This window comes from Lacerta agilis, chromosome 6 (assembly GCF_009819535.1).
Source record: "Lacerta agilis isolate rLacAgi1 chromosome 6, rLacAgi1.pri, whole genome shotgun sequence".
NCBI classification, from domain to species: Eukaryota; Metazoa; Chordata; class Lepidosauria; order Squamata; family Lacertidae; genus Lacerta; species Lacerta agilis.
Genome location: NC_046317.1, coordinates 77402203 through 77680749, shown reverse-complemented (window position 1 = coordinate 77680749; position 278547 = coordinate 77402203). Strand labels below are relative to the sequence as shown.

General features: G+C 43.8%; 3 protein-coding genes across 5 annotated transcripts; 1 reads left to right on the top strand and 2 right to left on the bottom strand.

Annotated features, from left to right (window-relative positions):
* Positions 1-15646: 15646 nt before the first annotated feature.
* Positions 15647-35485, bottom strand: PARD6B (par-6 family cell polarity regulator beta). The gene is made up of 3 exons (XM_033153539.1): positions 35337-35485; positions 26286-26506; positions 15647-16502 (listed from the first exon to the last, which is right to left on the bottom strand). The coding sequence occupies exons 1-3, from the start codon at positions 35409-35411 to the stop codon at positions 16352-16354; spliced, it is 447 nt and encodes a 148-aa protein (XP_033009430.1). The 5' UTR covers positions 35412-35485; the 3' UTR covers positions 15647-16351.
* A 22770-nt stretch (positions 35486-58255) lies between these two features.
* On the top strand, positions 58256-168089 carry RIPOR3 (RIPOR family member 3). 2 transcript variants are annotated; one of them, XM_033153535.1, is made up of 22 exons: positions 58256-58651; positions 110972-111099; positions 118818-118964; positions 121946-122024; positions 123269-123292; positions 126831-126884; positions 129209-129358; positions 130360-130423; positions 132143-132186; positions 133198-133323; positions 137172-137317; positions 149986-150115; positions 151290-151904; positions 152264-152403; positions 153654-153792; positions 157226-157361; positions 158847-159008; positions 161087-161245; positions 163709-163911; positions 166109-166192; positions 166467-166557; positions 167914-168089. In XM_033153535.1, exons 2-22 carry the CDS (start codon positions 110999-111001, stop codon positions 168012-168014), a joined length of 2895 nt encoding a protein of 964 aa, XP_033009426.1. In that variant the 5' UTR covers positions 58256-58651; positions 110972-110998; the 3' UTR covers positions 168015-168089. The 2 variants fall into 2 exon arrangements, with proteins under 2 accessions (XP_033009426.1, XP_033009427.1); XM_033153536.1 differs by lacking the exons at positions 58256-58651; positions 110972-111099 and adding an exon at positions 116185-116488.
* Positions 168090-172992: 4903 nt separating this feature from the next.
* Positions 172993-254240, bottom strand: PTPN1 (protein tyrosine phosphatase non-receptor type 1). 2 transcript variants are annotated; one of them, XM_033153538.1, is made up of 9 exons: positions 253952-254240; positions 193660-193750; positions 191367-191467; positions 186704-186802; positions 182263-182400; positions 180354-180563; positions 179070-179231; positions 177202-177434; positions 172993-173878 (listed from the first exon to the last, which is right to left on the bottom strand). In XM_033153538.1, the coding sequence occupies exons 1-9, from the start codon at positions 254153-254155 to the stop codon at positions 173689-173691; spliced, it is 1428 nt and encodes a 475-aa protein (XP_033009429.1). In that variant the 5' UTR covers positions 254156-254240; the 3' UTR covers positions 172993-173688. The 2 variants fall into 2 exon arrangements, with proteins under 2 accessions (XP_033009429.1, XP_033009428.1); XM_033153537.1 differs by having other exon boundaries at positions 177202-177437; positions 253952-254237.
* Positions 254241-278547: the final 24307 nt, after the last annotated feature.

The following is a 278547-nucleotide window of genomic DNA, read 5'->3' as shown; positions in this document are numbered from 1 at the left end:
ATTAGACCATTGCAATTGAGCAGAGTCAGAATGCACCACCTTCCTTCTTCTCTATATCACTGCACAAATGTCTGGCTGTTGAACAATTACAATGCAATCTTTAAATGCATGGCTATTCAGGCATAAGCTCCGCCAAGTTTGAAGGGACTTCTGGGGAAGTGTACTTAGGTTGTTTGGTGTTATGTTGTAGAGACTGCCTATTTTGGTGAGAGCAAAAATGATTTTTTTAAAAAATACTTCAAATATTTTCTGTGGGTAAAGTAACTGCACACTTGATTATTTGTTCCTTTTCTCATTAAATTGTTGCATTTGTATACTACCTTTCTGCCAAGACACCTTGGGGTGGTTAAGAATTTAAAATATTGAAATAATGAAAAACAAATTCAGGTGATTGAGGATTCTTTCAGGAATTTATTGTGGCATGGGTTTCCTAGCCCAGGTTACATTTCCTGCCTCCCGCCCCATTCTGTTTGTTCTAGAGTTCTTGGGTTTGTTTGTTTGTTTTGTTTGTTTGTTTGTTTGTTTAACCCAACAGCTTCTTGTTGTGTTGCTTTGGTAGCTGCAAGACAGACAAGAACACAGCAGATGGAGCTTTCCCTTCTCCATTATACAGTGATGGGAAGCTGTAACTGCTGTATGCTATGTAAGTGAGAAGAATAAGAATGCAGCCTTTACATGCAACATGATGCTTTGCATGCTTGCTCAGAGATTGCCCACAGAGTTCAATGAAACTTACTTCCAAATATTTGGGAAGAGGATTGCAACCTAAATGATATGTGTCAGTATTTAAAGGCAGAAGCCTATGTGCATTGAAACAAACAAACAAAAAATTCTTTCCAGTAGCACCTTAGAGACCAACTAAGTTTGTTCTACCAAGAACAAACTTAGTTGGTCTCTAAGGTGCTACTGGAAAGAATTTTTTATTTTGTTTTGACTATGGCAGACCAACACGGCTACCCACCTGTAACTGCATTGAAACAGTAGACACAACCTGAACAACAGGCAAACACAACTAGCCAAATGCAAAAATGTCCCTTTATGCAGATAGCAGACACTGAAAGTCTTAAGAAGCATGAAGGCATTCCCAGAATTTTTTTTTACACACTGCAACATCATCCATGCTTGCCCTAGTTTAGGACCAGCAGCAGGATTCTTTACATAATGGATGTGGATGGAGACTTGTTCATAGAACAGGCATAATTTACACTGACCCATCACCAAAAGAAATTGCACACAATTGAAGCAATAGACATTAAGACTTAGCCCCACTCATTTTATAAATTTATTGCTGACCTGTTCAGATAGTGAATATGTATATGTCTCTGTCTGGACATACAGTGATATGTATATTATTTTAGCAAAATAAAAAAATACTTTAAAAAATATTGAGATGTGCCTCTAGATTTGTGTCCGCTGGCTTTATATATATATACTAGGTGGCCCGGCCACGCATTGCGGTGGCTTTTTTTGTGAAATGGAAAAGGAAGATCTATATATATATAAATGTAAACTGTCCATGCCCACAGCTTCTCTCGTTGAATTTCTGCCTGCCTCCTCTCCGTCTTTCCTGTTTATTCCTCCCTCCACGCAGCTTCTCCCGTTGAATTTCCGCCTGCCTCCTCTCCGTCTTTCCCCCCGTTTCTGCCTGCTACCTTCCCCTCCCCCGCACTTTCCCTGGTCACCCCCAAACTCTGTTGCTTACTGCTGTATAATTGCAGAAGGTCAGCGGTTCGAATCCCCGCAACGGGGTGAGCTCCCATTGCTCGGTCCCAGCTCCTGCCAACCTAGCAGTTCAAGAGCATGCCCCAAAAGTGCAAGTAGATAAATAGGTACCGCTCCGGCGGTAAGGTAAATGGCATTTCTGTGCGTTGCTCTGGTTTCGCCAGAAGCTTAGTCATGCTGGCCACATGACCCGGAAAAACTGTCTGTGAACAAACGTCTGCTCCCTTGGCCAGTAAAGCGAGATGAGCGCCGCAACCCCAGTGTCGTTCTGACTGGACTTACCGGTAATGGTCAGTGGTCCTTTACCTTTATGCCCTAACCTAATTAAATCCGCTTAACACTGTTTCATCTTCAATTATTACAAGCTGAAGATTTTCACAGTGCACAGCAACATCATTTTCTCTGACTGTTCTTGTGTTCTACTTTTAATCCTACCTGATGAAAAATGTTGATCAACTGTAATTTTTGCCCATTTCTTTGTAACATTTTTGTTGGACCTATTAAATGTATAAAAGTAACCTACTGTTACTTTTTGGATTCCACCTTCCACTCCAAATGGACCAACATGGCAGCCTGCCATGATGTACCTTTAGGTTGTTGCACCTTTCCTGGAATGTGAATTCATTTTCTGAAAGGGCAATTTCTTTCTCTCTCAGTTCTTTGACTGATGTTTGAAAGCAAAGATTACTGACAATGTTCACTCATGTCAGTAACATGCTCACCATCTGCAAGAGGAGGAAGATCTGGCTGTTTCCTTATAGCTTGGTCTAACAAATTACTTACTGGGTATTAAGAAATAATTGGGCATCACAAGGGGAGACATCTTATGATAAGATTTAAACTGCTTTACTTCAAAGTGATTACATTCTTAGGACTCAACCAAGTTGGCACATTACCTCGCAGAACCTCTTCAAAATGAGGGGATACACAGAGTAACTTTCTCATAATCTATTATAGAATTTCCTAAAGTTTGACATTGCCAACATATTTTCACTGTGAGTGTGCCACATGCAAGCCCCAAATAAAGGGCCCCATTGGGGGCGAATAACGGCCTCCTAAAACAGGATTGCCTGGGCGAAACAGGTGAAAAACGCCGGCACCCTGTCTACATCCTAATTAACATTTGTCTGGAAAATCATCTACTCTTCACTTACAGGTAGGTAGCCGTGTTGGTCTGCCATAGTCAAAACAAAATAAAAATAATTTTAAAAAATCCTTCTAGTAGCACCTTAGAGACCAACTACATTTGTTCTTGGTATGAGCTTTCGTACACACGAAAGCTCATACCAAGAACAAACTTAGTTGGTCTCTAAGGTGCTACTGGAATGATTTTTTTATTTATATTTATATTTTGTTTTGATCTACTCTTCACATTATTGGAAATCTCAGTGAACATACCTTCATTGATATCTTCAAGTATCAAAAGGAAATCTAAAGACTGTGTTTAACATCTGTAAGACTGTTTTAGACTTGTCGGGTTAAAAGTCTTTGTGGCTTTTGTATAAGACTTTATATATACTTTTCAGAATTTTGATGATCAATATATGATAAAGAATATATTATTGACTTGGGGATTATTGTGCGCTGCTAACGTGTTGCATATATTATACTAGAACATATTTTCACTGGCAGACAAGATTTGTTTTTAAAAAGAGCCATCTAATCTTAAATACATGGGTTAAAAAAGAAAGAAAGAATCAAGGCTTAAATTTCTAATCAGCCCCTTACTCAAGTCACAGTGTTCTCGAAGCGACTAGCATGTTGTTGTTGTTGTTCAGTCGTTCAGTCGTGTCCGACTCTTCGTGACCCCATGGACCAGAGCACGCCAGGCACGCCTATCCTTCACTGCCTCCCGCAGTTTGGCCAAACTCATGTTAGTAGCTTCGAGAATACTGTCCAACCATCTCATCCTTTTTCGTCCCCTTCTCCTTGTGCCCTCCATCTTTCCCAACATCAGGGTCTTTTCCAGGGAGTCTTCTCTTCTCATGAGGTGGCCAAAGTACTGGAGCCTCAACTTCAGGATCTGTCCTTCTAGTGAGCACTCAGGGCTGATTTCTTTAAGAAGGGATAGGTTTGATCTTCTTGCAGTCCATGGGACTCTCAAGAGTCTCCTCCAGCACCATAATTCAAAAGCATCAATTCTTCGGCGATCAGCCTTCTTGATGGTCCAGCTCTCACTTCCGTACATTACTACTGGGAAAACCATAGCTTTAACTATACGGACCTTTGTCGGCAAGGTGATGTCTTTGCTTTTTAAGATGCTGTCTAGGTTTGTCATTGCTTTTCTCCCAAGAAGCAGGCGTCTTCTAATTTCGTGACTGCTGTCACCATCTGCAGTGATCATGGAACCCAAGAAAGTGAAATCTCTCACTGCCTCCATTTCTTCCCCTTCTATTTGCCAGGAGGTGATGGGACCAGTGGCCATGATCTTAGTTTTTTTGATGTTGAGCTTCAGACCATATTTTGCGCTTTCCTCTTTCACCCTTATTAAAAGGTTCTTCAATTCCTCCTCACTTTCTGCCATCAAGGTTGTATCATCAGCATATCTGAGGTTGTTGATATTTTTTCCGGCAATCTTAGTTCCGGCGACTAGCATGAGTTTGGCCAAACTGCGGGAGGCAGTGAAAGATAGGCTTGCCTCGCGTGCTCTGGTCCATGGGGTCACGAAGAGTTGGACACGACTGAACGACTGAACAACAACAAGTCACTGGAGGCTAAAATTTCTTAATTATCAGAACAGTTGAACAATGGAACCAATTACCTGGGGAGGATGTCTCCCATGCTGGGGGTCTTCAATCTTTGTATCCGATTTCCTACGATTTTCCAACTCCAAAGACTACCCATAGTGGGTACATGTAAGCCTCAGCCTCTCCTTATTTCTCCTGGGGAGTTAGGGGAGGGAAAACAGTAACCCAGAAGGAAGAAAAGAGAATCTTGTTTCTCTCCCACATTAAATGAAATATTCATTTCATATTCCCACTAATATATGTTGATATTTCTCTCGTTTCTCAGCGATGCCATTCTGGCTGCAATGGAATCGCCCACCAACCGAGTTTGCTATTAAGAGGAGTAATATTGTGGTAAATATCAAAAATCTAGTGAATACTTCACTGGCATATTTAGTAATCCTTAAGATGTTAGGTGGCCAATGGAAAATGTATTAAAAAGTTCACACATACACACAATTTACTGGTACTGGTAATTTTGAAACTAAGTTGGAGTTCCTCAGTAAGTGAGGAAATTCCCCCTCATTTTCCACCATTTATTGGTGAAGGCAGTGCGGGTGTTGGCACCTCAAATTTCAGGGGCACCCTGTGTGACACCAAAATCTGCTCCAACAACTTGATACCAAGGCTGAAGAGTACCAGCCTAAAGCACTTGAAATAAATCTGCTCCTGGGCAGATGAGCATCGGCATACCTATTGAAATAACATATTGGGCATTTTCTTGTGGATATGCAATGCCAGCCATCTTTTGTGTGTCACTGCCGAAACAGATCTACCCTCACTGTATTATTGAACTATCCCTCCATTTCCTGATTCTCTGGAGCTACACATGTAACTTGATTCCCCTCCCATCTACTCATCAAGCTAGACTTTGCACCCATGTCTTCAGGCAATCTCTCTCTTTACCACCAGATGGCAACATTTTGGTGGTTACTATTGATGACAACACCAACAACAATCACATTCAGCAGCCATACAAATTGAACCAGGCGGTGACAGCAGTCACGAAATTAGAAGATGCCTGCATCTTGGAAGAAAAGCAATGACAAACCTAGACAGCATCTTAAAAAGCAGAGACATCACCTTGCCGACAAAGGTCCGTATAGTTAAAGCTATGGTTTTCCCAGTAGTAATGTATGGAAGTGAGAGCTGGACCATAAAGAAGGCTGATCACTGAAGAATTGATGCTTTTGAATTGTTGGAGGTGGAGGAGACTCTTGAGAGTCCTATGGACTGCAAGAAGATCAAACCTATCCATTCTGAAGGAAATCAGCCCTGAGTGCTCACTGGAAGGACAGATCCTGAAGCTGAGGCTCCAATACTTTGGCCACCTCATGAGAAGAGAAGACTCCCCGGAAAAGACCCTTTCAGCTGATCACCCATTCCCACCACCCTTCTGAGCAATACCCCTCCCCACTCCCTCACTATATTTAAGGATCTGGTGACTTCTGTTTCAGTGTATCTGAAGAAGTGTGCATGCACACGAAAGCTCATACCAGGAACAAACTCAGTTGGTCTCTAAGGTGCTACTAGAAAGAATTTTCGATTTGTTTTGACTATGGCAGACCAACACGGCTACCCACCTGTAACTGGAAAAGACCCTGACGTTGGGAAAGATGGAGGGCACAAGGAGAAGGGGATGACAGAGGACAAGATGGTTGGACAGTGTTCTTGAAGCTACCAACATGAGTCTGACCAAACTGGGAGGCAGTGAAAGACAGGAGTGCCTGGCGTGCTCTGGTTCATGGGTTCACGAAGAGTCGGTCACGACTACTAAACAACAACAACAACAATTTGGCTTTATATTACACACAATTCTGTTTTAATTCTGTGCTGGGTGGGGACATTACTGGCCTCAGTTATGGTTGGACGGCTAGTATTCTGAATGAGAGTTCACAGTTTGATGACTTCAAGCAGCTTTCAAGGTTTGTTTGAGTGCAAACATGAAATACGGCAAATGCAAAATACCGTGGGGGCACATTCTGTCTAACTAGCTCCAATCACAACTCTTCCTTGCAGTTTTATTCGCATCTTTCATAAATAATGTGTTCCCAGACATTAATGCTTCCTGCAGGCCATGGCAAGTTTGCCAACCTAATTGGTATTACAATTTAAATGACAACTGAATGTGGGAGTTACTCCACCCTGGCTAATTTATTTTTCTCTAGGGAACAGAATGAGCTGCTTGTAAAGCAGAAGATGGGACGCCTGGTTGCCTTGTAACCTTGTTTGGCTTGCCAATTGGCCCAAAATAGATGACTTAGGGTGTTTTCACACTGTTAAGAGCCCAGTGCCATAATGTCAATGTAAGGTGTTCATGTTTGCAGTCCTGCCCAGAGTTAAGTGAGGTTTAAATATAAGTCATATTGGGCTGAATTGCAACCCATCAGAGGCAAGAGAGAGAACAATATACACTGCCTTGAGCTTCTTGGTGGAAAGGGGAATAGAAATGTAAGAAATAAATGCTTCTACTTTTTCCTCTTCCTGTTTTACACAATGCTATATTGACTAGATTATAACAGGAAACAACCATATAAGAGTCTCTACTTAGACTTGGTTGAGATCTCTCTTCACCTAGGTCAAAAACCAATACTATTTGCTTATTTTATAGAAATACATTTTACATGTTTCAAAAAGAAATGTCGCATGATAAATCAGTAATAAAATAATAAAAATAATCAGCCTAAACCATGATTTAAAAGGCAGCAACAGCATCTATCTCAGTAGAAAGGTAGCTTCCTACCGAAAAAACAATTGCTTATCAGTGGGAAGAGACTGGGTAATCCCTGCTATGTAAAAACTTCCATGGTTTCAAGTTTGACAGCTTCCCCAACCCTCATTGACATATTCATGTTCCCACATTTCATTGTATTCCTGCATACTTTCCTCTTCCAAGGCTCCAGGAATTTGAGCTGTGAGTAAAACCACGTATGTAAACACAGCCAAGATTGCAGAACACCAGCTATCTGATTAGCTCAAAGAGAAAAACCTGAGGATCAAGTCATTGTGCAGTGCAGGTGAAAGGCCACCCAGCTCTCATGTGAAAAATAAGCAATGGGTGCAAGGTACACACCATTTGTTACACAAGTTGTGTATACAACTATCAGTCATGCAGAACTGGCTTCACCAAAGGCGGAAACAGTTTCTATATCATTTTAGGGATCCAAGGCAACACTAGCAATATTTCAGGTAGTGCCTGAGGATATTTTTGAAAACCCAATTAAGCTGTTGCAGGCACTAACTGCAATACATTTCACAGAAAACTCTGATGGGTCAGACCTGCTCCCTAAAATATGCAAAACGCCTACATGCACCCCAAAGGCAACAGGTGAGGAAGAATGCAATCCTACCCATCCATACAAAATCCAAGCACCCTTAATTTTTAAGGGGGGGAGTGCAGGGGCCTTGGCACGCTTGGGGGGGGGTACCATAGTGCCACAGGTGCCACCTTGGGAACCCCAGATATAGTACCAAAGGATCTGGAAGGATCTGGATAGCATGAGAGCTATGGAAGGCTGCTTTGTTATAGCATGCATTGCTATCCTTATCTGCAAGAATTTGTCTTATCTTTTAAATCCATCTAAATTTATGTAGCCATCATAATATTTTGTAGCAGTAAAGTCCATAGGCTTAATTATATGTACTTTTTCTTGTCTGTCTCTCCCCACCATTCTGCTACACTGAACTATGTAGTGTACTGGATACAGTATGAGAAAAAAAGAAAAACACTCCACACTATCTATCTTTACCAATCCAACACTTTTCTTTTCTTTCCCCTTTTCAAAACTAAAAGTCCTGGGTAAATAAATACCTTTCTCATAGTGGAGTTATTCTCATCCAGGTGATGGGGTGGACTTTGGCCCACCAGCTGTTGTTGAAACACAGTTGCCATCATCCCTGGTCATTGGCTGTGCCTGCTGGGGCTGATGGGAGATAGCTGTAGTTCATCAACATCTGGAGGATTAAATGTTTTCCATACTGCTCCAGCCCCTTAATCATTTTGATGGCCTTTTCTGCATACTTTTAGCTCTGTAATATGCTTTTTGAGACGCAGAGCCAGAACTTTGCTCAATATTCCAAACACAACTGCACCAGACGTTTATATAAAAGCATTACCATATTGGCATTTTTCAAAAGAGCAAAGGAACTCCTCTTATCCCATGACTGCTGCCTTTGCACTGACTGAGATTCTGACCACACAACTCAGGGTGTACTTAGATTAAATCAAATTTATTTACTATCCACACCTACAAGCTTAAATTGGTTTTGTTGTTACCCTTTGCCAGTTAACCCTGGACCTTGTAGCTCCAACAGGCACTAGGAACTGCTAGCAGAGAATTCAACATCCTCACAAAACTATAATCCTCAATACACTTTTAGGAAACCATAGACTATTAAACTTAGGTTTGCACTATAGAGATGCATCTAGTGGGAGCTGGTGTTTAATATACCACTGTTTCCATCACACTTAGTATATTTCAGCAAGGTTTTCTGCACTACTCTGCACTGTTCTTTCTGCTATTTGTATGACATTCTCTGGGCTTTCAGCCTCAAGTTGTAAGGCCAGTGTAATGTGCACCTGCCATGCCAGTGATAAAGGGAAAAGGGGGACAGGCTTATCTCCTCTGGCAGAAGACTGTCAAAACCCTATAAGTCACCAGTTTAAAATGCTGAGTCATTTACAGCATCAAGCAGCAGATACAACTGAAGTCACAGAAAGTGGCACACAGTTTAATTTTGCACATAAATGCTAAAAAGGATTGTGTTTTGAAATCCCATGGAACAGGCAAGTACTTGTGTCAAATTTCTTCCCTAAAAGCATGAGAAATTAAATTATACAACTGGAGTAGTAATTGTCTTTCATGTTTTATAGCAGAAACCTTAGTGCCTGTTCATTTATTATTTCATCAAACTTCACCCACATTTAATATTAAATTGGATTTAAATGCAAAATACTCTAGTCTAACTGGCTTTGTGGATCCACAGCCATGATCTTACAATTGAAACACTTCTTATGTAGGAGGTGAACACACCCATTGCCAATTAATTGGTTTTGCAATGCATTGAATTTCGCAAACACCCATTGCCAATTAATTGGTTTTCGCAAGTGCCACTGAATTTTCATTTTAGATTGAAACTTTTATTCACTCCTGCAGACCTGGTCTGTGCCTTACCATTTGAACTTCTGATCATATGCTAAGGGAACTTATGAATACCTATGAAGCATAATTATGTTTTTACAAATTAAGGACATAAACTTGCATCTATAAAATCCAGCTTGATTGAACTGACCTTTTCAAACCTGCCTTTCATGCTTTCCCCTCTTTATGAACTGAGGTGTCCAAAATGAATAATGAAACTAACTGTCCCGTATTCATTTCTTTCAGAATGCTGAAAATTTATGCTAGAAAACTTATAAAGTTAGGGTATGAAATCAAGTTACTTGCCTTAATAAAGCACTGTGAGAATGGAGCCTTTTACAGATTAAATCAGGGATACGGGTGGCACTGTGGGTTAAACCACAGAGCCTAGGGCTTGCTGATCAGAAGGTCGGCGGTTCAAATCCCTGCAACAGGGTGAGCTCCCGTTGCTCGGTCCCAGCTCCTGCTCACCTAGCAGTTCGAAAGCACGTCAAAGTGCAAGTAGATTAAAAGGTACCACTCCGGCGGGAAGGTAAATGGCGTTTCTGTGCCCTGCTCTGGTTCGCCAGAAGCGGCTTAGTCATGCTGGCCACATGACCCGGAAGTTGTATGTCGGCTCCCTCAGCCAGTAAAGCAAGATAAGAGCCGCAACCCCAGTCGTCCACGACTGGACCCAATGGTCAGGGGTCCCTTTACCTTTTACAGATTAAAACACATTGATTTGGGTGGTGATGCAGTAAATGTTAATCTTGGGTAGGGGAAATCCAAGTTCTACATCTGTAGGAAGCTAGGGATGGGTAGAAAAAGCAAAACAAAAAACTACACTGTCTGAAAGCAAGACTGGGCACTTGAGTAAAAAAATGAAACAAAGTGGTTAAACTGGATACATTATCTATATAAAATACTGTGCAACGAATTGTAGAAAACAGAGACTGGTTCCCTTTTCGTTCGCATTACTACTTTAAATTTTATCTTCCTTGACCACATAAGTACAGAAGTTGAAAGGGTTTCTAAAACTGAAAGGTCTTTGGATGAATTGTTGCAAAACTGGCAAACTCCTTTAGATAAGATGGGACTATAAATAAAAATAAAAATTTGGAATCTTCTGGAGGACAGAGAATGAGCAGAAGCAGTTATCTAATCCAGTGTTTTCAACCACTGTTCCGCGGCACACTAGTGTGCCGCGAGATGTTGCCTGGTGTGCCGTGGGGAAAATTGAAAAATTCCCTCGCGGGGGCTTGGGAACCGCCACCTTTTTGGGGTCTTCTGTCCCAGTTGAGGCGGGCGGCAGCGGAGGCGGCAGAGTCAGCTTCTTGAAATCCCCATTCCTTCACAGCTCTCCTTCGCGGGATCCGCCATTTTAGCGGGCCCTGGTTCTCAAAGCGTCCCCCCGCGGAAACCACCGACAGCCGTCACACTTTGGTTCCGGGAAGGGAGTCACCGTCTTCGAGGGCTCGGCCTTTGCACGCGCCCTCCCGCGGGGGTAAAGTGGGTCCGAGTTATATGTTCGCGTGTGTGCCTGTGCGCGCGCTCTGCTACCTAAAGGCTGGAAATCCACATGCATTTTTATCTATTACAAGCGAGGGGGAGAGAAGAATGGAGGGTCGGGAGCGATATGCCTCTGGATGCCAGCTGCTAGGAGAGAGCGCCGCCGCCTCACTCAGGTCGCCCTTGTGGGCTACCCTCGGGGGCACCCGGCTCACCGGTGGCTTTTGACTTGAATCAACAGGGCTCCTTGCTGTTCTGCGGAGGGCTCCTGGTGGTGGGCATCCCGGTCAAACCCGTTTCCCTTGCATGGCAGGGGTCAGACTAGATGGCCCCTCCGTCAGGACCCCTTCCAACTCTGCTGTTCTATGATATGGAGGGTGGTCACCTGAGAGACTGAGAAGGGCGCGGAAGGCTTTCCTGGCTGCCTTTGAAAGACCGTGTGTCTCTCTCTCTGTGTGTCTGTACAGGAAACCTGTGCACCCTTTGCCTGAGTGGAAATTTATTGGGCACGCTCAAACGACCTCTCCTTTTCACCTGGAGTAGCTCCCACAATGGGGCAGGTTTGCTTCACTTTGCAGGTGTTGTTGATTTTGTTTGAACCCTCAACGTTCTTGCAGCCTGCCTCTGTACTAGAAAGTCAGCCCACTTTCCCTCTGAGCCTCCTTTAGTATGTGTTGTTCAACTGTCACTAAAATGAGGACACAACTTTTGCAATACAGGGGCACGGTGAATACTTGCAGTGTGCAGATACCTACTTACCTGCTCTCATATGTGAAGCAGTTCTTAAAACGACTTGCCTTTAGCACATATGTATCTGAATAAAGAAGCACCCTGCTGCAGCACAGCAACATTTTCACATGTAAATGTGCCAGTGAGGAGAATCTGTGCCCCCACCTACTCCTTTTGTCTGGTGTTCCCCAGGCAAACAATCTAAACCAGGGGTCCCCACCATTTTGGGGCCTGGGACACATTTGGAATCTAAGAAGTGGTAATGAGCATGTTATAAGAACTTAATGTCTCAAATATATAAATAAAATGTACAAGGTAAACACGTACACAAATATATAAACCACATGTCTGGAAAAGTACAGGAAGACAGTCCTGAAACCATTTTGACTCTCCCAAACTGACCAAAATGTTTCTCTGCGAGGAGGGAGAAAATGGAAAAACCTCCCCAAGTAATTATAAATACTTTCTTTGTGTTATTTGATTCCTATTCAAGAGAATTACTTTATATATAGGTTAATATAGACACAGAGTTAATTTTTTAAACATTTTCTAATGGCGGTGTGCCTCGTGTTTTTTTCATGAAACAAGTGTGCCTTGCCCAAAAAAGGTTGAAAAACACTGATCTAATCAGTAACTTCATGAGCACATACAACACAAGAGAGGAAATAACTAATATGGTTACAGGGCATGACCTAAAGAGACACAATATAGCAGACCTACTGAATCTAAGCAGCTCAGAGGTTTGATCACTCCTTGGATGAGAGACCACACGTGTGGTACTATTAGCTTCTTTCTATCATGGAACAAAAGTGGGATACATATGTAATATAAATAGACTAGTTCTGAAGTGACTTCTACAGCAGAAACTATGGTGGTCATTTTGATTGAGGTGATGAGCGATTGTTTTTAGCCCTTTCAGAATACTATAGGAAAAGGTAATGTGATCCTGGTCCTTCCTTTTTCTAGTGATTGGCCTGACTGTGGAAGGATATGCTCTGTGCTTTAGCAATGTCTGGGATAGCTCCAATGAAATTCTATATTGACCTGGGAAAGATCACGAAGTAACTTTTGAGATCTCTTAAGCAAGTAATAAAGCATTCTTGAAGGCATCTAAGTTTAAAATTAGCAATAGTTACAGTTTTTTATTATTGGGTCTGTAAAAATATGACTAACATACAACTTATGCCAATTTGATTTTTGTAAAATCAAAGTCCATTTAGTGGTACTGATGTACATCATACATTAAAGTGAAGAAAAATACTGACATTTGACATATTATACATGTTCATGTAAAAATCATGTTGCATAAAGGTTTTAATTAGAAAACACACAAGTACAGAAAGTACACAACTCCTAAACAACATAGCTGTGAAGGACAGAGTTTCACAGTTTAGCTTGACTTCATCAGAAACTATAAAATAGTTCCAGAAAAACTGTACTACTAGCCACATTCTGCTCTCTTTCAGATAAGGTGCACTTAAAAGGCAAATCAGTCTTTAAATTGCTGAGGGTTTTGTTTTTTAAAAAATTCTTTTCATTTTTGTAAATCATACAAACTCAAAAGAATTTTGATTCTGTGAAGTTGTCCATACACATTCATTGTAAGATTCAATTAAAAAATTGAGAATGCATTTATGTATGTTCATGTATATGTTACACACACATACAGAGCAAACAGCATATTAGAACTTGTAGTAAAGTTTTAAGTATCTCTGGTTTTAAAGTAAAAATTGTACATACACCAAGCCTTAATGTCTTCATCTAGCAGACCAACCCTTGTCCCCCACAAGATGCTAGCTGTCAAAGTTTAAGAGGTAGTATATGAAAGTCTAACAGTTTCACTTATACTGAAGCCCAGTACCGGTTATATATATATAATTAAAATGTACTCTCATTCTGTTTCATATTGATTTTAAAGGCTTAGTAAAAATAAGGTAGTGATAAACCATCATGGCAACTGCATTACTTTGCAATTAAATGCAGTGCAGCCTGTCATGTTAATAACAAAACACATTGAGCCTCTTGCTTATCCTCTCTAGTGTTCATTGATTTCCCCCACCCCCCAATGTTTAATTTTATTAGGTATAAATTACATTACTTCAAGCCAAGATTATTTATGCATTACAAGGATATGTATAGATATATATGTTTTTCTAAAGAACATACTCCATCCCGTAAAACAAGCTACCTGATTGAGGCTAGTATCATAAGGAGTAAAATTTAAACACAGTTTAATAAAATATTTTCTTAAGTTTGTAATTGCACTAATATATCCAAAGTGTTCATGCACATGATTGCAGTACAGTATCAAAAATCAAACTGAATGAGTTAAGCAGCACAACAACCCTATGTTGTGTTCCACAATAAATTAACATTCAACTCTTTCACTAATGTTTTGGTTTCCATGCTTCTGTGTAGTGAAAAGTTCATTTTACACCCTATCTACCATATAATGAACCATGGTAAGATCCATCGTTGTACCAAACATATATATCCATGAAAATGGCTACTTGATTGCACACATTATCTATTGTGGAACCCTCTTCAAGTGGACTGTACTTCAGCCATAATTATGGGAAGAAAAGGAATAAGCACATATATATTAGGATGCCCTTTGCTTAGAATTATATAATAGAAAGCATTTTGTCAAGGGCAAAGTAACTTAAAACCAACATTCTAAACTGGTTTAGTTTGTGGTTATATAATTTGCCTCCTTTTGGGAACTGTTCCACTACAAAAGAACCTTCATAAGCAATAAGATTTATGTTAGCCAAATCTGTCATTAGCACTTGCATTTTTATATTCATTCCATAACAGTTGCAGCAGTAAGCGGATGCCATGAACCAAGAGAACTAATTAAGGAACAAAAAGGAATAATATTTTAAGACTTTCACATTATGGGTAGAGTACAACTCCCACTGTTGTAAATGGAAAATCCAATTGGTTTTCGTGGAGCCTCATTGCATCATAACATTTCAAGATCAGTTTTTCTTATAAAAAGGGTAACTGTACACATCTGTATATGGTATGATCAGATAAATAACTTCATTTTTGTGAGCTATCCAGTCCATACAAAATAGCAGTGATTATCCTCCAACACCAGTAGTAGACACAATACAGTTTAAAAGTTTTTTTAAAAAAAGTATACACTTCACAACTATCAAATCAATAAATCCAATGGACAGTTCTCTCCCTTCTGATTTTGTAAATTGCTTAAGACATTTTAGAACTGAAGTCAATCAACTCATTGAAGTGCAATCCAATACTGGACTTGCCTGTAGTAAGCAGAGTTCAACTCAAGGGAGCTTACTTCTGAGTAAATATGAATAGGATTGCACTGATAATTAACATTCAACATTATTTTAATTTACACATGTCTGGAATATGGAGTAAGGAGGCCAAAAATCATTGAAGTTTATGTTTTGGTGTATTTGTTCATTAACATTCTCGTGTTGAAAAATGGTTCAGGCTGGTTCTCATATGACAATACTCAATCCACCATTAAATGAAAACATGTTCCATGAACAATACATGGAACCAGATCAAAGGACAATAAACTATAAACTGTGGGGCTCCTTCTAGACACTGAAATTCTGAAAAATAGACCTGCACAATTTTAGGTCATGGAAATGCTGTCCTGCCTTGAACCACAAAACCAGTTGGTGTGTGTTCCAAAAACACTTGTTTCTCAGCTGGGTATCAAAATGGAACCGTTCCTGTGAATCATAGCAGAGAGTCTAATCCATTATGCAGATATAAAAAGTCATTGGAGTATGGTAGTTGAGAGGTATCTCCTGCATGAATACAGCCAAGTAAAAAAAAAATTATGGCCTCTTAAAAAGCAAATAAGCCGTTGTAGTTTCACAATGTTATGATTGTCCCATCTTCTTCTAAAGTCTTTGGGTCTGAGTCCTGGATTTCATACTCCATGTTAATGCTGCCAGTTGAACAATACAAGTTTACTTCTCTGGAAGAAATTAAACCATTCTGCACAGATTCATGATTGGTTTCAGTTTGTGTCAGTGACTCAATGCTGTCACTGGAAGGAGCAGCTTTTGGAATTTGTTGTGGCTCACCATTATCTTCAATAATAATATCATCTTCATCACTGTCTTCCTCTTCTTCAGGGTGGTATATGGGCACAGTATGTGGAGTGTAACTTGGAAGGCTGGTATCTGTAGACTGTCCTGAGCTACCAGAAGTCCGGCTGTTCCTAACAACATTGTTTCTCTGATTCGCTGGTCTCACAGTAATTATTAAGTTTCGACTGTTAGCAACCATCATATCTGTAACCTGATCAAGGCTTTTACCTGAAACTTCTATACCGTTTACTTCCAGAACTTCATCATTTACAGCTAATAAGCCCGTACTTTGAGCCAGTCCACCAGGGACAAGCCTAGATATGAAAATTCCTGGTACTTTCTCTAACCCATGAGGCGTTACTCTGACACTAGAGCCATCCCGTATATAAAATCCTAGAGGCTTGTCCGTTCCATATTTATAAAGCTGCACTCTGCGATGGGGTTTCTGGAAGTAGGTCTACATCTATATAGAAGATACTGGTCTGAAGTCTTGCGGCATGCTAATGACAATGTGAGGCTTTTTTCTATGGTTATCTGGACGCAACACGTTTGTCAAGACATTTTTCTTCCTTGTTATGGTATCCATCCCAAAGGCACTGTAGTCTGCATCTTCTGCACAAATGGGAAGAGGAAAAAAAAGGGGGGGGAGAAGTACATGTTAATTTTGGAGTGCAAAATAAGCCATCAGCATATATGCACTAGCCATTAAAGAGCTTCTAAATAAATAGTTCTCAGCATTGTGTAATGTTTTGCTCCTGATCTGCTAAATGGAACTTACACAGGCTGGCCTAGTCCAAGAAAAAAAGGGATTCAAGGAACAAGGTAGCTGCACATGTCTGTATTGCGCTTTATTTTATACAACCCACTAAATGTGACCCATGGCTCTCAACTGGAACGTCCTTACTCTAGGACTTTTAGCAACGAAGTTAGCACTGGAAGAGCAAAACTCAGAGCTTTCCAAAGAACTGTCAATGGCTTATAAGAGTTTACTTGCAATTCTTCAGTCAATGTGTAATTCTAGGTTACATTTTTCTTCTTCTTGAGTTTCAGTATATTAGAATAAAAAGAATGAGGAAAGGCAAACAGCCAGTGGACCTAGTGCTGCCAAATATTGGGATGGTGGCCAAATGACCTGGTTTAATCTCCTGAAAACAAATACCATTCCACAAGCTCCCTTCCTTGCCCCTCATCAGAGTAGGTAAAATGGCTGGCAACAGACTAAATAAGTAACGTATTTAAACATTGGAAAACACTTCTAACAAGTGGTTAACAGCAAACTAGTACTACCAACGCCTTGCAACTCAAGCTGAATAATGTTCTTCTATGGATTTCATTCAGTTATTATAGCAAAAGGTGCTTTAAGGAGAGACAGATAAGCCTTAATCCACTGCTTAATTGAATTTAGATACTGATTTTTAATTAAGCAAATTAATTATAATAAAATAAAGTATTACAATAGATTATAACTGAGAAGATTATAAGTTGTTTCCTCATATTTCAGGTAGTAGTACCAAATCTGCTTAGCATACAGTCCCTAAGGACCAAGGGTAGTATTAAATCAAGTTTTACTCAGAGTAGATCTATTGAAATTAATGAACACGACCAAGTTAGCTTCATTAATTTCAAAATGTCTACTCAAAGTAAATCTTAGCTGAATACCACCCCAAATGAATACTTCATCCAATGATTTGATTATATATCCCACAGGACATCATATGAATCCATCAGTTTCAACTCTTAGAAAGTTGTATTTTGGATCATGCTTTAAAGTCGCACACTCCGTTCATGAGGGGCATTTATATGACTCAATGGGTCTCACCTGCTTTTCTGCATATACTCAGAACACACCCTATTTTGTGGCTACAGATTGCAGGGGAAGACCATCAGTGGCAGAAAAACAGTTCTTCATGGAACGTTGTCTGCTATTACCAGACCTTTGAATTTAAAGAACCCCAGATATTTTTTTTGAAAACTACTGTTATGAAAAAAATGTTTCTTATGGCTTTTGCACAAGATACCAATGCTAATCATATTTGACACACTAACAGTGCAATTCTACACAAGTGAATTCAGAAGTGCTTCTCTTCGAGTTTGATAGGACTTACTCCCAGGTAAGTGTACAGTACTGCAACTTGAAGCTTATTTTAATCTGCAATTAGGCACAGGTCTTAAGGCAATTCTAAGTGAAGACCATTATATCTAGATGTTACATTAAGGGACAAAGACAATGGAATAGTGGATTAGTACTACTGTTGGATAACTTTCCAGCTTGTGTGCACTAGGGATTTTATATTTAAAAGGTATATGTTATGCATTCAATTGTATAATTAGTGGCAGTACCTAGTCCTGGTCTAGCCCAGGGGTAGGCAACCTAAGGCCCATGGGCCAGATGTGGCCCAATCGCCTTCTCAATCCGGCCTGTGGACATCCGGGAATCAGCGTGTTTTTACATGAGTAGAATGTGTCCTTTTATTTAAAATGCATCTCTGGGTTATTTGTGGAGGCTGCCTGGTGTTTTTACTTGAGCAGAATGTGTCCTTTATTTAAAATGCATCTCTGGGTTATTTGTGGGGCATAGGAATTCATTCATCCCCCCCCAAAAAAAATATAGTCCAGCCCACCACATGGTCTGAGGGACGGTGGATCAACCCACGGCTGAAAAAGGTTGCTGACCCCTGTTCTAGCCCATGTGAGAAATCAAATACGCTATCAAGTACTAACACATTCAAAGACTCCAAATGCTAGACTGGTAGGGTATTCTAGGATTGCCATATTTTGAAGAGCAAAAAGGAGGACACATTTGCTGATTTTTAATTTTAACTGTGGGTGGCTATTATGACTCTCCCCATGGAAAAGAGGAAGTGTCCTGGAAAAAGAGTTGGTAGACCCTCTGGAGGAGATTGGGGGGCATGTGGGGCAGGGGCGGGGAGGAGAGAACTGAGAAATATCATGTTCCCTGGCATGTCACCCAATATGGGAACTGGGCAGATTCCTGGGTAACTGATACTACAAATGGACTAGTATAACTCTCACAGCCGCCACCATCACAAACAAGCATTGCCAACAGCACAACACATCTGTGGCTGGAAAGTATCTCTTCTTAGAGGTATGTTTATCCTATTTCCTGTTTGTTGTTAGCAGTGCTTGGGAGAAACAGACAACTAACGTTTCCGAGCTCAATTCAAACTGTTGGTGCTGACGTTTAAAGCCCTAAACTTGCCTCGGCCCAGTATACCTGAAGGAGCGTCTCTACCCCCATCGTCCAGCCCAGGCACCGAGGTCCAGCTCCAAGGGCCTTATAGTGGTTCCCTCACTGTGAGAAGTGACATTATAGGGAACCAGGCAGAGGGAAGTCAAGGAAATAACTATCTGACTTTTAGTAGACATCTGAAGGCAGCCCTGTTTAGGGAGGTTTTTAGTGTTTGATGTTTTATCGCATTTTTAATATTCTGTTGGGAGCCGGCCAGAGTGGCTGGGGGAACCCAGCTGGATGGTCTGGGTATAAATAAATACAGTAATTACTACTACTACTACTACTACTAATTTTACTAGTTTTGTGATTATAATTAGCTGCTTGGTTCACATATAAAAGTGCTGTACTCATCATTATTTTTAAAGATCAGGTTAATACAACCAGATATGTTTCTATGATTAAACTTTAAACTTGCAGGGTCGGCAGAGAGATAGGGCTTGAATCCTGAGTTGTTTTACAATCCATCAGAGGATACTGCTAGTACAATGATGTGATTTTCACTTAGTCCTCTTTCCCCTTGTAGCTCCCCCCCCCAAATATGCCATCTTCCACAGTTTTGGAAGGTTCCTAGTTAGGGGAGCTATAAAAGAAAATGGGAATAGTAAAAAAAGAAGCAGCTTCTGCAGTAACTTAAGTTCTAAGCTTCAGCTTTTGTTGTTATCTAATCAAGTTATCTGCAGCAAAGAAAATTACAGTGTACAATCTAATTGTAAATGTGAGCAATATGTACATTTTTCTGATTAAGGATTGAACTCATGCCTACACCTCTGAAAAAAACTGTCTGCCTTTTGCTTCTGAGTTGCTTTGTCACACCGGGTACAACTACGAACTGAAAGGGGGTTGGGGAGCAAGGGTTGGAGAATCTTGAACATTTCACCTAGAACTGACCACCTAAGAATTAGGCAGTATGTACGGAAATGGCACTGCTTTCCTTGAGAACCAGCAATGCAAAATGATGTTATTAGACAGCATCTCAGATGTATTAGATCCCTAGCAACCATCTTCTTGCAATGAACAAAGGTGTGAGGGAGGGCAATAGTTTATGAGGGCTTGAACAGAAGTAAAAAGTCAAGAATGAATTTGGGTGGACAGAAGTCAGCAAATTATACTAACAAAACGTAATGGGTTGTATTCAACATAAGGAAGTCCATGCCTTCCTCCCACAGCCCTGTAGCCCCCAAACCACTCCTGAGGATCAGGGTACACCCATGAAAGGCCTAAGATGTAAACAAGTATGGGAATAAAAGTAATAAATAAAATTAATCTGGAAATGTGAAGTTATGCAAATAATATCAACTCCGTTATTAGAAAGAATCTCCAAGTACATCCCTTAATAGTTGAGCTGAAAGAATATTAACTGGAGGAAAGAGTAGTGCATGTACCTGAAAACAAGGACTGAATGAAATGCACTTATTCCAAGATAGCACCAGTAGAGAATTTTAACTCAGGTTAAAGTAAATATGCTGTTATGAACACAATTCCCCAGTGTTCAACTTCAGTCCAAGTTGAAAGTTCATTTACTGTTTGTCTTTATGAATAGCATTTCCCCTTCAATAGCATGGTAACTAAAAGTTAAATTCATAAAGTCAAGATTCTTCTGCTTTAAAAACTTTTATTCAGGTTTAGTTTAAGAATTAAGGAACAGCAACTCATGTATACACTGAGATTTTAATATTCCCAAAAAGATGCAGATGTGGTGCTTCATTTGAAAGGACAATGCCCTTGTCAGGAAACAATTTTTAAAAACGCTGTGCAGCACTGGAAACAGAGACCAAGATACCTATGTCATGCAGCATATCTGGGTGTATATTCCATGTTTCTAAACAGAATTGGAGCAATGTAATACCTACACAGCTGAAGGAAGGCTGTTGATAAACAATTTGATAGTCTTGAACATAAAAAGCTTTTTATGAAGAAAATATACTAGCTGAGCACAGCTACTCTTACAGAAAATAAACAGTTGAAGAATGTACAAAATAAAGTTCTCACAACCTCTTGTGGAAGCTATTCTAGCAGGTTGTGTTTTAACCTTTTATCAGCAACTTCTTTCTGCATTACCAGTACTTCCTTTCAAATAAACGTTTCCTGTTTTTCCAGGTCTACCTTTTGAAATTCATTAGCATAGTTCGCGTGTCATTTGGGAGTCATACATAGCCTGAAAGAAAATTATGGTTTACCATGAAAAGTGTCATTGGTATGTGCACATAGCTCAAATCAGGTTCATCCCACTCCTCCCCTTACTGAACCAGGAAGAAGCAAATCAGAATGTTGCTTTAATGCTGCATGTGAGCCAGTACAGTGGTACCCCCGTGTACGCATGCTATCCGTTCCGGATCACGCTACGTAACACGGTTGTGCTTAACATGACCTCCCCCCCAAAAGAAAAAACCCGGAAGTAGCGCTCTGGAAACGCTTCTGGGTTGTGGGCGTTCTTAACCTCGAATGTCCGCAACCCAGGGTGTGCGCAACCTGGGGTATGACTGTACTCCTGGTCTGTTTCTAAACATTGAGTGGAAGCTAAGATTTGTTCTTGGCTTAGTGCTATATAATATTGACAACAACAACAAATTTTTATTCCCCACCCATCTGGCTGGGTTTTCCCAGCCACTCTGGGCGGCTCCCAACAGAATATTAAAAAACTGATAAAACATCAAACATTAAAAACTTCCCTAAACAGGTTCAGTTACAGGTGGGTAGCCGTGTTGGTCTGCCATAGTCTGAAGAAGTGTGCATGCACACAAAAGCTCATACCAAGAACAAACTCAGTTGGTCTCTAAGGTGCTACTGGAAAGAATTCCCTAACAGGGTTGCCTTCATATGTCTACTAAAAGTCAGATAGTTGTTATTTCCTTGACATCTGATGGTAGGGCGCTCCACAGGGCGGGTGCCACTACCGAGAAGGCCTCTGCCTGGTTCCCTGTAACCTCATTCTCGCAGTGAGGGAACCACCAGAAGGCCTTAGAGCTGACCTCAGTGTCCGGGTTGAAACGATGGGGGTGAAGACGCTCCTTCAGGTACCGGTATAACTGATTGTTTTTTTCCTTTCTTGGCAAAGGTAGGAGTGGGGCAAGGACAACTTCAGCAGCATGTACCAGTATGCTGCTCATTCAGGGGAAGGCATGGTTTGTTTTGGACTAACTATGACCCAATGGGACATGTGAATAGATCCACTGATGTATGACGACACATTCTAAATAAAGGCAATATAACTGCTATGTAAGGCAAAGAACTATAACTTGTTTTGATAGGTGAATACAATAAGGAGTTTTATGGCATGGCAATTCTAACACTAGTTTTGAGATAAATAAATGCAAAAAATGGGAAATAATGAAGTCTGATCTTTATAAACTTAGTCAGGCAGCATGACTGTTTAGCCTCTCAACAGCCCTTGAATAAATTCTTTTAAAGCAATATCCTTCAGTACAAAGGCACTATTGTTCTGACATCAACCAATCAGTTTAGAACAGTGAAAACCTTTTGGCAAGAGACCAGAAGTAAAAAGTGTTGCCATAAATAAGGTGAATGCCTATAAGGTACAAAGGTGAACTGCTTTTAATAAGCATGCTCACTGGTGTGAAACCAAATCAGCATGTTGCCAACTCAACACAAAGAATGAGACATTAGTTAAAGCTTATGCTGACCTAACCCACACAAGAGCCTTTATCAAGCACTGTGCAGTTGGTCTATGCTTGGTTGCCAGTTACTCAGCTCTTCTGAAAGCATGTACAGTAGTACACAAATTAGAAAACTGTCACACCTATTTTTTAAAAAATGACTGCCCTTGAAACTCCAGAGATGAAAATGGTTATGTATACAGTCATTTACACTATAATTGTTTAACATGTGCTTGTTATTAGCTTATGTTTAAACACAAATATTATTTGCATTTGTTTAAAGTGTACTGTTAATTTTAGAATTCAGCATAACTGATTACAAGGCACAAAAGCTAAGCAACTAGTACTACGGTAGTATATGCAGAGTTTGAGAACCTCAGAGCTGGTTTGTAATGAACACATTTCTGGGTCTTTTCTTAATAAATTATCAAATTACAGCATTTGTTTATTAAAAAAATAAGACATAGAAAGATTATATTGTATTTAAGACAGAAAGTTGACCCTTCTGAATATTCTTTCTCCCTCCTCACCCGATCTACCTGCTAAAATACTCTACGATATGTTGCTCCAGACATCCTGCCAAATACATCCTGAATCAGCCAGGACATCTATTTGCAACTAGATGAGAAAAGGCTATAAGTTTGCAGAATTTATTCTTAATGCAGAATGTTAGATGCCGTTTATAAAATCATAAATGTAGAATGCTTCTTAACCAGGGAATTGTACTAGTTAGCTCTTTCTTACATTGCAGTCAATGGCATGACAACTCTGTGCAGCATTGTTTCAGAAAGACCTTCAGAAATTCCATACATTTGTATTAGATTTAACTGCAGAAGTCTGGCCATTAGATTCTTTTTTAAAAAAAAACTCTTCCAAAAATTATAACCTCAGATATTCCAGTGTAGAAAAATAACTGAATTAAATGAGAGAACAATTTTAAATGCTTCAGTATAAACCTCATCTATGTTGTTTTGCCCCATATATGCTGTATACTGGAAATACTGTAGTACCATAATAGCATTCCAAATTAGGTATATTCTTATGGCAAGTCTCTCCCCCCCCCAATCTTTATTCTAATGTCTTGTACAGAAGAACATGTATACAATTGTTAATTACTGCACAGTGAGTGAACACAGCATAATCATGAACAAAAAGAGCCTAAGACTGAAACTTCAGAATTGCTTTCTGATCTACAAGTTTAAAAAACTGGATTCAGATTCACTTTAAACTTCATTAAAGTAGGCTATGAATTACATGCAAGATTGTGTCACTTGTAAACTAAAGATAGATATCCATATTTTTGTCATTACAGGCAAACCCAGATTTGCACAGGGTCATTGTGCGTGACAGTGGAGTGCACATAAGCCCATTCCACCCACTTTTCCGGCCACTTCTGTGTTGTCGTGATATAAGTGTCAATTGGGAGCACATAAATCGGGACGTTGCCTGTATGAACCAGTATGCCAGTTATCAAATTCTGGAATATATGCATTGTATATATCCTAAGTCAGAGCTTTCCAAACTGTGTGTCACCACATGTTAGTGTGTCGGTTGCAATGTGTAGGTGTGTTGCGCAAATGCTCCCCATGCTCCTCCCAGGGCTGGAAAGGAGTTAGTTTAATTTTGCTAGCAAACCGGAGGTTAAACTACTGTGTCGCGAAATGATGCATGTCTAAAAAGCGTGTTATCAACATGAACATTTTGGAAAGCCCTGCCCAGGTCAAGTGAGGACTTCACTCTCTCTGGAACCATAGAAAGAAAAGAAATGGCAGTTCCTACAGATTTAAACACTAGCATGAACACCATGAATTGGATGTTAAATGAAATGGCAACTAATGCAACTGTTTAAAAAACAGGGGTTATGAGAGATCTAAATGGAACTCCAACCAGTAATCTAGCCACTGCATTTTGGACCAAACAAAGTTTCTGAGTAATCTTCAAGGGTAACCCCACAGAGTGTGTTGCAATAATCACATGAGAGCATGGAGTATCATGAGCTAAGTAGTTTCTGTCCCAACAGGGCCGTAGCTAGCAAACAAGCCAGAGCTGGAAATATTAAATTACAAATGTAGAAGGTAAGGCTGGAGCACTGGTAACAGCATTCATACAGTTGCTAATGAACTGTTGACAGAAGGTAGCATTGTATGCTGAATAAACGAGAATTGTAATTCTGAATAGATCTTTTGAAGGATTCTAGAGCTTTAAAAACCACTGAAGTATGGAACAGGGTGATATGAGCTTGGTGGCACTCCTAGCCACCAAGACCACCCAAGCCTCCAGACCTGCTTCCTCAAGGGGAATACCACCCCTCCAGAGCAAGTCATCTTCCCACTTCACGAAGATGACAACTTGGGACACAGAACAGCTGTCTAAGTAGTATTCAGCTTTCATTTTACTATTTTAATGATACATTGCTTTTCAAACTGTACACCACTTGGAGATGTTTGAAATATTAAGCAGTTTAAAATACTTTAAAATAAATAAATAACTTAAGTGAATAACTCATACAAACACACACATATGGTGCTAAAATGTTAAGTAATAATCCCAGCCCAACAAAGTAGCTTATCTGCTCTAGTCATATGGCTACTCAAAGAGATTAAGCAGAACTGCTGAATCTGACCTTACCAGTCCATCTACTTCTATCCCAGATTCAGCTTCTATCTTTTTGATGAATATTACAAAATACAAGGGATTAGAAAAATGTAGCGGGAATATGCTACTTTACATATTTTAAAGCATTCTATTTAAACAGTTACATATAACTATTTGCTCTTCTATTTACAGCAAATATAACTTGCAGCAGTATGAGGGAGGCTGTGACCATTTCCCATCTTCTCTCCAAACCAGAATAGAGCCTTTGTTTTTTACTGGAAACCCCAGGAATCACACTGCCTGGGTGTTCCCAAGCTATTCTGATTCCAGGGTACAATACAGTGACTTAAGAGCCCTTATTATACACAACAACTGCTGAATATTTTGTTCGTTGTTTTTCATCAACCTGAGAAAAACCTAATACATAATTTGTGAGGAGTTCAGAGTAAAGCTACATTTTTCTTTGCTTATCTATCAATGGTGTGCTTTTGGGGGTAAGTGGTGCTTGTGATTTTATTAAAGAATCTCTCAGTACCAACAGATTCTATATCTCTTCATGATAAGCTAGGCAACAAGGTTTTCAGTGGGGAAGGGAAGATTCATAGCAAGGTTAAAAGGCATGATCTTTGGTATTAATAAGGTTGAATTTCAAAAAGCTTTAACTGTTAGATGAATATGGCTGCCTCTCTAAATGGTTCTACGCTCCCCTTCCCCAATTTCTCTCTATGCATAGCAAAGGAAATGCAGCAGGATGAAATCCCACAATACACTGCACAACTGTGCAATATTCTTTCTCAATAATCAACATGTATCAAACAATGCATCAGTGTGATGCATTTTCTTCCAAGCCAGTAAACTGCAGTTTGAGCAATGATCAGGAAAATCACAAAGAAATTTAGCTCATTGAAGCATGTATGATGAAACATATGCTTACCTTCCTTTGAATAAAAATTCTAAGCAAAGGATTGGCTGTAGAAACTGCTTTGTGATAATTGTCATCGTTGTTGATAGGCAAGAGATCTCCATGAATGTCTATATATCCAACTAAGACATCAATGTTGGGTATTTTGTGAACATGCTGCAGTAATCCATAGAATTCCTCAAATTTTCCAGGCTTGGACCTTTCCAAAGAAAAGCGCCGGTATTCTGCACCAAACTACAAAAATAAACAGACAACAATGGAGTTGATAATAGGAAATGTTCACATATACACAAAGTCTACTTAAATTTAACACCAAGTTGTAATGTGGTGTCACTAGAATTGAGGAGAATAAGGTTAAAGTTCCCATTCATCTAAGAAGCTATTTGGATGAATTTTCACAAGTTACCAGCTCTTAGCCAAAGCTAAAGGGTTCACGTGAAAGGGAGATCCAATGGATGAATGCTGCAATATAAATGTAACCAATCAATGGAGTTCCACTTCAAATACAAATTCTAACATGAATCAAAACAGTTTTCTGCCTCACTGTATTATGGAGGAAATACAAGAGAATGTGCTGTTGCCTCTTCTCCAGACAGCCATCAAAACGGGGTGTGTGGGGAACATGCACAGAAGCACATAGTTAAGGCACTGCCAATGACAGCCAAGTGCTGCAAAGTGCATGGATTCCTATTTCCATGGAAAGCTAATAATCATCCCATGGGAAATACAAGTGTTAACACAAGAAACCCATAAGCCACCCAACACAAGTTTCATATCATTTCATGAAAACAATCCCCCCTTCACCAAGTGCAAACATTCATTCCAAAATGACAGCTATTAAAAATAGATCTAAGTAACTGCTCCATACACAACCTACATAACTGAAGACAGATAATTACTGTATTTTCCGTGTATAAGACATCCCCATGTATATGACACCCCCTATTATTGGGGACTCCAAATTATGGAAACACCCCTCAGCACTACCCATGTATAAGATGAGACCCAATTTTAAACCTAATTTTTAGGTTAAAAAAACCCTAGTCTTATACATGGAAAAATATGGTATGTTACTTATGAGAATTGCTTGTTGTTTTATTTGTAAAATTGTTTTCATTATGAAAACAATAAAAATAAATCCAAGTATTGCCCACAACTGCAACCATGGCTTAGTACTTGCAGACATAATGCATCTCTGACGATGTTCGGAGCGCATGACACCCATCAAATTAACAGAGTCTATTCCTCCTAGTCAACTGCTGTCAGACACCCACCTCCCTGCCCGCAAGGTTACCCAAACTTCAGTTAGCATTGGTGAAGAGCTTTGTTCAGAAACTTGTTTTCAGTGCTAGAGCTCAACTCTTAATCAAGTGACATAACTAACAGTATCTGAGTAGGTGCAGAATATTGCCTTGCATCACTAAGTAACCACTGCATGTCCCAATATGTATAGGATTAGTGGGCAGAACTTCCAGGTTACAAGGTGTGGCTTTCATTCAGGCAATTTTACACTACCTACCGGTATCTCTTTATATATTATTTCACATTACTTGCTTGCCCTTCATCATGCATTCCCAGGGCAGGCTACATACAGCTCAATTGTGTAATGTCTTCCACCCACAAAGGCCTGTGCAGAAAGGTGCACTTTTAACCCAACATCAAGTGTATACAGCAACCCAATATCAAGTGTATAGCGCAACAAGGCCAGACACACCTCAAGAATTCTGTGATCTGAGGGCCACCACAAAAAGGCTCTCATGCACTGCTGCCCGACCAACTTTATATGATGGTAGAACTACCAGCATGGCCTCCCTTACAGATCCTAATACTTTGATAGGCTTATATATCGGAGGAGACTCTCCTTCAGATATTTGGAGCCTAATTGTCTAGGGGTTTCTATGTCAATGAAACTTGGATTGCTCTGAAGCATACTAGCAACCAGTGCATTTCTGTCCACAGCCAGTAGTGCCATCCAGCACCTTGGCCTCTGCATCCTTCACCAGCTACAATTTCTGAATCCCAACTCTGAGGTGACCTCTACCTTCTCAATTAGGGTGGATGATGAGCAGAAGTGTAGGGAGTACATCACCAACATCCTAATCTTGTCTCTCTGGACCAACACAAGATACAAACCCTAAAACCAAGCCACAGAGTGGATGAGCCTATTGGAAAGAAGGTCTAAATCTCTATGGACAATATGATGCCCCCACCTCACCCCACTTGTCTGGACTGGTGCTCCACTGAGGACCCAAGTATCCACTTGCTCTATATTAAAATTCTCCATACCATTTAATTGCTCTTTCCACTAGCCACGGTTCACTGCCTGCCGAATCCCTTTCACTGGTATCACCACCTGCCTACTCTTCTGCAGGTCCCAACAATCCACTACTGAAGCTCCCTCACCCCATGCAATAATTGCCTGCTTGTCCAAACTCTATTAAATGTCAAACTACCTGCCATTCTCACCATTACAAACATTCCTGCAATTAAAACACACAGACACACACATTCACAAGGCACAATCACCCCTGGGCCGTTCCTAGTCCCAAACGTGCGACACAGCTTCCGCTGAGGGCAAAAAGCTCTTGCAACCAATGGGAAGCTGCGCCTCGGTTTTTGAACATTTCAAAAGCTGAATGGGCTTCCGGAACAAATTTTATTTGAGAACCAAGGTACCATTGCAAGGTCATTTGGCAAACAAACAAGCATTCAGTCTATTCCATTAATTTAACTGTGAACCTAACCACTTATAGGGGAAGAGACAATTACTGTACAAATATAAGACAGCTACAGTACTTAGTAATAACACCGTTGGCTACCTATTTCTGTTGTGAGCACAGTAAGATGTATCAACTTTTCTACACACCTCACTCTACCTGTGCAAAAGCAGTAGCTGAAAGTATTCTGAGAAACTGGGTTCAATTCTATAAACCATGTCCACCCAAGTTTAAAAGTAAGTCAAGGCAGTAGTATCAGTTAGCCTTTAAAATCAAAATAACCAAAGAAAGCAAAACTTAGGCACAAAATATAAACGGATGATAGAAATTAGCAATGATCAAACCAACAAGAACGGCATAAACCTATAAATCATGCTAGGGAATTTTAAAAAGTTGACATTCAAGCAGACATAGGATTAAAACTATCCTAATAAAGATAAAACAGCTGACCTGTGCTCAACAGAATTTTTCAATCATTGCTGCTCTTTAAAGTAAGCTGACAGATCTTAAAATTCTTACATCAGCATGCTTAAGTTCAGATATCTCTCAACTCTTTTAAGCTTAAACACTGATTGGCATCGACATAGAACCTAATGCAACTCATATTACCATCATCTTTTCTCATGCTATGAAGCTACCTGGACCCTTCAGCTGTCACCTGAGGCCCTCCCACAGATGCTCCCACGTGAGGTTCAGAGGGAGGCTATTGCAATTATTGTGAGCCACTTTAAGCTCAACATTTGTTGTTGGAAAAGTGGAATACAAATATTAAATCAAATCAAACTCTGTTGAACACTCTGGATGCTGTCATTAGCATATTCTAGGTGCCAGGTTAAAACTTCTCTTCTTCCAGGCATTTTATGACAAGCCAGCCAATTGCTTACTTGATGGATTTTTATTTTTTTATTTTTTTGCTATTTAATTTTGTTTGTATGTTTTCGGCTGGGTTCCCCCCAGTTCCCCTGCTGGGTCTGTTTAAGTTTTTGTTATTGCTGCTGGCTTTATGGATTATTGAACTGATTTTATTCAAATGTATAATTTATTTGGTTTTGTGTTACACTTTCCAACTCAACCTTTTCAAAAGTCACCTATAGCCTACTTTGTAGCAAGCGCATGGTAGTTGAATAACCACCACCACACAAAAAAGTAGCAACCTGGGAGCTCAGGAATCAAGTATGAATATTTGCTTAAGGGGGCAATTTAAAATGAGACACTTTTTAAAGAACACAAATACTTGGTAGAAATTAGGAGTGATTCAAATTAAAACTTAGTTGGTATACAAACCCTAGGATACGTGCAGATTTCAAATTGCTAAAAGAGTACAGCAGTATGAATTTAAGACTGAACTTGTACAATCCATTATGGAAAATAACTGTAGCTTATTGGTGAAATGGACAAAAAGAAACATAAAATAACTCATGCAGCTATTGGCATTGAACATGTACCTTACCAACTACAGTACTTGTTCATATTCCATTTTGCCTTCATTTAGATCTTCTAAAAGCAATATATTGCTGCTTAATTGGGACTATTTTGGCCACTACAAGCTAAAACACATTGCCCCTTGCTCTCTAGCACTATAGTCATCCAAATGTTGTCCACACACCAGACGGAGATAATTTTAAAATAAGCCACAAACACTGCACCTTGGCCTAGAGATATTTAAATTTAATGAATTAATCACAAAAAGTTTTGTTCTCTGTATATTCTATAAAGCCTATAATAGCTGGCAGTGAGGCAGAACAGATGAGTCATTTTGTTTCGTTACACCTGTGCCACATAAATTAATTAAAAAAACAACAACACTGTAAGAGTAACTTTCCTTACAAAGGTAATAGATTTATGGTGCCAGGTAATGTTGTCTTTCTGTTTGCATTCTACTTCCTCACAATTTTAAAATTTAAGGAAACCTAAACTCTGTTACAATACAATATTACTGTAATTCTTCAGAAGATTGACATGTAGTACCACAAAATAAACCACATACAACCCAGATCCAACAAAAGAACTAACTGAAGCCAGTAAAATATTGAGGGAGAAAGTACAATTCTAATTGCCCAGAGAAAGAAATAACATTTTTACTTTAACATGAGAAACGGAACAACTTGAGAAGATGGGTTAGGGCCTTTCCAGATACAGGTACAGTAAAATTAGTTTTACCTTCAGCACTATGTTTATGTTTGCCAAAGGTAATGCAATATCCTGACCTATGTAATTGATAAGTGTCTGTATATATGTAATGTGTAAGTGCATGTAAAGCAAATGTGAGGGATTAATTCCATGGTGCTTAAGCGATTTTAAAAAGCTATTTTTAAAATCATTTTAAATATTCAAAGTTATTTAAGGGAACAAGTCTTACAATCTAGCAGAAGCCAGCTGAGGAGTGTCTGTAAGGACAATTACCGGTATGCCTCTGGAAGTCCCATAGCACAATACATCCGCCCCAACAGATCTTCTGCTGGTGGAGTGAAGGGAACTGGGGCATGTTGGAGGAAGGCGGTGAGATGCAAAGTCCAAAGGTCCTTCATTTCTCTTACAAAGGTGGGTCTTCACACATAGCTAATTCCCTCCACTGACTAAAAGGGGAGGAACGATGATAAAGAGATGTGATAGCTGCTCTGCCAGTGGATTTCCCCGAACCACCACCATATGCTGCCAGTGAACTGTAGTATTACACTTCCCAAAATTTTACTCCCTATTTTGGTAAGGAATTTTCCCTAATTGCACCATGCTTCACTACAGATTGTATGAGAATATAGATTTTACGGCCCTCAACAGATTAGATACCCCTTAGGTTACCTCCTGGCAAATAGAAGGGGAAGAAATGGAGGCAGTGAGAGATTTTACTTTCTTGGGCTCCATGATCACTGCAGATGGTGACAGCAGTCACGAAATTAAAAGACGCCTGCTTCTTGGGAGGAAAGCAATGACAAACCTAGACAGCATCTTAAAAAGCAGAGACATCACCTTGCCGAAAAAGGTCCGTATAGTTAAAGCTATGGTTTTCCCAGTAGTAATGTATGGAAGTGAGAGCTGGACCATAAAGAAGACTGATCGCCGAAGAATTGATGCTTTTGAATTATGGTGCTGCAGGAGACTCTTGAGAGTTCCATGGACTGCAAGAAGATCAAACTTATCCATCCTTAAAGAAATCAGCCCCGAGTGCTCACTGGAAGGACAGATCCTGAAGTTGAGGCTCCAATACTTTGGCCACCTCATGAGAAGAGAAGACTCCCTAGAAAAGACCCTGATGTTGGGAAAGATGGAGGGCACAAGGAGAAGGGGACAACAGAGGATGAGATGGTTGGACAGCGACTAGCATGAGTTTGGCCAAACTGCGGGAGGCAGTGAAAGATAGGCGTGCCTGGCGTGCTCTGGTCCATGGGGTCACGAAGAGTCAGACACGACTGAACGACTGAACAACAACAACAACAGGTAAAGGTAAAGGGACCCCTGACCATTAGGTCTAGTAGCGAATGACTCTGGGGTTGCGGAGCTCATCTCGCTTTACTGGCCGCGGGAGCCGCTTCTGGCAAACCAGAGCAGTGCACGGAAATGCCGTTACCTTCCCGACAGAGCGGTACCTATTTATCTACTTGCACTTTGACATGCTTTCGGACTGCTAGGTTGGCAGGAGCTGGGACCAAGCAACAGGAGCTCACCCCGTCGCGGGGATTCAAACAGCTGACCTTCCGATTAGCAAGCCCTAGGCTCTGTGGTTTAGACCACAGCGCCACCCACGTCCCTAGTTACCCCTTAACACTGCTTAATTATCCAGTTGTGTTCACAATTAAAGTGACTGAAGAGAGTGGGGCTTCCTATTATATATAGGTGAAAGACAGCTCTCATTTACACAAGTGACTGAGTACAGAATGTGGAATGGTAGGTATTTTATGTCCACGTCGACTTCAAGGGTGTGATCTTAGCTACCTAGTATAGAATTTTTCTAGGTGGCTTGTGATGATGAGTACTACATTACCCCATATGTCAACTTAAGAACAAGCTGGGGTGGGGATGGACTTAGTGCTTTAGTAAATAGACAGGAATGCCAAGTAGGGATCTTGTTAAACAAAAACAAACAAACAAACAAGGGGAAAGAGCAAGAATACAGTGTTTATTTCACATTAAATCTAAAAAAATTCCATTATGAGTAATATGTTTTTAAGTCTCACTTTGCCTAAGAAGGAAAGAAGCTCTCCTCTTCAAACATATAATTTTTTCTCATTAAAAAGTAATTTTAAATATAAAGCATAGCAATTTGCACCCCCAAAGACATACTCCTCCATTGTCTCCTGAGACAGATGGATGCCACCAGGAGCAAACTAGCCACCAGAAGTAGTTTTCCACAAAAGTATATGTAGAAATAGCCACGAGACCAAAGTAGTACATGGATGTTCACTGATAATTAGGAATAAACACAAAATGAGTGATAAAACGCTTCATTACAGCCACAGTCTATACATGTAATAAGATGTATCCTGTTACTCAGAGGCTGTGGTGTTGGGATGGCTCACCAGTTTAATTTGTGGCATGACCATACAAATAATGAAAGAGCACTTTAATCTTCAACAAAGTATACCAGGGTGTGTTCACTAACATAAGGAGGTTCTGAAAACACTCCAGGGTAAGTATTTTGTATGAACACAACCAGCTAAATTGCAGGCACTCTGAACATTCCAAAGGCCTAAAACAGCCTATGATGCCCCAAAATTATCCCCAGTAAAATTTGTGGGTCTCTTTAGCTTCCTTTTAAATCCAAATAGCTACTCTATTCGTACCATGAAGGTGTGCACAATTTGTGAAGTCCTCATGCTACCCTGGTGATCAGTGCCAAAGTTACAGCTGAACTAACATGGCTGAACAATTCAGGGGCTGCAGGAAACAAAAGGCTGTTTCATTTGCTCAAAATGGCATTCTCTGTACCCCCTTCTCCACAAGAGATTGGCAGCAAGTGCTTTAAAAATGCCATTCTGACTTGCAATCAGGTTAGAAATGCACAACACAAAAAAACAACTGTTTACACAGTAATTAAGAGATTTTGGATATTGGAGAAAAACATTTTTTCTATGCAAACAGAATAGTGTATCACTAACAATTGTGTTGCACACCGTAGGACTTTTATGGTCATGACACTCAAACTACGTCCGAGAATTGATACTTAGCAGTCCCCATAATACTTCATAGAAACCAATCCCAAGACCACTTTTTCAGACCACATTAAAACTAAGGGCAATACTCTCTCAATGGTTTTACAAGCTCATTCATCAAGCACTGGCAGAAGCACAAATGCCCAGGCCATATGGGATCCTTGTGTTTGGGTAAAAGGAAGTGTCATCAACACAAGGAGAAAAAGGAAGAAAAGTGCTGAGACTTGAGAGGTGGTGACAACTGGCAAAGCCAAGACAAACCAGTAATGCCTACACAAAATCACACCCTATTATTCATTCATGCTAATCATGGATAACCTTCACCCCCTGATTCTGTAATCACTCTCAGATTAGAACTACCTACCCACTATACACATGCTCACACCTTGAAAAGATCAATGAATTGTAGGAACCCCAAGGGTCATCTAGTCCAACCCCCTGCCATGCAGGAGTCTTTTGCCCAACGTGGGGCTCAATCCCACGACCCTAAGAGTAAGTCTCATACTGAGCTAACCCTGATGGGGTGGGGGAAGGGGTGGGAAGCTAGTGTTTTGAAAGGGCTCTTCAAAGGTAAGCACAGCCGCATTCTTAATACGTTACTCTTGGAAAATAAGTCATCTGCAAGTGGCTCCTCCAAGCGCATTTTTGGTTAACAACTCGCCCTAATTACACATTACTCCAGGAGCGAAATTACTACCTTGACTTTAATCACCCCAAATAAATGTCAACCTGGCACACTATTGGGGCCAGAGATGAAAGATGAAGCACTTAGCTGTACCCCCGCCAAAATAATAATAATAAAATAATAAATCGTGCTGACAATCTCTCCCATCACTGCAAGCGAGGCAGGAGAATATGTACATCGTTTCCTTCTCAGCATGACCACCGTGCCTTTCCCCCACATACAATCTTCGAAGAAAAAAAGAAACTGCTGGGGCTTAAGACTGCCTGCTGGTCGCCGGGGATTGGTCAGTCCTGAAGAGAATGCCCTTTGTACGTGCTCAGAAACACTGCTGCGCGCTGAGGTTCTGGGCTACGGAATTGAACGCGGCCATCCGCTTCCTTGGTAACCATTCCCCTCCCCCCCCCAAAAAAAACCACAGAGACCCCGAAAGAGCACAACCTCAGCGAAACGTAACAAACCCGGGTATCCCTCCCCAAAGCCGAGGAGGAGAGGGCCGGTGTGGGGACGCCACCCACCTTGCTCTTCACTTCCATGGTGCCGAGGCCGCCGCGGCTCCCAGCTCCGCCGCCTCCGCGTTGGCCCCGGTTCATGCCGCGGGCGAGTCTGTCAGCCAGCCGCTGGTCCACACGGCGGCGCGAAGGGAGCGGGTCTGAGGGAAGCCTGGAGCACCACGACGAAGACCGCCGCCGCCGCCCCGCTCAGCTTCAACCTGCCGCCTCCCGTCTGAGGAGGAAAACCCGCCGCGAGACCGACCTCGCGAAGCCGAGAGGAGGGGGAGGGAGGGGGGGAGGGGGAGGGGCCGCCGCCGCCGCCGCCCAGCAGCCTCCTCCTGGCACCTGCAGCTCCGCGGAAGGGGGGAGGAGGAGGAGGGGGAGGCGGGGGGAGCGGAGCGAGAGAAAAAGAGCGAGGCACCAAAGACGGCGCATGCGCACGCGCGTGTGGGAGGGAGGAGGAAGACAGGAGGAGGGAAAGCCCCGGCGCACCTGCGAAGGGGGCCCCCCCTCCAGCGCGCGTGCGCAACCTGCTGCTCCGGCAGGAGGAGGAGGAAGAGGAAAAAGCACCTGCTCGTGGCAGGAGCGGCTGTGGGCCGTGAACGCGCGTGCGCATAGTTCGCGCGCGGGAGGGGAATACCTGCCGGGCTGGATTCCAGAGATGAGAGAGAGAGAGGAGAGCGGCGCATGCGCGTTTAGCGTCCGTCTCTTTCCTTGCTTTTTTTTCGCCTCAGGGTGGAAGGGCACCTAACCGCCCTCTGAGGGATAAATATATACTGTACAGTGCTTTTTTTTTCCTTAAAAAAATGTTTAGGGTACCTTAATTTTCCTACTCATATTGAAATACTGCCCCTCAACGAGGCCAAACTTACGCTCGCAAAATGATTAGGGGTGTGCGTACCCCTGCGTACCCCCCAGAAAAAAGCACTGTCTTCTTATTTCACTCAGGTGGCATATTATAGGATCTGATAACATAAGCTGCAATATCAGCAACTCATTCACTGGCCTGATCTGTGTCATCACCAACCCAGCAAAGCTCATCTGCTTTTTTCATAGGATAAAAAAAAAACAATTCCTACAAAAATAATAATAAAGGGACACAAATCTGACAAAATAAATTATTTTGAAACATTCAGAAACCAGTAGGAGAACATGACAGTCTGTTGGAGCATTCTACAATTGACCTAAAAACTGCTGTTCTTCAGTAAAAAAAAAAAAAATTAAAGGAAGACTTCAGGGTACAATAGTTGAATTAGAACTTATTCAGAAGCTTGATTCAGTTAAACTTTAACAGAGACTTTTGTTTCCCTTTGCACTACAGATGTCAGTTAACATAACAAATCTAGGGTGATAGTGTTTTTAGTAATTCGTGATAAATTAACATAATTAACATAGAAAATTAACATAATTAACACCTGTAGTGGGTCAGGCAGCCATTGTCTCTTTTGGAGTCCAACTGATAGAATCAAACTTCTGAATAAGTTCTAAACTTCTTTTATAGAAGGAATTGATTACTGCAGTGAATGGTCCGTGTGCTTATCTTCCATACAGTTTAAATTCAGCACTCTACCGGTAGTTCTTAGCCTTTAAGGTGTTGCAATACTTTTTGTTCTTTTTGCTGCAACAGACTAATCTATAGCTACCCCTCTTGAAAAGGTGTTGTGGCCCCTTGACTAAAAGATGTCTTGTGGCAGGTATTGTAGACCAGAGCACATTTCATCACATGCCTGAAGAAGTTAAGATTTGAAATTACGGTAATATATGCAAACATGTCTGCTGGACTGTACAAAGCAGCTTTTCCATCTTGCTTTTTCAAGGACGTTTAAATTTTCAAGGACTTTTAAACACTTTAAAATTTTGTGTTATGTGAACGGGTCTCTGGGGTGGCAGCCCAGAGACTTTCGAACAACAATTCTGGGAAGTACAATTTGAACTGGAGAGTGGAGAAAAGATACTTTGTGACAATGTTTTGGTTTGTATGTACCAAGGAAAATGTGACATTCTGGAAGAAGAAGGAAATTGTATCATCCTGGGAGAAGAAGAACCTGGACTGGGAAAATGTTGGGGGGATGCCTGGTGGGAGGTGGAAATGAGAGGGGGGAGGATGGTGAGGAAGGGGGTGGGGTAAAGGGATTTAAGAGATCTATTAGAAATGCTGATCATGGTACTCCGACATCAGAGGGGGGAAAGGATTTTGAGAATAGAAGAAATATCTGAGTTTTTGTTTAAATGTGTTGGTCTATGTATTTTTGAAGTTGGAATCAGTAGTAATAAGAGCAACAGCTTTACTAAGTTAAGAGAAGAAAGGATATAAGAAGCTAAGATTTGGAATTTGATGTTTTATTTGATAAGAATAAATTGTATGATTTAAGATATGTTGATTAAAACTTTGAGACCAAGATTACATGTAAGAAATTAGATTTTATTATGTTACAAAGTTACTGAAGAAGATTAGAAATGAACACATAAGAGAGGGCGTGAGGAAGTCCCAAGTTTAGGATTTTAAAGAAGTGGAGGATTTTTAATTAATTGTATTGTTTTGTGTGTAATGGGTGTATTGTGTTGTTTTATGTGTATTGTGGGTATTTGTAATTGGTTTAATTTGGAAAATCCAATAAATTTCTAATAATTTTTTTTGTGTTATGTGAAGTAAAACAAGTGAAATTATTAGTAACTAACTTGAACAGTGGGGTAAAAATACATATAGTGGGGGGAGATAAAACATTTTAACTGGGCTGCAGTTCAAGAGAAACATTGGAAACTGCTTTATACTGAATCAGACCATTGGTCCATCTAACTTAGTACTGTCCGCACTGACTTTCATTCCATGGTTTCAGAGAGGGGACTCCCTGAGCCCTACATTGAGATGATGGGGACTTTTTGTATACAGAGCAGATGCTCAGCTACAGAGCTGGAACACTTCCCCAGTGTGGTGTAGTGGTCAAGAGCAGTAGACTTGTAATCTGGGGAACCGGGTTCGTGTCTCCGCTCCTCCACATGCAGCTGCTGGGTGACCTTGGGCTAGTCACACTTCTCTGAAGTCTCTCAGCCCCACTCACCTCACAGAGTGTTTGTTGTGGGGGAGGAAGGGAAAGGAGAATGTTAGCCGCTTTGAGACTCCTTCGGTTAGTGAAAAAGCGGGATATCAAACCCAAACTCTTCTTCTCTTCTTCTTCTTCTTCCCGAACTCCATAGGGCTACAGTCCTAGTCACACTTACCGGTACATACTTGGGAGTAAGCCCTGAGGAACTCAGTTGAATTTACTTCCGTGCAAAACATGCACATGATTTCGTTGCAAATGTATTTAAAATCCAAATATTTTTTGGCTTAACTGGTTTGTGGGTTGACCATTCTCGGCATGCACTTAAAGTATATCACATGTTGCTATTTAAATGATCAAATGTTAGAGAGTTCAGGAAGCAGGGAATCGGAGCTCGGTTTCCATTCATTTTTAGATTACCAGAATCTATTAGAAAAGAGCCAGGCCGATTCTGCTTTTCTTCTTTCATTTCTCTCTCTAACTTTCTGCTGGGCAGTGCAATGGAAAATGGAGGAGATCACAGGTCACACTGAGGATTTGCGTGTCAGTTGAACCGGCCCGCTTCTGAGATGCAAAAGCTGAGCTCTGGGTGCTTAAACCCATCATGTGGCTGGTTTTATCGCTAAAGGTTTATTAGGTTTCTATGAAGGAAGTTTATTTCTCCCCCTGCATTCCTGGAATTGTTGGAGTGCCATAGAAGGAGGGTGTGGCGAAAGGTTTCTTTAAGTCAGCAAGGTACAGTCATGAAACCTTTAGAGCCAGTCACAAAATATTAATCGCTGCTTACGTCACATGAATGACTTGGTAGCCAATCAAGGAAGCAAACCAAATAACAGTTCAGTTTCTGATAATAGTAAAGAAATGGGCAAGTCTTCTGCTCCTCGAGAGAAAGTACAAGATTAGAGAGCTATTTTAGTCACCCCTCTGCAAAACCTGTGAGTCAGACTTACTCGAAGGTGGTGATTTGATTTTTTTTTTTACTTCCCCAAAAGAAAGGAATGTTCTTTTTCTACCACCAGTTCAGAGCAAGATGGAGAGCTTTGATTTCTTCCCCTAATGCTAACATTTATCATGCTAAACCTTAAAATCCAATTTGCGACTACCAAAGTTGATAAGAATTTATTGGAGAGAAGTTGTACTGACTGCATATTAAATCCTATACCCACTTAACTGGGACCATGGCTGCATACACAAACAGATACGTTTAAGACATCCCTCCCCAAAAATAATGGGAACTGTAATATGTTAAATGTGCTGGAAATTATAGTCCATTGAGGGGTAAACTAGAGTTTCCAGGAATCTAGTGGGGGTGTGTGAACTTTAAATGTGTATTATGTGTACACAGCCCAAGTTAAATTTAACTCAGTGTGACTTACTTCTGCATAGGATTGTGCTGTAAGTGTCAAATACAGTGGTACTTCAGGTTACATACGCTTCAGGTTACATACTTGGCTAACCCAGAAATAACGCTTCAGGTTAAGAACTTTGCTTCAGGATAAGAACAGAAATTGTGCTCGGGCGGCGCAGCGGCAGCGGCAGGTCCTATTAGCTAAAGTGGTGCTTCAGGTTAAGAACAGTTTCAGGTTAAGAACAGACCTACAGAACAAATTAAGTTCTTAACCCGACGTACTACTGTACATTGGGGGGCGGGTTACAATGCAGGTCAAGTCAGAAGTAATTGCAATTGGATTAAATAGTTCTCAATCCCATGTTAGGGAGTTTTAGGCTTGCCCCTCAATTTTCAGAACTAGAAATTTTGGGTACTGAGAAAATCCTACACATGACCAGCCTTTTCCACCTGCCAGATTAAGATCACTTGTAGCATCTTAAAGACTAACACGTTTATTAACTTTATTTAAATTCCTCAGATTCATGAAGTGTGATCCTCACTTGTCATATTCTATACACATGGGCATAGTGGGTGGAAGGAATGTAAAGGCTTCAATTAAATGGCAATAGAAAGCAAAAGTACAGGGTTTGGGTTTTTTTTACAATTAAATTAGAGCTTAAATGTATGCAAAATGACTGCTCACAAAAGCAATAATCAGTGATACTGATAACGCAATCATCCTGCCATTGTGAGTTGCTGAGTTGCTTTTTTATTCATTTGGCCTGAATAGGGACAAGTGTTTCTTTACCAACACAGGTGGTAATTTCCTCAGTAATGCTAAGCTACAGTTAGAAATGCATATGGAACAACTGATTGGTTTAAAATTGGGAAAGGAGTACGACAAGGCTGTATATTGTCTCCCTGCTTATTTAACTTATATGCAGAATTCATCATGCGAAAGGCTGGACTGGATGAATCCCAAGCCGGAATTAAGATAGCTGGAAGAAATATCAACAACCTCAGATATGCTGATGACACAACCTTGATGGCAGAAAGTGAGGAGGAATTGAAGAACCTTTTAATGAGGGTGAAAGAGGAGAGCGCAAAATATGGTCTGAAGCTCAACATCAAAAAAACTAAGGTCATGGCCACTGGTCCCATCACCTCCTGGCAAATAGAAGGGGAAGAAATGGAGGCAGTGAGAGATTTCACTTTCTTGGGCTCCATGATCACTGCAGACGCTGACAGCAGTCATGAAATTAGAAGACGCCTGCTTCTTGGGAGAAAAGCAATGACAAACCTAGACAGCATCTTAAAAAGCAAAGACATCACCTTGCCGACAAAGGTCCGTATAGTTAAAGCTATGGTTTTCCCAGTAGTAATGTACGGAAGTGAGAGCTGGACCATAAAGAAGGCTGATCGCCGAAGAATTGATGCTTTTGAATTATGGTGCTGGGGGAGACTCTTGAGAATCCCATGGACTGCAAGAAGATCAAACCTATCCCTTTTTAAAGAAATCAGCCCTGAGTGCTCACTAGAAGGACAGATCCTGAAGTTGAGGCTCCAGTACTTTGGCCACCTCATGAGAAGAGAAGACTCCCTGGAAAAGACCCTGATGTTGGGAAAGATGGAGGGCACAAGAAGGGGATGACAGAGGATGAGATGGTTGGACAGTGTTCTTGAAGCGACTAGCATGAGTTTGGCCAAACTGCGGGAGGCAGTGAAAGATAGGTGTGCCTGTCGTGCTCTGGTTCATGGGGTCACGAAGAGTCGGACACGACTGAATGACTGAACAACAACAACAACAACAATGCTAAGATAATTCTGTTATTGCTGGTAACAACGAAGGATGGGAGCTAAGTCACACCCATTGATTTGAATATCACCCAGAGAGTCTTACGGAACTTGGAGGAGTTAACATATTTATTATGGGTTATGCTTTTGTGGTCTAAAGTCCACTTGCATCAGTTGCAGGAAGGGTAAAAAGGTGGGTCTATACAGTAATGAAATCAAAAAAGCACTGTCTGTGACAATGCAGTTTGAGGTTAACGGTGTAGTCCCGTGGGTGTGTTCTCATAAGTAAGCCCTACTGGATTGAATGGGACTTACTCCTAGGTACATGTGTATAGGATGGCAGCATTGATATATACAAAATAGCTATATATATATATTGGCTGAATAAAATAACACTTGTAGTTGGGCAGGAGGCCACTGCTTCTTTTGGGAAAGGATTTTATGGAGTAGCAAAGCACATGAAAAAATGCTAAATTCAATGCCAGTAATGCCAGGTAGGTGCAGGAAAGACCCTCCGTCAGAACCCCTGGAGAGTTGCTGTCAATCATAAACAATACTGAGCTGGATGGACCAGTGCTTTGTTACCAAACTTCCTGTTTAGACTCGAAACAAAGAGAATCGAACTTTGTTATTCATTCCAATTCAGCTATTTTGGAGTGGTGTCTCACTTTGAAATTATGAACTCTTATGTCACAATAAATGTTTTTAAGGTGAGTCTACAAGGCTCTTGGTTGTTGGTTTTTTGCTGCAGCAGGACAACACAGCTATCCTTCTGGAAGCAGATTGCTCACGGTTGCAAACACGCAGAAATGACATTTGCGGCAGTGGCATGCAAACAACTTAATCCCACCCATGGATCACTTCGCACAACCAGCACCACCTCCTCACTCGTGATGCTGCACGTGCCAAGATTTCAAGGTGCTACAACATGCCCAGTGGTCATGTGAAGCAACTCTAAAAAAGATTAATAAAGCTGGTATTGTCGCTGGTTGTGTGACAAGCACACAGAGTGCAATGAGATTGAGTGTTGGGGGGGGGAGGCTCGGTTAATTTCATTGTACACAGGTTGTACATTGACAATAAAGGTATTATTATTATTATTATTATTATTATTTACACCAACTAAAATCCATGAAAATAACTAAGTCCAGACCATTAATTTCAGTGGGTCTGCTCTGACTATTATTGGATATAGTTCACATATACACGCAGAAGGAGAGAGAACGACATAGAATCATAGAAACAATAAAAAGTTTATGACATTTGCACATTTCTTTACAACATATATAACACCCATTTATGTCTTTGACGTATGTAGATCTTTTCCTCTGTAATATCATCTTCCTGTCTTTTCCTCTTGTAAGTTAAATTATGCACTGCTCTTTAAGGGCAGAACAAACTGGCAATCAAAACTTTAACTAATTACAGATGTTTAGGAACCTCCTATGAATCACTTGTTCTCAGAGATGAGACAGATAAGATTATTAAAGACGTTCATAAATGTGAAAAATGTAGTCTCCCGCATAACCATTTGAATGTTCTTCATTCCTTTGTAGTGATGCTCCTGATATTTCAACATAAAACTGAGAATGTCCTGGATCTTAGGTTGCAATCTAGAAATAATCGGTGCTCAGATAGGCACCAATGCTGGACTGCAGCCTTAAGCAATTTGTTCCACATGTGTTCTTTGAGGATTGGGCCTGCTTCACTGTGTGTGTCCCCCTCCCTGCCCTACACTTCCTCTGTTGTCTGTTGAATCTAGGGCCACGTACACACAACATTTTATTCTAGAACCAATGGAGACCGCTGCATTGAGTGGCAAGATATGGAGACTTGTAAGCTTTTACAAACCTCCCCACGACTGCACATCCCAGGGGAAGGGAGATTGCAAGCACATTCAGGTGAATACATTTACAAGCCTCCTTCAGACCTTGTGACTGTGGCAGAACTGGGGCTAAAGGGGGCAGGGATGGCACACACACGGCCCCCCATGACTCCAGGATGCTTGCGGTTTAGTAACACCCGAGGATTGCTTGTGGCTGTGTAAACACACGTAACCATTTGTAGTGCGAATAAGTCATTTTTCTCAATAAGGAATCATGCCGGTCATCCTCAGCATGTTGCCTTCATTCTAGAAATTGATATGAGATCAATTTTGCCATGCACAAGGCTGGGTGTGGTTACCTGATTTGGAAAACTTCCCCTTGATTTGGTTCTCCATGCCTTTCCTCCTCACCCATGCCCCAGGTGAATGAAGGAAGAAGCTGTAATTGTGATCTTGGTATAAGCCTACCCAAAGTAGGTCTAGATTGTGTGTAGATTAGGCAGAAAAAAACAAGATCTCGGTCGTTTGTTAAGTGTGCTGGGCATGGGCATAGCCAAAAGGGGGCAGTTGCCCCCCCAATCAATTAAAAGAAAATAAAAACAACAAACTGACAAATTGTATCACAGAAAGCTCAGTTCTGCCCCCCCCCCCAAATATAGAGAGCCCGCTCCCCCCCCAAAAAAACCTGACTGCGCCCATGGGCTGGGTATTGTATCTCTGTGAGGGGTAAACTACAGTTCACAGGATTCTGGGGCTTCAGATATATTACACAGCCTCAGTTTGGGTCCTCAGCAGAGAGGATGGTGGTGACAAACTAGGATCTGCCTTTCAATGGCCCTTGTCCTGCCTACTGTTTGGGCTCCCTGCCTTCTGGTTCACCAGTACCAATGGGCACAAGCCGCTACTACCGCCCAGTGTCCTTGGGCAGCTGTGGACCACCTACACCTGTTTTCATATTGACGCAATGCAATGTAGTGCAGAATCGCTCTGCAATGAGCTCTCGTTTTCTAAGCAAAATCAGTTTCTTGAGAACCATTTTTTGGGGCAAAAAACATATGTAACGGATCCATAGTGTGCATGGAACTCTGTGAAAAAAGCAAGTATTTGGTCTCCATCGATCCTTCGATTCTGTGCACACACAGGCTTCTTTTTCTGTCTCTGTACTCTTTCCCACTGGAGACCTCTGTTCTGCAAATGTCCCTGACCCAACTGCTCTCCAGATCAATGCATTCTAGAAAATAGGCTTCTGCTTTGGAGACTGAAGGCCGCTTTATCTCATTCTGATCCTGCAAAAATCAGCTCCTTCCATCTAGTACAGTTAGCTCCCATTGCCAGCACCATGTGTGGTCTATTGAAGTGATCTTTGGCTACAGAATTCAGGTTCTATACAGGTTGATTACGTAACGTATTTATTAACACTGCAATCCTGTGTATATTTACTCAGAAGTTAAGTCCTCAGTTGTTTTTCAGTGCGGCTTACTCCCAGTTGAGCATGCACACGACTGCAGTCTAACAAGGTTTTACACAGCTCTCTGGCAGAAACCTTCAAAAGGCTTTCTCTCAGGTCCAAGGAAGTAAGAGCTGTAATGGGGAATGTGGAGGCTGGAAGTGTTTCAAAGGACAGGGCATAGCTAATTCTCTGATGTCGATGAAAGCAAAGGATGTTGATGAAAGCTATGCTAAGTGCCTGCTTCCAATATTCAGAGTTCTGCTGTCAAAAACTGGGATTCCCAAGTATCCCATCGGGAAGCATACAGCAAGTGAATTTCAGCAGGTGAAATTCTGCCCAGCTACAAGAGATGCCTTGTTCACTTTTTCATCTAGCCACCCTAGGCTCCATCCAGCCACTAAACTCACTGATTGATTTGACTAAGACTCTCAAGCCAACCTACCTCGCAGGGTTGTTGTCTGACTGGGACAAAATGCTGCTTTGAGCTCCTGAGAGCAAAGATGGAGAACCTATGGTCCTTATGATGTTGTTGGACCTCCCATCTTCCACCAGCCCCAGTCAGCATGGCCAATGATCAGGGATGAAAGGAGTCATCGTCATCTTAACAACAGTTGAAGGATCACAGTTTAGCCACTTCTGCCTTAGTGAACAGATGATGTTCCAACCTCAATATTGTGGGGTGTTAGCATCCAAAATGCACATGCAAAGTATTAATTGAAATTGGTTCAGTTAAAACCAGAAAAAAAACTAAAAACACAACAGCATTCTAAGTATTTGGGTAAAAAGGTAAAGGTAAAGGTAAAGGACCCCCGACAGTTAAGTCCAGTCACAGATGACTCTGGGGTTGCTGTGCTCATCTCACTTTACTGGCCAAGGGAGCCGGTGTTTGTCCACAGACAGCTTTCCGGGTCATGTGGCCAGCATGACTAAGCAGCTTCTATTTATCTACTTGCACTTTTTGGCATGCTTTCGAACTGCTAGGTTGGCAGGAGCTGGGACAGAGCAACGGGAGCTCGCCCTGCTGACCTTCTGATTGGCAAGCCCAAGAGGCTCAGTGGTTTAGACCACAGTGCCACCCACGTCCCTTTGGGTAGGCTTCTCTAAACACAAATGTATTTAGCAGGCAACAACCTCAGATATGCAGATGACACAACCATGATGGCAGAAAGTGAGGAGGAATTAAAGAACCTTTTAATGAGGGTGAAAGAGGAGAGACCAAAATATGGTCTGAAGCTCAACATCAAAAAAAACTAAGATCATGGCCACTGGTCCCATCACCACCTGGCAAACAGAAGGGGAAGAAATGGAGGCAGTGAGAGATTTTACTTTCTTGGGCTCCATGATCACTGCAGATGGTGACAGCAGTCACGAAATTAAAAGACGCCTGCTTCTTGGGAGGAAAGCAATGACAAACCTAGACAGCATCTTAAAAAGCAGAGACATCACCTTGCCGACAAAGGTCCGTATAGTTAAAGCTATGGTTTTCCCAGTAGTAATGTATGGAAGTGAGAGCTGGACCATAAAGAAGACTGATCACCGAAGAATTGATGCTTTTGAATTATGGTGCTGGAGGAGACTCTTGAGAGTCCCATGGACTGCAAAAAGATCAAACTTATCCATCCTTAAAGAAATCAGCCCTGAGTTCTCACTGGAAGGGCAGATCTTGAAGTTGAGGCTCCAATACTTTGGCCACCTCATGAGAAGAGAAGACTCCCTGGAAAAGACCCTGATGTTGGGAAAGATGGAGGGCACAAGGAGAAGGGGACGACAGAGGATGAGATGGTTGGACAGTGTTCTCGAAGCGACTAACATGAGTTTGGCCAAACTGCGGGAGGCAGTGGAGGATAGGTGTGCCTGGCGTGCTCTGGTCCACGGGGTCACAAAGAGTCGGACACAACTGAACGACTGAACAACAACAACAACAACAAAGGACACAGTGAAGGCACCTGCCTCTTGTCAATAGGCAGGGAGTGGATAATAATCCATTTTCTTTCTCAGCTGTCTGAAAATTTACTCTCTGAAAATTTTCTAACTTTCCATTTTGCACAATGAATAGTTCCACAGAACTTAAAAACTTGCATGTTCCTATCCCAGCAGCAGTTGGCTTCATTTAAAAAAAAAAAAACCCAGTCTATTAGCTTCATGTCCTCTATATTTATATTTCCTTTTGTCACGGAAGAATAAATAGAGAAGTTACCTATTAGAATCCACCCTATGCGAGCCCCAAACTCCCATTTACTTGGCTTAGGGTGGAGGGGATTTTTCCATTGTATTTATTTAAAAGCGACACGGTGTTGCAGCGAAATATTCCAGGCTGGGCCTTTTAAAACATTCCTCTCCCCCAACATGGGTTTTGGGGCCCACCCCAATTGACACTGGAAAACTCTAGATTTGCTTGAAAATGGAAATAATCAAGCCCTCGAAGCTTTGCTTATCACGCCCTGCCTTTCACCCTGCTTTATGTCTTAAGCAGCCTTATCTTTATTCAGGCATGGGATTTTATTGCAGAATTAGTTTGACGTTTGCAGCAGGCAACAGAGAGAGCATTTAACACTTTCCATTCTCAAAAGTGCTTTTCGGCCACAGTTAACTTAAGCCTCGCAGAATTGTTGCCCTGGACGCTGAGAGAAAAGCAGTGTTTAAGGCTCTTCACGGATAACCTCTTTTCCTCCTGGTACAGACAGCTCCATCTGTAGGCGTGTGGCTCATAGTTTTTGCTGAGTTTCATTCCCATCTGGATCACGTGTGTCTTACGGTGAATCTGGCATTTTCGTTGAAGGAAAAGTGTATAAAATGGGGCACAGTTTACTTAGCAGTAAATTCTGAAACACACCCACAGAAAACCCCCAAATGCAGAAATCTGTTATTGCACACATTCCTTCCGAAAAAGCAGCAGTACACAGCAGAATACTGTACCAGCTTACTGAGATAAATATGACTGCAATCCTAGTCTTTAAAACAAAAATAATAATAAAAAATCCTTCCAGTAGCACCTTAGAGACCAACTAAGTTTGTTCTTGGTATGAGCTTTCGTGTGCATGCACACTTCTTCAGATGCACACGAAAGCTCATACCAAGAACAAACTTAGTTGGTCTCTAAGGTGCTACTGGAAGGAATTTTTTTATTTTATTTTGTTTTGACTATGGCAGACCAACACGGCTACCTACCTGTAACTGATCCTATTCCTTGTTACCTTGGAGTAAGCTTCACTGGTCAATGGTGCTTAATTCTGACTGCACAGTTTCAGACTTGAGCTTAGACAAAATATAATCGGCCTGGTAGAACACAAAATGTAGCTTTTAATGAGAAATACAAACCGTCTTGCATTGCCCAGTTAAATTGCTAGAATGAAGTAGTTCCCCGTCAAAGAAAAATAAGTATCCAGCCTCTGCTGAATTATTTTGCTAATTCTCTGACTTGCTGTGTGCGAATCTGCCACAAACAAACTTGAAAACTTTGTTATCCCCTCATTAACTTGCCAGAGGAAGGGAAATCTGTCAATTACCCTAGCAATCCAGCAGATGTCCGCTTCTACTCTGGAAAAAGTCCTGGAACTGTCCTCCCCTATATTCTCCCTCTACTAAAACTACGGGTAAAGAGATTGCTGGGTTGACTTAGCATGCAGCCCAGTCTATAACTCAGCCCATATTTATCCCAAAACCTCATCCACCCACTTTGCATAGAATTTGTCCTAGCATTCTTGGGACTCCAATCAACCACGTCAGTTCCTGATCGCAGATTCACACAACAATGGGGAATTCACTGTGAAAGTTGGAAGAAAGTGCTTGACAGTCCTGCACATGCTGGCCTTCTAAGCCTTTGGTCAATCGGTCATGTTCATCTCTTGCCACAAGCAGCATTTAGAAACTGATATGCAGCTGTGAATTACTGTTTTGTCAACATGTCCTGGAAGCTGAAACTTGCCTGCAGCAGTGTGTCTGCATATGCGATTGGCTGGCCACAGGCAGGCAGCTGCAATACAGGTGGAATTTACCGGTACACACATATAAAAAAATGCTGTGAAAATGCTTTATAAAAAAAATGTTTTGAAAAATACATTGAATTTGGCATAGCTCAATGTCACCACCTAGTGTCTCATTTGTACATTGCACTTTACAACACAAATAAGGAGAAAAGCCCAATAAGCAGATTGCCTGAAAGTGTGCTGAGTCTTTTGCATCTGTTTAACTTTAAAAACAAAAAATGGAAAGGTGAAATGTTCTCCTAGGTCTGATTTGCTAGCCACCCCACAGAGATTTTTTTTTTTCCTGGCTTGGTTCTTGACATCTGAAGTGATGTATTAAACTGGACTTTTCCAGAATATACCTCCTCTTCAGAGTTAACTCTTTGTTTACTCTTGCACTTTGCTTGTGAACAAAACTTTTCCTCACATTAAAATAAAAAAGACACCTCCTGAAGTTTCTTTTGTGATAAAACCGCCAAGATTTTCTGAAAATCTTGGGATTTTTTTGTAGCAAATCTACTATCTGTCAATTATCTATCTATCTATCTATCTATCTATCTATCTATCATCTATCTATCTATCTATCTATCATCTATCTATCTATCTATCTATACTTTGGATTTCTATCCATTGGGTTTTTTTTGTTATATTCTTTTCTTTGAAAAATTAATAAAATATTCTTTTAAATAGTCACTTGTTCCCCTATACATTCCTGCTTCTTCTAATTCCTCAAAACACCCTTCAGTACAACAGATTGTAGGAAGACTTGGTTATTCCCACAGATCCTGGGCTGCTTCTATTCAACTAACTTTTACTCTGTGTAGACCCATTGAAACCAGTGAGCCTAATTTGGTCATGGGTCTCCTCTGAGCAAAGATTAGCTGACTACAACCCACAGCTTCCTTAGACCCAAGGCAAGATGCAATTCCTTCCATCTATCTCCCAATCCAGCCCACGATTTCTGCTTTGGATATGGGTAGATTGTGCTGCTCTCACTGGCAAGCTACCCACATGCATCTGGGCCCATGTTACAGTTGAGAATGGGCAGGTCTCTGGTCATCATGCACAAAGAATGCCTTTGCATTCCTTTCAACATACCTTTCAGCATTTCTGTCATCTGGCTTTTTTGTGGCTGACAGCTACTTTTGATCTGTCCAGAGCTATTTCTTACTTCTGGTGAGGGTGCAGCCTAGAAGTTAAGTGTGAGCTGGAAAGAGATTGCTTCAGATCTTGCAGCAGAGGACTGGACTAGAGGACCTTTTGCTCCAAATAGGTGATCCTATATTAAGCCCATGCAGAGTTTAAGACAACATTCCCCACCCCTTCCCCACCCCGAGGAAAGTGAACACTTTATACCGGTACTTTCCCCACCAAATTTCCTTGGGCCAATTTGTCCGCAATTTGACAGGTTGAATCCATTCTGGATTGCCTGTAAACTGCATAAACTTTGGCTGGTGGTGATGTTGTTTCAATTGTAGTGAATGGGGAACACAATGTGGCTTGCACCTCAAAATGCAGACCACAGTGGAGAGTGCAGTGTGGTTCAGTGTTTTTTTTTTTTTTTTAAGTGTTGTTGTTTAGTTTGTCATGTCCAACTCTTCGTGACCCCATGGACCAGAGCACGCCAGGCACTCCTGTCTTCCACTGCCTCCCGCAGTTTGGTCAAACTCATGTTGGTAGCTTTGAGAACACTGTCCAACCATCTCATCCTCTGTTGTCCCCTTCTCCTTGTGGCCTCCATCTTTCACAACATCAGGGTCTTTTGCAGGGAGTCTTCTCTTCTCATGAGGTGGCCAAAGTACTGGAGCCTCAACTTCAGGATCTGCCCTTCCAGTGAGCACTCAGGGCTGATTTCCTTCAGAATGGATAGGTTTGATCTTCTTGCAGTCCATGGGACTCTCAAGAGTCTCCTCCAGCACCATAATTCAAAAGCATCAAAATCGAAAATTCTTTCTAGTAGCACCTTAGAGACCAACTGAGTTTGTTCCTGGTATGAGCTTTCGTGTGCATGCACACTTCTTCAGATACACTGAAACAGAAGTCACCAGATCCTTAAATATAGTGGGGGAGTGGGGAGGGGTATTACTCAAAAGCATCAGTTCTTCGGTGATCAGCCTTCTTTATGGTCCAGCTCTCACTTCTATACATCACTACTGGTGATTTTAAAGTGCACAGAGCAATATACTAGGTGCATCTTGGGGCCTTTGCATATCTTTTCTAGGGGATGCTGCATTGCTGTATGCCAACCCAGGCCTGCACCTGGACCCGGGTGGCACTGTGGTCTAAACGACTGAGCCTCTCGTGATTGCTGATCGGAAAGTTGGCGGTTCGAATTCCCGCGATGGGGTGAGCTCCCGTTGCTCTGTCCCAGCTCCTGCCAACCCAGCAGTTCGAAAGCACGCCAGTGCAAGTAGATAAATAGGTACCACTGTGGCAGGAAGGTGACCGGCGTTTCCATGCACTCTGGTTTCCGTCATGGTGTTCCCTTGTGCCATAAGCGGTTTAGTCATGCTGGCCACATGACCTGGAAAGCTGTCTGTGGACAAACGCTGACTCCCTCGGCCTGAAAGTGAGATGAGCGCCACCACCCCATAGTCGCCTTTGACTGGACTTAACTGTCCAGGGGTCCCTTACCTCTTTCTTTACCTTTTGGACCCAGCGCATGACATACAGATAAGGAGTCGGCTACATTAGTAAAGAAAAAGCGTTTTAAATGTGTTGTAACACTGTGACACCAGATGGCGCTGTGAAGTTTCATCTTTCAGCAACTTGATTTCCCATTATGTTTACAACGTGTTTTTCTGAATTTTTGGGGGGATGTGGCTAGATGCAGCCTGAATCTCCATTATTCCATATTGTTATGAATGTACTCAGATTAAAATAGGACAACCTCACCTTAATTGAACTCTTGTGTGCCTAGCCAGTGTATCTGACGTGAACTTCCACAAGTGGTTAAAGATGGAATGTGTTTTGTCTCGTGTCAGCCACAGGCTCGTGATATAGATGCCTTGCAAACACACCAAAGCCAGGAACTTTCTGGGAAGAACAATTCTGCTTTGAAAAATACATTGAGAGTTAATGCAAAGTTTGGAAGTCCTCCTTGCTACAGATGAAACCTGGCCGGCATTCATTAAACCAAAGTAAGGAAACAGCATTGGAAATTACAGCAATAACCCAGAAGAGGGCACTATCCATTTACACAGGCCTATGGGATTAAAAACAGATTTACAAGGGTGAAATCATTCAGTATGAATCTTAAATTCTGGATTTGTGAGTAGTTATTGTGACAGATGTTTAATGTCATCCGCTTCCTTTGCAGGAATAGCATTCAACTACACAAATGTCTTCGTATGTTCACTAATATATAACGTCTGCTGTTGAGTAATAAAGCAGAAGGTGATGCGTTTTACACCTTACATTAAAAAAACCCACAACAGTTTAAATCCATGACATTTTAACAACAACGACAACTTATTGGCACATTTTATAAAGAGGCAAGAATAGGTTACACGTAACGCTTTCAAACTGGGAATTTCAAATATTAAGACATTAAGTAAAGCATTGCTGCAACAGCATTTTTCCTGATAAGAATGGTTGATCCCCTGCATTTTTGCAAATATAAAATGCTGCTGAATGAAGAGTTCTGGAGAACTTGAAAGCTTGTGTGCTAGTTGGCTATCCTAATTATTGCCCTAATATGGATTTTGGAATTTCCCAGCCGTATTTGTTGATGAATGTGCCACACGTTTTTTATTTTATTTTTGATGCCTTCTTATATCTCACATATAAAATTTTCTGATGGTTTTATAATCTACCGCTTGTATTTAGTGCTGTATGGTTGGTGTTGCCATCACTCAACAGGATTTCCCCTTCCTTTTTTCCTCCTCCCTGCCTCCATCTGCTTCCGATCTTCTGGAGAGCCTTCGGCTGGGGGTAGCATCATGGCAGAGTGCATGTGGGAGGAGAGGGAAGTTCTCTTCAAGGGGAAGTCTGTTGTGCCAGTGGAACAGCATCATTGAATATGACCCACTGTGGAACGATCTCCCTGAGAGTTGTGGACTCTTTTTTCCTTGGAGGTTTTTAAGCAGAAGTTGGATAGCCATCTGTCATAGTTGAGATTCCTGCATTGCAGGGGGCTGGACTAGATGAGTCCCTTCCAACTCTACAAATCTATCTATATCTACCTACCTACCTACCTACCTACCTACCTACCTACCTACCTAACTACCTACCTATTTCTTATTAGTGCTTCATGGTGTGTGTTTTGCAAAGTTAGCTAACCTTGGCAAAGCTTTTGATACTTGGATGGATATTTAATCCTGTCCTACAGAGATTGCAAGTGTAGCCTGAAACATTTCAGGATTACTCTGAGTGTAAGGCTCATAAGGAGCTGTCATGATGAATTGCCCAGGGCTTGTTCACAACTCAAGAAAACCTACATATGCAGCTTTAGAAAGCAGATTCCAAATATGCAAAATCAGCTGGGAACAATGAATTGCAGCTTCATGCCCTTTCTTTTCCAAAGTATTCACTGGATCATGGAATTCCTTTTCGAATGCCATCTGAGTAACTAATTAAATGATCTGAACACCACTTTGTATCTGGAAGATTTATAGCCTAGTATTTATTAAGAGTTTGCTGGGAGGGGACGAGGGTGGAGGAATGAACAAGCCCCCCGCCAGCAAATAATACGGGGAGACTGTTAAAATAATGCAAACCAACTACAGACATTGCAACTATTCCAGAGGAAGATATGGTTCCAAGCAGTGCATTGTAAAAAAGATATGAGTCCAAGAGCACCACCCAAAGCCAGATTCACACACATACACACACACAGTAAAAAATATCTATCTGTAGGTTCTGAGAACTCAGGCACATGCTATGGAGCAAAGCATCAATAGCCCACCCTGTTTACTGGTGGCAACCATCGGTGCAACTGGAAATAAAACAGTCCCATCCCACAGCCATACTGAGATGCACTGTGAAGCCGTCGCATACCGTGGGTTGCTACCACCCAGGGCTGCGCAGAGGGGAGCTGGAAGGGAAGGAAACAGAGGAGAAGGCATGCTCATTCCACTGCCTACCAGTGTCTGCATTCATCAGGAGATTGTAGCCACAGAGATAAGAAAAGAAGAGTTGTTTCATGGTATGCACTTTCTGGTTGGCATGGAGAAGCTGGTTTTCCAATGACCCCAGTGATGGAGACGAGCAGCTGTGCTGAGGCAACACCCGGTGTTGAAATTTTGCGCCCCTAATTTTGCGCCTGGGGCAACTGCCCCGTGGCACCCCAAGCTACGCCCCAGGAAGGAGATGCTTTACTTGCATACATACACTGCTCCCTCATCCCTGCTTAAAATGACCCAATACAGGGCCAAACAGTGAGACCTGCAAGCAACATGGAGTGGCTTCCCAATCCCCAATGTCCATTCGTTGATGTGCATATGTCTGGGCAGGGTAAGCCTACAGGACTAGAGACCTATAGAGTTGTTGGTTTCTGTGGAAGCTGGAACTCTGGGTGGCTGGTTCCAGTTCCTGTGGAAGTCCACACACACACACACATGTCTATGTGCATAGACTTTTCTGGATCAGTAGTCATTCTCACTCAAGGTATGGAAGTCAGGCCGTGAGGGCTGAGAAAGCTGTAACAATGCTGGGGTGTGAACATTGGCCTTTCAACACTTGGATTTCATTTGGATATGAAAGGGGCTCAAGAAAGGGTAGGGAACTTTGGGCTGCCTGCAGCTGTTGAACAAAAACTCCTATCAGCCCCAGGCACCATAGCCAATAGCCAGGGATGGTGGGAACTGCAGTTCAGGAACATCTAGAGAACCACTAGGTTCTCTACCCCTGGTAGAGTCTGTGTCCCCTTTTAAAAAATGAAGCATCTTTTCCCCAGCATATCCAGGATATGACATCCCACGAAATACATAAACATTACTGAATAGGGACGAACAGAAACTACGAAATTCAGCAACTTGAGACACTCCTGCTTATAATTATAAGACAACAGTTCCCATGAAATGTTGGCAGTACAGCAAATAAAACCGACACATCAGCAGATACCCTAGGGACAGGTCTTTGGTTTTCGTGTGTTTGTAAAAATAACAAAGCTCCACCATTCACCTGCGAAAGTATGGATATGTTTCTCTTGCCATTCTCAACTTATCTTTTCAGTGACAGCTATTTGCCACACCCCCTCCCCTGATACCAAGATGTTAAACTAGCCCTGTTAGGATCTTTCCAAAAAGTAGCAATGACCATATGCACTGCACTGTTCCACATAAAGCTTAAGTGAGCCCAAGATAAACTGAGCACTTACTGACAAGATCAGTAATTGGCGATAACACACCCAACATGGCTTTGTTATGTTAATTTGCATCTGTAGTTGGATAGGAAACTTTTGTCTCCATTCAGACCTTGTGGGCTTTTAAGGTTGTTTTTTTTTTATCAAAGCTGACAACACCTAAGAGAAAAGAATTTTAACAGGTATGGAACACAGATATGCCTGGGTAGTACTGGTTATGCCACTTTCCCTAACTTGTGCCCTCTAGACATGACTACGCCTCCCATCATGCCTGACCATCTGCTGGGCCTGATGGATGTTGTAGTAGTCCAAGACATTCAGAAGACCCTGTGTTGGGGGAGACTAAGATAATGGATGAAGGCAAATGAACTTGCTTTCTGCAAAGAGGGATACTGTATTGCGACATCTGTGACAAAGAGAGTGGAACAATAGGATTCATATCAAAGGACAAAGACAGATGAGGGCTTAACCAAACGAAACTGTTGGCAAATTGCTTGCACCTTCTTGATTCAATGGTTGGGCTATGGAAAGCAGCTTTGAGGATCAGGGCTGGATTGCAGGTCCCCTGTTGGCCCTGCAACCCCTACCCTTTGCATAGGACTTTGAACCACTCATACACTTAGGACCGTATGTAATGTCATGACATTCGGTCTGCATCTTTTTTCTTCCTTTCTATTAAAGAAAGGAGATGCGAAGAAGCTTCCTTTGTTTGGAACGCCACACACAATGCACTTCCAGACTGAGATCTGGTGTGCTACACACAACACATCCCCTAGTGTCATGCGGAACACAATTTGGGTGAGCTGTGCCAAACAGAGCAGATGTGAGGAGGGTTTCCAACTCCTCTCCAAAGAGCCCTTTAACAGCTTAGTTGTAGACATCTTCAGGTAAAGGTTTCTGCTGCATTATCACTATGTTCTAGGGAGGTAAAGGACCCCTGGACAGTTCAGTCAAAGGCAACTATGGGGTGTGGCACTCATCTCATTTGGGCCGAGGGAGCTGGCGTTTGCTCACAGACAGCTTTCAGGGTCATGTGGCCAGCATGACCAAACTGCTTCTGGCGCAACGGAACACCGTGATGGAAGACAGAGTGCATGGAAGTGCCGTTTACCTTCCCGCCACAGCGGTAATTTATACTACTTGCACTGACACACTTTCAAACTGCTAGTTTGGCAGGAGCTGGGACCAAGCAATGGGAGCTCACCCGGTCACAGGGATCCGAACCATCAACCTTCATATCGTCAAGCCATGAGGCTCAGTGGTTTAGACCACAGCGCCACCCATGTCCCCTATGTACTTGCAGGTCAAGTTGCTGTTAAACAAGAGTGGGAGCCAGTAAAAAAGTTGACAGCCCTATACACAAAACACAGATAAACACACCTTAGATGGACTGGAAGAAGAGCTCAGCAGGAGGTTGTTACCTGCAGACTAGATAGGTTAATCAGATTCTGATGGGGGTTTTTTTTCTTCTAAAGAGGGAGCTTCTGCTTCCCTCTCCCAGCATTACTCTGTGTAATCAAAGATTTATTTTTGCACAAGGTGCAGGTAAAACCTAATTAATATGCACAAAGCTTCCTTCTGCAATACTGAAACAAACCGAGATCGGGTTTTAATTCCAAACCCTTGGGAACAATATTTTTCTTAACATCCAGCATGCAGAAGAATTCTGCTTAATGTGAAAGCACGCTACACTATGCATTTTGGTTGACCCTAATTTCTGTTAGTTGGGTTTTTTTTTAATTATCCCAAGAACAAAAATATACTTACTTATTGCTACCAATGGGTGGCAGCAATGGGTTCTGTTGAACCAACATGTGTAGTTCATGCAGTTGGGAACAAGATCCTTTGGGGGGAAAGGGATTAAAATTTAAGATATTTAGATGGGGAGAGTAATCAATGGAGAGCAAAAGCTTTGAAAGATAAAAAAAGGCTTGCAAAAAAGAAAAATGAGAAGGGGCGGCGGGAGGTGGGGGGCCAGGAAGTCAGCTTATAGTTAAGGTGATCTAACTTAACGTTTTCCCATCTTCCTGACGTTTCTGTATTGTACAATTGTGTGAAACTATTTAGTACATATGTTTAGATAATGATGAATGTGATTATTATGGATCCAGACAATCATACAATTGAAACCTTCTCCATATTAAGAGTTGGGGTTAAAGATCTACCTGTTTTAATAGACAGCGAATGTCCAAATGCTGAGAATGTGGAGCAGAAATCACAAAGAGACATTGTTAACCCCACTTGCATCTTGTGAATACAGTATCCAGAATCATGATACTATATACATACATGATCAGTGGTATTGAATGCTCACTAAATGCATAAGGGATGGGTCAAACTTCATGAGTTTCCTAGTACAGTACTGGAGACGACCAAAACAATGATGCATAATCTCTTCTGCATGCAGAAGGCCCCACCTTCAGACCCAGCATCTCCAGGTAAGGCTGAGAGAGACTCCTTTCCGAAATCCTGGCTGGACAGCCATTGCCTGGTTGTGCTGACAATATTGAGCTAGATGGACCTACTCTGTATAAGGCAGTGGTCTTTATAAAAGGCCACTTCCAATTCGCCCACTTAAAGGGTGTACCTAGGGGTTGCCTAGGCTGACCCCCACCAAAGGTGCAGGTCCAGGGGGTGCAAAAATTGTGCCTCTCCACTGAGGCTCGGAGGGACTAGAGGCCCGCCTGCTCGTCAACGCGCTCCCGCGCTACTCACTGCTGTTCTGGGTAGCCGGGCGAGGCGCGCAGGGTCCTTTGCGCGCTTTGGTGGAGGAGAGCAAGGGACGCGGGGGAAGGGGGTTGGGCGCCACTCCAGCTCTTTGCACAAGGACGCAAGGGAGCCTGGATACGCCTCTGCGCACTCGTCCTCCATCAGGGTGTGTGCACGTGTACGTGTGAACTACCCTAACCTAGGGTACGGGAGGAGGAAAAACTTTCCGTTTCGACTCTCTTCCCCTTTACCTTCCTTTGCCTGCCACTCCCCACCCCCTCCTCCCAGGACCCTCCCTTGCAAGGTTGTGTTTGGCCTTTTTCGCTCGCTCGTAGCCGGCCAGGAGGGAGGGGGGGGTGTGAGGTGCTCCCCGGCGAATACGAGCAGAAGAAGGGCTGGCGATCGCAGCATGCGTTGGCGGCGCCTCTATTTCCAATCCTCAGCCCCCCTCCCCTTGCGGGCACGGGTGGGAGGGAGGGAGGGTCGTGGTGGAAGAGAAGAGAAGAGAAGAGAAGCAGCCAGGCAGCAGGGGTGGGGAGGAGGACGCAGGAGGCGATCCTCCTCGGAGGCCGCCGCTGCTGCGCGCGTCTTCCTGGAAGAGGTGCCCCGTCCCGGTGGTGGCACGCGCGCGCCCAGACGGCGAAGGTGGCGCCCGCGATAAGGCGGTCCCTATCGGGACCTCGCAGGCAGCAACAGCCGCCGACGGCGAGGAGGAGCTGCCGGGGGAGACGCAGCGGGCACATCCCCAACGCCGAGAAGGGAGGGAAGGAGAGCGGGCGGCGTAAAGGCACCGGCGCCCGCGAAGCCGCGCTGGACGCGCACCAGAGGCTCGACAGCTTGGCTGCCCGGGCGGACGGACGGACGCCGCGGCAGAAGCCCACCCGCCGCTCAGGTGCGATCCCTGGAGGAGATGTAGCAAAGGTCTGTGGAGGAGGGGGTGGGCGGTCAAAGGGAGCGTCAGTGCACAGACGTCGGGGGTGTTGATGTTTGGAGACGGGCCCCTCATCTAGAGGAGACCCGGCTGGGCACCTGTATGGAGAAAGGTGCCGTAGTAGAGTCTGGAGAGCTAAAGGTCAGCGTAGGAGAGCGTTTGCAGGAGGTCCGCAGGCAGCCAGTAAGGGGTTTTTCCGTGGGATGTTTCCAGGGCGTGCTATGAGGGCTCTTTTCGGCCGGACGAGGAGTTCCGTGTAACTCGGAAGTTCGCGATTGGTCCGGGAAACGCCTCTCTTCTGCCTTAGGACTAAAGGTTTCGCCCTGTTGAACACCTGGGACTTGCTTCCCAGGAACCAGGCAAATAATTTCCCCACACATCTCCCCCACTTCTCCCCATTATTTAGCTCTAGGTGTCCTGACTTCCTGGGTGTGCTGAGGCACCCATAAGGAATGTACCGGTTCATAGGAATCGTAACAAATATACTTATTATTATGCTAGAAGTACCCAGGGCACTTTATAATCTTCATCCTGTTTGCTCTCAGGTCGGTAATTACCACGCTCCCATTTTAAGGATGGGGAACAGTAGCTAAGTGAGTTGCCCAAGGACATACAGTGAATCTGTGGCACTTCAAATCACCAAATCTAGGTGTAAGTCTAACATGAGTCGACCGGGCTACCATGCAGCAGAATGTGCCTGGTGATCGCTAGAAAGCAGAAGTAGAATGAATGGGTGGAAATGTCAAGGGCACATATTTTGATTAAGCATCACTGGTATATTCCTATTGGTAAGGGACAGAGGTAGCTGGTGCCCATTGGGATGGAAGACAGGAGCCCGAACAGTAGGTGGGACCAGAGCCAATGCTAGGCAGAGCCAAGAATCGTAGCTTTGTTCCCCCCATCCTTCTCCCTGCTGAAGAGTGGTAACATTGAGATGGAGGGGATGGAAGGAGAGGTTGGCAGGCAGTAAGACCTCCCTGGACTGGTTGTAGGTAAGAAGGCAGGCATGTGGGGGCTGGCTGGAGCAAACTGGGGCTTGTGTGGCAGCATCTCATTCGCCCTGATGGACCACTGGCAAGAGCTGTGTCAGAACAATAGGAACATAAGAGGCTGCCTTATACTGAGTCAGACCGTCGGCCAGTCTAGTTCAGTATTGTCTACACTGACTGACAGAGGCTCTCAGCCCTACCTGGAGATTCTGGCACTGCAGGGGTTTGGACTAAATGACCCTTGTGGTCTCTTTCAACTCTATGATTCTATGCTGGGATTGAACCTGTGCCTTCTGGGTGCAAGGCAGATGCTTTGCCACTGAGCTACAGAACAGGAGGGTGTGGACTCTCCTTCATTGGAGGTGTTTAAAAAGAGTCTGGGGTACTGCAGATTCCTGCATTAACCAGGGGATTGCACAAGATGCCCTTCAAAGATGCTGCCAACCACCTATTACATTAGCGGTGCCATATGTCTGGATTTCCCAGACTCAACAACTATGGGCAAAACTGGAAAAAAAAACCTCAACTTCTGTGTCCCGATTTCACTTTCTGAAATATGGCAACCTATTTACGTGCCTATGAATTTGTGATTACTTTCATAGCCTGACTTTCTTGCAAGGAGCTCAAACTGGTGTCCCACTGCCGTGTTTTATCCTCGCGAAACCCTGTGTGTAGGCTAGACTGAGAAAAACGTGATTAGCCCGCAACTTTATGGCTGTATGGGGATTGTCCGTTGTAGCACTAAGGTGAACATACTAGCAGTGCAAGGATTTCTGCTTGTGCAATGGGACGTTCTCCCCATCTCCTCCCCCTGCACCGAGGGTTCCTCCAACCCCCTGGAGCAGATTTGGGGAGGGTGTGAGGCATGCACAAGGTGGGTTCTGGCAGGAGGAACATCTCCTTGCAAAAGCAGAATCCTTTGCATTGACAGGACTCAGTAGATAACCACCCTGGGTATCCCAGGCCCTAAGTCCAACATTCTGGACTATTACACACACAGGTTCTACTATGATCATCACCCATCTTAGCTTCCTCCTAGAAAATAGAGCCCTCCAGCATAATCTAACATCCATTGTCTTTGAAGGAATGCGTGGGATAGACTGAAAACAGAGGTTGCTTCCACATGACCTGTTCATTGAACATTCATCCTGATTTGTTTGCAGGGAGATTAGACCATGTTAGCTATTAAATGAGCATCCATTGTGTTTGGTTTGTGTTTGATAATGTGTCAAAGCAAGTGTTACTCCACACTTTCACGTACAGCTTCCCATCACTTTCCTTATGGCAAAAAGCCTGATCTTTTGGGGACATGGGTATGTTGCGCAAGACCAACCCGTCAAGCATAATTGCACAAACTGAGTTTGCTGGCAAGTGATTGAAATTCACCCAAAAACACTGACAGTCTGCAAGTGCCCAGAGAGACAGATCCACTTAAATGAGGTGTAGAAGAAGCAAGTACAGTGGTACCTCAGGTTACATACGCTTCAGGTTACGTACGCTTCAGGTTACATACTCCGCTAACCCAGAAATAACGCTTCAGGTTAAGAACTTTGCTTCAGGATAAGAACAGAAATCATGCTCTGGTGGCACAGTGGCAGTGGGAGGCCCCATTAGCTAAAGTAGTGCTTCAGGTTAAGAACAGTTTCAGGTTAAGAACGGACCTCCAGAACGAATTAAGTTCTTAACCTGAGGTACCACTGTACCTACAGTAGCAGATGTGCAGGCTTAACTGTGTAATACTTGCATAGCAGAAGTTCTCAAACTGTGGGGAATGTCCACTGTGGGGTCAGGCACAAGAATCTGGAAGAGGAGATGCAAACTTTCAGCATGGGGACAAGAGATCCTGCAGCAGCAGGCAGAGGCAGATAGCAACTTAGGAACATTGGTTGGCATCAGTCTGTCTCAAGAGACAAGGGACTGCGCCTCTGGGGGTGAAGCCAAACCACTGTGTGGGGAGCACTAAAGTGATCTTTCCGGAATGCAAGCCTGGGCAGTGTGTATGGAGGAGGTCCCAGGTTGCCCAGATGACAAGACCTGCCTTCTTGGCCTCACTGATGTGGTCCAAAGGAAAGCAGTGCACTATGTTTGGCACCAGCTTGGCTACAGGAGTTGCTGGAATGAGGCGTACAAGGCGCTGTCCAACTGTCTTAGGGACTCCAGATTTGTGGAGGGGTTTCTCCTTAGCCTTTTCTTCTCCCAAAGATATCCTGCAAGGCAACGGAGATTTAGGATCGGAGTTTTCCTTCTCCTAGGTGGGCTATCTTCCCAGGCTGATGAGCCCCACCTGCCTCTCACTTCCCTCTACAACACGTTGACTGGATTCACTATTGGTCTCATCAAGAGACAGTGGAGTGCGCCTCCTCCGGGGTGAAGTCAAACTGCTGAAGAATCACAGTGCCTGCTGGGGCTGCAGAGACTGTTAACTTGCAATTGCTGCCTCCTGCGTTGGAGGTGACCTTTCCGGGGCACAAACCCGGGCAGTGTGTATAGAGGTCCTGGACTGCCCAGACTTGTGCCCCTCTCTTGGTCTCAGCTGCTGTCTATGTGCCATGTGGTTTCTGGAATTCTGAAGGATGGGAAGGGAAAGCACACAGAAAGTCCCTCGATGAAACTGATGAGTCAGAGAGGTTCTTAACTTACAGCTGTTTGACAGAATTATGCGGAAGAAGTGACAATGGGCCAAAACCAGCCGTATGGGAAAATACTTTCTTTTCCACTTTAATCTACAAACTGGAGCAAACCTGCTAAATTCTGGCTCAGGAAGGATGCCACACAATGGGGAAAAGGGAGGGGAAAGCACCAATATCAGATGGGGGGCGGGGAGAGGCTTACTGGACACCATTGCTTGGTGAGAGAATGAGAGGAGCCGTTTTATTGCATAGGTACCAAAAATGCTAGAGAGCTATCTGTTACCTTTCATGCAGGCATAAAATTTGAAACATAGAGAGTACTGGATGTTGGAAAGCCTCCCACCACTCTAAGAAATGGAGCCTGGTACAGTATGTGCATGCAAATGAAGACTTCAGGGTCCAACATTTTTCAAAGATAATTCTCTGAGGCACTTAGATGTCGAATGATACGTCCTCAACTCTGCTCCCAGAGGAGGCTTGAGGGCGGAGTGTTGTGCATTCAAGGGTCCTTGAAGAAGAATGATCTTCAAACTGCCTTGGGCTATGAAATCTTCATTTCTGTGCACCTTTTGAGACTCTACCCCACACAACCTCCTGCTCAGGATGTCACAGGGCCAGATGCGAAAGGATGTCGGGATGTCAACAAAGCCAGATGCTCCGTGGGCAGACAGGGGAGCCAATTGCCTACTGCACCCAATGAACAACACCAGTAGGATGACTGACATACAAATATAAACATACTTTGGACCAAGTAAAGATCAGAGATTCTAATAGCCCAGTTTAGGTAAAAGAATCCCATTTTGTTGCTTTTGTTAAACAGTCCATAGAAACTCTTGCCAATCTCTTGCAAGTCACTCTGGCTTGAGAGCAGTACATGTGAAAAGGATCTAGGAGTCTTGGTAGACCACAAACTTGACATGAGTCAACAGTGTGATGCAGCAGCTAAAAAAGCCAATGCAATTCTGGGCTGCATCAATAGGAGTATAGCATCTAGATCAAGGGAGGTAATAGTACCATTGTATTCCGCTCTGGTCAGACCTCACCTGGAATACCGTGTCCAGTTCTGGGCACCACAGTTCAAGAAGGATACTGACAAGCTGGAACATGTCCAAAATGGTCAAAGGCCTGGAAACAATGCCTTATGAGGAACGGCTTAGGGAGCTGGGTAGTTTAGCCGGAGAAGAGAAGGTTAAGGGTGATATGATAGCCATGTTCAAATATATAAAAGGATGTCATATATAGGAGGGTGAAAGGTTGTTTTCTGCTGCTCCAGAGAAGCGGACACAGAGCAATGGATTCAAACTACAAGAAAGAAGATTCCACCTAAACATTAGGAAGAACTTCCTGACAGTGAGAGCTGTTGGACAGTGGAATTTGCTACCAAGGAGTGTGGTGGAGTCTCCTTCTTTGGAGGTCTTTAAGCAGAGGCTTGACAGCCATCTGTCAGGAATGCTTTGATGGTGTTTCCTGCTTGGCAGGGGGTAGCACTAGATGGCCCTTGTGGTCTCTTCCAACTCTATGATTCTATGATTCTAAGTAATCGAGCAACCTACCTATTCCTGTCAAGGCTGGCCCATGGCAGAGCTGCAAATAATACTCAAGGCCAGTCAAGTTATTTTGGTACCTGAGGCAATAAATCCCACAAGCACCTCTTCCATTCCCTGAAATAGAAATGAAACAATAATAAATCAAATAACAATTTGCTGCCCTTCCATGACATCCAAAAACAACCGCTTGAAGTGGGCACCTCTCAGCTTGGCACTGCCCTCTTTTCCTAGCTTGCTTTTGATGCTACAGTCAAACCTCGGCTCCCAAACGTTTTGGAACGTTTCAGCTCCTGAATGCTGAAAACCTGGAAGTAAATGCTCCGGTTTTCGAACACTTTTTGGAAGCCAAATGTCCGACGCAGCTTCCGTCTGTGTGCAGGAAGCTCCTGCAACCAATCAGAAGCCATGCCTCGCTTGTCGAACATTTCGGAAGCCGAATGGGCTTCCGGGACAAATTACGTTTGACAACCGAGGTTTGATTGTATTTCTGAATGCGTCTGAGCCAGGGCAACTGGGGAGAGGCAGGCAGGCAGCAGGCTGGTAGGAGAGGAGAGGTGGGTGGCAGTAGGAAATGGGAGGGGAGTGGGCAGAAACTTACTGCGCATGGGCGGAGGATGAGAAGTGAAAAGGTGGCAGGGGCGAGAGGAGTCCTGTGTCTATTTGTGCATGGCAGAGGAAGGTGTGCTTCATAGAAGTTATGGGATGGGGGGAAGAAGTGTGGGCGGGCTAGTGGGCCCCACAATTGGAGGTATCTGAAGAAGTGTGCATGCACACGAAAGCTCATACCAAGAACAAACACAGTTGGTCTCTAAGGTGCTACTGAAAAGAATTTTCTATTTTGTTTCCACAATATTTTGTTCAAGTTGACACCTATGACTCTGCCTAATGATAGGGCCGGTTCTGATCTTCTCATCCTGAAACTGCATTGTGGAGATAACAGTATATCTCCCTTAGTTACGTTTTGTTTTTGTTATACTTACTTTCTAGGACTATGTAATGATTGTGCGTTATTTGCTTTTAGTGCTGTTTGTGGTTTTTGGGTCGCAGCCCAGCTGCGTTTTACTGGAGTTGTGTTGTTTCAAAGTCTCTCTATAAATAGCGCTTTTGATAACCCTGCCCTATATAAAACCTGAATTGACCATATATAAAGCCCTGCATTATGTGAAAAGTGAAGTACGGACATACATACAACATTTTATTTATATGCCGCCTTTCCATAGTTAAAACCATGCACATGGTGGTTTGCAGCATGAGAAAAATTACATAATTACAAACGTAACAAAAGTAGTTCTAAGTATTAAATAAAACATCAAAAAGTGTGCAACCAAATTGCAACAGTTTCTACATAAATCATAGTAAGATCTAAAATATACACAAAATTAATATAAATAACAGCAACAACTCACAACCCAATCCCCCTAAACAATACCCCAGCCTCAGTGTCTGTTCTGCAGCCTCAGCTTTTGTAGCTGGAGTCAGTCCAAGCCCCACCCTCCCAGGCCAGGTGGCTTATGATTGTTCGACAGTGGAATTTGCTGCCAAGGAGTGTAGTGGAGTCTCCTTCTTTGGAGGTCTTTAAGCGGAGGCTTGACAGCCATCTGTCAGGAATGCTTTGATGGTGTTTCCTGCTTGGCAGGGGGTTGGACTGGATGGCCCTTGTGGTCTCTTCCAACTCTATGATTCCATGATTCTATGACCTGCAAGGCAGGAAGCTGGTCTTCCAGGACTCAGCCATGTGAACAAACTCTGTGTTGACCACCTGCAAGATCCCCAGGTGGTGATGCTCAGGTCTTGAACGCTTCCCCTTATCTCTACAGAGGATTTCCCCCCTGCCCCAAATCTCTTTGATGCTTGGGCTCCTCAAATTATGACTTATTCTTTCTATATACAGTACCTGCATCTTTAAGGAGATCAGGACTGCAAATCTGTAGGCTATCCCAATTTACCCTACCCATTTAATCAGGAACATGCCCCATTGGATCAATGGTACTTCTGAGTTAAACACGTTTAAAATTGCACTATGACAGAATTACTGGCCCAATGTCATCTTAAGAGCTTCGTGTCTGAACTGGGTTGCAGATACAGTAGAATTTTTCTTTCACCAAGAACAACACTTTTACTGGCTGCAATCTACTGGCTCTCTTAAAGGAGGCCAGCTGGCCTCTTGTTCAAGGGTTTCTTATGCAGGAGTATGCAAAAGAATGAACATGGCACCAAAAATTGAATTGTTACAGATGCCACCAACAATGATATCGGAGCATGTGTCTAAAGCTGCTACTGTAAATGCGGGCGATTTGCATGGTCAAGAGGTGCATTGCTTGTTACCAAAATACATTGCTACTTACTTTGCTATCCAAACATGCACATTGATTGATTAATTGAATAGGGTGTCAAATTTGGAAATTAGAGAGAGAGGAAACTTCCTAAATGTAAGTGGTTTGTGCCATTTTAGGTATGCCCCTTTTCTTTTTCACGCAGGAGGGAATAGATCTTCTAGGCAGTGCTGTCAAGTATCCCGTTTCCCCTGGGATTCTCCCTTATTTTAAGCAGTTTCCCGCTCTCCCTTTTTTTATTTCCCTTAAATTTCCCGTTTTTAATGGAAGCAGCTCCTCCCCTGCTGGCCAGGGACTGACTGGGGGGAAGACCTCGCCTACTTGGAGAGAAAAGCCTCAGCCCTCAAAGCAAGTGGGAGCCGTTTCCCGTGCTTACAGGGGGTGTATTCCCCTCCCTGCATCAGCCCCTCTCCGTTGCCGCCGAGCCCCTCAGCCAATAGGGTTAGCTGGGGCGGAGCCTGGCTGCCTTTGAGCAGCTGCTGCTTCCTGTCCTGTTTTGATGGGATCAGACAAGAAGACGATGGGGCTCCATCGCGCAGAGCACATGGCTGCCCTCCTCTTTGCTGGATGCCCCCTCTTTGCTCTGCTCGAGCCCGAGCCCGCTTGGAGTTTACATTGCTGCTCCACCCACTTTTGCTTCTGGCTCCGCCCACCACTGACATGTGACTGTCCCCGGGATAGGTGAGACTGCTGATCCCTTATTTTCAAATCCGAAATTGACAGCTATGCTTCTAGGAAAGTGTCTGCTGTGATACGTGTTTGTGTCATATATGAAAACAAAGCATGTTCTTTTTCCTTCAGTGATTTGCTTTTATTCATTGGAAAATTCATGCGGATTTAAAAGGGTTAGGCTGCTATCCTGTGCACAGTGACTACTCTAGGGCTGCCATACAGTGGTGCCCCGCTAGACGAAAATAATTCGTCCCGCGAAAATTTTCGTCTAGCGGGGTTTTCGTCTTGCGGAGCGGCAATGGGAGCCGCGCTCCGCAAAACGAAAAAAAAAAAGACGAAATTTTTTCGTCTTGCGAGGCAGCCCCATAGACTTTTTCGTCTAGCGGGGCAGCCTCCCGCTAGACGAATGCTTTCGTCTAGCGAGTTTTTCGTCTAGCGAAGCATTCGTCTAGCGGGGTACCACTGTATTTTGAAAATGGCCTTCCCGGACAGACCTACCCTTGACGCAGAGGTCGCAGCCAAGTGAAAAAAAATTCTCCCATTTCCAGCGCCTGCTCCGGCCACGTGGTTTGCTAGGTCCCTGTTTGTGCGAGGCTCCTGCTTGCCGGTGCCGGGAGTGTGTGACTGTGGGGTGCTGAGCGGGCTCTGCTATGGAGCCACCTTCCCCTCTCAGCCTCCCAAGCGGCCACCAGCAAGGTAGCACCCAGGATTGGTCCTGGGAAGGGAGGCTTGTTGCTCCGCTGCCTCTGGTCCTGCCTTCTCCAGGAGCAGCGGCGGGCCCCCAACAGCCATGTTGCAGGGGATGGCCCAGGCATAATAATAATAATAATAATAATAATAATAATACAGTGGTACCCGCTTCGCTAGACGAAAAACTCGCTAGACGAAAGCATTCGTCTAGCGGGAGGCTGCCCCGCTAGACGAAAAAGTCTATGGGGCTGCCTCGCAAGACGAAAAATTTCGTCTTTTTTTTTTTTTCGTTTTTGCGGAGCGCGGCTCCCATTGCCGCTCCGCAAGACGAAAACCCCGCTAGACGAAAATTTTCGCGGGACGAATTATTTTCGTCTAGCGAGGCACCACTGTAATAATGATAATTTATTTATACCCCGCCCATGGCTGGGTTTCCCCAGCCACTCTGGGCAGCTTCCAACAGAGTGTTAAAATACAATAATCAATTAAACATTAAAAGCTTCCCTAAACAGGGCTGCTTTCAGATGTCTCCTAAAAGTCTGATAGTTGGTTTTCTCTTTGACATCTGGTGGGAGGGTGTTCCACAGGGCGGGTGCCACTACCGATAAGGCCCTCTGCCTGGTTCCCTGTAACTGGAGAGGCTGCGGATCTGCCACCACTGATGCAGCTGCAGTTTCCGCCGCCCGCATCCCCTCTGATGCGGTTTGAGCAGATTTCCCCAGATATCCCAGCGATTTCCGCCCGGACGCTATTTCCGACGGTCAAATCCTGGCAATGTCCGGGAAATTCCAGACGTATGGCAACACAAACTAGTAGTACACACTCACCAGTTTGCCTCGGAGTAAATCCCATGAAAAGTAAAGGTACTTCTGAGTAGACATGTATATGCTTGTGGTATAAAACTGACACAGTTAATTGAATATGACATTGTTAATTGGGTGACAGGCCTAGTTATCATGTATAGCTTCGCTCTGTGCCAAAGCAGAAATGTGTTGCAGTGAAGAAATTCTACTCGTATTCCTTACTCTGCACATGGAAATTCTGTTGTCAACCTGCCTCACTTTCACTCCACATGTGGCTATCCTGAAGATTAAAGATTTTTTATGTTTCCAATTTTGAAGGCATTTTCAGGATTTCTCTCTCTTAAGAATCTGGCTTTTAGTTGGCATGGATGAATCTGTCAATTTAACTTTCTCTGAAATTTCTAATTGTTCCAATCTAATGTTCTGTTTGCCAGATTTCCACACCGGTTTGTATTTTATTAAATTTAAAAATGTCCTCCTGAAAACGCAACAGCATTTCTCCTAATACAATCATACCTTGGATCTCGAATGCCTTGGCTTCTGAACAAATCGGCTTCCGAATGATCAGGCTTCCGCAGCTTCTGATTGGCTGCAGGAGCTTCCTGCAGCCAATCAGAAGCTGTGCTTTGGATTGTGGAAGTCAAACGGACTTCTGGACTTCCAAGGTACGACTGTATACACGTTTCTTTGTGCAATTTTGCCCAGTATAGACATTTTTGCAAGCAATTTCCCCCAACGTTCTGCATTTTTGTATGCTATTTTCACGAACATAATGCATTTTAATGCACATGCCCTAACGTATGCCTTTTCGTAAAAAAAATTCGGCTGGAGAACTATTTTGAAAATGTCAGAGAAGCGCTAATTTTGAAGGATGGAAACATTTCAATCACCGTAGCCTTTTGGAAAGTACAAATCAGAGAAGCTTACAACAAAATGTGGACCCGACCATATATTTCCACTGTCCCTAGTTTTCATTGAGGCCTTGTGTAACTGCTTTCATTTCAGTGATAAAACTAAGATTTTGGGGTGGGGTGTCTCATTTTTGAAGGTGACTTGGCAAATTTATCTGCTGTTTCTGAAATGCACCATATCATTTCAGAAGCAAACCTTTGTGCCATTTCCAGCTCTGTCTTGGAGCAGGAGTGGGGAAACTTTTTGGCGCAGTGGGCCAGATTCCCCCCCCCTATCCCAACCCCATAGGACAACCTCAGCAGGCAGGGGGGACTACCACCTGTCTGTCATCTGATGCCACGATGATGTCAGGTGCCTTTCTTTACTTTATGTTAATCAAAACTTATCTCTCTATTTACAGCATTATTTTAGTACATTAAAACACATACGTTTGAAACATGACTTATAAGGACCACCTCCATTGATTTATATGTTTAAATCAGGGCTAATGGAATATTCTTATTGTCACTGTAATTGCTGGCAGTGGTGTTGTTGTTTTTGTTTTTAAAAAGAAACATTGATATTATCTATTTATTGTTCTTTTTTGCAATTTTTTTTTAAAAGGCTTTATTTTAGTACAACAGACTGCTGAGCACTTCTTTTTGAAATAATTTATTGATTTACAAATGTACAATTATAACAATACAAAATACATATCCATATTTACAGATTTCTCTGAATCTCCAGACTTCCCACCCTCCCCTTCATGTGGTCCTATTGTCAACCTTTTCAACTGCATATTATTTCAGAATCCATATTTTGCATCTCCATATTGTCCATGGTATTTGCTACATTACAAGTGTTATTAGAATTCTGCTAACGTTTCATCCGCTTACAGCGGTCTCCTAGATAAATTATAAATTTTGCCCATTCTTTATTGAACACTGACACTTCTGAATGCCCTTTCCTCCCAATTTATTTGTCTGACTTGCTTCTTGATCTGGATGTTCAACGAGGAATGATAGGTGCTGAGAAGCCATAAATTGAAGTAATGTTTTGGGTGTCCCATGCCATGTGTGGCTTATACTGAGTCAAACACTTGGTCCATCCTGCTCAGTATTGTCCACATGGAGTAGCAGCAGCAGCTCTCCAGGGTTTCAGAATGAGGATATTCCCAACCTACCTGGAGATGCTGGGGATTGAACCTGGGGCCTTCTGCATGCAAAGCAGTGCTCTAACACTGAGCCACGCCCCTTCCAAGACCTACCTTCTTCTTGAGTTGGAATTCCATCCATCATTGTAGTGCCAAGGAAGTTCTTGGCTTCCCCGAAGTTTCCTCGCAGCAGCTCATTCTTCAAAGTCAAGTGGAGGACATGACACAATGTTGTAGCTGCAGAAGAGATTGAACTGTGCTAAATGTCAGAAAAGAGTGTCTTTAGTGGACAAGCTGTTTGGGAGGTTGTACAACAATGTGCACCCGAGGAAGCTTCCCAGAAAATATTGGCGAGGCGTCTCTGGTGGAAACAGAGACCAACTGCTGGCCTGTAGGCTACATCCAATCCACGAATCAATTTTATCTGGCACAATGCAATCAAAGCCTTGATAAAAATTGTGTCCACAATTATTATGCACAAGGAAAAGAATGCTGTTTTTAAAAGTTTGGGATAGACAGATGCCCCATATTTTCATGCCACATTTCTCCCTTGGGTATGTTTGCAATTCTGGTTGCTTTTCCATGTATAATTCAGAAAGGCAGAAGAATACTTCGCATTTGACCTTTGAGGCATTCTTTCCTCAGTCTTACCCATATGAATGATCTCATGTTTCCTGTGCAGTCTTTGGTCAGATCCACCCCATACATTTCAAGCACTCTTGTTCCACTTGAATAGTCATGGTTTCCCCCAAAGAATCCTGGGAGATGTAATTCATTAAGCGTGCTCCCCTCACAAAGTTACAATTCCCAGCACCTTTAATGAATTACAGTTCCCACTATTCTTTTCAATTCCTGCACTAGATGCCACGAACTTTATTCTAGAGCTTGAAGTTGAACTCTGTGAATGGATTGTGGGGTGTTGCAAAAACACTTAAATGAGGATTGAACCACTGTCCGGAGAACAGAGTGCAATCCCCCTCAAGATTGGATTGAATTATTATTCTTCCTATTTATGATGTTCAGGTTGTGAGTGCCATTGTTTATTTATCCAAAATGGCGCCATCCAGCCAGGCTCTGAGCATCCTGATAACCTCAGGCTGCAGTGTGGCGGGAAATGGCTAAAAGGACCCCGTTGGGCATGGTATTTTCAAAGACAACGATGGGAGTTCATTCAGGAGAAGAGTTTCCCAACAGCCTTAAAACAATCAGGTCCCCAAGGGAATCCTTGCTGGGTGATGGGCCTTAGATGAGACAAGGATTACAAAGGCAGATCATTTTAAAGAGGAATTTGATGAATGGAAATCCTGGGAGTAGACTGAGAGATGTGTTTTTCAGACATAGTGGTCTTTGGTTTTCAACATCCCTTGCCAGTACACTCGTCATTTGCATCTTTGGGGAACCATAACTTTGCCAGCCCTTCAAGGACTGGCGTACGGCAAGGAATCGGGAAGAGAAAAATGACAGCTAGAAGGCAATTAATCACCTGCTCTTATTGGAGAAATGGGATTGTGGAAGGACTGGAAAGAAGACCTGTGGACAGAATTGTGTAGTAGGCATAGTATTTGTGCTGTATCTGTTTAATGTATTACAAACATGACTTTCACCAAGGGCCAAGAGGAAATGAGCTGGCAGAATGTAATTAATCAAGCTGTAATTTGGCCCGCATTGAACTTTGGAATGAAAAGTAGCTGATGGTAACAGCCAAATGTTCCTCAGGGAGCAGCTCTTTTAATAAGCATCTTTTAGGGCGTGAAGGATTTAATCTATTTCTGGAGTTGGTGAGCACAGCCCATTGGGCATTAATTCTACCATGCCTGGTTGAAATGAACGGGGCGATGGGCAAGAGGAGAATTTGCTGTTCTCCAAGTGAGATTGGATTATGCTTGGAGTCTTCAGTAGCACAAGGACAGGCAGATCTATTTTTGATGTGCCATTTCCCCCCTCCAAATCTGTTTCCATTGCCAACTAAGTTCTGCAAAAGCAGAGCTTTCTGTTTTGGAAACTTCCTGTGCAGCTTTAAAGACGGAAGGTCTACAGTCACAATTTCTATGGTAACTCTAGGGAGGAGAGTGAAGAAAATAATTCCGTCTCAGCCATTGAGACCTTGAACTCAGTGGTGGTTACAAACGATAGGTTTTGACACTTCTGTTGGAAATATTATAAAACCGCAGAGATCTCAGAACAGTGTGATGGAGAGTGTGCTGAGTTTTGTCCATCGTTTGGGAATCCTCCTACCTCAAGAATGATGGATTGTTAAGGATCATCTTTTGTAGTAGAGAAATGAGGGCACAAGGTGCAGCAGCCTTCCATGGATAGGGAACTGGGCCTCCCTTTTTTCTCCTAGGAGCTGCTCACTTGCTATATCTTTCCCATCCTGGGCTCTTTGGGGCCACACAGTCTAACCTCACCCCCAGGCAGGTTGGCCATTGCCAGCAGCACAAGGACACATGACCATATAGGCTGACCACCTCCAGTATGGCCATGTACCACCAAATAGTGTGGTTTCAGAACTTTGGAAAAGGAAATATCTCCGGAACAGAAGTACAATTCTGATGGAAGATGGGAAGAACTGCTCAACAAACAAGAAATCAACTTACGTTAATTTCTGATCTGATCTGATTGGGTGGAAAGGGACCCCAGAGAAGAGCTTTTTATTGGCTCCTTGCTAGGGGCGGGGGCAAGGAGAACATACTGGCAGCCAGCTCCCCTTCGTGCTAATAGTTGCTGTTTTAGTGCTAAAGTGAATCTAACTTGTACTACATTTGTATAAATAAGCATAATATTTATACAGACTTTTCAGGAAGATGTGTGATTGCTAGCTGTTTTCGGTTGGTTGGTTTCTGGCTAAGGGCATCACGTGATCAGGAGAAGATCCAGGGTTTTCTCAGTCATAACGCCATGCATGCGCTTCTGTCTTCAATTTATTTCACGCCCAGGTGGAAAAGGTGACAACCAAGTTTGTGTCTTTTTTAAATAGAGACAGTGTTCAAAAATTCCAGAGTGTGATATGGTATATGTTTGCACAATTTTTTTAAAAAATCCAAGAAAGGATATCTGAAGAGATATTCCATGTGGCTGTGAGTGGAGATTGCGATGGTGGAAGAGCTCTTATCGGATCAGACGCATCTCCACTCTGTGCTTCACATTTTTCTTGCTGACAACAACAACAACATGATTTGCTGCCTTCCAAGATAGTTAGCATCCTGGCTCAAGATTGCACAACCAGATGTGTTACCACAGAAACCATCTAAACAGTAAAGCTCTTTTTCCAGTTCCAACCCACCCCTCCAATAATGGCGAATCAAAATGTTGCAGCCATATTTCAGCTTTCTGTATATGTATGTGTGTTGAGAAAGAGAGTGTAGGAGGACGATACTTTCCTACATCTGTTAACATTTTAAGGTTCTCCATACAGTCCTGGAAATTGAAATATACTGTATTAGGAACGTGATTTATATGCCTCAGAGACAGTTTTTAAAATCCTGAGGAGTTTTTCAAAACAGTTTCTTTTTCCTAAAGAGCCGTTCATTTCTTCAGAGCTGATTTGTTCTAACTCACCCACAATAGGCTTAGTGGCAACAGCAGATAAAAGCTGTCTCTTTGAAAGCAAACAAAGTAGTTGAGTACTCTGAACTGTGACAGAAACTGATGATGACAAATGTTAACTTATTAGTAATATAAAGTGAATGTATATTGAATTAAGGGAAGTCTCTCTTTTTCAACCCAGTAGTTCCCATTCTTGGGCATCCTAGTTTGCCAGAGAACTGCTGGTAGACCACACGAGGAATAAATAAATGAAATTTGCAATCCTAAGTACACACTGGGCCCCTCCACATGATCTGTTTATTGAACAGATATCCTAATTTGCTTGCACAAAGCTTATGCAGAGGTCAACTTCTGGTCTTTATTGAGCATTTATCCTGATTGACTTGTGGGGTGTTTATATGTTTTCTCATTAACCACCTGTTCATTCCCTACATTGCAGTGCATTTCCTTGTCACTTTCCTAACCGCAAAAAGCACTTCAACCCAGAACTGAAAACCATGGTTTGGAGAGGGTTTCCTACTCCACTTTTGAAGATCAAGTGCTAACCATTGGCTGCTGTGGTTTGCTGGACCCTCTGCATTGAGCCATAGATAACCAAACCCTAGAGAGATAAGCACTATGCTGCTGAGGCATGGGCCAAATTAGACGCTGGGTTTTCAGTTTTGTCTCCCCGAGCACAGTGCTCTATTTTCTCCCATGTTACTGAATGCCTGCCACTCATGCCTATGGGAGTATGTAAAGTGGTTGCTCACAGAGAGACACCGTTTGCCTGGGTGGCCAGACCTGCCCTCTGCTCAGTGCTGGCAACAGGTTCTGGAGATGCTAGCAGTAGGCTCCCTCTTTGTGTAGCCTTGTCTTCTGCTTGGCATTGTCATATCTGCTCCCAGACATTTCCTAGAGAAGTTAGACTGGCTCCCTCCTTCTGCTGGCAGGCAAGGACCTTTTATTCCAACAGGCCTTTAGGAACTGACTGGAAAAGGCTAGCACTGTGATTTCCCCTACCTTCTTGCAGTTTTATTAGCTGTGTTTTTAGAAAGATCTTTTTATATTATTTAATTTAGTGTGGTATAGTGGTTAAGAGCGGTAGACTCGTAATCTGGGAACCGGGTTCGCGTCTCCGCTCCTCCACATGCAGCTGCTGGGTGACTTGGGCTAGTCACACTTCTCTGAAGTCTCTCGGCCCCACTCACCTCACAGAGTGTTTGTTGTGGGGGAGGAAGGGAAAGGAGAATGTAGCCGCATTGAGACTCCTTCGGGTAGTGATAAAGCAGGATATCAAATCCAAACTCCTCCTCCTCCTCCTCTCCTTCTCCTTCTTCTATTAGTGCTTAATTATTTTTAAAAACTGACTATCTTTTCTATGTTTTTGGTTTTTGCTATTTTATCTTTAAGCCGCCTTGAGCCCTGATCTGCGAAAAAGGTGAAATAATAATAATAATATAATAATAATAATAATAATAATATATAATACATATAGTTCTTGGAGGTGTTATGTGGAAAAAGCCACATTGAGGTATGTGGTATGGGTTTGTGTTATGACCCACTGTATTATTTTTTGGACTGTAGTTGTTGTCCATATCAATATTGTACTGGTGGAAATCCTTGATAATTGCAGATGTTCATGGATTTTTAAATTATGTTCCTATAGTAGGGGGGGGGGCTAACAGCAAGACGGCAGAAGTGGATTTTGTAAGTCCTTACTAATAAATGTGTGTGTCAAGCCTGGAAGGATAAACATCCACCATCTATTATGTAATGGCCTGATGATCTCGCTGTCCTGGCTGAATTCAAGCATGTTTCCTATAAACAATAATCTTATGTGGATACCTATGTGGACATCTGGAGGGCTTATATCGATTTATATGTTTAACATGGGTATTGTATCCTCGCTGTGACCTGATGATGTTTCTTGTATTATTATTTTTAGGATGGTTAATTTTAATTTCTCTTTCTTTCTTTCTTTCTTTCTTTCTTTCTTTCTTTCTCTAATAAAAGACTCATAAAAAGAAAAAAAGAAAAAAGGGGCGAACTATAAACGGGACCCATATTGGAGCAGCTGAATTACACCCCTGTCTAGTCATATCATTAATTTATCTTCCATACTATGGGATGGCACTTTTGTGGCACCGCCGTTGGAATTAAAGCGTTTAAGATTGAGCTGATTGCGCCCTTCCTTTCTCCGAATCTCCCAGATGTTCCTTAAGGATGAGGAAATGTTTTCATTCTGAAATTGTCCGATGCTAACTCCATGTCCCCATCATTTTATTGCTAAAAATGCCTTGGGCTCGGTGTCAGCTGAAAGTTTAAGCGGCCCGCTATGCTATTTTTGGATTATTCGAGTGCATTAAGATGGATGTTTTCCATGAACAGCACACCCCCACCCCCAGCTTGGTTCTCCACCAGCATATTTCTCTCTGTACTCACATAACCTCTTTGATTTACTGGTTGAATCATCACACACTTCACAATCTCACACACGCTTCCTCCAGCCTGGACAGATGGAACCAAGAAATGGACACAGCCAGATTCCAGTGTAGTGCTTGAAGGGTATATGCCTATACCTTTTGTGTTCTCGTGAGGCTGTTTGCATTGTTCCATTTCTGCAGGCGAAACACAATACAAATAATCTCCAGCTAGTTGTATAACAGACGCTTGAAGCGGCATTCTCATTGGGAAGGCTGAGTCTTTTAAAAATAGCATCCACCTTTGCGAATGTCCCTCTGGTAGGTCTTCCCCACGGTCTGGTGGTTTGTAATATGTTACGGAACTGAGTTATGAACTAGGAAGTCCGCATCTTAGCTGCGGAATTCCTAGTTCATAACTCAGTGCGCTGGGACTTCCGGTCAGGTGCCGAGTCAATGGCGGACGGGAGTCCGATGGCTCCGTCCTCCGTTAGGCGATAGGGATCTCCGTGCCTGCGCCACGGGTCCCTTAAAGCCACGGGAAGAGCGTCCCGTGGACCGACGGCTTCGTGGGTCCCAGACGTGCTGTCTCCGCTCCTGATTTACCCTCGTAAGGGGGAGAATCGGGTGAGCGGAGCCCCAGCACGGGACTGAAGAAGCGACTGCCTGCGGAGGATCAAAGCAGCGATCCCGCCAGACTTGAGCACCCGGCACTTCCTACACAGAAACTTCCAAAGAAACTCTGTAAGTTAAAATATTGGATTATTCTACAAGTTTAAAGAGCACTGCTTGCAGAGGAAACTTTAAAAGGAAGCCTGTTCCCTTTGAACTGTTTGCGCGAGCTTGGTAGCGCTAAAAGACCAAAGCCGCGGCTAACGGGAAAGTTTTGCGAACTCTGCCAAACTTTTTAAAAGTGATTTAAAAGTTGTTTAAAGTTTGTTTAAAGATCCAAAAACAGTTGATATGGCAAAAGAAGAAGCCCCTCACCCTCTGGATTAGGATTCCGGGTCAGTAGCGGGCTGGGATATATTGTTGCCATTTTTTCTTTGTTGGTGTTCCAGTGTTACAGTGACTGTTTACCAGTGGAGATACTTTGACTCTTTTGCAGCCAGATACAAGCTATTTTATAGACTTGGTGGTTACATTGCAAGTGAGAAACAGATACTGACTTGGGCTATTTAAAATAGACTCTTCTTGGCTTTAAGGAATTTATAATTTTTGAAAAATCTGAACTCTTGCCTAAAAGTTGGATTACTGGACTGTTGTGGATTCCTGGCTCAGCAGCCTCTTTGTTCTCAGAAGCTAGCTGCAGGCCACCTGGTGTTTACTTTTGGGACTGTTGGTCTTCTGCTGTGAATGTCTGAGATTGTCACTACAGCAACTGGAGTGACCTTGAGATTACAGTTACAGAGCCCACAGGGAATGGAACTCAGATCTAAAGGAACTGGCTCTGAAAAAAGGAAAGGTTCTGTTTCCTTAACCCTGCAGGAACAAATGGAGAAATTGGTTGCAAGTGTTGCAGAAATCGCAGCAGGTTTGAAAAGTGTCACCGATGGGTTGAAGCAAACACAAGAATCGGTGAATACTATTGGTGCATCAGTAAATACCACAGTCAACTCTGCAATTGAAAAACTCCAAGTGGATATTAAAGCTGATATTAAAACCTCTACCCAGATTTTAGAAAAATCAATTGGTCAAATTGAGGAAAATGTAAAAAAGAACAGAGAAGAAATTAATAAATTGGGCAGGAGGTGACTACGTTAAAAAAGGACTCCGAGGAAATCAAAGTGGTCAGAGAAAAAAAAAAAGGTGGAGGAAAAACTGGACAATTTAGATTTGGAGCAGCTAGAAAATATTGGAACACGGCAGAGAACTGTGGAAGAGTCTCTCGCTTTTCTGCAACTACATCAGAGGGAAGGAAACATAAGAATAAGGGGTCTTCCAGAATTGGAGGGGGAAGACCTAAAAGCCTATATTGTGGAATTATTTTCAACTTTTGGGAGTTAGAAGAGTGAATGTCTCAGCACGCATAGTGAAGGCCTTCAGATTTGGACCAAGAGGCTCCAGAGGAAAGAAAAGCACTAAAACAGTCAGTGACTGTTTGATTGTGCTGCATGATAGACACGACAGAGATTATTTTCTGGATTTACACTACAGAAACAACCTGGTGGTACAGCAGAACAAAGTAATTTTTTATAAGGATATCCCCAGATTTTTTTTGGAAAAAAGAGCTCCTTATAACGACCTGGTGACGGAGCTAAGAAGAAGAAAAATCTCCTTCAGTTGGGAATTTCCAGAAGGCCTGGCATTTACGTTTGAAGGGAAAAAGATAAAAATAAGGTCCCTGGCGGAAAAGCAAAAGTTCTTGGACAAGCATCTGGAATTCTTTAAAGGAACCCCATTAGACCCAGCACAGCTTTACAAGTTTCCAGAGGTATTCCCACCACCGTCGGGATCACCAGGACCAAGCCAAGATCCAGAACAAGAAAAGAAAGGAGAGGCAACTGGAGGAGAGGAATAAACAAAGAAATGGCGCTCAAGTTAATGACCTGGAATGTTCGGGGATTGAACCAGAGACCAAAGAGACGCAGAGTATTTTACAGCATAGAAAAGAAGAATTTGGACATAATATGTTTACAGGAAACCCACATAGTCCGGCGTCACAGAAGACTACTACAGAACAAAAAATTAGGCCAAGAGTTCATATCATCGGACAAGGTCAAGAAGAGAGGAGTAGTGATTTATGCAAAGGAAAATATAGCCCAAGACAGCTATTTAAAGATGAAGAAGGGAGATACATCGCAATTGAAATTAACGTACAAGGCGAAAAATTTCTGATTCTGGGACTTTATGCACCAAATGATGGAAAGTCGATTTTTTACAAAAAAATACATGATTTGCTGCTGGATTATTTGGACTATAAGGTAGTTTGCCTCGGAGATTTTAATGGGGCAGTTTCCACATTAATGGATAGATCTCAGAGAACAAAACTAACAAATGATGGGAAACTCCCAAAGACTTTTTTTGAAATGGTGGATAATCTGAATTTGGTGGACTCTTGGAGATTAAAAAACCCCACAGAAACAGAGGCAACGTACTTCAGTGAATCGCAGCAGTCATGGTCGAGGATAGATTATATCTGGATCTCGAATGAATTGGCTCCAAAACTACAAAAAGCAGAAATCGGTCCCAAAACGCTTTCAGACCATAATCCGGTGCAGGTAAACCTAAAAATGATTTCCAAGGATTCTTTCAGGTGGAGAATGGATGATACATTGATGAGAGATACCAAGCTAGTAGAAAGAGCGGCGAAAAAGATGAAAGAATATTTCAAATTAATTGGAACTCAGAAGTGGAGAAAAGGATTGCTTGGGATGCAAGTAAAGCAGTAATGAGAGGATTCCTCATTAGTGAAAAGGCAAAAAAGAAGAAACAACAAAATGCAGAAATGGAGAGATTGTTGAAATTAATCAAAGGAAAGGAAAAAGAATTAAGAGGACATCCCAGATGTGTCAAAATCCAAAAGAAATTAAATACTTGCAATCTCAATATGCGAATATTATGAATCAAGATATCGAATGGAAAGTGAAAATGATGAAACAAAGAACATTTGAATCTGCAAATAAATGTGGAAAACTACTAGCTGGCAATTAAAGAAAAGACAAAAGGCAAATGTCATCAGTAAATTGGTAGTAAATGGAAAAAATGTAGAGAAACCGGAGGAAATCAGATGGTGTTTTCAGAGATTCTATAAGCAACTGTACAAGGAGGAGAAGATAGATGAAGTAGAGATAGACCGATTTTCTGGAAAAGAATGGACTGCAAAGGTCCCAGAGGAAAAATTAATAACTCTCAACCACCCAATAACGACACAAGAAATAGAAGATGCAATAAACAACATGCAATTGGGGAAGGCTCCAGGACCGGATGGATTAACAGCAAAATATTATAAGACATTGAAAGACTGGCTATCACAGCCGTTAAGAGAAATTTGCAATGGAATACTAGAAGGAAATAGGGCACCAGAAACGTGGAAGAAGCCTTATCACACTGATTTTAAAACCAGATACTGATAAGACTCTAATGAAAAACTATCGTCCACTATCCCTTTTGAATGTGGATTATAAAATTTTTGCAAATGTTTTGGCTACAAGGTTGAAAAGAGTGCTGAAAGATCATATTCATAGAGACCAAGCAGGTTTCTTACCAGGAAGACAAATAGTAATAATACGAGAATTATTGTGGACATTTTAGAAAAACTGGAGAGAGACATAAACACAGATGCAGCACTATTGTTTGTTGATGCAGAGGAAAGCTTTTGATAAAGTATCTTGGATATTATGAAAAAGAATTTGGAAAAAATGGGAGTTGGAGAAAAATTCTTAAATGGCATTAAGGCCATTTATACAGAACAAAGAGCAAAAGTCATTGTGAATAGGTGATATCGGAGGAGATTGAAGTAGAGAAAGGAACAAGACAAGGGTGCCCTATTTCCCCTTTACTTTTTCATTACGGTCCTGGAAGTCCTTCTAAATATGATTCGGAAAGATAACAGACAAAAGGAATTAAAGTGGGAGAGAAGGAATACAAATTACGCGCCTTCGCGGACGATTTGATGCTATCCCTGCAAGAACCAGAAAGCAGTGTCCCCAGAGCTTTGGAATTAATTGAACAATTTGGACTTGTAGCTGGCTTCAAATTAAATAAGCAGAAAACCAAAGTTGTAGGTAAAAATATGAGTGCAGAACAGATTCAAGAATTCAGAGCCACAGGCCTCAATTTTGTCAAATCTGTAAATATCTAGGTATCAATCTCACCAAATAAGAACTTGAACCTGTATAAGGATAACTATGAAAAATTGTGGACGGAGATAAAAAAAGACATGGAGATCTGGACAAGACTTAAACTATCGTTAATGGGAAGAATAGCAGTGGTTAAAATGAATGTCCTACCAAGGATGCTGTTTTTATTCCAAGCCATACCAATTCTGGATAAACTAGACGGTTTAAGAAATGGCAAAGGACCTATCGAAATTTATATGGCAGGGCAAAAGCCAAGAATAAAATTAAGATTTTAACAGATTCTAAGACAGAGGGAGGCTTTGCCCTGCCGGACTTAAGACTTTATTTTGAAGCAGCGGCCTTTTGCTGGCTAAAAGATTGGTTTAAGTTAGAGAACGTCGAGTGTTGGACTTGGAAGGTCATGATAATATGTTTGGGTGGCACGCATACCTTTGGTACGACAAGGTTAAGATCCACAGAACTTTTAAGACTCATATAGTTAGAAAATCCTTGTATCAGGTTTGGACTAGATATAAAGACTGTAGAGAGAAAGACCCCTAGATGGATCTCTCCAGTGGAGGCCAAGGCCTATAAGAGACCGAACATGTCTGCAAACTGGTTAAGATATATGGACATATTGCAGCAGGAAGGGGACTCTTTTAAGCTAAAAAGCTATGACCAGGTGAAAAGCCAGGTCCCCGACTGGCTGCACTATCATCAGGTATTTGAAACATTTAAGATGGACAAAAAAGTTGGTTTTCAAGTAGAAAAATCAAAACTGGAAACAGAAACTGATAGAATCGAACTTTAAGAACCTTTCCAAATGTATAATCTTTTGCTAGAGTGGCATACGAAAGATGAACTGGTTAAATCATCAATGATAGATTGGGCGAAAGATATAGGACATAACATCATGATGGATGACTGGGAGAGATTGTGGCAAAAAGGTATCAAATTTACTGCTTGTCATAGTTTAAGAGAAACATAATGAAAATGGTTTATAGATGGTACTTGACACCAGTTAAGATAGCTAAGATGAATACCAAATGTCAGATGTATGTTGGAAATGTAAACATGCGAAAGGTACCTTTTATCATATGTGGTGGCTGTGCCCAGCGGTAAATGCTTTCTGGGATAAGATTTACAATGAGTTGAAGAAGGTAATGAAAGTTACCTTTTGTAAGAAACCAGAGGCATTTCTTCTGAGCATGACCAACGAAGAGATACCCAGTCAGGACAGAGTGTTTTTTATGTATGCCACAACAGCAGCTAGAATATTATTGGCAAGAACATGGAAAGGGGAAGAGATACCAACGGTGGAAGAATGGCAGATGAAGATGATGGAATACATGGAACTCGCAGAACTGACCGGCAGAATCCGGGACCAGAGGGAGGAGACGGTGTCACGAGAGTGGAAAAAATTTAAAGACTATTTAGTTAAATCAGTAAAATTGAATATTTGAGCAGAGATAAATTTAGAGGCTTTAGTAGGGTTATATTTGATAAAACTGGCAAAAGAAAATTTTTGAATGAATGATTATTTGTTAAATAGGAGTTAAGTTTTGATATTAGATAGATCTATAGTTGATTAAGATTATGATTGTGTAAAGTTAAGCATATCAAACATTTGAGCAATTGTTAAATGAACAAGATATAAAGCTACCTTTAAGATGTTTTTGACTTTGAAGACAGTGGAGGGAATGGGGGAAGTCCCCAAATTAAGAAGTTAGTAACAAGGAAAGTACAAAGATAGGTAATGGTTAAGGTATGTATATGTTCTTTTTTCTTTTTATGTTTATTGGTATTGTTATTGTTATTGTCTTTATTGTTGTTTTATGCCTTGTGTTGTTGTTTAATTTGTCTTTGGTGTTTTATTGGAAAATAATAAAATCTTATAAAAAAAAAAACATAACTCAGTGCGCTGAACTTGAAGCTGTTTGTTTGCTGGTGGCAAGGAGTGTGGGAATAGAGTAGGGGTCACTTACCGGTAATTCTACATATCCATCCCATAGACCAGCTGCCCCACCAGCTGAGCATCAACAAGCAAGGGTAGAACTTGGAGGATCTGGTAACTTGTTAGGAACACTCCCATCCCATGGAGTTTTTAAACCCGTGCTGTTGCAGTCCCAGATGGGGCGGCCTCGAAGGAGATGGCACCAATGGGTGGCACCCCTTTCAGGTAGCACCAAGGGCAAAGCTGTCACCCCTGTTTGTTGTTGTTTTCATCCTGATGGGTATTAGGGGAGAGGGAGAATGGTTGTGGTGCTTCCTCATGCCAGCAGGGAGTTATAGGGGTGGGGAGCATGCAATTATCCCCCCAAATATGCTAGTTACATAGATAGCAGAAGTGATTGTGCTGCTGCTGTCCCTAAGTACATGCTTGCATAATTGGAAGGTGGACTTGGTTGTCTCCATTTTGGATCTGCTAGTAGTTATTATGATCCACATAAGTTACTCATTTCAGTGCATACTGGTGTTTGATCCAATGTGCCAACCTAAAATGTGAAGTGTTTATGTTTTTTTGGTATTTGACTTTTATTTTTGATATTTTTTAGGTTGTTGTAAACTGCTTGAAGTTTTCTTTGAAATAAGAAATGGTACACATATATAATAACAAACTGGGCAATCTTTGGCATGCCACTCTCTCTCAGCCTCTGCCTCCCACCAGCCCTTAACAACTTGGGGCCAGTTTATCTGCAAGATCACCTTATATATGCTTCAATCTGCAGAACTGGTTCTGTTACAGGTCCCACATAATACACTCCCCCCCCCCGCATTTGTTAGAAATCCATCTTTAGTGGTGTGGCACCCACACATTGGAACTCCTTGCCTATTGATATAAGGCAGGAGCCTGCTAAAAACATTTTTGTTTAGCCAAACCTACCTAGATGTGTAGAATATTATTTACATGTGTACTTAGCTTATCACTAAGTTGGTGCAGAATCAGCGGGTGATCTGTTCTCTGCTAGGGAGCAATCTATTTATGTCCATCTGGAACGTAAGTTGTGGGCTGGGTCATGATGACCGTAACCCAGTGCTAAATTTCTAAAATGGGAACTGTCAGTGCTCCAGCAGTTGGGAAGTCAAGTCCGGAGCCCTGAAATTCTTTTCCTTGATGCATGAGAATCTTTTGCGTGTACTTTGTAGTACAGTACTGTAGCCTTGCCTTTGAATGACTATGTTGGCTCCTGCTGGAGTGACCTTTTTTGGGTAAAATCTTGAAAGAATCCCCAGTCTTCACTTTTCTCCTTCCCCGCTGACAATATATTGTGACTAAATGTGCTTTACGGTGTTAGGGCTGTGGGCACAGACAAAGTAACTCTGCCTAGGCAGTTGTCCCCACTAAATTCCTTTTAAAGAACATCTAATTTTTCCAAGCAGAAAAGAAAACAATACATAATGTAATTTTGGGGGTGGTGGTGGTGCTTTAACTATGTTTATATTTGAATATTCTCCAAAATGTGGGTATTTATTTGAAGAATCTGGGTTGCTTTTTTTTGCAGGGTACTGATAACAAGATTACATTTTGGTGTCACTGCTTGTTGATCAAAATAGGGTGAAAAAAGGTAAAGGACCTAGGACGGTTAAGTCCAGTTGGACTTGACTATAGGGTTGCAGCGCTCATCTTGCTTTCAGGCCGAGGGAGCCGGCGTTTGTCCACAGACAGCCTGCCGGGTCATGTGGCCAGCATGACTATACTGCTTCTGGCGCAACAGGACACCTAGCAGAAGCCAGAGTGCACGAAAACGCCGTTTACCTTCCCACCACAGTGGTACTTATTATCTACTTGCACTGGTGTGCTTTCGAACTGCTAGGTTGGTAGAAGCTGGGACAGAGCAACGGGAGCTCACCCCACGGATTTGAACTATTTGAATAGGGTAATGGCATGATTTGGTGTCTTCCTCACCAAGAAATCGTGGGCATGATATTTCCAAGAGCCCAGAAGTGGAATGATTTACTTATCTAAGAGTTTTCTTGCTTGCCAGTGTAAGGTCAGAAAAGGGAAAAGGCTCAGTGGTAGTGCAGAAAATCTTTTATCTGGTCCCTGGCATCCCAAATTAAAATACTTCAGGCACAAGGACTGGGGGAAAACCCTACCTGAGGCTACAGTCAAGATAGACAGCACTGGTCTAGTCAGGCCAGTATGCTGATTCATTATAAGACAGTCTCATATGCTTTTATCATGCCATTGGTGGAATGGACTTGCAATGCAAACAGGAGGCCATTAAATTATACATTCTTACATTATAAGAAATGTGCTTGCTAAAGATCCGTTTGACCTCACTTGGCCCTTATAACTAGATGTTGTGAGCTTCCCAGAAGCACTTAACTGCACACTGTTGGTCTACAGTTCTTGTCTAGAATGACCTTGGTGGTATGATCCAGCAAGTCATTTCCTGAGATCTTGTGAACTTGGCAAGAGAGCGAGCCACTCGCTTAAGGAATTGTTTCTTAAATGCTGGTGTTGGCTTCAGAACAACGAGAGTTCAGAACAATGCAGCCAAGAGCCTCCCTTCAGTTTCTAAACACACATTAAGGCAACCATCATTCATGGGCACGCCTTCCTCAAGAACAGGAAGGGGTCAGGGGCCTTACGCCTCTCCATGAGCTGTAGGCTGTTGTCCCTCAGGTCAAGGCCAGATCTACTTAGCAGCTTCCCTTCTGAGCTGAAGCAAGTCAATGCCCAGGCGGGCAAGCATCCTGCGCTACAGCCCTCCATTTGAAAGAGTCCTCTGCTAGAAAGGCTATCCAGTCCTTTACTCAATGGTTTAAGGCAGGAGTGAGAAATCTTAGCCATCCCTGCATCCCCTTAGGGCTAAGCTGTCAGAGTAAGGATGCCAACTGTGTGTGAGACTGAATCCAACAGTGGACAGGAACTGGAGCAAAAAATAGGCAGAGCCGCACCTTCTCTCTCTCTCTCTCTCTCTCTCTCTCTCATAGCCACATCTCTTCTATCTTTTCCTTTCTGTCATTCTCTTTCTCTCTTTTTCTCTCTGTTTCTGCCAATCTCTTTCTTTTTCGGCTGCCCTCTTCTCTTCTTGTCTGCTGGCTGGGAGAGCAACAGGTTTGCTCTGAACCAAACTGATCTGTTGCAGAGGGTGTTTGAAATTAGGGGAAAGGGCTGCACGAGATTAGTCCAAGGGCCACATAAAATCAAATTAGCCCGAGGAATGCAGAATTGCCCATCTGCGGTGTAAGGGAATGGGCAGCATGAAAACCACCAGGCTTAAGACATGCTACCCGGAATCTGGTAGCGATCAAAATTACGGTCTCAACCAAACTGAATTGTGTAATAAATGGACCAGCCCTTCTCCCGTTTGTGACGCATGGAGAGGATAGCTTTCTGGATTAATTTTGAGAGATGCAACACACCTCTTTTCAGTCTGCCTGCTGGTTTGGACCACACCCCTAACAATAATAGAACTTTTGAAAAAGTGTAAAGAAACAAAATACCAAACAGATTGTCTTCTGAATATATTTGATTGCAGTGTGTGTCCTTAAACCTGACTCCCAGACCGTGGGTGTAGCCAAGGGGGCCCAGGGAGGGACAGTTGCCCCGCCAAATCAATAAAATTCAATAAAAATACGTAACAAACTAAGATTCTGCCCCTCCCTAACAAAAGGCCTGCCCCTATAACAAAAATCCTGGCTACGCCCATGTCCCACACTGAGCAGGCTTCAGCAGTGTGGGTCTTCCCTCTCTGCATATTAAGTGCTGACTTTCTCTCTCTCTCTCTCTCTCTCTCTCTCTCTCTCCCCCTCCCCCCCACCTCTGAGTTTTAAAGCTGAACCCGTGTCCATTTTGCCCTTTGTCATTGGAGGTGCTTAGATGCAAATGGGCCCTTCGATGTGCAGATGTAGAACAACACAGTGGGGAGACATTTGGCGGGAAGAAAAACATGGGGAAAACACAAGAACGGAGACTCTCCTGAAACTGGCACTGAAGTGGGAAGTTCATTCCTGTGGAGTGGAAGTCACGAGAAGCCCAAGATGTTTCAATTTAAAATCTTCCTCAAGGGCAGCAGAGGCTGTGATGTTCTTCAAAGAGAAGTCTCTTGGGATCCTTCCACAAGAATAAACTTGGTGCCTTTCCATAAGAACTTTCAGATTCAGTATCAGCCTGAGGATTGCCTTACTTTTGGTGTCGGCTGCAAGCAAGCACTGGCTGTGATCTAGAGAAAGACTCTTGACCAGAGGCGCTAGCTTCTCCAGACGATGGGGGAGAGGCCCATGTGCCATCGCACAACGTCCTCTGAACATTTGTGGGAGCCCCTCTAAAAAATATTTGGCGGCCTGAAACTGCCTTTAGGAGTCAGCGCCTACTCCTGCATCGTAGGGCATTGGGCTAGATGATCCTTGGGGTCCCTTCCAGCTCTACAATTATATGATGCTAAAGATGCCTGCTTCTTGGGGGAAAAGCGATGACAAACCTAGACAGCATCTTAAAAAGCAGAGACATCACCTTGCCAACAAAGGTCCGTATAGTTAAAGCTCTGGTTTTCCCAGTAGTGACGTATGGAAGTGAGAGCTGGACCATCAAGAAGGCTGATCGCCGAAGAATTGATGCTTTTGAATTATGGTGCTGGAGGAGACTCTTGAGAGTCCCATGGACTGCAAGAAGATCAAACCTATCCATTCTCAAAGAAATCAGCCCTGAGTGCTCATTGGAAGGACAGATCCTGAAGCTGAGGCACCAATACTTTGGCCACCTCATGAGAAGACTCCCTGGAAAAGACCCTGATGTTGGGAAAGATGGAGGGCACAAGGAGAAGGTGATGACAGAGGATGAGATGGTTGGACAGTGTTCTCAAAGCTACCAACATGAGTTTGACCAAACTGCGGGAGGCAGTGGAAGACAGGATTGCCTGGCGTGCTCTGGTGCATGGGGTCATGAAAAGTCAGACACGACTAAACGACTATACAACAACAGTGCCCTTGACTAACAAGCTACTGCACATGATGGTGATACAGGAAAATAGGAAGTCAGGCCAATGGCCCATCTAGACCAGTGCTGTTGACATTGGTTGGCAGTGGCTCTCCAAGGTGTCTTGGAGATGCTGGTGACAGAATCTGGGACCTTCAAGCACACAAAGCAGATGCTGTGTCACTGAACTAATAACACACCTACGATCTTCCTGGTTTGTGGTCCTAGATTGTGGTTGGGGACGAGCAGTTCTCATTGAAAGATGGACGGTGAGGTGACTCCCTTGGCACACTTTGCCGTGTTGGCAGAGAAGGCATTCATTACATAGCATGTATTTGATTTGATCTCCATATCTGGTGTTGGTTGATCTGGGTGCAAAGTCTCTGAACCTGCTTCAGTTGCTGCATGCCCAGACTTAAGAGTAGTACAGTGGTACCTCTGCTTACGTACTTAATTCGTTCCGGAGGTCTGTTCTTAACCTGAAATTGTTCTTAACCTGAAGCACCACTTTCACTAATGGGACCTCCCGCTGCCGCTGCGCTACCAGAGCACAATTTCTGTTCTTATCCTGAAGCGTTATTTCTGGGGTAGCAGAGTATGTAAACTGAAGTGTACGTAACCTGAGGTACCACTGTAATAGTAACTGTGCAGGCAAAAGTCAAGGTAACAGTGGAAAAGAATCTGACCCAGTCAAGGAGATTTATGCGTAGATTTTCCTTATGGAAAAACCAGAGTGGTTTAACAATCAGGGAACTCTGGACATTGTAGCACCGCGTGGGGAATAGCAGACTTTTTTAAACTCTCAACATCCCTAACAAACAACGGTTCTCAGGATTATTTGGGGGTAACTGTTAAATGGTATGGGACTGTTTTAATTGTAGGGTGAGGGTGTGGCCTTGTACCACTTTAACAGTCATGGCTTTCCCCAAAGAATCTAGTTTGTTAAAGGACCTGAGAGTTGTAAGGAGGCCTCTATTCCCCTCCTAGAGCCAAAGTTCCTTGGGAAGACAGGCTGACTCTGAAACCACCCTGGGAATTGTAGTTCTGGGAGAGGAATAGGAGTTTCCTAACAACTCTCAGCACCCTTAATGAACTACAGCTCCCAGAACTCTTCGGGGGGAGGAAGTGGTATAATACTGCTTTGAACATATAGTGCAGAAGGGAGCATGCTTAGGAACTAGTACTAATGGCCGTGTCTGGGCAGGTTGAGCAGCTGCCACTCCCACCAAAAAGCTCTGCATGGAACTCTCTGCACAGTGCTTCAGAGTTACTTTAATTTATGGTCCTTTCCACTGAGCCATCCCTTGTGTTTACATTTTCCCCTTTAAATGGTGTCATACATAATTTGTTCTCATAAATAAAGAAGAGAGCAGTGCTCCTCTGAATTTATTATCTGTTTTTGCAGCGTGCTCCTGTCAGCTTTTTATGATTATTTGAAGACACTGATAAGTGCTCGCTCTCACAAATGCTATCATAACTGTACACTTTTGATCCCGTTCCTACCTGCAGAAAAATAATACCCCATAAAATTTTACAGTGCAAACCTCTGCATGTATGCTCAGTCCTATTGAGTCCAGCGGGGCTGGCTTCTGGGTGAGCATAGAATTATAGCTATAAAGTAAAATTCTAACCATGTCTACTCAGGAGTGAATCCTACTGAATTTATTGAGGCTTATTTTCAGTTAAATGGGGTTAGGATTGCAGCTTTAATCTCATTCTCTTAATTTATTATGACTATATTAAATTTATCCCATCACATGGTGATTTTTAGAAATATAAAGCATCTTCCCTAACAGTCAAGCCAGCCGATTCAGAATCTGCTAACTCGATCCCCTCGATTCAAGATTCAAGGGCTCTCGTTTGGTTTAAAGGAAACCCAGCACATTTCAAACATTTCTAATCAATGATCTGACATTCATATGACTAGAGTATAGTAAACTGATTAGATCTGCATGCTGTGAGATCTCAATGAAGTGTGCATCTTTAATATTGCCATTTGCACTAAAAACCAGGTATGCAGAATATTCTGTATTATTCCAAGTCCTTATTCAGATCCAGAGGAGGTGGAAACCCCAAACAACCAATGAGAACTAAGTATAGCTTGTGGCCATATAATGCTGAGTGTCATTTAGGTGGGGCTGTAAAACAGAAGACCTAGAAGGCAGGGGAAGAGGAGAAATGGAACGAAGACTCCTGTCCCTGGAACCCCGAATGTTCGAGCATGTCACACTGCAACATTATGTTGCAGGCCTTGCTTGCAAATCCATTTGTGACCACATTTCCATACACATTCCAATATTGGGTGGGTGTTACACTAGTTTATGATATAAGTGCTTATTTTACCCTGTAATAGTATGGGAGAGAAGGAGAAGTGAACAGTACAGGCACGTATTTCTTGAGGCTCAGGTTGAGCCGGGAGACCTGCCTGATCGTCATCAATATTATTCCTCCGTTCTCCATCCATGTGGCTTGTTTTTAAAGAGCTAAAGTGCTGTTGGACTCTCTGGTTCCTGCGCTGTGAGGGAGCAGATGGTATTTCTCACCATGATCTAACTAAGCCCATAGCAGAAGTAGAAGAAGAGAGCAGGTCAGTAAATATTTTTCTTCCTTCCTTCCTTTTTTCTTTCTTTCTGTTTTAAATGAAACCTTGGAAGTAGGAAAAACCCTGATGTATCTTTCCTATAGAAGGCCATAACTAATGTGTTTTTCCATCATTCAAGCCAAATCGTGATTATAGAAGTCTTGCTCCTCCTCCCTCTGAAGCCATGGCAAAACTCCCAGGGCACTTGCTAGGATCAGGATTGGGCCAGAGAAGCAGGAATGGTGCCGTTTCTATCATTATCTTAGCAGCAACAATTTCCCCCTTCCATTACGGGAGGCACAAGCGGTCAAATAAAAGCATGGCTAAATGTGCAGTCGCAGGAGCTGTGTTGATTCTGGGCAAACCTAATCCAGTGGTACAGAGCCTGTAGGTCTGTGGATGTTGTTGGACAACAACTGTATTCAGCACCAGCCGGGATGGATTGTAGTCAGGAGTGTGTAGTGTGTTTGGGGACGGTAGTGCTCACCTGACCTGGCCTGAGGGGGAGGATTGAGGTGGCAGGGAGGTTGGCGCAGTGCAAATACGCCAGCAGGAGCATCCAATTGCCTCCACAGATGTGCTTGCACCTCACCCAACTCCTTTCTTCTCTATTTGCTGGTTTTTGTTGTTGTTCAGTCGTTCAGTCGTGTCCGACTCTTCGTGACCCCATGGACCAGAGCACTCCAGGCACCCCTATCCTCCACTGCCTCCCGCAGTTTGGCCAAACTCATGCCAGTCACTTCGAGAACACTGTCCAACCATCTCATCCTCTGTCGTCCCCTTCTCCTTGTGCCCTCCATCTTCCCCAACATCAGGGTCTTTTCCAGGGAGTCTTCTCTTCTCATGAGTTGGCCAAAGTATTGGAGCCTCAACTTCAGGATCTGCCCTTCCAGTGAGCACTCAGGGCTGATTTCTTTAAGGATGGATATGTTTGATCTTTTTGCAGTCCATGGGACTCTCAAGAGTCTCCTCCAGCACAATAATTCAAAAGCATCAATTCTTTGACGATCAGCCTTATTTATGGTCCTGCTCTCACTTCCATACATCACTACTGGGAAAACCATAGCTTTAACTATATGGACCTTTGTTGGCAAGGTGATGTCTCTGCTTTTTAAGATGCTGTCTAGGTTTGTCATTGCTTTTCTCCCAAGAAGCAGGCGTCTTTTAATTTCGTGACTGCTGTCACCATCTGCAGTGATCATGGAGCCCAAGAAAGTAAAATCTCTCACTGCCTCCATTTCTTCCCCTTCTATTTGCCAGGAGGTGATGGGACCAGTGGCCATGATCTTAGTTTTTTGGATGTTGAGCTTCAGACCATATTTTGCGCTCTCCTCTTTCAACCTCATTAAGAGGTTCTTTAATTCCTCCTCACTTTCTGCCATCACTATTTGCTGGTAAGCACCAGCAACTCAGCCGTCAGGAGGTCAGTTGCATGCTGCCCTCTACTACTTGTTGTAGTCCAGCAACTTCTAGAGGGCATCAGGTTGGGGAAGACAGCTCCAGGACAACCACAGCACCTCTGCTAAATGTCAAGTGCTGGACTTTGCACAGCTCCACGCAGCTCACATTCTTAGTGCAGCCAGCTGACCTAGGAGGCAATTTGGGATAGGGCCTTTTCAGTGGTGGTGCCAATCTCGTGTCATTCTCTCTCCAAGGGGGTTCGCTTTTTGTCCTTCCTCCACTTTCCGCCTTCACTTCTTTTTAACTGCTGCGGCTTCATTGGTGGTTTTTATTAAGATTTGCTTTGCTCTGGTTTTATTGTTGTTTGCATTGTGTTGCAAACCGTCCTAGGAGCCATTTGGTTAATGGGTGGCGTCTCTCTCTAAATATACCAAGTAAGTCAATTAATTTGTGCCAATTGCCCCTGGAGAGAGGGTTAACAGCAAGGATAATGTCTCGATTGCTGCATGCAGCCTGAAGGATGTATATTTCCTGGCCTTGTTCTTTCCTAAGGCTTCTCCCCCTCCCTAGATAGTTTCCTGAAAGTATGCCCTTACTTTTAAAGGGCTTATTAGCATTCAGCCAAATGCAGTTCTGGTTCCTGCCAAGACTGAGCAGACTGTCCAGCTAGATTTTGCTGCATTCCAGAATCTGCGATTCAGGCATTTGAATTTGTCATCAGATTGAAATGGAAACCAGCGGAGGCAACAGTGGGCTCTCTACGAGCTCGTAAATCAGCCTGCAGCGGAGTGGCTTGTTCTGGGCCTTTGGACTGAGTGGAAAGAAAACCTTGCAGGAGTGCGCTTGGAGCACCTTGTCCAGGTCTTCTGAGCAGTGACAAGATCTCTGTTTGCTATTGACCAGAGTGGAGCTCAAGGAGAGTGTGGAACAGCCCTCCAGATTGTGCAACACGGCTGATCTTGTGAATGCGCAGACAATGACATAGACCAAGGGGGAATGCATGTAGCCCGGTGGGAGATCACAGGCTTAGCAGGCATAAGGTCACGAGTTCAATTCCTAGCATCTCCAGGTAGGGCTGAGGAAACACTTGTGCCTCAAATCACAGAATGCTGCTGAAAGTAATACTGAGCTGGATGGACCCATTGGCCAAACTTGGCAGAAAACAGCTTTCATTGTAGAATTGTAGAATTGGAAAGGACTCATCTAGTCCAACCCCCTGCAATGCAGGAATCCCAACTAAATCCTACATGACGGATGGCCACACCTTGACTGATTAATTGGAAAGACACCTGATTTGGCATTTAAGCAAAATAAAGGAAGGAGGGAAGCAAGGAAGGTAGCTAGCAGACACCAGTGGAGACTGGTGCTCACTGGAACTGGTAGGGCAAAAGGTAGAGAGGGCAACAGTTGGTGAAGAAGAAGCCAATGATAGGTGGAGCCAACTTGTTGTTGTTGCTGCTGTTTGTATACTTCCTTATACCCATAGAACTCAGGGCAGTTCATAACATAAAACATAAAACACAAAATACACAACAAAAACAAAGGCAGTCCAATCATCTGTCCCCCCTCCCACAACACATTTAAAAGGGCATCGGATGTCAATCAGCCCAAGGCCAGGTTCAAGACGAACGTTTTCACCTGGCACCTAATGGTGTATAATGAAGGCACCAGCTACTTCAGGTTTGGTCCCCATTTTCCTCCCTGCAGAGGAGGAAGAGATGATGGAGGAGGAGGAGGAGGAAGATGATGGCAAGAGCCAACCCTTGGATGATATGTAAGTAAGACAGCAGGCAGCGTAAAGGCTGGAAGAGGGCAGTCCAGTGGTGAGCAAGTGCTCCATTCATCCTGATTGACCAGCCTCTACTGCCCAAAACTAACCTATGTATTGGGAACTAATTCAAGTGGATGACTCTGTAAAATATAGCTTTTTAGTGCTTAGCATGGAACCAGGCGTAAAAGGAAACACAGAAGAATATTGCTGCAACATCAATAGCCCTTACAGACCAAGAAACCCCTTCCTCAAATCCTCATCTCCCTCTTGCCTCGATGTCCAAACCCCCTGGATTTTTATTATTATTGCAAAATGAAGCTGGCTTGGCTACAAGGGTTAGCCCGAAGGTACATGAACTGTCCACTCCAGTTTTTGGTCTCAGCCTTCGAGGCTCTGGGAGAAGCCAGCTAATTAATTTTCACATCCAGCCTCCACTGGAGGCTGCTTCATTGCTTGTGGTTTGTGGATTTACTGGCACTGAGACCGCTCTGCCTCAGGAACACTGTTTCCTAAGGATCTTCAGAGCAACCTTGTAAATTTCCTTGTTCAGCAAAGATGTTATTTATACCCTAAACCAGCTGTGGTGCAGACAGGGCTCCTGCATGCTCAGGGATTCCTCTCATCCATCAATGGCCTCTGCAGATCTGTATGTGAGACAGATGAACTCAGGGAGCCTGTGCAAAGTTTTGTGCATACACCAAAGCTTCTTTGCAACACCTGTGACAGTGACAAAGCCAAATATGCATGCAAACCGCACATGTGTATGAGCCTGTGGCAAGCTGTGCCAAGAATGTTGGCAATATTCATTTTAAGAGCATAAATTTCCTTGCAACCAAGAATGCACATGAAAGAATTTAGAAGGCTCGAATCCACACATTGTAGATTTGTAGAATGCACACGGCTCTGGTTATATATAACTTGTTAGCTGTGCTGCAGCTTAGTTTGCCGAGTGCTGGGTGATGGCTTTAATTGAATTTTGTGGGTGAGGCATAGACTTTCAGACTAGGGTCTGGGTTTGGTTTTTTTTTTACAGTCTTTTTAAAAAATATGCATGCTTTCTATTTTGCTAATCAGTTTTTTATGTGCATTTTCTATTGTTTGCTCTGTTTCCCTCTGTATTGAAGGCACCACCCTTTATGGGCTGAAAACCTGGACAAGTTGTCTAACTTGTTTGGTGGGTGGGCTACTTGCTAGATGGAAGTCAGGTTCTTAATTTGTCCCAGTGGGCAAGAGGGTGGTGACCAAACAAGACTCGAGAGGCCATGCTCTGTTTGAAAAGATTTATTTTAAATGCACCAGCAGAAGACCAGTGAATGCATTTCAGTTTGTAAAAAAAAGATATAAGCAGAATAATATCAAAGAGGAAACAAAATTAAAAAATTCCTTCCAGTAGCTCCTTTGTTGTTGTTGTTGTTGTTCAGTCGTGTCCGACTCTTCGTGACCCCATGGACCAGAGCACGCCAGGCACGCCTATCCTTCACTGCCTCTTGCAGTTTGGCCAAACTCATGTTAGTAGCTTCGAGAACACTGTCCAACCATCTCATCCTCTGCCGTCCCCTTCTCCTTGTGCCCTCCATCTTTCCCAACATCAGGGTCGTTTCCAGGGAGTCTTCCCTTCTCATGAGGTGGCCAAAGTACTGGAGCCTCAACTTCAGGATCTGCCCTTCCAGTGAGCACTCAGGGCTGATTTCTTTAAGAATGGATAGGCTTGATCTTCTTGCAGTCCATGGGACTCTCAAGAGTCTCCTCCAGCACCATAATTCAAAAGCATCAATTATTTGGCGATCAGCCTTCTTTATAGTAGCTCCTTAGGGACCAACTAAGTTTGTTATTGGTATGAGTTTTCGTGTGCATGCACACTTCTTCAGATCTGGAGAAGGTATCTGAAGAAGTGTGTGTCTGAAGAAGTGTGCACGCACATGAAAGCTCATACCAATAACAAACTTAGTTGGTCTCTAAGGTGCTACTGGAACGAATTTTTTTATTAATTATTTTTTGTTTTGTTTTGACTATGGCAGACCAACATGGCTATCTACCTGTAACTGGAACTATGCCTTTTAGTTTAAGAGAAGAACATAGCTACTAATTGAAAGCCAAATTCCAGGAAGCAGGCTCCTTAGGTGCATGTTACTACATATCAGTCAGGTGTCCAAGAAACAGAACCCAGGAAAATCCAAAAGAAAATTAGTAAAAATCAAATAAAATAGTAAACCTAATCTGAGAACGAAAGTAATTATATTCAAAGCTGTCCATAGACCGAAGCGCAGGAAAAAACAACAACTAGTTTGTGTGTAAAATCTCAAGGAACAGTTCTGATACAAGGGTAAAATCCTCCCAAAACAAGCAAGGAACAAAAATTAAAGCAATGCTGCACAGCTCAATATGTGGAAAACGCAGCACAGGAAAGCCTAACCCAGTGGAAAATTATCACAAGCAGAAAGAGCAGAATCTAAAAACAGAGGGTTTTTTTCTCTGTATGTTCCAAGCAAGATATATCTTACAGCACAAAAAGACATAAGAAAAAACTGCTTGGGTAAAAATGAGATGAAGCTAGGTTGGAAGTCCAGAGAAGAAACAAAAAAGTTATCTCTGTTCCCCAATATCCCAAACCCCCCTTCCTGCTCACCAATTGGTTTCTTTAATGTTGTGGTGCAAATGCAGTGGCAAAAGGGCAGGACTAGTTCAACCAGTGCCATTTGCACTGTACCAACCCTCCCAACACAACGGGTGGTGCTGTGATCTAAACCAAAGAGCCTAGGGCTTACCAATCAGAAGGTTGGCGGTTCGAATCCCCGCGACAGGGTGAGCTCCCGTTGCTTGGTCCCTGCTCCTGCCAACCTAGCAGTTTGAAAGCACGTCAAAGTGCAAGTAGATAAATAGGTACTGCTCCAGCGGGAAGGTAAATGGCGTTTCCATGTGGTGCTCTGGTTCGCCAGAAGCAGCTTTGTCATGCTGGCCACATGACCCAGAAGCTGTCTGCGGACAAACAACGGCTCCCTCGGCCTATAGAGCGAGATAAGTGCCACAACCCCAGAGTTGTCCGTGACTGCACCTAATGGTCAGGGGTACCTTTACCTTTACCTTTACCCCTCCCCTGTCTCGCCCTGCCCAGTAAGCAAAAGCAGCTCACCTGCTGGGTGGCTAGCATAGTGCCTCTGCCTCACCTGGCAAGCTGCTTCTCTCTGCCTATCCACACACAGAGAGTGAGCATCAGTAGCAGTGCATAGCATGGTGCATGATTTATTAGGATCAGCAGACAATTCAACAGTGGTGAGCCGGCAAAGGATGTTGCAAACGTTGGTATGTTGCACTTGGCTGTGGAAACCTGGGTTCACCTCCCTGACCAGCCACAAAGTTCACTGAGGCTGTGTCTACACAGATCTAAAAAAAACGCTCTGAGAACGCCACGAAAAAACGTTTTAAAGCTCACAATGGAAAATTTCACAGTGTTCCGGTTTCAGCTCTACAGCGCCATCTAGTGCCATAGTGTTAGAATGCATTTATAACTTCTTTTAAAAAACCAATGTAACTGAGTCCTTAAGTATCTGAGCCTAGTCTTCTTACAAAGTGTGGTGCCCTCCACCCATGCATACCACCCTGGGCTGCGGTGCTCTGGCAGATGATGACATTGCTCCTGTTCTGTTCAAAAAGTTCCTTATTTGTAGAATTGTAGAGTTGGAACTTGGAAGGGACCCTGAGGATCATCTAGTCCAACCCCCCTGCAATGCAGGAATAGGCAGCTGTCCCATACAGGGATAGACCCTGCCACCTTGGTGTTACCAGCACCATGCTCTAACCAGCTGAGCTATCCAGGCCCTTTCTTCAATGGTTCCCCATTCATTCCCAAGGGTAGGTGGTGCCTATGACAAACAGAACCATCTAATTCCTGTTTGGTCCCCATCCTCTTCCCTGGTATGCTGTGCTAAAATGAAGGAGGAAGGAAGCTGACACCCCCTGTACTGGTAGGCAAGTGGGGGCAATTGTGATTGGTGGGGCAGCTTGCCAATTGCCCTAGTGGACCAGCCTCCTCTGCCTGTGTTCCTCCTCCGCTGCACTGTCCTTTGTGAGCATGTCTGTCTGTGTGTATTCTACAGCTGCCAGATTTACAGTTAATAATCCTCCCGTGTTTCACGTGAGGCACACTGTTATTTCTGTCTCCTTAATTTGATCTGTCTCCTGGACATCCTAGTCATGCAGTTGAAGCAGTTCCCCAGCTGCAAAATGTAAAATCCTTACATGATGGCTAAAGAGGATGAGGGTGTAGTCAAAGCCTTTCTAGAAGACAAAAGCCAAGATATATTTTTTTAAAGCACTGTATTAGCATGTATCCAGTTTAAACAGTGCAAGATTCCGTGGTGGTGGTGTTAAGGTGGAGAGGACAGACTTTCTGTAGGAGAATAGCTTGTTTGCAGCCAAAAAAAAAAAAAAAAAAAAAGCAATGGGGCAGAGAGGTTTTCCGCAACCAGGGAGGCAAAACGCACAGCCTAGAAAAAGGGACTCACAGGGCATCGCCACAGGAGAGATGGGCAGTACTGCAGATGCTCACTGTTTATTCCTTAATTTTGAAAGGGAAATTCTCCCATTTGTGAGCTTTGTTTCCAAGTAAGTCCTCCCAAACTGCTATGAAATAAAATAAGAGTGTTTAAATGTCCGCTTTGTGTTGTTGTGGCAGGGGAGTAGGAGTGTGTCTCTTGCCCCCAGTGGTGTCACAGGCCCTAGCCTGTTTCCCTGGAAAATGCACACATGGTCTGTCTCCAGGTGAAGATAGAAAAGTCTTCATTACAGTGAGTCTTGGCCCCTAAAATTTGTTTTAATTTGTTGGAAGCCGCTCAGAGTGGCTGGGGCAACCCAGTCAGATGGGTGGCATATAAAGAATAAGCTATTCTTATTATTCTTATTATTAGCCAGAAGGTGAAAAAGATGCTCAACAATCATGTCCCACAGAGCACCCCAAACTGCAGTGAATGTGCTAACTGGGATTAGAAGAAAAAAAGAACCCCAAAAACATCCCCCAAGTGATTGAAATTCTGCAGTTTCTGTGCTGGGAAAACATGATTTCCTCACAACTGAAGCAATCTGGGGAAAGAAACCCAGACCCCTCACAACCAATGAGTAACAGCTGCACTTTTTATTGTGCAGTAAAACAATCCTCTTGTTTAACATATGGTCGAGGATGTGTTGATTCTGTCTTTCTGTAATTGTCTGCATTGGTGATCCGCAGGCATCAGAAATAAAAATTCCTGGGAATCTTGACTACTCATATTTTAAAAGCCACAAGTTTCTAGCCTCTGTGATTCCAAGGTAAAACCGTACAAATGGGTGTGAGATGCCACATGGTTGAAAATGGTGTGTTTACTTTGGATAAAAGTACATGTGTGTTGTTTAGCTGATGTTTTAAGGGCCATGGAATTGGATAGTGCCCCAGAGACAGGGTGACTGTACACCCTACTTTTCTTTATTTGAAGGGTTGTTCAGTCTATGTGTGGTTTAAAGGTAAAGAATCCTAAGGAGGGATTGCAGGAGGGGGTCCTTCAGTAGTGAAGGTAATGGTAAAGGACCCCTGGATGGTTAAGTCCAGTCAAAGGCGACTATGGGTTTGCGGCGCTCATCTCGCTTTCAGGCCAAGGGAGCCGGTGTTTCTCCACAGACAGCTTTCTGGGTCATTTGGCCAGCATGACTAAACCACTTCTGGCACAACAGAACACCATGACGGAAACCAGAGGGCATGGAAATGCCGTTTACCTTCCCGCCACAGTGGTGCCTATTTATCTACTCACATTGGCATGCTTTCGAACTGCTAGATTGGCAGGAGCTGGGACAGAGCAATGGGAGCTCACTCCGTTGCGGGGATTTGAAGCGCCGATCTTCTGATCAGCAAGCCCAAGAGGCGCAGTGGTTTAGACCACAGCGCCACAAGCGTCCTTAATAGTGAACACCTAGAGAGCAGACAGAGCAGGCACCCAGGCCAACTGGCCACAGCCTTTCCCATTATGGTGGTCTTTCTATTTAAATTACAGCAGTCTCTTCTAAATTTACATTTCTACATAACTATTAGCATTTGTAAATATTATCCACATCTATGTCCTCTTTCTCTCCCTTGTTTGGTGATGTGTTTCCTCCTTTTTGATGATGTGTAGTGCTCTCCCCCACAGGATACAGAATTTCTTCTATCTGTCCTAACCACATCAGCCCTGACCAAAAAGCCAAATTTCGGTGAAAACCCAAACCTTAGGTTCAAAATACATTATGCTAACCAACACATTTCCTGGAAGTCTGCTTGCTTAACTTGCACAGACGAGTACGCATAGAGGAAAGAGGACCCCATGATTAAGAATTTGGGTCTGTCCAGTTTGGTGACCAGTGTACACTGGTGGGGTGCAAACACGCACTTACATTTTCGGTGCCTGGTTAATAACAAAAACAGCGCTCCCTTGGTTCTCAAACTTAATCTGTTCCGGGAGTCCGCTCGACTCCCGAAACCATTCAAAAACCAAGGCGCGGCTTCCGATTGGCTGCAGGAGGTTCCTGCACTCAAGCGGAAGCTGCGTCAGACGTTCGGCTTCCGAAAAACGTTTGCAAACCAGAATACTTACTTCTGGGTTTGCAGTGTTCGGGAGCCGATTTGTTTGACAGCTAAGCCATTTGAGAACCAAGGTACCAGTGTAATGTAGTAATGCAGTCCATGGCCAGCCAACAAGCATGTTTCTTTCCATGACTTGACGGCTGCTGACGGCCGCTGATAAATTGGTTGCTTCACACTGTGGAGTTGTGTAACCGTGCCATTCGCTTATTTGTAACAGAAGGCTGTTGAAGCATCTTGCACAATGCCAGCACAGTGGTTTCCAAGCTTTTTAGGCTGTCTGTATTTAATATACTGCGTACCCGTCTTTCTCTCCCAGGGAGCCTGGTTTCCATGTGCCCTTAGGGCTTAGGGCTGAACTACATGTTACATGCAATTGTGTGCAAGTTTCCCCAGGTGGCATTTTCCCTCCCAGAAAAGCAGGGTTGAGAGGGAATGATGTAAAGGGAAGAAAGCGCGGGGGGAAGAGATGCCTAGACCTTTCTCCACCTGCCTCTTCTCTCCCCTCCCCCCCATTATATTTCATTAAGAGAGCCAGTGTGGTGTAGTGGTTAAGAGCGGTAGACTCGTAATCTGGGGAACCGGGTTCGCGTCTCCACTCCTCCACATGCAGCTGCTGGGTGACCTTGGGCTAGTCACACTTCTCTGAAGTCTCTCAGCCCCACTCACCTCACAGAGTGTTTGTTGTGGGGGAGGAAGGGAAAGGAGAATGTTAGCTGCTTTGAGACTCCTTCGGGTAGTGAAAAGCGGGATATCAAATCCAAACTCTTCTTAAGTTTCAACATTTTTAACATTTGCAATCATAACACAACTTCATCTTTTCTCTTATTTTTATCAACTTCCCACCCCATCTTCCTTGGAGCTGTTGTCTCTCCCCTACTGCTGCACCCTATCTTCTATCTATTCTATCTATATAACCACAGCATTATAATCTAATTACCTGTACTTCTGTTGCTCATAACTCAAATCCTGCTTGCGAGTCCTTCGTACTATAATATTTCTTTAACTAGTCCTGAAAAAAGGCTTCCATTCTTCCACGAAACACTCGCCATTAGATTCTCTCAATTTTGCCGTTAATTTTGCCAGTTCTGCATAGTCCATTACCATACCTATCCTTTCTTCTTTGCTTGTTTGCCAGCTTCGTTGAGCTAAGAATGACAAGTAGGGCTGGACGTAAGGAAAACAAAGGCACAGTATTGAGAGTTCTCCGCTTTGGCAGACTGTGACAGCATTGCTCATCATGACCTCATTTTCTTTTCTCAAGTGCTGCTCTCAGGGGTTTTTTGTTTTGTTTTGTACAGAAATTGCAAATCAGAAATGTGGGGTGGTTCTGTGCATAAGTGCTTTTAATGTCGCCGTCCCTCCCCCACCCCAGCGTTTTATTTACTGTATGAGCTGAAGAAACCCCCCAACAAATGGTTGAAGGGGCAGTGATGGAGGAGGGGATGCACCATCTTTCCCCCAGCACCATTTTTTATGTTCTAGATTGCTCTCCCCCCCCCCCGCTGCCCCCAAGCTAAAGAGAGGTACTGATATCATGCTCATAGTGGTCGTATAGCATGTGGGGCGGGGAGGAATTTAGATAGGAAAATGGCGCTGCAGGTAATGGTTAACCTCCCTCTCCTCGTCTTGCGCTGCTTCTCCAATCAAGAAAGAATCCATATTTTGTACGACATCTCTTTTGCCCGTATGATGTAAAACTGGGGTGGAGAGCCTCAGACCCTGTGGCCCTCTCTGTAGTCTCTCCTTGGAGCTTTCCACAAGGCATATCCCCTCTCTACAGGCCCTGCTTTCAACCTTGAGTGTTTTAGTCTGGCTGGATTGTGTCCTTGTACTGGAACATTTCTTACTTGTCTTGCTTGAGGTTGCTGTGTGTGCAAAGGTGAAATTCACATTAATTGCTCCACCCACATTTTCTTTGATTCTGCATGTGGCCTCTGAAAGCTTGTGCAGAAGGGAATATGGCCCTCCTGCTGAAAAAGAATCCCCATCACTTGGGGGATTATCTATCTATCTATCTATCTATCTATCTATCTATCTATCTATCTATCATCTATCATCTATCTATCTATCTATCTATCATCACCAATCATATATTTAATCCCCATCTCCTGACATGAAAAGGATGTCATGTGCACCCTTGTGGAGACCATTAGTAAGAAGACCTCTGTTCCTTCTGATGACTCTTGCTTACTGACAAGCCCACGGCTGTTCACAATTTTGCAGCACTGCCACTTTAAAGGAATAAAAGCCAGTGCCAGTGAGGCAGCCAGCCTTTCAGATTTAGGGAAAATATTACTGAAAAGATTTCTGAAGTCCTCCTCATTGACCTTGGAGCACAGCACTTTGGAAAATCCCATCTGAGTCTATGCCAGTCCTTGATGGAGCGAAAACATAACCCCAACAAAACAAATTAAAAATAGATGTTTTGCAAACTTTGGGCCATGATTCACTCTCCAAAGGAGATAATACTATTTTGTGTTTCCACTTCTCCGTTAAGAAATTCCAGGGGGTGCAGAGCTCAGCGGGTTTGGTCTTCTTTGGGTTGAGTTCACTGGAGGCTTCTGGTATTTTGCAATATTTGCATTTATTTACAAATATACAGGTTGTACACAGGTGAATGGACTAATGGTCTGACTCAGTATAAGGGAGCTTCTCATGTCCAGGAAATATTACGTTCATCTATCCCAGGGAACCATTTGGGAATGTGTGCTTTAATGCATCCCCATACCCTCAAGACATTTTGCTCTGTGGGACAGTTTTTGAGGCTCTGCCTCAAATCAGATCAGGAATTTAAACATTACTAGAACTTGTGTTTATTTTTCAACAGACACATATACATTACAGTGAATGCCTGAAATTTGGTGGCTTATCAGCATTCACATGGGAATGCACACAATCCCAGAGAATTATTGCCTGAAAACTCAAGAGATTAACTGGTGAACATTGGCAGTTGCCTAATATGACTGCCCACATTCCCCTGTCTATGATCCAGATTTGAGGACACCCACACTTGTATATCTCTTTCCAGGTATTCACAAAACTCCTCCACCACCGTTGGCATTCACATGGCATGTACTTAATGCTGGATATTTACCGTAACCGATAGTTGATGCTCGCATGGAAATAAAAATGAAACCAAACACCACTATTCAAGGAACCTCCATTACGACTTTTGTGGTGCCAAGGTTTTTAAATAATGGGCATCTCAGTTGCTAAAGCATAGATAAGTAAATGCAATTTAATTATAGCTCCAACGGCATCATTACAGTGCCAGCAATTGGATCATCTTACAGATAGAGGATGCTGATTCTTAATATCATAGTTTTGGAATGTTTGCATAGCAAAGTATCTTGTTAGGATGACACTGCTACCGAGGTCAATGGTCTCGCTGAAAAAATGCCTGGGAGCAGAGGTTAAACGCAGAGTTTATTTTCCCAGTAGATTTAACACTGCGGTGAAAGTTAAGAGCTGAAACTCAATTAGCCCTGGTATTTAAGTACTTTGATAGTAACAGCGACCCAGTTCTGCTGTTTTTGCACAACAGCAATGTGCTTGCCATTTCCCTAACATTTTATAAGCTTTAACCCTTACCATGTTGTTTTGAATAGCCCCTGGGCAAAATCTGCCAGGAGCTCAAGATACATGCATTTTTTATGTGGCCCAAGATTAACACGCAGATGCGCATGTGCCTATGTGTCTCTCAGAGAGAGGAAGTCTACCTGTTCCCCTCTGGCGATGCCTGCTGTGGTTGATGGCTGCAATCCAGGGAGGAGTTGTTATAAGCTCTTAGGGACCAGTGACATCAATGAGACGTAAGCAGGCATAGCTTTGCTGCATCCATGCCCAGGATGAAGGCAGCCCTCAACTCTGGACAAAGCAGTTCCTGTTCTGCCCAGGTCAGTCCTGGACATCTGGCAACCCTGCACAGAGGTAGTTTACTGAACTTAAGTAAATATTATTTGAGCCCATAACTAAAAGAAAAACATAACCTAAAATGGTTTTAGGAGGGAGAAAGGCTAATGAGTCATTTTTTCCACGCAAAACGTTTGAACTGGCAGAGCCCAGAAACAACCAGTCAAAGGGGGTACTGTTAAAGGAAAGTAGTCAAAAGTGTAAATAATTACCAGAGGGGAGAATATACCTCGCTGTATCATCAGTATTGTCAACAATGTGTGCATTGCAAAATTCAAGAGGACAGGTCTCTGCCCCAAGGGGCTTACAGTCTAAAAAATTGACACAGTGAAGATGACAGGAGAAGGGGAGGCAGATACAGTGGTGCGTGCTGTGGCTGTATCAGCTGCAACAAGACGAGGACAGGAGTGGATTTTATCCTCCAAGTGTCTTGCAAACTGACTCACAGCTATCTATGCCAAGGTTTGCATAGATCAGGAGTCAGCAAACTTTTTCAGCAGGGGGCCGGTCCACTGTCCCTCAGACCTTGTGGGGGGCCGGACTATTTTGTGTGTGTGTGTGGGGGGGAATGAACGAATTCCTATGCCCCACAAATAACCCAGGAATGCATTTTAAATAAAAGGACACAGAAACATAGAATCATAGAAGTGGAAGAGACCACAAGGGCCATCCAGTCCAACCCCCTGCCATTCTACTCATGTAAAAACACGCTGATTCCCGGACCGTCTGCGGGCTGGATTTAGAAGGCGGTTGGGCCGCATCCGGCCCCCGGGCCTTAGTTTGCCTACCCATGCCATAGATCTATTGCTGAATTCAGGAGGCTAGACGCAACTCAGTAAAGCACAACTGAGTGATTTCTTGCAGATGCAATAGAGGAGGCAGCCCCCCCCTTTTTGCTTCCTTTGCTGCCACATAATAGGCACCCCTACAATTGTCCATTCGTGCTAACTCTGAGACATATGCCACCAATGCTGAAGTTGTCATTAGGCCAGCACCGCATGCAACTCCCTTAAAAAAAACCCCACCAAGGAACTTTCTGGGCTCTGCAGCATCATATCCTGACTTGTAAGCAGGAAACAAACGACAATCTGGGCTCAGACATGGTGAGGATCCAAGCTTAAGCACGGCTTCCTGGTTTGTTTCTCCCACTTGTACGGGTGGAATATCAAAGTGGAAATGATTGGGCAACATGCTCTGGCTTTTCATTTGCAACAAACCATGATGAACCCGCAACCCTGGTTTACAAAGTACTTCTATTGCGAAGAAAGTAATCATTCACACAGTACACATAGTTAACTATGGCGCTCACTCCCGCAGGAGGCAGTGAGGACCAGCAGCCTAGATTGCTTTAAAAGGGAGTAAGAAAAATTCTGATCGCCGAAGAATTGATGCTTTTGAATTATGGTGCTGGAGGAGACTCTTGAGAGTCCCGTGGACTGCAAGAAGATCAAACCTATCCATTCTCAAAGAAATCAGCCCTGAGTGCTCACTAGCAGGACAGATCCTGAAGTTGAGGCTCCAGTACTTTGGCCACCTCATGAGAAGAGAAGACTCCCTAGAAAAGACCCTGATGTTGGGAAAGATGGAGGGCACAAGGAGAAGGGGACGACAGAGGATGAGATGGTTGGACAGTGTTCTCGAAGCTACTAACATGAGTTTGGCCAAACTGCGAGAGGCAGTGAAGGATAGGAGTGCCTGGCGTGCTCTGGTCCATGGGGTCACGAAGAGTCGGACACGACTGAACGACTGGACAACAACAAGAAAAATTCATGGAGGAGTGGGTTATTGATGGATATTAGGCATAATGGCTATGCTCTGCCTCCACTGTCAGAGACAATATTACTTCTGAATACTAGTTGCTGGAAATCACAGGGCGTGGGTCATGCTGTTGTGCTTGAATCTTGCTTGTAGCTTTCCCACAGGCATCTGGGTGGCCACCTCAAATCGGAGTGCTTCTTGGTTGTTCTGTGCATGAATTGTTGCGGAATGAATGAAAACCGAACCCTCTGCATTGCAGGGGGTTGGACCAGATGACCCTGATGGTCCCTTCCAACTCTAGAATTCTACGATTCAGTTCTACGATTCTAACTGACTAACCCCCATTTCATTTCAGCGTTTCGTCCCCCCCCCCGCCCCCCACCGAAGTTGACTGTGCACATACCCCTAGTGGAGGGCAAGGGAAGATAAATACTTAAGGGGCTTGAGCTCAGCCTGACCGGGCCAAGTGAACTTTTGCAGATGGATTTCAGCAATACATCTTTGGAGGTCTCCTTCCGAGCTCCTCCCTGGGAGGGAAAGGAGCATTTGAATGGAGGCCAGATTCTATTTAATTAGGAGCAGTTGTAAATATGTTTCTGCACTTCCTTAAATCTGATCCCCAAACAGGTCCGAATCAGAGCTTCATGGTAAGGCTCACATGTTCCACACACACAGGTAACACAGAGAGAGCAGAGTGGACACACGCGCATGCCAAAAGTAGCCCCTGGGATCCTCAGAAATGCCTAGGTTCAGCTCCAATTTCCCACTACTGCACTAGCATAATTTTCCCTAGGCTAGCACTGGGATCTAAACGGAACAGGGGAAGAGAAGGAGCATCAAAGAAGCCAGCAATGTGTGGGGTCTTCTAGCTGGCTTTTGTTCGAAGAATCAGTGCGAAGGTCTTGGGGTTCATGGTGGAAAACCCAAAGTTGGTGACTTTGTGCACTGCAGCACCTATTCCTTTGCAAGCGCCTTGTGCTGATCTTTAACAGCAACAAAAGCCAGAGGATCTGGTGCATGGTACCTATGATGCTGACTATATTATCCATGAAGCACAACTGTAAGACACTGATGGGAACCAGTCTAGAGAGGTGGGCTGACGCTATATAAGGCTGACAGCAGGCAATATTTTTTACTTTACTGTAAACACACGCATTAATTTGTGGGTCAAACAGGTTTTCCAGAAGCCTTCCTAAGGGGAAACACCATAACCAGGTGGCAGAGTACAAGGCTTGCATGCAGAAAGTCCCAGGTCCAATCTCTGACATCTCCAGGTAAGGATGGAGAAACTCCCAGGAGAGCCAATCAGCAGAGAGTCTGCGTAGCCAGCATTGTGTCCTCCAGATGTTAAACTGCAGCACCCATCACGCCCAACCAGCACGGTGAATGGTCAGGGGGTGGTGGCAGCTGTGGTCCACCATCATCTGGGAAGGCACGACTGAGCTAGATAGGCCAATGATCCAATTCAGCATTAGACAGATTCTGATGCTCTTGTGTTACAGCAGGCTGAGTGTACGCACCATAAGCTGTGATCCCAGTTTCAAACTTTCTTCAACCTTTTTTTAAGAAAAGAAGCAGTTCTGGTGCCTGTTTCCAGCCTAATAGAACCTGACAGGCATTTGTCCAGTGGACCTTCTCTTCTTCTTGGCTGCTGCACTTCTGATTTGGTGCCAAAGTCTGAAATCGGAAGAAGATGATGGTCCTGGGAGCATATGAACTGATTTTCTGGGTGCAACAGAAGCGGCCCAAAAACATTCTTTGGAATGTTAACAAGAGGGCAATGTGCTCCTTTCCCTTTCCCTTCCATTGCACTCTTCCAGAGGCAGAACACACACCATGGCAACTTTCTTGGGTTGATATTGCAAAAATTTCCACACCAGAGAATAAAACAGAGGCCCCAGGAATTTATTTATTCCCTGCACATCTGGTGTCATGGGAGCGGGTTCAGGAAATAACCACAAGGTCAAGCCTGCAAATGTCTTCTTCTAATTGCTTGTTATGCAAGGTCTTTCTTTTTTTTTAAACACACAACTTATTATTGAGTGGTTTAGTCACTTCAGCTCTAATGATCGCAATGATGGAATGACTTTTCTCTGTTTCGCACCGAGTCAGCTTGCAGGTCTCGCGGGAATATCCTGCCACTGAGCCTCTTGGGCTTGCAGATCGGAAGGTCAGCGGTTCGAATCCCCGCAACGGGGTGAGCTCCCGTTGCTCTGTCCCAGCTCCTGCCAACCTAGCAGTTTGAAAGCACACTAGTGCAAGTAGATAAATAGTTACCGCTGTGGTGGGAAGGTAAACGGTGTTTCCGTGCGCTCTGGCTCCCGTCACGGTGCCCTGTTGCACCACAAGTGGTTTAGTCATGCTGGCCACATGACCCAGAAAGCTGTCTGTGAACAAACACCAGCTCCCTCAGCCTGAAAGTGAGACGAGCGCCGCAACCCCATAGTCACCTTTGACTGGACTTAACTGTCCAGGAGTCCTTTACCTTTTATCCTACCAGCCAAACCAGGTCAGCGGATCACCAATCCCATAGTCTATTGATCATGTTGAGCTCCGGAGAGCATTAGAATTTCCCTCATTGTTGCACAGGTGGAGCAACTGAGTCCCCTTTGGGGAAATGACACATTCTATACAAATATGTGCAACAAAGCGCTGACTTGTGGTGAAAATGGTTGTTATCACTATATAGATCAGCACATTCACTTTCTGTTGAGAGCCTGACATTGGACGGCTGCTGAATAAAGGCAGCTGGATGGTACAACATGGGGGTCCAGGACCATTTAAACTTCAGTACCTAATTCAGGCTACTCATGCAATTTTTTTCTTTTTTTATAGCAGTTGCCAATGGGAGCTCCCCCCCGGCCAGGTTTAAATAGCAGGCATGGAGTTGACTGCAACAGGGTGGGAGGGAGATTAAAGCTGTTCCCTGACCACCCCTGGCCACTGCCCAAAGTCTCCATTCAGTTCAGGCCCCCTGCACATGCTGTTTCCTCCTTTAAAGCCCAACCACACAATTGCTAATAGCATTCAAAAAGGCATTTTGTCTGGAAGTTAGAGAAGTTCTCTTCCGGATGTGAATGGGAGCTTTGCTTGGAATGAGTGGCAGGATCTGGGTGCCTCTCAATTCTTTTTTCAAGGCAAACATTTAGATTTGTTGTTTACTTTGCAGCTCAGCTGTGTGTGTGTGTGTGTGTGTGTGTGTGTGAGAGAGAGAGAGAGAGAGAGAGAGAGAGAGAGAGAGAGAGAGAGAGAAATCTTCATTGTCATCCATTCACTGCATGGACTGAATTTACATGTATGTTGCATTTTAAGACACAGGTCTAAATTCTATGCACATGTAGCACTGGGAACCCAGATTCCCCCAAGGAACAAAAGGGAGTGAGTGATGATGGGAACAGAAGCAGCAGCCAAAGGAAACCACGTTAGTTGGGGGAAGCCAACATGACCTGAGTTAGATTAATTAATGAGAGGCAATGTTGTGCTTTGGGAGCGAAAGCCTGCCAGCGACCGAGATTTTGATCCTGGCGTGGTAAAGCTATATCGGGCAACTTCTGGAAAAACAAACAAGAGTCCAGTGTAACTTTCAGTGGAAGTCTGTGCAAGCCCATTGGTGTGGATCCAGTTACAGAATTATGCAAAGCGCTGCCAGGCTGATGTTGGGGGAAGGGGTATTTTGGTCCCGATGAATAGTCTGACTTCATCTCTTTCTTCCCTTGACAGCTGGACCATTGATTGGAAATTGTAAGAGAGGCAGGGACTTCTGTTTTGCTAGGGACGCTAGCATGGAGCAGCTGAACAGTTGCCCAGAAATGAGATCTCATGTATGTGTGTGTGTATTTTGGTAATAGCAGCAGCAGCAGCAGCAACAACAGTAGCTTGAAGCTGCATTGTTCCAAGCAAATGTACAGCACAGGAGTTGGGCCGTAGAGTAAGTGGTGCAAACCAGACCATGCATGTGGAGAAAAGCCATAACTCAGCGGTGGAGCACATGATGTGCACGGAGAAGGTCCCAGGTTCAGTCCTTGAATCTCCCCAGAGAATCACTGCCAGTCATCATAGGCCATCCTGAGCTAGTTGGACCAATGGTCTCTCTCCACATCACCCATTTTATATGTGAATTGCATACCGCTCAACTGTCCTGGAACAGGAACGATTGAGTACAGTGGTGCCTCAGTTTAAGAACAGTCCTGTTTATGAACGATTTGGTTTACGAACTCCACAAAACTGGAAGTAGTGTCCCGGTTTGAGAACTTTACCTCGGTCTAAGAACAGAATCCAAACAGTGGAAGGGCACCGGCGGCGGGAGGCCTCATTAGGGAAAGCGCACCTCGGTTTAAGAACGGTTTCGGTTTAAGAACGGACCTCCGGAATGGATTAAGTTCGTAAACCGAGGTACCACTGTACTGCTAAATCACCCACAACTATAAGAACATTCAGTGTTTCCTCGGGGGCAGCAGAGGAACAACACAATTACAGCTTGCAAAACAGATTTGCTGGTGCAGCTGCTGATACAATGGAGGACGTATTAAATGGGTTGTTTGTTGTGGCGGGGAAATGTAGAAAATGCATTTAGCAGACAGATCTGTAGAGGGATGATGGGAATGCAGTCAATGCACGAGCCAACTTTTGTACAGTACCCCTGAAATTCTCCTTTTAAGCACAATACATGATATCAATCGATACGTGGCATCATAGAATAATAGAATTGTAGAGTTGGAAGGGACCATGAGGGTCATCTAGTCCAACCCCCTGCAGTGCAGGTATCTTTCACCCAAGATGGGGCTTGAACCTATGATCCTGAGATTTAAAAGTTTCATGCTCTACCAACTGAGCTATCCTGGCTGCAGGATTAGTTTTTTTTTTAATAACCTGTACAAATAGTTGAGCATTTTATCTACTTCCTGTCTACAGTAATTTCATCTGTTTCTCCTTTTATTTCCAGAGGCAACAGACCTGCTAACCAGGAACCATGTCGGTGAAACTCACATTTGACTCCCCTGCCGATGGGGGAAGGATCAGCAGGAGCTGCTCCTTTGCTGGGTTCAGCAATGCGCAGAGCCGAAAATTAGTGTGAGTCGCACAGTTACAAGCAACAAGTTCCTTTTTCTTTTCCTCAGCTTATTTGCGTCTTGTTGTTTTGGCTCAACCTAGCCATTCAAAACCACAAGCTGCTCTCTCATCTCATTCGTTTTAGTAGCTCCCCGTTTCTCCACTCCCCAAATTGGATTGAGAGCTCTGGGCAAGGAGGGCTAGCTCAGTGGTAGGACATCTGCTATGGATGCAGAAAGTCTCTGGTTCAATCCCCGGCATCTCTAAGTAGGACTGAGACCCCTGTCTGAAATTCTGGAGAGCCAGCCAGTGTTGACCATGAAGAGCTTGGGTGGCCTGCTCTGACTCAGTACAGGGCATCTTCCCATGTTCCTGGGGTTTCAGTTCTTGCCCATGTGCCATTTTCATGTGAAACCCCCTGCTATAGATAGTTGCAGGTATGCAACCTGAGTACTTAACTGAAACAAAATAGAAAATTCTTTCCAGTAGCACCTTAGAGACCAACTGAGTTTGTTCTTGGTATGAGCTTTCGTGTGCATGCACACTTCTTCAGATATCTCTGAAGAAGTGTGCATGCACACGAAAGCTCATACCAAGAACAAACTCAGTTGGTCTCTAAGGTGCTACTGGAAAGAACTTCCTATTTTGTTTCGACTATGGCAGACCAACACGGCTACCCACCTGTAACTGAGTACTTAACTGTCATTCAGGGTGCAAAATGTAGAGAAACCAAATGTGACAGATTCATCCATCCCTGGCCCAGATATAACTGGATGCCAAGGCTTCCTGGTTCATTTCTCCAGCCCACTCCAGAGGAATCGTGAAGTGGGATTATCCAGGAAACACGCAGGAGCATGCTCATTGATCCTATCAAACCACTAAACCAGAAACCCAGTCTTATTGCAACGACTAAATGAGGCCAATGTCCTTGAATGTTGTGCTAGAGTGTTGCATCCGACACTCATGTACTTGAATATATGTGGAGGAGGCATGGATGCATGTGAGGGAGAGCGAAGGGGTTCGAACACAAAGAAGGTACTATTTTAATTGGTTTAAAATATTTTTCAGCTGCTCTCCGGCCATGACTCTCAGAGCGGCTTACAACATTGACACCAAGTGCCTTTTAAATATTTAAATGCTTGTTGTTGCCCTTATTCTTACTACTTATTTTGTGGTTTTTATATTGCCATTTTATGTCGTGAACTGCCCCGAGATCTGCATATGAGGGGTGGTATACGAATTAAAATTATTATTATTATTATTTATTAATTCTTTATTATTATATATTGAATTTATATACCACCCTATACCCGGAGGTCTCAGGGCGGTTCACAGAACAAAATCAAAATATAAAACCACAATATATATATAATCAAAATAAAAACAGCAACCCAATAACACTCTCCTCCCCCCAAAGAACCACATTTTAAAAGGGCATAGGATGTCAATCAAATCAACTAAAGGCCTGGTTAAAAAGGAACGTTTTTGCCTGGTGCCTGAAAGCCAGTGTGGTGTAGTGGTTAAGAGCGGTAGTCTCATAATCTGGGGAACCGGGTTCGCGTCTCCGCTCCTCCACATGCAGCTGCTGGGTGACCTTGGGCTAGTCACACTTCTTTGAAGTCTCTCAGCCCCACTCACCTCACAGGGTGTTTGTTGTGGGGGAGGAAGGGAAAGGAGAATGTGAGTCGCTTTGAGACTCCTTCCGGTAGTGATAAAGCGGGATATCAAATCCAAACTCCTCCTCCTCCTCCTCCTCCTCCTCCTCCTCCTCCTCCTCCTCCTCCTCCTCTTCTTCTTCTTCTTCAGGTGTATAATCAATCAATCATCATCATCATATGAATATAGTGAAAGCAAACACGGTGAAAACTGAGTTAACAACCTCGCCTAGGATAGACATATAACTAAAAGGCTTGGGCAAATCTAAGTATTCATGTAGCACTAAACAGAAAATAAAGTAATCTTCCTTGAGAAGGGGTTTCATAACCTCTGGTTTTGGATGATGGGAGGATATGGACAGCATGGTGCCTTCCAGATATTTTTGGACATCAGCTCCCATAATCTCTAACCATTGGCCATGACGGCTGTGGTGAGTCCCAACAACATATAGAGTGTTGGCTACCGTTTGCTAGGGCCTCTGAAGATGATCTCACCAATCTGGCAGATTCGTTTGGGAGAAGGTGACAGACTCTTAGGTTTATTAGTACACTCACCCCAAAATGCATCCATGAATGTACATGGATTTCCACTTCCATTATACAGTAAACCTGAACAATATCAAGCTCCAGCAAGTCCTTTCTGCGTTGTGCTGGTTGTCTAAACTTCAAAAGGTGGGGATTTTTTTTGGGGGGGGGGGAGGAAGAAAACCAAGCAGTCAATTGAACAAACAGACTTGAGACTGCAGCACATAGTGGGAGTTCTTGCAGGGAAAGGAGTCGGACAGCTGTTTCCAGGACCAGAGCACCTCCAGCAGAGTAAGAATGCTCCAAAGAAGCGCGTTTACATTTCCCCGAAGGCTATCCAGTTACTATCCAGTTGTAAAGCATTTTTAAAAGCAACAACAATCAGGTCTTTATGTGCTTTTGCAGGGTGGTGGAGAGATTGCAAAACCGAAGTCCCATTTTAGCTAGCACTACGAGTAGGCTCCAGGACTTCCAGAAAACAGATGCTGCTGTTATTTATGATTTCTGCACCACTTGTAGGCAATGTTTATGGCCAGACTCTCAAACTATGATGAGTTTGGAGCTTGAACATTGCAAGAAATACAGGCCACGATCCAACGCTGTCTTAAAAGGCACTGAAGCCAATTGACATCAACATCGCGTGGCCAGGCGGAGTCCCCCCCAAACCCCGGGCAGCCCCTGAGGGAAATAACGACACGTGACAATGTTCTTTGGGATTAAATTGGCCACAACTTTATTAATATTCAGATGTAGGGAGACCTTGGCTTAGGCATTGGGCGTTTATCCTTCCCAGCTCCCCAGCTGGGGTTCTGGGTAATATCAGGGTTATCCAGCATGAGTGGGGAGTGGGCTAGCTCTGGAGAACATATGTTCAAGCAGATAGCCCGCCCACCCCCGTTCGCCGCCGCTGGAGGGGGAGGGCAATGACGACCTCTGGGCATATGGGCAATGCCTCCCCCTGAGACCCCTTTAACAGGAACCCTGTTATTGCCACTGCAATGGGGGCGGGGGTCACCACCACCCCCATTTTGTAGATGACTAAAGGATTCCGCCTGTTATAAAAATTAGGTTCAACCCCAGAAGGGAGTCCACAAACCCGGGGGAGAGCCTTAGTAGGGCTCCCCTCCTCTCAAGAGCACGCCCAAGGCCTGCAACCGCCAAAGTTGTGACGAATTGCTACGGGAAAGGCGAAACCTGCCAATGCAGGGAAAGTCCTTTCTGGCCCTTCAACAGCGACCTTGACATAGCAGCGCCTGCGTGCCTGTGTGGCTGTAGAAATAAAATGGTTAACCTGCAGAGTAAACGTTAAATGAGGGAGTGGTGGGTGGGGAAGCTCTGAACCCAATGGCTGCTTCCCAGGTATGACTCAACTCCTATTGTGTGTACTGACTAATCCCTCCTTCTACTTGGCCAATCCCCCCCCCTGCAACACCTCCCCAGCCGGGATTGGCCGGCTGCTTGAGTGGGTGGAGATCACAGGTATCCAACCTGGGAAGGTGGTGCCAGACCCAACTGCCAGGAGCTGCACCGTGATCACAGGAGGCTACTCGCGACCACGCAAAATGCGCACCCCGTTTGATGCAGGGAGCGGTCATTCTTAAGAAGTGCATTGGGTCCTGACCACAATAATTTTTGGAAGAATCCCCCCTTCTATTGCATTTAATTGTCCTTGTTTCAGCTTAAGTTGAAAATCAAAGGAGAACGCACCTGGATGAGTGTTTTGATAAGGAATCATCTTTGCTAGGTCAGGATAATAGGTCCCAGGGCCCATAAGCTAAGCAGGTTGGGGTGTGGTCAGTGACTGGATCTGTGACTGCTTTAGAACTTTGGGTTCCATGGCAGGTGGTAGATAATAAATAAGTTGATATTTGCTGCTCTGATAATAAGGTTAAAGACAGACGGAGCACCCAGTGCCATGAGCTTTCCACCCATAGTGTGAACTCAGCTTCATAGTTTGCATTAAAGTCAAATGCTGGATTAGAGAGTTGTTTCCAATGCAGGGTGGCCAGGTCCAAAAAGGACTCCCAAACCTTTAGAACAGTGTTTCCAGCTGTGGGTGGTTTTTTTGGACTACAACTCCCATAATCCTTAGTTTGATGGGCCAGCGGTCAGAGATGATGGGAGTTGTAGTCCAAAAACAGCTGGAGACCCAAGTTTGGGAAATACTGCTTTAGAAGAAGGAACTTCAGCAGGTATAAACTAAGGCCAGTTGAGTCAGCTCATAGCCACTTCTGATCCTTGCTTTGCCACATAGTTATGCAAAACAACGAAGGATCGGCTGGCTGCCCCCCAAACATTTCTGATTATGCCAAAAGCAGTCTTCTGAGGTTAGAACTGTGCGGGTCCAGACTCTGCATATTTACTTAGTAGACAATCACACTGAGTTCAATGGACATTACTCTGATCTTGGCAGAGAACTGCAGTATGATCTAAGCATACATCACTGAGATTCTTAAGTGACTGGAAGCTTTAATAGGATCACATTCTTCCTCTCGTCAGATAACCTTCATTCATTCCTAGAGAGGGCAAATTCTAGGTACACATCAATTGCTGCGTATAACAGAGGGTTTTATCCGACTTAGTGCTAAATTAAAGTCACTAAGTGGCATATTTGTTGCTGCTGGCAAAAAATTTTGCACCAGCAGAATGCTGCTGCATAAGAGAAGGGCACAAGCAGTTGCCCCATAACTTCGTTGCCCGATGGATTGTGTAATTGCTTACACAATGAGTTTCCCCTAGTGCAGCTGTTGCACTGGATCTCTCCGTTGCACAACACTAAAACTCGCCCACCCACTAACCTAATGCAAGAGTTCCTGCACTAGCAGACATTGGAAAGAGCCCTGAGGCTGCAATGTTAAATGCACTTTCTTGGAAAATGGTGGGTCTTGCTTCTGAGTAAGCATGGGTAGGATTGAGCTCCAAGACACCATTCTCACAACAGCTGATAGAACTAGCCAGGTGTGTCTGCTGCAGCCTTTGTTTGTTTGTTTATTAGCAGGTGGGGTGGAAATCCAGTTGATTGCAAGGAGAGAATGGATGATGTTAAAGGAGGCAAGAATTTACTGAGCTTGACTTTATGCAAAGTAAATAAATGATTAAAGGACAAGGGAGTTAGTAAAAGTCAGGTACAAATCATCATGTATTCCAAGAGAGGGAGAAACTAGCCAGGAATCTGTCAGAAAAAAGACCACCTTCAACAGAGATTCCCTGGATTGCCTTTACTTGGATAGGTGAGCAATGCTCAGTGGTTCAGTGGTTCTTTGTATTTACACAGCTACATAGTATTATGCTGTAAAAGATACTGAGTTTTTTTGTTCCAAGTGGGACTCTTAAATTAATGCAACTTGTTCTGTCCTGTGTTCCAAAGGAGGAACAAAAAATACGTTGGTTTAGCAAGGAGGGCAGAGGTTTAAAGATTTAGTTTTCTTTATCTTACAGAGAGGTAAGATGACTCAGTGTTTAAGTAGAGAGAATGATAGGGACTTTTTCTTTCTTTCTTTCTTTCTTTCTTTCTTTCTTTCTTTCTTTCTTTCTTTCTTTCTTTCTTTCTTTCTTTCTTTCTTTCTTTGAATTTCTCTCTAGACAAATAGTGTGCAACCTAATTCTTCTGAGTGGTAGTCAATGCTGGTCCTACTCAGAGTTGCCCCATTGAAGCTAAGGACACAACTAACTTAGGTTTGTTAATTTCATTGGGTCTGCTCAGGGACGTAGGAAGGGGGTGGGGTGGGGTGGGGTAGGGTGGGGGCGAGCAGCCCTGGGTGCCCTCACTGAGGGGGGTGGCATTTGGCACACCGCCTGCCCGCAACTCCCAAGCCTACCCCGAGCCATGAAATGCCAGAGTTGGTTAGGCTGCAATCCTATCCCCACCTACTTGGGAATAAACCCCATTGAATTCAGTAGGACTTCCTTCTGGGCAGAAATGGTTAGTGTATTCTCCCCAGGTGGCTGTTGGTTAGGGTACAGACCAAATGGCACTGCTTAATACATGGATTGAGGGTGCTTGTGTCTTACCTGTGGCCCTTCAGATGTTGATGGGACTTCATCACCAGCCAGCATAGCCAATGGTTGGTGGTATTGTGCAATGGAAGTCCAGCAACATGTTTAGGCAAGCATTCTCTTGATTTGAACCTCCAGATCTAGTGGCTACCCTGTTTCAATGAGTTTGTTCCAGTGTCCATTTTAATTATGGGTGCTTTTTATTATATATGTATTTTGGTTATGTGTGGATTCTCTTATAATTAGTTTTACACTTGCAAACTGTTTGGAAGCCATTCTGATGCAAGTATATAAATAAATATGGAGATTTTGGCTTGCTCGACAGGGCTTCCCCCCTCCTCTTTCCCATGCCCCCCAAAATTGGCTAGGAGTATGGGTTGGTGAACCCCAGACCTGCATACTGGGTGGCAGGGAGAGAAAGAGACTGGGTGATTGTTCCATTTGGTGAGCTGTAAAGCAGGGGTGGCCAACTTCCAAGAGACTGCGATCTACTCACAGAGTTAAAAACTGGCAGTGATCTACCCCCTTTTGGGGTGTTCAGGTCAAAGTTGTTGAGCTTTTTTTAGGAAAGAAAGCACTGTTTTGGGGGTTCACATAAAAGTTGTTGAGCTTCTTTAGGGAGCAGGAAAGTGACATTGAGCTTTTTTTTAGGAAGGAAAGCCCTGTTTTTGGTGGTTCAGGTCATTTTAGGGGTGCAGGGCAAAGATGTTGAGTTTTTTTTAGGGGAGCGAAAGTTTTTTAGTTTCTTTGGGGGGAGCCACTGATCTACTGGTGATCTACCACAGACATCCAGTGATCTACCAGTAGATCACGATCTACCTGTTGGACATGCCTGCTGTAAAGTTTGCAAAGATGGAACATTCGTCATAGCGTGACGTTGAACTCTACCCCTTGGGTGTAAGTTAGCCATGCCCATGAATTTGAATGGGTCTACTCTAAGTAGGGCTAATATTGGATACACCCTTTGTCTTTTTAAAAAATAAAATAAAATGAATGAATCATTCTCTCTTTGGCAATTCTTAAATGGCTAAATGAAATAAAAACAGCTCAGGCTTTTCCTTTTCATTTTTTCTTTTAGTTTAATGCTTGCTTGCTTGCTTGCTTCTCACTCCTGCTTTGTCTTTCAGTAGGTCTTATTGTAAGCCAGCTAGGAAACATTTGTGGAGGGATGGTGTAAAATTCTATCAAATAAATAAATAAATAAAATTCTGGGGGAGAGCTGGCAAGGATAGGAAGGTTTAAATGTTCCAGAGGTACAGGAGTATCATGAGGGTATTTGTAAAAAGCAATCAATGGGCAGCACGTGATTCTCCCCTGTGCTGGTTTTGGAAGATGTGTTTGTTAAGGTAGCACTGTTCCCTTCCTAACCAGAACACACTTTGACTAATTAAACACAGTAGTATTTAATTTTTGAGTTAACATGCAGAGAATTAGGTTTTGGAATTGGGCTCGTCTTTATAATCTTACATCCTCATCATTTGCAGTGAAGCCAAACTATTTGTGTTCTTGTTTAAATTCATTGTGGTCTCCTCTCTCTCTCTCTCTCTCTTGCCCTTTCTGCAGGAAGTCTCTCAGCAAAGGTTCTACGAGGTCCAAAATGTCAGTGAAATCTGCCAAGACCTATCCCTCTCTGCAGAAAGAGATGGTCATCTGGGATCCCAAGCCACAACAAGTGAAGAAAGTTTTTGAAGCTTTGAAGAAAGGACTCCAGTAAGGCTTTCTCTTCTCTCCCTGCCCCAGCCCATTCCTTTTATCACACTAGTATGTTGGAATTTGCTATGTCTTCTCTGTGTTAGCATTTACTCAGCTGCTGCTAAGTGCATTTATTAATCATCATCATTATTATTTATTCAACTTATACACCATCCTATACCTGGAGGTCTCAGGGCGGTTCACAACAAGACCACAACATATAAAATCAAGCCAAAAGCAATTACCCAATAACCACCACCCCAGCCACATTCTAAAAGGGTGTTGGATTTATTCACTGTCTTTTCTGTGTTAGCATTTATTCATCAGCTGCAAAGTGTTGTATATAGCATAAGGAAACAACTCACCCTGTGCTCCAGGGCCCTGCAGGGAGAGATGCCTTTTCTTGGTACTTCTGCAATAGCTGAAGATGGTTCCTCAAACAGTATTGTTTGAACGTGTCTGCTTAAATGGACATTCATGGCTGGTGGATGCTAGCTGCTAATCACATTATGCATGGGTCTGAAGAGTAACTGTTTGCAGTTGGCCTGGTCAGCAAGAGAGACAAAGTTTGAGGAGGTTGTTGTTTGTTGTTTGTTGTATTTATTAGTCATATTTTCCACAAATGTAACTCAAAGAGACTTGCAGAAACATTAAAAGCAAGTAAAAAGCAGCCTAAAATACTCCTTGGTTACATTTATAGAAGGGCAGATATAGCTCAGCCCACCCAACAAAAAGGGTCATCAGCAGAAGAGGACGCAAGCATAATTTACCCTTCAAATTAGGGTCCAAAAGCCTGGGTGAATAAAAATGGCACCTAAAAACAGATAGTGATGGTGCCAGCCATGTCTCCCTAGGCAGAGCATTCTGAAATGGGGAGGCACCACTGAGAAGGCCTGTTCTTATGCTGTCATCCTCAATACCTGTCTCAGGGAGAAAAGCCTCAGATGACAAATGCAAGGTCCAGTTTGATCCATGAGGGGAGAGATGGTCATACAATAGATTCATAGACTTGTACAGTTGGTCTTGTGGAAGACTTTATAGATCAAATCCAAGATTTTGAACTGGGCCTGGAAACTAATTTGCAGCCAGTGCAGTCATGCCAAGATGGCTGCTATGTGGTCAGACTGTCTTGCTCTGGCCAGTGGTCAGGATTCTGCACCAGCTGCAGTTTCTAAACAGTTTCAAAGCAGTCCCACTTACAGCCTTTTGCAATAATCTCATCTTACTGGAAAGAGAGAGCCTTGGGGAGTTCAGTGGAACCAAGAAAATGTACACATGGCCATTACTCAGCCATGTGGAGAATGGCCAACAGATAGTATAGTAGTCAACAAGTTAGAACCATAGAATTTTAGAGTTGGAAAGGACCACGAGGGTCTTCTAATTCAACCCCCTGCAATGCAGGAATCTTTTGTCCAACGTGGGGCTTGAACTCACAACCCTGAGATTAAGAACCTCATGCTCTACCAACTTCTTGCCACCAATATCCATTGAGGGAAATGATTGTTGTGCTATAATAAAAGGTAGCGCTGCCCTGATCCATGCCTTATACTTTTAATTTGACAAACGTTGACACCGCTCCTGAATGGCTTTCTTGGTTAATAAATTTTATTTGATGCAGGTAGCTACTTGTTTTGTGTTATCTTTGCTTGGCTTGGGAATTTATGAAATAAGAGCAAGCAAGAGTAAGTTTACTACGCTGCTGCGTTTTAGAGGTTGGAGTGCAGAAATATTTAAAGTAGCTTTGGAGACCACTGTTCTTGTGTTAACTGGCAGATGATCAAATGGCTGGATTCTGGAGGAACAATGTGTCTCGGGTGGATGGGTGGGACTGTCTTTGCAATGGTTAGAGGGGGGGAAATACCCCCAAAAGTAACTTGGAAAAGGCGCAGGCTACTTAACATAAACACATTGACCTGTTTAGGTTCTGCATCTTGTAAAGAAGTACTGACTGCATCCTTTTTTAAATACAAGAGGAGAAAATTGAGTTATTCATGTCTGGTCTGAATTAACTCACAAAGTTAGAGGAATGTGAGCCTAGGAGGTTTTTACCTCCTGGGAGCTAACATGGTTCTTTGAGTCTGTAACTATTACTTCTACTTTTTGTGTGTTTCGGGGTGTGTATGTGTCCCACTGGACCAAGCAGGAGTTAGAGGCCAGAACCCTGAAGGGTAAGTGTTCAGTGGCAACAGGCATTCTCCATTTCATTCCCTTGATTTCCATGGACTCTCCAAAATAGCAGGGAGCAGTGGTGCAGAAGAGGGGTAAAATGGGAGAGTGAAGTTCTAGGGCTTTCTTCAGCGTTGCAGTGACAACATCTGTTGAGTGCCAGGGAGCCCTCCTTGCTTTGGCAAGTGAATGAAGTAATAAAGAGGCTTCCGAGTTAACGATAGATAGATTATCGTAGAGCAAGGTTGGGGAACTGGATCTTTCCAGTGGTGGGTGAAGTGGATATGGATCCCCCCCCATCCTTCCCAGGCCTACTTTTACAGGTGGGCCAGACTACCCACCTGTCAATCACCTGGATGTCATCATGATATCAGGTGATTAATACCTGTTAAAGCCAATCAACCTCCTTTGAAGATGTGCTGGAATCGGAGAATGAGGAGAGTAATTAAGCAGAGGCTGGGTACTTTCCTCCTTTTCTTTGATAGGGTTCCTACTTCAGGCTAGCCAATTAAATTAGAACACTTCATTCCAGGATTATTGGCATTTCTAATTAAAAGCTGAAAATGTTGCAATACAGCTGGTTGAAGATCTTTTTTTTAAGTTTAGTTGTTTATGATGATGATGATGATGGTGAATCTATAAACATCTGTTCTAAGCTGATTCTAATGTTTTGCTATGTGCTGCATCTCTTGGGGGCTAGTATGTACATATGTGTGAAGACGTAACATTCCAATGCCCAGTACTGTCCTGCATATCTCCCACTTCCCTAAAACATTCCCCTCTGAGTTATACAAAGTTCTTAATAATCACATCTGATTCTTCTCTTCCTGTAGTGAATATCTGCAAATGCATCAGGCCGAGCTGGATTACCTCTCCGAATGCCACAAAGATACAAGAAGAAACTCCAGGCTGGTAAGTTGTTCTCTCTTTCTAACTTCAATAATTTGCTGGTAGACACTGTAAACGAAGAGTAGGGAACCTGTGGCCTGCCATATTTTTATAGGACTCGGTCTTGGCATCTGTGGTGGCTCAGAGCTGTATGCACCATTTGTTCCAAACATCGAGCCTTAACTTCATGCTTTATACATGACCGGGCCAAACCAACATCTAAACAGAAAGGATCTTCTGTTGCCCCCCTCCAATTTAGTCCTAAATCATAGGAAGGACAAAATATATTTCTGCTGAGCCCAGTCCTTTTATCTCCTGCTGGCGCTGTGGTCTAAACCACAGAGCCTTGGGCTTGCTGATCGGAAGGTTGGTGGTTTGAATCCCCGCGACAGGGTGAGCTTCCGTTGCTCGGTCCCAGCTCCTGCCAACCTAGCAGTTCGAAAGCACGTCAAAGTACAAGTAGATAAATAGGTACCACTCTGGCGGGAAGGTAAATGGCGTTTCCGTGCGCTACTCTGGTGTCAGTGTTCTGTTGCGCCAGAAGCGGCTTAGTCATGCTGGCCACATGACCCGGAAGAACTGTCTGCGGAGAGGACAAATGCGGGCTCCCTCAGCCTGTAAAGCGAGATGAGCGCCGCAACCCCAGAGTCGTTCGTGACTGGACTTAACTGTCAGGGTTCCCTTTACCTTACTAGTAAAAATAGCTTATGGAGCTGCAACAAACCTGCCTTTAAAAAAAAGTAGGACAGCGCTTTGGACAGAAAAACTTCTCCCTGCTCCCTGCAAAGGAACTGCTGAGCTCAGACAGGCTGCAAAAACTGGGTTCTTTGTGGACATTTTCCAGACCATGTGGCTCTTGGGATGGAGGCCAGAGGTTTCTCACTGCTGTGGTGGTGAAAGCTTTCATTCAAGCCCACCTGGACCACACAGCTAATATTAAAAGCACAAACACACCCTTGCAATTAAGATTGCTGAGAACTCTGGAATACAAGGAGGAGGAGCAGACTTCTACATAAAAACAATATATTGAAACAATAAAACCATAACTTTTTTACTGGGGGTACTCAAAGCTTTGTACCAGCAACAACTACCCTCCCCAAAATGTTAAAAGTGTGGCATTTACTGCAACAACCTCATGGTGAGTGCCAGCATCTCCCCCCCTAACCCCCCCCCCCCACTGAATATAACCCTTTTCTAGCACTGCACTTGGGCAATGCATGATTGTGGATGTAATCTGTATGCTAAAATTTAGCACATTTCTGTTTCAGGCTTTCTACTATGATTTGGATAAGGTAAGGAATGTATTGATGGATTCTGTTTTACTTTTTTAAAATCAAGTTTATTGTGTTTTATGTAAGCTACATATGGATTTTTGCATATTTAGTAGCATAAAAATATTATTAATGATTATGAAAATTGGCTTAAGATGACTGAGCATGTGTGCACTGCAAGCAACACAAGGTCAAAGAGCCATATTTAAAACCATTGACGGACCTTACTCTCCCTGACTACCCCCAAATATTTGCTTGAATGCTTATGAACATGGGAGAACTCTAGTGGCATGGAGGCTGGGCCTTGGGGAGTGTGGGATTCTGGTTGGTGCTCCTTGGAGTGTGAGCAAAAACACAAGCCTGCATCTAAAGTACCAACTGTTGTAATGTGGGGATCGTGATTCAGCAAGTGATTTCAGCTCTGACATAGCAGGCAGGAGACAGCTTCTTCATGTAACACTCTTTATTCGGACAAACAAGACTGGGGAACAGAGGAGAGGGATGCTACATTTATAGGGACAGAAAGACTGGCTAGAAAGGATACATTTTGGAGGGAACAATCTCAAGCATTCACAAAGCTGCCTTTTAGTGGGAACCAATAAGACTGAGGATCCAAATGCAGCAACTTGAATGAACCAATAGTAGCTGTTCCTTCTGGAACAGGAAGGCAGTTACTTTCCCCTCATGTGAATACAGACAATAGTAATACAGATATTATAACCCTTGAATCAATACACAACACCAACTTCTGGAACCTATCGGACAGGGCCTTCTTTGTGGTGGCTCTCAGACGGTGGAGCTCTCTCCTCTCAGAGGTGTGCAGTGTGCATGCCTAGATTGTTGTTGGCATCCGTCTTGTCTGGAGAGCAATGGAAGAATGTGCAATTGAGGGTAAAGTCAAACTGTGGGAGAGCATGTCTATATGCTATGGATTATTTTTTTTAGCAGGCTTTAAAAATCCATCTTTCCCAAAGTATTTCTTTGCTAAGCTTTTATAGCTGTTAGGCTTCATCTTATAATAATTGTCAATGCTACTCAGTGTTAGAAACTGAGATATGAAAGCTAGGAGCTAAATGGCACCTTAAACCAGGGCCGTCTTAAGCTTATCTGGCGCCGTGGTGCAAGGATTCCTCCGGCGCCCCCCACGTTTCTCTCCGGGTGGCTCTACCAGCGGGACGGAGGCTCCGGGCGCGGTGCTGCCGGCAGGGCTGGAGGGTGACTCCTCCAGCAGGGAGCAGGCTCCAGTCACGGTGCAGCATGGTGGAGGTGGGCGAGGTCGGCGCTGCCGGAGGGGCTGGACGGCGGCTCCTTCGGCAGGGAGGAGACTCCGGGTGCAGTGCGGCATGGCGGAGGCAGACGAGGGTGGCGAGCTGATGCTAGGAGGAGCCGCGTCCAGCCTCCGCCTCTTCCCTGGCGCCCTCCAGAACGTGGTGCCGTGGTTCCCCGCACCACTTGCCTCTATGGGTAAAACGGCCCTGCCTTAAACCTAGGTTATGGGTGCAGCAACAAAATGTCTAGGTGCTTTTTTTAAAATAAAAAGAATACAAAGCTGGAGATGTGGGAGTAAAATAGCAAACTTAGTACATATGTTGATTAATTGCCCGATGATAAGATCATTTTGGTGTGAGGTGAGGATATTTATAGCAAGAGTAATAAAAAGGAATTGTCATTTAGGGGAACTGAATTTAATTCTAAATTATATTCCGGAAACGTGGGAGACTTCAGGGGGTCAAAAAAAATGGATATACCGTGCTATATTAGAAGCAAAAAAACTTGTTTTGATGAATTGGAAAAGCCGTAAAAAGATTCAATTGAGCACATGGATTGATAATATGGACAGATTAGCTACATATGAACGAATAGCATGTCGTCGCAAATTAAGAATGGATAAATATGAAGAAATCTGGAATGAATATTTAAGTGATAAGGCGGACAGAGGTGGGAGGTAGAGGGAGGCGAGAGAGGTGGGGAAATAGTGTTGGGGGGAAAAAGGTGTAGACAGAGGTATATCAGTGTATTTAAATTTGAATTGTCGAACTGTGTTATTATTGTTATGGTTTTTATTGTTTGTGTTTTTTGTGGTTGATGCTTGTATCAAAAAATAAAAAAGATTAAAATAAATAAATAAATAAATAAATAAGAATACAAAGTTGAAAATGAATGAACTGCAGCTAAAATCTTATGTTCATTTTTCCACGGTTTAGTCCATGGGTAGGCAAACTAAGGCCCGGGGGCCGCATCTGACCCAATCGCCTTCTAAATCCGCCCCGCGGACGGTCTGGGAATCAGCGTGTTTTTACATGAGTAGAATGTGTCCTTTTATTTAAAATGCACCTCTGGGTTATTTGTGGGGCATAGGAATTCGTTCATTTTTTCCCCTTCAAAATATAGTCCAGCCCCGCACAAGGTCTGAGGGACAGTGGACCGGCCCCCTGCTGAAAAAGTTTGCTGACCCCTGGTTCCCCTGCCTACCCACCCACCCCTAATATTCTTAAGAGGGTCTCTTCTCCAGTCTCCAGGGAGTAGCTGGAAGTGGAGAGGCAGAAAAAGTCCTCCTTTCCTTCCACTCTGCAGTTTTAATCTGAAATCTTAGGTGCAGTACTGCACCCAGAGCTCAGAAACTGCTTGCGTTAATGAAATCCCCTGTCACAAAATACGCCTAGAACAATGAGTGTTTCGAACACTGATGCTACTGCTTCATTCACTTTGTTTATAACTCAGTTGCTTAGAGTGTGCTGCTGATAATGCCAAATTTGCAGGTTTGATCCCCGTGTGGGACAGCTACACATTCTTGCATTGCAGGGGGTTGGACTAGAAGACCCTCGTGGTCATCTGTACAATTCTATGATTCTCTGATTATTTCAGAATCTTGCATTTCTTCTACACAGTGGAAGCCAGTCCATTGAAGTGAATGGGTCCCTACCCTACCAGCTCCAGACTAGCCACCCCCTGCTCCCCTGTCTTTTACAACCAGTCCGGGGCTGCGGCATGGAAGGAGCATTTGCTTTCTGCTTCTTTCTCCTCTTTAGTCTCAGTGTTGCCCCTGGAGAACTCGGGACGGAGGATGTTGCTAACCAAACCAGCATTGGTAGGATTTGCCTGTCTTGAATTCTGGCTCCTCTTCCTGCTGGTCTCCCTCCCTACCAACCCCAATGGGTACCAGCCGCCACCGCTTTTTTGCCTCCAAAGGTGGCATATAAATTACAAATAATGAAACAACCTGCAGCTTTTTCTATCTCTCTCAGGCGCTTCAGTTTTTAAGCTGCATTGCTTTAGTTGTCAAGCTGAGTCGATCAGCTATGTGGTGGAAAGGTGAGAAAGATTTTTTAAAAATAAAAAATAAACCTCGCTTGGTACAGACGACAGCGGTAGTGACCGAAAATGTGGACGCAGTTAGTCCTCATCGGTATGCCAATACTGGTTCATCGTAGGCTTCTTAAAACAACACCACATGTTCAGGCAATGTCTCATAGTAACGAGTTAAATTCTTTCCCAGCGGTGCAGTGTTTGGTGATGTATAAATAACCTCTTGCATGTCTTTTTGTCCCTCCCTCAAAAGCAAATCCGCTCTGTTGAAAGGTATATCAGGAAACTGGAATTTCATATAAGCAAGGTAAGGGCTTATATTCTCTGTCTGCAAGGTTAATGCCATGATATAAACAAATGTAGGGCAGGAAGAAAACAAATAACTTTTTGCCTGTTTGAAGGGAAATCACATTAGGTGCTTTCTAAAGCCACAATAGCTTTCTTTGCAAAAGGAGGAGACATTTTTTTTCCTTTCTTTTTTCCTTTTGCGGTGCCTCCATTCAGAGTGATTACTGTGCGCAGCCCAGGTTTAGCCTGTAGAACCAGTTTGTATGCCCTGCCAGCATATTTGGAAGAAAGCAAAAATGCTTGAGGTCAGAGAGATGGGAAGGAAGAAGCCATTATTAGCTGCATGACAGCTAAAAGAAGGCGGCCCATCGCTCTTGTGCCAGGAGATTCCCAAACCACAGAAATATATATATTCCTCTCTCTATTTTGCTGGATTCGTGACTAGTTCATGAGGACTAGTCTAATTCAAGACCAAGAGATTGCTCCCGTCCTATTATATTCAGCCAAGAATAAATGTTAAAACTATACCATCCTCCACTATTTAGTTAACAGCAGAAACCTTTTCTGTCAAGATCTGGGTTTGACTTGCTCTGATTTCATGTAAACATTTCGTTGTCTTTTGGATATACTCGCTGCATTGACTCTGGTGAAGTAATCTGAGGAAGAAAAGGTCTCTTTCAATAACTCTGTTGGCCATTGCACTTTGCAGCACTTTGATGGCTTCCACTCGGTGGTGCCAAGACTAAATATTCTTGTAAAGAGGCACAAAAGCAGCATGGCATCATGCCAAGTTTATCTGTCATGCAAAGAATTGTTGCGTGTCATGAGCAGGATTGTGCCTGACATCATGAGGAATCAAATGCCCTTAACTCTTAGAGACAGGACCCGGTAGGTTTAAATGGTGCTCAGCAGACCCCCTTTGTCTGACTACCCTTTAGAAAGCCAAATAAAGGATTTTAAAATATTTTGTGCAGAATTACCCATTGGTGCTTTTGTTGGCTTGAGTGAGGAGTATGCCTTCATTAAGGGTTTATGGATTTTATTGGCCTTAAAATTAGAGCAAACTGTGCTTTAAGGTTGCATATTACAGTGGTACAGTTCTTCCTCTTTGGCATAAGCATTTTCATTACTGCCATATGCACTCAAATTTTACAGTGGGAATGGCATCCTGTTACATGTCAGATTAATCCCTCCTTATTGCCACAGTTCTGAAAACAGGCTTTGTTTGTGGGTGCCTGAGTTGGATTTGAATATGGACAGTAGGCCAGGTTACCTTAGGCAAATTGCCCTCTCTTCAGTCAACCAACCTCCCAGGATTTTTGTGGGCTCAAAGGCTGGTTCCCACATTGTCCTGTCCTCCACATCTGCCTTGCCAACCAACCTGGTGTTATCCAGGTGTCTCTGGATTATGGCTCCTGCCTGTCCAGCTTGGCGTGCTTTCTAGGGTTGATGGGAGTTGTGGCCCAAAACATTGGAGTTTGGTGAAGGCTGCTATATGCCTGGCAAGATGGAGTGAACCTTGGACTTTGGTGTTGTCCCAATGAATAGCATGAGACGAGGCCTTTGCAGATTTCTTCTGCCACAAGAAAGCAGGTAGTTAGATTGCAGAAGTGTCCCAGCTCAGTTGCAAAACATTCATAATGCCTCAGGTTCAATTGGTGGCAACTCCAGCTTTAAAGACCTTGGGTAGGGTCTCTGCCTGAAACCTTAGTAACACTGTCTGATGGAGTAGACCAGTGTTTCCCAAATTTTGGTCTCCAGCTGTTTTTGGACTACAATTCCCATCATCCCTGACCACTGGTCCTGCTAGCTAGGGATGATGGGAGTTGTAATCCAAAAACAGCTGGAAACCCAAGTTTGGGAAGCACTGGAGTGGATCAAGGGTGACTCACCCCTGCAATTGTTATTGGACACCCATCAGCCTCAACTATTCAACAAGACCCGATCTTGACTTTTCCTACTTGATTTTGCCGAGTATGGTCAAGTCAAAGACAATACTTTTAGCTCCCATTGGTTTTGTCGAAGAGAGCACATGCTGAACACTGCAATTCAAGGAGCACCTTGGATTGTAAACTTTTAAAGAAAATCCCCATTCTTATAAAACAATTGGTTTTGTTTTTACTTGCGGTGTTTCCATGTATGAGCTCTGGCAGTGGTTCTGTAGGGTTTCAAGCAGGCAACATTCACAGCCTTATCTGGGTAGACCAGAAACCGAGTCTTGGACTCTTTGCATTCAAAAGCATGATAACTGTAAGGTGTCAAGCATTATTGAAATCAATGGGATTTGTTGTTGCTGGAATGAATTGCAATCTTTTTACCTTTCTCCCCTCTTTAAAAAAAAAGGTAGATGAATTATATGAAGCTTACAGCATCCAGTGCAGACTGCGGGATGGTGCTTCAAACATGAAACATGCCTTTTCCTTGTCCCCTTCCACAAAAGCATCCAGAGAGAGCCTGGTGGAACTTTATAAAAACCTTCAAGAATGCACAGAGGTACAGTTACTTTTGTATCTATCAGTTCTTCACAATCCACAGTTTTGTTTTGTTTTTTTAAATGTTGACATTGACTGTTCTTGAATGTCACCCTTGTAAAATCTGTCTGGAGAGCAATTATTACATTTATATTCTGCGCCACCTAATGAGGATGCTCTGAAATCTGTAATTACATCACTCTTTATCGGCTTGATGCTGGTGAGTTTGCAACGTGATCAGTATTAATTTAGCTGAGGACAATATCAAGGTGTAGTAATGTATTTTTCTTTTCTGCCAGTCTAATTTTCATGGCTTCCCCACAGAATCGTGGGAGCTGTATTTTGGTAAACAGGCTAAGAATTGTGTCAGAGATCCCTAGTCTCCCTCTCTGCAGTGGGTTCTGGGGGGGGAGGGGGGAGACATAATTACCATTAAACAGATTTGAATCTGTGGTGTGAATCTCCTCTTTCCTGAATTTGGGACCCCTTTCCAAGTAAGCAGATGAAACACAGGAAGCATTTCTGGGGAACCATAACAAAGGAGTTGCAAGCTTACCTGAAGAAGATTCCCCCTCCTTTTTTTTTTTTTAAAAGGTCCAGGAATTTTATTTATTTTTTACAATTCCTTTTTGCACGGCTTGCATTGAGGTATGTGAAATGGTAATGAACTTGCTTAACTACTTCCAGGAAAGATTTTCTTTGTAGGTTGTAAATCTGCCAGCTCTTGCCTTTTCCTTCCATCCATGTCTATGCTGGGATGAGTCCAACAAGTAACTTAACAGGCAGAAAGAAACCAATGTATGTTGGTCATTTTGGGTTGCATTTAACGGAGCATTCAGGAGACCATTCCATCAGTGCAACAATTCTTCCAACCACCCGGAGAAGATTGGGGGACAGTGGGTTGCAGGAGGGGAGAGAATGGGGGAGATCCTGTTGCGCTTGTGGTAATTGGTGCCTAGCGCAAATATTTGACCATCACTCTGAAATGCTAACTTGTGTTCAGTGCCATATTCTTCCTTTCAGGATATGTGTCTGATAGAGGGTACCCTCGAAGTGCATTTGGGAGAGTTTCATCTGAAGATGAAAGGTAAACCGAACTTTTTACTTAGTGGTTTGGCATCGCTGGGCATGAAGAACAAATCCTTGTTTCAAGAACAGAATGGTTGCATCGCTTCTCTTTTCCACTACTGCCCCCTTGAGAATAAACTGGTATGGTTCTCAAACCAGCCATTAGTTTTTCACTATAGGTGTTACCAAGGAATTTGGGATGAGGCAGGTTCTTAAGAAACTTCCATTGAGTCTTCTGCCAGTAATTGAATAGCACCGGACATCTTCTGAGTCAAGAAACCAACCCACTTTTGGTGGTTCAAGTAGTGAATTGCTACCATGTAATAATAATATGGGACACGGGTGGCACTGTGGGTTAAACCACAGAGCCTAGGGCTTGCTGATCAGAAGGTCGGCGGTTCGAATCCCCGCGACGGGGTGAGCTCCCATTGCTCTGTCCCAGCTCCTGCCCACCTAGCAGTTCGAAAGCACATCAAAAGTGCAAGTAGATAAATAGGTACCGCTCTGGCGGGAAGGTAAAAGGCGTTTCCATGCGCTGCTCTGGTTCGCCAGAAGCGGCTTTGTCATGCTGGACACATGACCCGGAAGCTGTACGCCAGCTCCCTCGGCCAGTAACGCAAGATGAGCGCCGCAACCCCAGAGTCGGACACGACTGGACCTAATGGTCAGGGGCCCCTTTACCTTTAATAATAATATATAGTGGTTTAGAGCAGAGATGTGAAACAGTTTCTGGCTGCTAGGCTGGATGCTTTGGTCCTCCAACTTCCATGATTTGCACTGCCCACCTGCCAATCACCTGAAGGCACCATGATGTCAGGAAAAGCATATTTCTTTGCCCACGTGGTTTGAAATGGGTGGCTTTGCAAGTGCTGATGGTCAGCTGGTTACCAGTGCTTTGGAGTGTACAAAGCACCCTTTTACAGGTAGGTAGCTGTGTTGGTCTGCCATAGTAAAAAATAATAATCATTCCAGTAGCACCTTAGAGACCAACTAAGTTTGTTCTTGGTATGAGCTTTCGTGTGCATGCACACTTCTTAAGACTCTGTTGTATCTGAAGAAGTGTGCATGCACACGAAAGCTCATACCAAGAACAAACTTAGTTGGTCTCTAAGGTGCTACTGGAACAAAGCACCCTTGTATCCTTATCCTTCTTTTGTGTAAAGGACAAATTGAAAGTGAGTAGCTGAAGACTACATGCTATTGAGAGATGCATGTAACTTCTTGCTGACTTTTTTTAAAAAAAATAAAAAATGAAAAGCAGCCTGTTCCTTTAGAAGAGGATATGATTTTGGCAAAGGAAAAGGGATGGCAGGAGAAGGGTTAAAAACATACTCCCCAAAGACTCTTCTTCTTCTCTTCATTGCAGCTTGCAGCTGGCTGCTTTTCATTTAAAATAAAATGTCATTTGAACTTAACATGCAGCTCTCTCTGTAGTGCTGTTTTCTGACCCTCATTTGTTCTCAAGAGGTTGTCCCGTATAAGCAAGCTTCTGGTCTGTGCTGTGATCTGGAGTTATTTACATCCATAGCAATTATCTGCTGGATATGGTTTATTTAAAAACAAACCTTGCCACCGCCTCCCCATCCCAAGAGATTTGCTCACCCATAAATCTTCCTTGTGGCATTTACTTGAAGGGACGGTAACCAGAGCTGTTTTGAGATCTCTAACAATTTATGTTAACGGCTTCTGTTCTCTGAGTCGATGAATGTTAACAAATTCCTTCTGTGCTTCTTTCCAGGGTTAGTGGGATATGCACGTCTCTGCCCAGGGGACCAGTATGAGGTATAGTATTTAGCAGTCTGGTTGCAAGAAGTTGCTTTAAGGTGGCAGAAGGGCTTCAGCCCAATGGCAGGAAGCTGCCTTATTCTGAGCCAGACCATTGGTCCATCAAATTCAGTATTGTCTACATTGATTGGCATTGGTCTTCCTGGGATTCAGACAAGCATCTCTCCCAGTCCCACCTGGAGATACCAGTGATTGAACCTGGGGAGCTTCTGCTACAGCCCTTACCTACATAGTAAGGCACATGCTTTGTTCGCAAACAGCCCCATGTTCCATCCATAGCATCTTCATGTAAGGCTGTCAACTCCAGTCTGACATCCTGGAGAGATTCTGTCCATTGGTGAAGATGAGAGATGGGATCCTGCAACTCTCCAGGTCCTGCTGGACTCCCTTACCATTAGCCGTGCAGATGGAGGATGATGGGAGCTGGAAGTTGAGCAACATCTGGAGGGCCACATGCCCCCCTATTTATGGTGCATGGAAGACTGATCTAGACGACCCCTCATTTGAGTTGGTACAGAGTAGCTTCCTATGCCCATATAAAAAGAAATCTAGGATGCTGTGGAGATGGATTGAGCCTCCAGAATACTGAATTAGGTTGTTGCCTCTGGTTGGATAGAAGAGAGAGAACGCATACCAACTCATATAATATGCAAATAAGTCATAGTATATTTGCATATTGTAATAATTAAAATGGTTTCTCAATCAGCACTTCACATGGCTGGTGTACTTACCTAATTCATGATGGTTTTATGAAACTTGGATCGTATGTTTAGAGGTATGCATGCATTTATGTGACTTGGATAGCTCAGTCGGTAGAGCACGAGGCTCTTCATCTCAGGGTTGGGGGTTCGAGCCACACGCTGGGCAAAATATTTCTGCATTAGTCCAGGGGTTGGACTAAGTGACCCTCAGCCTTTGGCCTGATCCAGCAGGCTCTTATCAATCTTGAGATCCCACAAATTAAGTCAAAATACATGCTCCTCCAAAACCTTGGGTTTTGTTTTTTAGGTGTTTGTACGGCTGGGGCGCCAAAAGTGGAAACTGAAAGGCCGAATTCTGACCGACGACAGTCAAACTTGGGATGAGGAGGAAAAAGTTTTCATACCCAACCTCCACGAGAAGTTTGAAATCAAGGTAGTAGCATGTGTTGACTTTTGCTAGCAAAGGCAGTTGCCTGATTCATGTTTCTCCCTAAAGCTCCTGAAACAAATTTCATAACTGTTTGCTTGAAGGCCCAGATGTTAGCTTCTTTGAACCAGCCATAGCTTCACTTCCTTGCCTTTCCTCAACATTTTATTTCTTCTGTGGGGCAACATGGTTAACTTTGGTATGATACATGCGAATCTTGAAATTCTGGTGCTTAGTGATCAAGAACAGACTGGAGAGACTGTATTTAAGACTGGGATGCAATGAACATGAGTATTTGAACTAGGACTGAGGGACTCCAGCATTGGATCCATCAATGACACAACGACATGGCACTTTGAGGGGTGTATGGCACCAGAGTCACCTGGCAGATCTTCTTGTCAATCAAGTTTGAATTGGTGAGTAGGAACTAGTGGCAGGAAGAGGTCCAGTCATCTGCCTAGAATTGCACTTCCGACAAGCTTGCATGCAGGTTCATAGAGCCGCTACCTGTCAACACACCTGCCAGTTATCCAACATGCAGTGAATCTATCTTTTGTGATGAGTTACTGTGTGCCAATCATACTGAGTGAGGGACTTGCCCTAGTCACGTTGTTTTGAAACCAGCTTCCCGCACCTCAAAGCTCTGAATTTGACTCTTGCTGAAATGCGCTGTTCTCTGAAATGACCGTCTGCTTGGAGCTTTCAAACTCTCTGAAAGAACTGTTGCAACACTTCTTATTTGCTGGCAGTAAGAGTGCTGGAGATGGGCAGAGCCTCACTGAGAGGAATTCCTGATCCCTCTCCAGCAGAGCTTTTGGAAATGTGTTTAAAATGTTCCTTTCTTCGCTGCCCCCCCTCACTCCGTGTTGAGAGGTTAATTGAGATGCACTGTGCAAACACTGTGAGAAAACATGCGAGTCTTGCACTTTGCCAGTGAAGATGAGTCATCTCCAGATTCAATGAAGAAGCGATAGACTTGGCTTTTGTGTCGTTGGCAGAGCTCGGTCCCACACGTTTTAAGATTTTCTTGCTTTCTTTAGCCCATAACATTTTAACCATGTTGGGGTGCATTCATATGTGCTTTCTCATCCGTTCTCTAAAAAAAAAAATCGGATCAGGTGTTAGCTTGCATAAGTGGAACGGACTCCCTGGGAAGGTGGTGGACTTTCCTTCATTGGATGTTTCCAAGCAGAGGTTGGATGGCCACCTGTCATGGATGCTTTAGTTGAGATTCCTGCATTGGACCAGATGACCCTTCGACATGGTCCCTTCCACCTTTACAATTCTAGAATTATATGAAGAGTAGCCAATATGGTGTCCTCCATTTGTTGCTGAAGTACACTTTTCATAATCCATGACCATTGGTCATGCAGGATGGGAATTGAAACCCATCAACCTATGGAGGGAATACAGTCTTTCAGATAGCTCGGACCTAAGCCGTGCAGAATGAGCCCATGAGAGAGAATTATTGAGGTTGGTTAGAACAAAATAAAATAAAAAATTCTTTCCAGTAGCACCTTAGAGACCAACTAAGTTTGTTCTTGGTATGAGCTTTTGTGTGCATGCACACTTCTTCAGATACACTGAAACGGAAGTCACCAGACCCTTAAATATAGTGAGGGAGTGGGGAGGGGTATTACTCAGAAGGGTGGTGGGAATGGGGGATCAGCTGATAGGTGCGGAAAACCTGTTGACGACTCTTAATGGCTGCAATTGGTCTTGCAGAGAAAGGCAAGGGGTGAGATGGCTAAAGATACCTTTGTCATGTATAATGAGATAAGAATCCAATGTCTTTGTTCAGACCAGGTTTCTCCATGGTTTTAAGTTTGGTGATTAGTTGCAATTCAGCTACTGGAAATAATTTTTTATTTTATTTTGTTTTGACTATGGCAGACCAACACGGCTACCCACCTGTAACTGAGGTTGGTTAGGTTCTACTTCTGCTGTCATCTTGTTGACCCAGTGAGGGGCAAGCACAAAGTAACCTCAAGCACCTGGCTGAAATGCGTCTTTGCATTGTTCTTTGATTCAAAGTTCTATGATTGTGGTTTTATTGCTATGCCTACGGCTAATGCAGTGTTCTGCCTTGGTCTGTGTCCTGGGCTATTGCAATTACCCTGACCTCTCTTTCTTCAGGCCCTGGGCTAGTATTCTGGCAGCATGAGAAAAGCAAGGTTGCAACTTTCCAAAGTCTGTGTGAGAGTGCTTCTTCTACCCCAACCTGTTGTTTTTCTGCAAGAATAGGGGTCTCGTATCCATTCTTTTCCAGTGCTGCCCTTCTCCCCACCCCCTCCATCAGGTCTCATCCAGTAGAAATAAATGTGGCTTTGCCATAATCTAAGCAGGAAGTTCTTATGATGCTTTGGTCTGTCTGGAACAGTGCAAACTCATAATTATATCCTGTAACCCTTGAGCTTGGTGCTTCTACGAAAGGTGTCTTGATGTCTCACCCAGAGATACCTGGCAGTTCTCATGCTCACACAATGTAGCACTGGGTGCTCATGTTAAAAGGAAGGAGAACAGCATATTCCAAGCACATTAAGAACTCATTGCACCATCCAAGTGCCTGAGAAGTCTCTCTGAATGTTAAAAGCTTGTAATAAAAACACAGCACTGTTTGTTGTGTATGCCTTGTACCAGGGCAGCGATCTGTATGGGGATACAGCAGTGAACAGTTTGCACTACAAACCTCTGTATCAGTTTATCTCTCCTGGATATTCAGATTCTGAAATCTGAATATTCTACCTTGATGAAAGGGATAAGATCCATTAGAAGTCCCTTACACCCTTAATGGAACTACAGTTCCTTGGGGCTCCTGGGGAGAGGAAGTGACTTGCTTGAAATCTGTAGCATAGATGCATCCTGTGTGATCTCCAACTGTTCTGAATCTGTTTTTCTCACTAGCCTGTTCACACTTAATGGCAAGCTATGATTGCTGTGAATGGGAAGCATGTTGGTGCACAAGGATGAATTTGCATATGTCTTGCTTTGCTTTGCTGGATGGAAATGAAACCCAAGGGCTGGGTTGGTATTGGCTTCGTCTCATGTTCATCTGGGGAGAAACAAACCATGCATACCACTGAGCTTGTGCTCTGTTTGGTGTCTCCTTCTGGTTCAACATAGGCAGGAGTGGGGCAGGGGATACTTGAGCAGTATGCTCATGTTCACAGTAAACCATAGTTTGTACAGACTAGAGATGGAGAACTCGTGGCCTTAGAAACATAAGAAGCTGCCTTATCCACACACTTGATTCATTGATTTAGCTCAGTGTTGTCTACACTGACTGATGGCGGCTCTCCAGGATTGCCAATTGAGTTCTCTCTCAATTCTACCTGGAGATGCTGGGATTGAACCTGCGTGCTATGCCACTGAGCTGTGGACCTTCCTCTCCAAAGGTCACTGAACTACAACTCTCATAATCCATGACCATTGGACATGGAGGCTGGGGCTGATGGGAGTTGTAGTCCAACATCTTCTGGAGAGCCATCACTGGTTCACACTATGGCTTACCTTTATGTGCCAACGAGGCCACTGTGGGTACAGCCTTCTGGTATGCAGTGAACAGGTAGTGTTTGCCTGGAATCCAACAGTTCTGTTCTGCTGAAAGTTGAGATGCTTTTATTTTGGGCTGTTACGCCACACATTTATCCATTTATGATAGGATCAGTGCAAATGTGCTCTGGGAGATGCATGAGAATCGAAATGCTTTGGGTAGAAGACTTTGCTACTGTGCTGTAGACGGCATGTTCATGTAACCCAATGCATGTTGTACCCATTTCCACACCCTGAGGTTGGTATGCATATAGCTACCCTTGAATGATAGCACGGTATCCTTTGTTGTTTTTGTTGTCCAGGTCACAGAACTGCGGGGACTTAGCACCCTGTTGGTTGGCATGGTGACATGTGACGGCATCGACTTCTTCACAACCCGGCCTCAAGCCATCATTGTGGATATAACTGAACTGGGCACCATCAAACTGCAACTGGAGGTCCTCTGGAAGTAAGTGTGTGCTGATTTCACTTGCTAAGATCACAACGTGTGCTGTGCCAACTGGTAGCATGAAAAAACAGTTTTATGTGGTCCTGGGTAACATGGATACCATTTCACTATGAAGGACAAGCTGTATAGTGAATCTGGTGGTTTCTACGTCTTTGTAAGAGAGAGAATGTGACTGTGTTCAGATGACCATATTCACCTGAGGCATGTATGAGCTTTATGTCCTTTCGATGCATGCAGACCCTTCACTCATTTCTTCGCCACAAGCACAACTTAAACCAGGCCCAGAGCAACTCAGGCTCTGTTTGTGCAAGGCTGCAGTGCTGGTGGGCTGGGGGGAGGGGGGAAGATGCCCTTGAGCTCCCTCTTCTATCCGCTGCATGTGTGAATGAGAGGAAGTGCCACCAGTGAGACTGGCACTGCTGGCCAGTAGAAAGCCCCCAAATGAGGCTTTCTAGGGATGGATGGGGCTAAGCTGGCCTGGTATCCAGTGGATCACAAACCAGGCCCGCTGCCACCATATGACAGCATCAGACCCAACCTGGGCTTACTCTATGTGCCATTTTCATGCTGGCACATCAACCTGCCTGCTTCCTCTATCTTCCACCCTGACCAGGTGTGGCAGAGCTTTGGACGCAGTGATTGCCCTGCCACCCTGCAAGTTTGAATGGTTTTCAAAGCCTCTGATAAACTATAGCTTTCTCTTTGGGCTAAAGCAGCTTCAGCACAAACCAGAATATTAATCTACGTTGGCGTTGGTTTATTATCCTGGCTTTCTGAAGCTGGCACCCATTGAAGTTGGGTTTTTTTGTAAATAATTTTTATTAAGTTTTACAGTTTTATAATGATCACAATCAACATTATTCAGAAAAACATACAAATCCCCAACTCCCCCCACCCAGACTTCCCTCAACTTCATTTTTTTTTACACTTGCTTTCCCTGGTTCTTTTATTCTACCTTAATATTGCATTCTTTAACTTAAATATTCTTGTATTCTTAACATTTTTATACCACACTTGTTTTATATACCCTCTTACATTTTCTTTTTATTTCCTCCTTTTTAAATCTTAATTTCTATGCTATTAATTGTAAATCCTGCTAGTGAGTTCACTTCTTTGCAATGTTTCTGTAAATACAGCATAAATGGTTCCCAGTCTTTTAAAAATTCGCTATTGTCCTTGTCTCTATGTTTTCCAGTTAGTTTCGCCATTTCTGCATATTCCATCAATTTTTCTTGCCATTCTTCTTTAGTTGTTGTCTTGTCATCTTTCCATTTTTGGGCTAGTAAAATCCTAGCCACTGTTGTCGCTTACATAAATAACTTCTTCTGCTCTTTTGGCAAGTTTGACCTGTAATGCCAAACAAAAATGCTTCTGGCCTTTTAACAAATGTTATCTTAAACATTTTTTTCAATTCATTATAAATCATTTCCCAAAATGTTCGGGTTATTTTACAGTTCCACCACATATGAAAAAAGTGCCTTCTTTTTCTTTACATTTCCAACACTTATTGGAGCCTGTTCTGTACATTTTAGCCAATTTTACAGGAGTGATATAGGTGTACCATCTATACAACATTTTCATATAATTCTCTTTCAACAGTAGACAATCTGTAAATTTTAAATTCACTTTTCATAGTTTTTCCCCAATCTTCCATTTGTATATTATGTCCTAAATCTTTTGCCCATTTAATCATTACACCTTTAACTTCTTCATTTTTGGTTTCCCAGTGTAATAGTAAATTATATATCTTCTTCAATGATTTAGCATTATCCTCTATAATTTCTCTTTGGAATCTGGAGTTTAATTAGTTACTTTTGTGATTACCCAGCCACTGCACCAGTTAGGGTTAAAATTTGTCTGCTGGCAAGGCAGGCAGATGGTAATGCATAACCAGTAATGCATAAAAAAGACCACAGGCTCAGGATTGTAACTTAAACAAACAAACAAACCCATCATTTAAGGCATAGTATGATTGGCGTTTCCGGGCGCTGCTTGGCTTCGCCAGAAGCGGCTTAGTCATGCTGGCCACATGACCCAGATTGAAGCTGTCTGCAGACAAACGCTGGCTTCCTCAGCCAGTAAAGCAAGATGAGCTCCGCAACCCCAGAGTTGTTCGCAACTGGACTTAACAGTCAGGGGTCCCTTTACCTTTACTATGATTGTCTTTGCATAGAAGATAGTGCTATTATGAAATCGGACGGAGACAAAGCAACTTGAAGCAATGCAATATGGGGATATAGTGCTTTAAGTAAATAATATGGATTAAGAATTGCATAAGAATAGCATTATATTTGCGTTGACAATGCAATCAATCGTAGTTGGTTTTTACCTATCCTGATTGAAGATTTGGGCTCCCGAAGCCCAACAGCCCATCTTATTGGGAAAGAAGAATTTCTGGATTTCACAGGATATTCTATTATCTAGGTTTCCTGGCTTGCTTAGCGTTTTGGAATAAAGTTCAAAGTTGCATATCTAGATCTCTGAAGCAGCACGTGCAAAAGAGTTAGGCAGCAAGGCTAGGAGAGAGAGAAAATTTCCCAGGACATCTTTTATATTAATCAGGAACTGGACCAATAGGGTAGAATTTTTCACCTTTCACATCAGTTTCATTACTTACATAAGTGACTTGTGTGTAAGTTGTTGACTTATGGACTACACTTTCTCCCAGATAGATTCTGACACCATTTTCAATAATGTAATGATTGTCCATTTTGAAGGTTGTTGTTTTTCTCTTTGCATTACTTAGCACCTTATTATGCAGATCTAACGAGGTATTTCCAAGATGCTGAGGTCTCCTGCGAGAGTCAGCCAAAAATTCCAAGCACCTTACACAAAAGTGGCACAGGATATTTTCATTCTCGACATCCATTTTAATCCATCAGGGAGCGGCTGCTGCACAGTCAACTGAAGTTGATATGTGCTCCAGATTAACGTGGCAAAGTATGGTTTATTAGAGGCTTCCTAGTTTAACTGCATTTTGCACAGGCAGCAGATAATGTGCTCCATTGTGTGCGCAAAAGGCTTGTGCATATCTCGGCTTAATAAACCAAGATGGAGCGTTTGAATTAGCTCTATGTTTCAGTGCACACTCTATACCTGTTTGGGACTTTTGCTACGTAATCTGTATCTGCGTGTGTCTGAATGCATGTGGAGCCATTTCTCGTAGATGGTATCTGTTGGATTATAGCATCTCACTGGGGCCTGGGGTCTGTTTGTGATTCAACGTGCACTTCCAGCTACCAGGCTGCTGGCTGGGGAACAGGGCATTCCTTGAGCCAACAGAAAGTGGCCACCTCTGCTGTCTAGTGAATCTAGTGCTCAGGAAGGTAGGGGTATAGAATTATATTGTGTCAGTTCTCTTTCTGTTCTCGCCTGCAGGCCAAGCTCAGCTTAGGTAGGAGCAGCTGCCCCACAACACCTTCAGCTTTATAAATGCCTCTTCTGGAAGAAAGGATGTTTGGGAGGAGAATATATTGCCCCAGCTGTATTGCTGTCTTCTCTCTCTCTCTCTCTTTTTAAAAAAGACTTTTGATGCTCTTTGTTGGTGGCAATTCTGCCAGTGGCTTTGTTCTGCCCTTCCCTTAACAATGAACTGCTCTGGGTGAACTTGAAGATCACTTCCCTAGTTCACTGGTAATGTCTATACAAATAATGAAGAATGGATTCTGAAGATGAAACACAGCTGAGAACGAAAGCTCTTTAAGACTGCACAATAAACATTTGGCCGGTACCCAAAATAAGGGGAAGGGAAGGAGGCCACCTGAAACAAAATGTTTATACGTTCATCAGCTTTCCCATGTTTGGATCTTAACACAATGACCTGAAATGTGTGTTGTGTCAAGTTCCTACTTAGCCGTAGATCCAGCACAATCACTTGTCTTCCACTTCAAAAATTCACCAACAGTGGTCTCGCTTTTAAAACTTTCTTTTAGGGTCATCCTTTTGTAAACTTTTTTTGTGTGATAAATGATTTGCTATTAAAGAATGGCTTGAAATGCTAACGTTGGCTGATGCTTGCTGCTGGGCGAGGCGTGTGAAACGATTTATTTATTTAAAAAAACTTTTTGACTAGAAAGATGGCCTTAATCTTTGTAAAAAAATAATAATCTACTTTGGAAAGCCATAGTTTTATTTATTAGTTCCTGTTATTTATTAGTTCTTGGACTTGTTTCGTGTTTCCTTTTTCCATGTGGTTAAAATGTCTTTGTTTTGACAGAGTATGCGCATCACGTTAAAACATAAACCAAATATTACCATGCGCAAGTAAGTGCCACCCACTTTACTGTTGCTGGGGAGCACCAGTGAGGAGACTGCTGTTGCACTTGGGATCTGCTGGTGGGATCCTCATAGGCATCTGGTTGGCTACTGTGAAATCAGGATGCTGGCCTAGACAGGCCTTTGGCATGGTGCAGAAGTGTCATGATTGCTGCACCCCACTCACCCTGGGAGAAAACTAACCTGGGAGAAAACTGACTTAGCATTGTGTCCAAACCAGGAATTATGGTTTGTTTTGCTTCCTCCAGAAACCATAATCTGTAACCGAGGTTTGTTTGGAGCAAATGAACTTGGATTTGATGCAACACTCAGTTGGGATAATCGTTTGTTTCCTTCCAGAGCAATCTCTTCTGCATAGTAAGCCATGGTTTTGTAGCTTATTGCAAGTGTGTGAAACCTTTAGCCCTTCAGATGCTGTTGAACTGCAACTCCCACCATCCCTGGCCATTGGCTATGCTTCTTGGGGCTGATAGGGGTTGGGTTGTTGTTTTTGCTGCATTAGCAGCACTGAAGTGAGCTCCCTGGGGTGCAAGCCTAGGAAGTGTGTATGGAGATCCATTCTGCCCAGATGACAAGAACACCCCCTTCTCAGCTGATGTGGTCCAAAGGAAAACAGAGCAGTACGTTTGGCTCCAGCTTGGCTGCAGGAGTTTCCGGAAGGAGGCATACCACCTGCCTTAGGGACTGCCCTCTGGATTTGTGTAGGGTTTACTCCTTAGCCTTTTCTGCTCCTGAAGATGTTCCGCAAGGCAGAGGATAAGGACTGATTTCCTCTCAAAACCTTTCTCACAAATGAGTATAGCCACAGGACAGTGGAGGTTTGTGATCAGAGTTTTCCTTCTCCTAGACGGGCTACCTCAGGGGTCAGCAACCTAAGGTCCATGGGCTGGTAGTGGCCCACGAGGCTTGCCTAACTGGCCCATGGTGACCCCTGCTGCCCCCCTGCCGCTCCCGCCTCCCTGCTCTTACCGGCGTGGCACGGGGACCGACTTCCAGGTTGATGGCGTCTGTGTACATGTGCACGGGTGCTCCTCTGACCCGGATGTGCACCGGAAATAGCGTGTGTGCATGTGCGTGGGACAGAGAAGCGCCCCTGCGCATATACACACACACTATTTCCGGCACACTTCCGGGTTGGAGGCCCGCCGGAAATAGCGTGTGCAAACGCACATGGGCCAGAAGGGCGTGCCTGCTCACATGCTCCAGCCCATCCGACGGACGGAGTGTGGACCAGCCCATCGTCTGGTAAATCTTGCCAACCCCTGGGCTCCATTCCCAGTTTGACAAGCCCTATCTGCCCCTCACCTCATCCGTCTCCTGTGAAATCTCTTTGTGGGACAAGAAGCTACAGTTAGAACTGGATATGGAACAACTGATTGGTTCAAAATTGGGAAAGGAGTACGACAAGGCTGTGTATTGTCTCCCTGCTTATTTAAATTATATGCAGAATTCATCATGTGAAAGGCTGGACTGGATGAATCCCAAGCCAGAATTAAGATTGATGGAAGAAATATCAACAACCTCAGATATGCTGATGAAACAACCTTGATGGCAGAAAGTGAGGAGGAATTAAAGAACCTTTTAATGAGGGTGAAAGAGGAGAGCGCAAAATACGGTCTGAAGCTCAACATCAAGAAAACTAAGATCGTGGCCACTGGTCCCATCAACTCCTGGCAAATAGAAGGGGAAGAAATGGAGGCAGTGAGAGATTTTACTTTCTTGGGTTCCATGACCACTGCAGATGGTGACAGCAGTCACGAAATTAGAAGACCCCTGCTTCTTGGGAGAAAAGCAATGACAAACCTAGACAGCATCTTAAAAAGCAAAGACATCACCTTGCCAACAAAGGTCCATATTGTCAGTGGTGGAGCTTCATGCTCCAGCACTGGAGGGTGGAGAGCAGGCAGGGGCAGGGCTAGTGCGCATCCCAGGGGGCGTGGTGCCCAGTGTTGGCAGGGGGGGGGCAGCCACGATGGCACTCCACCGGGATTGTGCTGCTGGGGACGGTGTGCTCCCCCACCACTCCTCTTCCTCCGCCAGTGCATATAGTTAAAGCTATGGTTTTCCCAGTAGTGATGTATGGAAGTGAGAGCTGGACCATAAAGAAAGTTGATCGGCGAATAATTGTTGTTTTTGAATTATGGTGCTGGAAGAGACTCTTGAGAGTCCTATGGACTGCAAGAAGATCAAACTTATCCATTCTGAAGGAAATCAGCCCTGAGTGCTCACTGGAGGGACAGATCCTGAAGCTGAGGCTCCAGTACTTTGGCCATCTCATGAGAAGAGAAGACTCCCTGGAAAAGACCCTGATGTTGGGAAAGATGGAGGGCACAAGGAGAAGGGGACGACAGAGGATGAGATGGTTGGACAGTGTTCTCGAAGCTACCAATATGAGTCTGACCAAACTGCGGGAGGCAGTGGAAGACAGGAGTGCGTGGCGTGCTCTGGTCCATGGGGTCAAGAAGAGTCGGACATGACTAAACGACTAAAGAACAACAAAAACCTGCCCCTCGCTTCCCTCTACAGCACATGCAGAAACTGCCTTCTTGACCGTTGGACCCACTATTGGGTCTTATCCACTCAATCCACTGGAGCCTGTCTTCACATTCAGGGCAAGACCCTAACTCATTGAGGGTTTGTGACCCATTGGCTACCCTCACCCAGTTTAGCCGGTCATTTGAAGCCGTTTCCAGGGTGTGGCTGCTGTCGCATGCTGACAGCTTCTAGGAGCCACAGATGAGAGCTGCGTGCAGGGGGAGCGAACAAGTGGTGGACAAACTGCCCAGAAGGAGCATGATACGTCTTTCTCCAGAGATACTGCCCCTCCCCTAACACCCCAAGTTCAGCAACATCTGGAGGGCCAAAGGTTCTCCACTTCTGGCATACTGTGACATGCAAACATGGCCATTGTACCATACAAAAGCTGGAATAAAGTGTGTTTGCTTGTGTGTGTGTGTGTGTGTGTGTGTGTGTGTGTGATCTCCCTTTAACTTCCTGGATGTTTACAATGGGATGCTATTGTTTCTCTTTAGTGTAGGATGAATATAATTCCAGGCAGCTTCTCAGAATCGGTGCTCAGATTATGGGAGAAAAATGTAGGCCAGCCCTTCATGAAACCCACAAGTTCCATTTTCCTCCCTCCAATTTTAGCCAAATAATTGTCCCCCGTTCTCCCAATATCCTTGTAAAAACAGTAGCTAAGGACGTGTGTTCCAGAAAAGGTAAGAGGCCTGGGTCCTTTGGCTTTTCCACTTTGACTTTTCTGCCTCTCAAGTCCCATCTCTTGTTTTCTGTATAGATCTTGCACGTTTTTTTCTGGCTAAACCAGCTTTGGTAGTGACTATATTGCAAAGCCACAATGCAGAGAAGCTTCTTTTGTTTCCTGGCTGGAGCACTGTAGTCAGCGAGCTGTTTTGAGAAGCCAAACGCAGAGCAAGTTTAATTGATTCCAATTCTCCCTTTCTGTGTGCCAAAAGTTTCCACGGCACTCTTTGCAGCAACTCCTGGCTCACTTGGGGTTTGCCAGTCCTTCCCTGCTGCTAGATCTGTAAATCCAGAAATGCGTGTGCCAGCTCTCCTAAGGCTTGAATTCTTTTCTAACAGGGAAATGTTTCCTCTCCAAACTTAAATGGGGACCTCTTGTGGCAACTTTGGCAATCCCTTGTACAAACACTAGTGTATCTGTAAGGCTGTGCATGGAGGGAATGTCCGTTCAGAAGTGGCACAGAGGATAAAAAAATTTGGGTTCACTTTTTCTTCCTTCTCTTTGGCTGAAACTCAGACATGCTGGGAGGCTGGGAGGCTCAATGGCGCCCCTTTGGAGGCTTCACCTGGGGCAGAAACCCTGGCTAGCGTGTCCCCCCCCACCGCCAGCTACAGCTCTGCCTAAGAAATGCTGCGAATTCTTTTGAGGCATGGAGTCATGGGGTTCCAGGAAAATACGAATCTGTTAGGCTAACTTCTGTCCTAGGTAAATTGTGTGTGTGAAAATATATTCCGATGATATACTGGATCTGCGTGTAAATGAAAACTCCAGGGGGATTCCTGCAATGCTGTTTGTAGTAGAAAACTAACACACAAACAACCCTTACTGTTTTTCCTCCAAGAAAGAAACATTTTATTCCGAGAAACTCTTTTAATTGGGGGCATGTTTTATTTTGTGAGCTAATCCTTGGTAGGAAATCTAAAAACATTTTTGCAGTGTTTTGAGTTTGCTCAATATATTGGTCTTTCAGCAAGTGGATTCTCATGGGGCTTTGTGCAAAAATCCCCCAATAAGTTGACCCCCCCCAAAAAACCCAGCAGGCTTGTTTGCTTGCTTGTAGCCACTTAAAAAAAAATAACACACACTCCCGCCCCCGCCCCCCATTTTCAGTGGATATCGTTACACTATAAAATGACTTATTTACAAACCAGCTGCTCTCTCTCTGTGTGTGTTCGTGTGTGCGTGCACACTTTTTAAATCTTTAAATCTCAAGAGCAGGTAGAGACAGCGTTATGTTCTGTGCAGGGTCATTGGCCCATGGACAAAGTCCACCAGAGTTGCAACTGGTGGTGGGTGGAGCCAGAGCATCACTCACTCTGTGCCACACCCCCAGGGCCATATCCATGATTCTCTGCCCACTGGTTCACTGGTCTTCAACTGTTGAATTGAGACCCATGTGTAGGTCATGGCCTGATTGAAGGTGGGTTAAAAGATTAAGAAATGGGTCCCCAAATGCATGTTTGGGTTAGAAGTAGATACTGGATCTGAAAAGGTTGAATTCTGCTGCACCTAGCACAAAGAGCTCTCGCCCTACATGATGGGTGAATTTTAATGTTGTGCACCAGCGGAATCCGGCACAACAGCTTTGCTAGCGGAAACTTGTTTTGCACAATTGATTGTTCAACGATGTTACCACAGCAACGCCTTCTCTTGTGCAACAACGTCATTCTGGTACAAAACATTTCACCAGCGCAACATGCGTAAATGCATCATTTTATGCCCCCTTTCCATAAATAAAACCATGCTCAAAGCGGCTTACAATGAAAAAAAATAAAAATACAAACGTAACAAAAGTAGTCATAAACTAAAAACAGAGCTCATCAAAAAGTACCCAGCCCAACTGAACAATTTCCACATGAATTGTAGGAGTTACAAGTAAAAGATAAAAAAGCAACAACACTCCCCCAAAACAATACCCAGATGTTGTGCCCACCCCAATCCCTGAGCGACAAGAGACCCCAGGGGTTCCAGCACTTACCCAGCTTTTGTTTTTCACAGAATGAAGGTTAGTTGATGGTTTTATTCACACACACAACCTGAGCACAGCATCATGCCATGTGCTCTACATTTTTGTATAGCTGTGAAGAAGAAAGCAGACATGGTCCTGTTCCAAAGCAATAGCTGAACCGGAATATAGAAGGGGAATGGGCACAGATCCAGTTCCCTGGCTTGTTCCCCCCCACCCCCCTAGAAAAGTAAGAAAATACAGGCAGCCAAAATTAGGTTAGACCCAGAGTGGTGAAAGTTCCTAAATTATTTGTATAGGGACACAAGAATGGCTTTGTAGAAAAGTCCCTGTGTTACACACCAGAGTTCACATGGTAGACTGAGGAAACAATATACATCACAGTCGTACCTCGGAAGTCGAATGCAATCCATTCCGGAAGTCCATTCGACTTCCAGAATGTTCGGAAACCAAGGCACGGCTTCCAATTGGCTGCAGGAAGCTCCTGCAGCCAATTGGAAGCCACGGAAGCTGCATTGGACATTCAGGTTCCAAAGAAGATTCACAAACCGGAACATTCACCTCTGGGTTAGCAGCATTTGGGAACAAAACGTTTGAGTCACAAGGTGTGTGTCAACCAAGGTACGGCTGTACATTACTTCCTTACTCCCATGGTGAGGGGGACTGACCCAGCTTCTTCTGGCAGGACAGGTTACTCTATGATATTAGCTACTTCATGCATTAATTAGACGTAAGCAGTTGGTTATATGAGGCTGGTGGTCCCACATATTGAGGTTTTAACACTGAAAACCATGAAGTGCATCTTTTCTGCATATCGGTATACATTTGAAACAAGCCAGTGAAATGGACTTGTAAGTAACTGTGGCGTCTGCTTTGGATGGAATATTCTCTGCCGTTCAGAGATCTTCTCTTGTTTGGCTACAAAGTGAGAAAAAGCAGATGAGTTGCTAAATCTTCCTGTGTGGCACTGACTTGCTTTGACGAAGCCCAGCTGTGTGACACTGGCGAACTTAGCCAATTAAACTTCATTAGCCTTAATGCTGCGTAAGCCTTGCCTCCACGGTGGTATCGCAGCAGCACCTTCGGAGTAAAGAAGTTATTATCCGTGCTCAGGTTGTCTTCAGGCTGAGATAAAGTGGTGCCCCGAAGTGCACAAACTTGGAAGAAAATCTGAATGAAATCCATGGTACTGAACAGCTGAAACACTTCTGGCAGAAGATTATCTCGTAACTGGTCTTTGCTAGGCTATTTCCACCTCCACAAGACTGTTTGTTATCCATTCAGTGCCCTTGCTGGATGGTGTCCACCATTATATTTGAATATCTGTGTTTTGGGATGCTGCTCTGAGCATCTTTTTAGGTGGAAAAGTGATATGTGCATGTAAAAATAAAGATGTACATGAGATGTACCCTCACCTCATGCCGCATTCTGTGCACGTTACGTGTACTCTGGACAACACTGCAGGGCTCTTGTAAGCTTCTCAGAACCTTTCATGTATCCAGTGTGAATACAAGTGTGTATTCAGCGGGTGGCGCTGTGGTCTAAACCACAGAGCTTGGGCTTGCCGATCAGAAGGTCGGCGGTTCAAATCCCCACAATGGGGTGAGCTCCCGTTGCTCGGTCCCAGCTCCTTCCAAACTAGCAGTTTGAAAGCATGTCAAAGTGCAAGTAGATAAATAGGTACCACTCTGGCAGGAAGGTAAACGACGTTTCCGTGCGCTGCTCTGGTTCGCCAGTCATGCTGGCCACATGACCTGGAAGCTGTCTGCGGACAAACGCCGGCTCCCTCGGCCTATACAGCGAGATGAACGCCACAACGCCAGTCGTCTGCGACTGGACCTAACAGTCAGGGGTACCTTTACCTTTTACCTTTACAGTTCACTGGAATTGTCAGTCACTCTCTTCCTGCCCCTTCCAAACTGCAATTTGGGGACAAAAACATTCATTTGCTTTGGGATTTGCATTAGTAGTTTTTTTTTTTAAATGCTACACTCGAACTTGGCTATAACAGGAATGCTGCTACCTTCTGCATTTTTGGAGGGTGGGGTGGGGGATGTGAACACACTTGTTTCCTGAAAGCATCAAGTTCGAAAACTGCTGCACTAGATGAAGAATTATTTTTGGATGAGTGTTCAGCTTCTGAAGAGTTAAAAGCAAATCAAAGCTTAAGTAATCTTCCTAAAACGGGGGGGGGGGGGCGTGGGGTGGTGACCCCACACCCCCATTGCGGCGTCGATACCAGGGTTCCCGTTAAAGGGGTCTTGGGGGGAGGCATTGGCCATATGCCCAGAGGTTGTCATTGCCCTCCCCCTCCAGCGGTGGTGAACAGGGGGGCGGGCTATCTGCTTGAACACATGTTCTCCAGACTTAGCCCAATCCCCACACATGCTGGATAACCCTGAAGTTACCCAGGTCCCCGGCTGGGGAGCTGGGAAGGATAAACGCCCAATGCCTGAGCCAAGGTCTCCCTACGTCTGAATCTTAATAAAGTTGTGGCCTAATTTTAATCCCATAGCACATTGTCTTGTGTTGTTATTCCGCTCAGGGGCTGCCTGGGGTTTGGGGGACTCCGTCTGACCACGCAAATAAAACTGTTTTGATTTGGCAGTTAAACACACAGTAGGGGTGTGTGTGCTCTCAGCACTAGCGAAACCATATTCTGTACTGTACTCCCAATTACAGCAGATATCTTAGCCGGATGGAAAAATTGCATCGCCCCCGCCAGTGTACATGACATTGGTGTTTTTCTTTTAGCTGTGGAAACGAGATATTCCTGCAACGGAACTATCTCCTGCAACAGCATTTAACAATCAAGCTGCTTAGGGAAGTTTTTAATGTTTGAAGCTCTACAGTATTCTGTTTTTGATGCTCTGTTGAAAGCCGCCCAGAGTGGCTGGGGAAGAAATAAAGTATTATTATTATTATTATTATTATTATTATTATTATTATTATTTATTATCAAGCATTTTTCCATACAGTGGTGGCGTGCAAACATACCATGGGGGAGAGGAATGACACTTGTTCAGTGGTTATGGCACATGAAACCTTTGAGTTCCAAGTTCATCCTCTCTCTCTCTCTCTCTCTCTCTCTCTCTCTCTCTCTCTCTCTTTCTTTCTCTCTCTCTCTCTTTCTTTCTCTCTCTCTCTCTCTCCCACCTGTAGCCCTTTTGACACTGAAAGTCTCGTCTTGTCTCCTGGATCTGCCTCCAAGTTTTCTATGGGGAGCAGGAAGAACTCCATATACAGCTGGACCCCACCAAACACCCCCAGCTTCCGAGAGAAATATTACCTTGTAAGTATGACCAGGATGCAAGGAGCTTCTGCGGTCAAGCGCTTACCCTCCCAGCCACTTTCGTCTGTGTCGTGACAAGTCTACAGGAAATTGTCCCACTTGCTGAAATGTATCGGGCAAAGGAAAACAAAAGTATGCTCAGTTAGCAGCCTTTGATAAATGAGCATCATCAGCTCCACAATCTTCTGGCTCTCCTAAGACAGGAGCCGTGCTGTTTAGAACTGTTGCTAATTAATGAAATGAAGACGTCGTAAAGCACCAAGGGCCTTCAAGGAGCTGAAGAAGCTTCTGGCGAGGCGTAAAGACTGAAAAACAATGGGTATGGGGTGGAATTCAATGTACATTTACGTGGGGGTTACATTCCGAGACCCCACACCTTTAAGTGAAATGGTGTATATTGGAAACACCATTGCAGAAGCCTGCAAACACCCTCTAAACCTCTGGAAACCATTTGAAAAACAAAACCCTGAGGGGGGGAGAACAAAAAATTCACCAAACTCCACCACAATCACTCCCTTCTTGCTCAAATTCCAACTCTCCGCAGGCCTTAAATGTCTGTACAAAGGCTTGTGGGATTGCTGGGCGCAGTTTTTTGCGCCATTTTCGTGCTCTTTTAGGGTTGCTTCTGCCCTTCTCTGTGCCACTTCCCGGTTTGCTGCAATGCATGCAAGTGCGATTGTGCATGTCTTTGAACATGCATAAATGGGACGTTGTCTGTAGTGCTAAGTGGGGCATGTGCACAGGGGATGAGGGCCACTTGAGCAATGAGATGTCCCCACCCCACCCCCGTCCTCTGCCCATGCTCCCCCAATTCTCCAGAGCAGATTTAAGGAACGTGGGAGAAGGAGGGGTGGGGGGAAGAAGTGCTATTGCACAAGAGAACCTCATTCCACATGCACAGCAAGTTAGTTGAATCCCTCCCTGGATGGGTAATTTTGCAGTTGAGGGACATGATTGGGGGGCGGGGGAGAGCTCAGCCTCTAGAAAGGAGAACTGAACTTAACACTGGAAAAATGAGAAACTGAGAGAAAATGAAGTTGACAGATTTGCTCAGTGCAGCCATTGTTCAGGGGTTGTGGTTCATCAAAGCAGGTTCCTTTTAAGAGTTGCGCTTACTATGTGCTGTAGAAAAGCACTGGTTGCGTAATTCCACCTCTCTCTCTGTCTGCCTCAGTCTGTTTTGCAGCAAGGGAAAAAACCAGCAGACATCAGGGACGAGGCCCGAGATCCCTGCATCCTGAGCTACTTGGCCGACTGCGATTTCGACATGAGTCTGAGGAGCACCAGCCACAGCCTTACGGAGACGACGGAAGGCAGCTCGTTCAGCTCAGAGGACCCGAAAGGGGCAGAAAGCAGGAACGTGACGCCACCTTCGAATCAGAGGGTGCTGCCCATGCCACTGACTATCCTGCAAGATGCTTGTGTGGCAGGAGAGCATCAGGACCTTCTGCTGTGCCAAACTCCCAGCCGCAGGACTCTAGACATCCTGCAAGAGACGACCCATGCTGACCCTGCTCTCGCCATACCATCGCGCCCGCTGGATCAGGAGAAAGGCGGGAGCAAGTCCACCGTCCGGGACAGGAGTCACTATTTAGTACAGCAAAGGAAGGTCCTCTCTGCTGGTCGAAGAGGATCGAAAGGCAATTCTGATGCCAGAAGTGGTAGAAGGACTAAGTTGATTGAGAAGACTCTTCAGGAAGTGTTGCTTTTGTTGAAATCCCAGCATCCGAGCCCTATCCAATTGGAGGAATTGGAATACCAGCTTTTCTGCATCCGGGGCAAATTAAAGGTAAAGGGTTGTTGTCAATTTTTAGCTCTCGGTACTTATCCTTTCCACTCTTGGATTCCCAAAGATGGCAGGAACGTTTGCGCAGACATATGGATTATGCCCGAGCCATGCACAGGGGTGAAAATGTTCCTAGAGAAATGCACCCTGGGGAATGTGGCTTTCTAGATATTATTGGACCACAACTCTCATTATCCCTGACCATTGGCCATGGTGGGTTGGGGCTAATGGGAGTTTGGGAAATCCGGGTGGTGGTGGTGGTGGAATATTCGCTGGTGATATCTGTGCTAGCACTGCACGCATTGGGATGAAAAGGGTTTCTACTGAAAAGGAAATGCAACTAATTTTGCATTTGCCAACAGCCGAAAAAGTACCACCTGAAACATTCCTCTGTGGAGAGCTTGATGGTTGAGACAGTGCTGGAAAGCTTTGACTTCCTCAACGCTGACGGCAGTGCAGATGAACTGTCATCCCTCGGGAGTGTAAGGACCCGCAGTACCAGGTAAGGCCTTCTATATAAATTTGTAAATACCTGCCACATTGGGCAACCTTCTTTCCCTATCTGCAGAAATGCTGTATATACACAGCCCTGCCTCTGAGAGGTTAGAAGACTATGAGAAAGAAGAGTGATGGCCCAACAGGGCTAGATTAATTAATAATGCTGCCTATAGTATTGAGTTGAGGGAGCCTTCATGCTTTACCAACCGTTCATCTACCAACTGTGCTACTCTGATAGCTTCCCAGAAGCTTCTGGTTGATTGATGGACTGATCTAAACGGCCTCGGCCCAGTATATCCGAAGGAGTGTCTCCACCCCCACCGTTCTGCCTGGACACTGAGGTCCTTCTGGAGGTTCCCTCACTGTGAGAAGCAAAGTTACAGGGAACCAGGCAGAGGTCCTTCTCAGTAGTGGCACCCGCCCTGTGGAACGCCCTCCCATCAGATGTCAAAGGAATAAACAGCTATCTGATGTTTAGAAGACATCTGAAGGCAGCCCTGTTTAGGGAAGTTTTTAAATGTCTGACATTTTAATGTATTCTTAATCTTTTGTTGGAAGCTGCCCAGAGTGTCTGGGGAAACCCAGCCACTTTGGCGGGGTACAAACAAACAAAATAAAATAAAATAATCCACCAGGGTTCTTCTGATGTTCTGTTCTTATGCTCCTTTCACTGAATTCCTTTTTATCACTGGAATCTGATCTTGGATCATAACCCACAGGAAGCATTAGAATCATAGAGTTGGAAGAGACCACAAGGGCCATCCAGTCCAACCCCCTGCCAAGCAGGAAACACCATCAAAGCATTCCTGACAGATGGCTGTCAAGCCTCTGCTTAAAGACCTCCAAAGAAGGAGACTCCACCACACTCCTTGGTAGCAAATTCCACTGCCGAACAGCTCTCACTGTCAGGAAGTTCTTCCTAATGTTTAGGTGGAATCTTCTTTCTTGTAGTTTGAATCCATTGCCCTGTGTCCGCTTCTCTGGAGCAGCAGAAAACAACCTTTCACCCTCCTCTATATGACATCCTTTTATATATTTGAACATGGCTATCATATCACCCCTTAACCTTCTCTTCTCCAGGCTAAACATACCCAGCTCCCTAAGCCGTTCCTCATAAGGCATCGTTTCCAGGCCATTGACCATATTTCCTCTCCTAAGCCTCAGTAAGATAGGGCTTGGTTCACCACCCACCCCCCTGCTGCCCTGCTTTATTTTCATTCTATTAATTATTTGCTTCCTTATCCTTGTCCTTAGCACCAGCAGCTACAACAAACCCGCACTTCCATCCCTGGGCTATGATACCAAAAGAGAAAAGAAGGAGTTAACCACGGGCAGTGATGACCTAGATACACTTCTGGAAGTTCATCTGCAGTTCTGCAGAGCTCTTCTGCAGGTGGGGAATTGTGTCTGATTGCTTTCTCTCTCTTTTTTTTTTTTAAAAAAGGGGGAATTGGAGTCTTATTACTATGATTAATCTCACGGAACGGGAGACACAGGACAGTCGGTCTTTGGAGAAGAGATTGTATTGTTTTAATGAGCACGGTCAGCAAACATTTGAATCATACAAAGTTCTTGTCATGAGTTGGGATGGGGGGGGGAGGGAGAAACTAAAGTTAGTTCTCATTCAAAGGCGAACCTACCTGATTCACACTTTCTGAAGCAATATGCAAACCCAAACACAGCCATCCTTTGAAATTCCCACTTTTCTGAATTTTGACTTGTAGGTCTCCAAGGCACGTGTTCAGGAATGTAAGGCAACGTGTGTATGAAAATGTACATACTGGGGAAGATAACATATACAAATGGGAAAATCCACTTTGCAAAAATGTGTATTGTTGCATACAGATTAGGAGAAATTCTCACTTTAAAAAATGCTGATGAACCTTCATGAGAACTTTTTTTAAAAAATCACAACCGGATGTGAAAATGTAGAGAACTGAACTTAAGGCTGGGGAAAAGAGAAACTGGGAGAAACCAAAATCGACAGATTGCCGCATCCCTGTGACTCATGTGTAAGAAGAAGCTCCGCTAGATTAGATCAAAGATCCATCTAGCCCAGCATCCTCATTCCCAAAAAGATGCTTCTTAGGGAAGCCCACTAACAAGACAGGGAAGTAATGACCGTCTTGTACATGCCTTGGAAGTCTGACTTTTTTGTGTAATTGGAACACTGATTTTCCCCTTTCTCATCTGATGTCAACAGGGCCGAAAAACCCTAGGTATTTTTCAGGTTGGCTGGCAGCCCTATCCATGCATCTTTTGAACATATGAAGCAGCCTTTATGCTAGTTCGGACCACTGGTCCATCTAGCCCAGTATTGTCCATTCCAGGGGTAGCCAGCATGATGGACCACAACTGCCACCATTCCTGACTACTAAGCATGCTGGTTGGGGTGATGAAAGTTGGGAATCCAACAACTTCTAAAGAGCATCACCACATCTAAAGGGCTACCTCTGCCCCAGTCTCACTGGCAGCAGCTCTTCAAGGTCTCAGGCAAGGGGTCTTCCCAGCCTTTGCTGCCTGACCCTGTTAAGCGGAGTTTCAGGTGGTTGAACGTGGGACTTTCAGAGCTTCTTTCTCTGAGCTATGACCTTCTCCTTGCTTCTGAGAGTGCCACACTTATTCACATAATGGATATCCAAACATTTAAAGAAAGGTTTGCCTGAAGGAGCATATCCACCCCCATCGTTTTGCCTGGACACTGAGGTCCAGTGCCGAAACCTTCTGGCAGTTCCCTCACTGCGAGAAGCAAAGGTACAGGGAACCAGGCAGAGGGCCTTCTAAGTAGTGGCACCCACCCTGTGAAACACCCTCCCACCAGATGTCTAAGAGAAAAACAACTACCAGACTTTTAGAAGACATCTGAAGGCAGCTCTGTTTAGGGAAGCTTTTGATGTTTGATGGACTACTGTATTTTAATATTCTGTTGGAAGCCATTAACAGTGTCTGGGGAAACCCAGCCAGATGGGCGGGGTATTATTAATAATAATAATAATAATAATAATAATAATAATAATAATAATAATTAATTACCTGGCTGTTTTCTCATGCCAGGGAAGCTGTTCCCACAGGAAGGTGGTCCAACTCTTATTTGGCGCCCTGGTAAAGACAAAACAAGACACCCATCCTCTTTTAAATCTGCTTTCCTAATACATGCTCATCAGACTACAGTATTTGCAACAGATAGTTATGTTTCCAGGGCCTGAGCAGAAATTCTCAGGAAGCCTTTGAAGGAACTTCCAGATGTTGACTTCCCTGGAGACATGACTACCCAGTACAGAGCTGAACAAGGAAGCACTGTGATGGTTGTGAGGTCCCAGGTAACTCTGGCACAGGCTGACTTCCAAAAAGTCTCTACTCCTGGCTACATCTCTCAGCAAGTACCGTAGGTCCCTCCCAGCTCCATTGATTGCTGGCCAGGCTGTATCTGAGAAACAGGGCAGCCAGCTGCTCCTTCTTTCATGCTGATCATCCTTATACAGTAGTAGCAGTCAGGAGTGGGAAGAGCACAATTCACATAAGAGAGAGAGAGAGAGAGAGAAAAGAGAGAGAGAGAGAGAGAGAGAGAGAGAGACCGATTTTTGGAAGTACCCTGAAGCCTTAGACTCCCAAAGGTTTTGTTAATGCTTACTCATGAACAGATCTTCTGGCTAAGAACCATTCTCAGTCAGCAGATGTTCAATGCTCCATACAATGTCTGTTGAGATACTACAAGGAAATGCCTTCTGGTGAGAACTCATTCTTTTAAGCTGTAAATCTGGGGGCAGAGCATCCCAGACAGGGGTAGGGCCAGTGTTTCAGTCTTGCTCCCCATCCTCATTCAGTTATTAATCACATGTGTATGGGGGTGGGGTGGGAAGTTAGAATAAGGCTCTAATAGCAAACCCATTTATTCATTTGTGTCAACTTAATATTGAGCCAATCTCAGCTCATTCGTGAGTGTGCTTATACAGTTTGCAAGTTTGCCAAGATGTTTGTTGCCAGTGTTGGGGTTTCTGTGTCAGTTTCTGCTGTGCACAGGCCCTTTTACAGGAATGTTCGCACGAGGACCTATCTTGTTTGCACTGGCCTTTACGACCAGCTTTGGATTGCAACAGAGGATGAAGAGATTTGTCAGTTCCAGTTCCCTTTCATTTTTCCAGTCTTAAGATTCAGTTCTCTCCATTTGCACAGCAGTTTGCAAATTGTTTTCTCCTGATAATCACATTTTTATATGCAGCTTTGAGTTATATACACATTTCTGCAAGCAATTCCCCTAATTGAATGCATCCTTGTGTTATTTTCACCTATGTGTTCAATTTTTATATTCACACTTTCACCTAATATATGCATTCTTGCAAACATTGGCTGGATGTAGAATTGCATTGCAGAATTCAGATAAGTGCAAATTTAGGATTGCTGCATTTGTTTCAATTCTCACACTGTTTAGGAAAACGCAGATTTGTTAGATTCACCTTTAATTGCGAAATGAACTGAAAAGCCTTAATTGCAGCCCAAGAGCTGCGGTATTGCAAGAGTCCTCTTTGCGCATTTCTCTGTGGTCCATAATATTGGCAGCTGCTTATCGGCATGCACTACAACAACACAATAATTTCAAAAGGAAGGAAGTGGCTTTATTCACATCCATGCTCAGCAGAGTGCAATTAACTCGCAGCTGTTGGGTTGCATTTGACAATGTGTGTCCCACCGCAGAAGTGGGAGGCAGGTGTTCTCCCCGATGGCCCTGGGGAAGTTTTGGATCATGTGCAGATGAACTTGGCTGCTTCGTTGCTTAATATACAACCCTGAGCAGTAGCCTCTCCACTCCTCCCTTCTTTTGCTTCCAGAAACTTGTCCTGCCAAACTTAGCTCCAATTGTCCAGCAGAGCCTTTTGGAAGAGGTGTCACAACAGAAACACGTTCTGGAGATCATCTCTGCTCTGGCTGCTCCTGTGCCGCGAAACCTGACTTCTGTGGAAGAGAGTAAGTTATGAGATGTCCAAAACTGTAAGGTGTGGAACAGACACTCCCAAGAATCCTCTGTTTTTCAGCCCCCATTTAGCAGGTGTGTGTGTGTGTGTAGGACCTGTTATGACCAAGGGCTGCATTCGCTTGGGGCTAATGTTCAAGAAGTCATTGGGATCAAAATAAAAGTGGGTGGAATAACCCCACACGGTTTCTCTCACACACATCCCAATTCACATACCTGCATGTGCACAACTGGACACCAACACCAACAAATGCATTCCTGCATGATCTGTGCATCTGTTCTTAGATATATAGCACACACCCATTCTCATTTCCCCCCTTGCTCAACCTCCCACAGGTCCCACTCCTTCAAATAGATCTTCCACTTCTAATGGCCTCTCAGCTCTCACTTGCGTGCCAAACAAAAAAGTCCGCATTGGACATATCACTTCCCCCCTGCATACCTTTGCACATCATATGTGACTCAGACTCTCAAGAAGGCAGATATTGATCTGGGAGCTTGGGATCAAGCTTTTATTGAGATTAGTAAAATGCTAGTGGAGTGATTTGGTGACGTATGCATTCGTCTACATATATCTGTGCGTATGTTCCTTTTGGCTTGTATACTGATTAGCACAGGCTCAATTTAGACTTATTATTTTATACATATACATATACATATACATATACATTACTCCCACCCACCCACCCACCCACCCACACCCAGTCCTATACCTGTAGGTCTCAGGGCAGTTCACGGGATAAAATCAAAATATAAAACCACAAAATACACATTCAAAACAACAACAACAACAACAACAACAACCCAATAACACCCCCTCCCAGATTTTAAAAGGGCATTGGATGTCAATCAAATCAACCAAAGGCCTGGTTAAAGAGGAACGTTTTTGCCCGGTGCCAGAAGGTATATAATGAAGGTAAACCTCCCTGGGGAGAGCATTCCACAGATGGGGAACCACTGCAGAAAAGGCATAAAGGTAAAGGTAAAGGGACCCCTGACTGTTAAGTCCAGTTGTGTACAACTCTGGGGTTGTGGCGCTCATCTCGCTTTACTGGCCGAGGGAGCTGGCATACAGCTTCCAGGTGATGTGGCCAGCATGACTAAGCCGCCTCTGGCGAACCAGAGCAGCGCACGGAAACGCTGTTTACCTTCCCGCCGGAGCGGTACCTATTTATCTACTTGCACTTTGACGTGCTTTTGAACTGCTAGGTGGGCAGGAGCTGGGACCGAGCAACGGGCGCTCACCCCGTCGCGGGGATTCGAACCGCCAACCTGATCGGCAAGCCCTAGGATCTGTAGTTTAGACCACTGCGCCACCCGCGTCCCATACCATACCCGCATACCATCTGGTATTTCACTTTTAGCTTGCAAATGAATTTCAGACCCCTTGCTGACATTCGAATTATTATTATTATTATTATTATTATTATTATTATTATTATTATTATTATTATTATTATTATTATTAATTATTGCAGTCATTCAAAAAGCTAAAAAGCAGAAGCGCTGCCTGAAGATTTGGAGTGAGTGCACTGAGCGGGGGAGCATTTTATTCTGTCCGGCGGAGAGATTTTGGAACCCTTTGAAATACATACTGATGTTCAAAACGAAAGAGAACTATCAAGGACACATAGAAAAAGGTAATACCCCTCTACCCCCGGGTGCATGAAACACACAATTGTATTTGTGCCTTTGCTTTTGATTGCCCAGTGTTGATCGTTTTTAAAACTTGGCAGTGGTTTTGGATTTCAGTTAATCCAAAGCGGTGCAATGATTAAAATATCCACTGACTGGTTAAAAGGGAAATGTATCCATTTATAAAAAAATGTAATCTGTGTAATAATAATTCTTCAGCATTTATAACTTGCCCCATAGCTGTTCAAAGCACTTCATGTACATTAGCTCAGCAGTCCTTACAATAATCCTGCTCAGTATTACTGTCTCCAGGACTCCTCAATACAGCAGATAGTGGAAATCTGGCTGTTGGGTGAGTTACCTATAAAACGTTGCCTGGCAGAGTTCTTGGCAGAGGGGAGATTTGAACCCAGGACTTTCTTATCCATGGCCCTAGTAGTCACTTAGCTGGTAATCCTGTATGATGTAGCTTAGAGCCGTCCTGTAGGCAAAGGCTGGCTAACCTGTGGCCCTCCAGATGTTGTTGGACTCCAACTCCCATCAGCCCCTGCCAGCAAGGACAATGTCCAGGGATGATGGGGGTGGTAGTCTAGCAACACACTGGGGCGAGACAGGTTCCCCTATTCCTGCTGTAGCCAAGGGAGCAGTAGAGCAGGGGTAGGGAATCTGCAGCCCTTCAGATTTTACTGGACTCCCATCACTCCTAGCCAGCATGACCAGTGGTCGGAGCTCACTAGAATGGTTGCAGCCCAGCCCCATCTGAATGGCCTCGGGTGAGCCAGCCCTGAATTAGAGCCCCTGCCTCCTGTGGCATCCAAAAAATTCATTTGACTGAAGTGGGTTGAAGAAGGGCAGCGATGGTTGCAGGTTCTCCTTCTGCAATTTCATGCCATGGTTTTTCTTCTTGCAGTTGTGCATTCAGGATTGCATAGAGGAAATAAGCACCTCGATGCTGATTCCCAGTCCTGACCCAAACCGTATGTTTTCTGCTCAAATATCTCAAACTAAGCAGGGCTGGTGTTCTTTACTATCTTTTAATTCTTTTTGCTTAGCATTTGCATACAAGTGAATGAGCTTGGGATTTCTGCCTGAGGCTGAAATCTGGTGCCTTCTGACTTATGCATAAATACTCCCCCCCCCATGCTTAGGTGGTGAATAGTTGTGCCCTGTGGGTACTAAGCCCCCCACCATCTGCTGCTTCCATGAATTACAGTGGGACTCCTGTCCTGTGTACAGTTATTCTAGCAGCCATGCTAAGACTGTGCCCTCTAAGTAAAATGGCCTTCGTTATTTGACCTGCTACCTTTGAGCATTGTGGGGGGGGGGGCTGTGCATTGTGTGATGCCCTGATCACAAGTGGAGAAAGGAATATTGAGCCCTTTGTTGTTCAGTCGTTCAGTCGTGTCCGACACTTCGTGACCCCATGGACCAGAGCACGCCAGGCACCCCTATCCTCCACTGCCTCCCGCAGTTTGGCCAAACTCATGCCAGTCGCTTCGAGAACACTGTCCAACCATCTCATCCTCTGTCGTCCCCTTCTCCTTGTGCCCTCCATCTTTCCCAACATCAGGGTCTTTTCTAGGGAGTCTTCTCTTCTCATGAGGTGGCCAAAGTACTGGAGCCTCAGCTTCAGGATCTGTCCTTCCAGGGCTGATTTCTTTAAGGATGGATATGTTTGATCTTTTTGCAGTCCATGGGACTCTCAAGAGTCTCCTCCAGCACCATAATTCAAAAGCATCAATTCTTCGGCGATCAGTCTTCTTTATGGTCCAGCTCTCACTTCCATACATTGAGCCCAGCATTTACTATATTCACAATTTCAACTTCCTTTAAAAAAAAAACCAACACAGCATTATTGTTTAGTTCTGAATGCACTGAGGATGCCCTTGAAAGTGCTTAGGCAAGAGTGGTTACACACAAAATATTGATCTAGATGCACCTTTGTCCTGATCCAGCAAGGCTCTTCTTATCTTCCAATGTATAGGAGGAAATTCAAATATCCAAGCTCTGGCCATCTCTAGATAGAACTGCTTGCCTCACATTTATTATGTTTAAAACCTCATTTCTATGCACCCCCTTTCAGTTTTGCAGGTGTTCCTGGAGCAGATCGTTGGAGGCAGCCTGCTCTTTCCCTCGACGGATCTCCCAGCTGAATCAGTGACATTATTCCAGTTTTATAGCTACCTGGAGAAGCACCATGTGAACAATCTGGAAAAACACCTGGCCAGATTTGCTAAAGAAGGTAAATGAATGGCTGGCGAGGAAGACCCTATTTGAGATTTGGTCAGGTGTCTGCCAGGTTAGGAGTTACTATATAGGGTGAATCTCCAAGGCCCGCCACTGGCTGTTGCATGTTGAAATGATAGCTACTTGAGAGACCGTCCTGTCCCTTGAGCTGCACCCAGCAGGTCACTGCGTTCTGTAGGAGAGTTTCACTTTCAAGTCCCAAGACTATCAGAAGCTGCTCTAGGGCAACTTGGAGCAGGGCTTTTGGTGTAGTGGCCCCTGTTCAGCAGGGTTCATAGGATAAATGCTGTGAAATATACTCGGATGCTAATCCATTGTGCTATGCACGCGTGGGTTCGAATCCCACCTTCGTCGCCAGTGAAATATACCGGTACTGGGAGTCAAGTGTGAATTTCATGCTCTTTATTCAGCTCATAGTAGTGAGGAATGCAGTTTCCCCAAAACGTCTGCTTTATATACACTATTTACACAATGATTAGCCACGTGATTGGCTAATTCCGGGATACTACTGTGTGCCAATCAGGTTGCGGATTCACTTCCACCTGGAGCTGGATGGGGTGGCTCCTGCGGACCAATCAGACTGCTGCATTCTGAATCCTGTTGTTCTAGGACCAATCAGACTGCTGCATTTTGGATCCTATTCAACTCAGTACATAACACCCTGGCTATTTGCACTTCCTGGAAATAACTGAAGATTGTTCTAGGTGCCACCATTTTGATTTCACACAACACTCTCTTCCCCAACCTGGTGCCCTCTGGATATTTTGTACTACAACTCCCATCATTTCTGACCATTGTTTGGGACTGATAGGAATTGTAGTCCAAAACCTCTGGAGGGCACTCAGCTAAGGACGGCTGACCTAGAGCAACACAGCAATATGAGTGCTGCTGTTGCTGTCTGCCACTGCAATTCTTTCAGGGCCCACCAGGGGGCATTTTACCATGTTGTTGTTCAGTCGTTCAGTCGTGTCCGACTCTTCGTGACCCCATGGACCAGAGCACGCCAGGCACACCTATCCTTCACTGCCTCTCGCAGTTTGGCCAAACTCATGTTAGTAGCTTCGAGAACACTGTCCAACAATCTCATCGTCTGTCATCCCCTTCTCCTTGTGCCCTCCATCTTTCCCAACATCAGGGTCTTTTCCAGGGAGTCTTCTCTTCTCATGAGGTGGCCAAAGTACTGGAGCCTCAACTTCAGGATCTGTCCTTCTAGTGAGCACTCAGGGCTGATTTCTTTGAGAATGGATAGGTTTGATCTTCTTGCAGTCAATGGGACTCTCAAGAGTCTCCTCCAGCACCATAATTCAAAAGCATCAATTCTACGGCGATCAGCCTTCTTTATGGTCCAGCTCTTTACCATGCGCTTTATGGTCCAGCACTTTACCATGCGCTCATTCAAATTGGTAGCCTTGCAGGTAACTCTTAGTGGGACATGGGTCTAAACCACTGAGCCTCTTGGGCTTGCCGATCGGAAAGTCCCTGCAATGCAAAAATGACTGCGAAAGAATCCCTGGGCAGATGGCCATCCAACCTCTGTTTCAAAACTTCCAAGGGAAGAAAGTCTGCCAGTCTATCAGTGGCTCCTAGTTAGGTTCGCCCGGGAGCAACAATGAGAGGGAGTGTTGCTACCATGCTTGTGGCTGAATGCATCTGACTGGCTGCTGGAGAAAACAGGGTGATGTGGCAGATGGACCTTTGATTTGATACTGCAGGAGTCTTGCTATGTTCAATCCCCAGAATTTCCCATTAAACCATAGAATTTTTGGAATTGGAAGGGACCCCAAGGGTCATCTAGTCCAAACCGCTGCAATGCAGGAATTTTTGGCCCAACCTTGGGCTCGAACCCACAACCCTGAGATCTTCCAACTGAGCTGTTGAGTTGATCACAAAGATATTTCTCTACTTGTGACCTAGTCAAAGTTGCTAGCACATTTGGTGGACCAGTGACTGATTTAACAACCTTAAATGTTAATTTGTCCCTGCAGTTGTATACCTTAAAAAAGGCATTGGGGTTGTGTCCAATGAAGTTGTCCTTTTAGTACAATGTTTCTCAAGCCTGTTGGACTACAACTCCTATCACCCTAGCTAGCAGGACTAGTGGTCAGGGATGATGGGAGTTGTCCAAAAACAGCTGAAGACCCAAATTTGAGAAACACTGTTTTAGTAGTTTTAGTAGGACTTCTGCCTATGCGATGGGATATACCCCCCAAATTTGTTGATGAGGTATTCCTTCAACTCTTTGGAGAAGATTTGGGGGTGGGGTGGGCAAGGGACCCCATGGGGAGAGGAAGTCCCGTCGGTGCAGAAAAGTCCTTGTGTGTAAATGCGATGGCTGCACTGCACACAAACTGTTGTAGAATAAGCTACCTTGACATTATACAGTGGAGGGAAGGGAGAATAATTCGAAAATAGCCTTTCAGAGCCATAATCCATTTATGGTTGGGTTCCTCCTCCACAGTAATGCTGACTGAGGACCTGCAGCGTCCTGGGAGAATGAAGAAAATAAAGAAACTGAAAGGGAAGCGACTCAGCCGACTACAGCCCCTTCCACAGACCTTACAGCTCCTTGCCGTCCTGCAGCTTGATGAAAACCATCGTGTGGGCAAGGCAGCCATGTTGTGTCTCTCTCGGGCGGCAGCTGATAGGAATTTCAGGGAAAAGGTACTGGTTTTCCACTTTGCTTGGCATTCCCTCGTTTGCTGCATCCAGATAATATATGCCTATGTATGGGAAGGGGCGATAGCCGAGTGGTAGGGGCATTGCTCTATGTGGGGCTACCTTTGAAGGTGACCCGGAAACTGCAATTAATCCAGAATGCAGTAGCTAGACTGTTGACTGGGAGTGGCCGCCGGGACCACATAACACCGGTCCTGAGAGATCTACATTGGCTCCCAGTACGTTTCCGAGCACAATTCAAAGGGTTGGTGCTGACCTTTAAAGCCCTAAACGGCCTCAGTCCTGTATACCTGAAGGAGCGTCTCCACCCCCATCGTTCATCCCGGACACTGAGATCCAGCGCCGAGGGCCTTCTGTCGGTTCCCTCACTGCGAGAAGCAAAACTACAGGGAACCAGGCAGAGGGCCTTCTCAGTAGTGGCGCCCGCCCTGTGGAACGCCCTCCCATCAGAAGTCAAGGGAATAAACAACTACCTGACATTCAGAAAATACCTGAAGGCAGCCCTGTTTAGGGAAGTTTTTAAACTGTGATATTTTAAATGTATTTTAATGTTTGGTGGAAGCCGCCCAGAGTGGCTGGGGAGACCCAGCCAGATGGGCGGGGTACAAATAATAAATTATTATTATTATTATTATTATTATTATTATTATTATTATTATTATTATTATATTGGTTTGCATGCATAAGAAGTGCCCTGCAGGACCAGGCCAAAGGCCCATCCAGTCTAGCATCGTGTTCTCACTGGAGTCAGCCAGAAGTCTTGGCTGTTCCATGGCCCTCAGATGTTGTTTTGAGGCAGCAAAATACCAAAAAGTTGTGCAGTCCTCCTCACCAGGGCTGAAATTAGGCTTTCTGTCACCTGGGGCAAAGACCTAGTTTGTCACACACACCCCACGTGTTTGCATACACGCACACGTACACATTCATAAAGGGAATAAAAAGTAGTTTGAAAGAGGCTAGAGAAGTCTCTCCAAATAGTAAAATTGCCTGTGTATGTATCTGACCTTCATTCAGCCTTAAGTAGATCTCCTCAGAGAGTAACAGATCATTTGAGGAATTCTATGAAGTACAGTATTATGACTGTATGATATAATAATAATAATAATAAATTAGAAACTGTGATAATGATCAGGACACATACCAGCGAGTAAGTCCTATTGAACTCAGTGGGACTAACTTCTGAGTAAAAATGCTTAAGATTACAGAATCTTTAAACAGTTACCTGGGAGTAAGCTCCATTGAATTCAGTGGGACTTACTTCTGAGTAGTGAAGGCTTCCAGTTTAAGGGTCTGAAGAATAAAATAAAAGAATAAATACTCCACAAGCTTCCTTTAAAAATTGCTGGCTGCTGAACCATTGCAATTAAAGAATTTAAAGTGGATTGGCTACATTTCCCTTCCAAGTTACAGGAAGGGACAAAAACAACGTGTCAGCATAACATTTATTTCATTGCAGGCATTTTATTTTCAGTATAAAGAGGAATCAGTGTAGCTGGTGGTATGCAGCAGTGCCCTCTTTATGTATTCACATGGTGTAAACGTGTATGTTGTCCTTTAGATCCAAACACACACGGAGAACACATAAGCAAGTATTTAAATCTAAAAGCTTCTGTTCCCAAAAAGGGCAGCAGGAGGTGGTGTTCTGATCTCTTCGCCACTTTTAATTGACAGTTGAGGGTAGAAGAAGAAGAAAGCAAAAAAACTTCCCCTTTCCAATTTTGCTTGGAGAGCAACCTTTCCCAGGATTTCTCTTTTGCACACAATTCCCAAAACAGACAGGGAGAAAGGGGAAAGGAGGAGGATAGTTTCCCCAGGTTTTCCTGCTTCCCCTTGCAAATTAACATCCCTCTGGTGCTCAGCAGCTCAAGACAAGAAGGACCTAGACTGAGGCTTCACCCAGGGCTGAGACCCTGGCTAGCTCCCCCCCCCATTAACCACAGCCCTGCTCCTCACCGCTATGATTGCTGCTTGCTAGCTAGCCTGTTCTCCTCTTCCCACCCTTTCCTGGTATCTCCCAGAAATATCTGTTCACAGGAAGAGAAGCAGTGGGAATGGTGGGGGAACAGCAGCTCTGCAGTCTTTAAGAGTTAGGAGGCTCCCAATATCTTATGTTAGGGCACTTTGGAGCAGAGGAGAGGGGGAATGTTATCAATGTCATTGAACGCTCCATTGTCTTTTGCAGGCTCTGCTTTTTTACACAGATGCCTTAAGTAACGATGATGCGAAATTACAGCAAGCCGCATGTCTGGCCCTCAAAAACCTCAGAGTGAGTATTTTTTTAGTTCTTGTTTAGTAGGGTTGTGAAGAGAGGTGCATGTGCAGTCACAGGCAGCCAGGAGAGGGCGCTAGAGTCATCAAAAACATGATGATAATGAGAGAGCTACAGATTATTTTATGATTATTTATTAAATCTCCAATTTATTAGATCTCCAGTGCCACAGGCTATCCTTCCATTTGAGTCAGCGCATTGATGCCAAGAGTTAGGAAGCATTCTGAAATAATTTAACAGCTGCTCCTGCACTGCTTCTTTTATATAACAGGGTGTGGAAAGCATAGAGCAAATTGCCAGACTGTGTCTATCAGAATCGGAGGAAGTGCGGAACGCCGCCAGAGAAACGACTCTTTCATTTGGTAAGTGCTTAAAACGATTCCCTGCGGGTGGATTTTGAATGAGCAAACAGTGAGTTGAAAAGCAGAAACAGCAGCTAGTCCGCCTTGGCTTAGAGAGGCATCACTGCTTGCTCTGAGGAAGTGGTGTCCGTTTTGGTTGCCCCTGCAGCGGATCTTCTTTTGCCCTCAATTCCCAGCACTGTTCTTGTGACAGATTTCTGGGGAAAGAGCACCGCACGAATGGCTCTTGCAAGGGAAGGACACACCAACAGAAACCCTTCCACCCCATTCCTACGAAACTCTGTGCCTTGTTCCTGCACCGCCAACCGCCTCTGCCCTTTTTTCTTCATGAGAATTGACTTTGGCTTGCACCCTGAAGCCTTGTTAAATCATTCAGCTTTGTAAATTGCCCTAGGTATTATATACTGCTTAAAAACCTAAGTTTGGTTCTGATGCATCAGACCAATGGTCCATCTGTTCCAGCATCCTGTTGCCGCAGCGACCAACTAGATGCCCGGGAAGCCCCAAGCAGGACCTGAGTAGAGCAGCACTCTTCCCACTTGGGGTTCCCAGCAACTGCCTCCAACACTGGAGGTAGAAGACAGAACATATCCATAGTGGCTTGTTGCCATGGGTAGACCTGTCCTCCATAAATAGGTCCAAGTCTTCTTCTAAAGCCCTGAATCTTCTAACATTGGTTATTAGCTTTGTTGGGTGAGCCAGGTTCTCACATTATGGGGGGAGGGAGAAACAGATAAACTTTTATCTCTCCGTTTTCTTACTATTTTCTTTTCCTAAACTGAAAAGCCCCCAAGGTTTCATCAATGGGAGTTTTGCTCCAGCTACTTGGTCATTTTGGGAGGGGGGCAGATCCACACCATACACGTAAAGCAAACAACTTCCCTCCCCAGAATCCCGAGAACTGTAGTTCCCCCCTACAGTTCTCAGCACCCTTAGCAAACTAGAGTTCCCAGGATTCTCTGGGGGAAGTAATCAGCTTGAAATGTGCAGTGAATGTTCCCTCAATGTAAGCCATGGCTCTGCTCTTGCTCACCCTTTTCCATACCTGTATCCTTTTTTGGACTTTTGGATATTGCTAGGGGAGCCATTAGGCAGGCCCTAAACCTTTTCTTCATAATCAATTATTTCCATGTGGTTGTGAAAAATTGGTTGCAAAATTGTAAAAAAGGGAGAGTCATGCACAAGGAAAACTTCAGTTACAGGTAGGTAGCCGTGTTGGTCTGCCATAGTCAAAACAAAATAAAAAATAAAAAAATCCTTCCAGTAGCACCTTAGAGACCAACTAAGTTTGTTCTTGGTATGAGCTTTCGTTTATCCAACGGCAGTCAACTTCCTGATTTGTCCCTTTCTTCACAGGTGACAAAGGAAGGCTGGCTTTTGAGAAAATGGACAAGATCTGTTGTGAGCTGAGGGATATGATGTACCAAGAAGCTGAAATAGAAATCACAGTATTTTAAGCAGTGCCTTCGAGGGGGAGGCCAGATAATCTTGCACCATCTGCAATTCGGCTACAAGAGTGCAGAGGAAAGCACGCAAATGTTAAATCTGTCTCGGCTGGATTTAAAAACAAATTATCTTGAGAATGAACAGAGTTTCCGCACGCTGCAACATCTCTTTGGGCGACTCTGATCTTATAACCAGACAGGTACTGTGTAAACCATTAAATATCAGCATCCCCCCCCCCCCCAGTCTTCAGTATCACAGGAAACAGTCAACCTGAACTAAGAAGGCATCCGGAAATCTTGCACTGAAGTTCTCCATTCGCAGTTCTCAAGGGAGGAAAGGAAACAGAAGCAGCTTCTTTTTTCGACTGAGAGACGTTTTCTTAGGAATAACCAAGAAGGTGTTTCAAGCAGGAGAGAGAAAGAAAATGGCGAGGATGGGCCACACTGGGATTTCAGTGAGTGGCATTAATGAAGATGCACCCTTTTTTTAGGCATAGGAAAATAACCTGTATATTTATTTGCTTAATGTTGTGGACAAGGACTTCCACACAATCTCTAAAGTAATTAGCGACAGTAAATTAACCTGAAATCTCCTTTCAAGGGCACCTTGTTCTGGCAGCAGATGTATTGGGGTCTTAAGATAAGACTGGAAAACGTGGGAGTTTGTGACCCTAGAGCATTGCAGAGTTGGAAGGGACCCAAGGGTCATCTAGTCCAACCCCCCTGCAATGCAAGAATTAACAGCTAAGGAATCCTCACCTCTTGTTGGTCACTTCCCACTATTAAGCCCCTGGACCATTCTTCTTGTACACACACCAGAATCTAGTGCCAGGGAAAGCTATTCCCATGAGTGCTTAATACTGGGTTTATAATCTTAACCGAGCTGTTTCTAAGTGGACTGTGGCTGCAATACTAAGCACATTTACACTGATCTTTTACTGAACTTGGCGAGATGCACATTTGAGTAAACAGGTGCAGATGCTGATGAATAATGCCTACCATCTTTTCTTTCTTTTTACCACTGATGGTGTTGGCAGGAGCTGAATGCAGTTGTGGGTGTGTGCTTTGCCTATTGCTGATAACAGAAGTTGCTTCCATCCCAGAGTGTGTGTATGCCCATCACTGGATCCCGGCCCCTTGCTTTAATGTACATATTTTATACAGAACTCTGCTTTTTTATTATGAGGAAAAAAACCACACTTTTCAGTATTTATTGCTGGGGTTAGTTTACATATTGTTCATTTTTTAAAGTTTAATAAAATGTTTGAAAAGTCAATTGCATTCTTCTTCCAGTTATAATTTAAAATACAATGCAAAACACAAGAGTCCAGCATCGGAAGAGAGATGCTTTGGAGGAAGGAAAGTATTGAGCAATTTGACAGGAAAATTAACAGGCGGGTGTCGTTCCTGGTTCTCCTGCTAATGCACAGTTGCAGTGAACCAAGTTAGGCGAAGCGGATGTTTTTAATGTTGTCCTTTCAGGGTAGGGAAGTGCACAAAGGAGATGGCTTCAGCAGCAATATGAAGGTTAGAAGTTCTGGATTAGAAAGATGCCTTTGAAACCATGACCTTAATAAATGATAGATAAGAGTAGAAGAAGAGTTTGGATTTGATATCCCGCTTTATCACTACCCAAAGGAGTCTCAAAGTGGCTAACATTCTCCTTTCCCTTCCTCTCCCACAACAAACACTCTGTGAGGTGAGTGGGGCTGAGAGACTTCAAAGTGTGACTAGCTCAAGGTCACCCAGCAGCTGCATGTGGAGGAGCGGGACGCGAACCCGGTTCACCAGATTACGAGCCTACCGCTCTTAACCACTACGCCACACTGGTGCAGGAAGCGGAAGACACTCCAAGAGACATGCTTCTTTACAAAAGAATTTTTATTGTTGCAGCTAAAATGAGAACTGAAAATCTTTATGGGAAATTGAAAAACTGTACAGTTTTTTTTTTACTGAAACTGTGAGGTCATTGCAGCGCCTTACACAAAAGACAATATACCTGAAAACGTATTATACCAAAACATTTAGCTTGTTCGTTTTTTTAAAAGATTTTATTTTATTTTTCTTAAAAAAAACTTTTTCTATGGCAATCTGTAAAAAAGAAAGACCTGATGAGTATATATTTGCTTAAGGCATATAGCAGAGCAGCTCACTAACTTTCTAACAAGTTTAAACATGGATATTTTTTTTCCGCCCCCCCCCCCCACTTCCCTCCCCACCCCTGCCCCCTTCCCAAGAATAGGTTAACCAATACATCCACTTTGAAATGCTACTTGTATTTACACACCCAAACTACTACATACATAGACAGGACACCAAAAACAAAATGCTTACAAGTTCAGCATTATAAGCCTTATACACACCTCACTGGGCTTTTGATTGGGCAATTCCACTGCATGTTTTCACTACAGTACGAGTCCTTCTCGAGTTCAAATAGGATAAAAAGGCAAATCACTAATACTGGCAGACCCAGGAGAGACATGGTCGCCAGTCCATCATCCCCGCATCTCTGGCGAGCAAGGGAGATCTTTAGTTTCTTCCTCGCTGAAGGGGATATACGTAACGGTACAATCAAGTCACTGTGGATTTTAAGGAGAGACATTCTGAATTCAACCATTCCCCCCCACCCCACAAAAAAAAACCACCCCAAGGAATAGCATTACCATTCATTTATCACCTGCTGCTAAGTTCAAGAGCTTTGATTTTCACATCCTCTATATAACAACAAAGTGCAGATTTCAAATCTCACTTTGGTTCTGATGGCCTATGCAAAAGAGAGAGAGAGAAAAAGAGAAGAGAAAAGCTGCTCCTTTGGGGTTTCAGACAGCAGCTTCATGGATCCGGGCACCTGTTTGCTGCAGGGAACGTGTGTGTGTGCGCACACACACACATGGGAGAGGTGTGAATATGGCTTTGTACACACTCTGGAATGTTTGTACAATATTTACTCAGCTTAAGAGAGTGGTATACAACTGGCTTGCACGGCAGACGTATAAAACAGAATAGAAAGTCATGCCGAGTTATTAGGCAAGATACAGGTAACCTGATGTTTGTTGGTTTGTTGTTGTATTTTTTAAAAAAGAGCACACCTACCAATCTATTGGCTGAACAAAGACATTTCAGCAACACTCTTGGAACCACGGCCATTTAGACAATCAGATCATGCAAATACAATCTGGGTACATCAGTAAGCAGAAATATATATATATATTTTAAACTCTTTTTCAACTTTCAAGCACATGGATTTTGACCAGGACTCTCTCTTTTGGGGGGGGGGGGAGACTTTATACATGCATCTGAATAAAAATGTGCTAACGTTGGTTCTCAACAAGAGCCTAGTGAATGAAAGAGAGAGAGAGAGAGAGATGGGGACAAAGCAATCACATACTGTATAGTAAAAATACACAGATGAGCATTATATAGTTATACCATTTTCTATATAATCAGTATTTTTCACGCTTGCATTATTACTGTACTGCTGAAGATTGACTGCTTGAGTATTCCTCCTTTCAAATTCTGGTCCAAACAGCAATCTCACGGGTAACTTTCTGTCTGTCTCTGTGTGTGTGTCTTAAGTTTCCATTACTACCTGAGGATTATTATTGTACTTTTGAAAAGCCCTTGATGCAAAGCTTGACTTCATTTATTTTTGATCCAACCACTCCTTCCTTCCCCAAGATCCAATGGTTCAAGGAAAAAAAAAAAACCCAAAGAGCTAAAGTTTGTGAGCGTCGTGGCGAACCAAAATAAATATGGAGTGAGAAGTCTATTATGTTTTTTTTTTTAAGGTAGATGGTACTTAAGTGTTATATAATTAGAATTTTGCAGAATTTTAAAAGCACTGATCAGTCACACTTGTACGTCAATTGTCATGGTTTTACTTTGAAAGAGTCTACAACTGTAATGAATGCATTTGTCTTGCTGTCTGCAACACGGACAAAGGATTCTTCTGTGTGATTATTATTTCAGAAGAGTTGACAAAGTCAGCTTACTAACCCCCGTTATCATCCAACAAAGAGACAAAATACATGATTGGTCTAAGCTTTTACCCTCCTTTTAGCAGCTATGGTCAGTTAAGCTATGCTATACCAAAAACAAAAAACTCAAATCTTCATCTTCAGATGGAGCAGAGCAGAACCTGGGTCTGTTCCGAGTTAGGCTGAACACTCTTTTCTGCAGAGGCAGGCAGACGGCTTAAGACACTTAAGCCTGGCTACTGAACAGCATGATCTTAAGCCAAATAAAAGCCAAACTTGAAATCTTTGTTCAAAAGGGGAGGGCGGCCAATAAAACTAAAAGCCACCAACAGTGACTTGCATCTCGCAAAATGACTTGTTGCTTTGGAGAGCCAGTTCATTTGCTCAGGTTTTCTCCAAAAAGGAAGTCCCCCTCCTCCCCACCCCCTGCCAGCAATAGCTACTTGGGATTCCTTGAGATACATTTCTGCAGGGTGAAGGAGCTCTAAGAATTATTTTAAACTTTTCTTGTTCCATTTGATACACAAAGCGTACTCTTTTCACATGGCGGCAGGTCTAGAGTGAAATTGCATTTCAACATTCCAAATTATGATACCGATGCTTAGGAACACTGGTCCTTTCCAAAACCATTTTGCAAATGCTAGTGGATATATTTTGGTTGTATTTTCCCCCCCCTCTCCCTAAAGGACAGGGAGAAAGAGAAAGTGTGTGTGTGTGTGTGTGAGAGAGAGAGAGAGAGAGAGATATGGGATGATGCTATGCAATGGGGATGTACAGGCTAATAATAAGGAGTGCAACAGAAGACTTGCATTTGGTGTTATCGGTGAGTGGGAGGATTTTGTCTTAAAGGAGGAAGAAAAGAGCAGCGTTTGACCTGCTGGGATACCCTGAGCAACAGCAGATGCCCATTACCATTGCGCTGAAAGCAAGAATCTATTTAAGATAAAATCTACCCATGTTACCTGCACTGCCAGAAAACCCCACACTTCAGGGTGAAATTTAATTTGCAGGGGGCATGTATTATGTAATCTCCATTCATTTACTGGGGCTCCTGAGCAGCAGCCAATTTAAGCAACAGAACTTACAAAAAAAAAGTGGTTCTTTAGAGAGTCCTCAGTCTTTAGAAGGCATGCAGTAAAGAGCTCTCCCCTCTCAAATAAAATAAAATAAAAAGTTGTACATTCTTCAGGGGTGTGTGCATGTATGGGCGATTTAAGGAACCCAATAGTGGTGATTTAAGGAACCCAATCATGTATTTGGTTACAAACACTTGGAGAATACAAGCAATTTTTTCACTTGTGTCTGGCTTCCCCTCCCCGAAAAACAACAACCAAAGGAACAAAAACTGGCTTTAAAAGACTTCTTAAAAAAACAATGTGTTGTAAACTCTTATTATTCCATTTAAAAAAATAAGGAAAGGGAAAAAAACCACCCCACAAGACTTATTTGGCATATTCTCTGCTTACTCCTGAATATCTTAAGGCCCTGAGATTAGAATATTATGTTCTTGGGACCATAGGGCTAATATTAAACCCTAGTGCATCAATTTTCTCTTTAAGCCCTAACCAAAGTTCCAGCATCTCAAACTTAAGATATACTTCCACTGGGGCAAAGGCTTGGATGCCCCGCTTTAGCTTTCTTTTATTGTAACAAAAGTTAAAACGCCGACGAAGCTACTGGCGTTCTCGATACCATCGCTGGCATGTCTATCAATGGAAACATACCCTGTAGCAGAGGTATGCTCCTGCTGTCAGGACAGTGAACATGCAAATGTTGACCAGAAATGGTTTCCAAGTTGACATCATGTTCTCATCGTCTTCTTCTTCCGACTTGACCATCTCTTCACTTTGTGGCGAGGCATCGACAGTTCTCTTCCTAAGCTCAGTGTCTTGACTAGTGCTGAGGAACAAGAAAGAGCATATAACATTCAACATTCGTTTTTATTAGATTTTTCAAAGGACTGTCTCGCCGGAGTGGTGCATGCTCTAGTTATCTCCCGCTTGGACTACTGCAATGCGCTCTACATGGGGCTACCTTTGAAGGTGACCTGGAAACTACAACTAATCCAGAATGCAGCAGCTAGACTGGTGACTGGGGGTGGCCGCCAAGACCATATAACACCGGTCCTGATAGATCTACATTGGCTCCTAGTATGTTTCTGAGCACAATTCAAAGTGTTGGTGTTGACCTTTAAAGCCCTAAACAGCCTCGGTCCTGTATACCTGAAGGAGCGTCTCCACCTCCATCGTTCTGCCCGGATACTGAGGTCCAGTGCCGAGGGCCTTCTGGCGGTTCCCTCACTGTGAGAAGTAAAGCTACAGGGAACCAGGCAGAGGGCCTTCTCGGTAGTGGCGCCCGCCCTGTGGAATGCCCTCCCATCAGATGTCAAAGAGATAAACAACTACCTGACATTCAGAAGACATCTGAAGGCAGCCCTGTTCAACATCAGGTCTGAAGGGTTGGGACTTGGGAGACCGCCTGGGGCATATATATTTTTTTTGGGTGGGGGGACCCACAGGAGGAGGAGAGGAAGCAGGAGTCCTGTTTCGCTACTGGACTCCTGCCGGCACAGCACAGGCTACAACTCAAGAGTTCCTTGCCGTCTGAGAAAAGGAACTGCAAAAGTGTTTTGCAGATGCTTATTTTGTGGAGGAGAGCGATGGGACAGAAAAGGAGCATCAATGCTTGAAAGACAGCATGGTGGAAAGCCAAGGAGCCAGGCTTGTATCACCTATAATAAAGTGCAAGTGTCTCTGCGTCCAGTCCCTCTGTCAGTGGGATTGCGCTACTGCGCATGTGCCCCACGGACAGCCGTTGGGACTTGGAGCGCAGAGATGCTCTGCGCGTGTTCCCGATGTTGCTAGGGCAACAGGGACGCTATGCGCAGAGCTGGCTACGTCATGCGGCTCTCGCGTTGTTAGAAAAAAAACCGAGATAAGTGAGAGCCGCTCAGTCAGCTCTGCGCATGTCCCCAACGTTGCTAGGGCAACAGTTTGACCACATATGTTCTAGCGCCCGTTAATTTAACGGGGTTAATGTACTAGTATATCATAAAATTGTAGAGTTGGGCTATTGAGTCAAACTCTCCCTGCAATGTGTCATGTAGGCATGTCATGTATGAATGTTAGGTCCAAAGAAGATGGCGAATTCGCAAAGCATGATATGCTGGAAAGCGAAGCGAGAAACTGGCTTTATCAAGGAAAAATGTATAACTGTGTCCAAAAGAATATTGGTTTTCCTTAATTAAAGCAAAAAAAAAACAACAAAAAAAACAACAACCCTGATGCAAAAAACCCCTGATAAAAACAGGACGGAACTGGCAATGAACAACAGAAATAAATATCCTCTGAAAAGAACTAAGGCAAGGAGGAACTGACGGTGGGCCACGGACGGATGATAAAGGCCTGAAACGCGCTGTATGTACTTCTGAGGTGCAACAGCAAAGGTGATGTGGTGGTCCAGAAGGAGAACAGGAGGAGAGTGGCGGAAACGCAGTCGTTCTAAAAGGCAGCCCATAGATGTCAAGGGGGAAGAAGACTATAAAAAGGGGACTCCGCATACCCTCAGCTTCGCCGGGACCAGCACTACAACCCGAGACGCACAGCTCTTACGTGAGGCTTGATCAACCCACGTGAGGGGCCTTGTGTGAGTGTTTGTGTGAGTGTTTGAACCTCTTGGTACCAGTGTATTAATGTATACTTGACTATATGAAATTAATGTTACATGAAAGGTGTGTAAACCCAGATCTGGTCTCCATCGTCTTATTGAAAATCCTATAGCATAAGGATATCACTTGTCTCTCCGGATTTCAAAAGAACCAAGTTACCACGGTTTGGTGGCAAACGCAGGGATCTTTTGGCCAATGTGGGGCTCGAACCCACAACTCTGAGGTTAAGAGTCCAAAGCCCTACCAACCGAGCTATTGGGAGATGGGAACAAATGGAGCACCGAGAGAAAAAAAGGACCGAGAGAATAATATGAATGCACTTGTAGCTGCTACTACAAAACTGGCAAAAATGGGAGGTTGCTTTTCAGCACGCCTGAAGGCAAACCTGAAGCGGGGTAAATAGGTTTTGGCTCAGTTCTTAGATAAAAATGGCCAAGTCAGACTCCAGAATTGCTGAACCAGTAAAAGGAAACATCCTGACATTATTGCACAAGGAGCAGTAGTGACATCTAGTGTTCAAGTGGTGCATTTCTCCCCTCTCTCCCAGCTTTTGATAACTTTTGCCGGCTGTTTCTAGAGTTTTTTATTTCAGCTGCCTGGAATGACAGGTGAGCAAGCCCTTTACTGAAAAGATAAAATCTCAGATTTTAGGCTTCTTCTACTAGAGCAGGAAAAACTTTGACCATCTCTTAATTCTTTTTAAATTCTGATATTTTGCAACATCCTTTAAGCTACGTATATTTTGGTTAGATCCATAATTAAGTCGAGACAATTTTCTTTCTCAAAAAAAGAAAAAAAAGAAAGTTGGCTTCCACCCTGACAATGTTTTAGTTCCAATGGAAATACTTCAGTCCTACTGAGAAATGGGGAATTTGCTAAACAAGTGACCTTGTTCATTCTTACTTAGTGCAAAGATTTAAAAGGCTCTTTAGCACAAGCAGACTGCAGACAGACCACCTTGTGCCCCTGCAACGTCTTATTTGAACTGACTTAGTTTCTAAAGAAATTTCGAACATTTATCCTTTTCAGAAGATTTTGAAAGCATGCAAAATCAGTGTAGCTCCTTTCAGAACTACCCCCCCTTTGGCTTCTTTTAATAAATTCACAAAACGATTACACTATAAAGAACACTTCCTGCTACATTTAAGTAATAAAGCTCAGTTGCATCTTTGGTTTTCTAAGGAACCTGCGTACAGCTTGGGAATGACCACATCTCATTCTCCATCACAAATTATTTTACTTGCTTATTCTAGAGACAGATCCCCCTCTCTCCTGGCAATTTTTTCTTCCTTATAGTAGAGGAGTAAGGAGTAACAGGAGTAAGGAAAAAAATATATACATCAAAAGGGAACTTCCTCAAACGCTTTCGTTCCTTTCCCCCCTCAATCTCTGCCTCTCCGTTCCTATTTTCTACACCAACGTATAAAATGTATCGCGTCCTCACTCTGCTTTAGTAAAAACACTGGGAAACAAAAGAGACAGGCCGCTTGCTGGCTGCAAGGCTGGTGGCAATCTGATGCAGGTGTTCCCCCAAGGAAATCCTCGCCAACATTACCTCTCCATGTCTGGATGCTCAGAGGGGTGATCTCTGCCATCAGGAACCTTCGCCACCAGAGCGCTCACGGCACACGCGACTTCCTCCTCCGTCACCCGATGCTTTGAAGAATTTTCCATGTGGTCGTGCACCCTTCCGTTATTCATTTCTGAGGTTCGTTTGGGTGGTCTTGGTGGTGGGGGAATATGTTCCGGCGGGGGGTCCAAGTCTTCTTTAGAGAGCTCTTTCCATTGCTCCTTCAACAGAAGCAGGAGGCTCATTAAACCTTCTTAAACAAACGGCAAGGAAAATGCACAAACGCTTTTTCTGTACGTGCCCAGGACGCACCATTAAGGTATTCCCATTTATCCATTTTTTTTTTAAAAAAAGAAATGTTACTGTGCAGTTTGTTGTACCTATCGTCAGTGGGAAAATCTGAAGTGCAGGAGCTCATCATGACAGCCCCTATAGCCACGAGACTGTGCATTCCCTTAGGCTCCTAGCTAGACCAAAGACAAAATAACAAGATTTACTATTCCTTGTGGTGTAACTGTAGTCCTATGCGCAGTCACCTGGGAGTCAACTCCACGGAACTCAGTGGTACTTACTTCTGACTTGGCTGCATAGGTTCAAGTTGTGAAATGCATTGGAAGGGCACAATTCACCTGGCCAGTCCCAACAGAGGAATGCCTGCACCATCATCAGCATCACTTATATGCTGCCCATCCGACTGGGTTGCCCCAGCCACTAAAGGCAGCTTCCAGCAAAGATTTCTGCTTGCACTCTGGGGCTTTCCTCCAGCCCACCCCCTTGCAATGGACTTTGGGCGAGTGTGTCAGGAGAGCTCCCAGAATAGCATGATGGAGGGGGAAATCGGTCCAGCCAGCAAGTTGCAACGCTTGCACAGATGGAACGATGCTGAACAAAACTCACTGAGCTTCACTGAAAGGTCTTCAGGCAGCTGAAATGCAACCTTTGGCGTTTAATTATAAATGCAAGCAATACAGAATCATAAAATCACAGATTTGTATAGTTGGAAGGGACCATGAATGCCATCTAGTCCAACCCCCTGCAATGCAGGAAGCTTTCGCCCTGTGTGGGGCTCGAACCCACAACCTTGAAATTAAGGTGCTTTATTGCAAACAAGCAGTATCATCCAAATTTTTATTGTACTCCGAGTCACTTTGAAACGCCTCACTGGAAACAATTCATAAATGGAAATACTAATAATATTCAAGGACTCCATCAAAAGAGGGGGAGGGATCTAGCCTTCCTCATTCTCTGACTTCCTCTTTGCAATCCTGTTATCACCTCATTCCCTTTCTGAAGTTAAGGAGAGTGCTTCAACCACCCTGATGCTTGGGCACATGAAACTATCACCCTGCTCTGAATTGTTCCTTTTCTTCCCAGAGTTGCATTACCCCCCTCAACTATTCCACCGCCTATTCAAATAATGTTTAAGTGACAACGGCATGATGCGCCTTAAGCAACAACCCTCTGCTCAGAGGATCCCCTTGTCCTGCTAGAGTCCTCACATCTATAAGACATAGGAAGACACGGCTTGGAAAATGGACTACAGCACTGCAGTGCCAGGGCAGAACCTGCTATTCCCCAGAACTGTAAAACAGTAAGAATCGCCTATTGCAATGGCAACAACACATGCAACATCCTATAACCTGGTTTATACACAAGTTTGTGTGTGAGTGTGTGTGTGTGCCTGTGTAAGTATATATGTGTGTCAAAGGCGCATTTGTGAACCACTTTGTTTCGCACAGCTAATTGACCACTTGATTCTACGCACTGCTGTTCCATAAAAAATCTTGGCCCATTCACACACTTAAAAAAATGAAGACAACCTATGCCAGTCGAATTCCGCTGATACTGCTCACCTGCACAGATGAGTCTCCCATAATGAATTTTGATCCTTCTAGAACAGCCAAATATGAGAAACGAAGCTGGTCTGCAGTCTGTATAAGCCCCATGCGGTATTTCCTCATTTCTAAAAGAACCTGCTTAATGTCGACGGAAGAAGGGTCTTTTCTTTTGTCCATCTGAACAGAGAAAGGTGAAATTCAGATCGTTTTTGAATTACCTCCGAAGCAACAGTACAGCTTCTCATTTGTGGAATATCTGGAAGATGTCTTTATCAAGGTTGCAGTCCTAACCCATGTCTACCCAGGCCTTATAGAATGATACCCAGTTAAAATTCGCCAGATCTAATGTTTTTTAAGAGCCCCAGGCAACAAGCTATTATTGGGCCCTCCCCCTTCATCCCACTAAAACTGGTGACCCCCAACAATATGACTTCTCTAAGACACACATATTCTGACACTGAACTTAAGTAAACTCCCATGAATGCAACGGGCATTCATAAGATTTTGTTGAGGGGCTGTTGTTCTCTGCACATTTATTCAAAAGCAGCAGGACTCATTTCCAACACATGCTTAGGACTGGAAAGCCAGAGGAAGGAGAACAGAAATGGGATTCTCCCCAGCTTTTCTGGCTGCAGTGCCAAGCATCATGTCAACATAAAATTTGGAGTGGCCCACGAGCACTGGAAAGCTACTCAAAAATCATGGCGATAAATGTGAAAATTAAGGCAACAAGTTTTCAGAATGAAGTGGATAGAACATAGCATTTTCACAGTCTTCCTGCCAAAATCACATTTACTGAAACAAGACACAGCAAGGGTGTGGAAAGAGAGGGTGTTACCAACTGGCTAACTGAAGGCAGGCCTCACTGAAAGCTAGGCTTGATTTTAAACTTTGAAGTGGAAATAGATTACTGTACGATGGGAGTTGTCTGTAGGAATTTATCTCTCCCTCAAACCCTTTTCTTTTTCAGGGTGAAGATTCAGAAGTATCAGGTTCTCCTATGTATGGGCCTCTATACCATGCCACAGTTTAACTGTGCACTGGTGGTACTAAGAGGTGTGCGCTGGTTCCTCCATAACATAAAGATCGGTGCCAGCCCAGCACAAGTCTGAAACGGAATTAGGTTAAAGCAGAATTCAGACAGATGTCCCACACAGTCACTGCTGCAAAGGGTTTGCCGAAGTTTATGAAGCCTATTTCGCGCTGCTCTGTTTAGAATCATAGAATTGTGGAGTTGAAAGGCACTAAACAAAATGGCAACCATCACATCCTTCCACCTTACAAGCAAGCGTCTCTTACCAAAAGGAGACAAGTGTCAACCAAGCAGAAAGTTCCTGATCTTCCAATCCCTGCACTGCAGTGTACTACAATGGGTCCGTGTTCGGGGCTCAGTGACCCCGACTCTCTCACTTTGACCAGGAAGTTGAGGAACGAAGCTGGAGACTCGGGGACTCCAAAGTCAGGCCACGTTGTATAATGAAAGTGCAGGATTTCTCGAGTTTCATGTGTCTGCAAAAGACAAAAACCATTTTTCACCCAAGGTTTCAAGAAAATGAAAGCATGCAGCGATACTCGTTATGGCCTGCAACAAACGCTTCAGTGATCAGGAAACTGACACCCGGTTTATTTTCATATTTCTTCTTTAAAAAAATTACATGTGCATGGAACATAACACCCGACAACTCCCCCCACCTGCCCTGGCCAAACTTCAGAAAGTTGATTTCAAGGCTGCATTTGAACAGGCATTTTACTTCCTGAGGTGCCACAAAAAGTTTACTCACATGTAAAAAGATACACAGAGTATCTTAAATTCCACTGTAGGGACACTGTAATTCACAATATTCTAGGGCAAGGCTGTGGATTCTCCAGCTCAGGGGCCTCATCACACTGGCTAGGCCTCAAATCTGGCACGCGAGACCGTTTTGGCCACGCCAAGTCCATCTGCCCTGTGGGACAGGTATAGAAGCAGTTCCCTGCTGAAAATGGGCCTTGCAGGCACTGCTGATTGTCGGCACTTGCAAAGCCCTGTTCAATTTCAAACCGCGCAGGCAAAGGAAAATTCACCAACAGATGTCATGGTGGCATTAGGTGATTGGGGATTGTGGTCTAGCACACCTGTCAAAATCGTTGGGGGAAAGAGATGGCCCTCAGGGTCACTTCCAACTCTACGCTTCTATGGTTTTCATGCACTTGGGTACCAAAGCATCTCTTCTGCTGGCTGGGAACTGTTCCCCATATCTGCTCTAAGATCCTATAGGATTATTACATGGTAGCTGTTTACTACTAGAACCGCTAAACAGGGTTTGCCTCTTGATTCAAATGCAGTCTGATTCTGAGGTTTGCCGTCAGCTATTGGCACAAGATCTAGGAGAAAGTTCATGGGAACCTGCTCAGTTGAAGGAGAGTTTGCAAAGCCCCGTGCAAAGCGATCCACGAGGCCTGGATATCAGCTGATTGTCTGCAAGGCAGCTTTTTGTGTGTGTGTGGCAAGGGACTCGGCAGGAGGGTCTGACTGAGACCCCTTGCAAAGCGCTATCTTGTCGAGTGTTTTGCAAGACTCGAACTATCAGCTGATTGTTGGGTCCCTTGCAAAGCGTTTTGCAAAACCCATGCTGGTGAAAAAGGCTCACCAAGCGTAACTGTGTCAGGTGCAGGAGGTAGGAATCTGCCCCACTAGACCAATACAGTTCTCCACCCTCGTTCTAGGAAGTACTTTACCATGGGACATGACCTAATTGCTCTTCTCATTAAAAAAGCTATAAAAAGAAAAATGGGGAAATATGGAAAACATACTGCGATCCCCACTTCTATTTCCACACAACTGCCAAGAATGTAGAGACAGGAAACTCTGAGAATTCCTGCGGTATTTCTAGCCCCCGTGGCTGAAAAGATGTTTGAAGGTACGATGGCAAAAAACAACAACCCACAACACCCCTGATGTGGTTATCTGTGTTGAATGTGCTGCCCATACCTTGGAACTAGAATCCTAAGGGCCAATGCGGCAACTTCTCAAATGTTAGAACAAAATATCTTCAACGCAACAGAGTTTCTGCTACATCAGCATTAAGCAGATCTTGAAGCTCTAGCAAAGAGTCATCAAGTATCCCATCTTCTTAATGCAGGGGACTAATAGCAAAATACGGTTTGTAAAAAGTGTGTGTGTGTGAAAGAGAGAGAAATAGTTAACACTGAGCTTCCCCATACTTACTGTGAGGTTTTCCAATTCTAACTGTCGTACTGTATAGTAGGATTTTATATCTTCTGATATCAAGGTTAACGTCAAGTTTGTATCCTCAAAGAGCATCACTTTCTCCTCTTTTTGCGGCCAGTACTGTGCACATTTTATCTAGAGGGGGAAACGAGCAAGACTCGTGTTCAAGCTGCTTAACAAGGAGTCGCCCAGAACGGCAAGCATTATTTACAAATCATCAGCACGCCTGGCACTTATAGACAACTGAGACAGCCCCTTTGCATTATCTGTGTACATGTGGCACACACACACAGTTTACTGAATATCTAAAAGCAGACTTGCAGAAATGAAAAAAAGGGGGGGGGGCTGTCGTTTCCCACAGGCTTCCAGTCAATAAGAAGAGGAAGGAAATTGCACAGGGAAGGACTTGAGCAAAGAGACGAGTCTGGTTGTGAACCTGTGTTTGGCTTCCGCCGTTACTGACTATTGGCCATGCTGGCTGCGGCTCATGGGAAGTCGGCATCTGGAAGGTCACAGGACCCCTAACCCTCCTTTAAATGCTCCTTGAAGATGCCAGATGAGGCATAGGTGATGTTGGAAGAGATCACTTGCAAGGTGCAGTGATGGAACGCAGAGTGCATCAGTTTTGGGGTTGGAAGTGTGCCAGTGGTATAGCACATGAGTTTGCATGCAGGTCTCAGTTTGGCACTGAAAGGTGGCAGGATGTGGAAAGACCTTTGCCTTGGATACCGGCTGGAGTGGAGTGTACTCTAGATAGGCTGCAGCTTCCAGCTTCCAGTGCCTGTGTGTGTTCATCCACCCCTAAGAATTTACGCTGAAAGTCTCAACCGCTAACAACAGGAGAAACCCCTGTGATTACCCCTTAAACCACTGAAACCACTGAGTGAACAAAACATATTTTTAAGTGCCATGGACTGGCGCTAGGCACCGGGTTTCTGGAACCAATCTGGGATTACAGAACATGGCAGCTAGGAAAAACCTCATTTGGGCAAAATTGACAACTACTACGAGCCAACAAAACTGCCTTAACGATTTATGGGGCTCTATTTAGGAGAACAGCTAGAAGTATACATGTACACAACTGTAGCTTTTAATTAGGAATCAAGAGACACAGATGCAATTGAGTTGTTCAGTTCAGTTCAACCCCTTTCCCCCAAATCCCAGTCTTATGAGATCATTTTGATGCCATATGGGATAGTTTAAAGGTTACAGTGGTTTGCTCTCACTGAAAATGGAGTCTGGTCATTTCAATTACCCAAGTTCTTGACTGATCATAGTAATTTTCTCAATAATAATTTCCCAGGAAATCCAAGATTTGCATCGCTAGAATGTTTATATGCCATGAAGTTGATGGTGTCCAGTGGTTGAGACAACTATCAAACCTACAATTGTAGACACCAAGAACTTGGGTTCATGGAATTGAGTTCCTGCAGAATTCAATACAACTTCAGTAACATTTGACAAGGGGAATGTTTACTGTTCATGGATTTTTAGTGTTCTGTTTTCAGTGCAATAGCCTTATTCTTTCTGCTTTTTCTACCATATGACAAAGAAATGGATAATTATGCTATTTAATTACTGATCAAAAATAGTCTAACATTGGATGGTAACACTGGAGACCTTTTATAGAATAGAAACTGGTACAATCCACCAGGGAGTATTACACAAAAGAAGTGTTTGAGGCAATAGTTTACCAACCCACAAAATGTTTTATCCGGGGGGGGGGGGGGATGAAGGAATTCTGTGTAAGATGGCCCATCATAGAAGGCACCAACGTCTTTTTCCATTTAACTCCTGAACAATACGACTTGGTTGGAGACAGAAAGAATTTTTAATCTTCTGCAAATTTATTTTTAATCGCAGCTTGCAAGAGAATCTGCTCCATGTAACTTTTTTTTTGCACTAAATGGTTTGGCAAATAATGTTTTTGCCAAGTTCCCATTGAGTATCCCCCCTCAACTGTTTGTCGAGAAGCATTAGCAGCCTTCCCTCAGGGGATCTCAATAATTCTGTGCTTTGTTCAAGCTTACTGGCAGTGGAGAAAGAATGAGTGGGGGTGAGTGGGAGAGGAAGGAATGGTTGAGTCTGTGGTTACTGTACTTCTCGTTTTAGATTTGTTTCACTACACATATTACTGGGGAACTGGAAACCTCCACTCAACAAGACAGTGATTACTGCAGACGACTTCTCCATAAATCTTTCCTATATCCTATAAGGAATACAATTCGCTCTTCACTCCAAGGACTCTTGAAAAACGCCTGTGAGGTTATTTATGGCAAGTGGTCGACTGACTGTTGTTTGGAAAGAGAAGCATGGGCAGGCGAGCTTGGCAATTCCTTCAAGGCCAAAGACTTGAAGGGAAACAGAAGAAGAGAGCTCGTAACACAGGAGTAGTCAATGTGGTGCCATTCAGATGTTCTTAAGCTCCAACTTACATCATCCCAGAGGCTGATAGGAGTTTGGAGTCCAACAACAACCTGGAAGGCACCATGTTGACACCTCCTTTCATCACACGTTACTTAACAGTTGGGTGAGCTTCGCAAATGAAATGAGAGGCATGGATACCAACTCAATGGATGATGGCTCAGCTGTCAATCTCTCGCACACAGGCCACGTGGCACATGGACAACCAAGTGTTCACCACTTTAACTTAACGGGAATGATTCGGATGTCTGCCATGATAAATTCAGAAGTCAATGGACCAGCTCCACGAACCATTTCCAGATTAATCTGCATAAGTGATGGAGCCATTGCCTGTTTTTCCCCTAAGGTGGGGAACCTCAAGCCCAGGGGCTGAATGCTCCCTAGTCCTCTCTTATCTAATCCTCAGGCTCTCTGCAGCCTCCTCAGGTGCTTTTGCTTGAACGGGAATGTGTCCTTGAACTGCCCTTGAATAGTACCTCTTGCATGCATGGATGGTAGACGGACAGGTGCATTTGGGGGTAGGGGAGGTGGCACATGGCCACGTGAAGAGTTACATCAATTGTTCTGTCTACTTTTGTCTTTGGCCCCGAAATGCGGTCCCTGGGACGTTCCCCACGAAGTAAGGTGGTCCTTGGGGTTAGAACAGTACCCCACCTCTGCCCTAAGGTAAACCTGGGTATGAATTTCCTAACTACTTATAAAGTGATTTATTCATCAGTGAGTGCGCCATCTGCTTTACAGCACCCCCACACAGGGCTGTTTTTGACAAGACCCAAAAATGCATTATGCAAAAACCCTGAAGCAAGAAAAATATGCATATCAAATGTGCTTACTAAAGCGTTTGAAGAGCTTTCAAAAACACACACGCAGCAGCAGTATGGTTTCGGTAGTAGTAAGAGAATGTGAAGGCCAGAGGGGGAGCAGGAGGAGAAGAAAGTAAAGGGAAAACAGTGAGGAAATGGAGTATCACTGTAGCTATGGCAGCCACAGAAGTCCCTGGATTGCTTGAGAACCACATGGACACTGGCTTGGGTTCCACAACAGAATGAAGGACATACACAACTGAAAACAAGTAAAATAGTGGCACAGTGTGGTTCTTCTTTGGACACGTGCAAAGGGTTGGAAAAAGCAACAGCAATGTCAGCTGAAAGTTTAGGTTACTAAAAGGTCTGATCTGGAGGGCTTCTAATGGCTAGGAATTGACACAGCTGTTATTGCTGTACCAAGATTTCAAGCTGTTCAATTTTCAACACGAAAGTTGCCGTTTCAAAAATGTCTCCAGAGTCTCCCTGCTTTAAACACTTACAGGTACATACATTTTGTCATACCTGTTTTGCAGTCATCAATACACTGCTGCTTCAGAGCCACTTTTAAAATCCTGAACGGACTTCTTCACTGTGTGATCCCAGCCATTCAGGGATCACAAGGTGAATGCAATGACATCACTGACCCTGGTTAACTACATGATGAGGGCTCTGCTGATGCACAAAAACACCTGAATTGAAAATAGTAATAACTGAGGAATGTCCCAAGAATTTTTCACACCTTTTCACATGGCCCAACAATAAAAGAACTACCAAAAAGATTGGGATACGGAATAAAAAGTCCATGCAACTCGTTCTCCTGGTGAAGCTCAGTGCTAGACTGGCTACCACATCTCTATGAACTAACTTGGGACTGAGAGAGAAATGAAATACAAATAAGTAAATATGCTCAGCCCCCTCATTACACCCAAATGCAGATACTGCAAAGGAGCAAAGTAAAAAATAAATAAATCATTGCAGCCTGGTCATATATTGCACTCATAGTGCACAATTGGTTCGGAACATAGTAGATTCCATTATATTTCTACGTTGTTTAACCAATACTTATTTTTCTTCACTTCAGGCATGTGCATTATTGCATTTTCTCTCTCTACAGGGCCATTTTCATCAGGTTTTTAAATTGTGCATGCCCCATGTGCTCAGGATCTCAAAACAAACAGTTAAGGGGGGGGGATGATTTAGTTACTTACTGATCCCTTTTCCATCACTCTGTTGAGCATGACAACGCCACGGCTTTTCTGTTCCCAAATCATCTCCCAAAAGTGACCACAAGTATTTGGCAGAGGCCCCTGCAAAGATACAAAGCCTTAATGTGGTACAAGTTCAGAGAACAGCAGCCTAGCAACAATTCTCTATTTCTAAACTCAACACAGGGAGTGGCTCCTCTTTTCAGATACATAAAATGTGAAGTTTTAAGTGATTTCCGCCCCCCTTCATATTGTGAAGTTGCCAAATATTAATCTTTAAGGATGCAGAACTTGAAAGTTTTATAGATAGAGAGAACCATGTCCTTATTTCATTATTTGCTAGATAGGAACAGTGAAGAACAGTTCTAAGAAAGCTTGTCGAGGAAAAAAATGAAAACGCCACTCTGCATGATAAATTTAAGACGTTTGTTCAATCAATGGAACTTACAATTCACAGAAACGAGAGACAATAAAAGCCAACTGCTAGGAAATTCAGCCATCTTTATCATTTCATGAAAAGTCTTGGCATAGCATTGACACGCAAGGTCAGGAAGAGTTTACTATTCCTGCTAGATGTTTACCCGATCCACTTTCAAAGTAACCTCTCTTCCAGGTCAAAGGTTCTTCCTTTCCCACAAGTCCCTCACATATCAACCCCATGATGTCCAATGTATTAAAATGTATCTACAAAAGACTTACTAAGGATATCAGGATGGCCCAAAATGGGAACCCTGCACTCACAACGCTTGCAAGTGTGGTGAACTAGCCCCTTGAAAAAGAAAATGACAGATGGCCGAGTGGCTAGAAGTCAATTCTATTAGCCCACAACTGGCATTTAATATCACCCGAATGCATTCCATATCCTGTTGCTATTAAAGTAAATAATCCAGAATATATATTGCTAGGAATTGGGAGCCAAAGGGATTTGGACTACCCGGTCTATCCAAGTATAGGAGGTCAGGAACAAAGACTTCCTAGTCCCTTAACTTCTTCTGAGTAGCTGCACATGGGTACATGATTGAGCCTTAAGTATTACAAAGCTTATGGGGAGATGCTCAGAGCAAACGAAGGGCGGCTTCACCACTATGAATGTGGTCACACCACATTTAACTTCTCATCCTTGCATTTCCTCTGTCTCATGCACATCTCTGCCCACCCACAGCATTTTGCCTCTGAGGCACCCTCAACAATGCATCCTTGAACCCAGACTCTGGCTTGTACCCTTGAGCAGATGTTGCCTGTTTGCTTGACTCCGCGATACTGTATTTGCCCCGGCTCAATAGGGAGACTGGTTGCCCAGGAGCAGTTTATGCAAATATTCGTTAAATTTAGATGGCACTTTGCCACCTTGTTTACTAAAGAAACCACACTAGAATACTGTGTTTGTTGGACACAGGGCCGGATTAAGGTTTGATGAGGCCCTAAGCTACTGAAGGTAATGAGGCCCTTTATATGTCCAGCTGTTCTTTGTCAACAACAAATTGTCACTGGTTTTTTTGTGTTGAATATATGCTATATGGTAATTTATGGACCTAATAGTATCTAAACCCATTTGCCACTTTTGCTGTATGTAGGCTTTTTAAAATCTGTTTTTTATCTTTGTTGTTGTTGTTGTATAGTCGTTCAGTCGTGTCTGACTCTTCGTGACCCCATGCACCAGAGCACGCCAGGCACGCCTATCTTTCACTGCCTCCCGCAGTTTGGCCAAACTCATGTTAGTAGCTTTGAGAACACTGTCCAACCATTTCATCCTCTATCGTCCCCTTCTCGTTGTGCCCTCCATCTTTCCCAACATCAGGGTCTTTTCTAGGGAGTCTTCTCTTCTCATGAGGTGGCCAAAATACTGGAGCCTCAACTTCAGGATCTGTCCTTCCAGTGAGCAGGAATTTATCTTATATTTTGGAAATGTACATCCAGTTTTTTTCCCTTTAATTTTTTTTTGGGGGGGCCCCAAGAGAGTGGGGTCCTAAGCTATACCTTGTTTAGCTTATACGTAAATCCGGCACTGGTACAACACCTTGAGCCTTGTAGGTCTCATTTCACGTTACTCTTTTTCTATATGGGTGAGACTTTGCCCTCAATTTTCTATGCTGTGGAGTAGGGTGAATGCACCCTATGTGATATGATCATTATTTAGGACACCTACACATGGAAGGACCAAAGTAAATTGAAAAGACATTCTCGATGCACAACACAGGCACCTGGAGACTTGATACTTTACAGATTCTGTCAGTTCAGCCACATTATCATCACTATTTGTGGAGTGTGCACAGTGTTAGAAATTGAGATATGAAAGCCAGGAGCTAAATGGCACCTCAAACCTAGGTTTTGGGCACAACAAGGGAATGTCTAGGCGAACTTTTTTATAACAAGAATACAAAGCTGAAAATGAATGAACTGCAGCTAAAATCTTGTGTTCATTTTTCACATGGTCTAGTCCTTCCCCTGCTCAACCCCCCTAATATTATTAAGAGGGTCTCTTCTCCAGTCTTCAGAGAGTAGCTGGAAGTGGAGAGGCAGAAAAAGGTCCTCCTTTCCTTCTACTCTGCAGTTTTAAACTGGAATCTTAGGTGCAATACTGCGCCCAGAGCTCAGAAACTGCTTGCGCTAATGAAATCCCCTGTTGCAAAATGCGCCTAGAACAATGGGAGTTTCGAACACTGAGTGTGCATTATTAATTTGTAAAATTCTTGAATAGAGGTTACTATTCCTTACAGATGTTCCTAGTCGGGTGCCACCACCCTTTGTTTTAATAAGATCTAAAGCTAAAGAAAGGCTCTTCAACTTGTCCGTGGGGAATTTCTCGAGTCAGCATTGGTGTTTCTCGTGACTCCTCGTAACAAAACTGAGACAGACAGACACGAGAAACCAAGATGGATCGAGCCCAAACAAATCAATGGAAAAGGCTTGGAGTAATTTAAAGTGCCTGGGCCAATGAGAGAGGGAGGAGGCAGAGTGAAGATTCTATCAAAGGAAACAGCTTCAGAAAGAGAAAAGGACACGACTGATGACAAAACCGACCATCAACAGGAAGGGGACTGGGCGCACAGCTTCCTGCACTCTGCTTTGGGGAGCAAATGATCCTGGTTCAGTAACAACAAAGACATAAAGCTGGGAGGAGTCAAGAAGGGATGCAAAGCTCTGCTGGAAATTACCCATGCCTCCTCTCTAAGGAGATCTATTTTTCAGAGTCACTGAAGAAGAATAAACAAAACAGCAGCTCCACGGCCTTTTACATAGACAACCCACTGTTACACTAGGAGGAGGGAGGACTTGACTTGGCAGCATCAAAGTTACTTAGATCACAAAAGCATGGATATATTATGCAGTAAGAGATGCTGAAGGAGCAATCCCTTGTTTAACTTGAATGGATTTCAGAATGCTTAAATCATAATCTGCAATTCATAATTCTAGGTATACAAGTGACAAAAAGAAAAATCCTTTGTGTATAAGAATTTATATACTTTTTTTCATTCTTATTGCACATAATGAAGCCGTGTAATACAAACAGAAGCAGGCCTTATAAATACATTCTTCCAAAGGGGATCCCAGGTCTTTGGAAGTCGTATTTCATGTCGGTAAGTACTTCAGGGTCCAGCATTAACAAAACATTGGTAGGCCCTCTTTTCTAGATTGTCACTCTACTGAATTTCCCCAGTTCTCATATGTGAAGAAAGCAATTCTTCACACGGTGCATAGTTAACACTATAGAACAGGTATAGGCAAACTCGGCCCTCCAAATGTTTTGGGACTACAATTCTCATCATCCCTGGCCACTGGTCCTGTTAGCTAGGGATCATGGGAGTTGTCCCAAAACATCAGGAAGGGATGGGGTGGCCCCCAACTCTTGATGGCTTTAAAATAGGATTAGACTAATTCATGAAGGAAAAGGTTATCTAGGGCAAACTTCTCTTGTGGGCATTTCTGTGGGATGTAGACACAGAGCAGTCAAAACACAACATTGCTAGAGTGGACATGAAGGTAACTCAGTCCTCCAGGCATAACTTCCTGCTACCTGGACTGAGTTAACTTCCTCTGTGACCAGAAGTAGGTGTGGTCTCACCTGGGAACAAGATCCCAAAACCAGTCACCACTTTCTCCTCGTCTATCCAAAGAGCAACAAGCATGTTCTCCTGGCTCTCAGCCAAGAGAACAAAGGGAGCTACTTTTCCCTATGGAAGTAGCAACCACATGTAAATACTTTTACTGAGCAAGCCTGCCTTCTGAGAAACGCTGTGTAACTCAGGAAGTATGTGAGTAAACTCTTTTTATTCATTTAAGATACATTGTGTCATGTGCAGTCTTTTAAGAGGGACATAGGGGAATTATACCAGGAATATATATGTATTATTTTAGGCTTTAGCAAGCCTGTGCAAGCACATCTGCTGTGTGTGTTTTAAAGGGAATGAAACTCTGCTAAGTTTGGAGATTGCTAACACAAGCTGGGATAGGATATATCTGACAATATATCCTCATACACGTTCCTAATCATTCCCACAATTTCTACAGCAGTGAAATGTTGTACAACAGGGAAAACTAATGCCTTTAACCAATTCTCTCTCATGCCACACACAAGCTATGGGTTTTTAAGATTCAAAGGCTGAAAGAGAGGTAAGGAAGACTATGAAATGGGTTCTCCATCCTTCCTCCTCTCTCAAGCACTTACCTGTGTGAGGATGTAGCTCCTGTGCGCCTCTTCCATTTTTATCAAACTGGCATTGATATAGTCATTATCATCCTGCTGCAGCTTAATTCGACTGTGGTCAACTGTAGAATGCAAGGTAAGAAAATCACTGTTGAAGACCTGTGTGTTATTCATTTTGTGCGAAGCAGAAGGGCTAACACCTTTCATTTCAAAATAATGAAGTATGGAACAGCACCCATTATATATGATTCTCAAGAACTCTTCTGAAAAGAGTGTGTGACTGATGCTTAATAAGATGTGTTACTAACAACAACTATGGGTTAACATGACGTGCAAACTAAGTTGTTAGCTGTATGCTTATTTTTCAAAGCTTTTTTTTAGCTGTCACATATTTTCAGAAGAGATCGGAATCTCAATAATTCCAAAACATAATCCTTCACCTGCACTGCTGCATATCTTTTATTCAATTAATGTTTCACCCAGCTATTATCAATAGTCAAGCCACTTTGACAGTAACTGCACTTCATTTCAAAAGATCTGAAGTTTGCTCTATTTAGCCAACCCAGATATAGAAGAATCCCTACATTTTACAGGAAAACCAAACTGACTGGAAGCCGTTTCATCTAAAACAAACAAAAATCAATGGTGGTTACCACAAAAAGAACCCCTAAAACTGATCAGTAAGCAAAATTGTGTGCAACATTATAGCTTCTATTGAGTTTTCCTGGAAGACTCAGCTGATTTTTAGTCTATTAAGTGATGGTAGAGATTTTCCAGTATATGGCGATACCGTATCTTCAACATTAATGTAGATAGGAGATCTGTGACTGAATGCACATGACTTAAAAAAAAAATCCTCATGAGATACAGGTGGTCATTATGACACACTTGGGAGTTGAACAGCTAGAAAAGTTCACCACAGCTTGTTTGAGAGCCAGTACAGTCAACATGGAGACGATCTTGGATTTGGACCGGGGAGACTTAATTGCAAATCCCCACTTACAGGTGAAACTCGAAAAATTAGAATATCGTGGAAAGGTTCATTTCTTTCAGTAATTCAACTTAAAAGGTGAAACTAATATATGAGATACTCATGACATGCAAAGCGAGATATGTCAAGCCTTTATTTGTTATAACTGTGATGATTATGACGTACAGCTGATGAGAACCCCAAATTAACAATCTCAACTTTGGGGTTTTCATCAGCTGCACGCCACTATCATCACAATTATAACAAGCAAAGGCTTGACATATCTCGCTTTGCATGTCATGAGACTATCTCATATGTTACACTCCAGTAGCTAATGAAAACAATTGCTTACATAAATGGACTTTTCCACAATATTCTAATTTTTCGAGTTTCACCTGTACATGCCTCTTAGCCAAACAGGCCCCATAGAGTTGCTGCAATGATGAATTGAGATAGCCCAATGCACGTGGTCCCGAGCTTTCTTGAGAAGAGTGGGTTACAAATGGAATTCACTGCTATGAATTGTGGCGGCAGCCACTAGCTTAGATGGCTCTAAAGGAGGATTAGACAAATTCACATAGGACAAGGCTATTCATGGTACAGCCAGGTCTAGATGCAAGATTCCTCTTAAGACCAGTTGCTGGGGTAGAACAGCAAGATGGTGCTTCTGTATGCTTCCAGTGTTTGTGGGCATCCTGCAGGCACTGGTTAGTTACTCTGCGAAACAGAATGCTGGGCGAGAAGGCATTTGCTTGGCTCCGGCAAAGCGTTTTTATGGGATTAAACAGGAAATCACTCAGCTTTTAAACTAGCCATTAAAAACGAGAGAGACTGAGCAACGGCAGTTCTTCACTTAACTTCTAAAAAGCCAAGTGTCTGTGCTCATTGCTTGCCTCGGAACCCAAGCCCACCAATTCATTCTGGAAGCCTTTGCTTAGTGCATGGAAACAGGCTGAGCGTACTCAACGGGGAAAAGAAAAGGCAACCTTCACAAGCTCACAGGCACTTCTCTTTATTACAACTACTGCAGGCATTCCAGGACGAAGGTCTGATATTGGAAAACGCCATTCCAAGGTTGAACCCTAGCAACGTTAATCACCGGCATGTAGAGAAAGCTGGGCATTTGAAAGGTAGGGGGGAGAGAAGCAAGGTGGACATACTGCAAGTTCTCTGCAGCTTTGGACAAACGGGACACCATCTTTGCTTGTCCCAGTTGCGAATTTCTCTGCTTTGCACATACACTGGAAACAATAGTTTTACCTTGAATTGTTTGGCATTGCCTCTGCACTACTCCACCCTTTTGTAAAGACTCATTGAATGAATTGAGAGGAATACAGTACTTACATGGGCTGACATCTCTGTATCTGTTGCGATTTTTGTTTCTGGGGAGTTTGGCCACTTTACATGGAAAGTCACTGGCTTCATGCCTTATGTCCTAGAAGGAAATAAATTTAGAAATTTAGTTGTGCTGCAAATCTAGTTCACTGTACATTATTATTATTATTATTATTATTATTATTATTATTATTATTATTTTCTTCTTTTGGTGGGTTCAGGAAAAAAACAAACACTGAAAGCTGATGGCTTATCACAGTGCTTGATTCTGTTTTGTGGAAAACGATTTTGCACAGTAAGGATTTTAGGATAGAGACTATGTTATTTGCCAGATTTCATTTGTGTGACATACAGGAGAAAGCAGAATTTCACTTCCAGACCAAAATTACCAACAGTGGGTCTTGCATTAATTGCAAAATAAGTAGCTAGGCATGGATATCTCTGCCAGAACACATTTGTCCTTTGGTATCCTACATGCCACCATTTCGTAAATACGTATTAATAGCTAAGGGGCTGCACGTGTCTGGTTAAGATAAGAACCCAAGTTTTCTTGAGTCATCAGCGCCATGGGCTGGAGCCATAGATGTCAAAAGAATCCTTTGTATGCGGTGTGTTCTGTGCACCAAGTCAGCGGTACAGTTTAGAAGCGACGAACTTAAAAGATTTTTGTGTTGCCTTATTATAAAACCAAACCTGTCTCAAATTGGATTGCAATATGTAGCAATGAAGTGTGGATTAAGAATATTAAATAAATGGACCATTTTTAAAAAATGACAGGGACTTGGTACAGGAAACACACAGCATTAGAAAAATACAGTGGTACCTCGGGTTACATACGCTTCAGGTTACAGAGTCCGCTAACCCAGAAATAACGCTTCAGGTTAAGAACTTTGCTTCAGGACGAGAACAGAAATCGTGCTCTGGCGGCGCAGCAGCAGCGGGAGTTCCCATTAGCTAAAGTGGTGCTTCAGGTTAAGAACAGTTTCAGGTTAAGAACGAATTAAGTACGTAACCAGAGGTACCACTGTATGGGAGACCTGGTATATTTCAGAAACTGAAATGCAAATTGCTGGGTTTTAACTTGAAGCAGTATGAAAAAACAAGAAAACTTAAGAAATTCCAGGAGAGGGATCTTCCTTGCACATGCAAAATGAACAGTAAAGCTCAGCTTAAATGGTCATCCAAGAAAATTAAACAAGATGCTGGGCCAAACGCATCATTTTTGACTAGGCTTGGAGTGAAGCCATTTTTTATATTTATTTTGTTAACTAAATAAATATAAGACTTACATGAACACCATGCAAGTTCACTTTGTTTTCTGTACTCAATTTAGACATAATAGAGAGTTAGTGCCAGATCCTAGTGAAATTGTGTTTTTTCCCTTGTTTTTTTCCAGGAACACACACACACACACACACACCCCTGGCAGAATATACACAGTTCTGCCAAGTACTAAACTTGCAAGTGGCCTTGTAAACCCTCTTGCATTCCGAGTGTATTATGACTTTTTATAACATTTCCCAGCACATGGTAGAATAAGTCCTCCAGTGTTAGAACTATCGCTGAACTAAAGAGACTATGGTGCAATTGCTTCTGAAGAAACTTTCCTTGGGCCCAGAAGATGTGAACAGATGTCCAATGGAGGCTAACATTCCCTTCCTGGATGCAGAGCAGCCAGTCAACTTCTAGACTTCCAGATTTATAGATCTGTTTCTAGATCTATTTTTGGAAGAAAAACTCATTTGTCTACTCCGCTGGACGAGAGACATGGGCGGTACAACACTGTTATTCTCCTGGACTTCTCTGTGGCTTTTCATGCCACCAGCTATAGTATGTTTTTAGAGAGGCTGATCATGTTGGGTCTTGGGGGGATCCTGCTTTTCAGCTGCTCCACTCATACCTGGATGGCTGACTCAAGAAGATGGGATTTCTGCTTGACTCCTCAACATTTATACTCTGGGATCCCACAGCGTTCTACAGTCGTACCTTAAAAGCCAAACGCCTTGGCACTCGTATGTTTTGGCTCCTGAACTTTTTTTTTTTAAAACAAGGTAGCCCATAAATACTGCAAAATGAAACAAAAACCAGAACATGGAATTTCCAATTCCCCAGCCATACGGATGCCTATGGAGCCACACCTGTCTTTGTCCCCAACCACAATGGTCTACTTCTGCATCAACTTCTGCAATAAAATACTTCATCTGGGTACTGTTGGTACAGATGCTTTGAGAGGTGAAACTACTTCTGTTCCTCTTGAGAAGGACATCTAGCTACACCCTTTGTGACAGGCAGGGGAACCAAAACCGTACGTTGAGTTTTCTGTTCTTGTGTTCTTATGAGACATCTCAATGGCACTGAGCTCATTAAGCAAAGTTCTAGTCACAAATGGCCAACTTCTGCACCCTTGGGGAGCTGGAACCCCCCCCCCCCCACAGTGAGACTGAAAGAAAGCCCGTGCATGTATTCTGACATCAGTGAAAGGGGAGGAGGCTGTGGAATGAATGTGCTTTCCGAGAGATCTCAAGAGACAGATTGGCATCAACTCACTTCCTTCCAAGAATGAGCATGACCGACATTTATACAGAGCATGCAGGATGATTCATTGCTTCTTCTAGATACACTTTTACTGTGATAAAAAAAACCTTCTTGATTCAAGTATGGAGAAAGCCCTACTCCAGGTGCCCCCACCAGGTGAAGTGAGGCGGGTGGCCACTACAGAAACTGCCATCTTGGTGCAGGCACCAACCTGGCTGTGGAATTCCCTCCCCGGAGATTCTTGCCTCCTTCTTTATTGTTGTCCTGGAACCTGGCGAAGACTCTTTTTTCTCCCAATAACATCTGGAGGGCACCACATAGTCTACTCATTTTAACTGCATTTTATCATTTTTATGCCTGTGAATTGCCCAGAAGACAAGGTTAAGACTGTGGTGGCCTAGTGGTTATAGTGCCAGGCTAGAAGCCGGGAGAGAGGGGGCACACTGTAGCAGCGGGTATGGCGAGACACAGACGTATGTGTAGCAACAGATTACCTCTGTATTACCTCTGTACAGTGGACACACACCTGCAACCTCCATCCAGAGAAGCAAGATGCATTATCAGGGTTAAATAAGGCATCCCAGCGCAACCAGAAAGAAAATGGTGAGAATTGTGGCCTGGGAAGAGACAGTGTTGCTGAGGAGTGAGGGTGGCTTATAGGGGGAGTCCTGAAAGCCAGATTGAAAAGAGTATTCTCTCTCTCTCTCTCTCTCTCTGTGTGTGTGTACACATTTGGCTCCCCGGCCTGAGATTCCCCACTCCTGCTGTGCAGAGTATCAAGGACAAAACTTACAGCGTTCATCTCACTCTATAGGCTGAGGGAGCCGGCGTTTGTCCACAGACAGCTTCTGGGTCATGTGGCCAGCATGACTAAACTGCTTCCGGCGAACCAGAGCAGCGCACAGAAACGCCGTTTACCTTCCCGCCAGAGTGGATTTGGTTTACTGCGGTGCAAATGTTTTAGTGCAGAGTGTAGGCACTTGTTCGCTGTCCAATATCCCTCCCTGTCGGAATACTTCTTCAGCCCTACTGTAAAAGTTGCAGCGGTCAAACATCACAGAATCATGCTGTTAAGAGAGATCTGAGATAAGCAGACACTGATGTAACTGAATGCAGATGACGTGCAGGGAACAAAAATAGAGCTGAGGGCTCGATGAAGTAGCAACCTTTTGTCTGGGTAGTACCACTCCCAAGTCTTCAGGTGGGGGGGGGGGTCTCACATGATTGAGTGCTCCGTCATAGAGGAATATATATCACGTTGAAAACTGAATGCCAGGGGAAACGTAGCCTAGTTCTGCCCCCCGCGGATGGATTTTTCATTTTGATTTTGATTTCCGAAACACTACAAGCCCCCACTTGCAGTCTGAAGCAGCCCAGGTGCAGGTTCACCACTTACTCCCACTGGAAACAGTGGCATTTTGAGTAAACCTCAAGTAGCAAAAAAACAAAACAAAACCCAACTCGAGAGGAAGAACCTCAACCAACACAAGATTTCCAATGTTAAATACTTAATGTGCTTTAAGCATGAGTCACAATAATCTAATGTGCTTGAATCGTTCAGGGGGAAAACCAGACATGGCAGCAAAGTGCAGCTTGTGAATGGGGGCGGGAAGGAGGTGACAGATAACTATCCCCCACCTTTCCAGAAAATCTCAACTGAATAGCTTCCCGTTTCTTTCATGAATAAGAAACCTGATTAAAGCTACACATGAGGGTGAGGAGTCATCCCTGGTCTACATGAACCTAAGGGGAACAGGCACGACTTTTTCTTGCTAGAGCCGCTATACCAAATCCTCATGAAATGATTAGGTATTGTACAAAGTATAATGGCGTTAAAATGGGTTGTTCTGTTTGGAAATTGCTCCTCCCACGGCGCCCTGCGGTGTTCACTTCCATCTCCTCTGTTCTTTTGCATTAAACCACTGAACGGATTATGTAGAAGATGAGCAGACTCAGTCATTTGCATCTATCAGAATCTGGGAGATTCAGTGTTCAAATCTCCACTGGGCCATGAAGCTGGATGATTGACACTGGGGCCAGTCGGTCTCTCAGGCTAACCTACCTCACAGGGTTGTCGTGAGGATGAAATGGGGAGGACCACACGCGCCACGTTGAGCTCCTGGGGGAAATCGGTGGGATATAAATGTCACTTCTATTTCTGGAGGAGACTTAAAAGTAGTCTTTAGAAGTATAAATACCTCTCCAAATATGATAAACATAATCAAAGCGTTTTAACTGAATACATTTAAACACAATTATCAAGATTCACAATTAAAACCCCCCAGAAAGAACATCAAATCTATTTCATTTCATTTCAAGCCAACCATCCTCGTTGTAAGATCTAAAACCCTAAACTACAACGACTGCAAACAACACACAGGAACCAAAATGTCCACCTACACTCTTTAATTAAAAGCAGACTGATACAAAAACTTATTCAGGGCCCTCTGAGATGAAATCAGTGAGTGAGCTAATTGTACCTCTCAGGAAAGGAGTTCCTTAGATATGGGGACATCACCGAAAAGACTCTGCCTCTTGTACCTGTCATACTAGTCAGCCATATGAGGAGGAACACAAACAGGGACCCTGTAGTGTTTTGGTGGTCATGGCCTCCTGTATAAAAGGGAACACTAATTGTAAATGAACTCCCAACAAGATGGAATGCCCGATAGTTTGGGTTTTATAAAATGATTATATTTCTCTGGCAGTTCAGGTGGCAATGCTCCTGGATCGAGCAATGATGTTAGAGCCTTTATTTTATTTTATTTTGTTGGCTAGACACCGTTTTTATTAAGTCCATCTGATCATGAGACTCCCAACTATTTCCAGACCACAGGATTTGAAAATATCCTATGCCTATATAGCTGTAAAGATTGTATATTTCATTCAGAATGCTTCATACAGAGCTGTCCATGAATGCTCGTGCATTATTAACACAGCCACCCACTTTCTGGCAGGGGGTGAAAAAGAGGGAAGCAGTATACAGTATCACCGCAGACTCAAAGCAGGGAGCGGCCACAAGTAGGTGCTTGAAAATTGCAAGGTGGCCGAGAGAAGCAACTGCAACACCAAAGTAAAGAGGCGAGTGCCAGGAATCCCTGCACCATGGGTAGGCAAACTAAGGCCTGGGGGCCAGATCCGGCCCAATCACATTCTCAATCCGGCCCGTGGATGCTCCAGGAATCAGTGTGTTTTTACATGAGTAGAGTGTGTGCTCTTATTTAAAATGCATCTCTGGGTTATTTGTGGGGCATAGCAATTTGTTCATTATTATTTTTTTCCAAAATAGAGTCCGGCCTCCCACAAGGTCTGAGGGACAGTGGACTGGCCCCCTGCTGAAAAAGTTTGCTGACCCCTGCTGCACCAACGTAGCAGTTATTTCCATCAAACCACTTAATGCAAGCATTGCAACATTCAGCCAATGTTATCCATGGGCTGCATGTTGCAGAGCTCTTTAAAACTGAAAAGAGACCTATGTTTCTAACTCATCGTGGAATTTAAATCCCTTTAAAATAAAAAAAGCTCTGCAGAGGAAAAAGTAGAAACAATGTTGCTTGCTAATTAACCTGGATCTGTGAAAGAATATACCTGCACAGAACAAGGAAAACCATTATTTGGACTGTTCTGCTACAGCTTTGTTGCATCTTCTACTTGGGAACCTCTGCCCCTCCAAATATTTCCCAATATGAAGCTATCTTTAAAAGTTTTCTTTATGAAAAAAAAAAGCCCATACAACACTAAGTCATGATGAGCAAACCCAGCCCTGCAGATTAACCATGGTTTGCTTTCTGCAAACAGACCACAACTTGAGGCCAGCTTTTGCTGTTAGCTTATGAACCGTGACTTGGTGTTCTGTCCAAACAGAAAGCCTTGCTTGGCAAGGCAACTCTAGGTGCTACACGAGGCAAGAACAGCTGGAAAGCAAATGAAGCTTTGCAGAAACAAGCCATGGCTTGTCTATGGGATAACTCATGGTTTGTCGGACAAACCATGGTTTAGTGCTAAATGTTAACACAGGCGGTACCACCCACTCATAGGTTGTCACAAACTTTTTCTTAATATGGCAAAGGGAGAGGACATAAATCATAAAGCACTAGAAGGTAGTGAAGTCAAGCTTATTTAATGTACACCTTTTCTGCAATTACTGCACTCGAAGTGGGGTTGCAACAGACAATAGATGTTGCCACTTAATGATTCTGTTCATTACAAAAAATGATAAATCAAAACCAAGGGCAAGTATCAACACAGCACTTAATTCATAACAATCCATTGCACTAAAATTACTGAGACTAATTGTGACACAAAGTCACAATTCGTTTAAACGATCTAGCAAAGAACCCGAACTAGCTCAGCAGCAACAAAAATATAAATGAATTAAGGTACTGAAATGGCAACAATAACGGCAAATATTCAGGTAAAAATACTGTCTAAAGTGGTGAAATTGCAGCCAGGGGAGGGGAGGGTGTGTGAAATCACACAATAACCTTTAACCCTAGGAAGTAGTCAGAATGAAATAATTATTTGGCAAGCAGGAGAAGGTGCTAACTCTCCCCACCACCACCACCACACCAACAAACATCCACACAAGCACATGATTAGCAAGACTGCCGATCAGATAAAGTTTTGTGTGAAGTTCTTAGGAGAGAAAGAGAGATAAACTCTTACCATGAACAATGGATACCGAGAGTTTTGATTCTTGCAATTATTTTATCACACTGCTTGACATTTGCTTGACTACACAGCACTACTTGCTAACACGGCAGGGAAAGTAAACAAGCAACTGTGACTTTACCCCTACAAGGGTACCCTTGCAATGTGGCATTCCTAGAAAGCCCCTTGCTGCTTCAAGTCCTAGAGAAGTAATTTGACGCAAGCATGCGAATTAATGTGAGCAGCCATTCAGGGACCACATTCAGCAGCCCTAAGTGCAGAAACACACAACCCTCAGTATGCAAACTAGGCAGAACCATTAAATCATGTCAGCACTTGGAAAGAGGTTAATGCAGAAGCCTTTGCTCCTTCCCTGGTCATCACACCATGTTGAAACCGGAGAAGTCAGTGCTCATCCTCAAGTCTGCCATCTTTGCCAGCTTATGACGGTAAGGGCACACAGACAGGTTGTCAGCACCCCTGCCCTTCTCATTGTGAAATGGCCCAGTGCTGGGAACTTTCCAAAGCCACATGAGCATTGCCTGGAAGCTTTGCAAATCTTATTTTAGGCAGCTTCAGGAGGCTGGAGATAAGGTGTATACGACTGTCGAGTTTTAATAAAATAATACGGCATTATTGTTCGTTTGAAATGGTAATATATTGTTCTTCACCGCCCAACTTTTGGGATGCAAACAAAAGATGCTTAAATCAATCAATCAATCAATCAGACTTCAAATATTCTGACCAACCCTTGTAAATGCAAGTTAATGCACACAATAAACAAGCACAGGCAAAGGAACCATTCCAAACATCTGTGTGCACATGCAATTCAACTGCCTTCTGTAATACACAGTACTGTATCTCTGAATAAGATACTACTACTAGTTTTAGTCATACAGGAGTTTCGTAGCTTGCTCTAGCGGTGTAGAGCTTGCTGTTTTAAATGTGTTTTATTGCTTTTATGGTATGGTGTTACTGGTATTTTTATGGTTGCACCCCACATTGGGATCACTATGATGAAGAGCAGCCTACACATTATTTCAGATGAATAAACTAAAATGTGCCTACTTGGCTTCTTAGTGCCATCATTCCCACAACTAGCACACGTTCTTTTGGCTGACATGGAAGACTGCCCCCAAATACCAAGGTAATCACAATAGATTCTCTACTGCGCAAACACAGAGAAACAAAAGGACACAAAAGCTGGTCAGAGCACAGAGACACGAAGTAATCAGATAGAACAAAAGCTATCACGCTTCCTAATTCCGGCTGCAAGCTGAAGAGAAGAAATCTACTCCAGCAAACAATGGCCATTGTTCAACAAAAAGCTCGTGCTTTGCTTGGTCCCTGGCATCTTCAGCTTGAAAGGATCTCATGTGAAGGGGCTGAGAAAGAGACCTTGGAGATCAAGACAGATAGTAATGGCAATATGAACTGGCTCTGTGCAAGATACTCTGTGAGGTAGGTTAGGATGAGAGGCAGTGACTGGTGGCTGAGTGGGGATTTGAACCCTGATCTCCCAGGGCCTAGTCCAGAACTCTAACCACTACACCACCACTCCCTTTTCCAGTGCAGACTTAGAATCAAACCATGCACAGCAATAATCATGCAACTTGCTGGGATAGCTCAGTTGGTAGAGCATGAGATTCTTAAGCCCAGGGCCATGGGTTCGAGCCCCACCTTGCGCACAGGTTCCCTGCATTGCAGGGGATTGGACTAAATGACCCTTGGGGTCCCTTTTGTAGAGCTGAACTCTACAATTCTATGATTCTTTGACTGACCATGGTGTGTTTATTTAAACACACACAGCAGCAAGCAGCAATAGTGGGAAGGCACTCCATCCAGCCTATCTGCCGCTGCAACTACTAATTATGTAATTATTGTCCTATTTGTTCTAGCCCTCAGGAACAAAGGATAACCAGGTTTGGTGTGGAAGACATATATCTGGGCTTCCTCTAGAGCAGGGACGTCCAACTCCCAACAGTCCGCGATCTACTCAGAGTATAAAAACTGGCAGTGATCTACCCATTGTCGTAAAAAGACTGGCAGTGATCTACCCAAAGTTGTGGAGCTTTTTTTTTTTTAGGAAGCCAAAGTTGGTGGGTTTTTTTTTTTTTTTTTTTTTTTGCTTTTTTGTAAGGAGATTGCTGAGGGGCCAGAGATCAACCAGGATCTACCAGGAACGCCCCGTGATCTACCAGTAGATCACAATCTACCTGTTGGACACGCTTGCTCTAGAGGGATTACGAGATTAATGAAATGCATGTATAACAGAAAGGTGTGGGTTTTTTTGTGGGGCGGGGGTTGTATCCCTGTGTCAAATCTGTGTGGGGTGGTGGTTGCTAACTAAAGTTTAGTTCTGTTCTCTTAGGAAAGCTCACCACTGTTGCCTCTTAAGTTACAGTTAAGAAAAGCTGATAGGTGAATGGAAGAGAGAATATTAGCTTGCTGAAGTTGGTTTACAGATCTCTAAACATGTTCACTCCTACAGTTTAACCAAATTTTGCCCAATGAATCATCATCCACAACGGCGCATACCACTGTGATTAGCTATGAACGAATGCCACAAAATAATCAAAACACGACCCACCGTTAGGTGTTTGTTGTCTACCATGGTAATACGTACAATTCAAATTACAGAAATGGCATCTAAATGTGTGAATTGCTCCCAGACCCAAACTACCCCGACAACAGCTATATTTCCGTTCAGGGGCCGCCATTACAAAAACTCCTCAATTTTCATTTGTTGGTCAAGGGCCCGGGCTTTATTTAAACAGCAACACATATATTCTGGCTCATTTGGCTTTACATGTACCTTTTTGAAAACACAAAACGGTTCGGATCTCACATCTTTTGTTACGAAAACCTTACATTTCAAGGGATTTCTCAACTTCAGCTGAATGGGGAAGGTTGAGAACGGCGGTGGTCTTGAAAGAACAAGAACAAACTCTTCGTTAGGACATTCCAAAACACCCAGGGGTGATGAAAGAAAAGTGAAGAAACAACATCTTAGACGCTCAACCCCACCAGTCCTTCTAAGCGCTTACAAGTCAGATGCGAGCAGGCAGGAAGAGCGACAGAGGGGGGGAAACTGGCAACACTAAGTCCATGTTTGGACAATCAACTCTTGGCTTAACCAGTGAGAGATTTAACAAACTCTCCCGCACGTTCATGCAGCTGCTTCTGCTGATCTGCTGGATCAGGCCACTGGCCCATCCAGTCCAGCATCCTGTTCTCAGAGAGGCTAACCAGATGCCTGTGGGAAAGCCCATCAGCAGGATCCCAGCTCAACAGCACACTCCGCTCCTATTGGGTCCCAGCAACTGGGATTCAGAAGCATTACTCCTCCGACTATGGGCTTACCCCATCACCCAAGCAGAGAAACAAGCATTGTAGCCAGTGGTCTGGGGTTTTTTTTTGCACCCAACTATCAGCCATTTAGGCAGTGAAGGATAGGCGTGCCTGGCGTGCTCTGGTCCATGGGGTCACGAAGAGTTGGACACAACTGAACGAACGAATCAGCCGCTTGCGACCCAGTGAAGATGCCTGAGCGCCAGAATAGCACCATCTGGAGGTGCATGCCTGGGGAATCCTTGGATCTTGGCTGTTTTCACACCCCGGCAACACATCCTGTAGAATTCTACCTGTTATATTTTATCCGCACAACCAGAATGGATTTCAGGAACCAAAAAGCTGTAGAAAAGTATGAATTTCAAACTGCCCGGCCCCCCAAATGGCTACGCATTCTGTTCTGGTGACTGTAACCCTGGTTTAAGGAGACATTTGGCGCCTAGCTTATATATCTTGAGCTTCTAACACCGCCATCAGTCCCAGCCAGCATAGCAAATGGTCAGGGTTGATGAGAGTTGAAGTCCAACAACATATGGAAAGCCACAAATTGTTCTTCTCTGCCTCGAGTTTACAAAATCAGATTATTTGTACCATTCTCCAATTATGAGGGAGGGGGAACTGTCACTGAACGATGTGCTTGTTAGAATCAATTTTGTGCACAAGTTTAACTTGTCTGTATTCAATTAATTCCCATTAAAACCCTTTCCTTTTCAAAACGGAGAGGGCTTTTTGTTAAATAAATAAAAAAATGCTAACACACCCCGCTGATTGTTATCTGCCTTCACTCCACACCCCTGCCCTTCCCCAGAACACAGCTCAGAAAGTATGCGATGGAGGTGGAGAGGGGAACACAGGATATCTCTAAGTCAATGTAACTAAAATTCCCAAGTCACTCACACAAAAAGGACTAAAATATTTTTTTTGCAAATGAAAACTGCATGTGTTGCTATTTGCAACATCAAGCAGAAACCCGTGCCAGGAAAAAAAAAAAAACAACAACAACACTATCAGCTCGTTATAGCATCAAGATTAAATAACTAATTCAACTATTCAGTTCAGCTCCAGATAGACTAATGAAGTCCAGAACCAGAGCTGAAACTGCCTGTTCAAATTTATGTCTATACGGTTACAGCCCAGCTCTAGCGTGTATCTGAGAACCCCTGGCTCCATTTGACTCCTCAAGTCTCAAGAAATATATCCTCAGGCAAGGCTGCCTGAATTCAGATAGCCTCGGGCAAGTCTGCACAAGTTCAACTTTTGAGACTGAAGAGCCAGGGAAAGGGGAGGAAACACCAGTGTGGCTGAAATGTAGCCTATGGTACGAAGGTGAACATCACATCTGTTTGCTCTGCTCGCTTTGGCATCTGGCCTCCAACCCCACCCCAGCCAGCAGCCTGTGGCCCCTGGAAAGCTGCCCATGAGAAAATGTGGCCCTCTGGGTGAGGAGGGCCCCCCACCCATGGTTTAAGGGTTTCTCCTTCCAGAATCAAGTCGCCTACACACAATATATTTAAAGAATATGGTTTCCCCTAAAGAATCCTGGGAACCGTAGTTTTAAAGCATGCTGGGAATTATAGCTCTTGGAGGAGCAAACTACAGTTCCTAGGATACTTTGGGAGAAGTGATACAACCTAAATGTATGGTGTGGGTGTGACATAGCTCTAGAGCAGGGTTTCCCAAACTTGGGTCTTTCTTCATCTGTTTTTTTTAGACCACAACTCCCATCATGCCTAGCTAGCTGAACGAGTGGTCAGGGATGATGGGAATTGTAGACCAAAAACAGCTGGAGACCCAAGTTTGGGAAACCCTGCTCTAGAGTTATGTCACATCCACACACGGGTCTCCAGCTGTTTTTGGACTGCAATTCCCATCATCCCTGACCACTTGTCCAGCTAGCTAGGGATGATGGGAGTTGTAGTCTAAAAAAAACACAGGTGAAGAGTTTGGGAAACCCTGCTCTAGAGTTTCTCCTTCTCCACTAACAAATTCCTAGGAGGCAGCAGTGTTATTCTGCTGCAGAAAACATAACCACAGATAGTATTATGACGCCTTCAGGACTAATAGACTTAAAGACTAATCCTATGGCGATATCCGCTGGGATGAGCAGCTTAGGATCTCTGCAGATCTCTGGTTCAGCTGGCTGATTCCTGGCATTAAGTGCCCAACCCCAGCTCAGCCAAGGTTTTGTGTTTAATTAGTTTTTATTAAACATTTTTTTTTGTGAAACAACAACAAAACCAAAGAAAAGTACACATTGTACACTTTCAATCCATAGTTAGTTTACATTCGGCATGAAACACTGTGGTCATAGACTGGGCTTCCTCAACCTCGGCCCTCCAGATGTTTTTGGCCTACAACTCCCATGATCCCTAGCTAGCAGGACCAGTGGTCAAGGATGATGGGAATTGTAGTCTCAAAACATCTGGAGGGGAGTTTGAGGAAGCCTGTCATAGACATTATGTGGTGGGGGAGAAGAGAGATGGGGGGAGGACAACAATCCTTTGTTCCATCGCGCAATGATTATGTTGGGGTTTTGTGTCAGCGTCAGGCAGGTAGGTCATATATATACATATAGATAGATAGATATAGATATTTGTTGGCATTGAGAGAGATTGCGGGCACCAGAGCTTGGTTGGTTGTGTTCAGTTGGTTGCACTGTGGTTTCTCTGTCTGTGTGTGCATGTGTGTGCGTGTTGTTGAGTCAGATAAACAATGATTTGTATGCTGGTTGGGTTTCTTTTTTTGGGGCTGGCTCAGCTGACACTCACGGTGCCAAGGGTGGGGCAACTTCTCCAAAAGGGGTATTCCAGGGGCATGACTAAGCGTGAGATTTAGGCTGAATCCTAAACCCATTCAGCTCAGTAATGTGACCTGGCAACCCAGCATTGGACACCATTTTTAAGGCTTGCTTTCCCACTGCCAGGGCTTAGGCAGAGCAGCAGCCCCACTACCGAACAGGGGGTGGATATGGTGTAATTTTACACCAGCTTAACTTACACCGGCATGCTCTATGCCGGGGGTTGGACTAGATGACCCTTGGGATCCCTTCCAACTCTTATGATTCTATGACAGCTTGTCTTGTGCATAGGATTGCTCACTAAGTGCAGATAACGGTACTATGGGATTTAGAAGGGAATGAGCATCAAGTTCCCAAAAACTGATGCAGATTCTTGCATTCCGTTCTACGCACACGATTATATATGCAGATAAATTGAAAAGCCGAGAGGGAAGAAGTATCCAAGGATTCCGAAAGTTGGCTACGTCCTAGTAAGAAAAGCTTGATTTTAAAAATGTTTGAAACTGCTGTCCAAGAAAGAACACAGCATTTGACAGGGGAGTGGGAGGGGAATAAAAGAGAGGGATAACAAGGAATTGCTTCAACATTTTATTTATGCAATTTGTGCCATAAAAGCTATTAAAATTTCTGGATGCAGAGATCTGCAGCCGTTTTAGAATTGCGTACCTACAAAATAACCATTCTCTTGTCACACACACTGTACTCTTGCACGGTGCTAAAAACCCTTCCAATACAAAGCCAAATGCAACAGTTTCAGCGGACAACTGCGGCAGAACACTGAAGAAAATCAACTGACTATTTTTTTTAAATAAAATTTTTTAATAACAATAAAAGCTTCCCTTTGTATCCCAATGAAGTTGACAATTTGGTAAGGCATCAATAGCAAAGAACAGAGGCATGTTTCAATAGAACCTTTGGGTTCTATTACATGACTATTAATATAGGTCTTGTGTGGTCAGGTATAATTCGGCCACATAATTGTATTTATAACTCCACTCCTAAGCTGAGAAGCCTTCCAAAGTGGCTTACAGGCTTGCCCTAAGGTTTACAATCCAAGAGACACAGCATAAAATGAAAAAAAGGAGGAGGAGGGATGAGGCAAACAAGGAAACTCATGGACCAATTGTTAAAAGTTACAAAGTAGCCAAATGGTAAGAGGAAGAGCCAAAACAGTCAAACCATTATCAGGACAGGCAGGGAGCAATTGGGGTGGGGTGGGGGTGGGGAGAAACACCATGTGTTTGATGCTGTGACTGGTTAATTTCAAGCGAGTGCCATCATGTTAATCCCCCTTTTACTTATTCAAAAAGGAAACCAGAACATTTACAGACACACACACACAATTTTCTGGCAAGTATCTAATATTAGCATCCTAATCAAAGCCAGCATGGGTAGCCTGTGTGGCATAAGACATTAAACATGCTTGTTGGCATGCATAGAAGCAGAATATAAGACTAGTACTTTAGCTCAAGGCAGCTTTTTCCACAATCACCATTAAGGTCACAGCTCAGGGGCAGAGCTCGTGCATTGTCTGCAGAAGAACAAAGCTTTAACCCTTGGCATTGGTAGACAGGGCTGCGGGAAACTCCTCTCTGAAATCTGCCAGTTAGCTTGTACCTTTGAGAAGGAATCATTTGCAGCACTGCTAAAGTTTTCAGACAACCACACCGAGCAGCATCATGAAATGCGGGGCATGTCAAACGGAGATTAATGTTATGTCTGTAGAAGCGAAGGCAGCTGGACTGCAACTGTCTATTAACAAAGGAGTCTGTGAAACTGTTAAGATGAGAGAGCAGGACAATTGTCTCTTTCACAGATCATATTCTTCCACCCGCCAGTATAAGCTTCTGCAAACGAAGAGTATCCGAGCACGAGGAATGCTGCCTGTTTCGCACCAAGGACAGCTGACACGTTTCATACTTATCGCTGCACAGATGAAATATATATCTAGATCAAATGAAAATTAAAAGTTCACTAAATCACATTTCTGTAACGAGAACACTCCAGGCAGTTACAGGTGGGTAGCCGTGTTGGTGTGCCATAGTCGAAACAAAATAGGAAATTCTTTCCAGTAGCACCTTAGAGACCAACTGAGTTTGTTCTTGGTATGAGCTTTCGTGTGCATGCACACGAAAGCTCATACCAAGAACAAACTCAGTTGGTCTCTAAGGTGCTACTGGAAAGAATTTCCTATTTTGTTTCGACTCCAGGCAGTGCGTAACAATTGCAAAAGGAAAATTAAACAGGCAGCTGGACTGGGTACAACCCTCATGTCACCTATTGGGCCAATTCTAATTTTACCCAAGTAAATAAAAGCACTGTAAGGTGCACAAGTAAGGCGCCAAGTAATGGAGTGGCCATCCAACCAGCCTTCCTTCAGAAGCCACTGCAGAACAAGAGCAGCACCAAGAAAGCCCTAATCAGCTGGCAGAAAACCCTTAACAGGAACAAGGAGAAAAGAGCTTCCATGCTGCAAGAGATTAATGCACTTATTATTCAATGGAGTACGACCTCCTCTCAAACAGCATGCCCTTGGAAGCAAGCTCCCTTCAGTTCAGTAGAACCTGCTTCCCATCGTGCATGTTCAGGGTGCCCCTTTTCTTCTCCAGCCTCTGAGAAGAATTATATTTCCCTTTTGCATATTTTCACCATAAACCTTTATGCCTCGGCGGCTGTGATCTCTGCTCATGCCTAATTCATGCACTTGCTGTCAAAAACCCTGTATAAAAAAAATAACGACGTGCTATAAATTTACCAATATCAGGCACGCCGCTTAAGCGACTTTGCAACATCTGGACAGGCTAGGAAATAACCCACAAGGCTGGAGCGGAGAGTTTCGTAAGGATACACTGACACACACTCTACTAAGTGTGGCCTCAACCTGCCAATCAGGAGATGGGGAACCTCCAGGTCACAGAATAAATAAGGCCTGTGAGGATGCCAGGTGTGGCACAGGTAAAGCTGCAGATCAAAATGGATAACCAAGGTCCTTGAAGTGCAATGCTGGAAGCAGGACTTGCACCCTGTATCTTCATTTGGCACCAGGCGCAACTCAGGTTCAACTCAGGCACTCTCAAGTAGAGTTTAGAGTAGAGTTTGGATTTGATATCCCGCTTTATCACTACCCGAAGGAGTCTCGAAGCGGCTAACATTCTCCTTTCCCTTCCTCCCCCCCAACAAACACTCTGTGAGGTGAGTGGGGCTGAGAGACTTCAAAGACCTGTGACTAGCCCAAGGTCACCCAGCAGCTGTATGTGGAGGAGCGGAGACGCGAACCCGGTTCACCAGATTACAAGTCTCCTGCACTTAACCACTACATCACAGAGGCCCGCAGTACTCACTGATTCAGCCCCAGTTGCAAAATCCTGATGGGGACTGGAGCGCCCAAGGGGAGCCAATTCCTGCAGAAAGGAGGGCTTCCAGTTGGTGCACCAAGAGCAACCCCTGCCTTCACAGTCAGGGTGGCAAAGTAAGAAAAGAAGAATCTGATATTAGATTACTGTGGGAAGCCCTAAACGCTTGTCAGACATGATCTGCAGAAGGTGGGCCAGATCCTGATCTGGCTTGCCAGATCCAGATCCAGTCCTGCCCCACCCCCCACCCCACCGCTTTGGTTACTATTATGGGTTTGCAATATGAACTGTAACTGCAACCCACACATTCCCGAGTGACAAAACTCAAATTTCTCTCCATTGATTTATTCTAACCGGAATAGCCCATCAGGGACAATCAGGGGGAATTTAACCCACAAAACATCTGCACAAAAGCTCATGCTACAGAGAACTACCACTGTTATTTGGGTGCATGGTGGAGGGGGAAAGCATCTTGTTTAAAGGGCACATTTGTGGCAGAAACAAACCACGATAACGTCTAGCAAGATGATGTTGTTCCCCTGTTGTGTTCATAATGTTATGTTGAAACCTCTTATAGGTCTGCAGGTTTGTCTGTGTTCATAAATAACATTCATATTATATCAACACTGTGGGTAATCATTGCTATCAACAACACTTAAGAGTATTCAAAGCATTTCACATAAATTATCTTTTTATAAGCCTTGCAATAACCCTCAACAGTAGATCAGTATCACCTCCTCATGGCAGATGCAAGCAGTCCGTAGCGAGCTGAGTGCTCGGAGTACATGTCTGCATTCTGTAAAAATCAGAATCCCATTGATCCCAAATCCTCTTTCCCTCTCTACATAAGCATGAACGATTTTTCTTTGTTCATGTTTTAATGATTACTATGGGTGGCATCTGAGGCATTGAAATCAATGTACTTAAGTTATTCATGACTGTACCAATCCACAGTTTAACAAGTTGTGAAGAGGAGGAGGAGAAAAAGCAGGTGCTGGATAAAGCCTTGTGTACAAAAACCAAAATTAAAAAAGTGCAAATCTGGTCGCACTGTTAAAAGCTGCAAGGTTCATCTTTTAAAAGAATCAAGATTCACAAAATATATTAAGGCTGACTTTCATAATTGATTTCCAGCAGAAAAACAATAGAATAAGAGGCATTGTTCTTGTAAATAAACCTAGAAACCTCAGAACCGAGTGACAGGTGGTAATTTCAGACTCCAATTTTGTATGTGTGCTTACCTGAGATCAATGCGGCTTACTTCTGAGTAAACTTGCACAGGACTAAGCTGTCATCACAAAAAGCTTGCAGAGGGCACCTGCGTTTGCCACAGCAAATGCAACAAGCTGTCTTGTGACACCTTGAAGATTTAACAAATATTTTGTAGAATAAACCTCTGAGGAGTAGAAGCCATTTGTTCAGACGGAACTGATGAGAAGTAGATTCCAGTCCACAAAAACTTGTGTTGCAATGCACATGCTACGTCTAAGGTGACACAAGGCTTTTGTTGTGAACAGCATAAACCAGGCATAGGCAAACTCGGCCCTCCAGATGCTTTGGGACTACAACTCCCATCATCCCTGACCACTGGTCCTGTTAGCTAGGGATGATGGGAGTTGTAGTCCCAAAAAATCTGGAGGGCCGAGGTTGCCTATGCCTGGCATAAACTAACACAAGCATACGGTGCACTTCTGGATTGCACGGTCAAGAGAAACAGTTTTTCAGTCACTCTTTCCCCCTTCATAAACAGTTTTATGTATTCAGGGGTTGATAATATGGCACCCACCGGTCCCAGTATGCCTTGAAGTACCACCTACGATGCCCATGGGAGGTATCAGTAAACATACCCTCAAACACTCACAATGCCCCAGTCTGTTGCTCTGTTCAGTTCCTATTTGCAATGGCTTGGCCTCTCTTGCATTGAACACACATCCTTAGACATGCCCACATTTACTTGGGATGCCAGGACTGGACACCTATGCTCTTTGCACATAGGAGAGGTGCAAAGTTCTTCTCTCTGTGAGCAATCCCGGTGGTGGCTGAGAAGATGTGCCTTTCCCTTCACTGATAAGAGGGAGTTACAGTGCTTGAACCATTTTGCAGGCCTTCTCTCTCCTCCCCCACCCCGCCACTCTTTTAGCAGTCATTTTGTGTCGGGCCGCGCATCCCACGGCAGCCATTTTGTGCCAATGCTGCCCGTGTCCTCCTCTCAAGATTCCAGATGTGGCCACCAGCACAGAACCTTTAGTGACACCCTGATGTATGTGATCACCTACGGTAGAGCATCTAGGGTAGAGCAAAAAAGTGGTGTGCTTCGTTAGTCACCGATTTGAAGATATTTCATTTCTCTTGATCTCGTGAGGAATTATATATCATTAAATTTTTCACCTCCCCTGTAGAGATTAGGCATTTGTGGTGGCTTGGTTCGTGAAGGTTCAATTAGCGTGTTCTTCATTACCCTTTTATAGCAACATACTGTGATGGGAGTGCACAGCTGCTGATCATTCAGAAATGTTCTGAAACCTTCCTGCACTCCTCCAACTTCGTTCTCCCTTTCAAAGCTATGAACTTATTTACGGTACAACATTCTGTTCTTTCTGGAAAGTTAATAGAACTAGCTCTCCAGCTTTGTGTTCAAAAAATATCTTTGAAGATCTTTAAATGATGACTTTCCCAAATGATGGAAACGGCCCCATTAATCCAATAATGTCCAGCTTATTAGAAGGGGTGAGCTGTATTGCCGTAGAACATAGAAACATAGGTGTTGTCAGCAAGAAAGAAGGGCTCAGGAACACAGGAAAACACCTTACACAGAGTCAGGCCATTAGTCCATGTAGCTCAGTAATGTCTACACTGACTGGCAGTGGCTCACTATAATTTCAAGCAAAGTACTCTCCTTGCCGTACCTGAATATATTGGGGACTGATCCCAAAACCGTCTACAAGGAAAGCAGATCTCTACCACTGAGCTACAGCCTTTCCGCAGACAGACTAAGGACATGCCACTGGGTCATGGTGCAATTCTGCACAGAGCTTGGTCAAAAAATCCAGGGCATGAAGCTTGGATTACAGTAATGAATTCTATTTAGGGCTGCTCTTGAGGACTGAATGGGAACTTGAGATAGTCCAAAATGTGACTGCTCAATTACTGGAGTAGATCATCCAGTCGAAACCATATTTCAACAGTTCTCGGGGGCTTGTACTGGCTGCCAGCTTGTTTCTAGTTATTGTGAATGACTTTTGTTGTTGTTTAGTCATTTAGTCGTGTCCGACTCTTTGTGACCCCATGGAGCAGAGCACACCAGGCTCACAAATGACTTACAAAGCCATAAAAGTCATGTGACCTAAATACTTGGGAGTGCCTCTCCCTACATGCTACTATCTGCTGGTGAGGCTCTTCTCAGTGTCCCACCAGGGTTTTCCACAGTGATATAGAAGAGGGCCTTCTCTGTAGTGGCACCCCAATTAGGGAACTCTCTACTGTCTGAAATCAGGCCGGTATCTATTATGGTACCCAGCTAAAAACCTGATTTCTCAAGCTTTTGACTGTTCAGCTTAAGCCTTTAGATATTATCAAGTTCTGATTGTTTCAATTTTACATCAATGCCGTCTGTTTCTTCTGCAAATGGATTATGCATTATATATACTTTTCTTGTCGAAGAATTGATGCTTTTGAATTATGGTGCTGGAGGAGACTCTTGAGAGTCCCATGGACTGCAAAAAGATCAAACTTATCCATCCTGAAAGAAATCAGCCCCAAGTGCTCACTGGAAGGACAGATCCTGAAGTTGAGGCTCTAGTACTTTGGCCACCTCATGAGAAGAGAAGACTCCCTAGAAAAGACCCTGATGTTGGGAAAGATGGAGGGCACAAGGAGAAGGGGACGACAGAGGATAAGATGGTTGGACAGTGTTCTTGAAGCGACTAGCATGAGTTTCGCCAAACTGCGGGAGGCAGTGAAAGATAGGCATGCCTGGCATGCTCTGGTCCATGGGGTCACAAAGAGTCGGACACGACTGAATGACTGAACAACAACATACTTTTATTGCGCCCTGAAATCTTAGGATAAAGGGTAGGCTCTAATTACTTTAAATAAATGAAGATGTATCTGAAGAAGTGTGCATGCACACGAAAGCTCATACCAAGAACAAACTTAGTTGGTCTCTAAGGTGCTACTGGAAGGCATTTTTTATTTTTTATTTTGTTTTAAATGAAAATGAATTTCTGACAGGTGTCCCATACAGAGTGACAGCCCTATTAGAGGTCTCTAGGGCATTTATGAAGGGGAAAGTTGACTGGTCAGAAACAGCATGCGGCCAATTTTGTACATTTGCTCTTGATACCACCCAGTAGAGCTCCTGTGGCAGGCTCACTTTTTACTGTGCGAAGAACTAGAGCAACACAAATGTGGGCCAGGAATTGGATGATACCTGAAGGATAGGATGAGCTGGTTATGCCTGCAGGCTGAGTTTTAGCCATCACTGTATTAACCCCACAAGGTGCTCTAGTTGCAGATTTTCACTTGATAGTTTCAAGAAAGTTTTAAAAATGCTGGCTGCATTTAGGAGCTTCTCATATACTTTTTGCCTTTACTATAACCAAAACTCACTTTGTTTAGCATCAAGGTGCCACAGTTGTAGTTTTGGGTTATGTGCTCTTTGCATAACCAGTAAATTTCAAGCTAGCCTACATATTAAACTTGGCCTGCTTAGCTTTTCCTCCTTTTGAAATTGCAATTTACAGCTGCTTAAAGTTAAATCAAGCCAGGGGAAATAATACATGACGAGGCACAAAAAATAATACAAGATGAGGCAGCTTCCCTCTTTCAAATCTTCACACACATTTGTCATCCCATCCCTCTGTAACCATGAGGGATAGAAACTGCTCCCCAACCTGATTTTAAAAAGAGTTTTCACTGTACGAATGAAACAGTTTCAGGGAACATACGTTGTCCACCCCATCTGCGTGAACAAATACATGCTAACATCCCAAGACAAAGCGTCAACAGGATATATACAGGTAGGAGGACTTCTGGTTCTAAAGTGGGCCTCAGGAACCTGCTGAAGCTCTTCAAAAGTTGTTAGTTGCTAGGATTAAAAATACACCCCCCCCCCAAAAAAAAACAGCTGAAGACTCTTGAGATCCAGCCACTAGAGACTGCCAAAGCCAAGCTGGAAAAGAGAGAGCTCGATCTTGGGCCAGGAGCATAATTTCACTTCCCCCATCAAATTTGGATGTGTCAGAATGGCTCTATATAGATGTTCAAAAGCTTCCCAACTGAACAGGCATGTTCCTTCCTTAGTTCGTAACTGCAAGTCTTATGCCAAGTATAGAGAGTTTCCATGGATGAATATTTCCATCAAACACATTCACCAGTGCTTTAAAGGAAACTGACAGCTTCAATGCTCTTTTAACAAGTGGCAGATGTAACACGGGCCTTCAAATATCATGCAAAGAGGAGAAACCAAAATTGAAGTGTCCAAAGGCATTCAGATGTGTCAAGTCCACAGGAGTCCTATGTTCTTCTGCCCTGAAAAGTGTGCTCTTTGAAAGCATGTAAACTTTTAGATAATTGCACTGTTTCGCTGCTTTTCCAAGGCAAACAGCAAACAGCTCACACTTTTACACTGGAGGATTTGCTTTGAGTTCAGAAAACAGCAAATGAAATTTGTTTGTGGGATGTGTGATCTTCCACCTATGGCCTAAAACATGGTTAGGCAAACTAAGGCCCGGGAGCAGGATCTGGCCCAATCGCCTTCTAAATCCGGCCCACGGACGGTGCAGGAATCAGCATGTTTTTACATGAGTAGAATGTGTCCTTTTATTTAAAACGCATCCCTGGGTTATTTGTGGGGCACAGGAATTTGTTCATAATTTTTTTCTCCAAAATATAGTCTGCCCCCCCCCACAAGGTCTGAGGGACAGTGGAGTGTCCCCCTGCTGAAAAAATTTGCTGAACCCTAGCCTAAAAAGTATGTTTGGCTTTTAAACAACAAGTAGCAACGCCACGTAACAGCCAAAATTTGAAGATATTTCACTCAAGCACAACCTACACAAGAAATTCATCAACCTTCAAAAAAGTACTTCCAGACCTTTATAAAACCAAAGCAAAAAGCAAATCTCTAGTGTTTGGACAGCTTGCATTCAGTAAGGGAACATTCAGAGTTTTGAGTTGGAACGGCACCACATAAATGCAAACCCATTTGGTATTGAAATCACTGCAGAAACCTTTCAAACCAAAACAAGAGAGCTTTGTCCAAATGCATTATTCTCCCAGGTACAATACTATATGTATAAATATTGGGGTGGGAGATGAGGAAGGAGGAGGGAATTACAAGGAGAAGGAAATGACTGCATGACAGGCAAATGCTTTTGGCTACATTCCAATCCATGTGCAAACATTCGACTGCCACATCCAAGCCCCAGGCAGTTTCTTTGCCCTCCCTAGCCCAAGGCTATGAGAAACATTTCCCTTCAACCTCCCTTCTCTCCATGACCATCAAACCTTGTTGCTGCTGGTGTTCCTCTTCCCCCAAGAGATATTTCCCTTTGTTTTCTCAGGGGAAAAACGGTATTCATGCACACAGGGTTCATCACTAACAGCAGTGGCAGCAACAACCACCAGCCAGGACCACACACAAAATGTTGCCCTGCATAGGTCTTCATTTATGCTGTGGTTTACTGGGGGGGGGGGGGGGACAGGACACAGGACTGAGATCTGTTTTCAGCAACGAGGGACCAGTTGCAACATGTCAAGCATGATGAAGACAGTATACAAATGTAATAAATGATGATGATGATGATGATGATGACTATCAAACGTGGCTTCCCCATCAGATCCCCCTTTTTTAGAAATTAAAAAATGACCATACCTATTTTTCAGCACAACACGCAGAGAATCCAGGCCTAGGTTTGCAAAACTCCACTCTAGGTTTTCCTTCCAACCTTCCCTCACCCACCCACTCCAATTCTTTGCCACCAGCCACCCCCAGGACAATTCTCCATTCTTTGCTTCCAAAATCAGGGCTACACTGTGCCAGGGCTCCATCCAGGATTCTGTTTTTAATCTCAAGGCCCCAATGGACATCTTCCCCCACCCGGATCCACACGCCCCCACCTTCCTCCCAGACCGTGTGCTGTCTCCTTACTCCACCCCCATCCAAAAACGTTGCTGTTCCTGCCCAGGTTTGACTGACACAAGTGCATTACAATGCGAGTGACAATGAGGCTTCTGTAGTTTGGAAATCCAGTTTTAAGCATATAGCATCAGCCCCGGTTGGAAGTCGTGAGAACAAGACACAAGGTCAAAACCTGAGGAATGCAGTGAGTGGGCTAGAGCTAGTGGAAACACAGGAAGCACATAAACAATTTGTGAATGATTTAGGAACAGGGATTTGGAAGCATGAGCGAAGTGTCCTTGCAGAGGTGTGAGCAAGCCCTACCTCCTTTGATCATCTGCCAGAGCACTGCCTGGGAAAGAGCAAATTTTTTGCAAACCAAATCCCATCCCTCCCAGTCTCCTTCATTCTTGGGAGGGATTCACTGAGGAAGTTTGAAAACTCTTGTAACTGGGTGAGAATGGAGTGGCGGGAGTGGGGAAGAGTGAAGAGGTAGCTTGCCAGGTTTTAGGTACCAGTATGCAGAGAGGCAAGGGGAAAGATGGAGCTAATTAGGAAATTAACAGCCTTCCAGAACAGTGGGGATCAATCTCAGGTGCTATCGAGGGTGAAACATCAGGACACAGACAACGATTCAAACCTTGGCTAGCAGAGTCAGCGACAGGCAAGAAGTAACATCATTCTAAATCAAGGAGCACTGTTTATGGGAAATTGAGAGCTTGGCAGGTCAAAATCCTATGTCCCCGTTATGCTGGCTGCTGCTCCACGAGGACTTAAAACATTGCTATACATCCCACAGTGTCACCAGAAACCACAGTGCACTGAGAAACTACACCCACATGGTACCAAGCAGGAACAACAGCAAACAACAAATGCAGAGAGAGTAGAAACACCACAATGATATTTCCCTATTCAGTGTATTGTATCACCCACTCAGGCACATTTGCAGGAATAGACAATAGCACCTGCCCCATCAGAGACTTACCATCACACAGCATACAGGAAGCATGTGTTTGGAATTCTGAGGATACTGATGAAAAGGATTACAAGTCCCACCCGCCAAAACGATTCTGCTCACTCTAAGCTAGGAATACTGTGCAGAACACATCTATGGGTGTCTGTGGAAGGGGAAGCAAAAGTTTCACTCCCCTGTGGGATAGGGAACCACATGAGGAAGAATGGACGTTTAACTTGCCATAAGCAGCACCCACGAGCTTCCAGATACACAACTGGTAAGACAAAACAAAAGAAAGGCAAGGCATGTGTGTTTTGAGTTCCCACCTTTGGGGCATGCAACGTGGCAATGCTTACATTCTTGGTCAATAATTACGGATAGGCTGGCCTTCCACGACACAGGGCAACAGCCTAACCATATAGTCACAGAAGCAAAGGAAAGACAGGCAAGACCCATAACGGGAACTTTGTAGTCTCCCAAGAGCCAGCACACACGCTTCCCTCCCCCTCTATCCCAAACATCACATCCAGGGACCCTAGAGACCGTATGGAGTGCTGCATCTCAGTGAAAAAGCACAAGCTTAGACTATGTGACATCCCAGGTTCAATCTGGGTAGACCGCCAGAAAAAAGGGCTGAAAAGACAGACTCACAGAGCGTGATAGCCAGTGCCAAGGTCATGGGGAAGATGCAGATTCTCAGTATTGATGGGGTATGATGGTAGAAAATCCACTGGTCCATCATGAAGCCACCCAGGATGAGTAACAAGTAACATGGACCAAGGACAAGGTCATGGAGAAGATGGGAGACTCTCAACCCTGATGGGGTTTGTTGGTAGAAAACCCACTGCCCTATCATGAAGCCATCCAGGACGAATAACTAAGAGTAGTTTTGATTTCCTATCTACAAGCCACCACGAGAACAGACACAAAGCCGAAATAGTCACAACTTTTATTGAGCAGCATCAGTTGCCAAAGGAGTTCTGAAGTCAACTCAGATGAGCGGGTTGCCCACGCTTTGGTTTATGCAGACCTGCTGTGCCTTCGAAACCCACAGCAGGGGACAGCTGTTTCCATTATCCACCACATCACGCTGTCTGTCCAGTATCCTGGAAAGGCACAGGAGCCCTGCTTGACGGAAAAGGTGGCAATCCCAAAGAAGAACAGCTGTAAATGCAGGCCTCTCAGGCATCTGCATGATGAGGGAAAAGGGATGGTAGGAAAACACTTTGCCTTGATGCAGGTTAAATGGTTGCCTGAGGGGAGATGAGACAGATATGGGGAGATAATGAGCAGCAGCTGCAGCAAATAAGATGACTAAATGTTTATTGTGGATTGGTGAGAAAGTGTGTTATTATTCAGGTGCTATTCCACTGCCAGTTGACCAGTTTTGCATCTTCCAAGTGCAAATCATTAGCCCCTGACATCTATGCCTGGGGGTTCATTAGGGGGAGATAATGTAGTCATCATAACAATACCCACCTATCCAATGCAGAGTACTGCACTGGAACTCCGCATGCAGCTTAACACTTGCCCTGTTCCATGTGCTTCAGCTCATAACCTGTCCTGAATTATACCATCAATGATTGGCGTTCTCCCAACAAAGGTGGTTATGCCTTCACTGGTGTATCGTAGGATCATGCATACATCTCTTGGACCCCAAGAGACTCTTTCTGTATAGTGTACACACCCATTCATAAACAACCCCACCCACCATTGTGCCAGCTCATACCACTACCCCAAACTACATGGGGTCTTGCGGGGGGCGGGGAGAGACCCTTTGTGACCTAGGAGTAAAGACAGATGGCCTTCTTTGAAGCATGGTCCCCCATCTCTGTTTGCTTACCCTTTGTGCATGCCTTGTCCTTGCAGACCCAGTTTCAGTCGTGGAGTTGAGGTTCTGGTTGGCGTTTGCCCCAAGGCAAGGTATCTGTAGGGGTTCTGAGAAAATAACATTACTCACTTGTTCTTTCCTCTCCCTGGCTGCTGGGTACACAAACAACTAAACTCTGCTTCTGCACTAACTGTCTCCAGCACCATCTGTGCGTTCTCTAGGCACGGGAACAAAGGGATATGGCCTTGTGTCGCACAACTTGATATATGCAATCCGAGTTCCTAGTCTAAGGGTTGCAAGCGCTGGTGTTGTGTCGTGATTAGCTGAAGAACCGCTCTGGATCCTAGAACTGCACCCAACTAAGTCACTGAATGGAGCAGAATGATTTTTACTTGTGCAGTGGGACCTCCCTTCCCTCTGTGCACCCCTTGCACTCCCCCCAAATTTGCTCAGAGGAGGCCATGACTTAGTTGGATGCAACCCTTTGCCTCCATGCGTGTCAATGGGAGCAGTTGCTATGGGCACTATATTTACTTCTTGGAAGCATCTGAACTTGCATATGCTCTTCTGCAAAGATAATGCACTGGAAGTGCAACTAGCCAATGGACAACAAGCTCCAAACTCCACCCGGCCTTCCTCATACCCCTTACTTTTGCAATGTACTATCGGTGCATGGCTTGCTCCAGCAATAGGTGCTGCCAGCATAATGGACTGATATTTCTCATGTATAAAGGAAGAGCAACAGGGAAATCCTACTCAAAGGAGTCTGCCTTGTTCAATATTGCCAGAAGACAGGGTGGTGGTGACCAACACAATAACTGAGATCCACAAGCCAGCACTTTTGCTATTTTTATTCAGGCTTTTTAATAGCTGGTTGCTGATTTATGCAGAATGATAGCTCTTTGGCTTTAAACTATACCCAAAGCCCCGTGTTTGTTGCACTTTACTGTTTTATGATGCCGTTATATTTTTAATTTCCAGTTTTGCAATCCACTTTCAGGACGCCGACAGAAAAGTCTGCTCTCAAAGGTATAAACAAAAAAGGATAAAGATTTTAATTTTCGATAGAGAGAGGCAGGGTGCTTATTTATTTCAGTGTTATTTTAGCCAGAAGAAATAGCTCATAGAGAAGAAAATGTGTAAAATGTTCATGTCTCGGTATCAGCTAATGGAAGCCAGGCATGTTTCATTATGCACGTCCTATAAATTTGTTTATCTATACTAGTGCTTTCAGACAGTGTTGACTTCCGAAGTTCACTGCTTCATTCGACAAAAATGTTATTCAGGAGAACCGCAGGCTTAAACTTGTCTGACCAAAACTGTATCTAGATGGGACCATTTCTGTTGTGTACAGTTCGTTGTCCTTTTCACGTCAAGAGAAGATGTTCCATATATTAATATATAGACTTAAAAACTAAGACACTAAACTGTATAGCTGAATTAATAATAAAATAATAGTAATGCACATGTAGCATATTCCTTTATTTTATATCATCACAATCATGGCACTGTGTATTGACAGCGCAATTTACTGTATTTTCCTTAACCAAAGACAAACTGCAAGACTATGATTGGACTGCACTCTTAAATGTCTCAAGATTATTATTTTTAAAGAACCGTTTTGCAGCCTCTGGCACATTAATCTCAGAGTTTCTTTTTGCCAATATTTCCCCCTCTCCTGGACAATACCCCTTGGAGAGATCAGTAGTGAGCCTTGGATTCACCTGTTTCACCTCTCCACAATGACCGGGAAAGGCATGAGCAAGTCCAAGGCTGCTTCCTAATATTTATCTAGGTATAATCAGATCCATCTTTCCAAAAGATAGTCTCACAGAGTGTGCAATGAAATAGTAATGTCCTCAAAAGTATGTGGATATGAAGGGTAGATGTAAACCCAATATGAAAGGTACTATCAGTACACCAGCACAGATCTGGATTGCCAAAAATAAGTTAGAGTAGTAGCTGCAAAGCCAAACATTCACCTTAAAACTATTTAAATTATTAAAGGGCGGGATTAATAAGCTCAACTAAATTCAGAGTTTCATGAAGAATCAGACCTATGGTCTCCAGCTGAAGCAGTAACTTGGCTATTAGCAACGCTAGTTTGCAATTTGTTATGTTAATTGTTGTTGCCAGTTTATTATCGCTGTCCGAGTGGTTAAATGGTTGTGTCGTCCTACTCTGTGTCACCCCAAAATTTATTTTGTCTTTAGTAGCTGCCCAGAGTGGCTAGGGCAACCCAGTAAGATGGGTGGGGTATGAGAAATAGATTATCATCAGTTTTTTCCGGGGAAATCGTGTAAGAAAGCTGTATGCTTACATTCACATTTTCCTGACCATTAAAAGTTAAACAGGATTATTTGACATTGTGGCTTTACTCCAGATCAACAAATAAAAGGATGTCTGGGAATCAGAAATGGGAAGTGCTGCATTTCCTTTTAAGTTCTCTTTTTGGCAAGAAGAAGAACCTAAAAATGTTCTATCGTTCCAGTAAAGAGTGATCTTTACTGACCTTTTATCAGGATCCAAAGTTTCTATTCTAAGCCTAGAGGGAGCAATCCTGTTTCTGCCATGGGGCATCAATATTACTTTGAATGAAGGTACAGACATTTAAAATGTAGTGGAAATAATCTGAATGCCCACTGCCCTGGTCCGTACATAATGTTAAACCAAGATATATCAGCAAGTGCATTAGTCTCTGTGAGGCCAAGCAAAGTCTTGAGTTTCAGTACTCCTCCAGTCAAGAGTAACAAATCACGGTTCAGTTTTACTTTCCCCAATTTCTGACTTGTTGCAGGTGAATCAGGAACTGTGGTTTGAAATTAACTCATTGGTTAAACAAACTAGCTTCCTAACTCAATGAATCTATTTCAAATAATGATTCCTGGTTTGCACATACAGGCCTTGTTTGTATGACACAGTAAACCACTGTTAATGGATTGCTGTGATCGTGGCTTTCTGACCAATAAACTATGGGCTGCACATTAAAAGAGATGATACAGGAGTACTTTTAAAACAACAACAAAAGTTTATTTTTAAAGCTTTTAGTTCATACATTAAGGGTGTTTTCGTGCAGAATACATATAATGTAACATGACATAGTGTAATATAATCATTTCTAATTACCCAAGCATCCAATATTAATTACATCTAAGTGTAACCTCTTGTAGATGTAATCTTAGCTACACTTTCAATTCATTTGAAATTCATATACTTATCTCCAGATTATATTTCTCTTTCACAGACACAATGAAATGTTCACCCTAAATTTTAAAAATTTATCCTAAGATTTTAAAATAAGTTTTGCATCTATTATAAACTCTGTTTTGTTTTTTAATGTTTTGCAACTAAAAATATGCACGGGTTAATGAAAGAGGGAGAAGCATTCTGTCTCGTTTTTGCAAAGCTAGAATATTTCTCATAAGTGTTGCACAGAAAACAGAACTTGGATAGATTTTTATTTCGAGAAATTCAGTTAGCCTTGTACTGGGTTCTGGCTACTAACAATTTACTTGACCTTAAGACAAATAGACAGGGATCTGTTTCACACGACTGTTGGCAATGATAAGGAGAATGAGGAAGTGTATTCCTGGAAACATGTTGAAGAAAATCTTGCCCACCTTGTAAACGTGTAAATGGGTTACTGATGAACACAAACAAATGGTAAGAGTTCAGTGGTAGAACATCTGTTTTGCATGCAGAAGGTCCCAGGTTCAATCTCTGGCATCTCCAGGTAAGGCTACGCTAGACCCTGGGTGAAAACTGGGAGAGCTAGTCAATGTACAAAACACAGATCTAGATGGAACAATTGCCTAACTACCTATACTATTTTTCCGCAGCAGGTAGGAATACAGCAAAGCCAAATGGAGACACAAGCCCCTCATTTGGCAGGATAAGAATGGATGGGAGGTGACCTGCTCTTGATGGGGATTTCCCTCTGAAGGAAACAGCTTGGAAACTTTACTGTCACTTGAGTGGTCTCAGTGGTGGTCTCAGTGGTGACTTCCACCAGTTTTGGCTGGTGGTCTTCCATCAGTTTTGGCTAGTTGCAGCCCTATCTGTACAAGGATAGCCTAACTTGTTTTGAACTGGAAACGTCTAAGTGGCTCAGGACCACAATACCTCAAGGACTGCCTCTCCCCATATGAACCAACCTGGACCCTGTGATCATCACCTGAGGTCATTTTTTGTGTGCCCCTTCCGCGAGAGGTCCGGAGGGTGGCAACACAAGAACAGGCCTTTTCTGTGGTAGCTTCCTGTTTGTGGAATGCTCTTCCCAGGGAGGCTCACCTGAGGCCTTTGTTAAATCTCCTTAGGGGCCGGCCAAAAACATTTATCCCAGGCCTTTGGCCAATTAAAGAATCTATGGCCTTTTAAACTGAGTGTGGAGTGGTGGTGGGGTTATTGTTTAGCTATCCATTGTGTATTTTGGTGCTTTTATACTGTAAACTGCCCTGTGATCCTCATGTATAGAGTGGTATATAAATTTAATATAAATAAATAAATTTGAAAAGGTCTGTGCCAACACTTGTTTGGCTTCATTTTCACCGCATTTTCGTTTCCTCTGCAGGCTTTGTGCAGCCGAGATTCCTGTAGCACACTAATTTGAATAATCCAATAATAAAACCAGAGTCACACAAAATGGGAAAAACGTAGGGACTGAGCCATTGGCACATATTTCATTGTTCCCTTGTCAGAGAATAAGTCTCCTTTGGTGGCATGCTGAGGACAGACAGTGTTTGTGCCGTGAAAACCTGGAATGGGACACAATGTACAAAGTGCATCTCAGTTTACAACATGATGTTTCTCTCCTGATTTTTTTTTTTAAGAAACCAAACTATATCTCACTTTTTGTATAAATCACTTGAAGCTTCATGCAACTAAGAGCTTCTTTTTCCACATAGAAAGCTTAAATCTCCGATTAGTAGAGAACCAAGACACGGAAGAACATTTTAAATCAATAATTTCACCCCCCCCCCCCCGTGCATTCTGAAATGGTGGAAAAACATTAGCACCTTCCACATTTGTACAAGTTCTCTCAATTGCTTTGCCACAGCAGTAGCCCAAAGTACCGTACATATCCCTCTTCCTTTCATATGAAGTTATGCTCTACAGAGGAAGTACCAAAATCTACAAGTCATAAAGTTGCAGGAACTTCCAAGGACGATGCAGTGATCTCTAAATTTCATTCCCCAAAGCTAGGTCAATGTCTCAAGTCTCACTTTGTGGGAGAGGTTACAAAGCACACACATTTATTTACAGGTAGGTAGCCGTGTTGGTCTGCCATAGTCAAAACAAAATAAAAACTAAATTCCTTCCAGTAGCACCTTAGAGACCAACTAAGTTTGTTCTTGGTATGAGCTTTTGTGTGCATGCACACTTCTTCAGATACATTTATTTGTACAATATAAACACTATGTTTTCTACTGACCGTATTCTGCAGCAGTCTTCCTAAAATACATTGGCCTTGTTTGCATCTCACAGTAAACTGTGAATGCACCTATCCTGGCCATGTTGCTTCCCCCCCGAGTTCCCAAGCAGTAACCTGTAGCCAAGGTTAATTATTGGTTTGTACATCATGGTTTGGGCATAACACTAAGTCAGGGATCATGGTATGTTTCCTCCATGTGCTAGTGGGGAGGAGGCAAACGGACCAAAGTACACTATGGTAAACTATAGTTTACTGTGAAATGCAGACTGGACCATCAGTTGTATGATGAGTTTAAATTTGATGCATACGTAGCAACTCATACAAATTAGGGGACGGGAATCAAATCTTCCTCTGAGGCATCTACATAGTCAATGGAAGGCGTGAGGACACTCAACAAGTATGGCTTACATCACAGTTAGCAAAACACAAGCCTGTATATACATTTACTTCCCACTGCCAGGTATGTGGAAGGGGAGGTCTGCAACGGCCTTGGATGTCAATGAAAAATCTCAGCCTGCACACCCCCCTCAAAGCAACTTCAGCAAAATTGCAGCCAGTTGTGTTTTATTTAGGGGTAGGTAAGCTGCAAGTGGTCTGAAGCTCAACATCAAAAAAACTAAGATCATGGCCACTGGTCCCATCACCTCCAGGCAAATAGAAGGGGAAGAAATGGAGGCAGTGAAAGATTTCACTTTCTTGGGTTCCATGATCACTGCAGATGGTGACAGCAGTCACGAAATTAGAAGACGCCTGCTTCTTGGGAGAAAAGCAATGACAAACCTAGACAGCATCTTAAAAAGCAAAGACATCACCTTGCCGACAAAGGTCCATATAGTTAAAGCTATGGTTTTTCCAGTAGTAATGTACGGAAGTGAGAGCTGGACCACAAAGGCGGCTGATCGCCAAAGAATTGATGCTTTTGAATTATGATGCTGGAGGAGACTCTTGAGAGTCCCATGGACTGCAAGAAGATCAAACCTATCCATTCTTAAAGAAATCAGCCCTGAGTGCTCACTGGAAGGGCAGATCCTGAAGTTGAGGCTCCAGTACTTTGGCCGCCTCATGAGAAGGGAAGACTCCCTGGAAAAGACCCTGATGTTGGGAAAGATGGAGGGCACAAGGAGAAGGGGACGACAGAGGATGAGATGGTTGGACAGTGTTCTCGAAGCTACTAACATGAGTTTGGCCAAACTGCGAGAGGCAGTGAAGGATAGGCGTGCCTGGCGTGCTCTGGTCCATGGGGTCACAAAGAGTCGGACACGACTGAACGACTGAACAACAACAACCTGCAAGTTAAGGGACGCGGGTGGCGCTGTGGTCTAAACCGCTGAGCCTCTTGGGCTTGCCAATCAGAAGGTCAGCGGTTCAAATCCCTGCGACGGGGTGAGCTCCGGTTGCTCTGTCCCAGCCTCTGCCAACCTAGCAGTTTGAAAGCATGCCAAAAAGTGCAAGTGAATAGGTGCCGCTCCGGTGGGAAGGTAAACAGTGTTTCCGTGCGCTGCTCTGGTTTCGGTGTTCCGTTGCGCCAGAAGCGGGTTAGTCATGCTGGCCACATGACCCGGAAAAACTGTCTGCGGACAAACGCCGGCTCCCTCAGCCTGTAAAGCGAGATGAGTGCCGCAACCCCAGAGACGTCTGCGACTGGACTTAAAGGTAAAGGACCCCTGACAGTTAAGTTGCAAGTTACCCAAGACCTGAAAGATTCAATCAGGGCTAGAGAAAAATTTGATGAAAAAATGCCTTATATGCACATGAACACAACGTCCAACTCAGATAAGCATGACTGCTTACTTAAAGGTGCTATTTATTCTGGATCTCGGTTGCAGATTTCTTACCCAGATGATTCAGAGACACACCATGTATGTTTTATTAAACTTGCTCCTTGCTTCACAGAAGCATAGTGCTATTCTAGCCTGTTCTCTCCGATGCACATTGCAATCTGCACAATCACACACTGTACTTTTCTCAAATGAGTTATCAGAATAGATCTAAATGGTTCTAAGAAAATGGTTCTAAGAAAAAAAAATCAACTTCTTTTCTTTGGAAAGGAACAAAAGCCGCACAATGGAGTGCTCATTTTTTAAATCTTCAAAACCAGTTTAAGAATCTCAGGTAGCAAATGGCACCAAGAAAAAGTCAGATATGATTAACGAATGATGAAGACTGAATATATCTTATACTGAAGTTAAAAAAGAGACCTAGAGATTCAGGAAAATATATGTAACAGTGCTAGCATATCTGTGAAAAAAGTTATACCCAAAAATGGGAGGGGGGAGAGAAGAACCAGTAGAATTTAAAAAATAGTAGAGAGAAAGGGGAATGCAAAAATGTTATAGCCCAGAAGTAACAATCTGCTCTGCTGGAGGAGGTTTGGATGGCGTAAGTGTCCCTCTGCTTAATTTTTGAGGGGAGTAACCGCTGGCTGGGTATCGCTTCCAATCCAATCTTCAAGAAGGAGGAAGATAATCACATTTTCAGAGGTAGTAAGAAGCATTGCTTGCAATTCCAAGCCTTTTCAGTTTACGGTTAGAAAGACAGCTCATGCAGCATGGGCACACCATGAGAAATAAGGAATTTGTTACTAGGTCGAAAATTCACCTCTCAAGAAGCACGCTTGCAAGACTGAAGGTTTTCCAAGGGCTAATTCAGACAAGGCCACCTATTATTAAATCGTCAAGTATTCTTATTTTTTCCCCATGGTGCTGCATACTGACTTACAGAGCGAAAATTTGTGCTGCAAAAGCACAAATCTGAAATCCTGGGGAGCCACGGCGAGTCGGTGCAGACAATACTGAGCTAGCCAGAACAATGATAGAAAGCAGCTTCCTATCATTTATGTTCTTTACCTGTGCTGCACCACAAGCAGCAAAAGAACAGACACAGCACTAATCCAAGGAAGTGAGAACCTTTTCAGTTTAAAGGTAAAGGTAAAGGGACCCCTGACCATTAGGTGCCGTTGCAGATGACTCTGGGGTTGCGGCGCTCATCTTGCTTTACTGGCTGAGGGAGCCGGCATACAGCTTCTGGGTCATGTGGCCAATATGACTAAGACGCTTCTGGCGAATCAGAGCAGCGCACGGAAATGCCATTTACCTTCCCGCCAGAGCAGTACCTATTTATCTACTTGCACTTTGACGTGCTTTCGAACTGCTAGGTTGGCAGGAGCAGGGACCGCACAACAGGAGCTCACCCCATCACGGGGATTCGAATCGTCGACCTTCTGATCCACAAGCCCTAGGCTTTGTGGTTTAACCCACAGCGCCACCCGCGTCCCTCCTTTTCAGTTCAGTGACCAAGAAAAGCCATGCCTTCACTGGTGGCCTTGGTGTGTCTTGCAGTAATGCCTGCTGCACTGCTGCTGTATCATTTACACCAGGGTTTCTCAAACATGGGTCTCCAGCTGTTTTTGTACTACAACTCCCATCATCCCTAGCTAGCAGGAGAAGTGGTCAGGGATGACGGGAATTGTAGTCCAAAAACAGCTGGAGACCCAAGTTTGGGGAACCTTGATGTGTTAAAGGCTCAAGAACGTTAAGACAAACTGGACCAAAATGCAGAGAGTCGTCCCCCCCCCAACCTCTTTTTTCCAATACCAAGAAAATTAAGACTTGTGGGCAAAACAAGTTAGACAGCCTGCAGTTGGTAGGCTTGTGAAATGAGTGTGTTTGTTTGCAGAACTCCAACGCTGTTTGCAGAGCCAAGTACAAGCAACTAGCAAGGACTTGCATCTCTAAATATAGAAGAATCCTCTTTGGAAGATCACACAACTCCCATGACATTCCTGCCTGCAGATTTTACCGTCCAGACCATGTCGACACACCTTTACCACTGTATCCTGCAACTAAGCTTGTTCCCTCGCTGTAATTCACTTTTCATCTGCATGCACCATTATCACTTACTAAATCCCAAAGAATGATTGAGAGATTACCTCAAATCCCTGTTGGCCCTGAAACCTGATAACACATCTAACCACCAGCATGAAGATTTAATAACCCGGTGGATAAAGTGAACCGTCCACCTTTCCAACTGCAGAACTGTTAGTCTAGTAGAAGGAAGCAAGTCTAAAAGCCTAAGAGGAGAGTATGAAGGCAAACAGAAACATAATTTACATCAATTTATACTTGATAAGCATGCCGGAGAAACCACTTGCCAAGGTAAGAGGAAAACGAATGGTACATATATTCATATAATAAACAGGACTCTTTTTTGATCTTGTAGAATATAGAGTTTTCATAGTTTTAAGGGAAGGGTAAAGATACTACTGTTTTGGTAGACACCCCTAGGTCTATTCAATCAGCTAAATACAAAAAACCTGGCATCTATAGGTGACCCAAACCCAATTTAAAAAGCAAGTTGATATGTGGCCACATAACCCCACGAAAATATCATGGCCTCCCACCATAGAGGAGATGTAGATACTCATGTGTTTCTACCAGGGCGAGTGTGTGCTTCACTCTTCCAAAGCTGATGGAAGGCACTCCATGCCACCGAGGCCACCTGAGCCTCAAGCAACAGCCATGGATCTAGAAGAACCCCCCAAGCTGCGTCCCCACTCCTTCGGAGAGTGTGCAATCCCATCAAGAGCAGGCCATCTCTCTTCCATCCAGTCTAGGAACTGTTCACTAGTAACACCTCAATCTTATCTGGATTGAGCTTCAACTTGTCGGTTCTCATCCAGTCCACTACTGAGGCAAGACCAGCACACCCATTGTCAAGGAGAAGGAGGGCTGTGTGTCACCAGCATATTGCTGACAGTGTACTCCAATGCGCCAGATGACCCCACTCAGTGGTTTCATGTAGATGTTAGCCAGCACGGGGAATAAAATCAAACCCCGAGAAACCCCAACCATATATACTCATCCCTCTTCACAGACAAACACTGCTTTTCTCCCACTCCACTTCTTTATTTACATGTCTTCTGTGGTCACCTCCTGCTTTGAACTCACTTTTCACTGAGCTGTAAAGTCAGGAGGTTGCAGCCAGCTGAATTCTACTCAGAGTAGGACCCACTGAAATTCATAAACCTCAGTTAGTTGTGTCCATTAACTTCAACGGGTCTACACTGAGTAGGACTTGCACTGGGTAGAACCCAAGTGTGTGTGTGTGTGTGTGTGTGTGTGTGTGTACACACGCACATGTCACAAATACAGTGGAATAGAGGTCTTTCAGCAGCAACGCCTGTTCCTTTGACAGAAAACAGGAAGCCAAAAGTCTCTTCTTCAAAGATTCGTTTCTAAAATAGATTGCTCATCTTCTACCTCCGCCCACAAAAAGGTCATGCTGCTTTTGATGCCTTGGCCTGCAGCTATGGAACTCTACCATGAAGTACAGTCAGGGAGGTTGGGGTTGAAGAATGTTTTTCACATATAGTGTAATTAGGTTGTAAACTTGTGTCTTGACCACAGCTCTTCAGCTTTGCAGTTGCTGCTTAAAGTATGGCATGTCCATTAGCTGAGACCCCTATTATTACTGGTGCATCTTGCAAGACCTTGCCTCCCAAATTCCATGTGCTTCTTTCTGTTTGAATGTGGTTTGATCTTGTTGCATAGTTGTTATCTATATAATAAATAGCCCACATTACTACTACTTAAAAAAAAAAATATTTCTGTTGCCGCCCCAAACAGAACATGGGCAGCTCACAAAGCAAAAATTCAGAGTCCAATGCATATGCACAACCAAAGAACTGCTAATATTTAGATAGTTAATATTCAGCATGTGTGTTAGCAACTGTTGAATCCCTCCACTCCCAAACAATGGCATAGATCGCACTTGCTGTTTTGGTTTTCCTTCTGACTTTTGAATCCATAGTTCTTTATGTTTCTGACACTGACACATTTAATGCATCACATCAGCAATCAGAGCCAATATAAGACAATGGCTTGCTTCTCGCTACTTGAGGACCATAGCCCAGGGCCACATCATCCTCAGTGGAGAATTAGGTTACTCTTCCTCCCTAACTTAAACCTCTGGAAGGAGAAACCTTTAATCTCCGCAGCTATTTGAGCACCTCGGGATCAAAATGTCTCTCCTTCGTCTCATAGTGGCTGCAAAGACCACAGCAGGAGCAGCAGCTGACTCAGCTGATACAGAAACAAGAACGGAAACAGCAGCACAACACCCATGTTACAGATGAAAGGGGCGAAACAGCTGTTGCACACGGCATGCTTTTTCCAGCTCAGCGGATCAGAGCAGCTTACTGGCCAGTCACTTGGCTTCCAACCCGCTTAAAAAAAAAAGTTCTTCTTCAAAAAGAGATGCTGACGTATGAAGGAGGAGGTGGGGCAACGTAAACAGCAAGAAACCCTCAAAATGGTGGGTCAGAAAAGACTCAATCACATGGAAAGAAGGAAGCAAACTGTGAACTGTCAAGGTAATGCCTGCTAGGAAATGCTGACTAGCACAGAAGGAAGAATACAGCCTGTGTATATGAGGATACATGAAATGTTACTAGCATCCAGGCTGCCAATAAAGTCAGCAGCAAAATTTACATCAGATCGGACTGGTCTGAAGACACAAGCCAAATGACGTTTGTTTGGTTTTTTCACTCCGGTATCTCAACAGCCACTGTTTGAAAAGTTATCTGGCTGGTGACAACAAACTTCTGAGCTATCCTTCACTCCAAAGAAGAGCAGGCAAACTTCTCAACATCTGCATATCTTCGCTTCCTTTCACCCCCCCCCCAACTTCTCTCCCCTCTCGTCCTGAAAAATGAAAAGGGGACCCTTCAGAAATAAACCTGAAATAGTTCACAAAGAGACTGCTTACATGCATTTCCTGTCCGCTTGCATAAGAAGCAGGAATGTCATATACCGTTAAGTGATTGCTAATAAGACAACTTTGAAATCCTGGAATAAACGCTATTTATTGCCCTGCTCCACAAACCTCTCACCTGGTTTTAAATATATATATATATATATTGACATCTTGTGACATTCCACGTGGAACTGTCATTGTATTGCACCATGCTAGCTTTTCTTTAGAATTGCAAACAGGAAGGTCTGTGCTTGAAATAATTTTCAAAAGGCAAATAATTCTTTTCCTGGTGCTTTTGAAAGGAGAGAGCTTAATGAATGATGACAAGCTTGCATTAATATATGCATTTTCTGTTTATGTGACCAACGCAACACAATACAAAAGAAATGGATTAAATACCTATTCAGGGCCAGCTAATGCTATAGACTGAGCAATCTAATTACATTAAACAGATATATGGGCTTTTAGACTGGAGTGATTAATACGGAAATAAGCTGATGAATCAATTTGGAAGTTTTTACTCATTCCAGTGCCAACAGGCACACAAGTTTGCCAGTCTGAAAGAGGAAAATGCATGCTTGTGCACGTATTGTTGCGATATTAAGCCCCTCGGCCATGATTTGCCAATCTGGTTCTTAGTGTGAACTCCCCAATCCAAACCACATTATGCTGAACTGTATTCCAATACCAGCGTCCGAAACTCACATTGTTCTAGGTGCATTTTGCAACAGGGAATTTCTTTCTTTTTTTTTTTTTATAAGAATTTATTGACATTTTTACTTATAACAACATACAACCTTAACCACACCTACATTTATACACATACAAAACAAATACAATTACACATCTAATACAAAAATTGCCATGATTTTTCTTCTTAATTAGACATCTCAAAAAAAAAAAATTTCTTTTTCCAATCTTGACAGTTGACTTCCCCTGCCTTTTCACCTTCGAGTTTATATCCATAATCTACTTTTTAACCTCTTCATTTAAAAAATTAAACTTAATTATATATATAAAGTAAAACATTCATCTTAATCTTCATCTTAATTTTAATCGTCTTAATCTATAAACTTAAACCACTTAAATTGACTTTATTTATACTACATCCTCATAAATCCTCACAGATCATCCTCATCAAATCTATCTCTTCTATCCTTTGAACTGCTGCTAATAACATAAAAACTTGAAATATCTCTTTTCATGTTCAAACAAATAATAAAACAAACTATTGTTGACAGTGTTCACCCTCCGATTTCAAAATACCATAACAGATTGCTTTAGATTTTACTTAATACTTCACCCCACACCCCCTCTGTCCATTCTTCTTCTCCTGATGGCATCAGCACTGAACTTCCATGCAACTTCCCTCTCCCAACGTCCACAGATCCAGGCACAGTCCAAAGCTCTCCTTGCCACGAGCTCCGAGGTATCCAACTCTCCCTCTCTCAGCTTCTCCGGTTCTTTGTAGCATTCCTTTTCTTCTTGTAAATACCTTAATTCTCTGTCCCTGGCCCCCGAGCTCACACCTCGGGGACTGGATATAGCAAATCTTGACATCGCCTTGGGGCTGCCACCCCCAACAAGCGAATTTCTTCTCCGAAGTAGCTCATTCATTTCTTCCCATCTTTCCATCCATCCTCTCAGCTCTTTGACAAGATTTTCTTCCAAAGTGTCAAAAGTTTTGTAAGCCTCCTCTGTGGGCAGTTGGTTCCATTTCAGACCCCCACACAAGACTTTGACTTTTCTGTAAAGTAGTTCCACCTTCAAGGCAGTGAGCCTTTGTTCATCTGTTAGTCCAGAGTTCAATACCAGTTCAAGGACGAAACCCAGCATACTGGCAGAGGAGGAGGAAGTGGGTATCATATTTCTTCTCCTGTCTCTTTGTTCGTCGCCATTTTCCTAAGCTGGAGCGCAAACACCGCAACTTTAAATAGAGATATTTTCCGCTAGTTAGCTTCCCAAGAAAAAAGTTTGCCAGTCTCATGTATCGATTTTAGATACTTTATAACCAGTTCTGTGGCAGCAATCCCTCAAATTGGTTAAATTCTTAGGCTCGAAGGGAGGGAGGCAGGCTGCCTTTCTCCTTCCCCCCGGATCGTTCCAAAAACACGATTTCTGCCAAGATTATTTACTCACGACCACCGGGTTCCTTTAGCTCCATTCTTCACAGGTAGAACTTAGACGCTCACCGCGGGCTTTGCCGCCGCATTTGCATCCCGGTTGGGGCATATCCCCGTAAGCCCGGCTCCGTTGTCCCTTCACCCCCACTCCCCCTTTACAGGGGGGCAGGGGAAGGGTTCGGAGCCTCCGCGGGCGCAGCCGGGGAGCCCAGGGTGCGGGACGCTCTTCCCGCACCCCAACCGGAGCCGCGCGCTGCGGTAGCGCGGCTCCTAACCCCCGGGATGGACAAGGCGCTTCAGACCCGAAGCAGCCTTCGACCACCCGGCGATGGCGTCGCCGCCGGAAGTGCAACAGGGAATTTCATTAATGTGAGCAGTTTCAGATTAAAACTGCAGAGTAGAAGGAAAAGAGGACCCTTTTCTGCCTCCCCACTTCTAGCTACTCTCTGAAGACTAAAGAAGGTACCTTCTTAAGAATATTAGGGGGGCGGGCAGGGGAAGTGCGGCTTTGTTTTTAGCAGTCTTCAGATGAGGACTAGACCATGTGAAAAATGAATGTAAGATTTTAGCTACAGCTCATTCATTTTCAGCTTTGTATTCTTGTTATTAAAAAAGCGCCCCCAGACGCTCCATTGAGGCGCCCATGACCTAGGTTTAAGGTGCCATTTAGCCCCTACCTTTCATATCTCAGTTTCTAACACTGGCCAATAGACAAGCAAAGGACTCCCAAATAGCCTCCGGGATGAACAGCAATAGAAACTTCTGCAGAGTACTGTACTCTGTAAGGGAAAGGGGTCAGCCCCACTCCTCAAGTGTGGACAGTAGCAGCAGCCTCTCCTTTTAGTCGCATCAGCTAATAGCTCCAATCCTTAAGCCAAGACACCAGAAACTGATGCCTAAGCAGAGATCACTGGAGAAAGGCAGAGTTAGACGGTGAGCAGTGACCCTTCATCGCCTCCTCAACTGAAATAATCAGTTGTTCACCAGGTGCTTCTTGTTGTTTTCTGTTCCAATAGGCCTGCCAAGCTCCAGTCCTAGGCCAAGAGAAAAATAGCTTTAGCTCCTTGTGCTGCACTGCCCCAGACTTGCATCGCTGGATGGATAGCACGCCAAGACCTAGAGAGCATTTACACGTAATCACCAACACAGCACAAAAGATTAAAGCGTTCCAAACAAAAATCTATTAATGCCAGTAAGATGTGTTGATAAGACCAGGTAACATTCCGAAAGCCCATGTCAAATAAAGAACTCACTTGGCACTAAGGCTCGGAAAATGAATCCCAAATATGGGGCAGCATTACCTAGTACAGGAGTAACTAAGGTGGTGACCTCTGAAGGCTGTGGACCAACTCTCATCCGCCCTGACCATTGGGCATGCTAGCTGGGGTCGATGCAAGTTTTAGTCTGGAGGGCACCTGATAATTCTGTTTAGGTCCCAGTCTCATGACACAATGGCCAGATGAAGCTGACCGTCAACAGATCAGTCCCAAGTGCCCTCTCCAGCATTCTGCATTGCTCCTTAGCATTGTGGAGAATGAAATTAGTTGGGCAACGGCTTGAGCTCAAATGACAGAGAACTTACTGTGAAGATGATGAAACAAAGAGCACACAGGCATGCCTACCACACAGCAGTGAGGACTGCATCGACCATGTTCACCCTGATGGATGCCCTTAACTGAGAAAGGAACAGGGTGTGTTGCAATCTTTTTGCTCTTGGTCAATCTCTCACTTCTAAATACTGTACTGTTTTACAGTCCTTAAAAGTAAGAAGAACAGTGACTCATCTCACAAGGCTCAGAGGGGTAGCCATGTAAGCCACTTGCAGAAAACTTGGGGCATCCTGAACGCCAATTAATTGTATATATTAAAATTCTTCAAGGTGCCACACGAGACTAGTTGCTATGTCTGCTGCAACAAACCAACATGGCAACCCCTCTGGAAATCGATAGTTGCCAAGATGGCACTGTTAGACCCACTTTGAAAGATGAGGGAAGCACAGCCCCGATTCAGAGGCAGGGACACAGATGATTGGGTCCAGCTTACTCAGCACTGTCCACGATGACTGGCATTAGCTCTCTGTGATTTCAAGGAGGGGACATTCCCAGCTCTGCATGGAGATGCGGGGATCAAACCTGTGGTCTTCTGCAAACAAAGGATGTGCTCAACCATTGAGCTCTTTGCAATGTGGGTGAAGAGCAGACATTTTCACTTCTCCTAGCATGAACTGTGCTTGCCAACTGGCCACTACATCCTCCCCTCCCCCCAAAAGGCAAGCACAGATTTATTCAGCACTGGTTTCATCTTTTAATCTCCGTAAGTGATTTCCACCCCCCTCCTTGCAAACGTTTAGGCTAATTACTCGGCATTCCTGTAAGTGATGGATGACATTTTACTGCAGTTCTCATCATTTATATGAAGAGTGGGTGCAAAGTATTTGAAAAATAATCAAGTTTTTCTTTTCTTTTATACAGTCAAGTAAATCAGAATGTTTTTCAGAACCAGCATGAAGGAGGAGGTGCCAGGAGGTTTTCAAAGCAGCCATTGGGCATGTCTGCTTCTCAGTGACTGAAATGCACCAAATGAATATTTTAACGTAAGAATGTTTTAGCATAAACGACATTGGGCAGAAAATGGGTTTCCAGACCAAATGATATTTGCTTCGTTTGCTCATGAGGAGTCATGAACTCGCTGGATAGCCATGTGCAAGTTCATTCCCTTTCCCTCATCTATATCTGTCATGAGAGCAGTCTAACCATAGTGAGCAATGCAGAAAGCACACACACACACACAGACTGCACAGCTGTACCTTGTATAGTACATCACAAAAGGATATATATAATTATATATTATTTGCACTGAAGTACTTATCAATTTCAAGCTCCAAGGCAAGTGTGTTCCCATAATTTTACCTCCAACATAATACTTATGCCACCTTTATATGCATGGTTCACTGAAAGTTCTTTTGCAAAGCCAGTTCAAAGTCACCAGAGCAAAGGGGAATGGGCACTTAATACGGGGCTACCACAAGTTCAGTGCAATATTCGGCTTCATTAACATTACTCATAAGTGCGTTACATATTGCTTGTTTTCAGATTGCTGAAAAGCCGTAGTAAAGTTCACTAGCCGTGATGATGCAGTAATACTTTGCTAGACTTGCAGGGGAAATACATTAGATGCAATCATTAATGTATTTTTCCATGCAAGACTAGCAAAATATGACTTTAATTCTTTTCCCATGCAAGAGATTAAGCATCACTTAGCTTCTGCATTGTAATTTATGTTATAATCTCCATAAAGTAATTACTGGTTATAATCTCCATTACAGATGTATGGGAATTAGACGGTAAGGCCACCAATTCTGTAAACCTCCACAGGTCTACTCTAAAATAATAAGTAAGCCACATGAACTACTTTCTGCCTATAACCCAGAGTTAAGTTTACTTATTATGATTATTATTATTAATAATAATAAAAATACTGTTGTTATTATTCTATATCACCCTTCACCCGAAGATCACAGGGTGGTTTACAATATAAAAACACAAAAATGCATAACATAATAACAAACAGAAACAATACCCTCCCCCCCCCCCCGTTTAAAAGTCCACAGATTATTTAATTAGCTAAAGGCCTGGGAGAAGAGGAATGTTTTTGCCTGGCGCCTAACAATATGTAGCAAAGGCACCAGGAGAGCATTCCACAAGCAGGGAGCCCTACCACCAAAAACAAATAGATTCAGCATAGGGGCAAATTAAGAAATACAAATGAGTAGGAAATATTAATTGCAAGTCTACTAAGCTAACAAGAGGTCAGGTTCGCATGCCATTTTAAACCAAAGTTGAATCGAAGTATGGTTTAAAGGTGAACACACAGTGTGGTGGTACATAAGGCTAAAAGAACAGCCCACTCCTGCTTAACTGGAGGTCAGCAAACTCCGGCCCATGGGCTGGATGTGGCCCACGAAGACCGTTTTACCGGCCCACGAGCCGCCCACTCAGCAAGTCCCCCGCGTGCCGCGCTAAACCGGAGCAGCGCGGCGCGGGGACTTGCCGAGTGGTGCCAGAAATGGCATCTGTGCACGCACAGATGCCGGAAATCGCCTCTGCGCATGCCCAGATGCTGAAAATCGCTTCTGCGCAGGCACGGTTTTTGGCGTCTGGGCATGCGCAGAAGCGATTTCCGGCACCACAGACATGTGCAGACTCAATTTTCGGCATTGCACTGCACATGTCCAGCCCACGGACGATCTCCATGGGAAAGATACGGCCCATGGCAAGAAAACCTTGCCGACCCCTGTGCTAAACCAGGCTTTTGCTCTCCAAACAAACCATAAGTTGTAACCAAGCTTTGATGTTGGATTATCACTTGTCATTTACTCATGGGAACTCAAACAATGACCTCTAAGAATCATAGAGGTGGAAGGGACCTGGAGGGTCATCTAGTTCAGGCTTCCTCGACCTTGGCCCTCCAGATGTTTTTGGCCTACAACTCCCATGATCCCTAGCTAGCAGGACCAGTGGTCAGGGATGATGGAAATTGTAGTCTCAAAACATCTGGAGGGCCGAGGTAGAGGAACCCTTGATTTAGTTCAATCCCCTGCAATGCATTACATCATATTCGGATGAAATGGCCAAGGCAAACCATGGCTTGGCTCTCGGTGGTGCAGCAACAAGCGAGGAGCAAGATTTTAGTCCTGTGCGCTAGCAACACTGCATATCCGCCTTTAAAACAAAGCTATGATTTAAAATAAAACTATAGCTTTAAAACAAAGCTATGCTTTTCTTGGGAGAAAAGCAATGACAAACCTAGACAGCATCTTATAAAGCAGAGACATCACCTTGCCAACAAAGGTCCATATAGTTAAAGCTATGGTTTTCCCCAGTAGTAATGTATGGGAGTGAGAGCTGGACCATCAAGAAGGCTGATCAGCGAAGAATTGATGCTTTTGAATTATGGTGCTGGAGGAGACTCTTGAGGGTCCCATGGACTGCAAGAAGATCAAACCTATCCATTCTGAAGGAAATCAGCCCTGACTGCTCACTGGAAGAACAGATCCTGAAGCTGAGGCCCCAATACTTTGGCCACCTCATGAGAAGAGAAGACTCCCAGGAAAAGACCCGGATGTTGGGAAAGATTGAGGGCACAAGGAGAAGGGGACGACAAAGGACGAGATGGTTGGACATTGTTCTCGAAGCTACCAACATGAGTCTGACCAAACTGCGGGAGGCAGTGGAAGACAGGAGTGCCTGGCGTGCTCTGGTCCATGGGGTCACAAAGAGTCGGACATAACTAATATGCTTGATTGCGGTTCACAGTGACAGGTGAACCAGAGCAGAGAGGAAAAAGCATAGAAAACCAAACCGGAATATTACCTGCAACGTCTCAATATTTCTTTACCAGCTTTTCAAACCATTTACAGCAATATAGCTTTGTGCATCTTTAAATAGGGGTAGGAGCTGGGATCAGTTTTCCTTATTTTTATACGCATTAGAGTGCACCTGTTGTGTATATCCTACCTCTAAATCCTTGTGTATTTTAATCACGGCCACAAATGCTGGACAACTGTTTTGAAGCAGAAGGGCTGGTGAGACAAAACATAGCTCAAGAGAACTGAAGGGCTTTACATAGCCATGGCTGCTTATACAGAGTGCTGGGCAGAGGAGGGGATCAAAATCCTGTGCTGGCACCCCACGTGCGCCCAGAGAAGAAGAATTATGCCACGATGTACAGATTACGCACATTAAAGACAGTCTACATATATTAAGCAAAAAATTAACAGAATAAAAATATATGGGTGTAATGTGTTGTTTTTAAAGGAAAGAATAGAGATTAATAAACAGATCAATCGGTCAAAAGGAGGTTGAATACTCTTGCAGCATTTTCTTCCCTAATATATAATTTCTCCTATAAGGTAAGCATTATAAATCAGTATGATTCACCTCTAATGCATATATTAAAACAATAGGAGCAGGGGCAGAGTCCTAGGACTGTAATTTCTTTTAAACTGTTCTTAATACTCCATTTTTAAATTGCTGTAAGGGTGGGTACGAAACTGACCATATAACAACAAAAACAGCAACACAATTAGAACAGTTGCAAAATACCTACCGTAACATATACAGTACCTGAGATCTGAAATCAATATATTAAAAAATAAAAATAATCAAGAAGCAACAGGTTTTTACCACGTTTGGTAAAGAAGATCCACTTTACAGTATTATAAACATAACCTGTCATCACCCTCCCTCTCTTATTCAAATGCAATGTATTCCTTTGGCAAATTCTCACATTTTCTCCTATCTACCCTTTTACAAATGGCAATGGTTTAATCTCCCCCCCTTTTTTTGGCCAGCAAAACGCTTGCTGTTATGACCACACATGAAACTAATTCTTTATGCTACACATTTAACTGAGCCATCTATAAAATTCAACAGAAAAAAATACCAGATCCTGTGATATATTTTATAATCGGTGTGATAATTTATATACCTGTTTTAGTCTCAGAATAACAATATGGCTTAGCCCGAGAGTGTGTGACTGGTCCAGTCTTACCCCAAGAGCTTTGTAGCTTTGTTTACAAAGCTATTGTACTACCAACCTTACTATACGCTTGTGAAACATGGACCACTTATAAACGCCATCTCCAACTCCTTGAAAGATTCCATCAATGGTGTCTCCGAAAAATTTCACACATCACTTGGGAGGACAGGCAAACTAATATCAGTGTATTGGAAGAAGCAAAGATCACCAGTGTTGAAGCAATGATTCTTCACCATCAACTTCGTTGGACTGGTCATGTTGTGCGGATGCCTGATGATCGTCTTCCAAAGCAACTACTCTATTCCGAACTTAAAAATGGAAAGTGTAATGGTGGGGGTCAACAAAAGAGGTTTAAAGACTGTCTCAAGGCAAATCTTTAAAAATGTAGTATAAACACTGACAACTGGGAAACACTGGCCTGCGAGCGCTCCAGTTGGAGAACAGCCTTTACCAAGGCTTTGAAGACACTCAAACTCAGGACGCAAGGGAGAAATGTGCTAGGAGGAAGGCATGCTTGGCAAATCCACACCGTGATCAACTCCCACCTGGAAATTAATGTCCCCACTGTGGAAGGACGTGTGGATCCAGAATTGGCCTCCACAGTCACTTACGGACTCATTGTTAAAACCGTGTTTATGGAAGGCAATCTTACTCAGCTACGAGTGATCGCCAAAGAAGAAGACGACCCCAAGAGCGTCAAAGGTGCAAGGGGATTTGAACAGACTTATTCCTGCTCCAAGTCCAATTTATTCTGTGCACGGTGTTACCCTGGCTACTGATCATAGACAAGGGCAGCCTGTTCAGACAGACCACTGCTGTCTGAGATGTTTTTAGATATTACCCACATACATGCAGACCCATCTTGGAAGCCTTCAGATCTTTTACTTGCTTTTGAAAACAAATAAAACCAGAGCTTTCTAAACTGATTGGCACACATATCTTTCAGGCCATTGTGTTCCCCCTCCTGCATGCTCCACCTGGTACATGAAGCCTTGCTCTGGATTCCTTGGTTGTTGGCTGCAAAGTGGAGAACCCACCACAGGGAGATGCCTGGCAGGCAAGTTCCTTCAAGCACTGCGTGCTTTTAGAAGCTTGAAGCAAAGCCGGCTACCCAAGAAGGCTTTGGCCGAGTACTTGCCCTTTTTGTGCTATGTTCATGCCGTTCTCCTTTTAAGCTAATTGGCTGGTTCACATGTAAACCACAGTGTAGTGCCACATGGACAAGTCCCAAGCACTCACCCTCCCTGCATGGCCAGAAGGAAGAGGACATCTGCGGAGTTTGCATTTGGTTTCAAAGAACCTTGGCTTAACATTATGTGGAAAATAAGAATCCTGGTTTAAAACAACAGTCGCGGTACAAGCCAACCCATGGCTTATAAAACTGGCTTGTTTAAGACTTCCTCCAGTGGGACAAGGGAGGGCATGAGGACAAAGCTTTGCTCAGGGCCATCTATGTAGCTCTAAACTGAGCCAGGGATTACAGTGCCATGGGCACAGTGGCACTCTTGAGGACCTCCCTTGATGCCTACAAAGCCCTGGCCTGGATCTACCAATGCCTGATCACTGCCTCTTGGTCGTGAGGTGGCAAGGGTAGTTACACTGATCCCCTTTGCAAAGCATACAGAGCTGAAGGGGAAGTTGGAAGAGGTACACTCTATCTCACTTCCTCTTTCATCTCTATGTGCTTTACAGATTGTACCGTACTTAAGCAGCTGAACAGAAAGTGGAGCAGCTGAATGGGCAAGAGGTAGTGATCTGGGAGACCAGTGGAAGGAAAATGGAAAAGGTGTGCTTACATGTCAGATTTCATAAAATGGCTCCTCTGGAAATCGTATAATTCGCCCTCCCCACCTCCCACAAAAGTACCATAAAATCACACACCACCTCTGTCTCCATTGACTGTAAAGACTCATGGATTCAGTTCTCTTCAGTGCAGCCATGGAACAAAAGTGTGCATCTGAGGCATGGATTGTTATGGATAGTCAAATTTCATAACCTTTTTTTTTTTTTTTTTTTGCAACAAAGCCCCCCCTTTAAAACTGCCATAAAATCACAGGTTACCTCTATGTCCACATATATATTCTGCAAGTCAGATAGCCAATAAATAATTTCAGGATGCTGAGTTTTGTCCTCAAGTGATTCTGTGCTTGCTGGCAAACAATAAGAACACATACAGCTCTGAAAGTAGTCACTTTCAGGCTGGCACTTAAATTATTGTCCCAAATGTATCTTACTTGGAACACCTCAAGTTAGTTTTGAAATCTCAACATTTCAGCCTAGGTACTATGTCCATCACAGCCCTTTGTGACAACTCTAAGCCACCTAATACCACACAAGATAGCAGCAGATTATCACCAACAACATTTAGTCATGTGAATGAACCTCATTCCATTCACAGCGTACAAACTAACCACAGGCAGCTGTTAATGCCATACGAAGGGGTAACCTGTTTACATAGACGGGAATCACAGATACATGGTAGTTTTGCTTCTATAAGAAGTTGCCTCCGCTGGCAATATGCTAACAGAAATATTGGTTATGCTTAGCTTGGGATATTCCTGGGTACAGGAGCACAGCAACCTAGCAGTTTTTGTTATAAGGTAGTTTCTCAGCCTTTCAGGCCTACTGTAGAAAACAGAACCAATACACAACACACAATATCAACCGACTGATCACAGAAAAGGGTGGCAGTTCCGTGAATCAGATGAGTTTTGCCAACTGAGCAGCAAGTGAAAAGAATTAATACTAGGCTGTAAGAACAAAAACTTCGCTCCTCCCTCTCCTAAGTCCTGTCCAAGGTTAACAATAGTAAAAGGAAGGCTTCTTGGATCATTCTTCCTGCCGTATCTTTTGGAGGGACAACAACAAAACAAGTCTCTGTGCATATCAAACCAGGCACTAAATCAAGATGACAACAGCCAGCAACTTTCAGCTTATCCAGTGCCAATACAGTGAGCTCCGGATAAAATCAATACATATGCATAGACGACACTGCGAAACATCCTCCCCCCAATCTGGTACTTTGCAACAAACATGGTCAGTGGTGGGAATTGTAGCCCATCATCTAGGTTGGAGACCCCCTACCCTGAAGTGTCTGTTCTGTTGTGCTGATCCTAGCCTGTAAAGCTGTCACTCGTTTTCTTAAGAAACAGAATAATTTTTGTCGTCCCAAAAGAACTGACTGAAGTACTGGGTTAATTTCAGTTTTCCACATTTTGTAATATTTAGGAACAAATTTGCATGTGGCATTTTAGTCTGGAGAGGATGAGTCACCCAAGCTTTGAAAATGATGAGTTCATTTTAAAAGTAAGAACCCATTAAAATTAACACACTGGAAAAGTTGCAGACAGATTAGAGGGTTGGCTTTCAAAATTAATAGGTCCCAAACCTCCTCCTCCGCTAGATTTTCACAAAGATTTCGAGATGCAAGTTTCCAAAGAACATGGTCTGTAAAATGCTGGCTTCCAGTTGAAAAATATATCCATCCCAGTGCCCAGCGCTCTAGGCAAGTAGAAAATTGTGACCACGAGAAAGAAGATTACAGTAGTACAATTTGTAGACCTTTAATCTTCTACTGAATCCAACCTTATTTTCAAAAAGACCAATTTCTACCATTACAGAACTTTCTGTGCCTGATTAACTCATGTAGATTGGGATGTCCTGCCCAAACTATATCCACAGAAGTCACGTTGTGCTCCCTGACACTGCTGTATAGTTCACTATCAGAGTTTTGGATTTTTTTTAAACAAAACTGTTTAGGATTTGATTATACCAGAGAGCAATATTACTTAACTGAAAACCTCATGGCATTTTAAATAAAAGAAAATGCTGTTTTAATTCAGCATTGCCTTGAAGGCCTTGGAACCCAGAGGGCAAAAATGTTGCTCAGGTGCTCAAGATTTTACAGAGACCAGACTCTACAAGAGAGTATTGCAGGTTGAATGTAGATCACAAGCTGCTCCCTTGCATCCGTCTATTTTCAACTCTTAGGAACTTCAGTAATATGAATTGCTACTTTAGCAGGAAATTCTCTTCAGATACCATCCTCTTGCTCATAAAGAAATTGCCAAAACTTGCTTCCCTTGGCTGCCAGCTATTGCTCAATATCCTTCACATTGAGAGTAAATATGCCAGAGATATCCATGTACTAAATGACATGTTCTGAAAGGCACACCATTAGCTTTGTCTGGAAGATTATCACCTACTTAGAAGCAGTGTTAGAAAATGAGATATTAAAGCTAGGAGCTGAATGGCACAACAACGGAATGTCTAGGCACACTTTTTTAATAAGAAGAATACTATGCTGAAAACGAATATCGTAACTGCAGCTAAAATCTTATGTTCATTTTTCACATGGTCTAGTCCTCCCCTAATATTCTTAAGAAGTACCGGTAGCTGGAAGTGGAGAGGCAGAAAAAGGTCCTCCTTTCCTTCTACTCTGCGGGTTTAATCTGCAATTTTAGGCGCAGTACTGCGCACAGAGCTCAGAAACGGCTCGCACTAATGAAATCCCGTCGCAAAATGTGCCTAGAACAATGGGAGTTTCGAACACTGCTTAGAAGTTTCCTTTAATCTGGCACTTGTCATTGGCACCAAGTTGGGCCTGGCCACCATGCTGCTCAGCAGATATTATTGGACTGCAACTCCTGCCAGGATCAGGTGGCATTGTCAATGGCCAGGGATGATGCCAGTTGTAGTGCAACAACATCTAGCTGATACCATGCTCTTTCTTTGACACACAGTGCAAGTCCCACAGCTTTCAATGGGCTTATAGATTGGTTTAGCATTGCAGCTGGCTGTTTCTTTCAGCCTGTGAGCTACTTATGCCACATTTATATGAACATAAAGACACTTTGCTGAATCAGGCCAATGGTCCACCCCGTCCAGTGACCTGTTCTCACAGTAGCCAACCAGAGGCCTGTGGGAAACCAACAACCAAGATGTAAGAGAAAAAGGACTGTGCCTCCCCGCCTTGCAGTTTCCTACAACTGGTATTCAGAAGCATTACTGCCTCCAACTGAGAAAACAGCACAATAGCCCTCTCTTGCCTAGTAGCCATTAATGGTCTCGTTCTCCATGTCAACATCACTCATATCCTAAAGTCTAGTTCTCTCATCAGGTGATAAATATGTGTCTAGACTGCGCCACTTAAGGATGAGACTCAAGACCAAAGTAGATGTGGCAATAATTGCATGGATGCAATTAACTTGCATGTTTTTTTTGCTTCCCATGTAGCAGCCTCAGGGGATCCTCAAGATGCATCCAGATCACAGAGGTTGGGAGAGAAGAGTTGAAACCCTTTCCCACAAAGCTCCTCTTTGCATAAGGAGAGAGAAACCTCCCTTGGTGCCAATGCAGGCTTCCTCCCTGGTGTAAATAGGAGCCATTGACTGATTGATTGAATTTATACACCGCCCTATACCCGGAGGTCTCAAGATAAAATCAAAATATAAAACCACAAAATACATAATCACATAAAAACAGCAACCCAATAACACCCCGCATTAGGGGCACCTTTCGTTGGGGCCACAGGAAATGGTAAGATTAAACTCTTATTTTTTTTTAATTATTATTATTTAAAAATTTAAATCCCACTTTTCCTCCCAAGGGCAGCTACTTAACACCATCCTCTGCACTCCTGGTGCTGCACAGACTCCTATTGACGTTTTGTTTTAAACATGCATGTTTCTAGCATTCATGTAATTAACATCACAGAGACTTCAGTCCAAACAGAAGACAGCATTCAATTAAAGTGTGTTTAAACACATGAAACAGAGATGGATAACCTGAGCCCAATGGCCAATGACCATGGTTGATAAACACTGTCGTCCCACCACATGTGGAATTCAGCGAATTCATCAATCCCTGGCCTAAAGTCCAAAGTACACCTGAAGTCCGTTCGACCGTATCACGTCTGGTCTGTGTGTACAGCACAATGAGATGGGTTTGTTTTTCATATGATGGAATTCTCCTCCATAGGAATTCTCAAACACAGAAAAATGGATATCAAAGAGGGTGGTTTTAGCACCATTCTCTCTACACCTGATTCTCTTCATGCGTAGAATTTCCTCTTCCCAAACGTGGGTATTTGCATGGTGAAATGCTCATCTGCACTCTGAAGGGATACAACCAAGATGTAAGTTTACTGCCTCATCAGCTGATTCTGAGAACTAGACCACTGTGGCTTCAAGAAAAGTGGCGAGCTATTTTGAGTATTTTCTGAGACATTGGTACAGGCTGGAAAACAGATTGGATTCTTTGCCTTTGTCCTGGGCATCCTTCCCAAACTCTTATGCCCTGAAGAATTTGTGGCAAACCATCTGGCACAAAAATGCCAAAGTACTTTCAGTGAGAACCCTGTGTCATATTCATTCATGTCACATTGTGTAATATATGAACAGGGAACTGATATTTTATTCTTTTTCAGAAAGAAATGTCTTCCTTCCCCCCCTTTGGTTCCCCCCCCTTTCTTTCTTTCAGTTCTTTCTCAAAATGCTCACATTTCATTGTTTCGTTTGGATTATCCCTGCTATTGGTCAAATGTAGTTCACCCCATGGGAACAGGGAGAAGATAAAACCTCAAAAATTATTAGTGATGCCAGAAATCACATGAAGGTGGGTATAAATACAGTCAAGTTAATAAAAGTATGTATTATTATATGATACTGCATGAAACATTCTCATTTCTGCCAGAAGGCTCACCTCTAGGATGGAGTTACATGTCAGAGACTGATTATCCCCAATGTGTTTTACGTTTCCCCCAAACAAAACGTGTGACAGGCAAGTACATGGCTTTTCAGTTTTATTATGCAATGACTTCCCAGAAAAACCCACCAAGCTCTTTAAATTCAGGGATGGTAATTGGCAGTGATGTGGATTTAAAAAACAAAAACAAAACACCACCACCAAAATTATGGAATTTTTTTCCAATGCCCTAAATAGCAATTAGGCTCCGATTGGTATTAGTCCACTAAACAAGTATGTTGTGTTAATTTTTCATGCAACATAAATCCATGAAAAGGTTTTTTTCTTCCATTAGCAGAAAGTAGTTGAACTGAAATATTTGATTAGGGAGGAAAAATCAATAAAGCACATTCAATAAATCACAGAAGCTTCCTACTTCCAATTTTTCCTGGTTTCTCCCTCCTGTTGAAGCCCCTATTCAACATCCCAGACTCTTCCAGCGCCACCCAAGCTATACATACATAAATATATATAGCCAGACACTTCCACAGATTATTACAGCTGGCCTTTAGTACTGGCATGAAAATAGTCGCTCAGCTAGTAACTTTTGGCAATTCAGCACAACCACCAGGCAGGAAAGCTTCTGGAAGAGGAACAGATTGTGCTGCAATTTATCTGCGTGCAAGAAATTGTTTTCACACAAGTAAACATTTGTGTAAGCCTGACATTTCTGTGGACTTACTTGCTAGTGTTCAGCACATGTTTACTTTATGTAAAGCCACAGATGTGGTGTACATAGACCACCATTCCAATGCACAACTCCAGTCAAGGCAAGGCCTAGAACTCCACCATAGGCAGCTGTTCAACATTGATTTTAATCATTCCTAGACCTTGGGAACCAGTTGTAGTGATTACGGTTATTTCCAATGGAGGAGAGCAAAAGGATAATCAGGAAATGTAACACTCAACATACAGTCTGGAGTTGCATGCATACTACATAGTTCTAAAGACACCATTTTATTAAAAGTTCATGTTAATAATAAATAAATAAATAAACAAACAAACAAACAAACAAACTTTTATTTGTATCCCGCCCTCCCCGGCCAAGACCGGGCTCAGGGCGGCTAACATCAAATATAAACACTGATGTAAAATCAAACAATAATTAAATCACCTCTTAAAAACAAATCAGGATAGAATTAAAATCTGAATTAAATGGCTTTCCACAGGATTTGGGTTGGGAACAGTAAATGCTCATCAGGCCCAACTGTGTACGCTGATCTTATATGGGCCTGTGAGAATGCTCGGAGGCCTCCTTCGTACTAGGTAAAGGTAAAGGGACCCCTGACCATCAGGTCCAGTCGTGTCCGACTCTGGGGTTGCGGCGCTCATCTCACTCTATAGGCCGAGGGAGCCGGCGTTTGTCCGCAGACAGCTTCCGGGTCATGTGGCCAGCATGACAAAGCCGCTTCTGGCTAACCAGAGCAGCGCACGGAAACACTGTTTACCTTCCCGCTGGAGCGGTCCCTATTTATCTACTTGCACTTTGACGTGCTTTCGAACTGCTAGGTGGGCAGGAGCTAGGACCGAACAACAGGAGCTCACCCCGTCGCAGGGATTCGAACCGCCGACCTTCTGATCGGCAAGCCCTAGACTCTGTGGTTTAACCCACAGCGCCACCTGGGTCCCTCCTTCGTACTAGTACTAGTTCTTATACAAAAAGGGAAGGGAAGTCAGACTGAGCCCTGACCAAAGGCCTCTAAAGGCACTCTAAAGGCAAGCGGCCTATAAAACTGAAGGCATAATGTTTTATTCCAGTCTTATGACCAAGGTAAGGAAAGACCTAACAACCCCTGACCCCTTGAGCCCCACAAAAAATATTGGACAACAAGTTTACCACAGGCAAGGACCATTTTAGACGCATCTGATACAGGGGAAAGGGGCAGTGGGGGGGGAAATGGGGCGTTTTCAGGCCATTTTCAATGGTGTTTCAAATATATACAATTTCACTTAAACGCTCAGTGCCATGAAAAGTGACTCCTGGGTAAATTGGGAGTTGCCTGTATTACATTATTAGTATTTATTTAGTGCCAGCCTGGGTTCAAAATTAGCAGGGTGCCAGGCATATTTTACGCCTAAAGATTCTCCATTTGCGAGCACATCCCAAAGTTTGGGTGCCATTTTTTTTCTGCGCCTGGCTGGCACTCAGGATTACTGAAATGTACGTGCTTTGAAGCCTCAAAGTACCGTATTGGCTCGAATATAAGCCGCACCCGAATATAAGCTGCAGCTTTTAAATGGGGGGTGGGGGGGGGGAGAGAAAATACCCGAATATAATCCACACTAACTTTTCACAGTCGGAATTTGGGGGAAAAGTGAGGCTTAGGGTATATACGGTATATGTTAAGGACAGACAATATGTTCCACAATAAAGAATTGAGGGTTTTGAAAACTGAAGCATGGTAACAATATTTTTATTGTAAACACCAAATTAAACATGTATTTACAATTTCTGCTAAAAATGTGATATTAACACTGTGTCACTGATGTGATTTGCGTATTAGTTCATGCTGATCAATATAATAAATAAAAAGTGTTGCCGCCCCCGCCCCCCCCCAAACGGCGACTAGATGTTCTGTTTTGGTGCCCACAACCCAGGTCCCAGAAACCAGTTGGCTCCTAGCTTACCTATCCCAGTTTCTAAAACTGGACAGCCCGCAGCAAACTGGATTCTAAACCCAAAAGCAACCGATGAAGCTGTTTCTCAAACAAAGGACCTGCGGCTCTCCAAATATGTTTTGGATTCCAGTTCCAGTGCCAACCAGAATGGCCAAATGTCAGGGATGATGGGAGTTCAGTCTGAATAGCAGCTGCTGGAAGCCATAAGTGGGAAGACTGCTGCTGCGCTCATGTTCACTTGCAGACTTCCGATAGGGATGCTAGAATGGATGGGACATTGGCTCGATCTAGCAGCATGTGGTACTTCGTTCCTGCTTTCTAGGTTGAACAGTATCTTAATCCCAACAGCATCTTTTTCCAGGGTTAGCTGCGAACCTTATTGTTAAAGCAGAAGTGGAGAGGAAGGAGTACAGTGGTACCTCCGGTTGCGGACGGTATCCGTTCCGGAGCTCTGGTCGGTTCCCGAGGTTTCCGCAAGCAGAAGGACCGCTCCTGTGCATGCGCACGTGGCAGCAGAGCGCTTCTGCGCATGTGCGCAGGGCGAAACCCAGAAAAATACTTCCGGGTTTGCTGCGTACGTATCCCAAAGGATACGTAACCAGAGGTGAACATAAGTAGAGGTACCACTGTACAGCTAACGTGGGGGCAAGGTGCCATCCCCACCGAGACGAAGCGAATGGATTTGGCTAGATAAGAAACAGCGAAGGGAAGACCACTGCGGCAAAGGTTATTTTTGGGGTGGGGGGAGGACAGATGAACAGGCGACTGAGGAAAGTCTTTGAAAACGAAGCAGTTTTTTGAGAACAATTTACTGCAAAGGCAAGCTGGCTTGATAAAAGAATGTGGCAATGATCCCGCACGCAGCATGTACCTTTGTGTCAAAACTGAGCAACCCGCCCACATTTCAACTGAAGGACTTGGTGAACCTAAATATTTCAAACTGCTGTGAAGTTTGCTGGTTTATTCACGAACTGGATGACTCTTTGTAAGAATGAAGCGGGGTGGGGTGGGGTGGGGGAAGGTTAGGCAGATCAGCTCCATGGTCTATTAAATACCTGACAGCTCTACTGACCCCAGCACAGGTGAGAATTTAAGTGTTCTTCAGTGACAAGTGCACTAGAGAAAACATTTAGACGCATTTCTCCAAGGCCAAAAGACGCCAGTGTTTATTTATGACCTGAACTTAACTTGAAGCTGCGATCGTGGAACAAGTATAGACATTTTTCTAAGAATTAGCAGTAAGTTCTGCAGTACTCTCTTAAATGTGCCTACTGTGCTTTTAGCAGCAAAGTGCTCCCAAACGCTGTGAAGCGATTTTATGTAAAGCACATGGTGTAAGACTAGAGAGAGAGTGGAGCAGCCACCTTGACCTAATTTCCTTACTTTGGCTGACATAATTTGCCGTCCAAGTGATACTATACAACGAAGCTACGAGGAAAGGACAAAATTAGATTAAAGCAAGCGTAACAGCTACACTGGTCTAATGCATTTTGCGAAGTCCTTTCTGAGTGTTGTGCCTTCAAGGTATCTTCTGTTCCAAGGACATTTGGGCGGGGGGTAACAAAATTAATTGCTCTCACTTTCATAACACACTGAAGAACATAAATGCCACAAAAATCATGGAATTGTAGAATTGAAAGAGACCCCCAGGAGTCATCTAGTCCAACCCCCTGCAATGCAGGAAAGAGAGCAACCCCTTACCCCAAAGGCATGCACAAACCCAAATCAATTCTGCATCCCAATCCCACTTGCAGCTAGCTGTGTTGAAACCAGCTGAAATCAAGGGGCTTAACTCTGCATAGGCCTGCAGTCTTGATTTCTAGTTCAGTGGTGCAAACATCATTGCTCACCTTCCAAGTCATGCAAAATATTTCCCTCAATCCTTCATAACATAACCGGAAGGAAAGGAATTGATTTTGCAACCTTTCCATTCTCCAAAAGCCCCAGGGCAAGGTATAAATACATTCACCCCCACTACAAAGGGAGTAGGAGCAAAGCCCAATCTCACATATTGATTTAGCCTGGCAGCGTATGAACTAAAACCCCATCAATATCCATTAAAACACATCTTACAAAACGCCATGCCAAAACAGATGCCTATTAAAGAACTGGGGAGAAAGCCCTCCTCTCAACAACACTGTTGATTCACCAAAAACCCTGAGGCAGCAAAATATTTGTACAAGTATTTGTGCACAGTTATTAAAAGATATACAATCATTTTTTATAATAATGGCAACTGATACCAGTGACTATTCTTGCCTATTACTTCTTCCCTAATGCAACTTGTTCGAGGAGAGAATTGTTCCAAAAAACTTAAATATATGAGCATGACTCCAAGCTTCAGACCACTATTATGCAATAGCGTTAGGGAACATTTTCAAAATTAAAGTCAGCATTATAAAGACTGATAAAAAAAAGGATTAAAAAAAGCCAGTTTCAAGGTGATACATACAGTACACATGTATCACAAAATACCCACACACAAAAAGATAATAAGGTTATTCAGGTTCCAGGTAGGCCACCCTTATTAGTACAAGAATATATAGGAATATAGGACGATAAAGCAAAATATGCTTGTGGAATTCAGACACAAACAACTCTTAATGTCCATAGCTGGGGAAGGATGTAAAAAAGGTTATTTAATTCTAAAACTTGACTACTGGAAGACAAGTAGAGTAACACTCTTCTTCACAAGGGGAAAAGGGATTACTAGAATTATTTCTTGGCAGGGCATAACTATGGGATCGACTATTCCTGTTGTAGAAAGCTTGTTAATTAAGGAAGAACAAACGGAGAAAGAGTTACCCTAAGCAGATTGCGCACAGACATGTCTGGGAGGGCATGCCAAGAGTCAGCCCCCAGCCCCCAAGGAACCTTGTACAAGGAGGGGGGCAGAGACTCTGGAGGAGTTTGGAAAGAAAGAGCATTGCTTAGAGGGGTAGAACAAGGATAAAAACAACGGAGCCTCTCACACGCTTCCCAAAGCATATGTGTTAGAAACGAGATAAATACACCAACAAGACCCACAATTTTAGCAGCATAATCTCTAAAGGGCTCGACAGAACATGACAGGGAGATGCCTCAAAAGGGAAGCTGACCAAAACCGGAGCGCGCACACAATGCGCTCCCTTCTATGTCTTCCATACTAGCCAAGCAACAAGGGAAAGGGGGTCAGAAAGTGGGGCAGGAGGAGGAGGAGGGGTGGTTCTCCATACACACACACGACCCAAAATTAAGGCTGAGGAGAAATGCAGTTTTTTTGTTTTTTTTAAGTAACACAAAACTCTATTATGAATGAGAGGAAGGAGTAGGGGCAAGGAGCCCAAGGCAAGGGGCGAGTCTCTAGGGCAGCAGAAAAAGGAGTTGGGGGTGGGGAGGTGGGGAAGGGCGGACAATGGGGTTGGCGAAGGAGGAGGACGGAGGAGCCCGAGCTCGCTGGGTGACGCTCCCGGGCGCCGGCGCTCCCCGCCTGGCTGCTTCTCCGCGCCCGGCCCCGGCTCACCTGGTAGATGGCGGCCCAGCTGTCGGCCTGGTCGAGCCGGCGGAACTCCTTCTCGATCTCCATGGCGTAGGGGGCCCGGGCCCGGCCGGGCTCCTCCGCCTCTTCCTCCTCCGGCTCCTCCACGGCGTCTCCTGCTGCCCTGGGCTGCTCCAGCTCCGGCTGCTCCCCAGAGCGCCGCGGCGGCTCTTGCTGCCTGCTCTGCATGGGCAGCGCCTCCCCTTCCCTCCGCTTCTCCCCTTCCCTTCGCCAGCCCACGGGAAGCGACGCAAGCGGCCCGGCCCCCGAGCCTTCCGGGACGGCCTCCTCGCCGCTCCCCGCCTCCCCGAGAGGCGAGGCCGAGGAAGGAGGACGCAAGGCCGGCCTCCGAGCGAGGAGGGGAGAGGGCAGGGCGCGCAGGGCGGAGTCCGCGGCGAAGGGCTCCTCTGGCCGGGGTGGAGCAAAGAGCTCTGATGAGCTCGGCCACACAGGGCAAAGGGGCGGGGGGAAGAAGCCAAGAGAGCCTCTGAGCGTGTGCAGAGCACCCTCCAATAGCTCGCTTCCTGGGATGGCCGGGGAGGGGGAAGTTGCGCAAGACGGAGGCGCAGGCTCGCCAGTGCATGTTGCGCTTGAGCTCTGCGGCGTTTTTCGTTTTGGAAAAGGGTTGGGCCCCAGTGCAAGAGATTCCCGTGCTGATCCAGGCTCCTCCTTGCAAAGAGAGAGAGACACGTAGAATTGCAAAGGGCTCCCCCGCCTGCACACCGCCCTCTCTTTATTGTAAGAGGTGGGCGATTTTTGTTGCGTTGCCTTTACTTTCGCAGCTCCCCCCCCCCCCCGCGACCCCTTTACTGCCGGCGTTCCCGGGCATGAGCCCGCTCCTCTCGTTCGGGGAAAGCAGAGGATCTAGATCTTAGGAAAAAAGACAACATTTGTGGGTCTTGTCTTGTGGCACCTCGAGACTTCATAAGCGGTGTAGCCAATGTGGTGCCATCCAATATTGTGGACTACAGCGCCCATCAGCCCCAGCCAGTACGTATAGCCATAATGTTCTGGCATTATGGGACTTGTAGTCCCAACTTTTTTTAAGGGTTCTCCACGTTGGGTACCCGGGTAGACGAGAGACCACTTCGTCAGATGAGCGCCATATTAAAACCTCTTTCTTTTATGGTTTCTATTGGGATGGGCATGTTGATCTGTTGCAATAACAATTACGAAAGTGTCTTGTGAACCTTAAAGAATAACCAATTTAGTAAGGCATAGGCTTTCATGGGCTACATCCCACTTTGTCCTACCTTGCAGGTGCATATACATATAACTGGGGAGAAGGGAATTGTAAAGAGATACAAAAAGTGATGATTACCTTAACCTGGACCATCCACACACTAAAACCCTATTTTGCATCCATGCTTAGGGACTGCTGTATGTGACTCATTACTCTCTCTAGCCTGGTTCACAAACCTATTCTTATTTGAATTTGTCAGTCGCTTTTTCTTGCCCAGGCAACCCCAAGCAATTTACAACCAAGCAAATAGACAGACGGAACTACCCACATTGATACACATTAAATCCAAGAGGGGGGAAAAGAAATACATTAGAAACATCCCACCCACTTCTAAAAGGCCACAGATAATTCACGGTCAAAGGCCTAGTTATAGAAGAATGCTTTTTGCCTGGTGCCTAAATATATATAACAATGGCACTCTCTCTAAGGAGATCAATCCACGAGAGGGGAGCCACCGCAGAAAATGCCTGTTCTTGTGTTGCTACCCCCCGCCAGGCCTCTTGTGGAGGGGCCACATGAAAAAGGGCCTCGGATTATGATTGCAAGGTCCAATGCTTTATTATGCTATGGTTTATTAAACCATGGCTTATGGATGAACCCAGATGAGCAACTGGACTATGGCTTATTAACTATGGTTAAAGTTCTCTCATTAACCAAGGTTTGGTGTAGAAACCTTCTTGAACGTTAACCATAGCTTAGCATTATGTGCAAACCCAAACCTCCTCCTTAATCGTGATTAATGAGCCATCCCTGACCAAAAGCTATGGAGCCCAGTGGTGGAGCTTCATGCTCCAGCACGGGGGGGGGGGGGGCAGAGAGCAGGCGGGGGCGAGGCTGGCGCACATCCTTGGGGCGTGGCGTGCTGACTGCAGGCGTGTGGCACCCAGCGCAGGCGGGGGGGGGGGCAGCCACGGTGGCACCCCACCTCTTCCTCCGCCAGTGATGGAGCCATGAGTGAAGAGTAGCAAAAAAAAATTCCAGCAGCTCTCTAGGCTTGGCTGCTCTGTGGCATAAGGTTTAGGTAGTCATCTGCTAGGCACAACAGCTTCAACTATGGTTTATTAACTATGGTTAACATTAACTATGGCTTAGTGTTATGTGTGAACCAGGCCAATGGCTCCCATTGCTTTCCCACTAGTACGGCATCCACTCTACATCCTGTTACATGCAAACCATGAGTAGGTCTTGCCCCATAAGCAGTAACAGTGATGCTGCTAAGAGCAGCTGCTCCTCTGGGGGCGGGGCTGTTAAGCTACTTGCTCCAGGTGCAAGTTCCATGACAGACAGTTGTGCAACAGGTGAAGGTGTCTGTAGCATGGAGCGTGTGTCATAAACAACCCTGCACCTGCTATTCTGCTGTCTGTCAAGACACTCTCAAGAGCTTTAATGGAGTGGCTGATGGGCAACCTCATACAAGACTCTTTTTATATTAGATTAGAGTTTGTTTTTAGTTTATAAATGTATTCCTTGCCGTTTGCGAATTTACTCGTAAGGCAGTGAACAATTAAACAAACATACAGTTATCTACAGTGCTTTTTTCTGGAGGGACGCATACCCCTAAACATTTTGTGAATCTTAAGTTTGGCCTCATTGAGGAGCAGTATTTCAATGAGTAGGAAAATGAGAGTACCCCTAAACATTTTTAAAGAAAAAAAGCACTGGTTATTTATAATATGTTACAGTAAAGCGCTCACACACACACACACACAAAATAAGACTGTATATTTCCTGTTTAAGATGCACTCTCTCCTGGATGCCAATCAACTGTTTCATGTGTTGCTGGGGAGCGGAAGATTGGGATTCTCATTTTTATTCTTTATTAAATTTGTATATCACCCTTCACCTGAAGATCGCAGGGCGGTTCACAACACAAAAATACAAAAATCAAAACACAAAACATGTAATAAAATAAAAACAAAAGGAAAACAAACCAATAACCCCCCCCCCCCCCGATACATTTTAATATTAATCACGCTCCTTCCCAAAGTCTGGTTTAAGCCAGCGCCATAACGTCTGTGGGGAGGGCGTCAAATGTTGGTCTTCGCACAGGCATATTACTAAGGTCCACCCCTGATGACTGGAGAGGGCATTGGGTCCTGCTAGGATTTTACTTGGCCGGCTTGACCTATCGAGCAACGTAAAGGGTGTCACATGGGTTGCAGGGAGGAGAGGAGGGACGAAAGAGTTGGTTGACTCAGGCTATTGGTCCAGTATGTAATGCTCCTCTTAGTTGGTACAGATGTGCCAGGGCCAAGTAGCGCTACCTCTACTCCTGCCGTGATATGAATACAGGATTATTCTGCTTATGTCTTAATCCAGCGTATAGTTATAAATTTAAGTAGGGATTATGAGTTAATTTCCTGCAAAAATGTTATCATAAATTTTTAAGGCTTAGCTGTTTTTTTTAAAAAAAACCACGCGCAAATTATGAAGCAGTCATTAAAAACTCACATTTGCATTTATTATATAGACTATGGTGCGCAACACACATTTGCAAACTCTAGAATAGAAGGACCCTACAGATCTACCAATTTTGAAACCTATGGAATGGGGCTCTGAGGTTCATTTTTCAGCTAAGCCAAAGCATTTCACCTGTGATCAGTGTATTCCGGATTTGAAGATGAGCTACAGTGACATCATTTTCCTGCTCACGTCTTGTAAGATCTAACTGTAAACGAGATCCACAATGTCCCTGCACTCTGCCATTGTGAATACAACTCCGTAATTGTGTTTGGCTAACAAGCAGCAGTTCTAGTAGACTGGTTCTCCATTTACAAACGGGGAGGTTAGTTGTCATTCCCATTCAGCTCGCCTCTTGCTATCAGATTCTACATAATTGCTCCATTATTCCACATTAACATCTCTGTTTTATTTAACAGGAAGATGGTCTTGTATTAAACAAGGCTGATACTTTCTGGCAGCTGTCGGAATGCCTTTTGGGTATTGAGAGCCGCAAGTATGTTCCTTATTTCCTTTCTTGCTGTTGATGGTAATTTAAGTTTTCAGAATGTTTTGTATCAGGAGCCAACATGATTCAGTCATTCATTCGGCAACACTATAATTTCCAAGAAAAGCTTTTGTAGCCAATGTATTACAATAAGCAAGGACCATCTTAGTATTTCCCAAACTTCTCATAGCTGAGGTGCACTACATATGAATTAAAATGGGAATAATGAGCATACTGCACGCTTATATTGCAGAAAATAAGTTTCTGGAAGAGTCAGTTACCCCAGACAGTCCTCTGTTTGAAGGGCAGTGCAGGATAAAAAATGGTTTCACCTTCCAGTAAAACAGGATGTTTGGGTAGTGGTGGGGTTCTTTCTCACTGGATGAGAAGCCAGTAGTCTTTCAGGTGTTGCTGGTCATGCTGGCTGGGGCCAATGGGGGGTTGGAACCTCAGTGTGGTTTAACCATCAATCTGTCTTCCCAGGGGATTCTGGGAATTGTAGGGGGTCTCCTAGCAACTCAGCACCCTTTACAAACGACAGTTCCCAGGATTCTTTGGGGGAAGCAATGACTGTTTAAAGTGGTATGAGGCTCCGCCTTGCACCCAGGATTGGGGGGGGCAGGGGCGGGTGGTGCATGTCTCATGAGTGTGACATCCAGTGTGTGGCGCATGTTGCACGTGTGTGACATCATGCGCCCATCACATGCCACACAGGTGCGATGTCATGCACCTCATGCATGACATGTGCGTGATATCACATTGTCAAGAGGAGGCCGGACGCAGAGCCTAGTGTGGCATGGCTTCCCCTCTCACGCTCAGGAGGAGCCAGCCACCAAACCACTCCATGCTCAGCCACTTCCGCCCCCTCAACATGGAGAGGGCCAGCAGATTTTTTGAGGCGGCCGAAGGCAACTCTGCCTCTAGGATTTTGGTGTGCCTGATACTGCTTTAAATGTATCCGGCAGATGGAGCCCAGGGGTGGGCCTCATCCAAGGAAGTGGACTAGGACTTCACAGAGACCTGCAGCGGATCCTGTTTCAGAAGAGCAGTCCAAGTTAGAGGAACTCCTCTATGAGGAAAGATTGCAGCATTTGGGCCTTTTTTTTAGTTTAGAGAAAAGTCAATTAAGAGGCAACATGACAGAAGTGTATGAAATTATGCATGGCATACAGAAAATGGCTAGATAATTTTTTCCCCTTCCACTTATATAATTCCAGAACCCGTGGCTATTACTGAAGTGCGAATTGAGTAGGCTCATGTTTTAAATGCAAACTGAATTGGATTTTCCCACTATCCATCTCTTCCTTTGTGCTCCAGCTTTGATTTTCCTGCTCTCCAGTATGGGAAACTGACAACAGACCATCTCATCAGGCCTTCTGAGACTTCATATGTCACTGTAGCACATCAGTTGCATAAAATCATTATTTTGTTTTATTATGTTTAGCAGAAGAAATATTATCATGATGTATTGGTCCCAGCTCCTGCCCACCTAGCAGTTCGAAAGCACGTCAAAGTGCAAGTAGATAAATAGGTACCGCTCCAGCGGGAAGGTAAATGGCATTTCCATGCGCTGCTCTGGTTCGCCGGAAGCAGCTTAGTCATGCTGGCCACATGACCCGGAAAGCTGTCTGCAGTCAAACACTGGCTCCCTTGGCCTATAGAACGAGATGAGCGCACAACCCCAGAGTCATCCGTGACTGGACCTAACGGTCAGGGGTACCCTTACCTTTACCTTTATTGGTTTACTTTAATACTTTATTATTATTTTTTTAAAAGATGCCTTGCTAAGTTAATTTATTCCAAACCATTACTATAAACAGACTTGTATATATTCACATTAAAAATTCGCTCATCGCATCAGTGCTGTAGAAAAATTCTAGTTCCTCCCTTGTCCAAATTTTTTGTTGTCCTTGCTCTTCCCGAACTAAAGAAAGATAAACAGACAAATGCCAGGAAGTGGGCAGAACTCTAAAATAAACTCACACACACACACACACATACACTCACATATCTCTGCACACAGAAAGCAAACAATGAATCTACAAACAACCATCAACGGAACTCGGCAAAAATGCAGCCATTCTACGTTCATTGGTTGGAAAGAGGCACTCATCATCATCAGCCTGTTTTGCCTGGTTCCACCAAATTCCTTGAAACCAGTGCAAGCATGGCTGGCAAAGTTGGGGGGGGAAGAAAAAATTAACACAACATTTCATTCGAAAAATCAGAAGGCAGCCGTTTACTCAGATCACCATCACTTCAATCCAAATTATTTAATAGCTGTCATCAGCCACCAACATTTGCTGGAGGACAGTATTCTGAAATAGGCCCCTGTTTGTTTGTTTTTGTAAGGGGTGTCCTCTCTTTGAAGGCCTATATGACTCAAATCTGGTAATAAACCTTAAGAAGGGAGAGGAGGGGCCTTCAACAAGTTGCCCAACAAGACTTAGCCCCTGGACAGTGTGAAAGTGTGAAATGGACCACAGTCACAAGAAGAAGAAGAAGAAGAGGAGGAGGAGGAGGAGTTTGGATTTGATATCCCGCTTTATCGCCACCCTGAGTAATCTCAAAGCAGGCAACAATCTCATTTTCCCTTCCTCCCCCACAACAAACACTCTGTGAGGTGAGTGAGGCTGAGAGACTTAAGAGAAGTGTGACTAGCCCAAGGTCACCCAGCAGCTGCATGTGGAGAAGCGGAGACGCAAACCCGGTTCACCAGATTATGAGTCTACCGCTCTTAACCACTACACCACACTGGCTCTCAAGACATGGTTATGGGTGGAGTAGGAGTCAGGCAAACAAGGAGTGCATTGCAGAATAAACCAATGAAGACAAACTACTCCCCTTGGAAAATGTCTCTGATCTAAACCTCCACTGCCTGGCAGCTGTACCAATTCATGAAAAGGCTTCAGGAGTAAACCTTTGAGGAAAAATCTGAGGCATGGGAAAAGCTATGGAAGGTTGATCTAAAGTTTACAGCATGCCGTGCGTTAAAGGAAAAGTACATGAAAATGATGCATAGATGGTATTTAACTCTGGTGAAACTTGCAAAAATGCACCCCAAAAATGTCAAATATGTGTTAGAAATGCAAAGATAATGAGGGCACATTTTTCCATATGTAGTGGACCTGTAAATCAGCAAAAGCGTATTGGGAAATGATATATAATGAATTAAAGAAAATGTTTAAAATGACTTTTAGTAAAAAACCAGAGGCTTTTTTATTAGGTATAATAGGAGAAGAAATCCCAAAAGAGAAAAAGGCCCTATTCATGTATGCGACAACAGCGGTGAGAATGTTATATGCCCAGGGATGGAAGGAAGGAAGAATCCCATCGAAAGAAGAATGGATAGCGAAATTGATGGACTATGCCAAAATGGCGAAAATGACAGGGAAGATCAGACACCAAGAAGACAAAAGATTTTAAAAAGAATGGATTAATTTTGTAGAATACCTGAAGGAGCACTGCAAACACTTAAAAACATTAGGAGGCTTAGAATAGCACCAGTGATATAATTTTGAAACAAGGGAGATGAATAAATTACTGGTACATAAAGATAGAAAGAGGCAGAAAAGATAGTAGGCAATGATGGGAAACTGGGGAGGAGGGTGGGTTGAGGACCCCCAAAAGATAAATGTTTTGTTGTGCTGATATGAATGTAAAAATGTAAGCAAAAAATCCTTAAACTATTTTAATAAATAAATTAATAAATAAAAAGAAAAATCTGTACCTGCTGCCTTACAAGACATCATCAGGAGAAGAAAAGGCTACATACACAAATCCGGAGCGGAGTCCCTAAGACGATTGGATGGTGTCTTGTATGCCTCTTTCTGGCAACTCCTGCAACCAAGCTGGTGTCAACTGTATTGCTCTGCTCTGCTTTGGACCATGTCAGCAAGGCTGGGGGGGGGGGGTGTCTTCTTGGCTGAGCAGCCCAGGATCTGCAAATACACTGCCCAGGCATGAGCCCCAGGCAGATCACTTCGAAGCTGCTGTTGTTGTTCAGTCGTTCAGTCGTGTCCGACTCTTCGTAACCCCATGGACCAGAGAACGCCAGGCACACCTATCCTTCACTGCCTCCCGCAGTTTGGCCAAACTCATGTTAGTAGCTTCGAGAACACTGTCCAACCATCTCATCCTCTGTCGTCCCCTTCTCCTTGTGCCCTCCATCTTTCCCAACATCAGGGTCTTTTCTAGGGAGTCTTCTCTTCTCATGAGGTGGCCAAAGTACTGGAGCCTCAACTTCAGGATCTGTCCTTCCAGTGAGCACTCAGGGCTGATTTCTTTGAGAATGGATAGGTTTGATCTTCTTGCAGTCCATGGGACTCTCAAGAGTCTCCTCCAGCACCATAATTCCAAAGCATCAATTCTTCGGCGATCAGCCTGCTTGATGGTCCAGCTCTCACTTCCGTACATTACTACTGGGAAAACCATAGCTTTAACTATACGGACCTTTGTCGAAGCTGCTAATGCAGCAGAAAAACCATGGGAGACAGCAGTTACAAATTACCGATATCTGCAGCCACAGCAGCTGCTGTGATTCTCCAGTGCTTTGACTTCATCCCCAGAGGTGCCCTCTGTTGTCTCTCAAGACAAATGGATGTCCACTTGTAAATATCAGTTTCTGGGAATCACAGGTGAGCAGAATGCTGTTGTGACCATGCCCAGCTTACAGGCTTCTCAAAAGCATCTGGTTGGCTACCATGAGAGCAGGATGCTGGATGTAAGTTCTTAAAACAAAACCATAAATTTCCAACATACTGTACATAGGACTTACATAAAGTACGGACAACAGCAAACCAAGACAGAATCAAGTTAACAAATCCCCTTTGCGAGTCTTTGCAGCAGAAAGGATAAAGCTAGGAACTGTTTGCACGATGATTTGGCTTGTATGAGCCACTAAGCAGGCCAAATGCCATTCAAAAGTCCTGTTCTAGTCCTGCAAACTGAAAGGGTAAGCAAATTGCTTTAGTCGGCACCCACAGTTACGGATCTGGAATTCCATCGCTCCTGCCACGTAATTTTGGTTTAGCTGATGCTTCTGTGGTTGCATCGTGTTGTTCGTGTCCATGGATCATTTCAGCGCCTAGTGGACATTTGGGGTTTGGAAGCACAGCTTTGGGATCCCACAAAATGACTCTCGATGCTTAGGCTTTTAAAAAAATAAATAAATGGATATTAAATTTGATCGTCTATAACTGCTTCCTGGCTTTCCCTAAATTATGGTACTATTTCAACCACTTTTCAGAACCTGGCAATTTAACTTGGCATTAAAGGGGAGAAACATTTGTAACGGATAAATGCAACTGGATGTTACAGGGTAAAAACAGGGCAAATTTGGAGACATTCCCTTGATGTCAGTCTTTGAAAGCCATTGAAGCAGCAGAGCATATATAACAGAATAATGATATCATTCCAAAAGTAGAAATAAATCTATTAGAGTTCATATATACAATGTAACAGACTAGTGGCGCAGCGTCAAAGGTCAGTCTCACAATAGTCATTCAAAGGTTTCAACAGAAGACGTCTCAAAAGTAAAGATTTCTCAATAGTTTTTCAAAAGTTTCAACGGAAGACGTCCCAAAAGTCTCAAGGACAGTGTTTCCAGAATGATACTACTGTTTCGTAATAGATTTCATCAGCTGAAAATACAATACAAAGCATACAACACAGATTTATTATTTACAGTATTATGGGTAAATCAAAAGACATTTGGCATTAGGCAAGATTTTGAACGGCGGTTACGTCAACAAGAAACCTGTTCCATTTTTCTGTTTAAATCTATTCATCGGCCGGGGGGGGGGGGGGGGGTAGATTCTGAACTTTATTTTAATTGCTTTGTTTAAATATTGCTGTACTCATGATTGTTATATATTTGTCCTGTGTAACTGCTTTTTATGGGTCTACTTTGTGTTCATATGCTGTACTTGCCATACTGTCTCTTTAAGCATAGAAACACCTAGATATATCTTACTTGATATATCCTATGCAATTGAGTTGCAAGTAGCAGCAGCTACACTACTAGTGAGCACTGATCCGTAGCATGAATCTTACTTACATGTTCTTGTGAAAAATATTGGGTACTTACCTTTCTTTATACACTTTGTTTTGTATATTCTGTTTTATTATACAACTAGACATTAAACCCGTTAAATTAACGGGCGCTAGATCATATGTGGTCAAACATTTTTACAAACAGTTTGGGCAATGTTTGTTTATGGTATAGATCACACCACTGGTATATATATATATATATATATATATATATATATATATATATATATATATATATATAGTTTGTACTACAGAATTTCAGAGGTGACTCTGCTTCAATGTTAGTTATAGAAACTTTGTGAGCTCTGCGTCCCTGTTGCCCTAGCAATGTTGGGGACATGCGCAGAGCTGACTGAGCGGCTCTCGCTTATCTCGTGTTTTTTCCTAACAACGCGAGAGCCGCATGACGTAGCCAGCTCTGCACATAGCGTCCCTGTTGCCCTAGCAACATCGGGAACACGCGCAGAGCTGACTGAGCAGCTCTCGCTTGACATCGCTCGCCCGCCACCACTTGTAACGGCGCTGCCGCTTAGAAGTAAGTGCACGCGAGCGCGCACCCGTCGCGTGCCCGCGCACACTCACCGCTTCAACAGTTTTGCTTGGCCGCCCGAAGTCTCTGCGCTCCAAGTTCCAACGGCTTTCCGTGGGGCACATGTGCAGTAGCGCAATCCCATGGACACAGGGACTGGACGCAGAGACACATGTACTTTATTACAAATGATGTGTATGTGGGTAGCTCAATTCTGTTATCATTCATTGGTTGTTGCTCTAACACAGGGGTCAGCAAACTATGGCCCGTGGGCCAGATCCGGCCCAATGGCCTTCAGGATTTGGCCCGTGAATGGTCCGTGGATCGGTGTGGGCTGTGGAGTTCTGTTCTCCCCCCCCCATTTCTTTTCGGCCATTTTTTACCTGCACCGCCATTTCCCCCCTTCCTCTCACGCACTGCGGTGGCACCTCCTCCCTACCTCCTACTTAGAAGTGCTAGCAAAGGCGGACGCCAGTCGTGGCCAATCGCCTGCAAAGCTGTGTGAGGCCCTGGCTAATGGGTGGGCGGCGGCTGCGCAGCAGCTCAACAGATGAAAAGCTGCACCGGAGCCCACCTTAGCATGGCACGGGGACTGACCAATCAGTTTCCGCGCCATGCTGAGGCAAGCTCCAATGCGGCCACTCATTCACTGAGCCGCCGCTGACATGCAGCGACAGATCCTGCCGAGCACCCTGGCTGCTCTCCCTTCCTGCCTGCCGGGTCGTCCTGGCTGTGCCAGAGGCCGCCACTGCCACTCGGTGGGGTCAGGATGGGAGAGGCCGGCCAGTGCCATCGCTGCCTCCACCCTCACCATGAACGAATTTGAGTACCGGCAGCAGGTACTCCACCCCACAAGGTCTGAGGGACAGTGGACTGGCCCCCTGCTGGAAAGATTGGCTGACCCCTGCTCTAACAGTTATTAGCCTACATGTTGTGTCTATATTTCTGTGATTTGTTCTCATTGCAACACAGGGGTTTGTTTTTGGCACATTGAAGCAGTAGAAGCAGTATTGCTTTGTTTTGGATCATTCTTGCTTCCAACTCTCCTTTCCCGCATTGCTTCCCATGGCCTTCAAACTATTTTACACAAACACAGAGGGGGGGGGTCCCTAAATTGCACAAAACCCGCAGACAAAGCCAATGGGATGTACAAACAATATAAGGAGGAATCGATGGCAACAGCTGTTTGCCACTTCCTAATTTTGGGCATTGATTCTAGTATTGAAGCAATCTGGGGAACAATACCCCCCCCCCAATTTGGGAAAAGCTGGTTACATTACTTTGGATTATTTACATCAGATCATTCTTTTTTTAAAGAGACACATAAGAGGCTAGAAGGCTATTTTCAGCTGCCAACCGTGAGAACTATCTAAGTTGATGTTAATGAAGCAATGAAGTGAGATACAGTCCAGAGATCTCATCTGCAACAATGTTGCAATACATGCTGCGTAGGTTCAGCTGGCTTCACAGGGAATTTTACATTTTTCAGTTTATTTGGTTCTTTGGCTACAATGCGAATCTGTTTCACTGAATATTACACTACGAGACTGCATATTTTCTTATGTACCTGTTGCGGCAGTCCATTGTACTGCCATATCTTTCAATTACATTGATTTCTTCTCCGTATTATTTCTTTTATCAAGCAGATATGTGAACCGCTTCGTAGCCAACACAATCGAAGCCGCGTGCAACAAGACAGAATGAGACAAGAAATACAAAAGATGCCATTCTAAAAAGCAATAGAACAGTTACTACAGTTGTGCAAATATTATTCCATAAAATGACGGGGTCACAGTTCAGGGGAAGCCTTCGTAAACAAAATTGCCTCTCTTTTTTTTCCCCTGGGTCCCAGATTATTCCATCTGCCAGCTTTGCTCTTCTAGGATCTGGGCAGCTTTCAGCCAAAAGTTAGAGTTTTAAATAAAAAAATAAACATAAGGGTCTCCTCTGATTTTCATAAGGCTCCTGTACATGGGAATAGGAAGTTTAACCCCTCCCTCGTCAACCATAATTCTCATGAAAATGACACCCACCCTCTGATATGCAACGTTGCTATTGCTTTAGGGGAAAAGAGCCCAGTGGAACCAATAGAATATCTATTTTATTAAGGCTAATGGCAGTGTACAGGTGTGGGGTGAAAGTCATGCGTAGTTTGGTCCTTAATCAGTTGACCTGTTGGGCGCTAGGAACAGATAATGATTTTCCCAGCCCTGGAGGAGAGATAAATATTACTGCAAAACTCAAGATTGTTGCTAGACATCACTGTATAAGTCTCTAAACAATCACTTGTCTCTTCCCACTCCCTGCTTTTTTTTCTATGTAGTGTTCATTACTTCATTTTTAAAAATGCTGGTGTTAGGGGTTTAAAAATATGGGTAACTCTTACAAGTAACGCATGTGGTCTACACAACAAGGAAGGGTGACTGTTCCCTCTGCCTTCCCTAAATGGTACCTCTGATTTTTATTTTTTTCTGGAAATGGATTGTGCAGGATGTATCCTTGTCTAACTGTAGCTGATAGTTTGGTATTTATGGGAAGCAGCAGGGCTGTGAAACAACAGCTAGCCAGTAGGTGTCACTGCAGTCCATGTAACCACTGTATTATTCAGCTCATGTTAAAGGCTTTTGCTCTCCTGCACGTTTTTAATTCTAGGTAACCTGAGATAATTTCACACTGGGTGGGTGGGGGATATTTCCTGGAGCAACTTGTGCTGTCAATAGGATGCTGGAAATAGTTGAAGAAAAATTAAGAGGATGAGCAGGGATGGTGTGTGTGTGTGTTGTGTTGTGTCTTTTCTCAACACCTGATTTTGCAGATACAAAATATTTCATTCTAACATAAGTGCCACCCCAGCATATTCTTAGCTATGGAATATGGATTAAGGGTCTACCTGTTGTGTACAGTCATGCTCCATCTTGCTTTGGGGAACAGAGAGATTTACACCCAGTTCAACCTTTGCATCCCACCTATGCACCCATTGCGTCCAGATGTTGGCTCCATTCCACCAACGGACTATGAAATCTTATTGATGGAGGTGCTTTCTGCTTCCCTTTCTTCAACGTCCATCTCTTTCCATTTTGTTGTGATGGAGTCCTTCTGCCTCTATAGGATGACTTGGACCCCGAGACCAGCAGGGAGGCCCCTGTTCATTCTGTCAACGGGAAACCCCGTTTTATTGTGCACTTCCTGCAACATGTAATAGACCAGGCATCCCCGACCTGCGGCCATTCAGATTTTTTGGCCTACAACTCCCATGATCCCTAGCTAACAGGACCAGTGGTCAGGGATGATGGGAATTGTAGTCCAAAACATCTGGAGGGCCAAAGGATGGGGATGCCTGTAATAGACGGAAGAGCAGCACTGGTGAGATGGTCTGAAGACTGCGGCAATTGTTACTCGTCACTTTTGTGTGTGTGTTTTTAGTTTGTTTGTTTTTACTGTAGTGACTTTATCCTCAGGTCACCGTGAAAGAAGAAGCCAACCTAAATTCTGCCCAGTTCTTGAAAGCCAAACAATGAATTTCAGAGGAAGGGAGGATTGTGGGTGGTAGGAGGACATGCTGCTAGCGAGAGGTTGGGTATGTGCTGGTCGGAGGACAATGTCCTTTTGCTCTACCTAGGCTTGCAAGCAGCAACAGAGCCATCGGCTGATGATGAAACTGGTTGGTGTGGTGACATTAGAAGTGAGGGAACTTCAGGCCAAATGGCAAAAAATGCTTCGGGGTCCAGAGAGGCAAGCCCTCCAGCAGCTGATACCATCAGTTGCATATGTCAGAAAGAGAGTTGCGAATCAGAAGTTGCCTCACCGGCTCCTCATTAGCTTATCCACCAGTGCAACTCGTGAAGAGGGCAGAGTCTGTATATCTGGGCATGAACGCAAGGAGTTGCATCACCTTTTCACACAGTCAACACACACACACAAACACACACAATATTTGGTGGTGGGGAGGAAGTGGGTAGGGTGGATTTTGTCAACGGCTTCATCTTGAAGAGAGACAGTGTGGTGTACATGGTTAGCATGATGAGCTCTTGCCAGGGGAGAGCAGAGTTTGAATCCCCACCCTGCCATGGGACTCACTGGGTGAACTGGGGCCAGTCACCACCTCTTAGCCCAACCTACCTTGCAAGGTCGGTTGTAAAGGTTAAATGGGGTTGGAGAGGGCCATATACATTGCCCCGAGCTCTTTGGATGGAAGGCTGGATTATAACGTAATAAGCAATTAATTTTACGAATTGTTTTCCTGGCTGCTCCCATTGGCACCTGCTGCATCCCGTGTACCTTGCTCAGGGCAACCTCATCTGAGCCCCCAAACACTTGATGGTGTGGGTGGGGATGGGGGAGAAAATCCATTTATCTTGCATTTGCAGGTGATCCTGCTTCATTCACACTTTCCAAAAACAAACAAGTGGACAAACAAACCGTGGTTAGAGCACGGTGCTGATAATGTCAAGGTTGCATATTCCTGCACTGAAAGGGTTGGATCAGATGATTCTCAGGGTCCTTTCCAACTCTACAATTCGACAAGTCAATGATTCTACACCGAAATCCAGACGACCTTCAAAATTCGCACTTATCTGAATTGTGCAATGTGGTTCTTCAGCTGAGTAATATGTGCAAAAACGCATATATTGGGCTAAAACATGCATAGAGGAGATGCATCCAATGGTGAAAATAACACACAAATAATAATAATAATAATAATAATAATAATAATAATAATAATAATAATAATAATAATAATAATAATAATAATAATAATGTATTATTATGTATGTATGTATATTGGGCATTAAAATTGCATTAAAATCTGTTTAGTAGAAGAAATTTGCACTAACTTTGCCAGTGAATTATTGTGTGTGTGTGTGTGTGTGTAAAATGATGTGGAAATGTGTAGTCTGGAAAAGTTTGGAAACTGCAAAAAACTAAAATGGATGGATATGCCCATCCTAAGCCCTCACTGATAGGAATCTGGAGCAGAAGCCACATCACCCTCTCACTCATAATGATCAAGATCCTGGGATCTTTTGTCACCAAAAGTGATTGGACAGGTTGAGGCAGAACATCATTTTCCAGTTAATAACAGCACTTACCTCTTGGTTGTGGTGTACACACACACACACACACACACACACACTTTAAAAAACAGTTTCAGATATGTTTTTTTTTAGGGACGGTTGTTGTGGCATGCTGTATGGCGTTTGACATGCCTAATCGATGAGCTCTCTGCAGCTCGAAAGCCTGCAGTCTCTGTGTCCTAACACACACAGAAGTCCGTCTAACGAAAGATACGGCCTTATCTGCTTGCGTCCCTTAACTCCCAAGGCCAGACTTGGACGCATGATCTGTGCAAAGTTCAGACCGTGTCATCTGATATCACAGGGACAGGAGACTGAGGTTTCCAAGGGGTTTCTACCTCACAAAGTGTTCTCCTTTCAAACCACGGGCTTCTTTGCCATTGGATACAGCACCTCTCTCCATCTTGGGTGGAGAGGCTATTGGCCACCTAGGGATTCATTTATCTTTCAGGGACGGCAGTGCCGTTTATCTCCTTTGCTTAGAGCATTTGTGTCAGCCTGGGTAGCTCAATTGCTTAGAGTTAGGTGCTGATAACACCAAGGTTGCAGGTTCAATCCTTGTATGGGACAGCTGCTTATTCAGTTGGGTCCATTCTGATTGCAACAATTCTATGTTTCTCTGCTCCTCAGCCAAAAAGACTCCCAGAGCAGCTTGTATGCAATCAAAACATGACCATCCCTACCTGCAGACTTACAATCTAAAAAAGAAAGAAAGATACACACAGGAAAAGGGAAGAGGAAAACAGGCAAGTGTATTATGAGTGTGCAGGAGACCCAAGGCATCCATCCCTAATTCAACTATTTAACTTCCAGGAGAGGCAGCCAAAATCTGAAGGTTTGAAACACTCTCGCTAAAATATTTCTCTTAAGGTATCCCTGAAAATGGATCCCCAACACATAAAAAACAAACAAACTAGGACTTGTGTAATAAAATCAGAGCTGGCTCTAGTATAAAGGTGTTATAGGAGTGTGAGTCTGTATGCACACCACACATTTGAGACGCCTTTCCCCTGCTCCTGCCCTTCCCAAGAACCATGGGAAATGAGCTGCTATTCTCAGCACCCTGAACAAGTTCCCAGTTCCCAGGATTTCTTTAACAGCTACTTTAAATGTATGGCGTGTGTGCAGCTGGGGATAAACTGCAAGGTCAGAAAGGAGGAAAAAGGGGCGAGAAAGAAAGAAAGAAAGAGCAGAAGGAAATTTAGCCATATAGATCTGCTTGGATTGCTGAAGATGTCACGTGATCCAAACAAAATCCCTGACAAAATTCTGAGATGGTTGATTCCTATTGGAGTGCTGTGCCAGACATGAGCAGAAGTACAGAATGGTTAAAATTATTATTATTTATTTATTAAATTTCTATACCTCCCTTCATCCTAGGATCACAGGACAGTTTACAATGTGAAAACACAAAAATACACAACATAGTCAAAAACAAAACCAACAATCCTCACCCCCTAGTTAGCATGTGGACCCTTATTTACACAAGTAGCCTTTGCTCAGGTGAGATAACAGTTAGTCCAAATGAATGTATTTCAGTCTCTACCCCTTTAATTTGGAACTTGAGAGTATGTTCAGTGCACCTGGCCAAGGTAGAAAACCCCGCCCTGACATTTCCTAGGTATGCTTCATGCATTTCCCTTTACAGGACCATTACTGCCACCTTGTGGCTCTTCCTAGACTGTTTCCAATAACATATGCAACTTTCACCCATGAATGAGATTATGACAGAGTACGTGCTTCAGACATCACGGTAGTGACAGGCATCTAAAGGCATTAATCACACTAGTTTACTGAGGTGCTGGTTGGCACCCGTGTGTCATAGGAGACAATGGAGAAGTGTGCCTTTGGGGGCGAAGTCAAACTGTTGGGGAGTTATAGCGCCTGCTGTAGCTGTAGAGACTGGATATGGAAGAGACATGTTTCGTTGCAGCTGGGGCAGTTGGAGGCAGTGCTGGATTTACATATAAGCTAGATAAACTACAGCTTAGGGCCCCACTCTCTTGGGGGCCCCAAAAAATTTAAAGAAAAAAAATATCTGGACGTACATTTCCAAAGTATAAGATAAAAAACAAATAAAATAAAGCCTACATGCAGCAACAGTGTTTTGTGTTGTGTAGGCTTCTATGATGTAAGTAATGGGCCCCGCCTGCTAGCCTGCTCCCTAAAATACCACTGGTTTGCTCATTTCTATATATAGGGTGCCTACATTCTGCATGGACTGGTTGCACGGCAACATGTAGCATGCAGCTGCAGACTGCAGTGCAGCACAGTTGAATGTAGGTCAAGCTGTTGTACCTGTTATCTAATATTAAAGAGTGCTTGTAGACTGAGGATCAGGCAGCATAGATTAAGGGTATGAGCATATATATTCAACACACAAAACAGCAACAATTTGTTGTTGACAAAGGGCAGCTGGACATATAAAGGGCCCCGTTACCTTCAGTAGCTTAGGGCCTCATCAAACTTAAATCCGGCCCTGGTTGGAGGTGTGTGGTATTGCTGGTGGAGATGCTCCATGGCGTTTCTTCTCTGCATTCCTCTCAGCAGTCATTCCTCCTCTGGTCACTGCTACGGATGCACAACCTGGCTGTCTGTCTCCAGGCAGTCTGCAATGGATCATCTGCAATCATCTCCAGGTTGTCTGCAATGGATTCCCACAGAACGAGGTTGAATGAATGAATGAATGAATATACTTTATTCGGTCACAGACCAGCATAAAACCTACACAGAACGAGGTTAACGCCACCAGCCTTCATGCATCGTATGCAGACATCTTTGTAAAGCTGAATTGGTAAGCTCTCAGTTACAGATTATGCTTGGGATGGGTGAGTAACACTTGGCATTCACCTTACGAATGTAACTGCTACTGGATAGCAACACATTACAAAAGCGAAATGGCTATGAATTCTGCTGAGCGCTGAACTGCCGCCGAACATAAAAACTCATAACGACAACAACAGTGAGTCTGTTCTATCGTTTTTTATCATTTGCAGCACCTGCGGCAAACACTCAGAAAGCAATGCAGAGTATTAATTGCTGTTTCTGTTGCTGTTATGGCTGCCATTATATTTCAAGGCAGGTTGGTTGTTGATGACTAGGGAAAGAGAACGGGTGGCAGGTTCCGTAATGGACACCACCTGCCCTGTAGGAAGGAAGAAGGGAGGATGGGGTGGTGGTGGAGGAGAAGAAGACAGTATCAGGGCCTGATCACACAATGAGCCAGTGTGGTGTAGTGGTTAAGAGCGGTAGACTCATAATCTGGTGAACCGGGTTCGTGTCTTTGCTCCTCCACATGCAGCTGCTGGGTGACCTTGGGCTAGTCACACTTCTTTGAAGTCTCTCAGCCCTACTCACCCCACAGAGTGTTTGTTGTGGGGGAGGAAGGAAAAGGAGAATGTAAGCCGCTTTGAGACTCCTTTGGGTAGTGATAAAGCGGGATATCAAATCCAAACTACTCCTCCTCCTCCTCCTCCTCCTCCTCCTCCTCTTCTTCTTCTTCTTCTATGCCTCCAGAGCTGCTTCCAGAAATTAGATATGGAATGAAGTTGTTTGGCATCTGCAAGGTTCCATCTCATTTCCCATGCTCTTTAACATATATGAAGCTGCTAGAAGCTGTCATCAAGCAACATGAAGTGGACAACACCCAGCTCTATCTCTCTGTTCCATCTGAATTGGAAGAGGTGGTGGAGAAACTACAGTAAATCAGTTTCTTGGAGGCGGTGATTGCCTGGAATCCTGAAAAGACAAGAGGTGTTAACATGTCCTGAGTTCTCAAGGATAGGAGATGGGGAGATGTCCTGTTCTGGCCTGAGCTGGCCCACAGCCTATGGATGCAAAGCTCAAGTGCTCTTTGTGGCTAGGAATGCCCTTTTCCACTTCTGGCTGGTTTGCCAGCTATGACCCCTTTTGGCCAGAAATGACTTGGCCATAGTATTCCATGCTCTGCTAACTTCCTGATTGGATTATTGCAATGCACTCTACACGGGGACACCCTTGAAGGAGACTTCCACCCATTGGTCCAAATGGCAGCAGCCAGATTACTGGCTTGGGTTCCATTTAGATCTCATATTATCCCTGTTTTAAAACAGATGCATCGGTTCCCAGTTTGTTCCCAGTTTGAAGTTCACAAACATAACAGCAGAGGTGGCAACTGCTGTCTTTTTGACTTCAAGGCCACATCCTTGCAGCAGTTGTTGTCGTCGCTGTCAGCTGCTCAGTAGTTCTTGTGGTTGGTATTCACGTTAGAGATTTAGGCCCCAAATATCTGAAAGATCAGCTTCTCCCCTGCAGGCCCTCTTGGGAGTTAGGGTGAGCAAAGGGGGCCTTCCTGGTAGTTCTGCTGCCCACAGAAAGTTGGGGGGTGGTGGCCCAATAGACTAGAGGGAATTGTAACCTGCCGTGTGTGTGTGTGTGTGTGTGTGTGTGTGTGTGTCATGAATGAAAGTACTATTATTAATAATAATACCACATCTGGATGCAGATGTAGGCTGGTCACCTCACCATCCATTCACTATATGGGCATGCAATACAATATGAGTGAAAGGAATCCATTAAGCCTTGATTGGGTAAGCTTAAATCAGCACTGATTTAAATATATATATGCTGCTCAACCCTCTAAAATAAAGGATCAGAAACAATTCTTGGAAATCTGGGTGAGGTTGAAAGATGCACATGAAGATAAAGCCAAATCAAACTTCACATCAGGCATGTATGCAGCTTTTAGTATCTAGGACTGAAAAATACGGTAGAGAACTGAACCATTGACATTGAAAAGGGCACTTCATGGTTTTTAGCAAGACGTGTTTTCTTTACTGGCGGCTGTTCTCAGCTCCACAGTTCTCTCCCTCTTGAACTTCCTTAAAGCCTGAAGATCTTCCCGCAGCGAGGCTGATTTCTCTATCTATGCAAGCATTTTAAGGCAGCTGGCAACGAAAAGGGTGTGACTGGAGAAAGTTTGTTTGCAGTACACACAAGTCCCCGTTTGTGCAGGGGTTGCATTCTGGGTCATCACCCGTGTCAGTGGAGGGTGCATAAGCCCACACCACCCCATTCTGCCCCCTTCTAGGGTCAAAAATGTTGCACACGTGGGCAGTCGTGCGCCAACTGAACATGTGCAAAATGGTTCCCACCTGTGTGTGCTCACCTGCTATTTTTTTTACAGGGTGTGGGGAGTATTAGGGGAGAGAGTAGTCCCTCTGGTGGGCGACACACCGGGCTCCTTCTGGGATAGCTTGTGCACCTTTGGCCCCACTCAGCTCTCACTTGTGGCTCCTAGATGTCAGCATGTGACCAGCAGCCACACCCCGGGAATGGCTTTGACTGGCCAATGAAAGCAGTAGGGTAGCTGATGAGTCTCAAAGCCTTGATGAGTTAAGGACTTTCCCCTACATCTGAAGACAGGCTTTGACAGATTGAAAAAACAAAATAAAAAATAAAAAAACCTCAGAGACCAACTAAGTTTGTTCTTGGTATGAGCTTTCGTGTGCATGCACACTTCTTCAGATACACACATGCATGCACACGAAAGCTCATACCAAGAGCAAACTTAGTTGGTCTCTAAGGTGCTACTGGAAGGAATTTTTTTATTTTGTTTTGACTATGGCAGACCAACATGGCTACCTACCTGTAACTTTGACAGATTGAGCAGGCAAGACCAATAATGGGTCCAACAGTCAGTAAGGAGGTCTCTGCATGTGCTGTAGATGGAAGTGAGGGGAAGATGAGGCTCATGAACCTGGAAGGGTAGCCCATCTAGGAGAAGGAAAACTCTGATCCCAAACCAATACTGCCTTGTGGGACATCTTCAGGAGAAGAAAAGGCCACAGAGTAAACCCTACACAAATCCAGAGTGGAGTCCCTAAGATAGTTGGGTGGTGTCTTGTAAGCCTCCTTCCAGCAATTCCTGCAGCCAAGCTGGTGCCAAATGCTTTCCTTTGGACCACCTCAGCAAGTATGAAAGGGAGGCCTTGTTGTCCCAGCACCTCCACACACACTGCTCAGGCTTGCGCCCCACAAAGGTCACTTTGGTGCTGCTAGCACAGAGGTTTGAGTTCACACCTGGAGGCACATATTGTCTCCTGAGACAGACGGACAACAACAACAACAACAACAACATGGTTTTCTAATGGCTATTTTTACGTACAATATTCCTGTTTCACAAAGGATGTCACCTGCCCTAACCTTAATCCTAAGTAGTTTTGGATGGGGCTGGTTGGCTGGGGAGATAGACAATGCTTTTATGCGTGTGTGTGCGTGCCCCCAGATCGCTGGTGCCTCCTGATTTTAGGCAGCTGCTGCAGACCACCCAAAAGGACATGTGTCCTTTTTGATGGAGACCAGTTCACTATGTGGAAGGTTGTCAGAAGACAGCCCTCTGTCTGAAGGAGTTTTCTGCTTGAAGGGCAGTCTGGTCCAAGTCCTGTTGAAAGACAATGGTCAGGATTCAACCAAGAAGCTCTGCTAGGTGAAGCCCATGCAAGAACTCCTGCCAGTGCAGTGGGGATTCCTCCCTCTCCTCCCCTGTGCCCCCCCATGCTTCCAAAATTGGTCAGGGGGAAGCTTTGGGAGAATCCTCTTAACAGAGCATGGCAGGAGGAGAGAGCAGGTCACTCCACCAGGAAGCAGAAATGCCTCGCTGCTGCTTTGAGGGGTGAGCCAGGGATGTGGTTGGGACCATATGAGTGCCTCAGCAGGAGTACCATATGGGAGACAGTGGATCTGCTGGTGCAATTGCACCAGCTCAACCTTGCTGCTGCCTTGTCCATGTAAAATAACAATAACACTGGAGTCTGGAAGTGACTCCATGACTCTGTCCTACCACACTTGCTGCTGGGACTGGGCATGCTCAGAGCATGGACTGCTAACTAACAGTTGGAGGGAAATAGTGGAAAACTGGAGCTGGGGCTGGAATGGAATGACTGGACTCGTGAACAGGGAACACCCTGCGCTGCAACATTCTGTTGCAGGGGCTCCCTTTTCTCATTCACCCCCCTGTACTAGATTTCCAAGCGAATTTTTATACAAGAAGCGTTTAATATTTAACTCCAAGAAGGAGCATTTACTACACTACTCAAAGCAAGGAACCCTCTTGGCATATTTGCTTTCGACGTTTTGTATTTATTTATCGAAAAGAGCTTTCTTTTAACAGCTTGGTAAACATAACGCGTACCGGAGGGGAGGGGAGGGGAGGAAAGAGGACCAGCAAAAGCTATTCAAGTCAGCGCTGCTATTCTTTTGTCTGTTTGTCCTGCCATTCCAGTTATACTACTTAATCAAAAGCACAATGGTTTCTGAGCATGTATGAATTTCCTAAGTGTTTCAAAGTAAGGGGACAAAAAAAGAAGAAGCAAAAATGGGGGGGGGGATTATGGTACACATTATATTTGCATCATTTTCAGTTTGCCCCCCTCCCTCGATTAACGTCTTCAGTATGTTTCAACTTGCTGCTATGTCTGCCTGCCCCCCCCCTTCACCACTTCGTAGTAAACTCTTGTCCCATAGCCAGTACATTAAGTTATTGGTTAGATCTATGACGTCAAATGGTATCTGGCTCCCAGCCATGGAATGATGTTGGGAAGGAATGCATGAATGGACTGGGTTTTCAGTTCACGTGTGTGTGTGTGTGTGTGTGTGTGTGGTGTGTGTGTTTTATATATAAGGCAGAGAATCTCCGTCTTTAAACATTTAGCCATTGGGGGAGAGGGGTTGGAATGGTGCCCTGTGGCATATGCACTCCAAGCAGAATTCACACAAGAAAGTTTTCCTTCTCTTGAAAAGTGTGAACGAAGAGATGTCACTCCAAAGCAACATTTCGACAGAGGAAAATGCAAATCCATGATGCAACTCATGCTAGAGCAACCTTATTATTATTATTATTTAAAAGGCGGTTTTTAAAGAAATGAACTTTAGTCATCCCCACGTCTAGCTACAGCTCAAGACATAGGGATTTGTTTTATTTTTTTGGGGGGGGGGTTAGGGAAAGGGGAAAAAAAGAAAATTGACAGAGGACTGGAGATTTCAATAATTTATGAACGGTGTGTTAAGACTAAACAGAAACAAATATTTCTGCAAACATGGAATTGCTACAAGTCTAAGGGAGATGAACAGGGAGTAAGCTGCACTTAGTTCAGTGGGACTTACTTCATGCCCTCCAACATTTCTCTGATGAAAATAAGGACGTCCCATTCCATCATGATAATTTTACTATTTATACCCCACATATCTTACTGGGTTGCCCCAGCCACTCAGGGCAGCTTCCAACATATATAAAACATTATTATTAATATATATATAATAATAAAACATTATTATTATTATTATTATTATTATTATTATTTTTAAAACTCCCTATGCAGGATTGCCTTCAGGCGGCTCAGGGGGTCAGATAACTCCATACCCTCCAACATTTCTCCAATGAAAACAGGGACATTCCGGGATCAAATCAGAAAACCAGGATGGCTTCTCTAAATCAGGGACGTCCCTAGAAAATAGGGACCCTTGGAGGGTCTGTTACTTTACAATAAACATGTTTAGCATTGCACTGCACAGCTTGGAGAATCCGGCCAGTTGGTGTGGATGTTCAAAATGAGCAGAAAAGGAAGTCTTTCTGCATGCAACAGAAAATTTGTGGAAATTATCAAATTGTGAAGCTCAGTTTAAAGATGATGTTTGGCATGCTGTGGCCAACGCTGCAACTACTTTTGCAGCAGTGGCAGACGCATTCCTTGGTGG

Bases quoted from the DNA above. Each gene is read 5' to 3' on its own strand.
- PARD6B (XM_033153539.1), bottom strand. From the start codon at position 35,411: ATGAACCGGGGCCAACGCGGAGGCGGCGGAGCTGGGAGCCGCGGCGGC. The intron at 26,507-35,336 runs GTGGGTGGCGTC...TTATTTTTGTAG, and splicing joins CCATGGAAGTGAAGAGCAAG to TTTGGTGCAGAATACCGGCG. The intron at 16,503-26,285 runs GGTAAGCATATG...TCCCATTTGTGC, and splicing joins AGAATTTTTATTCAAAGGAA to AGAAGATGCAGACTACAGTG.
- RIPOR3 (XM_033153535.1), top strand. From the start codon at position 110,999: ATGTCGGTGAAACTCACATTTGACTCCCCTGCCGATGGGGGAAGGATC. The intron at 118,965-121,945 runs GTAAGGCTTTCT...CTCTTCCTGTAG, and splicing joins GCTTTGAAGAAAGGACTCCA to TGAATATCTGCAAATGCATC. The intron at 166,193-166,466 runs GTGAGTATTTTT...TTTATATAACAG, and splicing joins TGGCCCTCAAAAACCTCAGA to GGTGTGGAAAGCATAGAGCA.
- PTPN1 (XM_033153537.1), bottom strand. From the start codon at position 254,155: ATGCAGAGCAGGCAGCAAGAGCCGCCGCGGCGCTCTGGGGAGCAGCCG. The intron at 193,751-253,951 runs GTGAGCCGGGGC...ATTTCCTTCTAG, and splicing joins GCTGGGCCGCCATCTACCAG to GACATAAGGCATGAAGCCAG. The intron at 179,232-180,353 runs GTAAGAGACGCT...TTCTCTGTTCAG, and splicing joins TTGACACTTGTCTCCTTTTG to ATGGACAAAAGAAAAGACCC.